The 288358-nt window shown below is 41.1% G+C and overlaps 1 protein-coding gene across 3 annotated transcripts; it reads right to left on the bottom strand.

Moving 5' to 3' along the window:
* Nucleotides 1–44555: 44555 nt before the first annotated feature.
* GLRA3 (glycine receptor alpha 3) lies at nt 44556–192607 on the bottom strand. Of its 3 annotated transcripts, XM_048847759.2 has the most exons (10): nt 191929–192607; nt 168426–168553; nt 155745–155812; nt 109304–109527; nt 102328–102410; nt 82622–82759; nt 65811–66025; nt 61763–61909; nt 55917–56036; nt 44556–52227 (listed from the first exon to the last, which is right to left on the bottom strand). In XM_048847759.2, exons 1-10 carry the CDS (start codon nt 192012–192014, stop codon nt 51958–51960), a joined length of 1479 nt encoding a protein of 492 aa, XP_048703716.1. In that variant the 5' UTR covers nt 192015–192607; the 3' UTR covers nt 44556–51957. The 3 variants fall into 3 exon arrangements, with proteins under 3 accessions (XP_048703716.1, XP_048703717.1, XP_074983910.1); XM_048847760.2 differs by lacking the exon at nt 55917–56036 and having other exon boundaries at nt 191929–192595; XM_075127809.1 differs by lacking the exons at nt 44556–52227; nt 55917–56036 and adding an exon at nt 53045–53220 and having other exon boundaries at nt 191929–192599.
* Nucleotides 192608–288358: the final 95751 nt, after the last annotated feature.

Here is a 288358-nt window from a genome sequence, read left to right on the forward strand (position 1 = left end):
TTATACTAGAGACATTGATTTATATAGCATTGAATCAAACGGGACTAACTCTAACTTTAAATGATAGATGTGCTTACATTTTTTAGCTGAAAAGAAGGCCATATGAATAACGTCTATTTTTGAAAATGTATGCACTGATATCCTTCGTCACGCACTGATGCATTCTGATGGGTTTTTCAGGATGTAGGTGGAATTCTTCACCCAATTCTCCTTCTCCACATATGTGAGGCATGGCCATAGTGAAGTGATGGGCAACCTGTGGCCCATCAGGGTAATCCACTGTGGCTCATCCGGGCCGCAAGACAGCGTTTACATTGACCGTCCGCAGACATGGCCACCCGCAGCTCCCAGTGGCTGGGAATGGTGAACTGTGGCCACTGGGAGCAGCGGGTTGCCATGCCTGTGGACGGTCAATGTAAACACTGTCTCGCAGCCTGCCAGCAGATTACACTGATGAGCCTCAGGTTGACCACCACTGCCATAGTGATTGTCACAGGTGGGATAGCCTTTAAGGGAGAGATGGACTTATCCCCCACCTATGACTTATATGCTGCCTAGTAGGTGATCGCCTGCTGGTCATTTAGTCCATAGTTAAGAGGCAAATAAGCAGCCCAGTTGGAGGAGAGAGACCTCAAGGGAGGTCCTGGCTCAGGGGAAAAGGACCTGGAAATCGTCCAAGCAGCAAGAGCTGGTTTATCTGTTTGATTTATGTTGGACTGTTTTAGTTTTGAGAAATAAACCCATCCTTGAAGAAAGAGACTGAAATCCTGTAAGCTGTTGAACTATTTTTAATGCACTATGTTGACCTGTTGGTTTACAGTCCACCTCTACCCAGAACAGACTCTTCAGAGAGATGACCTTTTATGACTCCTCTAATGCAATCAGGGTGTTCCAGGTGTATGAAGGCAGCAGTAGACCTGAACAGGACTGAACATGGCAAGAATGGAAGGAGAGTAAAGGTCACTGGCTTCTCTTTTATTATATAAGTAGGGAAGTTGATGTACTATATTTAGAATTTGGATCTTATGTCTAATTGCAATCAGAATAGTCAGAATAGCATGTTCTTTTGATTCCTCTATCTGTAAATATATATATTTAAAAATCACATGTAGCCAGAAGGTTCTTGGCTAACTACATGTGATAGAGGAACCAAAAGAGCATGCTATTCTGACTAAGGGCATGTTGCAATAATTTGGGCCTACACTTTACCCTAACTGTGAGTTTACTGTGAGAAGTGAAAGTTCATTAAATGTCACAATGACATAGAATGGTACATTTTGATGGGGGAGGAGGAGATAGAAAAGGGAAACAGACTGAATTAGTACAAACTAAAAGGTCTACTGATATAATTCAAGGACTGTGTTAAGATCACGCTTGGTAAACAAGAAAAGTGTGGGACCAGAAATCAATGAACCAAAATCGCTATGTTGGAAATTAGGCCTAATTGGTGAACAAAATAAAGGAGGATGGGCTGTTCCACCCATCACTCCCATTTTGGTCTTCAAAACCAACAAGAAGTGATTGCAACCGTTTAAGAGAGGGAAGCAGCAAGCTTTACCACCATGACTGCAACCCCGGCCCCCATCTCCTGGAATCTATTGTGATGCTATTGGGCCTTCTTTGTTTTGATCCTAAGAGATGTCCAGACCAGATGGGACCAGAGGGTAGGACCTAGAAGATATTGCCACATCCAGTGGCTTGCTAAATCCCAACCATCATCTGGGATGTGAGACTTTGTCAGTTACCTCCCCTACCCTCACATCTACTGTGTCCTTTTCCTTCCCCAAATTACTTTTTCTCTCTCCTTTTGCCTTCTGTCTAATAAGAGTTCGGCTTAGCTGGCCAAGACTGTATTTTACAAAATTGACCAGAAAGTTTGTGACCAGAAAGATGCAACTAAAACCAATAGTCTATACAGCCTGATGGTGGTACAAGTTTTCCAGGTGTTGGAATGGCTGACAAGACCGTGTACCATGCCTGTGTGTCTCAAGCAGTGAGGTTACAAGTGAACATCAACACCAGCAACAGAAAAGGCATTTTCTATTTTTCTGTTCCTTTTCTGTCCCCTTTTTTGTGTGTGTGTCTTGTTTTGTCTTCTAGGATCAGACTTTAACAGCAGCAGAATCCCCAGCACATCTCAATTAACTTCTCTTTTATCCAAAAGGACAGGTATTCTCATTTCTAATCCAAGAGATGGTCAGATGAGGGGGGTTCTTTCTTAAAGCTCTCTCCAGCTGAAGGGAGAATATTGAATATTGTTATAATGAAAGCCTTACTTAATACTTTACATTTAAAATGTTTTAGTTTTTTTTCCCTTTTTCTGTAACTATAATAAAATGCCAGAAGCAGACAGGAGTGGAGGAGCTTCATCACTGCCCTAAACACCAGAGGCATAATGGTAACATGATGATGATACAATGTTAAAAAGGACTTTTAGTAGTGTGTTTGCCATGGTATTAAGCAGGATGGGGTCTCTGTATTCTGAACCTTGCTTAGAACTGTTTAATATTGGACAATTTTAGGATTATGTTAACACTTTTGACTCCCTGGGCCCATTTCCTCCATCAAAATCAGTACAACAGGCTACTTTAGATAATGCTAAGAAATTTTACTCCAGATTTCATGTATATATTTCTAGTATTTGTAATCCTAGATCTGAGATTACAGGTCAGGCCCAAACATAGAGGGGGAGTCAAAGGAATATTTTCTAATTCCAATTAAGAGGTTGTTAAACCGTTGGGGAAATTTCAACCAACACCTATAAAAAACAGATGCACTAATGATATTTCACTATTTGGGGCCAAAATCTCTTAAGAAAAAAATGTGAAATTTTGACTCCATCAAATCTGAACCATAGCCTAAATATAACTCATGTAGGATAAAAACGCTGCTTCCTCTAATCAGCTGTAGAATGAATGTTTGTGGCTAATTCCATCCACTTTGAGAGGCCTCTCAGCAAAAAGGAATATGAAATATGGATCCGGAGAGCTTAGTGGAGAATGGAAGTGCAGCAGAAGATACTCAAGTAGAGTTCTGACTGCAATTAGCCATTTAAACACACAAATACAGCAAAATTCTGGAGACCTCTGGGATCTAATGGTTGCAGGGGGGAGATGATGTGTTTTCAAAAGTTATTTTTTAAGAATGATACATATGATGTGCCTATAGCTGGACTTTGCAGAGTCAATTAATTCAGAATAGTATCCAGCTGGTATAGAGGTACAGACTTTATCTCTATCATAGTTAAAACAAAAGTTGATCCATTGGGCATAAGGACTGGAGAAGCTTACTGGTTTAAAATATAATAATTACAAAAAGAAGGCACTCTATTAAATTAAAGTCAGAGCTATTCAAATGCATGCTAACAGGCTGCTGTGGCCCTAAAACGTGCCCTTGAAAAGTTGAATGTTTACTGCCATTGGCTTTAATTCTGTTTTATTTGTTATTTGCTCCATAGGGGCTGGCACTGAGCATACACTGCTCCTCCTTGACAGGCGCAGGCTGCACACCTCTTTTCTAATGGTTATGAGGAAAAAGGGATTGAAACCCCCAGAAGTTTGGTTACTAGCATGCCTAAAATTGACATGATTGTGTTTATGCATATGATTTAAACACTACTCAACAATCCCACATGAACCGGTGTTTTGTAGGGGTTCAGGCTTTCTGAGTTTCACACGGAAGCAGCTACCATCTATGAATTCTAGGCATCGATTCATACAGCATAGTGTTCAACAATATGACATTTGCATCCTAACAAGATGAGTGTTCAACATCATGACAAAATAGGAAGCCTGCAGATCTGAATCTGGTCATGTTCAGGTTCTGTTCAGCAAATTCCCATCTGCCATATTGGAGTGGGCTCAGATTTCCTCTGATCTGTTTGTCCAGGCTAAACCACCTTTTGTCTATAGTTTCAGTAAAGTCCAAATTCTTGTTACCCTATCAAAGAAAGCTATCAGGTTGGTTTGACATGATTTGTTCTTGACAAATCCATGCTGACTGTTACTTATCACCTTATTATCTTCTAGATGTTTGCAAATTGATTGCCTAGTTATTTGCTCCATTATCTTTCTGGGTATAGAAGTTAAGCTGACTGGACTGTAATTCCCTGGGTTGTCCTTATTTCCCTTTTTATAGCTGGGCACTATATTTACCCTTTCCAGTCTTCTGGAATGTCTCCCGTCTTCCATGACTTCTCAAAGATAATCGCTAATGGCTCAGATATCTCCTCAGTCAGCTCCTTAAGTATACTAGGATGCATTTCATCAGGCCCTAGTGACTTGAAGACATCTAATTTGTCCAAGTAATTTTTAACTTGTTCTTTCCCTATTTTAGCCTGTTCTGTTCCTACCTCATTTTTGCTGGCATTCAGTACGTTAGATGTCTAACTACCACCAGCATTCTTGGAGAAAACTGAAACAAAGAAGTCATTAAGCACCTCTGCCATTTCCACATTTTCTGTTATTTCCCCCGCCTCTCATTGAGTAACAGATCTACCCTGTCCTTGTTCTTCTTCTTGCTTCTAATGTATTTGTAGAATGTTTTCTTTTTACCCTTTATGTCTCTGGCTAGTTTGATCTCATTTTGTGCCTTGGTCTTTATAATTTTGTCCCTACATACTTGTGTTATTTGTTTATATTCATCCTTTGTAATTTGACCTAGTTTCCACTCTTTGAAGGACTCTTTTTTGATTTTTAAATAATTGAAGATCTCCTGGTTAAGCCAGGGTGGTCTCTTGCCATACTTCCTATCTTTCCTACGCAGTACCATAGTTTCCTCTTGTGCCCTTAATGTCTTTTTGAAAAAACTGCCAACTGTCTTTTATTGTTTTTCACCTTAGACTTACTTCCCAGGGGATTTTACCAACCAACTCCCTGAGTTTGCTAAAGTCTGCCTTCTTGAAATCTATTGTCTTTATTTTGCTGTTCTCCCTCCTACCATTCCTTAGAATCACGAACTCCGTCACTTCATGATCACTTTCACCCAAACTGTCTTCCACTTTCAAATTCTCAACCAGTTTCTCCCTATTTGTCAAAATCAAATCTAGAACAGCCTCTCCTGTGGTAGCTGTATCCACCTTCTGACATAAAAAAATTGTCTCTAATACATTCCAAGAATTTATTGGATTATCTGTGCCCTGCTGTGTTGTTTTCCCAACAGATATCTGGGTAGTTGAAGTCCCCAATCACCACCAAGTCCTGTGCTTTGGATGATTTTGTTAGCTGTTTAAAAACATAAACAATACTTGCCTGAAAAACTGGCAACACTTCTTCTGCAAAATGTCACATGGAGTTTTTCACCATTTTAGGAGAATGAGCCCTTCAGAAGCAAAACACTCGGTTTGCAAAAAAGCATGCAAAGTATTGAATTTTTACTCCATCTCTTTCTTCAAATTGGCAGATTTTTTTACTTGGAAATAAGTTAATTGACCCAACAGCTCTGTTTTAGGAGTGGAAAACTTGAGGAAAAGTGGAAATTTTCAGCTACGTGAATCTGATATTTAAGGCCCTAATCTTGCAAACTAGAGTTGCTAAGCATCTGGTTAAAGGCACTGCTGACTGGGTGGTTAAAAGTCTGGTCGGCAGCACAGCAGGACTAAGGCAGGCTCCCTGCATGCCCTGGCTCTGCGTGGCTCCATAAGCTGTCAGCATGTCTGGCTCCTAGGTACAGGGGTGGCTACAGTGGCTGTGTGTGCTGCCCCAGCCGTGAGTGCCAGTTCCACAACTTCCATTGGCCAGGAACTGTGGCCAATGGGAGCTGCAGGGGTGGTGCCTGCAAGGGCAGGCAGTGCCACAGAGCCCTGTGGCCTCTCTGCTCAGGGGCCAGATATGCTGACCACTTCTGGGAGCTGCCTTAAAGAAGTGCTGTCTGGGCAGAGCCCACATCCTGAACCTCCTCCTGCATCTCAACCCCCTGACCTATGTAGGAACCCCATCCTGCACCCTAACTCCCTCCCAGAGCTCACCCCCCAACCCTCTGCCCCATCCCTGAGCCCCTTCTAGCACCCCAAACTCATCTCTGGCCCCACCCCAGAGCCCCCACTCCTAGCTAGAGCCTGAACCCCCTCCCACATCCCATACCCCTCTGCCCCAGCCTAGAGCCCTTTGGTCTAGCCTGGAGCCTCCTCCTGCACCTCAAACCTCTCATCCCTGTCCCCACCTCAAAGCCCACACCCCCAGCCAGAGCCCAACCCCTGGCCCTAGTCCTATGAAAGTGAGTGAGTATGAGGGAGAGTGAGCAGGGACAGGACCTCAGAGAAAGGCAGAACAGGGGCAGCACCTCAGGGAAGGGGTGGGGCAAGGGTGTTTGGTTTTGTTCAGTTAGAAAGTTAGCAACCCTACTGCAAACTCTTACTTGCATATTTAACTTCACTCTCATGACTAGACCCAATGAAGTTACATGTAAGCATTTGCAAGACCAATAGCTGTTTTCAGTACATTTTTATTTATTTTTATTCTTAAATATAAAGTCCTTTTGCCTGCACAGTAGGTTTCAGAATTGTGAGGGACTTGAGGTCCCATGATGTGACAAACATTCAGCTTACTCTCTCTGGGAATTGTTATATTTTTTTACTGCAGGACAAGAGCCTGAAAGACTCCTTTTGACTTCATTGGACTTTGGTCACCCCTTCTACACCCAAAGTACTACTTTTGTTTGTCAGTAACAGGAAATAAAACACCAGTGAAATGTGACAATATTTATTTAAAGTATTCTTGTAAATATTTCACACGTCTACTTTGAGATTAATTGTTGCTCCTGTGTGTTGCACATAGTCACTGGGCCAAATTCTGTTAGCAAGGTAAGATTTTGCAGACATCCTCAACTTTCCTCTCTTCCATTTCCATTGTAGCTGTTGTCACCATAGAAAATACATCCCTTCTTTCAGAGAATATGGTTGTAGGGAAGTTGTATAAATGTACGTACATGGGGGTGTAAACTATGTGCTATTTTATGTAGTAATAGTACTACATCTTTTATCCAGAGAGTTTCAAATTCCCTAGAAACTGACTTACACATTTCCAGATATTTTAATTCAGAAGCCCCAGATTCTTTGAGTGTTTTCCCATCTATTTTTCACTGACTGCATCTGTATTCTGGGCATTAGACTGAGGCCTGTGATTTACAGTGTCCACTGGAGGCCATGCCTGCACCTTGAGAGTCCTTGTGCCTCCCACTTGATAGCAGAAAGGGTAAGGTGACCCCTAACTGTCACTCAGTTTCTCCTCACCACCTGGGGCTGCGATTTGTCTGCAGTATCTGAGAGACACTCACTCACTGTGCAGCCATAATACCCTTTGCAAATAGTTAGTTAGTTAAGGCCGCAATCCTGCAAACAACTTACCTGCATGCTTAACTTTGCTCTGCAAATTGGTAGTTTAGTAATAAGATTAGTGTAGTGTTTCCATTTTCCTTCTCCCTATTTTGATTTAGTCTCTCACTTTGGAAACTCGCTTCCTGCAAAGACTGCCTGGTATCAGGTTCTATCTTCCCTAGCAGAACAGAAGTCTCTAGAGTTTGAAAATTGCCCCTGTTGCAAGGCAGTAATGCCTCTTAATGATGGTCCCACCAGGTGCCTTGTGTAGGGGGAAAGACATTGACAGGAAGAAAGGGAAGGAGGAGGATCTGGGGAACTACAGGTCAGTCAGCCTCACCTCAGTCCCTGGAAAAGTCATGGAGCAGGTCCTCAAGGAATCAATTTTGGAGCACTGAGAGGAAAGATTAGGAATAGTTAGCATAGATTCACCAAAGGCAAGTCATGCCTGACTAACCTATTTGCCTTCCATGATGAAATAACTGGCTCTGTGGATGAGGGGAAAGCAGTGGATGTGTTATTCCTCGATTTCAGCAAAGCTTTTGATACAGTTTCCCACAGTATTCTTGCCAGCAAGTTAAAGCAGCATGGGCTGGATGAATGGACTATAAGGTAGATAAAAAGCTGGCTAGATCATTGGGCTCAACAGGTAGTGATCTCCGTGTCTAGTTGGCAGCCCATATCAAGCTGAGTACCCCAAGGGTCGGTCCTGGGGCCGGTTTTGTTCAATATCTTCATTAATGATTTGGAGGATGGCATGGATTGTACCCTCAGCAAGTTTGCAGATTACCACTCCTCCCAGAGTAGTGTCAGATTCGCAGGAGGATAGGGATAGGATACAAAGGGACCTAGACAAATTAGAGGATTGGGCCAAAAGAAATATGATGAGGTTCAACAAGGACAAGTGCAGAGTCCTGCACTTAGGATGGAAGAATCCCATGCACTGCTACAGACTAGGGACCGAGTGGCTAGGCAGCAGTTCTGCAGAAAAGGACCTAGGGGTTACAGTGGACGAGAAGCTGGAGATGAGTCAGCATGCCCTTGTTGCCAAGAAGGCTAACAGCATTTTGGCTGTATAAGTGGCAGCATTGCCAGCAGATCGAGGGACATGATCATTCCCCTCTATTCGGCGCTGGTGAGGCCTCATCTGGAGTACTGTGTCCAGTTTTGGGCCCCACACTACAAGAAGGATGTGGAAAAGTTGGAAAGAGTCCAGCAGAGGGCAACAAAAATGATTAGGGGGCTGGAGCACATGACTATGAGGAGAGGCTGAGGGAACTGGGATAATTTAGTCTGCAGAAGAGACGAATGAAGGGGGATTTGATAGCTGCTTTCAACTACCTGAAAGTGGGTTCCAAAGAGGATGGATCTAGACTGTTCTCAGTGGTAGCAGATGACAGAACAAGGAGTAATGGTCTCAAGTTGCAGTGGGGGAGGTTTAGGTTGGATATTAGGAAAAACAGTTTCACTAGGAGGGTGGTGAAGCACTGGAACGGGTTACCTGGGGAGGTGGTGGAATCTCCTTCCTTAGAGGTTTTTAAGGTCAGGCTTGACAACCCTCTGGCTAGGATGATTTAGTTGGGGATTGGTCCTGCCTTGAGCAGGCGGTTGGACTAGATGATCTCCTGAGGTCCCTCCCAACCCTGATATTCTATGATTCTATGACAGGTGCTCACTTTGTAAATTGTTCTCAAAGAAAATCCAGAAAGCTAGGGAGACAGCTGATGGACAAATCCATGCGTTGCTCCTCAGACCCCACGATCTCTGGGGCTGAATAGCTGGAGCAATTATTTAAAAGTGTTTTCAGATGGACATCCTTCTCTGCTGCTACTAGCTCTTACATCAGGGGGAAAAAGCTTTCAGATCCTCAGGGGAAGAGATCTAGCTCTCCTTCATGGGACTCTAACTCAATTGCTCCTCACCACCAAATCTTCCTGTTTAACCTCAGAAAAGGATAGTGCAAGGCCTAAAAAGGATCCCTCTGCAACTTACTCGCACTCCAATCACTGAGCCTCAGTACAGATCTCCTCCGAGTGAAAAACGTAGCCTAGTATCAGCCACATGGCACCAAAGTACATGCTACTGCCACTTTCACTACTACTCCATTACCAGTGCTGTCAATTCACCAGACTTCAGTACCAGCATTTTCAGTAAAGGAACTTAAATGGCACCAGGAGACCTGTCTTCGTGGTACCAGACTCTTAGCTATCACTTAGGTACCCCCTCCAGTGCTCAATGCTTCACAGACCTGAGTACCAACTATAAGTCACATTCAGTGAGGGTTGGAGTACCAAAACAGAGCTTTGTGTTATGGAGATAATAGAACTGGGATACTCCACCCAGTTTCTCACCCTTCCCACCCTTTCCTTCCTTAGCCAAGAAATATTTACTAATTATGGTCAACTCGCTGTAGATCTTTTTGCAATGCCAAACAGCAAAAAATATTTAGACACGTGCTCCAGTGGAGATCAGGATAATAGATCCATAGATTCCAAGGCCAGAAGGGAACACTAACTTTCTAATCTGACCTGCTGTGTTCCAGGCCATAGAGTTTCCCCCAAATAATTCCTGTTTGGACTGGAGCATATCTTTTAGAAAGTCTTGATTCAAAAGTAGCCAGTTATGGAGACTCTGCCATTAAACAAACTCCTAGCAACTACCACCATCAAATTTGGCCACTGCTTGTGAAACACCATCAGTGGAATATACATGGAGAACCACTTGAAGAAGAAACAGACACTTACTTTATGGTATTACTGTGGTTCTTTGAGATGTCTGTCCATACGTATTTCACAATCCATCTGCCTTCTCCACAGCTACAGAGTCTTGTAACATCTGGATTCTGTATTGGAGAAGGAATGGCTGGACAGCTGGGGTTGCCCTGCCCTTGATGTCCTCTGGTGGGAGCCATGAGGACACTCAGGGTCCAAGCATGGCCTCCAACAGACACTGTTGGCCAAAAGAATCTGAACTCAAGTGCACAAGGCACATATATGCCATTAGTGGCACATATATGGACAGCATATCAACAATACCCACAGTTACTGTAAGGTAAGTAACCTGTTTCTTTTTTTAACTAGAATTACTCCCCTCTGTAGCTTTAAATAGAGAGCAGCTAATCTATTTAAATTTACTTCCCTATCACCAGCACAGTGGTGGTTTGTCATTAAGGTGCAGTACTAAACAGGGATGTGTGGCTTCTATTTACAGATTGCAAGATAAAGGGCTCAGCCTGTTTAGGAGAAAGTTCAACTGGTTGCTGAAGTACAAACATACTCACACAGTAATTCTCCCCAACAAACTACAAAAAGAAAGTGCCACTACACCTAACACTGCTAGACAGAATTATAGAAATGACTGTGTATTGGATAATGCCCAGTTTACATCAGGCTGTGTGAATTTAAAATAGTCAAAGAAATCAACTGCACTATTACTGCAAGATCTAATTTATCAACTGCATCCGTTTCTAAGGGTATATCTGCACTTCAATTAGATTCCCATGGTTGGCCTGTGCCAGCTGACTTGGGCTTGCAGGATTGTTTCTTACAGCTCAGGCTAAGGGGCTGTTTAATTGTCATGTAGATGTCTGGGCTTGGGATGCAGTCTGAGCTCTGGACCCTTCCATTTCGCAGGGTCCCAGAGGCTGGGCTCTGGCCTAAGACCAAATGTCTACACTGCAATTAAACAGCCCCTTTGCCCAAGCCATAAGAAACAATCTTTGTTACTAACAGCATATGCCTATGTGTTCTTGTTAATCCCTTTGGCATGGAGTGCTCAAAGAATCGCCCAGTGAGTTTCCATGTTCAGAACAAGAGGTTTTTATTGGGTTTGCAGAGTCTTGTGAAAGGTTCAAGCAGATTTTTTTGTCTCCTCGCACTTCATCTCCTTTTATTTACAAAGGAGAGGAAAACAAATTACATGAAGCAGACCCTCGGTGAAGTTAAAGAACATTTACAAGCAGCTTTTTGCTCTCCAGTCTCTAGGTAAGTTTCTTCCCCCTTCCAGTTGTTTGGCTAGTGGCACTCTAAACTTGTTGCCAGGACAGCCAGCCCTGCACTGGAGAGACTACTCCTTTGCTGCCTTGCACCCTGTGTAGATATTTGCACCAGTGCAAAAGGGGTGTAAAATGTTACCAAATCAGAATGGTGGCATTTTACAAGCACTTTGAAAAATGTGACTGACTACAAAGGGATCAAGGCCTGGGGGAAATAAGGCTCAGAGAGCTCTGCTCACCTCTTTGTACCCTGATTTACAATATATTCCATCTAAACTTTTTGTTATCAAAGGGCTAGCAAGATTTTATTTCTCAGTTACAGACACAAACCACCAATCCAATAATGCTAAACTCTAATTCCAATGGATCCAATAAACCATTCAGGTATTAACGTAAATAATAATACAATTCCTTATACAATCAATAAACCTTTACCCCTTTTAAATCCAGGTCTTGAGCCTCATAAGAAAGAAATCCAGATGAAAAGAGCAAAAATGTTTCCCCCCCCCTTAGAATTCCTAATAAACTGTTCCTCCCGCAGTCATTCTACTTTCCAGAGGCACAAAGTTTGTTCCTGATTTTCCTACTCTCAAACTGCAGAATAGCTTAGGTGTTAGGGCAGGCGTGTTTGGTTACAAGGGGACAGACAGGGACAGTTTTAACTCCCTCTTCAATTAATTCTTGTGATTTCTTCTGAAGATGATCTCTAATGCTTTCCTTCAAGTTTTTCCTTAATCTGTAATTGCCCTGGAAGATGGAAAAAGAAGAGGAAAAAAAGGAGAGGCTCAGATCAATTATAATAGAGGGCTGAGATACATTCAGACCAGGATTAAACCACTAGGTCAGGCATATACATAGCCTAAAAGAAATTGTAGGCAATGGCCCTGATTCTTTACTGCCTAAACACCTCATTATTCTGATTTGGGAGCATTTTACCACCCAGCTGGCACAAGTGTAGTGACTATACTGGGTGCAAGGCAGTGGAGAATCAGGCTGGATGTCTTTTTTCTAGCTCCAGTGCTACATGAGGAGCCCCTCATACTGGGCCAAAAACCTTTTTAAGATGTTTGAGTTTGTGCCAAGAGAAGCATGGTTTTATTTTGCCTCAATAAAAATTTGGAATGCTTCTTGGTTTTTTCCATGTGCTCTCTGAAATAGTCCTCTTAAATATCATCAGTAACCCCTGACATGCAGATCCATTTGGCAGGCCCCCAGAAGAAAGTCATTTAAACAAACAAGTAGTGATTTTTACACTGTTTCCCCCTTAACAGTAGGAGCGTACAATAAATTTTGAAAACCCACACATGTGGACACTGAACTTTTGTCCTAATGTTAATACATTGTAGCTTCCAGCTGACCTCAGTGGACTGTGGAATGAGCTGAGGGCTTCTTTGATGACAAAGACGACAAGCAGTCAGGACAGTATGGCAGACTGAGCAGGATCAACAGGGAATGATCCAGGGGAAAGACCTTGAGTGGCCAGAACCTGGGGGAAAATACAGGACCTATAAGGGTGCTGGGTAGCCCCACAATCTAGCAGAAACACTTGTGGGGGTAGGGGCCTGTGGTATACTTCAGATAGGGGCAGCCTGGGCACACTAAATGGCACTGTCTGGTGATGGAATATTATTACCTAGGCTGTTTCTACAGCAAGACCAGATAGCAGGATTCCATTCAGAAAGTCAGGGAGGCCTAGCCATGGATGGTACCAGTTAGGTTGGGAGGAACAGTTGTTAAGGGACTTGCAGACTTGGGTTGTAGGTACACTTTTGCCCAGAAAAGTCAGTTGGGGTAAATAATCTAGACCCACATCTCCCAGTACACATCTCATATATCCATGGCAAGATTCATGTCTACCCAACAGCAGAAGTCAAAGGTTCACAGTCAGAGAGCTCAACTGTGTATCAGGGTGATGAAGAGTTTCCCCTTGGCCAATATTTCTGGGGAGAGACTGGTTAGATTTCTCAGCCCTCATACGGCTGGGACTAGAACAGCCCAGGACTGAAGGAGTCTGAGGTCAACCAGAAAAGGAAATAAGAGTATTAGGAACCAGAGTAAAGATGGCAAATCGAGGCTGAGATGGATAGCATGACCATTCCCAAGGACTGAATCAGCGGCTTAGTAAGTGTAAACAAGAGTTGGATGATGCAAGCACCTCATGAGGTGGTGAGGATAGAACATTAACCAGCAAGTGGTGGTAGAAGAGGAATGAGACCAGGTTCAGGTAGAGGCTAAGCAAGAGTAGTAACAATGCTTTATCCTGCAGAAAAAATTAGGCTGGCCTCAGACAGACAAGAATCAATGAATGGAGGCTAATTGGAACCTAAACTCAGTAGTGTACCATGGGGACTGTAAAGGAGCAGACTCACCCCTGCAGCACCTCCTGGTGGTCATTGGGAATTAGCTCTTTTCCAGCATAGAGCACCCTCTGCAGGCCAGTGATCCACCATAGCTCTGGCCCCCCATGTCTCTCACAGACCCCAGTGCCCCTTTCTCTAGGGTTCTGCCCCCTGGCAATACCCCCACACTCTGCCTCTGGGTCTCCCCTTCCAGGGAAACCCCCAACCCACTATCCCCACCTTGCCTCAGTCTGGGCTACTATCAGTTATCTCTAAGCCCCTGCTCCCTGGGGCAGACTGCAGCATAAAGGCCACCCATCATAGGCAAGGGGGTTCAGACCTGCTGCCTTCCTCTACCTCCCAGTACCTCTATGGGCCTTAGATCAGGCCCTACAGCCTAAGGAGATGCCAGCCTCAAGCACCCCTGCTCAGCCTACTCCTTCTACAGCACTGCACCACCCTCAGTGCCCAGCCAGACCCTACTCTCTCCCAACCTGGAAGAAAAACTCCTTATACTGCTGGCTCACAGCCTTTTTATACAGGCCAGCTGGGGCCTGATGGGTGTGGCCCAGCTGTGGCTGCTTCCCCAATCAGCCATCCCCAGCCACAGCCTTCTCCAGGGCTGCTTTTAACCCATTCTATTTTAGGAGCAGGGTAGTCACCATTGCTACAGGGACCTAAACAGAGTGTTAGACCCAGCAGGGAACTGTGGGGACCCAGAGAGAGTCCCAGACTCAGCAAGGTACTATGGAGAGCCAAATGGATTTCTAAAGGGTACTGTAAAAGCCTAGAGTCCTAACAAGAGCCAGATTGGATTCTGCATTAAGCAAACTAGTATGAGGACTCAAACAGAACCACCCCAACAAACAGAGGCCCAGATGAAGGGTCAGGAATAGAAATAGGACTCTGGTAGGGGGAAGGAAGTAGTGGATATCTATGTTATGGCTCCTATCCTGAGGACTGGTGAGCTTATAGCTTGACTGGAAGCGAATGCAAATTACAGAACCTCCAACTCAAGAAAGAACAAATTGCCACAGATCTCTTGTTCACTATGCAGGAAAAAGGATATTTACTTCTCATAGCTCATGAACTTGAGACTAAAATAGAAATTCTACACTCGGACAGAGAAAGGCCTCTGCATGCAGAGACCTTACAGTTTTCACTACTTGGACTTCATGTTGCTTGTGTCCAGTGAATCTGGAGACGTGACTCTGACCCCACTGTATAAGACTCTGGGTGACTGAGAGTAGGGGTTTGTGCTGGAGTGACTGTCACCTAGGACTGGGAGAACACTTTGTGACCTAGAGGAATTTAGGTGAAATGCTGTGTGAGGTGTTCATGATATGGTGAAAGATTAAGGGGAATGTTTTGGTTAGGCTGGGGAAACTTTGGGATCATGAAGTGTGTTATAAAGAATGTCTTTGTAAACAGAATAGAGAAGAAACAAGTTTGCGTGGTTTTGTTCTCTTTTCCTCCCTAAAAAGAGGGGAGGTGTGTCATAGGGTCCCTGGTCCCTGTGAGTAGAGCTGAGTCAGAGCAGGTGGGCCCATTCAAGTCAATTAAAGCAGGCTGGTCTATACCTGAGCCTACAAAAGACTGGAAATGAGAGGTGGTGGGAGGATGGTTGATGTAGGCTGAGCCTGGGGAAAAGAAACAAAGCCACAATGGAGTGGTGCTCATTCCAGGGGGTGGTACCTTAAGCAAGAGGCTAGGTGCTCAGAGAAGCAGCCCTGTGGGGAAACAGCTCCAGGAAGGGAGCTGACCTGGCTAGAACTGGGAAGCTGCCAGAACCAGGAGTACTAGAGATCCCTAGGAGAGGTGGCCCTGAAGTCTGAGACAAAGGAGTAAGGTAAAGATTGTTCTCTGTTTACTTGTCTGTCTTAAGAAAATAAGCCAACTTTAAGGAGAGTGGGAATGGCAGTGTGTGTGCTTGGAAGCTGGGGAGAAGCTCTGCCCAATGACACTTACCAGGAGGTAGGTTGCTCTCATTTCTGTTTATGGACATACAAGTGAAAATGGGGTAAAGAGTTCCAATGACTGTGGTGGAAGGGTATTCCATGTTCCTGCTATTATGGGATGTGAGCTTGCTAAGTCACCCCATCATATGATGAAATGGATGCTGCCCTTTTGAAAGCCTACCACTAATTTTGTCCATTTGAGTTTTTCTTATAACTTACAGACCTCTATTATCTCTTTTCAATGTTAGTTCTATATATTAAGTCTATTTGAGTCTTTGCTGTCACTTATGAAAGTTATGAAAGCAGTAAATTATTTCTCTATATTAGGTATTCATAAGGTACCTGTCATCTTGCCTTGAGTGCCAATCATTTAGCACCCGTGAGTACATTTTACATGGAATAGTCTAGCTATGTAGTCAGAGATCAATAAAATATTATTAAAAATTACATATTTTCAGAGGGAAATCTTGCTATATTGGTTGGCAAGGGCACACCAAGCTGAAGGTAGGTATTTGATTGCTATCTGCCTTTAGCTGCAACTACCCTCAGCAATGAAAGCATTAATAATCTTGAATTTACAGTGAAAGTTTTTTTGAACTAAATTTGTATTAGTGAGGTTAACAGGATTCAAATTATTACAATAAAATATGAAGGGAATGAATAATAATTAATCTTTTTAATGTCTGCTTAATTTTTTTTTCTTCCAGCTTCATTGTAGCAGAACAGATTTTTTTTGCAGTACTTTTCAAAGCATGAGTAAGAAGCAGGCAGACCTATAGTATTCTATGTGAGCTTTGATATTCCTCAGGTTTTTTTTGTAGTTGCAGCCTTAGTAACTTAAAGTGAAAGAACAAAAATTTTGGCTACTGGACCAGGGAAAGGTCAAAACAGATGTTAAAAGGTGAATTCACTTCAACAGTGCCATGTTGCTCGTAATTTATAAATTGACGGTTACAACTGAAATTAACATTTTGAGTTAATCCGTATTCTTTTGCCTTCAGCGATCATTCTTGAGAAGTGAACTCCTTTATGACACTAATTGTACAAGGAAGCTCAGCTACTAAGCCAGAAAGGTCAACTTTTTCTTGATAACTTTTTTCCCCAAGTCCTCTTATTCAGTAGTAGTTTTACATATTTGTATTGTATTGTTAACATGTTTATAACAATTATGATTTAATGATGCATTTATAAAATCAACCAAGAAAAGTTCATTTTAAACAAATTATTACTTCAAAGGGAGTTGAATATTGATGCATCAAACTTAATTTCTAATTGTTCAGATGATTAAAGGAATCTATTGTTGTAGGGGCTCTGATTTTGCTGTTTGATCCAGATGATCCCTGGTGTTCATGCAGCACCCCTTTGAAATCGGCATGGTTCTGTGTGGCCCCACTTGCATAGACTCAGTTGTGGGATCAGGGTGTGTGCGTGTATGTTTTAAATAGTGTTGGAGCCATGCTTCTGCTGGAATGCTGTGAGGGAACCACACCCTCAAGGCCATGTCCTTGCCAGCCTTTATCACCAAGAGTTTCCACTGAAAACAACATGAAGGCCTCTTTCCAAGGCACCAGTGCTGCACTGCCAATATTTTAACTAGGGACTCTAGCATCAAAAGTCCTCTATACCTTGTGGAAAAACCTCACTGAGTGTGTGTGAGACAGAGAATGAAAGACTGAGAAATCTACTCTACTGCCTTCATTGTGGAGCTTTTTTGTTTTAGTAGGAAGACAAATACCTTACATTAAGATGCACTTTGCTAGAAATGTTTATAAATTCTTCCTGAAAAATACTGTTAATATAGCTCAATTTCCTGCTGAGGAGTAATGTGTAAGTCAGCTGCAAAGCGATGATTTAGTAGTGTTGGAAGATGGGGAGATCTCCCCCTGTAGTAGCGATGTCACCCTTGAATCTTCCTTTCAGCGTGGTGGTGGAAATTTAACAAGGGTCTCTTCTTCCTCAGTAGTAGGCTCTGAGTGCATTGCTTTTAGATCACTCCATAGATGGAGATTAGCATTTAAACTTCAGACTATTGTACGATGGTACACTACCACTGGGCAACTTAGCTGCCTCATTGGTCTGTGTGTTGGTCTAAGGCCTACACTATGAGTTTATGTTGGATTTAGCAGCGTTAAAGCCGAATTAGCCCTGCATCCGTCCATGCAACGCAGCCATTTTTTTCAACATAGAGGGCTCTTAAAACAGATTTCTGTACTCCTCCCCAACAAGGAAATTTAGCGCTGAAATCGACATCGCCGTTTCGAATTAGGGTTGGTGTGGACGCAATTCGAAGGTATTGGCCTCTGGGAGCTATCCTCCAGTACACCATTGTGACTGCTCTGGACAGCACTCTAAACTTGGATGCACTGGCCAGGTGTACAGGTAAAGCCCCGGGAACTTCTGAATCTCATTTCCTGTTTGGCCAGGCGAGCTCATCAGCAGAGGTGACCATGCAGTCCCAGAATCAAAAAAGAGCTCCATCATGGACCAAACAGGAGGTACTTGATCTGATCGCTGTGTGGGGAGAGAAATCCGTGCTATCAGAACTACGTTCCAAAAGATAAAATGCCAAAACATTTCAAAAAATCTCCGAGGCCATGAGGGACAGAGGCTACATCAGGGGCACAACACAGTGCCACGTGAAACTTAAGGAGCTCAGACAAGCATACCAGAAAACCAAAGGATCAAACGGACGCTCCGGGACTGAGACCCAGACATGCCATTTCTACTCTCCGCCATGCCTGATGATTTTGCAGATGGGGAAGATGAGGAGGAGGAGGATGAGGATGAGCTTGGGGAGAGCACACTCTTCTCCCCAACAGCCATGATCTTTTTATCACCCTGACTGAAATACCCTCCCAACACAATGAAGCTGGAGAAGGGTCCTCTAGTGAGTGTACCTTTTTTAAATAGAATACATGCTATAGAAACAAGCGTTTTTTAATGATTAAGTAGCTCTGAGGACTTGGGATGCATTCGTGGCCAGTACTGCTACTGGAAAAATCTGTTAACGTGTCTGGGGATGGAGTGGAAATCTTCCAAGGACAGCTCCATGAAGCTCTCCTGGTGGTACTCTAAAAGCCTCTGCAGAAGGTTTCTGGGGACAGCAGCCTTACTCCGTCCTCCATGATAAAACACTTTACCACACCATGCTAGTAGCCAGTAATCTGGTATGATTGTATGACACAGCCTGGCAGCGTATGGTCCCGGTGTTTGCTGGCATTCAAGCAACATCCGTTCTTTATCTCTGTTATCCTCAGGAGAGTGATATCGTTCATGATAACCTGGTTGAAATAGAGGAATTTAATTAAGGTGATATTCAGAGGTGCATGTTCCTACTGGACTGTTTGCCTGTGGCTGAGAAGAAATCCTTCCCCGCAGTTAGCCACGTGGTGGTGGTGTGGTGCATTTGTGCTGAGCTGTTCGCGTATGGCTAGCAGGGATCTTCCCTGATACCAGCCAGGCAGTGGGGGGAGGGGTAAAGTGATCATCCCAGAGAATTGGATATGGGGAGGGGGTTAGTTTGGCTTCTGCTGCTGCACGTTAACAGGAAAACCACAGCACTAAATGGCCAACTCAACGGGCTTTTCTTGCTATGGGAAAGGAGGGCGCTGCTGTTATGAAGGTTGCAGAAGCCGAAAGACTATGGCTTACCATGGCCTCGTGCAAGCTGAATTCTGTTGCCCAGCACTGAGTGTGTGATCTCTAACACCAAAGCTGCAGGCACTCAATATAAGATGCAAAATGTGACCTTGTACCAAACTCACATGTGCTATGTAATGTGAATGGTGTTGTTCACCGTGAAAGAGTATAGCCATTGTTCTGTAAAATGTATCTTCACTCCCTTTTCCTACAGCAGTTGCAAATGTTTCAAGCCTCCCTCCTCCATCCCAAAGGCTATCTCAGATAAGGTGATAGAAAAAAATGCACGCGCGATGACATGCTCTCTGAGCTCATGCAGTCCTCCGGCACTGACAGAGCTGTGTGGAGGGACACAATAGCAGAGTACTGGACAGTGGCTGATGAACATGAGGAGAGGTGGCGGTAGGAAGATCAGAGGAGGCATGAGGCAATGCTGGGTCTACTGCGGGATCAAACGGACATGCTCCGGCATCTGGTGGAGGTTCATGAACGTCAGCAGGATCACAGACTGCTGCTGCAGCCCCTGCTTAACTGCCCTCTGTCCTCCCCAAGTTCCATAGCCTCCTCACCCAGACGCCCAAGAACGTGGGAGGATGGAGGGGAGGAGGCCCCAGGCACCCAACCACTCCACCCCAGTGGATAGCCCAAGCAACAGAAGGCTGTCATTCAACAAGTTTTGAAGTGGCTTTTTCCTTCCCTCCTACCCTCCTCCCACACCCCACCTGGGCTACCTTGTCAGTTATCTCCCTATTTTTTATAATCAATTAATAAAGAATACATGGTTTTTTTTAAATGATAGTGACTTTATTTCCTTTGCAAGCAAGCTGTGATGGAAGGTGAGAGGGAGGGTGGCTTATAGGGAATTCAGAGGCAACCAAGGGGGTGGGTTTTCATCAAGGAGAAACAAACAGAAGTGTCACACAGTACCCTGGCCAGTCATGAAACTGGATTTCAAAGCTTCTCTGATGTGCAGCACTTCCTGCTGTGCTCTTCTAACTGCCCTGGTGTCTGGCTGCGCATATTCAGCTGCCAGGTGGTTTGCATCAACCTTACACCCCACCATAAACATCTTCCCCTTACTCTCACAGAGACTGTGGAGCACACAGCAAGCAGCAATAACAATGGGAATATTGGTTTCGCGGAGGTCTAAGCGAGTCAGTAAACTGCGCCAGCAACTCTTTAAACATCCAAATGCACACTCTACCACAATTCTGCACTTGCTCAGCCTATAGTTGAACAGCTCCTTACTACTATCCAGGGTGCCTGTGTATGGCTTCGTAAGCCAGGGCATTAAGGGGTAGGCTGGGTCCCCAAGAATAACTTCAACATCCCCAACAATTTTTTTTCTGGTCTGGGAAGTAAATCCCTTCCTGCAGCTCTGTTCAGAGTTCCTGAAGATGCGAGCGTCATGTACCTTTCCCAGCTATTCCACGCTGATGTCGGTGAAATGTCCCTGGTGATCCACCAATGCTTCCAGCACCTTCGAAAAGTACCCCTTGCGGTTTATGTACTGGCTGCCCTGGTGCTCCGGTGCCAAGATAAGGATATGGGTTCTGTCTATAGCTCCACCACAGTTAGGGAATCCCACTGCAGCAAAGCCATCTACTATCACCTGCACATTTCCCAGAGTCACTACCTTTGATAGCAGCAGCTCAATGATTGCATTGGCTACTTGCATCACAATAATCCCCACAGTAGATTTGCCCACTCAAAATTGATTCCTGACTGACTGGTAGCTGTCTGGCATTGCAAGCTTCCCCAGGGCTCTTGCCACTCGCTTGTGATCCACTGAGGGTTGCTCTCATCTTGGTATTCTTGTGCTTCAGGGAAAGGGAAAGCCAGTCACAAAGTTCCATGAAAGCGTCCTTATGCATGCGAAAGAATCGTCCCAAACCCGCAACACTATGCGGTCCCACCAGTCTGTGCTTGTTTCTCAGGCCCAGAATCGGTGTTCCATGGCATGAGCCTGCCCCATTAACAACATGATCTCCAAATTGCAGGGGAACGTGGCTTTAGAGAAAAGTGTGTTCATGTCCTCAACACCGTGCTTCTGTCGCCTCCTCATCTGGTTTTTCAGGTGCTGGTTCTGCATAAACTGTATGATAATGCATAAGGTGTTTACAGTGGTCATAACTGCTGCTGTGAGCTGAACAGGCTCCATGCTTGCTGTGCTATGGCTTCTGCTCGGGGGAAAAGGGCACAAAACGATTGTTTGCCGTTGCTCTGATGGAGGGAGGGGCGACTGACAACATGGCTTACAGGGAATTAAAATCAACAAAGGGGTGGCTTTGCGAGAAACTGAATGGCCCCCTCAAGGATAGAACTCAAAACCTCAAGGATAGAACTCAAAACTGGGTTTAGCAGGCCGTTTATTTCACGGAGGGAGAGAGGAGAAAATGACTACAGAACAAATCTGGTCTATTTCTTGTTTTGATCCACTTCATCTATCTTTATACATCTTGCTGGCAGCAGACTGTGCAGTACGACCATTAGCCATTGTCATCTCCTGGGCGCTCGGCAGAAGGCGGTGCAGTATGACTGCTGGCCATCGTCCTTTCTTGGCTGCTCATTAAAAGACGGTGCAGTCGGACTGCCGGCAGGGCTGAATACCCATGAGACGAAACTTAAAAGGGTAATGATGTGGCTGAGTCACTCCCATGTTTGCCCAGCCGCCCCTGACCTCATCGAGGCTGGACTACATCGACAACGGCTACCTGTCATTCTGCACCGTCTGCTGCCAAAAGGCAATAAACTGCTGCTGTGTAGCAATGCAGTACCACGTCTGTCAGCACCCAGAAGATACATGGTGACGGTTAGCTGAGCAAGCTCCATGCTTGCCGTGGTATGGCGTCTGCACGGGTAACCCAGGAAAAAAGGTGCAAAATGATTGTCTGCCATTGCTTTCACGGAGGGAATGGGGGGCCTGACGATATGTACCCAGAACCAGGCATTGGGATTTCTACCCAGAATTCAAATGGGCGGTGGAGACTGTGGGATAGCTATCCACAGTGCAACGCTCTGGAAGTCGACGGTTGCCTCAGTACTGTGGATGCACTCCGCCAACTACATGCACTTAGAGCATTTGTGTGGGGACACACACAATGGACTGTATAAAAACGCTTTCTACAAAACCGACTTCTATAAATTTGACCTAATTTTGTAGTGTAGACAAGGCCTGAGGCTATAGAAGAAGAAACTCTTTGCTGCCATCTATTAGTGAATCAAAGGAAGAGACAATGAGGAAACCTTATTTGCGTGTGTCTTACCCACCAACCCAATGTGAACATTTTATTTGTTTGGTTTAAAATTCTCTCTAAATTTGAGCTGTATGGATAAAGAAATTTCGTTATACTTATTGTGTGATAAAAGATCAACAGAATTGGTGTGCCCTGAGTACAGAATCCCAATAATCAAAATCTCAGTCTTGCACAGCTCAATAGTGAGCTCAGATTTAAGCCAAACAGAAGTGGGTTAGAAAGTATGAATTCCTTCTGGAAAGGAATCTTCTCCATGATCCTATGGACTATTGAAACCCTCTTCCCCTTTCACATTGTAACAACAGAGCTGAATGAACTGTGGTAAGCATTCTCCCTGTCTGGTGGCATTAAGACTGAAATCCTATAACTGGGTTAAAGGTGGAAAAGGACAAACTCACCAAGCAAGCAGCAGTGTGCCCTACCCAGTACTGCTTAAATTATCACTGTGGCTGGATTAGGCGATTAAGCATCCGTGCCAGACTTGGCTAGAAACTCTTGTGGCATGGTGAAGTATGGTACAGAGATAATGTTTCAGTGGGAGATGGCAGAGAGGTGGCAGCAAGGTGTCATCATGGAAGTCAGACAGTATGCTTGCGAGGGGCTGGAAATGAACCTGAGTAGATGTCCATACTCTGGGACTTCACTAACCAGTGACAGAAAACTCTGGGTGTGAGACAGAGGGGAAAGTGATGTATTGTTTATGCTATCGGGGTGGAAACTGAAGTGAAAGACTACTGCCAGAGAATCTGTGGGGATGACTCTTTTAATTATATTAATTTGGGAAAACAATAGTGTTCTTTTCCCCCTTAATAAAGATTTCCTTGTCTTGTACACAGACTCAGAGCTTTAAAGATGGAAGGTATTGCCTGTTAAGGGCACCCAGTTTTGTTTGTGGAGACTTGAGCCAGTGGCTTTAAGAGGAAGTCCTAGATATTTGAACATGACTTCTAGTTGCCAACAACACTTGGCAGAAGGGTGTTATATTTATTTTCTGGTGTGAGGCGGGGATAGCAACTATGTCAGTATTACACATTAAAGGGAAGAGGCAAGAGGTCATAGGGCTTCACTTTGTGATATTGGTGTAAATCTGGAGGAAGTCTGCTGAACTCAGTAATGTTGGTGTGACAACAGAATCAGGTCTATATTTGTCCTCTGTTGTGTTCTGTTGGAAATCAGCTGAGCTAAGAACTTAGCCAGTTGCTATAAAGATCAAGACCCATTGTGTTCTGCAAAACATGGTGAGAATTGATAACACATCTTCACTTTCATAACAACTTCTGTGAATAGGTTTTTGATAATTCTGTAAACCTTGCAAATCTCCATTATCTCACATTGTTCTGCTTCAAAACCATATGGTAACTTCTGTCATTTAATATCTAATTATAGTTATTACATGTTCTTTGGGAAAAACAACACTTGATCTTCCTTGAAAACCATGTAAATGTGACCCTGGGGTCTGACTAGTTGGGCTAGGATTCAAATTAACTCCTCAAGACTAACTATGTCCTAGGTCCTTACATGGGTGAGTGGACCTCAAAGAGATCAGAAGGGCTTCGGCACTCCCCCCCCCCCCCCCCCCGCTATCTAACTGCAGTCTGGAGTAACTGAGCCCCTAGGAAAGATACAATATTGTTTAACTGTATTCCAACAGCCCACCTACAGAGTAGTAGACTTGCCAAATGCATTAGTATGCCAGCTTGTAGACTTCTTTCCCTTGAGTGCCTGGTATTAAATGTTTTAATTCTGCTAGAAGTCATGCACATAGCAAGTAAAAGTAGACTCCTGGTGAGCTTGTCAATAAGGATATCTCAAACCTTTATCTGGGAAACTGGAAAAAATGGTGATTCCTCAGGAAAGTTAATACAACTAGGGTTTGTTTCATCCCTTTTGCAGAGTCCCTTCTCCCCTCCACAGAGGTACCTAGGGTACAGAATATTTTTGTAGGACTGTATTTTAGGACTTTGCAATTCAATTCAATACTGGAGGTTTGGGAAATTCCCACAAAAGTAACTTATTTTCCTACAAATTCGATCTGCAGTATCACTTCATCTAAAAGAAAAAAAAATACCTGTGGGCATTTTTTTTCTCCATTTTAATCACATCTGTAAGATATTGTATTTTTGTTAAATGAATGCATGTGTATCATGCTTAACATCCAAAAGGCGTAAAATAAACTTGATTTGTTTGATTTTTGGTTAGTAGGTTGTACTCTGAGTTTAGACTGTAATTTTGAAAAGCTGAGAAATGACTTCATTATATAAGATACAAATATTCTTCGAGTACGCTTCTATGCTTCACGTGGGGGTGTTACAAGATTAATACTTTTAAATCCATTATAATATCTGTGCTGCTATACTCATTTATATTTATGATAATTAGGGCTGTCAAACGATTAAAAAGATTACCATTTATTTAAATTTATGGATCTTTTCTACATTTTCAAATACAGTGATTTCAATTACAGCACAGAATACAAAGGGTACAGTGCTCACGTTATATTTTTGATTACAAATATTTGCACTGTAAAAAACAAAAGAAATAGAATATTTCAATTCACATAATACAAATACTGTAGTGCAATCTCATTATTAAAGTTGAACTTACAATTATAGAATTGTACACAAAAAAACCTGCATTCAAATAAAACAATGTAAAACTTCAGAGCCTACAAGTCCACCCAGTCCTACTTCAGCCAATCGCTCAGACGAACAAGTTTGTTTACGTTTTTTTGGGAGGTGCTGCTGAAAGTGAGAACAGGCATTCACATGGCACTGTTGTAACTGGTGTCACAAGACATTTATGTGCCAGATGCACTGAAGATTCATTAGTCCCTTCATGGTTCAACCATCATTCCAGACAATGCGTGTCCATACTGATGACGGGTTCTGCTTGATAATGATCCAAAGCAGAGTGGACCAACAAATTCATTTTCATCATCTCAGTCAGATGTCACCAGCAGAAGGCTGATTTTCTTTTTTGGTGGTTTTGGGTTCTGTAGTTTAAACTGCAATTAATTGATAGCCCTAGTGATAATACTTAGTCTGCACAGAATGCAAGGAATCTAATATTTTTATTCAGGTTTAAGAACTCATTTTGGAAATGTTCATGTTATCATCTGTATATCTTGCAGCTTCCTTCTTACTTTACCATTTTGTATATTTGGAGCTGAAAGTGTTCAAAGAGACACAACATTTCCCCTAAAGAATAGGATTACTGCCTTCTCAGTAGAAAGAAACTTCTTGAGGTGAATGATGCTAGCAGATCAAGTGGCAGCTTATGCAAGGCCTCTGGGCCTCAACTGAACACTGACCACTACATAGCTGGAAACCAGTCTGCCTTACCCAGTGGTGAGCTGGAGCCGGTTTGCACCGTTTCGTTAGAACCGGTTGTTAAATTTAGAAGCCCTTTTAGAATTGGTTGTTCCGCGAGGGACAACCGGCTCTAAAAGGGCTTCTAAATTTAACAGGCCAAAAGCGGCGCCTTAGGCATCGACTCCATGGGTGCTGAGCACCTAAGGGGAAAATTTGGTGGGTGCAGAGCACCCACTGGCATCTCCCCACCCCACTCCCGGCCCCAGCTCGCCTCCGCTCCGCCTCCACCTCCTCCCCTGAACGCGCTGCCCTGCTCTGCTTCTTCGCCCCCCAAAGCTTCCCACGAATCAGCTGCTCAGACCCAGGGAGACGGAGGTGAGCTGGGGCGGGGGGCGCGAGGAGGGCCGCCCGTGCCGCAGCAGGTAACCCGAGGGGGAGGGGGCCGTGCAGGGGAACCGCTCCCCGCCCCAGCTCGCCTCCACCTCCCTGGGTCTGAGTGTGAAGCCACGGCCTGCTTCTCTGCCCTCCCAGGCATCCTGCCTAACAGTTGATTCGTGGGAAAGCGGGGTGGGGAGGAGAAGCAGAGCGGGGCAGCGCGTTCAGCGGAGGAGGCGGAGCGCATGTGAGCTGGGGCCGGGTGCGGGTGGGGAGCTGCCAGTGGGGGCTCTTCACCCACCAAATTTTCCCCGTGGGTGCTCCAGCCCCAGAGCACCCAGGGAGTCAGTGCCTAAGGTGCCACTTTTTTTATGTGATCAGTGTGGGAGTGGCTGCTCCCCCCCCCCCCCCCCGGCTATGCTCCCCCACCCCTAGGAGCCAGAGGGACCTGCCAGATGCTTCCTGGTAGCTGCCCCAGGTAAGCACTTCCGGGACTCCCCACCTTGCCCCCCAGCAGGTCCCTCTGGCTCTTAGGGGTGGGGTGGGAACCCACTACAGTGGCCCCCGAGACCCTCCTGCCTGGTTCTGGGGGCAGTCAGGGGACAGGGGAGGAGGGTGGATAGGGCAGGGGTCCTGGGGGGGCATCAAGGAACGCGGGGGGTTGGATGGGGCAGAAGTGGGTAATGACCCCCTCGTGGGGTGAGGAGGGAACCCATTGTTAAGATTTTGGCAGCTCGTCAGTGGCCTTACCTGTGTGTTAGTGTTGTTATAATAGATGTTAAACACATTCTTATACACTTAGTGTATAGACTTGATGAAATGCTTGTAGGATGCTGCATGTAGTAATCTCACTTATCAAGTAGTATCACTTATTTGTACCCCATGGTATAAGATTATATTGTTGACTTACACAATTACAGAGGTTTACAATGCATCAAACAGGAAAGGAACATACATTAATGTAGGATGCCAGCATTTTACAAAAGGTGTTAGGTCCTGCCCACCAAGAAGGCCCATTGAAACCAATGAGCCATTGTGAAATATCAGAGAATAAAGGCTTTAGTTTCTCCCCCTGCCACCAAAGAAGAGGAAATGTGCATGTGGACTCATTCTATTAATCTGAACTCTGGCGGGAGGGAATACAAATCCCTGACAAGAAGAAATTGGATTTCTATGCTGCTTGGACTGGGAGAGCAAGATTTCCAAGTATAAACAAGGGATCTGCAGTGCTTGGCCTGGGTTAGCCTGAAAGGGCTCAAAGCTTGCTTATTATAGAAACTTCTACCACCTTATGGAACCTAAGGGCTTGTCTTCATTAAGGGGTTAAATCAACCTAAGTTATGTTATCCAGCTACATGAATAACTTAGCTGGAGTAGATGTAGCTACTGCACTGCGTCGATGGGGGATGCTTTCTGGTCAACTTCCCTTATTCTTCTCTGGGCGCTGGAGTACCAGGGTCAACCAGAGAGCGTTCTGTCATCAATTTAGCAGATCTTCACTAGAAATTGATCCATGCTGCATCGACTGCAGAAGCATCGATCTCCGTGTAATGAAGACCAGCCCTAAGTCTGTAACTCCTTTGGGTGTTTCAGAGTAGCAGCCATGTTAGTCTGTATTCACAAAAAGAAAAGGAGGACTTGTGGCACCTTAGAGGCTAACCAATTTATCTGAGCATAAGCTTTCGTGAGCTACAGCTCACTTCATCGGATGCATGAAGTGCATGCTACACTTCATCACATCCGATGAAGTGAGCTGTAGCTCACGAAAGCTTATGCTCAGATAAATTGGTTAGTGTCTAAGGTGCCACAAGTACTCCTTTTCTTTGTGTGTGTTTACCTACCTTAAACTTTCAAATAACTAACTAAACATTTATTAACTAAGAAATAGAAATAAGATAATTTATTAGAGGGTTGGCTGTAAGTGTTGTCTTCGGTGTGGGATCTGAGGTGCAATTGACTTGGAGTAAGTGACTGGTCCTCTGGAACTGAAAGTAACCTGAATATTGCTGTGATTTTTGCTGTAATAGACTATTTACCAAAAAGGCTAGCTTACCTGGATGGCAAGATAGATCAGAGTATCCAAGGGGACTGTCAGTGACTCCATGTTAAGGCTGTTATGCCCAAGGAGTTCACACTTGATGTTTGGTTGGTGAAATCTAAGTATAGAACTCAACCAGTTTGAGGTTTATGCTCCTGAGCCACTCCAGACCACTTGACAGTGACATCAATAATACATACCTAGGCAGTTTTTGGAAGAACATTGATATTCTATAAGGTTGGTCACATGGCCAGTTTGCAGTGTGAGTAATGTAATTCTATGTACTTAAATTCCCCCCTCCATTTTCAAATGGAAAAGGTATTCTTCGCTCGCTATCCGAAACCATTGTGAAATATATTTTATTTAATCTGAACTAGACACTGTTTAATGGGTGCCACATTTAATGAGGGCGTGAAGTTTCTGGGTGTAATCCTGGCCCCATTGAAGTAAATGGGAGTTTTTCCATTGACTTGAGTGGGATCATGAGCTCATTTTGAGGTGATTTTGAGCTGACCATTTACACCAGCTAAAGATCCCCTTCAATATATGCATGTGTAGTTTGCATTTCTGTTAAGTGCTAAGTCATAATCATATCTATTTACTAAGTACTTTGAAATACTTCAGGAAAAAAAGGCACTCTAGAAATGTAGAACAAGGCATGTTCCTAACTTGCATGCTTGTTGTTAATCCAGTGTCCAAAACTCTGGTAGGCACCAATAGAAAGTCCTTTTCCTGAGGTGCTGACACAGTGAAGAAGATGACAAAGAAGGGGTGGGAAGGGAAGAAGGGAAAGGTTATGAGTTTGCAGTAAGAATATTTTTTTCTAATCTTGCTTGACTCTGCGTACTAAAGGTTTCCATATGGATTTTTTGTGTGTCCTCCCCCCACCCCAAGAAATAGACACTGAAAAGTACAAAAAGAAAATGACATACAACTTGCATAGATTTCAAAATACCATACACTTCATGGGATCGCCAGTAGAATTATGGAATTCTATAATTCTACAACTTGTCAAAGCTGCAAAACAAGACAATACTATATGTTAAGGTGGGGTTACAGCAGGGGTGGGCAAAGTTTTTTACCTGAGGGCCACATCAGGGAATAGAAATTGTATGGTGGGCCATGAATGCTCACAAAATTGGGGTTGGGGTGCGGGAGGGTGTGAGGACTCTGGTTGGTTGTGCAGGCTCTGGGGTGGGCTGGAGATGAGGAGTTTAAGGTGTAAGAGGGTGCTCTGGGCTGTGACCGAAGGGTTTGGAGGGCGGGAGGGGGATTAGGGATGGGGCAAGGGGTTGGGACGTGGGGAGAGGCTCAGGGGTGCAGGCTCCAAGTGGCGCTTACCTCAAGTGGCTCCCAAAAGCAGTGGCATGTCCCTTCTCCGACTCCTACATGTGGAGTGGTCCCCGAGCCTCAGCGTAGAGCCATGCGGCTGCTTCTGGGAGCTGTGAGTGCAGACTGGGCACCGGAGCGGGGCCATGCCATGGTTTCCAGGAGCCACATAGTGCAGCCCCGACCCAGCACCCCGGCTAGAGCTCGCGGGCCAGATCTGGCCTGCAGGCTGTAGTTTGCCCACCCCTGGGGTACAGCAATAAAATAGAAGTCTTACATGACTAGGGAGGAGGTAGGAAGGGAAAAAAGGAGGGATTAGGTATAATGGAGATCTGGCATTCTTTGAACCATTTTAACACTTCTATCCAAATGTTTCTAGAAACATGTTACCAATTTCTTCAAATTCATATAACTGTTCTGAGGTGATAAGCTATCCTTTCTTTGATAAGAATGCCACTGCTCTATTCTGGGCATAAGCCTACTCTTCCAATTTTTATAAAAGCATGTGCTTGGTGATAATTGCAGTCCTCAACTCCCAAAGTCTTTGTGGCAGAGTTAAACCTATCTTAGCAGGTAAAATAACCCATGATATTACACTCTGCTAAGGTTTGACTGCTGAAGCTGTATGTGTGTTTGTGTTCTATATTACTTGCTAGAATTACTCTTGATGGTAGTTTGGTCTGATTGGTAAATACACTTGCACCTAGTGTCTAAGTCAGTGACATCCCAATTCCCATTGAGGTCAATGGAAGCCTTTCCACTGACTTCAGTGAGGTTGGATTTGGCCAGAACTGCTTGCTTCTACACTAATTCAAATTCAGATGCTGCTGCTGAGTATAAATGTCCTCAGAGCACCAAAGTTGTTAGAGCAGTAACTTGGATAATTGTGTTTATAATTCAACATTAAGTATTTACACCAGGTAACAGTCACAGGCCCTCTGAAACACTAGTTATACAAAGGATGAGTTTTGTCCATAGACTTCAGAGTGGTGGTTATCTTTTAAGATGAGGATCCAGGAAGGTGATATTTCAGGGTTTTTTTGAAGCAATACTAATTAAGTTCCAGAGATAGAATAGATATCAAACTACTACTGCTTTTTATTAACAACTATATACTGTTTAATCCAAAGCCCTTCTAGAATGAATACATACACGTTCCCAATCACTTCAGTGGGCTTTGGATAAGTCCGATAGGACCGTATTTGGAATTACACAAGCAAGTTTGAGAGCTAATTCTAGTTCAGGGGAGATTCACAGAAACTCCACAGACTAAAACTGTATCTAAAGGTATTAAGTTGTGAGCTTTGCATCAGAACAAACTGTCTCATAGGCTGATCTTACCCTAAAGATGTGACATTATAGCCTAGCAAATTGTGAAAGCTGACGAATACTTTCATGGGTGGCTCAGATGCAACACGTCATAATGCATAGCTTGCAGCATACTTGGCAATTTCATATCCTCCAGACTCACCATTAAGCTTCTTTCTCAAAATGATTTCTCAGCATGCTCAGGTATCCATATTATTTAAGGAGTCCCCAAAAGGAATGCCCTAACTTAGACTGGCATTATCCGAAGACATATTACTAATGCCTCTGAGGGAGTGAGAATAAGCCAGATATATTCCATCAATGCCTACTGTCTGGACCAATAGTGTTATTTCAGAGAACCAGGAATGCCCTAGCCCTTTGTTACTACATGCTGCATCAGATATTGAAAGTGGAATTCCATTTGCTATTGCCCCATCTTATTACAGCTGCTTACAGCAAGCCCAGCACTTTCTTCCTTCAGCAGTGCTTAACTTTGCTTCACTTTTTTTCATACAGGATGTATTTGGTGTTACTTGAACAGAAAAATGGCAAATTTGGGAAGGAAGAGGCACCGTATGCTAGAATAGATTTAGGGGTACAGAAAGCATGCATTTGTTGGGTGCCTGTAATCTACTAATATGTATACACATATGCAAACCATTTTTCTCAAGCATTGAATAAGGCTGGTACCGTATGGGGCATTTCATAAGTACTACCTATTTCTGCTACAACCTGTGTTAGCTCTACAAGATCTGAATAAACAGCTCAGGCCTCAAACTGAAGCAAAAGCTATTAGTTGTGAGATTGGAGGAGAATTTCCTGGATGAGCTGCGCTGCTCCTTAATAGGAGTCTTGCCATTGACCTTAATGAAAGCAAGATCACATCTCCATATGATAGTGTTCTAATGCAAGAATGTGACACAATACCTTGCTCTTGCTCTATCCAAGAGGCAGGGCCGGCTCTAGGGTTTTTGCCACCCCAAACTCAGGTGGGGCTGGGGCTCGCAGGCGGCACTGGAAATGGAGGGAGTGATGTCACCATCTCCTGCACGGGCTTTACCCCCTTCCCCGCCTGACTGCGCAGTGCAGCCCTGATATAAGGGGTGGCACAAGGCAGAGAAGCAGCCAGGGTGCAGATAAGGCAGCGCAGCCCCGGCTCCCCGGCAGGACTTGCCCTCTCCTCCCCAGATAGCGGCTGGGCCCTGGCAGCTCAGCATCCCGGGGCTGGGGCTTCCCCTTCCTGCTGCGGCCGGGGGCGCGGCGCCCTCGCCGCATCTAAGTGGCGCAGCTCCGAGAGCGTGACTGCCCCGAAAAAAAAGCATGGCTGGAACACTGCCCCTGGAAATATGCCGCCCCAAGCATGTGCTTGCTTTGCTGGGGCCTAGAGCCGGTCCTGCCAATAGGAACAGTGAAAGCCTCTAAATTTGCGTAGACAAACATTTTGTCCACACGAAATAGGTAGCCGTATATCTGCTCTGTCAAATCTTGGGTTCATATGCAAAATCTATTATGCATGCAAAATTGCACCTCTGTGCTATGGTGTTTGGCTCACTGTGAAAACCTAGGACAGAAAACCTTGAGAGAGCAAATTACACTTGCAAACTTAGGAGCTCAGCTGAAAAATTTGGCTCTGAATCAGGAAAATATGATGGAAGAAATTATAATGAAAAACATTACCATTTTCATTGTGTTGGTGAATGCATTTGTTTAGGGGTTTTCTGCATATGCCAGAAGTAGCATGTGTCATGTTGCTATGGTTGTCATGGTAAAATATTCCACTGAAAGATAAAAAATGACTAACCTTATACAAACCCATAGGGCAGTAACTATTGGCTGCATCGTGGCTTTATTTGTGCAGTACAGACTCCTTAGCATCAGAGAGGAAAAGAGAATAGAACTAATCCTTTAATTACAGAATTTTTCAAGTTCAGGAATCCGTCTTGAGGTTTATAGAGCACACAGCAGCACAGTATCTAGGTGATGTTTGTGTGAATCAGTGGGAGCTTAGGGAAACCAGTGGGGGGATGGATCGGAATAGGTAGTGTGGGAACCTCTATCTATGGTGCTTTATGGCTATCATCATTATACTAGAGCTTGATGCCTCATAATCTTGAATATATTTATCCTCACAACATTCCAGTTAAGTAAGGAAGTGCTATTTTCCCCACTTTACAGATGGGGACAATGGCAGAGCTGGGAATTGAGCATGAACCAAGGCCCAGCACCCTAACCATGGGGCCAACCTTCCTCTCCTAGGCAGGGACAGGCTGGGAGCAGGAAGCCAAGCAGTATCAAGATAAATGAGGTATGTGGAGTAGGAGTATAGGGATTTGATAGACAATGGTCCAGAGGATGTACCTTTGATGGCAGGTTGAGTGGAGTTGAGTTGAGTGGAGGAGCTGCCACTGTGTGAGATATTCAGACTGATGCAGGAGGACAGATATTCAGAGGGTGAGCAGAGGTGCAGAACCATCTCTGAAAATTTGGCTCTGTTGTAGAAATGATTGTGGCACAGTGGGGGGGTGCAGCTACCCATGGGTCAGAAAAGTCAACCCTGAGATGCCATCCTCGTGGTGTATTGTCATTAATAAAAGACTTAATGAAAATAGCTTCCAGCATTTTTAAAATTAACTCTAGCATTAATGGACAGTTCATAAGCCTGTTCAGCTGTGACCAAGTTTGAGTATATGAAGGCATTTATTTAAAGGATCATTTCCACACTTCAGCAGACGTTCAAAAACTATTTTATCCAAGGCACATATAACTGTTATAAATCTTTTTTGTATTTCCTTTACCCACAGTGCTGATTTCCATATTTGTGTGGAAAATAACTTGCCTTTTGTACTCAGCCCCCTCTCCCTTGTCTTATTCGGTGAACCCCACAAACCACTTTTATTGACTGCCAGTCAGTATCGTGAAACTGGTTGTGATGTCAAACACTCATTTTGAGTCATCAATGAACAAATCGGATAAAGACAGATTGTGGGGGAGAAGGGAAGGAAAAGCTCTGAGAGTTTGATTGGATTGTGGTGAAGTGTTATGAACAGCTCCCTAAATGTGGCAATGGTTATGTAACTTCTGCCAGACAATGCATTGACTGCAACTAGATTCCATGTAAATGGTCTCCATGTCCCGTGTTGACTAGTATCCATATCATAAAAACCACCACCAGAGTTGGCAACCTTAATAGCAATTTAACCACAGAAGCCAAAGAGTTTATCCTCAACTTCTCAAAGTACTTTCAGGTGAAATTTGAGGTACATTGACAAAGCAACATGGGAAGTCGGTGCTGCTGCTGCCCATGTTGTACCTGTTCTGTAGATAAATAGGACATTTTAGCCTCTCTCTCATGACTGAATCAGGCAAACATCCACAGCACTAAGAGCTAGATCCAAGACGCACTGAAATCAATGGAAAGATGTCCACTGACATTTTACTGGGCTTTGGATCAAGCCCTAAATTCACTGAAATTTTTGAAGACTGTTTTGAGCAACTTCTTTAAATCTGCTCTTGGTTTTCTGATTGAGGATTGCAATTAGTTGTTCAGCTTTGATTGTTAGATACATTTGTTCTTAAACAACTTAAAGCTTTTGGGTTTTACAAATACATCTATTGCATAAATTAAATATATCAAATGTAACACTTTACATTTATTTGTTACAATGCCCATGGGTCTGGCTTTAGCAGAATTAATATCAGTTCTGACAATGATATTTAACTCATTTTATTAGATTTACATCACCTTGAAAACTAGCTATTTTGAAAATAGTGCTACGTAGTATGTATAGTGCTTTATCCTTTCTACCTCCCTTCAATAATGAATGTTAGTATTTGGAATGTATACCATTTTTACTGTAGTTTATTTAATTTAACTAAAACAGGCATGCATAATACTCATGAATAGATATGAGAGAGAGCCATCTTGTGGCTCACCCATAGTGTTACTGACAAAGACTCAGAACAATGAAGAGTTTACGGAGAATGAAAAATGTGTGTTAAATGAGGAGGAGCCACATGTTTAATTCTGAAATCACTGAAAATTTGATTAAAATGTTATTTACTAAATGGAAAATGAGGCCCTGTGATTCATTATGTGATTAAGTTAAGCAATACGACCAACAAGCCTAGGAAAGTGATATAAGGGTTAGTTTCCTATACGATTAATCCTAGAAGTATAGAACTGGAAGGGACCTTGAGAGGTGTAGTCCACTCCCCTGCACTAGAGGCAGGACTATGTATTATCTAGACCCTCCTGACAGGTGTTCCAAGGTTTTTATTTTTTAGCAACAGGTTAGACAGTGATGGAAATTCCACAACCTCCCTAAGTAATTTGTTCCAGTGCTTAATCACCCTGACAGTTAGGAAGCTTTTCCTAATGTCCAATCTAAATGTCCCTTGCTGCAATTTTAAGCCCACTGTCTGTCCTATCCTCAGAGGTTAAGAAGAACAATTTTCTCCCTCCTACTTTTAACAAACTTTTATGTAGTTGAAAACTATTATGTCCCTTCCTTCAGTCTTCTCTTCTCCAGACTAAACAAAGCCATTTTTTCCAATCTTTCTTCATAGGTCATGTTTTCTAGAGCTTTTTGTTCTCCTCTGGACTTTCTCCAGTTTGCCCATATCTTTCCTGAAATGTGACCCTGAGAACTGACACGATACTCCAACTGAGGCCTTATCAGTGTGGAGTAGAATGCAAGAATTACTTCTTGTGTCTTGCTTACAATAATCCTGCTAATACACCCCCCCAAAAAAAATTTAAATTTTATTTTTTTATTTTTATTTGCAACAGTGTTACACTGAATCATATTTAACTTGTGATCCACTATGACCCCCAGATCCCTTTCCACAGTACTCCATGCTAGGCAATCACTTTCCATTTTGCATGTGTGCAATTGATCCTTCCGAAGCGGAATACTTTGCACTTGTTTTCATTGAATTTCATACTATTTACTTCAGACCATTTCTCCAGTTTGCTCAGATCATTTTGAATTTTAATCCTATCCTTCAAAGCACTTTCAACCCCAGCTTGGTATCATCTGCAAACTTTTTAAGTGTACTTTCTATGTCATTATCTAAATTATTGGTAAAGATATTGAACAGACCCAGACCCAGAACTGATCCCTGTGGGATCCACTGTGAACTATTGATAAGTACTCTCTGGGAACAGTTTTCCAACCAGTTATGCACCTACCTTATAGAAGATTCATCTGGGCTATATTTCCCTAGTTTGTTTATGAGAAGGTCATTTGAGACAGTATCAAAAGCCTTACTAAGTCAAAATATACTACATCTATAGCTTTCCTGTATCTACAAGCTTGTTAACCTGTCAAAGCTTTTAGTTTGTCTTGATGCAGTTTGTTGACAAATCCATGCCACTGTTACTTATCACCTTATTATTTTCTAGGTGTTTGCAAACTGATTGCTTAATTATTTGCTCCATTATCTTTCCCAGTACAGAAATTAAGCTGACTGGTCTGTAATTTCCTGGGTTATCCTTATTTCCCTTTTTATAGATTGGCACTATATTTGCCCTTTTTTCAGATATCTGGAATCTCTCCCATCTCCCATGAGTTTTTGAACATAATTGTTAATGGCTAAGATATGTCCTCAGTCCACTCCTTGAGTATTCTAGGATGTATTTCATCAGGCTCTGGTGACTTGAAGCCATCTAACTTGTCTAAGTAATTTTTAACTTGGGGAAAAAACAATTTTAGTCTCATTTTCACTGGGGTTCACTATGTTAGATGTCCAATTGCTACTAATCTTTTTGGTAAAACTGAAACAAGTCATTTAGCTTCTGTTACTCTTCTCCTTCCCCCACTCCCCCCTTGTTATTGAGTAACAGTCCTATCCTGTCCTTGGTCTTCCTCTTGCTTCTAATGTATTTGTAGAATGTTTTCTTGTTACACTTTATCTCCAGCTAGTTTAATCTTGTGTATTGGCCTTTCTAATTTTGTCCCTACATGCTTGTTTGTTTATATTCTTCCTTTGTAATTTGACCTAGTTTTTGTAGGACATTTTTTTTTTAAAGTTTCAGATCATTGATGATCTCCTGGAAAAGCGAGAGTGGTCTTTTGCCATACTATTTATCTTTCCTACACAGTGGGATAGTTCGCCCTTAATAATGTCTCTTTGGAAAAAACTGCTAAGCTCTTGAACTGTCTCTCCCCCTCCCCCGCCCCGTTAGACTTGCTTCCCATGGGATCTTACCTTCCAGCTTCCTGAGTTTGCTAAAGTCTGCTGCCTTGAAGTCCATTCTTTATTGTGGTGTTTTCCCACCAATCATTCCTTAGAATCATGAACTCATCATTTCATGATCACTTTCATCCAATTTGACTTCCACTTTCAAATTCACAAACAGTTCCTCACTATTTGTCAAAATCCAATCTAAAACAGCCTCTCCCCTCGTAGCCTTCTCCAACTCCTGAAATAATAAAGTCTCCAATGCATTCCAAGAAATTGTTGGATAATCTGTTTCCTGCTGTATTATTTTCCCAACAGATGTTTCGGTAGTTGAAGTCCCACATGATCACCAAGTCCTGTTCTTTGGATGTTTTTGTAAGTTTTTTTTTAAAAAAGCCTCTACCCCTTGTTCCTGGTTAGGTGGTCTGTAGTAGACCCCTACCATGACACCTTGTTTTTTACCCCTTTTATCCTTAAACAGAGACCTTCAAAAAGTCTGTCTCCTATTTCCATCTCAACCTCAGTCCAAGTGTATACATCTTTGATAGAAGACAACAGCTCCCTTTTTTCCCTGTCTGCCCTTCCTGAGCAAGTTGTACCCTTCTATACCAATATTCCAGTCATGTATTCAATCCAAGTCTCTGTGATGCAAAATATGTCATAGTTGTGATCATTCACTTGCATTTCTTGTTCTTCCTGCTTATTCCCCATACTTCTTGCATTTGTATACAGACTTCTAATACACTGATTTGATTTTTCCCTCTTGTCTCTCTCCCTTGTCCCTGCTATAATGGCCCATGCTCCTTCCCAGAGTCTGTCCCTTCTCCAGTCTCCACAGTTTTGACTTCCCAGTGGGCTTTTGTCTCCTGCCCTCATCAAACCTAGTTTAAAGCCCCCCTCACTAGGTTAGCCAGTCTGTATCCAAAGATACTCTTCCCCTTCCTCTGCAGGTGGTACACATCTTTGCTCAGCAGTCGTCCTTCCTGGAACAGCATCCTGTGGTCAAGGAAGCCAATATCCTCCTGGCAACACCATCCACACAGCCAGGCATTCACCTCCCAGGATGCATCTGTCTCTGCCTGGGCTCCAACGCTTGAGCAGGAGGATCAAAGAGAATGCCATCTGCACCTTACCCCTGGAGCCCTGTAGTCGTTTCTCATCTGCTCGGGGTCATACCTCACAGTATCATTAGTGCCCACATGGATGAGTAGCATGGGAGGTGTAGTCAGAGGGCTGGATGATACTCAGCAAACCCTCTGTAACGTCTTGGATATGGTTCACTGGCAGGCAGCAGGACTCCCATCTATCAGCCTGGCATGCTATCCTGGGTGCCTCTGTCCCTTTCAGAAGGGAGTCGCCAACCGCCACTACCCTACGTTTCCTCTTGGGAGTGGTGACCACACTCCTCTCAGCTTTGGGGGTACACAGTTTCTCTTCTTCCACCTTTTGGGGGTGATTCCTCATCACTCATTGCCAGGGCAGCATAATGTTTCTTCATCACTATGGTAGGTCGTTGGGAGTAGGGGTGGAGCACTGGCTGCCATCAGAAGTAACTAGCAGCCAGTGTCTTCCCTGTGACAGAGCCATATCCTCCTCCTCCAGTGGTGTGAGAGCAGACCACTGAATTGCTTCCTCAGCCTTGGAGGTCTCCATATGAATACTCTTGATGAATTCCTTGTGTGCACAGATACTCATCAGCCTAGCCTCCTCCTCCTGTAGCTCTCCCACCTGTTTCCTGAGAGATTCCACCAGCAGACTCCTTTCACGGTAGTCAGTCTCCTGACCCTGCTTTTCTGTGAATGGAAAGGCACGCCACAGTCTCTGCAAATCCATACCAGGATCTGGGTAGAGGCATCCCTGGTCAGGTTCTCTGTCTGAATATGGGTTCAGGTGGTGGAGAGAGGAGCTGTGTTGGCACTGGCAATGGGGCCTTTCCTAACCATTGTGATTATATTATGACTTCCTCTTACAAACTCCATTGCTGTTGTCCCCTGTTTGCTAGCTTCCCTTGGTTACTTAGCCTCTGGCTTTTAAGCTTTTCTGTCCTAGGTCAGTCCTATCCCCTCATTAATCACACAGGGGGAAGGTGATCACAAGGCTGATTGAGGCTGATCGAGGGGACAAAGGCTCAAATGGTTGGTCCCCAAACACACAATCCCAACTGACACTAACTTTAACCTGAACAAGAGAAACTCAAACAGCCAAAATAAGACTCACCCAAAGATTAGTATTCAACATCTTGTTCACTAGGAGGATCTCCTTTTCTCCTTCTCTCCTTCTCAAACTCCCCTGTTTGCTAGCTATTATTTAAAGGAATTTAAATGTCCTCTTAGTTTAAATAGTTTCAGCCTGATTTTTTTATCCTGGAAGGAGGACAGGAGACACTGGATGTGGTTTAATTAGTCCACAGCTTTATTCCTAAATGTCTGGGATTATCTGATGGATAAAATTGTACAGCACAGGTAATTCCATAATCCCTTTCATATACCCAGGGGGCTGTTCATAGCCCTCCCTCTTACCCATTCTGGTCCCCAGCCAACCCGTTACTAGAACTTGCCATTCCTCTCTCCCACCCTTGAATGAAGGTTGGGCGAGTGACTTTATCTGATCAAGATGTGATAGTGTATAAGAAAGGTGATGATTTATATCCCTGTTACCACTGTTCCACAATTTCCATAAATCCTGTACAGAGTATGTCATGTAAATTAAGTTTGATTACCCTATTTATATGCACATACCATCTTTGTATCTGAAGTTTTGAATATTGGCTATGTATCTGAATCGCAAACCTGTGTGGTTTTCCTGGGTGACACCCCACAGACTTACATCAGGGCTGATAGCTATATGTTGATGGTCTGTTGAGGACACTCAGCTCTCACAATGAGCCACTGAAGAATCTCATCCTGCCCGGTTGGTCTTCCTGCAGATGCTTCAGATAGCAAGGAGCCAATGGCTACCCCATGATTCAGCAAAACATGAGCCTATTACATACCTCTTCATGTGACTCTGGTCTCCATTTTGGGCCAGTAACTTTCCATACACAGGCTGTGGGCTTTGTTTAGGACAGTAAATTTCTATGCACATGGCAAAGGATATAAAAGACACCTGAGATGGCTCCATTTTTCCTCTTTCCTGCTCTAATTCTTCAGACTGTGGATATACAACTAAAAAGAGTGTCTTGAACTAAGGACTGAGGACCTTCCAATCTTTTGGAAGTTATCAGACTTTTGCAAGCCAGCAGTCTTTTCCATCACTGCTACAAACCTGATATGAGGACTTTGCTATCATTGTATGTATCTGTTAACCATTTATAACAGTCTTTTTTATTATCATAGAATCATAGAATATAAGGGTTGGAAGGGACCCCAGAAGGTCATCTAGTCCAACCCCCTGCTCGAAGCAGGACCAAATCCCAGTTAAATCATCCCAGCCAGGGCTTTGTCAAGCCTGACCTTAAAAACCTCTAAGGGAGGAGATTCTACCACCTCCCTAGGTAACACATTCCAGTGTTTCACCACCCTCTTAGTGAAAAAGTTTTTCCTAATATCCAATCTAAACCTCCCCCACTGCAACTTGAGACCATTACTCCTCGTTCTGTCATCTGCTACCATTGAGAACAGTCTAGAGCCATCCTCTTTGGAACCCCCTTTCAGGTAGTTGAAAGCAGCTATCAAATCCCCCCTCATTCTTCTCTTCCGCAGGCTAAACAATCCCAGCTCCCTCAGCCTCTCCTCATAACTCATGTGTTCCAGACCCCTAATCATTTTTGTTGCCCTTCGCTGGACTCTCTCCAATTTATCCACATCCTTCTCGAAGTGTGGGGCCCAAAACTGGACACAGTACTCCAGATGAGGCCTCACCAATGTCGAATAGAGGGGAACGATCACGTCCCTCGATCTGCTCGCTATGCCCCTACTTATACATCCCAAAATGCCATTGGCCTTCTTGGCAACAAGGGCACACTGCTGACTCATATCCAGCTTCTCGTCCACTGTCACCCCTAGGTCCTTTTCCGCAGAACTGCTGCCTAGCCATTCAGTCCCTAGTCTGTAGCTGTGCATTGGGTTCTTCCATCCTTATTGAACCTCATCAGATTTCTTTTGGCCCAATCCTCCAATTTGTCTAGGTCCTTCTGTATCCTATCCCTCCCCTCCAGCGTATCTACCACTCCTCCCAGTTTAGTATCATCCGCAAATTTGCTGAGAGTGCAATCCACACCATCCTCCAGATCATTTATGAAGATATTGAACAAAACCGGCCCCAGGACCGACCCTTGGGGCACTCCACTTGATACCGGCTGCCAACTAGACATGGAACCATTGATAACTACCCGTTGAGCCCGACAATCTAGCCAGCTTTCTACCCACCTTGTAGTGCATTCTTCCAGCCCATACTTCCTTAACTTGCTGACAAGAATACTGTGGGAGACCATGTCAAAAGCTTTGCTAAAGTCAAGAAACAATACATCCACTGCTTTCCCTTCATCCACAGAACCAGTAATCTCATCATAAAAGGCGATTAGATTAGTCAGGCATGACCTTTCCTTGGTGAATCCATGCTGGCTGTTCCTGATCACTTTCCTCTCATGCAAGTGCTTCAGGATTGATTCTTTGAGGACCTGCTCCATGATTTTTCCAGGGACTGAGGTGAGGCTGACTGGCCTGTAGTTCCCAGGATCCTCCTTCTTCCCTTTTTTAAAGATTGGCACTACATTAGCCTTGTCAAGGTTCCTCCCCCACTCTGAACTCTAGGGTACAGATGTGGGGACCTGCATGAAAAAACCCCCTAAGCTTATCTTTACCAGCTTAGGTCAAAACTTCCCCAAGGTACAAAATATTACACCCGTTATCCTTGGAATGGCCGCTACCACCACCAAACTAATACTGGTTACTGGGGAAGAGCTGTTTGGACGCGTCTTTCCCCCCAAAATACTTCCCAAAACCTTGCACCCCACTTCCTGGACAAGGTTTGGTAAAAAGCCTCACCAATTTGCCTAGGTGACTACAGACCCAGACCCTTGGATCTTAAGAACAATGAACAATCCTCCCAACACTTGCACCCCCCCTTTCCTGGGAAATGTTGGATAAAAAGCCTCACCAATTTGCATAGGTGACCACAGACCCAAACCCTTGGATCTGAGAACAATGAAAAAGCATTCAGTTTTTACAAGAAGACTTTTAATAAAAAATAGAAGTAAATAGAAATAAAGAAATCCCCCCTGTAAAATCAGGATGGTAGATATCTTACAGGGTAATTAGATTCAAAAACATAGAGAACCCCTCTAGGCAAAACCTTAAGTTACAAAAAAGATGCACAGACAGAAATAGTTATTCTATTCAGCACAATGCTTTTCTCAGCCATTTAAAGGAATCATAATCTAACACATACCTAGCTAGATTACTTACTAAAAGTTCTAAGACTCCATTCCTGTTCTGTCTCTGGCAAGAGCAGCATACAGACAGACACAGACCCCTTTGTTTCTCTCCCTCCTCCCAGCTTTTGAAAGTATCTTGTCTCCTCATTGGTCATTTTGGTCAGGTGCCAGCGAGGTTACCTTTAGCTTCTTAACCCTTTACAGGTGAGAGGAGCTTTCCCCTGGCCAGGAGGGATTTCAAAGGGGTTTACCCTTCCCTTTATATTTATGACAAGCCTTTTTCCAGTCATCCGGGACTTCCCCCGTTCGCCACGAGTTTTCAAAGATAATGGCCAATGGCTCTGCAATCACAGCCGCCAATTCCTTCAGCACTCTCGGATGCAACTCGTCCGGCCCCATGGACTTGTGCACGTCCAGCTTTTCTAAATAGTCCCTAACCACCTCTATCTCCACAGAGGGCTGGCCATCTCTTCCCTATTTTGCGATGCCCAGCGCAGCAGTCTGGGAGCTGACCTTGTTAGTGAAAACAGAGGCAAAAAAAGCATTGAGTACATTAGCTTTTTCCACATCCTCTGTCACTAGGTTGCCTCCCTCATTCAGTAAGGGGCCCACACTTTCCTTGGCTTTCTTCTTGTTGCCAACATACCTGAAGAAACCCTTCTTGTTACTCTTGACATCTCTGGCTAGCTGCAGCTCCAGGTGCGATTTGGCCCTCCTGATATCATTCCTACATGCCCGAGCAATATTTTTATACTCTTCCCTGGTCATATGTCCAATCTTCCACTTCTTGTAAGCCTCTTTTTTATGTTTAAGATCCGCTAGGATTTCACCATTAAGCCAAGCTGGTCGCCTGCCATATTTACTATTCTTTTGACTCATCGGGATGGTTTGTCCCTGTAACCTCAACAGGGATTCCTTGAAATACAGCCTGCTCTCCTGGACTCCTTTCCCCTTCAATTTAGTCCCCCGGGGGATCCTGCCCATCCGTTCCCTGAGGGAGTCGAAGTCTGCTTTCCTGAAGTCCAGAGTTCGTATCCTGCTGCTTACCTTTCTTCCCTTTAATTAATAAATCTTTAGTTAGTTTTAGGAAGGATTGGCTGACAGCATGGCATTTGGGTAAGATCTGAGAAACATATTGACCTGGGGAAAGTGTCTGATTCATTGGGATTAGTAAGAATCTAACATATACTGAATCAGGTTTTCAATAACCTCTCACTATGTTAGACCTGTTTGTCTGGATGGGAGTCATGAGCTGGAATGCCTAAAGGACTAGGTTTTTTTTGCTTCTGATTAACCAGTGCAGTACTGCAGAAGTGCTTTTGGTTCTGGCTTGGTGAATCTAATTATAGAATAAACCATCAGTTTTGGGGAATTGTCTGCCCTGAGTGTGGCATTCTCAATGTAGTCCATCCCAGGCACCCGGTATCAACGTATCCATTCTCTGCAAAGTACCTGCACTGGCCTGCTGCTCCAACCTTACATAAAGAGTTGCAACCTCATAGCCTAATCCTCCTTTTTTTGTTTTATTAAATTAAAATTAATTAAAATTTTTAAAAAATCCTGGTTTATTTTCACTGACATAAATAGATGAATTAGAATGTCTGGTTCAAATTTATGACTCAGTAGAAATTTCCTAATTAGGGGGATTTTTGTATTTTTCATACAGTCTCAATACATCATTAAAAGAATTGTTCCCCTGTTTACTAATGACTCATTTTAGTCCTTCTAGTGTCTGCAGAATCCTATGTTTTGTTACTTGAAGATTGCTAGTGGCTTACATTAAAAAGGAAGTGTCTTTTTATCACTATAATATCCGTTCAAAACAGTGTTGCATTACAGAAGTAGAAAAAACGTTGCAGCCCATCAAAGGCCAATATAATAAGAGAAATGGTTCTTTTTAAAATATAAATTAGTGTAGTAGGGCAAAATTATTCCTTGAGACGCGTGTAGACTTCAAGGACTATGGATCAGGTCTTTAGATCCACTTGCTGGGGTCACATTTAGGAATTCTGTTTTCCTTACAAACACAAATAACCTATATTTCTCAAAGGGACATTCTGTGTATGCAGGGAGAGCAGAATATTGGAGTCAAGATCTTCTGTGTGGATCAAACAGAATTGATATCTGAAAACATTGAGCAGTATCCTGAAAAAAGTTAGCTTTATTTTGTTTTTGAACAAAATATCTACAATCACATGAATACCATAAACTGCACATGTTCTAACACCTCTGTCTGCAGAGAATGTTAGCTGTAGTGCTGAATATAAGGTATTTATAATACAAAGGAATTTAATTAAATTCATGCATGTCACTTCTTTATAGAACTTTACGAAAAAGAAATACTTCTAAATGAAAACTGCCATTGTCTTTTTTGTAGACAGAATTCACAGGAAGATATGTTTAAAAATTGACAAGTAATTAATACACTCATATTAATATATATTGATTTAGCCTCTTAAAAAGGCTTTGATCACTATCACACAAGCTACTGTATATAATATTTTATGTTGAAAGCTTATGGCACAATTTCTTCATATACAGCTCACAATTACATATCCATGGAATGTCAATATTTACTTTAGTCCATTTAACTATTAAATTCATTCTATCATACATTTTAAAATACAAATGTAAGAAATGTCTCTTGCATATTTCACAAAGATGAAAGTGAAGAGTGCAATAATATTCAAGCATATTAAGAATGCAGGATGAGCTGACATTCTCTTCTAACATTACACTTACTGCTTCTAGCAATCTAACCTGCTTTCACAAGCCTGCCAAACTGATAATATTTCAGGAACTACTGTATGTAACGCGTTGCCTGAAGGCACCATTTCTATAACTATTGCAAAAATGAAAAATCTACTTCTTGTTAACAAGCCGTTTAATTTGTGATTTTTTTTAAAATATATTTTTCATCTTAGCCTTTTAAAAAATGTTACACTTGTCTGACATAATTATCTTTATAAATCATGTGGCATCTTGTACAGTAAGATGTAGATAAAAATACTTTGCTAATTTACAGGGGTATTGTAAGAATTCATTAGCTTGTTCAGCAGTTTAGGGGTATAAGGCCAAATTCTGCTCTGTTAGATCAGATTAACTCCTACGATAGTCTACATAAGAGCAGAATTTACACATAAAGGGCCAATAAGTGCTAAATGTAAATACTGAGTGCATCACTTTCTTGTATCCAACAAGTTTAATTGGGCTTGGTTATCATATGAACTCATTTTCATCGACTACAAAATTATTGCTAGAAAGAATACATTTGAATCCTTCTAGGGTTAAGGAAGACTTTATCTTTCGCTGTTCTGAACTGTGTATGAGTTTTACTCTTTTAATCTTGGTTTCAACTACATTATCGAACAGTAGTTCTGGAATTTACCATGGTACAAAGTGGAAGCATTTCTTCATTCCTGCAGTCTAAAGTGCATATCTGAATTGCTTAAACAGAAGCATATCTAGGGTTTTAAACTGGACTTCTCTTAAAGCAGCCTACAAGAAAGGTGCTGCAAAAATTACAAAAGAGAGAAGCAGAGAGCTAAGAGATGGCAAACATGTCAGAAAATTCAGAGAGAGACCATATACGGCTGATCTAGCACAAAAGAGAAAAACAAAGTTGTTTGACTTCCACCAACACATTTAAAAAACTGGTGTCTGCTGTCAAGGTTCCTTGAAGCTACAATATGGTGATAGTAATGAGTTAGTTTAAATCTGCCCTTGAATAGGTAACATAAATAAAAAGGACTCTATTTTCTTCTTTTGCCCCCCATCTTAGAAACATCAGGAAACTATGAACACTAATGTTTTCTTATTGGAAGTAACTATTAAAACCAACATGAGATTTGCTTTGTTTAGGTTTCATTTGTGCCAGCGTGTGGCACTTAAATTCCTCAGTGTAGCAGATTAGAATATGATTAACTGAGTAAGGCCCCACATTTGTGATATTGCAGATCGTGCAATACTAGGCTTTCACTGCAATTTTGATTTTAATTAGCTTGGTTTGAACAGTCCACAATTTTGTGTACATTTTGAGTATGTAATTAGCACTGCTCTAACATTCAGTGCCTATAAAATGTAAAAGGCTAAAGTGACGACTTGATTTCTACAGCAGTTGTGTAAGACTTTGTCTTCTGAATTTTATATTGTACCAGTCACTTTTTTTAAAAAATGAATGTAATATAGTTACAGCAAAATGTCTGGTTATATATATTTAAAAAAATAGCTGCCATAATATAATACTTGAGTGTTTTATATTGTTCCAGCAATTTTTTCTCTTAAATACGTCTAATCTGGCTTTTCCAAATTACCACTAGCCATAGAGGTCCATTATTACTTTTCCACATCTTGTCCACAACTCAGTGGCAACTTTATTTTGAAGATCATCTTGTGATTCAGTTAGCACCTTAACTATGAGTTAGCTGCTTAAAAAATGAGGAGGCCTGTAGCTGTTTGAATACAATGATATACAGATTCATTTCCACTGAATGCATCCGATGAAGTGAGCTGTAGCTCTTGAAAGCTTATGCTCAAATAAATTTGTTAGTCTCTAAGGTGCCACAAGTACTCCTTTCCTTTTTGTGAATACAGACTAACACAGCTGCTACTCTGAAACAGATCTCCTGGTGCTTCCTCTCATTTTTTCTCAAGAATGGAGGGTTTTAACAGGTGTTGTTGTGGGCTGGAAACTCCAGTCTTCAACCCCCTGAAGAAAGCAAGTTCCAAGATTGTGCATCTCAGGGCAACCACCTAAGGAGCAAGGTCCTTCTGCTACGCTGTTTTCTGTCCTTCCCCACCCTTTGGCTTAGTGCTCCTGAGCCGCACAGCCATAGGCTCCTCTTCCTGCACTTCTGCCTTATCCCTCTTCCTCTGGGGTCTAAGCAGCCTAAACTCTCTTTACTTCTTCCTGGGAATCTGCCATTTAAAAGGTGAATATGTAGAATACAGCATCTATTTTAAGGTCAGTAGTTTGCCCCAACACACTGCACTCCAAATGCACAGAGGAGATCCTGTGCCACTGTGGAACATGAGGAGCGTGCTACGTGATCACGGCTTCCTTTTCCATTATGCCTCCATCAGCTCTATGAGAATGGATTTCTTTCTACCTGTGTAACTAGTCTTGCACATTGGGCCCCAAATTATTTCTCTAGTCTCAGTGCATTACTTTGGCCCTCTAACTTTAAGTTACATGGCACAACCACAAAAAGCAGGAGTACACAAGCTGGCTTGCAAACAGTGTGGAAGGGACAGGGCTTTACGTGGGCAAGAAGCCTGCTGTCCTTGAGTGGTTAACCAAAGGCCTCTTAGGTTAGCAGTCTTGGCACTCTGGAGGGCACAGGGACACGACAGCCAGTGCACTGGGGGCAGCAGATTAACATCTCTGGGGCAAGGAGAAGCTTTGCCTGAGGCATAACAACTAGGGCTGGTTGGGGAATTTTTCAATGAAACTTTTGTTTTGGCCTGAAAGTGCTGATTCATCAAAGCTGAAAGTTTTCATGGGAAAGGTTCAGTTTCTCAACTTGCAAAAAAAATCCAATTTTTTTTCTTGAAATATATCAAAATGAAACATTTAAACTTTTAGAAAGGAAAACTTCCAATTTCACCATTTGAAATGACTTTTTCATTCAGCTAATTATAGTTTTTAAATGGTCAAAATGGAAACAAAACATATTGAAATCATCAAAATATTTCAGCTGACCTGAACTGATTTTTTAAATTTATTTTACTGGGGGGGAAGGGGGTTGGTTCTTGAACACTTCTCAATATTTAACTTTTTCCTGTCCCAAATCAGAACATAATTTTGAAATCCATGAAAATTTTTGTGCATAGGAAAACAGTTTATCAGAACTCAGCAGGAACCTCCTCACTACTCTTCCTCTGACTCTGTACTGCCCCCTACCCACACCTGTGGCATACCTATCCCAATCTTTTCCTTAATATTTGAAGTTTTTTCCAACATTGGTTTGCCATGGGTGTAGGATAGGTGTGTTTTGCTGTTTTATCACCCCCTCTCTGTAGTCCTTCTCTGGCACTATATCAGTATAAAAAGAATCAGTTTTAAGACTAAGATCATCCTAGCTGATAAGCCCCTGGCTCTGAGAGATCGTTCTTGGATTTGTGTGGTTGGTTGACATGCCTGCTGGTATTTTGGACTCTTTTTCCATAGGCACTAATGGGTAGCTGGTATTATGTGACATGAGACAACTTAAAATCTTACTTGACAATTCTGTCATCTTACATGATTTTTTACATTCAATGGAATATGAATACTTTATTTAAAGTAGCCAGTCAGCAGTTTGCAGCTTAAACAGTGCCTTTTGCTGAAATAAATGTTTCTTAGCTGATTGAAAAGGCCTCTGTTACACAGGCAATTGTTACCATAAGGATGTCATAAAAAATGTAGAGTTGTCTTCCGGGGGGAGAAATCTTGACCCCGTTGACTTCAGTGGGGCAAGACTGCACTCCAAGTAGTTAACTAGAAAAAAGTCACAACTTGCTGGATGATTGTTTAGTAGTTACAAAATAAATCACTGTAGCTTGTCCCTTCTGTCTCAACCATTTCTGTTCTTAGTACCATTACTAAAGCAAAGACATTCCAGAAATATTCCAATAAGATTTCTCCTACTTTTAAAAATATAATATACAGAACTATAAATATATAAATTTAGAAATACTTTTCAATCTTCTGAAGAAGTATATACTCCCTTCAATACATGGCTGCCATTAGTATCAATGTAATACGCTGTCTGTTGTTACATATTAGATATACATCATTTTAATCCATTAGGGATGTCTCAAAAGCAATCATACTGAAGGTTCATGGGTTTACAATGTATATACAGTAGTTGCTAATGTGATTACCATACAATAGTTGCAGAAATAGTATGCTACATGGATTTCCCTCCCCTCCCCCGCCCCGGTCACTCAAAGGAGGAGGAGGGATGTTCATGGATAATTTATTGATCTTATCTAGCTCTTCTCTTTTTCTCTGTCCCGCCACACAATTTTGACACTGTTAGTACGTATTCCATTTCCTATCTTGCTCTCGACTTTTCATCTTCTTCTTTTTTTTTAATCTGATAACCTCTTTTCTAAATCTTAGTATTCTCCTACTGTTGAAGGTTTAACTTTGTAATTTTATTATTCAGCTCGGTCTTCAAAATCAGCTTGTGTATACCGAAGATTCAGCCTATTGGACTTCTTTGGAAAGAATGGATGAGATCCCCAGCTGGTGTAAACTAGTGTAGCTCTAGGGACTGTATTTTTTTCCAGCTGAGGATCTGGCCCAGTACACTTTGTATACTGGTTCATCCAGAGTTCCTTTATTGGTGTTGGAGGGGAAGTTCATTGTTTTACATAGGCAAGATAAAAGAGTAAAAGACAAGCATGGAGAATTATATAACATTTTATGAATGCCTCATGATAATGGGCCCAATCCTACTCCTCTTGAAATAAATGGGACACTTTACCACTGAATGAAATGAGCTCAGAAATGCACCAACAAATCTTTCCAGAGATTATAATACTTAATAGTTTGTGGGAGACAAAAGCTACTTGGCCAGGTTCTCACTCTTGTGTATATAATACATACGCACACGGAGGCACATATGAGAGTTAATGGGTTCAGTTTTTCTGAACAGGATATATAAATTTGTGAAAATTATCACATAATTGTTCTAAATCAATTTTATGCATTATTGGGGGTGGGAGGGAGAAAACCTAAATAGGACCAGATTCAAAATTGAAGAGGGTTATGCAATTGTTTTCTGAGACAATTTAGCACAACCAGATTGCCATTCTTTTAAAAATCCCCCTAGCTAATCCTCAGACAAAACCAATGTTGTGTCCTAATCTTCAATACAAGGATATGTTGCTATGACTAGTTCATACGCAATATGCCTCTAGTAATGCAGCAGATGTTTGCTTTTAGCTGTTTTGCTTTTATGTATGCACTTTGAGCAATAACAAACCAAAAATTTTAAATGTGCTCAAAAGAAAGAAACTTTTCAATAATTGTTTTAGCTATTGGATTTCATTACCAGTTCAAAGCATCAGGTATGCTCTTGCCTGTAGCTGTCTATAGGTTTCACATTTTAGAACAATTTTTTTTTTTGCTTTTCATTAGAGAAGTGGCAACATTATTTACTGGAAATTTTTATATCATTTAAAAAAAATCTAATGTGTAGTAATTTGAAAGAAGTAATTAATGTAATCTATGTAATTCTAAGTAGGGAAAATTTGCTTCAACAGTTTCAATTTCTTATCTTTTACCATGAAGTGCAGCAAAATAAAAGATTGTCCTGATATATTTTTAGAAGAACTGCTTAATGTTTTCTAACTATTTTCTGCCAGTGTCTAAGAAGTCATGTCAGAATCTTCTCATTGAACAAGTAATTCATAGTAAGAAAAGACTGACCTGGTTATCTTTATGTACTTGTATATCTAACTTTTACTTATGATAATGGAAGTATCTGTGCAGAAATGTTGCCACAGTCGGCTTCAAAAAAGTTCATAAAAGTTACTTTTATCATAGATATTGTCTAAGTGACTTTTTTCCCTTTTGCTTTGTTTTGTTAAGGTCACTTTTCACAGAAACTTATTTTGATGTCATTTTTAATTGTCTGTCTTGTCTCCCCAAATACTGTGGTTTCTGAACAGTTACCTGATGAGAAAAACATCTTTTAATCCTTTTGATTTTTATTTTCTCTTTCAGTTTATCCAAGGGTGATTGTAGGTAATTAAAAGTACTTAGGGGGCAACAATCCTTTAAAAACAGTACCTTATTCCCATTGTGATAGGCATAGCACCAGAAAGTTTGACTACTGGGTCACTTCAGACTGGGCAATAGGTATTTGGTGCTACTTTGGGCATTAGATTGCCATGATTTTTAAGCTCCAGGGGGACCATAATTCATTTATGAAATGCTTCGTATGAGTAAGTTTTTTTTTTTCCTCTTTTTTTTTTTTAAAAAAAGAACCCCAAAATATAATTTAAATGTGTCCAGTGCTCATTACAAAACCCCATTGTCTTACAACAAGAAAATGTGTTTGAGCTCTAAAACTGAAATCAGTAGTTCATTACTAATGTGTAAACTTTAAGGGAGAGTTAGAAATTTGAATATAATCTGTTATTATGGGAGCCATCTAAGACACGTTAGACCCATTTTGTAATATCCTTTAAAAATACAGTTGAATTAAAAAAGTGTAAGGAACTTTAAAGAATACTGTACAATTATACCACAATGTAAAAGTATGTATAAACACGTTGGCAGTAAAGCTGTAGCATAATGTTGTGATTTTACTATGGAAAAGTTGATTGATAAGTTAGTATGAAGTAGAAACTTAGTAATAGCAGATATATCTTCATTGGGTGTCATTCTTCATCTGTCCAATAGTGACTTTGCATAGCAAGTCAAATGGGATCTTTTTCTTTGTGCCTTTTAACTATCCCAGTGAGCATCTGTATGCACATTTGTAATGGAAAACCTCCTGCTGAACATGCCAGCCCAAACAGTATCTACTAGAAGCCGTAATCTTGTTATTGGTGAATGTCCTCATGCCTAATGATTTTATAGATAACCCAATAAAAAATGTTGAAAATCAGAAAGGCTAATGGGAAGCAAGCTCTGGAAATTGTATCAATTTTCTTGGCTCGGTCAATGAATACCTTCCTCATTTCATCGTGGCTTTTTGGTGTAGCTTGAATGGGATTATTTGGCCCCTTTGGAGTCACTCCATCTTTTGCTTGCAGACATGGCCCCATTCCATAGGCTGTAAAACTGAATCGACTTTCCCTTACCTCATCATCCTGCAAGAAAAGTAAGAAAGTTCTTCAGTTACATAGATTTGTCACCTGCTGAAAACAAAGTTCTGAGTCCTCTCTTCAGTGGCTTCTTTAACCCATCACTTTATATTTGCTGGATGACATATTAGTCCTGTTGAAGTTAATGGCAAAACTCCCATTGATTTCAATGAGGGCGGGATTTCACCAGCTGGCATTTTTAAATACATAATCTATTCAACTTCCATTTTTTCTAATGATCTGTCATTAGAGTAAATTGATAATTTTATCTATTCTTTCCCATTTAGGGCCCAATTTCCTGGTCTTCAGCCAGGCAAAACTCACGTTGCTCTTTTGGTCATTTGTACTGTACATAATATCTAGAGGCCAGGTCCCCATTTTGCTATTATAGTACATATATAACATGTTGACATCAATTTAAATTAGTGGGAATTCTGCCTGTTTGAATACTATACATCTAATTAGTCTAATTTTTATACCTTATTTCTATAGTTACATATAGCTACATCAAATAAAAATAATAATTTTTTAAAATGAAGGTAAATTGTAGGTTAAATGTTATAAGTAGAGAAGGCTAAGGTACAGGGATCAGAACTAAGGACCATGCTCTTTGCAGTTTCTCCACTATACATCCAGAACAAATCCATTAATGTCAATGCAGTTATTCTGGATTTACTCATGTGTGCGTGAGAATTGAATTTGGTCCTAAATCACACTGACTGGAAAGAAGAATTATATACATACATGGGGGATATAGTACATGTCCAAAGAGGTGACTTTCATTTTGTGAGCACATTTTGCATCACTACTTACCCAGTTATGGGTACCAGGTAGGGAAAGATGCACAGGCTCAAATTTGATGCTGTAACTTATTCTGCAGGTGCAAATATAGATATACAAATTGTATGCAGGAACTGAGGCCAGGTTGAAAACTGACTGAAAGTATATCCCAAAGTCTTCTTTACCTTCAGACTATGTGTTTCTTCTTCAATATATAGCCTACCAAAGAGTAATCCAATTACTTTTGCGGAATTCACATTTGAATTAATTTTAAACTCTATTTCTTGTTCTTATCTGATCTTGTTTTAGTGCTCTATTACCATATGCTTTTAAGATCTCTGAAATGCAACAAAATAAAAAAAAAAGTATTCACGTCTTATTTCTCAAATAATTATGTAGTCCAGGAAAGCTGTTGCCTTAAAAGAATAGAAGAAAATAAAGTTACAAATTAGACTTTGGAAGAAGCTGGTTTTTTGTTTTTTTTGTTTTGTCCTCCCCCTCCCCCATCCCATGAGAATTTTTGAGTTTTCAAAAAAAGCTCCTGTCCTGAATTAGGTTGAAATGGAAATCTTAATTTTTTTCATGAACCAAAAATAGAGAGAATCATATCAGATCAATTGAAATGTTTCATTTCAAAACATTTCATTTTGACTTAGACTTTTAAAATATTTTTTTCCTACAAACTAACTTCTAAACCAAAAGTCCTTCTGAACCAGAAAACCTGAAGTTTTTGTTTTGAAAATGTCAAAATGGATTGTCTTGAAAATTTCAAAGCTTGTTGCTCAATTTTTTTTCAAAATGAGAAGTTTGTCAAAACCATTCCTTTCTTGTGAACAGTTTTGATGTTGACAAATCAGCATATTCTGGAAAAAACAAAAACATTCAGTTAAATTGAAAAGTTTAGGCTGACAGTCACCTCCTGGGATTTTAAAATCTCAGCAATAGAATCTGCAGGTAGAGCTGTTTGTGAATTGATCCAGCCAGAGTCCTACAACACTGGTGTAAATGGTTGCCATTCCACTGAAATTTTTTTTTTAATTTATACTGTTGCAATCCTATAAACTTATTCACAGTTCTCTGTTTTAATAACACTTCTATACCGGCTTTATTGTAATTAGTAATGCACTCTAGTAAAGCAAAAAAAAAAAAGGAAAATTAACATGAAAGCAAGAAAACAGCAGTTGGTTAATAGAACATGGGCATGAATAACAGAAATATAAAATGATGGCAGGGTGCAAATGTTATGACGTGATTAAGCAAAACCATTTTAAACTAAGTAACCTGGTACCATTATTTCTGTTGTCTGAAAACCTGGGAAATAACAGCTTTGTTACTTTGTATACTTTTAATAGGTGAAATATGAAATGCTAAATTCATCTTGTGTGACTGTTGACTTCAGTGGGGTTACATGTAAGATGAATTTGGCCAATATATTTTTAAATGCCCAGAATCTGATGACTATGGGCCTAGTCAGCCCTCCATATACTTGCTACTGGATATAGGACTTACCACAGTGAGTAGTTCCATTGACCTAAAATAAGTGCTTGATTTCTTGAAGTAGTAAGGACTGTAGGATCAGGCTCTAAAATGGGACATAAGACTCTGTTTTATGTTACTAACTAAAATTAATCTTCTGAATGCTCCTTCAAAGATATTTGAGATCATTTTGTTATTTTCGGATAACGCTGATGGTTTCATAAAAAAAAAAATCCACCTATGTTGCTTTTCTTTGAAATATAATAGGGTTGCGTCCCTGACCATCTTGGCAAATATCCATTGATGGACCTATACTCCATGAACTTATCTAATTCTTTTTGAACCCAGTTTTTATATATAATTAAGTGGACCAGCTCCTCAGCTGGTGAAGCCACTCAGTGGGAGGTACACAGATGTACACCACCTAAAGATCTGGACCATAGAATATCCCATTCAAAAATGCACTGAATGTTGATTTGAAAAATTAAGTCTTCACTTTAGGATGTAACAAGGAAGCAAGCTTTCTTTTCTTTGCCTTTACCCGATTGTCTGGTGCATCATCTTTTTATGTAATTGATAAAGAAAAAAATGAATTAACACTTATTTGTAAAAACCTTTGCTGAAGTTTTAATATAAACGAGATTTTCATGTATACTGCTTAACAAATTAATCGTTAAAAATGTTGTTCAAAGTGCAGTTGCATATATTTTTATTAGTATACATATTTTACCAGCTCTTTAAAAATTATAGTAATTAACGAGTGCTCCTAGCTGTAGGTAAAGATTTTTGAAACACAACCAGAATTCTTAGAGTCTTGAAGGCAATGAGCTGGGTTGGTTTATTTGCATATCAATATCACTATATAAAATACCTAGGCATAAAATGATCAAAATATTTAAATTCCCTTGGGCTCGAGATGTTTTCTGTTTTGATATATGGTTTAAATAATTTACTCTTCCTCAGGAATAACAAACATACTTGCCGAAATATCTTCGCTATAATTTTTGGCTATAAGTAATACTAATCGTTTTAGGATGTATTTGTAACCTTTGAGTTATTTTTAACATTTTAATGTTTTACTCTCCACATTTTCTTGCAGAAAGCATTTGTAGTTGAAAGCTGAATCGGCTTTTTAAAATATGTATCCAACCAAGTTATTTCTCTTAGCTCTGATGTTAATTTTTAAGACTTCTTTGGAATAGCAGAATGTAAAATTTTAATTCCCTGTTTTAATTCCAGATGTACACAGGTCAGTATCGACTACAGAATTAACAAAACAGGTACCTTTTTAATAACACTTCACGTCATCACATACAGGTAATAATGAAGGTTAACGGAGTCCACATGGGGGAAAACATCAGTTCAGACAAAAGAACAGGGCCTTTGTTAATGACTGGGTATCACATTATAACAAATGGGACGACATCTATATAGTTTACCCTTAAATTTGTACTGTAGATTTGAGCCAAACTCCCGTCTATAGGTTCTGCACTTCTCAAGCCATTGCTACGTTGCAATGATTCATTGATTTCATTTCCATCAAGCACTCCCCCAAAATACTTTCATCAAAATGGGAGGGAAGACCAAAAAGGAAAAAGCAAAACAAAGGAAAAACAAAAAAGAAATGTGATTATCATTAAAAGGTATAATCAATCTAGTCTGTGCATTATTTTCGTTAATAAAGATACCATGATCTTTAGGTCTTTGAAAACAGAATAAAAAAGGTTGAATATTCCTGAAAAGTAAGTATATTGCATTAGAATTTAGTTTCGAAATAGAACTGAACTGAAATATCATCAAGAAAAATAAGCTCCATATCAACCAATTATATATGATGCTGCTAACTCCGCCTCTTCTGTTGTCTTTCTGCTCATTCAGGTGCTTTCAAAACAAAAGCTTTATAAATTAAGTGGTGTTTAATTCTTAAAAAAATGTTCAGATCAAATAAATTAAAGTTTATTGAAAATGATTTGTTGAAGGACAGATTTTGCACATCTGATTTGGGCAAAACAATCACTGACTACATAAGGACTATAGCAGCCATTCTCAGGTTCGGAACATAATGTTTATCTCCAATTTCAGGGACTGTGTTTTTTAATTCATGTAATACTTGGCCCAAAGGTGGCTAATGTTTTAAAAATATTTTATAATGGACAAAACAATTTCAGTCAGACACTAGGATGGGATGGAGTTAGAGAGTAAATCTTACCATTTCCATCCTCTCCACTGCATCAGTGATAGACCTGAACACCCTTTTGTCTGTTTCTATCACAAACATCTATGCTTTTCTTCATGCTTCTGTTTTATGCATGGAATGTTCTCTACGATTCTATCCATAAGGCCATTATCCACTCCTTCAAATCCATCCTCACAACCTACTTCTGCTATGATATCTATCAGGAAGGCAACAATGACTAGGATACATGGCAGGTTGGTTTAGATGCTTGAATGGAAGTAAGATTGGGCTATAAACACACACACACAAAAGTCAACAGTAGTCTTTTTCTGTTCTTTCCCATGAGAGTTGGATTGGGCCTTCAAAAACAAAATCGCCTTTTAAATAATTTGGAACCAAAGGTAAGATCACACAGCTGCAATAATTATCTCCATTACAATTGTCTCCCTTCCTCCTTTTTGTTCATCACTCTCACTTGTTTCAGTTGGTCTCAAATTAGACTGTAAGGCCTTCAAGGAAAGGACTTCATTTTCATATATGTTTCCATGCAGGGGCTGGTTGTGACTGGGCCCTACCACTAGAGCTAGCTGATGATAAATGGAAAATATTTTTGTGAAAATTGTCATTAAAATTTTTTCATTAAAAACAAATTTTGAATTTTTCAACCAGTTCTAACCACCACAATGTAAATCATCACAGTAGTGTCCAGATTCTCTTTTGCCAAAACAATTTTTACATCTAGATTTTATTTTGAAAAATGTTGCAGACAGTTCTTAGAGTAAACTATAGATTTGTAGTATTAAAAAATTAAAACAGACAAAGCTTTGGGCCACATGCTTTCCCTACCCAGAAAAATCAAGTGGTGGCTAGAGAACTCTGATTCCACAAATGGAAAGTCATTTTGTTTGGGGGGGGGGGCGGGTTCTGTACCCTATGGAAGTGGTAATGTTCCATCCTTGTAAGCCTGTCAGTGTCCCAAGATTGTAGATGGACAGGATTGTCTATATGGCTTTTTCATCCATAAACACCCTGCTTCTATAATCTACCTAGGGAAAAGAATAGAAGCTCTAAATTGTCACAAGAGAGAATTTAAAGTCAAGGAAGTCCCTTCAGGTTGTTTGAACACCTATCCTGGTATTTAATTTCTCTTCATTCTCCTGTTGATTTCCTGGTCAAATAAAGGTCACTGAAAAAGTTTTCTTCGTATGATGCATCTTAAAGAAAGAAGTCAAATAAAATCTAATCCCTGAGAATCAGTGATCGTTAACCTTTGCCAAATGAGTCAAAAAGGTACACAAAGCTTTATAATCACTGGCTAAAGTAGCTGAGTGGGAAAGTGATAGGGGAAACCAGCATAACAGTGTTAAAGTGCATTTATTAATTTACTAAATACAATTGCACATAAATTTCATGTTTAGACATTGTAATGAAACAATCATAATGTTTGTTCGAAAGAATGTTTAACTCTGTTTTAATCCAGAAGATTTCAATGGTTTTTGTTAGCAATGTTAGTGATCAATCAAATGTTTTCTCAACGAGCAATGTTCTTTGAGTAAATGTTTAAAGTTCTTTTTATAGCTGCCTGATAAGAAAGTGTTAAATAAGGCTGTAAGAGAAGGGATATTGACAGAGTTGTCTCCAGACCTGGAAGCCAGAACTAAGTCCAGAGATGGGTTTGGAATCTGATATAATCGCAATACCAATAGCATACTCTGCTCACCAGCCACAAAAAGCATCAATGTCAATTGCAAATAGAGCTGCCTACCTTCCCTTATAGGAAAAAAAATGGACTTCAATAGAAAAAAAAAAAAAAGGAAACAAATCCTGGGGATGGAAAAATGCAGTAAGCAGAGGTTAAAAAGGGGATGGGTAGATTTGTGGTTGTTTGTTTGTTTACACACCACTAAAATGAAACACAAATTCTTTAAAAAGCAAAAAAAGTAAACCCGAAAACACAACAAAAGGAAAAATGCACACACCAAGTGATTCTTAAAAAAAATAAACAAACTAGAACCATCAAAGTAATATTTAGCAAAAGTGGTTAACATGTTTGCTTTTTTCAATCATTCACCTTTTCAAGTGTAACGATTAGAGTATGTACGAAATTTTCAGTTCAATGCATAGAACAAGGAAATCCAGGCATAGAGTAGCTAGAGAAATCAATGAATAAAATGTAGGAATATTTTTAAGAATAACTAAAATTAAAATGACAAAATACTTGAACTTTTTACTGTGGCATTGATTTTTCTCTGTAATTGCTCTGTATGTATGAATGCAATTAAATTGAATATTGTCATTTCATGTAAATTGCTGAAATAAGTTTGCCTGCCTCATCTAATGCTAAATATTTTAAAAGTTTGTTCATACTGGTGTCACTATACTCTTTGTCCTGTGCTGCCTTGGAATATGCGCACACATCTCTTACTAACTTAAATGTCAGTTTTGGCTGAATATCTTCTGGAATTTGGTCCTATATTGCATCCTCTGAGCCCACTTTGAGCTCACTGACACCAGTGTGTAGCAGAAGTAATTTCAAGGAGTTAGACTGGTGTAGGAGCAGTGTGAAAGCAAATCAGGCCCAGGAGGTGTTTGAGTTTCAGAGGCTTGTACCTGCAAGGCTCTGAGCATTGTGGTCTGATCCAGCAAAGCACAGATATCAATGAGACTATGCTTGTACTTTAAGTTTTGCACATGTTTAAGTGTTTTCTGGACCAGGCAAGAATGTTCAGCATCTTGTGAGTCCATCTCCAAGGCCTTCGAATTGGATTAACTGCTGAAGAGGTATACTGGGGGAAGCTGAAGTCTTGCTTAAAAAATTGGAGATGTAAATAAAGTTAGTTTGATTCTAGAGGAGGAAGGAAATATATTATTTCACCAGCCTGTGCCCTTGTGCTTAGAATACCCAATCTGTTTTTCACTCTGATTTTGATCATGTGGTGAAAAGACACTATTTGAAATCAATTAAGTAAAATTAGCATGCCTGACATCCATAGTAAACCTTGCTTTTACAATATTTGGAAAAGCTTCTACCTGTGGGAAGCAAGAGAAATGGACCAAAAAATCATCACATAATGGCTCATGCAATATAACTATTAATACTCCATGATGCCTTAATGTTTACCTGACCTGCACTCTTTCCAGTAATCCATCTCAAGCCCACCACTAACACTTCAAACCTTGAAACAGCTTTCAGAGAGCTGCCATTATTTCAAAAATAACCTGCCACAAAAATGCCTTTCCTCCTGTGTGGCTGGGGGAAGTGCACTTCCTGTTAGTCAGCACAACATACAATTTCACCCCACTTTCTTCCTCATGTTCAGTCAGGGCCAGATCCTGAAAGCCCTTGGTGGGCCTGAGCCTCAGTGGCAACCAGAGAAAGCCCAGTATTGGGCAGTGGTAGTTACCAGATTCTATGAAGGCATCTTCTTGGACATGAATTTGAGTTGCAGTCAAGGAGGGCATTAGCCACCCACAGTAGCACTTTCCACTCTGGCACCTGCAACCTGAATCCTGCCCTATTGCAGAGGGAGAGGGGGGGAGATACTGGAGAATAAGCCTGCTCCACCCTGCACCAACCCCACAGTGTCGGCTCCTCTCTTGGGGAGTTGCAATGCCACTCATATTTGGCCTGGCTGCCCCTCCGTCATGACAGTGGGTTTGACCAGGCCAAATTTAAGTGAGTGGTGGTGTGACCTGATGCATGGGTTTACAGCACCTCTCAGGTTTGGCTCCCTTGGTTTCATGATAGCTGTAGATACAGTTGAACCCATGGAACAAGGCTAAAGCTGTCCCTATATTTTATGTAACTATTTTCCAGAAACTGGGCCTCAGGTGAGTGAAGTTTTTGAAAATGCTGGACAAAGTGCATGGCCTTGGAACAAGCCATTGCAAGCTTTTTTTTTAATGTAAATGCCAATCCTTCCCTACAAAACCTTACCATTGTAGGGCTAGTTCTTGCACACAGGAATCTCCAGGCATGGTGTATTGTGTAAGAGTTATAATATGTTGGCAATATAAGGGGAATAAGCTGATAAATCACTTTTTGCTTGTGACCTAAATAATAATTTGAGCCCAGGTCTCCAGGAATGAAAGACTCTTGAGCTAATTGACATGCTCTCCTTTAATACAGTTTGAAATCTGATACACAGCAATATTCTACATAATGGCCTCATCCAACTCTTGTAAAAGCCAATTAAAGACTCTTACTGACTTCAATAGAAGATAGATCAGGTATCTGAAGAATGGCCGGGGGAAAAGTAATGTCTCCACCATATTCCCCTATTAAAAAAAAATCTGCGATGAGTAGTGGAAGTCTAACTCACGTAGTTGAGTACTGTGGCCCAAATCCTGGAAGTCTTTACTCAACATTTACTTTGTTAAGAGAGGGCTTACAGGATTTGACCTTTGGGCTAAATTGTGCCAACTCTACTCGTGATGGGTAGTAACATACTTCACAAGTAGTCCTAATAGATTCAACTGAGGGCATAGATCCTCTGCAGATCAGAGCTATGTTGAAGTCAATTGATAGTTGTATGACAATTTATACCACCTGAGGATGTGACCTCCACATGAGTAAAAGTGGCACAATCTGGTGCTCAAATACTATGATAAAGAAAAACAGACTTAGCTGAATTTAACAGAAAACATACTTTCCATCAGCAGCAAAACTCATAAAAGGTGAACTTTTATCAAAAACTGCATTTAGATCAGATATATCATTAGGGCTCAATAGAAGTCCTTAAGGCCAAATTAAGAAATGATATTTAATAAATCTCCATGCAGTATTGTGTGTGCCAGCAACATCCACAACCCTGGAGCACTTTGACAGTTCTTTACATGGTAAAATTCATCCCTGAACAGTGGGGCCTGCACATGGCCCACCCATACTTTAAATCCTCTTAATCCCTCTTTTGAGGAGTTAAGTAGGATTTGTGTGGTGTGTAGTCCTTGTACTGATCCACTGCCCAGGGTAAATGTCATCCTGTTACCATTTTATTTGCATAGCCACTTTAAGCAGTGCCCTCCTTCCTGACCAAAGCCCTTTTCTTTGTGCAAATCCATCTGTCTGTCTCAAAGATGTAGGTATTGCTAGGTTGCACTTTTTTTTACCTTGTTCTTCTTCCTCTTCCGGCGGAATCTCAGAAGCTCTTTATGCTGCCTTGACACAAAATTTACAGCTGCATACTCCAGAAGTGCAGAAAATACAAAGAGCAGGCATACTGCCATCCAAATGTCGATAGCTTTGACATATGAAACCTATGGAGAAAGAGACTGAAAATATTAGAAACACAGATGTGAATTTCAGCATCTCATAATACCAGGGGGAAATAAATTAGCCTCCCCATACCACCATGCTATTTTTACTAAAGAAGCACTAGCTTGAAAGCTGCTTTATTCCTCACAATTTAATTTTGTGGAAAAATATATTTCTTGCCTTTTTCTGAGAAAATCTTTGCACTAATGATTAGTACTTCATTAACATTTCTTCATGATCTGTTATACATTGCTTTTAACCAAAACCCTCATGATATAAAGGAAAAAGCAGAAAGATCATGACATTTTAAAATTTCTGGATGTATGGTCCATTTTCTGCTGACATCTGCTCAAGGAGCACAAAGGGGGTAGCATGTGGCTAAAACTGACCCGCAAGAAACTTCTCTGGCATAGGGGAACTCCCCACTAGCCTAAAGCTAATGAAGTTTAGCGGCTGTGCTGGAGAAAGAAGAGGTTGTAATAAAGCAGAACTCTGTGAAATTGAACATAAGAATGACCCTAGTGGGTCAGACCAAAGGTCCATCTAGCCTAGTATCCTGTCTTCCGACAGTGGCCAATGCCAGGTGCCCCAGAGGGAATAAACAGAACAGGTAATCATCAAGTGATCCATCCCCCGTCGCTCATTCCCAGCTTCTGGACACTGAGTCCATTCAAACAGCCCCTTTGCTGTAGTAACTCTTGCTAACACTGAGGAAGTGCACACTGGCCCTGTTCCCTGATGTGCTGCTCCTCTCCTGTGGAGCACAGTCACAAACACAATCTGACTTCGTAATCCAGGGCCTGCTCCTGATCTGACTGAAGCCAGTTAGGGTTCTGATGTTCAATCCTACCAGAATCAGACCCCAAATATGTGATTTAAAATGTATGGTTTTCTCAGATATAATAATAATTTGTTCTCTCTTTTTTCCCCCCATGTGTATGTAGTGTAACTATTTCCCCAGTTGTTGTAGCTTTTAGTTTTCTATCTCCTAAGTATCTATTATAGGGCTGTTATAATAACTGGGGCCTAGCTGGCCTACCTAGGGTTACAACCTGGCAGGTATTTGACCATCTTGGCTGGCTTGTTTAATGGATTTGTGAGTTGCCAGAAAAATAATTTAATCTGCCCATTTTTTTTAAGTGGATCTAAAGATTGGCATTATCACAATACACTGGGATATCTAGTTTTGCGTACAGCTGACGATGCTGCAGTGTTCCTATTTCTGAAGTTTAAGTATGCTGTTCTCAATCTTATCTATATGTGTCAGCCAGTGTATTCTCTCTAGATACTATGTGACTGTTGTGTTGTTGAGGAGGGATTTTGGAGGTGCCTTGTGGTTGAAGGTTGGGATTGCGGCAGGCTTCCCTTTTTGGGCTGGGTGGGTGCTGGTTTCTTTGTATGTCAAAGGCGGCAACTCTAGGCCTACCCCATTTGTGAGCATAACTGTGGGAAAGTAAGAGTTTTTATAAAGTATTACTATAACTTCCAACAATAAATATAGATGGAGCAAGATGCAAAGAGGAGACAGACTGACCTAGTTCAAACAAAAAGGTCTACTAATATAACCCAAGGACAGTGTTAAGATCATGTAAACAAGAGAAATGTGGGTCTGGAAACCAATAAACCCAAATTGGTGTGTGGGAAATTAGGCCTATTGTTAGACGAAACAATGAGGATGGGCTGTTCCACCCATTATTCCCTTTTGGGATCCTTAAGAGAAGATTTTGGGTGGAAATTGAAGGTGGATGTTGGCTGACTGAAAGACAGAAGAATAGGAAGGAGTGAGCTTCACCATGATGGCTGCTACCCCCCTCCTTTTCCTGAAACCCTGGGATCCACTGTAATAGCATTGGTCCTTCACTGTCCTGATCCTGAGATCCTAACCAGACCGGGTCTGAGAGAGGGATCCAGATGACATTGCCATGTCCGCTAGCTATGGCTAAATTCCAAATACCATTTGGGATGTGAAACTTTGTTACACTTCCTCACAACTTTTGTGTCTTTTCCTTCCCTACCTTATTTTCTGTCTTTCATATCATCCCTTTGCCTTCTGTTTAATAAGAGTCTGGTTTAGCTTGCCAAAGCTGCATATTTTGCAACACTGCTCTGAGCCTGTGACCAAAGAAACACTTAAAAACAATGCCTCAAATAGCCTGATGCTGGTACAAGTTTGCCAGGTATCAGAGTGGCTAATAAGATTGTGTGCCATGCCTGTGTTTCTCCAGAAAAGAAGTTGCGAGCGAGAGTCAACACCAAAAGCAGAAGCTGCATTTTCTATCATTACTGTTTGTTTTTTCTCTCCACTCTTGTGTGTTTATCTTGTTATGTCTTCTAGAAGACTGGATTGGACTTTAACAACAACTCTAGCCCGTCTCCACTTTTCCTCCCCCCCCACCCCCAAAAAAAGAAGAGTTATCACCACATTTAATACCATCTAAAAGACTCTAGGTTTGCAATTTAGTTGTAGCTGTGCTGTTCCCTGGAGATAAGAGAGACAAGGCAGGTGAAATAATATCTTTTGTTGGATGAATTTCTGTTGATGAAAGAGATAAGCTTTTGAGCTTAAAACAGTCTAAAAGACTGTCAGACAGGGTTTATTTTCCATTTATAGATTCTCTACAGTGAAAGGGAACAAGTATTCCTTATATAGTTTACATTTTAAATGCTTTCACTTTTTTTTCCCTTTCTTTTTGTATCTTTATTAAAAATCTTTTAAACCTTTTATTAGTGTTTGCCATGGTACTTAACTGGCTGAGGTCTCTATCAAACCCCAAACCTTTGGTGAAAACTGTTTAATATGGACAGTAGAGGGTCATGTTCACAGCTTTGGCTCTTTGGGCCCATATATTCCATTAAACTTAATACAGCAGGGCCCTACACTTTGGGACACTAAGCTCTCTCTGCAACCAAAGGCATATTTATTTTGATCAGAGGAAAAAAAGGACAGGCTTCAACAACCAGGAGAATAACATTTACACAAAAACAAGAGGGGTAACATCAAATATATTACATTATTCCCATTAACTTCAGTGGGAGTTCAGGTTGATTAGTTTGTCCTGTAAAAGAAAACTTTTAAGTAATGACACTTAGGCAATTTAAAAATGGACAATATAAATCTGTCTGGGGATTTCAGCCATGCTGATGACAGACACCTTTGTAAAACACTTTGGGCTAGATTGTCACCCTTACTCAGCCAGGCAGTCAGATTGTGGCTCTGGTGGTGATACTTGTGCAATACTCCTCACTGTAAGAGGATGGTGAAGGGGTGGTCTGAGGATGAGCCCTGGATCCATGAGAATAGCTGACCAGATGCACCTATTTCTCTTTTCATGGAGGAGCTTACTAACTCACTGTGCCCCCAGAACCAGGGTGGGGAGCTGGAAAGAGATTGGTATTCTGTAAGTCATAATTTTTTATTTGATCTCTCTGTGGGAGAGTACAGCTTCCCTTTTACTCACAGCAGACTGTGAAGCTGCAATCGTCTCAATATTTGCTCAATACATTGGCTTATATTGCAACCAGGAAAGGGACAAACTCATCTCAGACCAACACATAAAAGTCTGAGCAACACTAGTGGAGTGAATAACACTTTCTTCAAGGTTCAAAATCTGTACCATTGAAGTCAATGTAGTTAAGCCAGTTGAGAATTTGGCCCAACAGATCAGTTGGTAAAGAAGTAGAATGTGTTCTGTTGAATGAAAAATTAAAAAAAACAAACAAAAAAAACCCCAGATCAAAGTGGTTTATCTCCCTTCTGTTCATCCTTAATGAACTAATGTATCTCTTAAGAAGAACAACACATATTGTAAAGGTTATTGAAGGCCTCTGACAGCCATATAGAATCATCATTTGTACTAACACAGTGATTCTGGTATAATACAAGCAAAGCAGCTTTTTGCCTACCTTTGGAAGTGATGCTCGTGAACCTGAACTTTGTGTTGTCATGGTCAGTACAGTTGTTATACCTAAAGCCACTCTGGCTGGTGCTGCATCCATATTGATCCAAAACGACACCCAGGAGAGAATGACAATCAGGAGACTCGGTATGTACATTTGGATGAGATAGTAACCCATTTGCCTTTCAAGATGGAATCGGACTTCAATGCATGTAAACTTTCCTAGTTGTAACCCAAAAAAAAAAGTTTCATGAAAATAGGAAAGCTATTTTTGTCACTAACACACACTCTAAATAAAACATTATATGAGCAGTTCAACTAACTTGTCTTCTAGTGGCGTTACAATTGTTTTGATTGATCTTTCAGCATACATAAATTTCCCCATCACCATCGGAAAATCTTTTTGGAGACAGAGAAACTGAACTTCCAAAAAGTTTCTCTGCTTTTAGAATTCAGTAAGCTGCTTTAAAGTTGTGCTTCTTTTGAAAGTAAGGATCACACTAACCATAATGGTCATAATGAGCAACAGGTCATTTTCCAACCTTTGCCATCTGAGTTGCTATTTGGAGAGAGTGCCATCTGCAGAGGGATGTTGTGTTCTCCTGTGCCATCAAACTTGCCATCCCATGGCTCAGTTTTAAGTTAAATTTTATTTCTCAAACATAACCTAAAAGCGAAAACTGGGGGATGAGGATGGCCTCGGGTTAATAATTAGAGTTGTTGACAAGTTATGTATGCCTTAGCCCCCTTCCAAAATGTTCTAACTTGAAAACCTAGTTACCAAGGTTTTCAAAATGGAGCTTCTAATTTGGACGTTAGGAACCTGAATAAGTGGCTTTTTCTCCCCAAAGTGCTGAGAACCCAGCAGTTCCCACTGACTTGATTAAAAGTGAGAAGGAAATATATTCACCCGTGGAAGTAGAATATCACTGTTGCCACCAAAAAAACCCCAAACAAAACAGTGCTAATGCTAATGCTCCTATGCCAGAATTTGTCACTGTTCCTGACCTTGTGGTGTTCTCCTTTTGTAATTCCCTTTGTTTCTACTAAATATTAGCATTTGAAGGCAATATTACTGATATATTTATTGACAGCAGAAATTATATTTCACAATGGATCTCTGTGATTATTTGAATGAATGCATTTTAATCATTCTGGATTTTGGATGGATGCATTTATATTAATATTATTTAAAAGGTGTGCAGTTATTCCAGAAGATGTTGATTTTGCAATAAGTTATACCAATTATTTTTTCTGACCCACTTTTACCCACGGGTTTATACAAAATCCCATGCTTATTATCACATTAATGTATCATCCTGTATTATCTTTGTACTGAAACAGTGTTATTTGAGAAATCAATTTCCAAGCTGAGTTAAAATTTCTTACATACTCCACTTCTGGACAAATTAAATGGCTGGTAAAGTGTATCATTTATTTTTCCTTAAGGTAGCTTTGTTATAAAGCCATTAATCTTGTCTGTAGATTTTTGTAGTAAATTTAATGGAGAGTAATCCTTATTTCTGTGAAGTAACACAAGTGTCTAGATTTAAGTAAGACTATGGTGATGGAACCCAACTGTCCAATGCAAAAATCCTATTTTAAAACTAGAGAAAATAATCTTAAGGAGTTTTATAGCTACCAACTCAAACATTCGCTTCACTCATAATCTCTGTCTGCGACTTCTAAAGAGAATTCTCTAGTACTGCTGATTTCTCTAGCAGCCCAATCCTACCATAAAACCCTGGCACATGCCTTGCGTTGCTTCAACTTTTTCAACTGCCCCTTCTTTGGCCTCTCTGATCCACTGGTGAAATCCTGGCCGACTGAAGTAAATGGGGAATCTTGCCATTGACTTCAGTGGGGTCAAGATTTCACCCCACATCTCTCCCTCCAGTCTATTCAAAATGCTGCAGATAAAGTCATCTCTCTTAGCAGTTTCACCTTTCCATCCGCATACTTGAATATCTGCACTGGCTCTAAACTTTTGCATCCTTGTATTGAAGGTTCTGCACAACTATGCTTGTGACCTTTACTCTGAGAACTTAATACTCCTTAACAGTCCCCTGGTCTCTTTCTCCAATCAGCAATCCCATGCTTTTTCCTCAGATGGTCCTCTTTGGATAAAAAACCCACCCAGCTTTCATATGCCATACAACCTCATTTTCCTTTTTCCTCTCAACTCCCTTCTTTTGTCTCCATTTTCCAATCTTGACCTAGGTATCTCATTTCTCATTAAAAGATGAGTAGGGGCTAAGGATGCTCTGTGTGCGAAGATAGCCCTGCCTCTCTGGCCCTGCCAATCACGATTGGTAAGGAGGAGGGCTGCAAAAAGAGGAAGCTGTAGTCAGCAAGGGGGAAACCCTGAGAAGGGAGTGATTCTTGCACCAGCCGGAGGAGGAACCTCTATGTCAGACGGACCCCCAAAAACTCCAAGGAGTCCAATGAACCCCAGAACCAAGCCCAGTAGGGAGAGACTGGTGTGGTTACCTGGGTGTTAAGGGCTCCAGTAAATTTGCTTCCCAAACACCCTGAAGTAAGGTCAGAGCCACTGACCTTTTTGTTGACCATAGGAGGAACTTGTTCTCTGCATTTTTGCTTTCCCCCACAAAGTAAGCAGGCCTGCAAGGATGGGGCACATTACAAGGACAAAGGGGCTGGGGCCTGGACCTTGCTAAACCTATGTGGGTCAGGAAGTGTAGGGATAAAGTGAGAACTGCCAAAAGCCGAGCAGAATTGACCCTTGCAAAGGGAATTAAAACCAATAGGAAAAGGTTCTATAGCCATATAAGTAAGAGAGAATCAAGGAAAGAAGAAGTTGGACTGCTAAACGCTGAGGATGGGGTGGAGATTAAAGATAATCTAGGCATGACCCAACACCTAAACAAATACTTTACCTCAGTTTTTAATAAGGTTAATGAAGAGCTTAGGGATAGTAGCACAGTGGCTAATGGTAACAAGGATATGGAGGTAGAAATTACCACATCTGAGGTGGAAATCAAACTCCAAACAATTTAATGGGACTACATCGGGGGGGGGGAGATAATTTCCATCCAAGATTCTTAAATGAATTTGAACACAAATTGAAAGCCCAATAGCAAGGATTTTTAATGAAATCTGTAAACTTAGAGATCATACCCCATGACTGGAGAATTGCTAATATAATTCATATTTTTAAGACGAGGTAGGGGTGGGGGGAGTGATCTGGGAAATGACAGGTGTGTTAGTTTGACCTCAGTTGTTGTATTAAAGGTTTTGGACAAATTTTAAAAAAGAAAGTAGTTGAGGACATAAAGGTGAACAGTAATTGGGATAAAATACAACATGGTTTTACAAAGTGTAGATCATGCCAGACCAACCTGATCTCCTTCTTTGAGAAGATAACTGACTTTTTAGACAAAGGAAATGCAGTAGATCTAATCTACCTGGATTTCAGTAAGGCATTTGATGATTTCCCTTTTGGAACTATATCCGTTAAATTGGAGAAGATGGGGATTAACATGAGAATTGAAAGATAGATAAGGAACTGGCTAAAGGGGAGACTACAATGGGTAATACTGACAGGTGAACTGTCAGGTTGGAGGGAGGTTACTAGTGGAGCTCCTCGGGGATCAGGTTTGGAACCAATTTTATTTAACATTTTTAAATGGCACAAAAAGTGGGAGTGTGCTAATAAAAATTGTGGACGACAGAAAGTTGGGAGGTATTGCCAATATAGAGGAGGACTGGAATATCGTACAAGAAGATCTGGATGATCTTGTAAACTGGAGTAATAGAAATTGAATAGTGCAAAGTGCAAGGTCATGCACTTAAGGACTAATAACAAGAATTTCTTCCTATAAACTGGGAACAAATCAGTTGGAAGTGACAGGAGGAGGGGACGACCTGGGTGTACTGGATGATCACCGGATGACTATGAGCCACCAATGAGATGCAGCTGTGAAAAAGGCTAATGCAGTCCTAGGATGCACCAGGTGAGATATTTCCTACAGAGACTGGAATGTGTTACTACCATTATACAAGGCATTGGTGAGAATACTGTGTGGAGTTCAGGTCTCCCATGTTTAAGAAATATGAATTCAAACTGGTAGAGGTGCAGAGAAGGGCTACTAAGATGATCTGTGGAATGGAAAACCTACCTTATAAGAGGAGACTCAAAGAGCTTGACTTATTTAGCCTAACCAAAAGAAGGCTAACAGGAGACGTGATTGCCCCCTTTTAAATACATCAGAGGGATAAATACCAGGAAGGGAGAGGAGTCATTTAAGTTAAGCAGCAATGTTAAGTTAAGACACACAAACCCTTGGGGGGGAGGGTGTGATTCACCTTCCTCTGCAGCATGGGGCACGGGTCACTTGCAGGTTTAAACTTGTGTAAATGGTGGATTCGCTGTAACTTGAAGTCTTAAAATCATGATTTGAGGACTTCAGTAACTCAGGCAGAAGTGAGGGGTCTACTACAGTAATGGGTGGGTGAGGTTCTGTGGCCTGCACTGTGCAGGAGGTCAGACTAGATGATTATGATGGCCCCTTCTGACCTGAAAGTCTGAGTCTATGCATTGCTTGTTGCAGGGGGGCCCAACCCATGTAGGGTGGTGCCCCAGAGACACTTCTTTACGGGGAGATTAAGTGGGGGTGGAATGCTGAATTTACAAGCACAGCAGAGGCAATAACTGCTGCTGTCATGGAATACTGTGTGTGTGCAGACAGTGGTGCTCTGCATCTTCTCAGATGTATGCATGCTTCTGCCGTAATATCACCACTGGTACTGACATGGAGAGGCAGGATTTCACTGTTATCAGCATCAGTGCTGGGATTCCCTGGTTGGAGCCCGTGTGTATATTGAGAGAATGAGGCCATGCAGGCCAACCACTGTGAAACTAGCATGGAATGTTAATATTAGTAATGTTTGTTTCCTGAATGCTGTCAGTGTAATGACTCACACATGCTAATGGCTATCAGGGTGATGGCAGTCTGAGGGGCTTTTGTGGTAGTACCATGATTGCAGGCACTTACCAAAAAAAAAACCCACCACCAAAAAACCGCAGCTGGTAAAGAAAGGGTATTGAGACTAAGTGACTAATTATGCTCAGGGGGCGGGGAATATGAAACCGAACGGAACTAGGAGGAAGACACTTCTATTGGCTATTGATATTGCAGTCAAGAGTTAACTGTTTGTTTGTTAAGGACATTTACACAAATAGGTACTTCCACAGAAAAGAACTTGGGACCCAAAAGGCCATATCAAGGCAAAGATTTTAACGGTATCTCGCATTGTAAAAATAAAGGCCCTAATCCTTCCACACAGAAGTCAATGGGAGTTTGAAAATTCCAGCCTTCAAGGGTATGTTGACACTGCAGCTGGGAGAAAGCTTTATTAAGCCCACCCAACCCCCTTGGGTGGCTAGCCTGAGTCTCTGCTGGTGCTGCAATGTCCACCCTGCTATTTTTATGTGCTAGCTCAAGCCCCAGATAGTGAGAGAGTCTGTCTGCCTGAGCTGGGAAGCTTGTCTGTGCTGTAATGTAGATGTACCCCCAGAAAGTAGATATTGCTAGCACATCTGGACAGGCTCTCAGAGTGAACGCTGCTGAGTAGGATATGTAGGAAAGTCATGTTGAGGACTTTAAGATGTGAAGCCCAATAGGCTTTCATCTCCACCAGACAGAGTAGATACATCAGTATTTGGAACAGTGAGTTTTTTGAGTATGTCAGCTGAATCTCTTAGAATGACTGTAGTGATTAGAGCTAGAAAAGTTGTCACTCTTCCCCTGGCAGCTCCACGTACCGGAAGTTTCCAAGTACAGTTATTTTCTTCATGTTTGGCCCTGTTTTCCAGTGTCATTCACCATCTCTGGTATTCTTATTTCCTTTCTTTGTGTTCTTCATCCCATCTCTGTCTGGCAGCACTGGTATTACACAATTTGACTCAGAGATAGAATAGGTATAGCTAGCATTAGGGACCCAAAATTCAAGCCACAGCATAGCTTTTCTCAGCCTCAGAGAGACTGAATTGTTCAGACAGAAATTTCTGTATTTTCATGTTTCAGAACCCTTGATCTAGATATCCTGAATTGAGATGGACTGTCAGGAGTCTAATAGCTAGCAGTACAAAAGTCATATTGGAATCTCCAAAACTCACCTGTCAGGTTAACTCATGAGAGCACTCAATAATTTGAACGACTCTGCTAAGTTCAACTGGGATGGAGTAAGAGATTTTTCTTTAAGTCCTCAGAGTAGAATAATATCAGAACTATATGTTCTCCAGCAGGTGCTAAAGTATATAATATCTTGAATTCCGCCTGGCTACAATATCCTGAGTGAGCTGATTTACACTGAGGCTCAGTTCTGTTAGATATGCAATTGGTGACAGCAGATAAATATTGATTTAAGTGGTTGACCAACTCCTGGCTGACTGTAATTATGCTAACTACAGATGGCTGCTTCTATGAACAAAGTTTTCTGAAGAGCTTGGAGGTGTACTCAAAATACCCAGAATGCTTAGACTACAGTCATTAAAAGCCTTACTGTGTAATTGCCATTGTACTGGGACATCATCTGGATGCTGTCTCTCTGGCCAACTGTGTATTCAGATAAGCATCTGACAGAATAAGGGCTGGGTGCTAATGGAAAATGTTTGTTTGTTTTTTAAATCCCCGTTGTCTCAAAGAAAGGCTGGGTTTTGTTGCTTTGATGCCAACATATCTACCTTAAATAAAGAACAACTTTCAGGTTTCGGCATTATTACTAAAGGTGGACTTGTCACTATGCAGCAGGAATCACATTTTGGAGAAAATATTTGCTGGAGGGGAACTGATATCTAGGGCACAATAACTTAATCAGTTGAACAAATCCCAATTCCTCCATAATATAGAATGGCTTGTCCCCCAACACCATCATTTTCCCTATTGCACTAGTCACCATACATACATATGAAGAAAAGATGCTCGCTGCTCCAAAGAGCTTATAACCTAAATAGAAGACAAGAGACAACAAGTGGATTCAACAAATGTATGGCAGATGGACAGATAGAGCACAAGTAACAGTGAGATGATTCTGATTAATGTAATAATCCTACAGGACACCAGCTTCCTAAATATCATCAGGTGTTTTGAAGGCATCATGGCAAAAGTGAGTTTAAGGAGAGACTTGAAAGCAGTTAATATAGTGGTTCTGAAGGCTTTGACAGGGAGCTTCTCTCATGCACAAGAGAAGCATGGGAGGAAGCATCTATGTGCTTGTTAGAAAATTTGACAAATGTGTAATCAAAGCTGGCAACACTGATGAAGCAGAGGCAGGGTTGATAGCTCTATAGCATGTGAGACTGTAGATGTGTGGGTTTGCTAGAAAACTCATTTACACATTACTTGCTGTTAGATGCTTTGAGAGTAGTTTTATAAGCAGTGGAGTACCTAACTTTTCAACATGTGAAATATCAAAAAATTACTGCTTCGCAACACTTAGCTGTGGCTGAATTACCATCCCAGAGAAAACCGCTCAAATGATGATGCTTCTTTTCTCACTCAACTTAGCTCACACTGGAACCTCAAAGCAAATGAGATTGGAATTCTCAAAACGTTACGTGATTGGTCACATTTTGAATACTGTTTAATCGAATCAGTGTGTTCAGCTGATGCAGGATACATGCGTGCCAATCTGCTTTAGTAGTTTTTTATGCTTACACTCCGAGGGGCCCAGTTCTGCCCTCATAGCTATTACTTCTAATGACTGAAACTGTGAAAAGCTTCACCTTTTTACTAACAAATCTGTTTAATACTGGCATCCTGACCACGATTGTACACAGCTGAGATTTATTAGATCATTTTTCCTCTGTTTTCACAAAGTCCACTGAAGTTAATAGAAGGCTTTCCAAACTGCACAACTTAAATCCAGAACTGGGCCTCGAGTGACTCCAAATGCCTTCAGAGAACCTGGATTAGTGTATTTAATCAAAAGAGTTCCATTTCAGATTTGTCTGATTTTAGAGCTGTTTGGAAAACACTTTTTTTTCCTGCAGAAAATTTTGAGGTTTTGGCCAAAATCGGAAACCCATTTTTTTTGCTAAAAGCTGAAATATTTCAACTGAAAACCAAAATGTTTCAATCCTGAAATGCTGCCTCAGGAAACTGTAGTTTAGGTACCTCATGTTCTCATTCTCCCCTATGGACAAGGCTCCCTGGCTGGACTACATCTTCCATGGTGCATGATGCTCTTCCCACTTGGTGAGAGAAAGTGACAGTTGTATGGCCACAATGCGTCATGAGAGATGAAGTCCAGCTGGGGAGCTTGGCCCATGTAGGAGAAATGGGAGCATAAGATACATAGACTACAACTCCCATGAGGCACTGCAGCAACATTTCAGAATCAAAATATGTTGGTTTTGATAATTTTTGGATAAAAAAATCAAAATTTTCTATGCAAAGCAGACACTATTTATGAAAAATGTTATTTAGCTCAAAACCCAATATTTCATCAAAACACACTTTCAATGGAAAATGTTCAGCCAGTCCTACTAACATGTCTCATCAGCTTCAGCATCAACATATAACAAGCAAACATTCACTTTAAAGAACAGGACATGAAAGAAAGGAGAATGGAGGAAAAATGTGTTTCTAGAGGGAGAGATTTTCAAAAGCACAAAGATCAATGGCAGGTAGCTGCCTACCTGGTCTTTGTGCCTTTGAAAAGCTCCTATTTCTGATCTGGAGTTTGTCTTTAACCAAGAATTCTTAGTGAAGAAACAGGCATGTGGTTGTTGCATCAATGGTGATACTTGTACAGCTTTGTCCAAATGACGTACAGGTGTTTGATTTCTTTTTCTATTATGTAGCCAGCCAGCAGCAATCCGTTTTTGTTTTTTTCTGTGCTGTTTTTTGTTTTGTTTTTTGGAAGTAGGGGCACAATGAGCTGAAGTCCATGAACAGACAGTTGCCGACTGGCATTAATACTCCTTTGTCAAAAGAAGATCAGTTGCTCTTAGTTTCTTTCTTCACTGAACCACTATCAGTGTCACTATTAGGCAAATGGGTTAGCTGAGTTTACTGTGGTCAGTAAAACACTTTTTTGCTCAGAATGACATGCAGTTGTTTAAGAGTTATTCTGTTCTTGTCATTTCTGAAATGCTGCTTAACAACATACCACCTCTTCCTCCCCTGTCAGAAAATTTCATAAGGAAAACAAAACAACTTCTGAAAAATTAATTTATCATTAAGGATTATTTAAGGTTACTCAAGTGCATACACCACCAGTGCAACCACAAAAAAGCCTGGAAACTAGTTAAGTCTTCACCTACCATTACAATTTACAACCATGATTTCATCTTTATCACACTTCATTGTCCACAACTACTCACAAAACATATGCCAGTCTCCCTTCATGGAAAACATGCAACCCGTAGCTTTGGCCTTGCAGATTTTTTTTAGAAATAATTGTTTTCTGATTGCTCAGATAACAAACAGGTATAGCCTTAAAATGGATGGTTGGTGTGTGCGGTGCAGATTTTAAGTTGTTTAAAAGTCGTGTTGGATGGATGGAATTGTTTTAAATGGAAACAGTTTGTAGTGAGGTTTACAATTTGGGGGCATTTTTGTTTGTAGTGTGTGATTAGGAAGTATGGTGTGTTTTATTCATTTTTTTTCAATAGTTGGAACTTGTCTGTGGTCAGTGTTAAGTTTGCATGTTTTTATGTGACCACGAAGGGAGGACACGTGTGCTGTAGATGGTGTATTATGGATGAGTTAATGTGAGGAAGGCAAAACCATCTCTGTAGGTTGCAAAAGTGGGTGGGAACTGAACTAGTAATTTTCTGGTTATTATGCCTGTGTTGGCATCATATGTTTTGTGGAGCAATGAATGGGAATTTTGCATATCGCTGGCAGCAGTGCCATGTGGACCCAAAGTGGAGTGAGCAGGGATGATGCTGAGTGATGGTAGCACTGTTGGAAACAGGATGAGACAGGCCATTGTTACCGTCTGTTTTTGGAATTGTTATGTTCCTATATTTGGAAGCAGTTGCAAGTTCCCAAATGTCCTGAAGTGTCTGTACTTAGAGGGGTAAATTTTCTGTTACACATGGAGCACCCAGGAGACTCGGACAAGTCTGCTTCTGCGTACCATACTGAAACATCACCAGTTAATGTTAATATATCTCACAGGTTGTCTCCTGATTGTGTTATTTACAGCAAACCTAGGCCTTGTCTACACTACAAAGTTAAGTCGACTTTATCTAATTTGACCTTGAGCCTCTGAATTAAGTCGATTGTGCATGGTCACACCATGCTCATTGTCTCGGTGGAGTGCATCTTCACTAGCAGTGCCTGCATCAGTGCACAAAGCGGTGCATCGTGGGTAGCTATCCCAAAGTGCAACTTGCCGCAGTGTGTTTTGGGAAGTTTGTGCAATGCCTTATGGGACCAAAACATTGTCTCAGGGGAAAATGGGAACATTGCGCCGGCATCCTATGATGCACTGTGCTCAACAGAAAACAACCCAGTGGTTTTTGCACCTTAAAACTGCTGTGCATACCCCAGAAGCATGGCACCGCCTTAGTTGTGCGCTCTTGCTGTGAACATTTCAAACACCTCATGTCTTCTCCTGCAGTATTTCCAGAGCCAAAGTAGGGTCCGCTGCACAAACATAGCGATGTCCTGCAAGCAGCCCTGCTCTAAGCCTCTGAAAAAAACAATTCACAGTTGCTGCTGGCAGTCACAGAGCAGCTCACTCTGAGCATTGTTTCTGGTCCAATGAAACAAACACATCATTTTGCAGATATGGGACGATGAGCAGTGGCTGCAGAACTTTTGAATGCGGAAGGCCACCTTCCATGAACTTTGTACAGAACTTCCCCCGCCCTGCAGTTCAGCAACACAAAAATGAGAGCTGCTCTGACGGTGGAGAAGCGAGTGGCGATCGCTATTCGGATGCTTGAAACGCCAGACAGTTACCGGTCAGTGGGGAATCAATTTGGAGTAGGTAAATCAACCGTGGGAGTTGCTGTGCTCCAAGTGTGCAGGGCCATTAATGGACTTTTGCTACAAGGAGTAGTGAGTCTGGGAAATGTGCAGGACATAGTGGGTGGTTTGGTCATAATGGGATTTCCTGATTGTGGTGGGGCGATAGATGTCACGCATATCCTCATCTTGACACCAGGCCACCTTGCCAAAGAGTACATAAACTGAAAGGGATACTTTTCAATGGTGTTGCAGGCCCTGGTGGATCACAGGGAACATTTCACCAACATCAACGTAGGATGGGCAAGAAAGGTTCATGATGTGTGAGTCTTTAAGGACTTGGGTCTGTTCAAAAAGCTGCAATCTGGGACTTTCTTTCCAGACCACAAAATGAACATTGACAACTTTGAGATGCTATAGTTACCCTGGTGGACCCAGCCTACCCCTTGCTCCCATGGCTCATGAATCCCTACACCAGCCATCTGAACAGCGGTAAGGAACGGTTTAACTATAGGCTCAGCAAGTGCAGAATGGTGGTTGAATGTGCCTTTGGTATTTTCAAAAGGCGCTGGAGGAGTTTACTAACAAGGTTGGACCTTAGTGAAGAGAACATCTCCATGGTTATAGCTGTCTGCAGTGTGCTCCATAATATATGTGGGGAAAAAGGGGGGGAAATTTTCCTCAGGGGTGGGCAGGTGAGACAGATCTCATGGCAGCCATTTTTGAGCAGCCGGACACCAGGGCAATAAGAAGAGCACAGCAAGGGATTCTGTGTATCCACGAGGCTTTGAAAAGCCGTTTCAATAATGAGTCACAGTAAAGCAAGCTGCTTGTCTGCACTGTGCTTTCCTAAACCTTCACCTGGCTTGTATCACTGTCCCTGTAAAGCCAACCCCCAGCCCAAGCCCACTGCTTCTACTCAGTAAAGAACAATTATTTCTTAGATCCATTTACTTTATTTAACAAACAAAGTAAAAATGGAGAACAGGAAAAAAAAGGTAACCTTGGGGAAAAGGGGTTATAAAGTTGGAATGAGAGAAACATTTTCATCTGTGTAATGTAACACCTCATTCCAGACCATCAGAGGGCTGGGAATGGGTGCTTCTGTTCCTTGTACCGTCCCCCGGAGTTAAGTGAAAGGGATAATGGACTTTTCGCCCACACCTCATGGAACGCTTTGGGGAGTGTGATTCTGTGCCAAGCAATGCTGGCTGGCTGTCCACCAGAGTCTGCAGAGGGACTCGACCCTACTTCTGTTCAACCAAACACCTCAACATGTCTGCTTAGTCCCTCATAATCTGAAGTATCTCATCCTGCGCCACATGCTCTTGCTCATTGGAAGCTTTCCTGCTCTCCATGTCCATGTCTAACTTCTTGGACAGCGAAATCCTCCATGCTCTTAGCTCTGTGTCAGCTATCCCGGAGGCATTCGTTATCTTGGTGAACATGTCCTCCCACGTTCTCTTTCTCCTCCTTCTAATCAGTGAAAGTCTGCTTTCAGGTGTTGATGACATGCCGAAGGACACATTTCCAGCTGTCAGTCATGGGGAAAAAATAAAGGAGTCATTTTACATGAATAAAATGTTTCCATAGCAAGGCCGTTTTCATAAAAAACCCCAACCCTTATTACACTAGGTGCAAGCCGTTACAGAATCAGAACCCGTAACCGTTCACTGTGCCGTTTTGCTGCTCCAGCCCTGGTGAGTAGCCGCCCCCCCCCCCGGCTCATGAGTGACCTCACTTTTAATGAAGTTTATGGAAGGCTCATGTCAGGAGCAAAGGTATCTAGTCGAACAATCGCCCTTCCCCATAGCATCACAGGAAGCTGTTTACGAATGGCGGGAGGGGGATTATTTTCACTCCCAAATTGTGGAATCTCTCATGAGGGGCCACAGTCCCCTATCAGCCACTTTAAACTACTTGGCGACCCATGCCAAGCACAGTAAAGGCACATTAGCGCCCGTGTGGTTTGGCAATCCGGAATGTGCAGAGGTGGGGTAGGTCTACATGCCCTTTGTTTTTTTTTTTCCCTTGTAAGAGTACTTTTAACAAGAACTTTCCCTGTTTCCCCTAGGCAACCCTATGTGATATCAGTCTCCTGAGGATAATAGAGGCAGAAAGGAAGTAGATGCTGTAAGCGTCTGGTTATAGACCCGGTCCTTATGCTGCTATGCTGTGTACTGGAATAATGCCAGCAGAATTAATTCAGGAGTTGCATGGGAAAGTGTCCTACCCTGGTGGAAGAAATAAGACTGCCCTGAGCAGAAACCTGCATCAAAGGATTGCATAGTATCTCCATGAAAGTTTCCTAGAAATATCCTGGGCTATCCCAGTTCACATAAACAGTCTTTTCTGGAATGGCCTCTTGTAAGCAGAGAGCCACAGTACCTCACTTTTTCTTCACAATAAACGTGCAATCCACCGAATGTGTGTCCCCGCTCAAGTTTAACTGGACTTTGATTGTAACTGTATACTCACCAGAGGTGCCTTCCCTGGCATCATGGTCAGCCACTGTAATGTCCTGCGATCCACAGGGCTCCAAGGTTAAAAATATTTCATGGCTCTCGGGGAGAATGGATCCATTCTCCTTCTCCTCCTCCTCTTTCTCATTTACCATATCGTCGTCCTTGTTGTCCCTAGACTCTCACAGCTGTGAGGTGTCCACGTTGCTTGTGGGAGTGCTGGTAGGGTCACCCAAGAGAATCACATGCAGCTCATTGTAGACCCGGCATGTGTGGAGTTCAGCACCAGAACGACTGTTCACCTCCCTTGCCTTCTGCTACACTTGGCGAAGTTCTTTTATTTTCACACGGCACTGCTGGGAGTCCCTCGCATAGCCCTTCTCCCCCATTCCACTAGTGATTGTTGCATAGATGTCAGCGTTTCTTCTGCTGGATCGGGGCTCTGCCTGCACAGACTTTTCTCCCCACACAGCGATGAGATCCACCACCTCCTGTGCAGACTAGGCTGGAGCACATTTGGGGCATGTAGTCTCCATGATCAGCTGTGCTCAAGCTGGCATGTTCCCAATGTTGATAGTACAGAAAATGGGAAATCAAAAATTCTTGGGCCTTTAGCAGGGGAGGGGCTGTTTCCTGTATACCTGTCTGCAGTGCAGCAGAGTTGAGAATGATCTCCGGAGTGGTCACAGATGAGCATTGTGGAGGCCAATTAAGTCGAATTACACAACACTGCATGTGTGCTATCTCGCAGTCGACCCATGAAAATCAAATTATCACTACACCTCTCACAGAAGTGGATTATAGAAGTTGACATTAGAGGCACCTTAGGTCGGCAAAAAGGACCCATTAGTGTAGACACATACATTAATAGGTCGACTTAAGGCGGCTTCCTTCAACCTAACTTTTTAGTGTAGACCAGGCCTCAGAAAAGAGCTTCATACCTTGTGTTGAAACTACATCTATATTGAAATGATAGCTGGGCACTTTTAGCAAATGCTATCTGCAGTTGTGAAGCATCTTTTTTTGAAAAAAGAAAAGGAGTACTTGTGGCACCTTAGAGACTAACCAATTTATTTGAGCATGAGCTTTCGTGAGCTACAGCTCACTTCATTGGATGCATACTGTGGAAACTGCAGCAGATATTATATACACACAGAGATCATGAAACAATACCTCCTCCCACCCCACTGTCCTGCTGGTAATAGCTTATCTAAAGTGATCATCAAGTTGGGCCATTTCCAGCACAAATCCAGGTTTTCTCACCCTCCACCCCCCTACACACAAACTCACTCTCCTGCTGGGAGGAGGTATTGTTTCATGATCTGTGTGTATATAATATCTGCTGCAGTTTCCACGGTATGCATCCAATGAAGTGAGCTGTAGCTCATGAAAGCTCATGCTCAAATAAATTGGTTAGTCTCTAAGGTGCCACAAGTACTCCTTTTCTTTTTGCGAATACAGACTAACACGGCTGTTACTCTGAAACCTATCTTTTTTTGAATAACCCTTTTAATCTATTTTGTTGTATGCTTGGGTGAGAGGTTTCAGTTTTCAAAAATGATGATCAATTATTTCTCCTCATACTATCTTTTTGATGGAGTATCAGTGCACAGGTTCACATTACGAGTGCCCTAGATAAACAAGGAGTCCTTAAGCGCAAACGGCACATAAGCGATCACATATGAGCATAACATAATGAATGGAAATGAAAAACTCGGGTTATTGCATTCTCTTGCCAGTGACTATTATTGCCCACACAACAGTGGATAATCATGATGCCAACTTTAAAAAAGACAAAAGATGGAAGGTCTAAAACAGCCTCCCCCATCCTCCTCAAAAAAACCTTCCAGTCTTATCGAATTAACCCCATGATGAAGACTGGAAAACAAACTAAAGCCTCCAGGCTAAACAGCGAGCTGGACCTCCTGAGAGGCGTATCCTGAAGGCACAGGCTGGGGGGAGTAGACACAAAGGTGACTTTTTAAGTTATCTTTGTGCTGCCCGGGTTCTGCCTGTGCTGGGGAATAGTGTGCCTCCTGATATAATGCAGTCTCCCCACAGTTGCCTAGGGTCTGCTCCTCTGTCTAGAATGGATAGGTACTGACTTCCTCTCTACCCAGGAGGTGGGGGTGTGCTCCACCTCCCACCGCCCAGGCCTGCCCCCACTCCACCCCTTCCTCCAAGGAACCGTTAAATAACAGTCAACATATTTAGGTGCCCGAAATATTATCCCTAATTTTGTGCCATACTTCTCAGAAGTCCATCATTTGAAGGGACATGATTCATGTCCCAAAATTAACTACCTCCCACACAAATTGGGTGTTCTCTCACATTAATTGTTCAAAATTATTTCCATCACAAATAAAGAAGAGGGAAGCAAAGGTGTTAGGGCTCCCCCCGACACACACACATACACACACACTAAAGGAATTGAATCCCACAATAGTTTGTTTCCTGCATGAATAATTTTTTCGTGGACCTCAAAGACTCGAAGTCTTTGTCAGCCATTGAATCCCACATTTGGGCCTCGGCAGGTTATGTTTTCTTCCAGTTTCCCCATTAATAATAACAAGGTCAATAATACTTTATTTACTAAAAGCATAGTGGTATTGTCTATAGGAGTACAGTCGAGTGACGCAAGCTGGAACTTGTGAAGGTGAGGAATAAAGTCTGCTGACAGCATATTTCCTACTTGTTAAAATAAAAAATAAATGGTAACGCATGGCAATTTCCTGCAATGTACTGGACAAACCTTACTGAATAAAGAGTAATGATTGGGAGCACCAGAGGGTGGTTGTTTTTTTTTTTTTTTTTTAAACAAAATTAAAAAAATCGTGAGGGTGGAATCCTGGGGGGTTTAGCTTTTGCTCTGTGTATTTGTGGATTGAGAATTGGACAGTCACATTTTTATACAATGATAAATAAGAATGATGATTATACTTTTATTATTGAAAAAGCAATGCCTAGTATTTCCTATATACAGATTTAACCACTGGGACACATCTTTCAAATAATTCTGGAGGTGATGCAGTATAAGGCCCCAATGCTGCCAAGGACTCCATGCAGGAAGACTCCTGTGCCCATGTGAAGCCCCACTGAAGTTAATGCGGCTCCACACAGGTGCAAGGTTCTGCCCTTTTGCAGAACAATGAAGCCTGGCTGACCCGTCTCTGCATAACTGATGTATTTCAGATGTCCGTCTTTCCTAAATAAACTTTTATAAGAACATTTAGAAATCTTTTCAACCATGAGGCAACCGTTTTGTTTCATTATGTTAATACTTTAAGGGCATGGTATTCTGTGTGTGTTGTAGTGTTATAAGCTTCAGATGAGTTAAATTATGCATTTAAAACACCAGAAAATAGCAGCAGCTGTCTTTCCAGTTGTAATGGACTAAGAAACTCTCCTACCTGTATTGTAATGTTTGGTGCAATAACATAAATCTTTCTCTTCTTTCAACAGAAACTGTGGTAGTGTGAGCCCTTCTGCTACCTGTACAGCTCCCTTTTCTTGCCATTCAAAAATTAGATCGTTCATTGTATATCCAACTAGAAAAACAAACAGAACAACAACCCATAAATCTACTGCAAAGTTTTTAAAATACGTGTGATGCACCAAATACCAATATCCTACACAAATTATATGAGACGAGAAAAATAGTAGGTTCCATTATATCGGTCAGCCAAAGGGGATCAGCACTCATCTCAATCAAGCCGATCTAGGCTGACAGTTATTTATGTGGATCCTCCTGAAAACATATGGCCAAATAGTTGGAGAGGGAGATTTTCAAAAGTGCCTAAGGAAGTTGGATGCCTAACTCCCTTGGGTGCTTTTGAAAACCTCACCCTCTCTTTACTATGGAGAGAACAGGCCCATTGATTTAAATCTTGTGAAGTTGTAGTGTAATTTTGAAATAGTGCCTTATATGCTCTTTTATTTTTCCTGGATCTAAATTGCTTGGAAACAATTTAGGCCACAATCAGGTGGAGGTATACAGGTGGAATCCAGCAGGTCTCTTTGCAGGACTAAGGCTATAGTTGGTTTGAAAAGACATTTTTGTTTTGAAGCAGGTGCAAGACCAGAAGAAAAACTATTGAGATTAGCTACCAAATCACTATCAGACTGTGATAATGTTCCTACATGCCTGCCTCCCTATCCTCACAGCTGTATGTTAAAAAAACAAACAAAAAAAGCCCCGTGTGTATCATAATTGTAGCTTTAGGAAGGTTCCTGTATAATTCAGTCCAAGTAGCTGTTCACACAGAATCAGTGGTATAACAATCCGTGTCATGGCCAGACAGTGGAAATATTAACCCAGGGCCAGATTCTGGCTGATTGGTCAGCAGGTGGCTAAGTTGAGGGAGAGCACAAAGAGCTACACATACAAACCATGCCTAGTAGCAGTCTGGAATCTCATGGGAGTAAACAGCCCCTACTCTCTCTGTGCACTGCAGGTGTTAACTTTCTGAAGGTAAGTGGGGAGGTGCAAAATATGCGTGGGGGCATGTTCCTGTCATTTCTCCCTCCCCTCACCCCCTTGTTCCAGAACTGGCTGGAGGTGAATCTAGGAGCATGTGGTACCCTCTGTGAGGGCAGTGGAGTTACTGCTCCAGCATGCCCCAGGAGCTGCTAGAAGGAATACTAGTAGAATTCCTGCTGGGATTTCCAACCAGAGAACTGAACCCTCCAAATCCCCCCCCCCCCCAATGCTGAATTGTTCTCTAAATTTCCTTCTAAGGAGCTGATGGAGTTCTCATGATTTTGAACTCTGCATGCTAACTCCCTCCTTCCCACCCAAAATCAAGTGTTTGAGAGTAGCCTTTCCCAAAACCTAACAGCCTTGAACAATAGGAAAATGGAAATTTGAACACAGATCCAAATTTCACAAGTGGATCCTTTCATTATGATGGACTGAACCACCAGGGACTTTAGGTGTTCAAACTCCATTCTGGCATCTGAATTATGTGGCTTCAACCCATTTCTACTTTTAAAAGTTTCTTAGCCTTTTTAGTATGTTGACTTAATCAGATGCAAGAAAGACAACAGGCTATTCACATCAACCACAGAGAATTGGAAAGGTCTTTTAATCTTACAATATATGTTCAAAATTTTCTTCTAGGTAACCCTTCTCTCCCAAACATTGAAATCTTCTGAGTCTCAGTCAAGGAAATTTTTTTAATTACTTCCTGATGTGTGAGAAAATCCATGGGCTCTGTCCCCTTCACCATTCAGTGACCTAATTACTACTTGTCTAAGTGTGTATTTCTAAACATTGCTCAGTTATAATGTAAGTCTGAGTTAGCAGCTGAAAGGAATGTCTGAGACAAACCACTTATTGTGTACTCTAACAATACAGTGTTCATACATTACACTAGTTAAATCCTTTTAACACAGTTTGCCATAATTCTCAACACTTCCGTGCCTCTACCTGTTCCTCGTGTTTCCCTTGGGCAGCATTGTATACAAATGCTCCACAAACACTCCGTGTCACAATTATTTGATTAATTTTTATCTTTGAGGGGTTCAAGGAGTGTGTTAAAGGAGAGACCACAACATTTTATTTGAAGTCGACACATTACCTACCCATAGTTAAGATTAGACCTCGTGTCATAGAGTTCATTTTATTTCTACATTACATTTATGATTAAACTCTTATTTTTCTGTCTTGTTTTACCACACATGACATTCTGTAACATAACCAGCTTTAAAATCCACCACTGATGGCTCAAAACTATGAAACCTCAAAACTATAGCTCCTATAAAACTTTGCATGAATTCAGACAAAAAGCATCTCTGTGTATAAACAGATTATCATTTGAATTATATACATTACAGCTAGGAGAAATATCCCCAGAGTAAGTCATTGAACTGACAAGAAACAACTGCTGTGTCAAAATGTATTTCACTAAATCAAATTCATTCATTTATAATGCATGTTTTAAATTAATATCTACCTTGGCCACCTATTTTTATATTATACAGTATGTTTAAAATATTAACAATTTATGCTAAGTGTTGATATATTTTTACTATAGTTTTTCTGTTTAAATATACAAATAATATAGCTTTGGCTTTTTCCAATTTTACAAATATAGTTTTATAGCTCTAAATTATATTTATAAGATAAATTATATATCAAAGTGCAAAAGGCCAAATGCAGAGGCGAGTCTAAATTCATGTAAAGGAATCTAAAATGATGGAATATACACAGTCTTCCCACCTCTTATCTAGACTAGATCCCTTACTAATATGTAACTTATACCCTTTTTATTCATTGCCTCTAAATTTGGTCCTCTGAGTTAAGGTTAAAATGGTGTAACTCTTATGTCATGGGGTGATAGGAAGGTACAAGTTATACCATCTCTGACTCTTAGATTAATTTATACTTGGTTTTGAATTTTGGCCAGTGAGCAGGGTACACTTTAGCAGATGCCCTTGTGTTGTTGACAGCATATTTCCTACTTGTTAAAATCAAAAATAAATTGTGACAGATATAGCAATTTCCTGCAATATACTGGAAAACCTTCCCGAATTAAGTTTAAGTATCTTACAAGTTCACTATATTAAAATGCAAATGTATCCCCCTGGTTATTCAAGATCTCAGCCTTTTGAAATTTTGCCATCAGGAGGGGATTTTTGTCTGCTGCTCACTTGTTATGTGAGGACAAGATCAGAGGCCCTAACTGTATAAAGGAGTGACTCAGAGAATCATGGGTGTGACTATTCTGAGCTAATAGCTTTTAACTTGTGACCACAGAAAAACCCCTTGGTTGGGTTTGAAGAACTGACTCCTACCAGAGTCCTTGTTGCAATTGGAATGATCTCTGGTATGCTTATTAACATGCATGTAAGTTTTTATTGTTTTTAATATGTTTTCTCTGTAACACTTTCACCTTAAGAGTGAATGTGCTTGCTTAGGAAAAGCTGGTAACTTATAACTGTGAGCAATTATGTTGCTTATAGCCTCTGAGGAGAAAAGCAAAGCAGGTTGCTCAGGCAGTCTGACTTGCTGGGGAATTTACAGTGCAGCCTGAACTCTGCAGTCTGAACATACGCTGGTCAGAAGGGAGAGAGACCTGTATCTCCATTCAAGAGAGGTGATGACTGGGTAGCCAGAAGAGGTGATGACTGCAGAGCCAGAAGCCTTAGAAAGGGTACCCTTGGTAAACCATAGAGGGGGAATACAGGTGCAGGTGTCCTGAACTGTGACATAAATAAATTGAACTTTTCAGTTTTGTTTTGTTTTCTTTTATTTACTTCAGAAATTCCATTTGCTAAGTAGTTATTTCTAGTTCAGTATAGCTCTGAACCTGAAAGAAAGGGGAGGCAGGAATAGTGACAGGAGGATCTGGTGTTATTTGTGGAGATGAAGCAGACAATATGCAGTCCATTTGTAAGAGTAAGTCAATTGTGCAAGAAAAAATCCAAACTCCAGAAAGAGGATTGTCCAGCAGCATTTTGAACATTAGGGAGCTAAAAATACCTAAATGCCTTTTGTCTCAGAATTCCTTCCAGAAGGAATAGTAAAGTAAGGGGTAGCTGAGTTTCCATGATACCACTACAACAAAAATATTCTTGAGCCTTGTTGCATTTTGTGAAGAGTTGCTGAAATGACAAAGGAAATAGAGCACAATGATGGTGACTAGGCTGTGTGTACTGGACGTGGAGGATAATATTCTTTTTAATTTGGGATATACCTATATCATAGACCTAGTAGTTGCCATTAAAATGTCAGAAATTGTAGTGTAATAGCACTCAGTTTAAGAACTCCTATGCTATAGTATTGGGTGTGGTGTATGAAATAAAACCCGATGTGTAGATAGAAACAACTGTAGTTACTGTGTGAGATCTATTTTACAAACATAGTCCCTAATTCTGTAAACATTTATGTATCTGAGTAACTTGAAGGACCTGAGTAGATATCACTGGGTTGAGTTCAATGAGACTAGTCACATAATTAATGTGACTCATGTGCATGTATTTTCAGGATTGGAGCCAATGTTTGTAATAATAATAATAATAATTAATAATTATAATTTAAAAAAAATAGAAATTCCAGTAGATGTGGCAACAGAGCAGGACTCCCTATAATGCACTTTGTATGCTCATTTCAATAAAGACATATTTTAAAAGTACACAGAACTACTTGCTATGCAGGAGTAATGTACCGTCTATGAATAGGAGTTATTTAAGCTAAGGGCCCATATTGGCACAAGAAGAAATGGGTTTAAACTGGCCATCAACAACTTTGGGCTTGAAATTAGACGAAGGTTTCTAACCATCAAAAGAGTGAAGTTCTGGAATAGCCTTCCAAGGGGAGCAGTCTGGGCAAAAAAACCTAACTTGTTTCAAGACTGAGCTTGATAAGTTTGTGGAGGGGAGGGTAGGGGAGGTTGCCTACGGTGGCATATGGCCAGTGATGAGCTGCCAAAATCTTAACATCTCCTCACCCCACAAGGGGATCGTTGCCCACCCCCGTCCCCCGGGACTCCTGCCCCATCCAACTCCTCTGCATTCCTTGGTGCCCGCCCCAGGACCCCTGCCCCATCCACCCCCCTTCCCTGTCCCCTGACTTCCCCCAGAACCGGGCAGGAGGGTCTTGTGGGCCACCGTACTGGGTGCCCACCCCACCCCTAAGAGCCAGAGGCACCTGCCGGGGGGCGAGGTGGGGAGTCCCAGTGGTGCTTACCTGGGGCAGCTCCCAGGAAGCATCCGGCAGGTCCCTCTGGCTCCTAGGGGCGGGGGAGTGTAGCTGGGGGGAACAGGGGGAAAGGCCGCTCCCCCACTGATCACATCAAAAGTGGCGCCTTAGGCACTGACTTCCTGGGCGCTCCGGGGCTGGAGCACCCATGGGGAAAATTTGGTGGATGCAGAGCACTCACAGGCAGCTCCCCACGCCCGGCCCACGCCCGGCCCCCGCTCTGCCTCCTCCCCTGAATCCACTGCCCTGCTCTGCTTCTCCGCACTGGCCCCTGCCGGCTTCCCGCGAATCAGCTGTTCGGCAGGAAGCCGGGGAGAGCTGAGAAACAGGCCGTGGCTTCCCACTCAGGCCCAGGGTGGCGGAGGTGAGCTGGGGTGGGGAGCGGTTCCCCTGCGCGCGTGACCCCCCCCCGGGTTACTGCTGCGGTGCGGGTGGCCCTCCTCGCCCCCCCCCCCCCGGCCTGAGTTCACCTCCGCTCTGCCTCCCTAGACCTGAGCGGGAAGCCGTCGCTTGCTTCTCAGCCCACCTCAGCTTCCCGCGTGAACAGCTGATTCGTGAGAAGCCGGGGGGGGGGGGGGGCGGAGAAGCAGAGCGGGGCGGCGCATTCAGGGGAGGAGGCAGAGCAGAGGTGAGGTGAGCTGGGGCTGGGGGTGGGCCGGGGAGCTGCCGGTGGGTGCTCTGCAAGCATCAAATTTTCGCCTTGGGTGCTCCAGGGCTGGAGCACCTGTGGAGTCGGCATCTAAGGCGCCACTTTTGGCCGGTTAAATTTAGAAGCCCTTTTAGAATCGGTTGTCCCTTGCGGAACCGGCTCCAGCTCACCACTGCATATGGCCCATCTGCTACTACTATTAGCAATTTTTTTTTTTTTAGAATCTAAAGTGGCGTCTTTTGTTTTTCTTCAAAACAAAGAGGAACCCCAGTGCTAATGAGGGGGCAAAAGATCTGTCATGAGTGAGCAATTGAGGAAATAGTGACAAACTAGGAGGACTTGAAGTGTATATTTTCAGGTCTGGATCTTCTGAGAGGTCACCTAGGAAGAAGTCCTATGCAGCAGTCACAGCTGACCAGGCTTGAGCTTCTGGGTAATATGTGTGGGGAAAGTGGACATGTCTATAGGTAGTTCCCAGAGGCATGGCACAATAGGGGAAGAGATCATTCCCAGTCTCACAAGTATCTTTCCTGACGCCAACCATTAGAGGATTCCAAGCAGCCCTGCAAAGATTAATGAAGGCCCCATTTGAAATGGCAGGGCCTTTCTGCTTTTGGGGGAAGGACTTACCTTGTTCTTTACTGATACAGGACTGGGAAGAAATGAGAGAGTGGGAACCATTAAGAGTCAGGATGACACAGATGGGGACATGAGTACTGGTAATGTGGGCAGGCAGTCAGAGACGGGGAGGGGAAAAAAGAAACTGGGGAAGGAACATCCCCAGGCATAATTGGTTTTTTTTAGGAATCCCAGTCTCCTGGGAGGAACTGGCAGGCTACATGTATGGCAGACTCTATAGTTGGGAAGCCGATTTTGATGTGCTCAACTTCAGAAAAGGGAGAGTTTTTCTTGAAATCAGACAGGGAATGAGGGGATCCAAGGAGAGTGAAGGTGGCTGCCACTACCTGAATCACACAGCGTTATCTGTTTCAACAGATAATCGTTTTTCTGTATTAGGTGCTGTTGCGGACAAGGAAGAGCAGAGAGAGATGTAACAAGTGCATTTATTTGGGGAAAAGAATGCAAGGGTTATAGAGTTTGATTAACCTGAGAAGGAACTGTCAGGGAATCTGGGGACTCAGGAGGCCCTCTCGTTGAGAATAATGAGCCAGTTAACAAGAAGGTGACCTTTTTGATTCATAGGGCCTGATACTTATGATGGTGCAGGGTTACTGTTTTATACTTAAGCATTATCAGAACTTTGGCTGGGAAGGGTATTATTACTGGTTTCTGTTATTTTGGAGTGAGGTATTGTTGTATTACCATCTATGTTACCATCAGAGTCAGAAGCTGAGGAAAGGGTTTGTTTGTTTGTTTGTTTTTCTTCCAAAAAAAGGGGATCTTCAGCTATCAGGAATCGGAGGCCTATTCCTCTTTTGAACATGGATTATAAAATTTTGACTTCCATTCAACCCAAGAGGATAGGGGAAAATAGCAGGGAAATTATTGCAATCTAATGCAGTTGAAAGTCATACAATGGCAGATCTTGTGTAAATTGTGGAAAATATTTGAAAATGGGTGAACGTGGTGATTGTGAGAAAGGTAGGGTTATGTTTTGGCCTCGGATCAGGCCAAAGCTTTTGATCAAGTGAAACTGTCTTACTTATGATTGGTCCTGTCTCAGTCTGGTATACCCTCACAGTTTCTTAACTGGCTACAGATTTTGTACAGATTTCATGCACTATGTATTCCTTTAGTAAATGGGCGAAGGAGAGAGGCTATACAGATACATACTGGGGTAAGGCAAGATTGTCCTTTGAGTGCATTGTTATATATATATTGATCTTTTATTGTGGGCAGTCTGTGATATCAGGGGTTTCAGGTCTTAAATGCATGGATTAAGGGGGAGATGACTTTCACTCTATCAATGACTATTTTCACCCATGGATGATGCCACAGTGGTTGCAGGCAGTACAAAAGATAGGGACTTTTTTGACATTGTAAACATTTAGCAGCTGCAACTGGAGTAGGGCTTGGGGGGATATTTTGGGGGGAAGACGACTCCAAGTGGGCTCTTTCCATGTTCTTTGTTTAACACGCTTGGTGGCGGCAGCATAGGGTTCAAGGACAAGGCAAAGTTTGTACCTTGAGGAAGTTTTTAACCTAAGCTGGTAAGAATAAGCTTAGGGGGTCTTTCATGCAGGTCCCACATCTGTATCCTAGAGTTCAGAGTGGGGAAGGAAGCTTGACAAGGATACACAGTGGCAGATATTTCATGGTATTTGGTATGCCAGAGGTAACTTTCAAGGAAAACACAGAGAGAGGCTGCTGCCAGGAAGCCTGCTCTGCATCAGAGAAGACAATGGAACACATTTTATTATTCTGCTCCTTTATCATCCACAGCTGGGAGCTGATGTTCTCAAAGCTGCAAGTCCCACTGTTGTGCAGCCAGACTTATGAACAACTGGCTCTTGGACATTTTCACACACCATAGGATTCGGCATCTTCCTTGATAAGGAAGGTCAGACATTTGCAGCATATTTTCTTTGAGAAGCTGGCAGTTGTTAGTTAATGCAATGGTTTTCTACTCTGTGTCAAAGCTGCTGTTCATCCTGATTTTAGGCACAGAACGGCTTACCTCAACCTCTAGCCCACACTATCTGTGCACTCAGTCAATTGCTGGCAATGGCAGAGGAAAAAAAATACAAATGAGTTTGGTGGAGTGGTGGTCGGCATGGGGGTGGTGCTAGGATACCAAATTAACCTTCTACTTTTGAGGAAAAAGAGTCAAGGCTGGGTGGGTTTGGCTGATTTCTTTTTGTATCCATGATTTGTCCTCATTGTGACTGTAATTTTGGAGTTTTGTTTTGAAGTTTTTATTTACACACACACACACAGTGAAACCCTGACCCCAGGATAGCCAACAGCACAGTGGCTAGGACACTGCTGGCCTGGGAAGTGGGGAGCAGAGGCCCATGTTCAAATCATCGTCTGAATTATGTAGTGCCCTGGTGAATGCACTAACCACTGGGCTATTGGCTATTCTGGGGTGGTCTCATATTTATCCCAAGGCAGAAAAGGAAAATTTATGAAATCTCAAGAACGTGTGAGGGATGAGAAAACTAAGTTTTACCCAGCTCTAGAAGGGACCTTGAGAAGTTCCCGAAGATACACAAACATGCAGATAGGGTAGTTGATACAACCTAGGCATCTGAGCCTGAGCATCTGAAAGGAAATTAATACCCAAAAATGGTGGCACTTCAGTGAGCCACTTGTTCTGCACTACTCTTCAGACTCAGTGTCCTGTCTGCCAGCAAAGTTTCTCCAGGAGCCATGCTATTCTATTTGTTTTGCCTTCTCCAAAAATGGTAAAGTTGCATAGGCATTATTGCTTGTCTCACCAGCATTATCTCCCATATTGATATCTGGCCAAAAATACATGGGCTCTCCATCCTCCCTTCCACGTACTTTTTTAAAAATGGCAACTGATACAGGGATGAATTTTGAGTTTAACTCACTTCTCCCATGGAAATCCCCTCCCTCCACCCTTTACTTATTACATGTCCTAGTTCTTTTGTAGCTTCTTGGACACAATCTTATTTCTGATTGGGTGGACAAGTTGAACAACTGTCTTCTGGAAAGCATACCATTGGTATGGGTTATCTGCAGAGGACAGTAAGAGCCGGATCCAAATCCTACTCAAATCAATAGGAGTCTTTCCATAGACTTCAGTGGGCTTTAGAACAGTGCCTAAGTACCTGTTTCCTCATTCTTTATGGAGACTAAGCATGCTACTTCCATTGCTATCTCCATTCTTTCATTCCAGCTTTGCAGGACACAGATCTGCAAACTACACATGTACCTGCTTCTCCGGTACTGCAGCATGACATTCTGCCACTGTGTCAACAGGATATCTTCACTTCCTTTTTTAGTGTGACAATTTGACAAAGATCATATTTATTATTGGTCTTAAGAAACACCAGGAGTGCAAGGGCTGGGAGTGTGGCGTTACAGACGGGGGGGTCAGCTTTCATTTTGAACCAAACACTCAAAATAATACCATTTTATTGTTCTTCCCTTCCATTCAGTTTGATAACTACACTGCATAGGCTTTGAGTAATTACCAATACTTTTTAATAGAAATAAATTCATCCTCCTGGAGGGTATATAATGTTGCTTGCATTAAAAAGATCAACATAGAAAAGTGCGAATTATGCCTTTTTGTTCTTTCAAAGGCAAAATTCTCCTCTGAGTCATGTTGTAGGTTTTTTGTTTGTTTTGTTTTTTGGGGTGTTTGGGTTTGTTGTTATTTTTACCACAGTCTGAATGTCTGTTGACTGTACTGCCTTTTATCCACTTGCAGACATCCCAGGGATATCAATGGGAGTTCTTCATGAACTTTATATAGCTCTCCACACTAAGGAGAATTTTGCCCTTAATTTGGGTGTTTTGAATGGGACACCTTTGACTTTTTAAATCACAGACTGAAGCACTTGTAGCTATTTGATGCACTTTCATTTATTCGGGTTCAGAATTAGTAAAGCATTTGCTAGCCACGGCATCATCCATGAAGCGAGACTTTAAAAGATTTACTATGAAAAGGTTTTAAATGTTTTTTCAAGAAAAAGACTTAGGAAAACTTTACTTGTACAGGCTAAAGCAGTGTGTTCAGTCAGTTAAAAAACAGAGGGGGGAAAAAAAGACCGTGGGGAAAACTTATTTATGATAAACCTATAAGAAAAGAACCAACTGACTTGTTAAATTAAGCACTTATATTACAACAATTAAGCTAGCAGCACGCTGTGCTTGCTTAAATATTTAAAATGTTACTTTACCCTCACACACAAATAAGTCTGCTTTCCCCTCAGTCACGCATGCAACTCAGACACATTGTTAGATATTTGTAGGGTGTTAACACTTACTAAACTTCCTCTGACTGTAGCCTGACCAGATATTCTTTATGTAGCTTGCTGGAAATGATTCCCAGAAGGCTTTAAGTGACTCTCCATTGTGGAAGTATTTGTAACTCTTAGAATAAAAGTAGTTGCTACTCTTTAACTTTTGCGATTACGACACAGGAGAGGTAAGAAACTGAAATCCTATTAAAGTATTTCTGATGCAGTAATTGGGAAAATATGAAATTCATTTTAGCTTTTAATCAGTAAAAGTTATTATATAGAGTAATCCCATTTGGAAGCATATGTTATGGTGAAGAGAGACAAGTATGATATTGTTGCCCCTTTGGCCCGAGGGGCTAGCCAATATTCACGGCCTTACAGGGTAGGAGAAGAAAATGTTAATATGAATCAAAGAATGTACACAATGTCCTGTTTCCCCAAGCACAGTAGAAACAAACAGCCAGCAGTTTCCTTGCTCCAAAATCCTCCTGTGCCCCTCCAAAGAGCTCTGTGCCCAAGAAGCTCCATATCTCAGCCTCCTCTCAAAGTTTCTTCTCCTCTTAACACCCGTAGCCTGAAAACCTACTCCTAGTCCCTGCATTTTTAGTCAGGGAAATCCCTATCATGGCTATCAGCAGTGAGGCCACAGCTTCCACTATTTCCCCCTATATGACCTGCGTCTTCGTGACCTGGGTTCCAATGTAGAAGCAATGGAGCAGTGAAGAGGGGAAATAGCACATGCTTTTATCTTTACAAAGAGCATAGAAACTGTTCTGTGTCAGAGGTGCTGCCCCCTGGAAATATTCTGCTTGCTACAGCACACAAGTGGGGATTGCTCCCTCTGTGCTTTTTAATGCAAATCCCCAAAAGTGATTGGAAAGGTGAGTGTCTGGTTTTTCTTCCCCTGCAGCACCAGTCGAAGAAACTAGCCAGCTTCAGAGAGGGGAACAAAATGCTACAACTCAGTGGATGGTGCAATATGTGATCTGCCTTTATGCTCTCTGAGCACAGGCCTTCCCAAGTGACCTCTCGGATAGCATGGCTCTACATCGTTCCCTGCTTAGTGCTCTGGTTAAATGCTACAATCTAGTCCTAAAATATCAGCATTCTGATAGGAAACCAAAATATAAAAGGAAAGAGTGGGCCATATTTTCCTCTTGGGGACAACGTACAAATAAAGGGCCGGTCCCTGGCCAGCATAAATCAGCATAGCTTTATAAACCTTAATGGAGCTAAGCTAACTTACCCCAGCTAGATCTGGCTGGTAATTTATTTTTAGTTAATTAGTGTCATTTTAGGCAGTTTAAACCTGATTGTCCCCCATGAAGGCTACTCCCAGATAGTGGAAAGGCAACTCCAAAGTTCATCTCAGAGTTTACTACACATCCTTCCACAGGGTGGTTGGGAGATGACCCCATGGAGGATAAGCAAATGCTTATTTCTCCATAAACTGCAGCTCCTTGGAGACCTGTGACTCCGAACTGCCAATGATCTTTTCCATTATGCTATCCTCTTTTCTGCAACAGGAAGCTCCTCCGCTGGTTGCTTTCCTTGTAACATCCCCTGTAATAGGCTTCCCACCCACAGAAGAAGAACCTAAGTAAATTAATCTGGAGTGGTTGAGTATGAATTCATTTGGAAGAGATTTCACCAGATATATTTTACTGGAGCAAGATGTGATTTTTCCCATCTCCTAATATTGGGCTCTCCATTGTAAAAATCCACTCCTTTCCTTTTCATTAACAAACACACAACTGGTCTCAAACACCCACAGATCTCTAGTGTTTCCGTACAGAAGAGTTCCGTTTGGCTAGACATTTGCCTTCCAGTTCTCCTAGTCACAATGACTTATCTGAGTTCTGCTCTCATTATTTTTTATGATTACTATTTATGGCTCATGTTCAAGAGTAACCTTGGTTTGATGACTGAATCCAAACAATCCTCTAGGCAGCCAGTTGAGGTAAGAAATACCATCATTTTGACCATGGTGATTTTTAAAATTTTCCTGCAAGGCAACCCAAAAATGTGCTTGCAGAAAAGAGGAAAGAATGAGAATCTGCCTGTAGATTATAATTCTAAAGATATGGCAGATGTTTGAACTTTGACCTGAGACCCAGTGTAGAATCAGTGGAGCAGGCCAAGGATTTTACGTGTTGATACGTCAGGGTTCAGCCTAAGAAATAAAGTGTTAAATATGTAATTCTTTCTTTAATTCTATTATATATTCATTTCTTTTTTTAAATGAAATAATCAAACATGCAGCTCCCTAAGGGCTAAATAAATGGACCAATACCACAAAAAATCCATATCAAGAGAAACATTTCTTGAAAAATCTTACTGACGACAATCTTGTGCCATCGCTACTATGTTCTTCTTTTAGGGATAGGAGATGGTTTGAGATCACAAGGTTAGTCTACAGGTCCCATGGAGCCTGACTAGCTACAGGAAAATTAAGCACCAAGCCTGTGGATCCCTGTGAATACCTGCTCCTTCGCATTGCCCTCTAAGCCATTCTGATAAAATGTCTCCCTCTGGAGCTGTGCCACCATGGTCTCCTGCTTTGCTTATGTCCTCCCCTACCTTAAGAGGGCAGAGAGTATAGTTTCCAGCAGAATCCCATGTGAATATGTTGTTGGGGTTGGAGGAGCACATGGCAATAAGCAAAGCTGTTCCCTAGCTCAGTCCCCACATGCCTAAAACCCAGCACACCCATTCCATGCCTATAGATCAACATCTGTGTAGTGTTAATGTGGAAGAGTTTCTATGGGGTCAAGCACCAGCCCTGGATTTGGTGACACCTTTTTTTCCTTTTGGGAGATCTTTCTGCACTGGATGGGAGCTTCTGGTCTAAGATTATGAACTTTCTCCTCTCTGCAGTCCTGTTGCCTCTGTATACTGGTGTTTAAATGTATAGCTGAAGCATTCCTTTACAAATTCTTCTTGTGACTAAAACACAACAGGTTGGATTGCCTCCTCTCACAGTAAAGCACTTAGAAGGAGATCATGGGGAGTAAATCTCTCTCATGGAGATGGAGTTCCTCACCATTGTTATATCTGGGAAAGGTGGGGAGATGGTTTCTCCACAGCATAATACAGGCACATGGAGGTCCTGTGCCTCCATAGCTACTCTGGGCCCCATGGGGGCCCTTTTCTCTGGGCATGGCTGCTCCTGGTGGGAGAACAATTGGAAAGACAATGCAATCTCAGAATGGATTATCAGCTCTGTATGGCTAGCGGTGGAGAAACAATATGCACATTCCATCCCCTCCCAGGCCTGCCCTTGGCCTGACCACTCCTGTCCTCATCTGCACAAACTGTTTTCTCCATCTGTCTGGTATCTGGACCCATAGAGTGCTCTCCACAGAGCTCCAGAAAGGAAAGAAATGATGCTGCTCAAGCAGCTGAACTTTTCAGTGCAGGAGGGGAGAATTCTCTGCATAGGAGAACTTCTTTCCATGCACATCTCAGTGGGAGGATCTTCCCCTAAAAGTCTAGATGGTGGGTTGGATTAGCCTTTATTGTCTATAAAGACTGAGTAATCAAGGAACTATAAAAGGGGGAAAAGTTATTCATTTTAAACATTAAGGGATATATTCATTAAAATAATAATCCGATAATGGAGGCGTTTTCATACTTCCTTACATATATTTGTGTTTCATGCTCAATTTCTCCCTTGTTAACAGGCCTAATCTTTACCTGAGCCAGTAGCTTCCTTTAGTTATTGCTTAAGGTTGTAGGAATATTACATTTCACAGAAATTCATAAAGCAATCTAAGCAAGGTGTCTTTCCCACCCACTCAAAACAACATTAATCCATGAATAAATGGAATGCAGTGAAGTATAATAAAAGATAAATTTAACAAGGGAGGGACACAAAAAGCTCTATTAAGGGGAAATATTGTGCTGAGGAGAGATGTCACAAGAATAAGATATGTTTCTAGCTATCATTATTCTATATATTGTTCAAATAGAACAGAAATAAAATTATCAGGGAGGCTCTTGAGTTGCCCTGGCATGAACACTGCTCTTTTCATACTATTGTTATCATTCATTTATTTTCCTCCTTTTTAATATATAGTTTCCTAGAATTGGAGATCAGAAGGGACCATTATGATCATCTAGTCTGACCTCCTACATAACCCAGGCTGTAGAGTCTCACTCAGTAATTTCTGTATCAAGCCCATCATTTCTCTTTGAGCTATAGCAGGTCTTTTAAAAAGATATCTAGTCTTGCTTTAAGGAGATGGAGGGGAGCCCCAACCAGTTCATTTCAGTTGGTAAGGATAAAGAAAACTATTTTTCAGTAAGAGTTTGGTAAAACCCATTCTTAAAAAATTGCAAAAATATTTGCAATTAAAAAAGTCCTACACCACCTACTGATATAAATAACATATGTCACTGTCCCAATATCACAGCTGTAGATCCAAGGGGTTGGAGAGACCTTGGGAATACTATCTCAAGGGCTGCTGAAGACTGAGCATGTCACCAAGGAATGGTTTGGGGAGAAAAGTTGTAAACAAGAGCTGCACTTCGAGCCCTCCGTGCAGGGGGAACAACAGCAGCAGTGGTTGAGATTCTGCTACTGAGCAGTAACGTTATTTCACAACATGCTCATGTGTACTTAAGAGAGATCCCAGTAAGAAATGAGTTGTACATGTTGCAGCTTGCTGTTCTAAATATCTGTGAGGCCTGAAATCTTTGCTCAGGTGAGTAATCCTTATGGAAGCAGTCTCATTGACTTAAATGGGACTACTCCAGCATCAGCACTACTCAAATGAGTACGGTTTGTAGGCTCAACCCGGATGGAGGTGAAAATAAGGAGATGGAAAAATAATTGTCCAAAACCATTTCTGGTTATTTGTTACAAGAAAATAACCCTGATTGTTCCAGCTTCATCCTCATGAAGTATTAAGAGAAAAATCAAGTTCTTCTCTATATTTTGAGTTTATAAAGAGGCCATCTAGTAAACCCACTAAAAGTCTTTTATTGGAGAGGAAAAGAGCAAAGGCATATTGTTGGTAAAGGAGGTGGTTAAATTCAAGGCACAGGTGAACTGGGCCATATTTCTTTCTTTCTTACGGGGAATGAGGACCTCCGGAATCCATGCTAATTCGTTTATGTGCTACTGTTTTGATTTTCCGTGGAATGGTAGTGAAAGTATTGTTTAAAATGCTTTGACTTAAATCGTAACTTGTCAGTCTGTCTTAACTAAAGGACAGCACAGATCTGCACCACTGAAGGAGCATCTCAGAGAATGAATTACGACAATTCCTCTTCCGCTTCTCTCTTGCTCTTGGTGGGGATTAAGTTACCTCATCCCTTTTCATAGAGAGTTTACGTCCTGAAAATCCGAGCCAGCTGATCTGGCTGTCAGACAGGTGGGTGGAGCCAGGGCTCCTCACCACCCCAAATGTGCTCACTTGATTGCAGTGGGGCAAATGGGGCAACAGCCCCTACTCTTCTGCCTACATCTGGAGTCACAATCAGATCAGGACGAAGCAGGGGAGCAAGGGGTGGGGAGCATGAGGGGTATGTCCCCTGACTTCCTTGTGCAACCAAGTAAAAGCTATGACAACATATCCATTTTTGAATAAGGTTATAGATCATTTACTGGTGTGACAGGAAGACTGTGTATTTACAGAAAAATTAATTTGTATTTTTGTACCACTCTTTACCTTTGTGAGTATCATCTGGGTGTACCACATGATTATGCAACAGGGGATTTACTCCCACTGAAACGGATGATTAACATGAAGACTTCAGTGCAAAAGGTTCTGCTGGAAATTATAACATCAATAATGCTATGCAGCTAATAAGTGTTTGTTGGCTCCCTAGGGTGCAGTTAGTGAGAATTTGTAAGTTTCTATAAAACAAAGCAGGTTCTATTGCATAAGAATGTTCAGATGCTGTATTATCTATGCTTACTATGGTCAAAAGAGAGGAAAAACATAGGAAAGTTTTATGAATTTTTTTAATCAAGTAAATGTTTCAAGATTGCATGTTAAAACTCATAACTTTCTGAATGCAAAAAGAGGTTTTAAATTATTTTTTTCTGTTTGTTCAGTGAAATGTGATTTTTGTTTGCTTTGTGGAAACATTCTTATATAGAGCAAATGTACCTGGCATATGTATGCGCTCCAGTATAATTGCCTCCTGGTAACATTTGCTGTAGTTACACTTAATTATAAAAGCCAGATCATGGCATCAGTTGTTAAAAAGATTTCCCATTGTGCTCAATGAAAAGTTCTGTGTAAACACTGATTGTGCAGTATGACCTAAAGTGCCTTGACCTTTGAAACAAGTAACTAAGGTTGCCATTCAATTTTGTTGTCAGGAAAATTCCTGTTCAACTCAGCCATTAATCTGACATTCAGAGACCACTTGACAATATTACCATCCACCCACTGTAATGAAAGGCAGGACTAACTTTCAAAATCACCTTGCAATTTGTTTTTTAAAAGCCTACAATAAAATCATACAGTGAATAATTTTGACAGATTCAGTTATGCTGAATCACCTCCCAATGATGTTTATTCACCTTTCTCACTGTCCCTCCCTATTCCAATTAAAAAAAATTAATGATGCCTCTTTCAACCCTTCAACGTACACATGGTTTTGAAACACTGTAAGAAATTCATCCATCAAGTTAGGCATCTGTTTTGCTTCTCTGTCTTAATATTCTAAATAATCCACTATGCACATTCTAGATACAGGAATCTCATTAATACTTTTACTTATGAACATTTTAATTACAATACTAAAAATATAAAGCAAAGAGCATATTATAAGATATATATTTATCATTTTTGCTAAATATTTCTGTCTTTGTGTATCACTACATTTCACACTATTCTTAACTGACTTATTTCTCATCAGTGAAGGCTCTCTCGGTATACATCATCCCCTCTTGTAGAAACACCTTCAGGAAGGGGATGTGGGGGATGAACTCTCTTCCAGACATCACATCCAAATGATCCCATAGTAAGGGTAGGGTTTGGCGGAGACTAGGGGAGGTCCAAACCATCTGTGTGAGTGTCTAGTGCCTCTGCACTAGCTCAAGTTAAATCCCAGGACCTTACAGTACCGCTGCAGGTCCCAGAGCCGAATGGGGGGATGGTTCTGTGGAGGTGACTAAGCACCTTTTTCTCATAGCTGGAGGGAGTTTTGTGAACAGAGCCTCCCCTCCATTTATGTATCAAAGGGAGAGTCATCTGGGCCTTGATTATTTTTTTTAAAAAATTAGCATGGGCATAGTTTAGATTGTGGAAAGAAATAATGCTCCGACATATTCACCTTGCATTTTGTTTTAATGGACATCCTGAGATAGATATTATGCATAGTATAAAGCGTTATCAAGCATCATTTTTGTTTCACATGAGTGGTGGGTATTTCACAAGAGTGGTGGTTAACTCAAATGTATTTCAACTGAACTGTTCCTTTAATCTGAAGTCTTAAATCTTTTTCCAATTAAGGAGATATGTATACTCAAATGGAGGCCTAACAAAGATAGCATATAAATTACTTCGACTAGTATGCTTGCTTTTTCCAGGGTGGAATTATTAGAACATAATAAATGCTGTGTTTTGTGTTAAAGCTTCACTCTTTGTATATATTTTAATGCTTTAAGTTGAAGAACTTAATACCACTAGGCCCTTCTTTCCCTACTGTTTTTTGTTGGCTACATTAAATGGCAAGCTGGTTATGTGGTACAAATTCCATTGAGTCCATCAGTAAGTCTTCATTATACAGTCCTTTGATGTCAGAAGAAGTTTTGACTTGGTAAAGATCAAGGGGCATATTTATGTTCAACTGATCTCTACCTGGATGGTCCCTTCCATATGTAGGTCTCTGCCACCCTTATAGAGAGGGCTCAATATGCTGCCTTTTCCATGGATCCTAGACAGGGTGTTCTGTGGATTCAAGGAGTTATATGGGTTGAGAAGGTGGGTGGGCTGAGGGATGGAGTACGTGGGGGACGCATATCATCCTATCTTTGCCAAGTGGAGATTCCTTTGCCAGAGGATTTATTTCCTTTCCACAGCTCTCTCCTCTATGTTGGGAAAATCCCCCTTTTAGGATGATCCCAAGGAAAGCCAGAGACATGGGAATCTAATGGGGATATTGTAGAGCTACAGAGCTGGGCCAGATCAGAGGAGCAGGGCCTTGTATGGATGACTCTTGACTCTGTTCCTTCTGGATCCCCATGGATTTCAGCGTATTCACAGAGTGTGTAGACTAGTCTCTCACTTTATTTTGTTGGGGTACCATCCTTTTCCTGCCAACTCTGAGTAAAGACTTTAGAAAGGGTCCTTAGTGAAGAAGGGGCCATATTCTGATGTTACGGACATTTGTGTAATAGAATCAAGAATTTATGTAAACATACAGTGTTACATTTTTTAAAAATGAACAGCATTCTAGGAAAAAATACTGCATAGTCATGCTAAAAACTGAATACTATAATACTGAAATGCAGGTCTCTGAAATCAGGTTGAATTTGTTAAACTGGAAGTACTCACCAAAGCTCATATTTTAGAATAATGGAACTTTTCTGAAATAATTCCACAAACCTCTCAAAATAAATAATACTTTACAACTTATTGACCAGAATCTACAACCCTTACTCATGCTGAGAAGGAATTTACTATCTGCATAATACTACTCAAAGGATGGCAGACTCTGGCCCTTAAGAAATTTTTTGGATTCAAGCAGTGCTGTATATTGTATGGGAAGGCCATAATTGTACAGAACATTAACAAAACATGCTTATTTTGAAAAGGCAGAATTCTCTATATTACCACCTTTTCTATCCCAGCATGTACTGTCATCTTTATACAGTTATTCGTAGAAGAATACTTTGTTCACACTTACAACTTTCCAGCTGCATTATACATGTTTGCACATCCATTGGGAAATTTTTGAGATCCATTGGACAGGACAGTATTAAAGTCAATCTGAAAGAATACAAAACCATTATTAAAAATATACCTCTAATACCATAGGGGGACATAGAACAAAAATGTTAACACACCTGTGGTTAGTGGTAGTTGAAAATAACTCAATGTATTTGTAAGAAACACTCTAACCCAATTGAACCATTCTGACTCTCTTGTAAGAATCCTGCTTTGCATTTGTGATTTAAAAAGAAAAGGAGAGTCAAAACATAAAACTAATCTAAAATATTATTTATTACAACCATATTCTCAAACTCAGTGGGTATTCCACAGAAATGCGTTGACATTTTTTATATTACTATAAAGTACAAAGATATTACAGTATTGCATATCCTTGGCATACAGTTTACCAAGTCGCTCTCCCCTAAGGAATTACATAACAGATGAGAGGTGCAACTCATGCTGGAAGAGTAATATAAGCATTTGTATCCTAAAAGGCAATACAGTTAAATTCCCAACATGAACATGTTAAAGGTGATGTTTCGGGTGTCAGTATTATACCAAAGGAATGCACCTGTGATTTTAAACTGCACAAACCACTTGCATTTTGTGGCATAATATTTCTAGTAAACCATGTTGCAGTTCTATAGGCACTAAACTTATTTTTAAATATGAAAATAATACCATAATTTATATTTAGTGTGATACTTGTTAGGGATAAGAAAGAAGAGATGCACAGAGAAAGAAAACAGTCTTGCTTTCATAGTTCCTACTGTGAATCATATCATGGAGATATTTTATTGGCCTTTCAGTTTTTGTGTAGTTTCTTTGACAGCATACTGTTGAAAATTATATAGTATGGATCAAATTTTGGCTAGTCTTTGGGTGGGTGAGTAGCAGCCTTACAAGGACCCTTCCTTCCATATGCTCCTCCTATGCAGGAGTCAGTCAAAAATATGCAGAGGGACTCTTCCCTAATAGCATCTCTTGAGACACAGATCATCCCAAAAGGGGCACAGAAAGGTCGAGTCTCATTCCACCCCTCAAACTCACACTGGCTAATAGAGCTAGCCAGCCACAGAAGGTAGCAAGAGCAGCATCTTCTGGGCATTCTACCCTGGTGTGCTGGGAAACTCTGGAGGCAAACTGGACCTGCTGTTTCCACTGAGGTGGTGCAGTCCCTCACCACCTTCTGCATGGGGCAGTGCTATAAGGTACAATAAAGCCCTATCATATGAAGCCCAGTTCAGCAAAGGACTTAAGCATGTTTTCAAGTCCCATGGAAGTCAATGAGTTGCTGCTGCTTTGCAGTACAACCCGTTTACACCACTCTGGCAGTATAAAAAGGCCACAAAATGTAATGCATAGTGTAAAGATGCCTTAGGGTAAATGGGAATCAGGCCCAATGACTTCAGTTGATTTAAACAGAACTTAAGCACAGTTTAAAGTTAAATATGTGCTTAAATGTTTTGCTGACTTGGGGGCCTAAGCAAGAAATGGTAAAGGCTTATTTGGTAATGTAGGCCTTTCTTGCTAATGCAGGATTTCTTTCCCCCCCAGAATACTTTAAATTAGCGGTTCTCAAACTTTAGCAACCAAGGACCCCATTTTGATTTAAAATTGTGCATAATCCCCCAAATTCCCCACTCAGCCCCAGGCCCTGCCCCCACTCCACCTCTCCCCGCCCCTGCTCCACGCCTACCCCAAACACACCCCATCTTCGGTCCTCCCCCGCCCTCCCAGCCCTTCCTGCATGCCGCTGAACAGCTGTTCCCTGGCATGCAGGAAGCACTGGGAGGGGGCTGTAGGAGTTGATCAGCAGGGCTGGCAGCCCCAGACTTGATTCCTTCCCCTCCTTCCAAGTGCCTCCTGCATGCCACAGAACAGCTACTCCCTGGCATGCAAGAGGTGCTGGGATCAGTGGGGCCTGTGGACCCACTGGACTACGCTTGCAGACCCCCAGTGGTCTGCAGACCCCAGTTTGAGAAACAATGCTGTAAATCTGACTTTATCCAATCTAATTTGCAGTGTTTCCAGGAATTAGGTTTTCACCTCTTTCTTTGGGGTACTATGCCACAGACTAATAGGCAGCTTTTTATGATCCAAGACTAATTTATCAGTTATAAATTGCTACAAAGATACTAATACAGAAATATTAAATTCAGTGATCAAAATGTGAGTATAAAGTATTCTGATTGATTCTACGAGTAATGATACTATATGTAATCCAGCGGAAATTACTCATGATAAATAAATACATAAATAGTGGTGCTGTTATAAAGTGGACAGTGCTGATTGTAAGAGAGCTCTGTGTTATTCTGCTGATTAGACATAATTGCTAAATTAAAGTTTAGTATTACAGTACTGTGACAGGGTTGGGCCAGATGGCTATAGGAGAGTAATAGCAGGCAGATATATAAGCCCCGGGCTAAGTAGGTCCCTTTTGCCCGAGTAAGGTAACAGGGGAGGTTCCAGAACAATCAGGAACCTTCTGGAGACAATTAAGACAGACAGGCTGATTAGAACACCTACAGCCAATCAAGAAGCTGCTAGAATCAATTAAGGCAGGCTAATAGGGCACCTGGGTTTTAAAAAGGAGCTCACTTCAGTTTGTGGTGTGTGTGTGAGGAGCTGGAAGCAAGAGGCACTAGGAGCTGAGAGTGAGAACGCGGACGGTTGGAGGACTGATGTGTACAAGCATTATTGGACACCAGGAGGAAGGTCCTATGGGGAGGATAAAGAAGGTGTTGGGAGGAGGCCATGGGGAAGTAGCCCAGGGAGTTGTCGCTGTCGCCCAGCTGTTCCAGGAGGCACTCTAGACAGCCGCATTCCACAGGGCCCTGGGCTGGAACCCGGAGTAGAGGGTGGGCCCAGGTTCCCCCCAAATCCTCCCAACTCCTGGTCAGACACAGGAGGAGTCGACCTGGACTGTGAATTCAGAAAAACGGCCAAGCTGAGGGTTGCTGTGAAGCTCCAAGGTGAGCAAATCCGCCAATAAGCACAAGACCCACCAAGGTAGAGCAGGAACTTTGTCACACTACCTTGAATTAGAACTAAATGTAATCAACATTTTTCAACTTCGTTTGGATCCACTCAGTGGTAACATTCAGTTAAGAGAAAATGTAATAGTGTCAATTAAGAGGATTTCTTACCGGATTTCTTCTTGACCCTTACACAAAGTATATTACTAAACTCTCTTATCCCAGATGCATGATAATTATACCAGAGTGATGCGATGCCTACGCTATAGGTGCTATAGCAGTACACCTACAGTGCTGTAGCTGTCACTGTAAGCTTGTAGTCCAGACTGTAGCAAAATAAGGGTTTTTCTGTAGCTGAAGGAACTCTCCTGCCCTGAACAATATTAGATGGACAGAAGCATTCTTCCATTGACCTAGCCTCATCTACCCTGGGAGTTAGGTCAGCATAGCCATAGTACTCAGGCCTGTGGATTTTTGACACCCCTCTGTGCCATAGCTATATTGATCTAAGTTTTAAGTATAGAACAGACCTGAGAATATAGACAATGGATGTGATCCCTGGATTCCTTTTCATCCCAAAAGTCCCATTGACTTCATATGAAGTTTGCTTCTGCTTGAACATATGGACTATAAAAAGACCTAAATACCAATTTCTGCAGAAATAGCACGCTGAAAAGGTTTTATTATCTATTGCTGAACACTTGTATTTTTAATTATACACGTTTACTTTTAGCCGTACATCATTTATTTAGGCTCCATGCCAGCACTTAGAAAAGGCTTGCAGGTGATGCAAATGACCTTTCACTGTGACTACTTTGTTTTACAATCACATCCCTGCAACTGATCAGAGAAAGATGCTGGCAAAAGTAAATCTCTGTAGCTACCGATACAACCAGAAAAGGTATGTAAATGTAGCAAGTAGACTGTCACACAATGACCTCTCATGGAAACATCTGTCGGAGGGCAAATGTAGATGCAAGGTCTGCAAGTTTTAAGGCAGGAGGACACTGGCAGCATTACCTGACAATGATGGTAGTGGTTGATGTTTGAGATGAACAGCTTGCTGTCAAATTCAACAGGTCAGCCTGCAGAAGGTTAGGTGCAGTGTGAATAAGACTTTCCAGCACCTTTGTGCCCCTCCCCCAGAACTCTGGGGTCAATCCATTTTGGCCTCAAGAACAAGTTAGAGTTGGAGGGCATGAGATATTGTTCCATTGGCCATGGATCATTAGTACACAGAATGTTTTGCCCATGCCCCTTCCCACTTTTGGTGCACTGTGTGCATGGAGCCAGGTATGCCAGCTTTACAGCACTTTGGGGTTCTCTGTAGGCAGGGATCCCCTACAGAAGGGGAAACCACAACTGCCCTGTTATGGAAGGTCCCCATTATGGGGGCTGACTGATAATCTGACCCCTTGTCTTTACTTTCCCAAAAAAACAAGTCTAAATGTAAATTCTAATTTAAAACAAAGTCTAAATTGAAAAATGGCTCTTTCATGGTTACTAACGTATATATGTGACTACATTCATCATTCACTTCTGGTCTGCATATGTTATTCACTTGCAATTACGTTTGGTGGAAAAAGAAAACTCAGCACTTTAAAGGTTGTCAACGTTTTCTTTTGAATGACAACTATTTCAGAATTACCTTGTCTATATTCAACAAATGCAAAACTAATTTAAATTCAGATGAATACTCATCTACATGTTGATTATACAATTTTGAGTCTTTTTTTATTGACTGGGTCTGTTGGTCCTGTTGAAATTTTTTGGCAATTAAATTATGGTAGAGTAATCACTGGAATTACCCTGGCACCATAAGAATTCTATGAACTAATTGGAGTTTACTCTCAGCACAATGAATGTTTGGTTTTATACCTTTAGTACAGTAATGTATCACATTCTTTTCAATGTGCATTCAAACTACTCCATTCTACCTCATCTAGACAAGACAGACCAAATCCCATTGAAGTCATTAGCAAAACTTTCAGAGACTTCAGTGGGGCTTGGATTTGAGCCTTAAATCCAACTCTGGGCCTTTAATCCAACTCTTACCCTTGCCAATCTGTGCCATATGAAATTAGGAGGGGGAATCAGGATGGTTCAGAATGATAGTGTCTGAACAGATTCCAAGAGCCATCTTGCCAGTGCATGTCAGCATGAATTAGAGAATATGGAGACGGTTCATGCAGCAGTGCTCCTTACTCATGCTCCAAAATGGGAGTACTTTGTGCCCCCTGACAGTCAGCTGTCAATGGCCGAGTGCATGCAAGAGAACGGGGGCCTTGACTATTTCCACAGACTGGCCAACCAGACCTCCTTGAGACATAGAAATGATGTTGGAAAAATTTGCCAGGGATCCCACCTGCTAATCAAGACAAACTGCTGCCCTGTAACATTGGAAGGAGGGGGACTTCCTGAGCACTCTTCCCCCAGTTGTGCACCCAAACACGAGAACAGCATTTTGTCCAGACTTCTAATGCATCAGTTTATATGCAGACTCCTCTCTTTGTCAGACCAAAAGGCCTCACAGTAGAATGCAATACCCTAAAAGCCTGCAAGGTGAAACACCAAATGAAAAGAGTACACTTTGCTCCAAATTGTACTATCATAAAACAGAGGGGAATGCTGAAAAATGAGTTAAAGTGCAGTTGATCAAAATTTTGGCTGTCATTGTAAAATTGAATTGCTGTTTCTTATGGCAATGGTGATAGATGTATTTTACAAATAAATCTGTCAAGTAGATTGGATTTTTTAGGACACAGGAAACTGTAAAGTGGAGATTAGTGTAAAACTGAAATGTAATGCAAAGGAAAATCAGGTCCTAGAACTTCACTCCTGAAATGCTTTATTATTGACTTCTAGTCCTAATTTGTGAAATACCACATGGGACACTGAAATCACACCTTTTTGATTACTATTATCTCTCCCCCCCACACACACACCTCAGTTTCTACAAGTAATGGGTGATACCTTAAGAAGTGTTTAGAGCTAAAAACCAATTACATACACCTTATGAAAGCTTCAACGCCTAACTTTCAAATGGTACAAGGCAGTCATCTCTAGTGTTAAGGACTGAAATCAATGTTAGGTGCCTAAATACCTTTTGAGGTTCTGGATGTAGGTGTTTAGGAGAATACTGGCTGCTACAGTAATGCCAGAGCAGAAGTGGGAAAGAGGAGAAGAGAAGCAAGGCGGTAATCATCAGAGTAACTTGATTTTGTCAATATTCGTTTTATTACGTGTTAGGTAGGTACAACTTCTCAAAAGTTTCACAAAATGTGAAAAAAAAAAAAAAGTTAATACGTCTGTCTCCAAAATGTTTCCCCCTCCCAGTAATATGTGAGCAGCTCTTTGAGTACTATGTGGCTACTGATATATTAAACTGTTCCTAGTTTCCACCTTTAAGAACAGCTACAACAATTAAATGAAGGAAGGAGGAAATGCTTGGGGGGACAGGACTATGTGAAAAGCATCATCTCTGGTCTCCTGAACATTTGTGATCATGGAAAAATATTTAGAATGAAGGCTAGAGCTTGAACCAATTTATAGTCCTGCCCAAATATTAATGCTCAGGAGGTCTGCATTTTCTCACTGGCTCTGCCAAAAACTTCCTGTGTGCCCTTGGGAAGCCACATAATCTCTCTGTGATTCAGTTCCTCACCTGTAAAATGGGAATAATAATTCTTTATTTTTTTCTGTAAGTTATTTTGTCTATTTAGATCATAAGCTCTTCAGGGCAGGGGTGATCTCTTACTATGTGTAAGTAAACAGCCCAGTATAATAAGGCCCTGTTCTCTGTCGAGGCTGTGGGTGCTATTGTAATACCAATTCAGCACTCAAAACTCACATTGACTTCACTGCATAATTTAATTGCACAATTAAATAACAATTGGAGATATTCGGTTCCAAGTGTCCCTGCCTGTTAAAAGTATTTTTTTTTTAAAAAAGATTCCTTTATCAGAGACTCACCTGATAGAATAAAGAACATTTCCATTTTTGAAAATTCGTAACAACTTGTTGTCTGTCGTAACTTCATGAAAGTTGGCACCTTTTTCATTAGCAAAGAACAAATCAGGTTTCCAAATAGAATCCAACATGGATGGATCTAAATCCAAAGAGTCATCTGGATATTCGCTATATGCAAGGCGTGGATCATTCCAATTCTGACGGAGAAAGATATTCACTCGGTAATCCTAAGTGAAAGACAAAACAGGCAAAGCTTTATCAAGGATATGGGCTTTAGCTTTTATTTTATCACTTAGCTGTGTAATCCCCTAACCTTCAATAGATGACAAATGATTTATGTCCATGAATGCCAGCATGATACCTTGCTTCATAGATTCCAAGGCTAGAAGGGACCATTGTGGTAATCTAGCCTGACCTCCTGCATAACACAAACCTTACTTGTAATGATTAGTAGTTATACAATAGGTAATAGCAAAGATACATTTCAGGACAACTGGAAACAATCATAACTAGGGATACATTAAGGCAATGGAGGGCTGAAGATAGACCTCACCTCAAACTCCACCCCATAGTGCAGTTCAACCCCTGCTTGGGCTATAGCACATAAAAGTAATTTGCTGGTGTTGTGTGGGATCTGACCCTTCTCATCTTTTGTAGGCACAGCATTCTCCATCTCCCTCTTCCTGTCTTCAGGCCAGCTGGGTTGTGTCCCAGAGAAAGAAGACTCCGCATCCACCCACATAGAGAACTCTGACCCATGAGATGAAGGATATGTCAGTGATTAGGGCACTGATCTTGGCTTTTGGAAACCCTGGTTCAAATCCCTGTTCTGCTACATATTTCCTGGGTATGTTATTTCATCTTTCTGTGCCTCAGTTCTCCATCTGTGAAATGGGGATAGTAGCATTTCCTTGTCTTACAGGGTTGGTATGAGGATAAATACAGAACTATGATAATGGGGGTCATAATATAATTACTTATGATTGACAGACGAGGAGAAGGCATCATCATCATGACATAATGGCAGCAGGAAGACTTACCTTCACTACACAATGACAATATTGTGTTATTGGAGGGCACCCTAAAACCAACAGCTGTCAGAGTTGAGATGCATGGAGCTGTTTAAATCTTTCCAGTTATTCTGGGCTGTCTGCACAACCTGGCAGAAATTGCTGTAGCAGGTATAGTTGGGCTCTTATTCACAACCACAAAGGCTAGAAATATTTTATTTAAATGAAATCTAAGATTGTGATCTCATGTGACTTCAAAAGTTGACTTCATAGGCATGGACCATACTGCTTATGCCTTAATCCACCATTGGTTGTAACATGATGTTCTTAATTTTCTTCAATAATATATTATTGCAAGGACTTTTTAAATTAAATCAAAGACAATGCTGTCAGGTGCACACAAGCAATGTACATTGCAGATATGGAAAACACAGCATTGTCAGGCTACTGCTCTAACCACTACACATCACAACTTTCTGAAGGTTAAAGTCATCAAAGGATTTAATGCTTGACTTGAATTCCACACCATCTCTTTCATGTGACATTGGTATAAAGGGAAGCAGTTACTAATATAACAAAAGACACAATTTAAAGTTGGGGACTGTCATTCTTTACAAAACTGCAATATTTTTAGTTTGATTCTGGGATTAAACAGTCTCCAGCTGAGTGACGAGGGTAAAGTACAAAAATGGTCTCCGGAAGCAATAAAGTATTCGTAACCAGCACATTCTGATAGCCTTTACATGTTGAGTTGAATTGTATGTCTTTTTAATATAGCACATTTTTATGCATTTTACTAAGAAAGGAAGGGAAGTTAACCTTCAAAAGGGAATTAATTGAGGGAATAAGAAAAAATCCCCAGCTACTTAATTTTTTATTAGATCACTTAAATGGCAAAGTTGTAGGCTTATGTTTGATAATATCATTAAGACACATTGGCATAGCTTCAAATTTGGAGAGATTTATTTTATAACATCTGAAAAGCTGTCCAAATTCCTAGATAAATTATGTTAAAAAATTGTAAGTAGGGAATGTCTTAGGAATGTTCAGTAAAACATTGATTTATCAGAATATCATTCAATGTTATGTTTCCATGTACCTATCTTTATAAACTGCATATTTGGGTAGTCTCAAATCATCACCTCTGTGGAAACTATACTGTCAGGGATACATACCTCTGAAGTCCTATTGCAGGTGCTCAGCATTTCCAAGGATTTGACCCTTAATTTATTTGAAAGCATGTTTTAAGCACAGTTTTTGAGGTTTGGTTTTATGGTATCTGGTAATGGTGTTAAGGGTCGTGTTTATATAATTAAAGGTGATAGATGCAAAAGGACCTAATTCTCCAATACTTACACATCTGACTCCACGATTAGCTCTGTTGTTATAATTGGAAACACTTGTGGAGTAAGGTGCTACTCAATGTGAGTAATAGTGGATAAATCTGACCCACAGACTACTAAAAATTGGGCCCAAATCCTCAATGGCAGCCTGGTGCTTAACGACTTTCGAGGGTCTAGGCCTTGATCACCAGTGTCTTTCTCCTTGATCATCAGAGGCTACCATAGAGATAAGTGTGCACGTGAACCATTCTGTCAGGACCTACTTATCTATCCTGATCAAATATCCAGACAAAAACAGTATATTGAAATACAAGATCAGCTGGAGGATAGAACTAATTGGATGATAAAGGAAAGCGTAGGTCCTCTACTTAGCAGGGAAGGAGAGCTAATAACTGATGACATCAAGAAGGTTAAAGTGTTTAATGCCTATTTTGCTTCAGTGTTCACTAAAAAGGTTAGTGGTGACCAGATGCTCAACACAATTATATTAAGAAACAAGGGGGAAGACACACAAGACAAAATAGGAAAAGAACAGGTTAAAGAATATTTAGATAAGTTAGATGTATTCATGTTGGCAAGGCCTGATGACATTTTGTCTTGGGGTACTTAAGGAACTAGCTGAAGCAATCTCGGAACCATTAGTAATTATTTCAGGAACTCATAGAGGACAGTTGAAGTACTAGAGGACTGGAGAAGGGCAAATGTAGTACTTATCTTTAAAAGGGGGAACAAAGAGGAGGCGGGGACTTAGAGACCAGTCAGTCTAACCTACATACCTGGAAAGATATTTGTTTAATAATTTATTCCATCACTTTGTAAGCACCTGGAAGATGATAAGGTCATAAGAAAGAGCCAACATGGTTTGTTAAGAATAAATTATGCCAAAACAAATTAATTTCCTTCTTTGACAGCGTTACTGGCCTTGTGGATGGGGGGAAGCAGTAGATATGATATATCTTGATTTTAGTAAGGCTTTTGACATAGTCCCATGGGACATTCTCAGAGGTAAACTAGGGAAATGCAGTCTCCATGAAATTACTATAAACTGGGTGCATAACTGGGTGAAAGATCATTCTCAAAGACCATGTTCACTGTCAAACTGGGATTGTGTCTCTAGTGAGGTCCCACGGGGGTCAGTCCTGGATCTGGTACTAGTTAATATTTTCATTAGTGACTTGGCTAATAGAGTGTAGATTATATTTTAGACTTGCAGGTGCCAAACTGGGAGGCATTCAAAGCACTTTTGCGGGCAGGATTAGAATTCAAAATTATCCTGATGAATTGGAGAATTGGTCAGAAATCAACAAGGTGAAATTGAATAACGATAAGTGCAAAGTATTTCACTTGGGAAGGAAAAAATCAAATGCACAACTACAAAATGGGGAATAATGGGCTAGTAGTATTGATAATGAGGATGTGGGAATAATAGTGGATGTCAAATTGAATGACTCAACAATGTGATGCAGTTGTGAAAAAGTCAAACATCATTCTGGGGTGTATTAAAAGCAGCATTGTATGTAAGACACAGGAGGTAATTGTCCTGCTCTACTTGGCACTGGTAAGGCATCAGCTGGAGTACTGCGTCCAGTTGTGGGCACCGTACTTCATAAAAGATGTGGACAAATTGGAAAGAGTCCAGAGGAGAGCAACAAAAATGAGAAAAAATTCAGAAAATCTAACCTCTCCGCAGAGAAGTTAACAAAATCTGGGAATGTTTAGTTTTGAGAAAAGAAGACTGATGGGGGACCTGAAAAGTCTTCATATATGTTAAGTGCTGTTATAAAGAGGATTGTGAACCATTGTTCTCCATGTCCACTGAAGGTAGGGCAAAAAGTAATGGGATTAATCTGCAGCAAGGGAGATTTAGATTAGATATTAGGAAAATCTTAAACTCTGGATAGGCTTCCAAGGGAGATTGTAGAATCCCGATGATTTGAGGTTTTTGAGAACAGGTTGGACAAGCATCTATTAGGGTTGGTCTACATTTATTTGATCCTGCCTCAGCAGAAGGGCCTGGACTTCACGACTTGTTAAGGTCCCTTCCAGTCCTACATTTCTATGATTCCCAGCATGTGTGTAAAAGCCTTCTATGACAAAATCAACCATACATCCATGTCATTAAGCATAAGGTTGGAGCAGTATGGGTGTAGTACTAATCTTCATCCATTTTAATATTACTGCTAGTTTAGGGCCAATGCCCAGCAAGTGCAGAAATGGAGGAGAGTGAAAAAAGTCTCCATCTTTTGCACAGTGGCTGCAAACAACCCTGAAAACAAAGGCAGCTCCTTGCTAGTACCTTTGTGGGTGACGTCTTCCCTTCCAAAAAATGGCAAGGTGGAAGCAGGACTGTGGTTTTTACTCCTTCCTAGGTGTAGCACCAGCCTTTTTCTTACTCTGAATCTGAAACTGAGCCCCTTGGGACAGATTGTGGTCCATTCTGCATGCCTGTGTAGGGAAATATAGGGGCATAAGGCATGATCTTACTCCTCTGCCGATACTGTGGGGAACTGTGTGTATGGAGAGAGAGACCTCTTTGGGGGTTGTCATGCCCGCCCCCCCCATCCATGCATATGAGTTTGAGTGAGTAGAAAATGGGAGGAACCTAGGCTCTGTGTCCCCAGTTCACGGGCCAGTGCAGTTGTGCCAGCATGCTGTGGGGATGTTCACTATGCTATGTATAGATCTGGAGCAGAAGAAAATTGGGAGGGAGATTGTGAATCTCTGTGAGACTTTAGGCAGGGCTCGTAAAAAAGACATCATTTAATTCTTAATTAATATTTATTGCAAGTAAAACATGTTCGTCTACTTACTTTACTCTCCCCACAGAGGGTACAATGAGAAATCAATGCAGTTATTTGTGGAGTAAGGGGCTCCTCCGTGTGAATATTGGTAGTGGAATTTAGCCCTAAATGTTGGTGAGTGAAGGGAAGTTGGAGGGGAGGTTAAAAATTCACAGTGGAAAGTATACATAAAAGAAGCAATGGTGGAAAATAAATAATCTGTTATAGACTACATTAACCAATGCTGAATGTCAACTTGCCTCAGTAGCCCTCTCAAGCTGGGATCAGATTTGTATTGGTTTAACTTGCATGGCAGTCAAAGAACATTCAGTAGTTATCCTCTCTCAAAACTATTAATGAAGCAGTCTCATTTTCAGATATCAAAAATCAAACTGTATAAAAAAGGTTATACATTTTACTAGAGCTTCATGAAGGACAAACAAGTGCTCATTGTTCTGAGCTAGTAATTACACAGTGTGGGCATGAGGTGTAAATTCTTTAAACAGGTAGTATGTTTTTGTGTAAACAAAGAGCAGAATTCAACTGCCGGCATTGATTTGTTGATTTGTTTTTCTCTGTGGATTACTAAATAACACTCTTCTATAGTTCCTAATTTTCATAACTGAAAAAGTTGGCAGGACCCCTTCAGTTCTCACTTGCTACTTGTGCATAGAGGTCAATCCTGCCCCCTTTGCATAGCACAGAAAAGTCCGTGCCGAGGAAGTTTCTCAAGTGTTGAGGCAGGGAGAAAGCCAGGAGGGATGATTTCTGTGGAAGGACAGTGGAACCACTCTGTGGCCACCTCTAACACCTGAAGGCTGCTGTAATCCCTAGAGCTCCTGTGCCCTGGTTTTTGTGGTGTACAATGGCTGACAGATACCGTCAGTCCTATTGTCCTTCCTTCTACCCCTACAGCAAAACTGTACGTGCAGTGTGTGAGAGAGACCATGTTAGGACATCAACCGAACCATTACAATAAAATCTATACATGCAATAACAAATTCCTTGTTTGTGCATATTTCTTCAGTAGATGAAACAAAATTGGATGACTAGCTAAGTACTATTTGCTAACCTGTGACTAGGTTGATGCAATCAGTGTGAGTATATTAAGTCCTATCTAATAAGGAACTCTGAACTCTAGGATGCCTTTGAGTTGTGTGAAGTGATAGAAACAGCTACAAGCAGGCTGAAAGCTCTCTTTTTTAAAAAATAGAATATCACTAGGTTCAAAAATTCAGTCTGTTACCATCCAATTTTTAAGTTCTCAGCTATTTTGACTTTTCTAATTACAGCCTTGCAACAGTAAGGCATGTATCTATGACATGCCAACAGTCCTAGGCCATTATGCTATCAGAGGTAACTCAACCAATCACCACCCAATACTCTACTGCTAATTTGCATTCAGCAGTTTCATTGGTTGTATGAGGGCGACTGCACATTTAGTGGATTACTTGGCCCAACTACCCCATCCATGCAACAGCATGGGCAAGATTTATAGTGCTCAAGCCTTTATAAGGTCTGTTAACTTCTGATTCACTATGCTGAGGTACACAGTACTACCTTCTCGCAGTATGGTAAATGCCAGAATGTTGACTGTCTCACTGGAACTTGGTGATTTATAAAGAATTCATTAGTTTATCAAATATAATGTCTAGCTTTTTACAAGCCTTTGATAAAGCACAAGCATACTAGGCACAATAGTTTCTCTTGGTTAATTGGTTGTACTAATTCCAACTCTAAATTACTGAAATAAGAGGCAGCTTTTTAAAGGTATTTTTATTTGCATCCTTTTGCCTTTCAAAGGATTCAAGATAATTTGTCATTGGCCATGTTTTACCACTGTCATGATGATAAAATGATTTTTAGACTGATATTTTGTTCCTCTAAAGAATTTCCCCTGCAATTAAAATTATTGTCCAGTTCTTTCAGCATAAGGCTTATTTTGATCAGGACACACAGGTGAATGAATGACAGATAAATGGGTTGGACTTTAAGTGGCAGGCTACAACTTTACTTAACACTGTTGAGGAGTGCTATGTCCCCCACACCCTAATCACATATATCAGGCATTTAACTGAGTCTAGTGTGGTTGTCAGGACTCTCACCATACAATCAATAAATGGGGGTAGAGCCATCTGGGAGCTGGCCCCTTTCATCCTTATCCACACTGAACACTGGCTGCAAGTTGCAATGAGCTGACACAATTTTACTTACCCTAATGTTAAACATTTTAACGTTGTAACCTAACAGTGCCTCCATAATGGCTAGAAGAAGGGGGGAAAAATCAGACCTCCTGCCAATTTTTTGCAATGGGAAAAATTCCTTCCTGATCCCCAAATGGGCAATCGATCAGACCCACAGAATCCTGAGTAACACAGCATCAACGTGATATTAAAGGAAGAGTGGGGTAGCTCACAGAAAAAGGAGCTTTTATAAAGCCCAGGGAGCTTAAATAGGCAAGGAAGGTGCTCCACAAAAGCCAATTTGCAAGCCCATCCCCCCATTTCCAATGGGAAAGGAGCAGACTCAAGGAAGGGGGACAGACCTTCTGCCCCCCCCCCGCCATGGTCACTGCATCCCTCCCCTGTGGTTGTTCAAATGTCTTCTCTTGTTGACTGCATGGGTGGGGCATTTTACTACTTTAGTTGGTGACTGATGAGCACAGGCACAAATGCAGTAGATATAAATAGTTTCTTTCTTTCTGGGTACCACAGCTCATATTAGCTGATATTATTAACAAACCTGTACCCTCCCCCACTTCCTCCTACACCATTGTTTCTGTCAGGAAAGTAGTTGCTTTCTAAGCCTACACAAGCATCACTTTAGCAGTGAAGTAATCTGACTCCTTCTCCCACTTTCATGTAGGCAACAAGTGAAACATTTTAAACAATCGAAAATCTAACATTGTCCTCTCTCAAATGGCAATGACGCTCTGGACCAAACTTTTACCTGACTGACACCCTGTGCCATCCTGCTAAAGCCAGTGGAAATACAGGAAGTGTATATCTTGGCAGAATTAAGCCCTGTGGGCTATTTTTGCTGTTTTTATAACAAATTTGATAACCGTAAACTCTGGCTTAAATAAATTGTTTAGATTTCCTGCTAGATTATCCTGCTTGACAGCTCTGGATAATCAAATGCTTTGTTTATCTACAGGACAGCAGCAGGGCAAGTTTCCTTGCTAGCATGCCTCAATCCTGACTGCTAGGGGACTTCCTTTAGCAGTAACAGGAGTAGTTCAGTCTCCATGATCCAAGCAGTTCTTGTCTTTTCTGCTGTCTGCCAATTAGTGCAAAGTATGGTCGCAAGTTTGTGAGGTGGGGCCAGCAACCATCGCTTAAATGGGAATTGTGTTTAAGCTCTACTGGGTTGGGTTGAATTATGCTGGTGACCTCCAAACCTTTAGCTTGGAGGTCATTAGCAAAGCCCTGAGGCAGCCAGTCTTTCATAAGCATTAATGTTACACCTTCAATAATAATGCTTGCCAGTATCTGAGCAGTACAATATTGCTCAGTAATTATTGTCTGAAGTAATACCATATATTAGTCAATATTTTTAGCATATTGCTTTATTATAAAGTGATAGTAATAGACTTGATAGTACTGTGAATGTACAGCATTTCTAAGGCGTCATTAAAGTTATAATTATATATTGAATACATCACTATGCTTGTCACTTTATACATGTAATTACAATATTTCTATTCACTCATGTAAGCATTGCGGTAGTCATCCGTAGTGAGGATACTTCTTTGTGAAATTAAACTCTCATTGTATTTGGGATCCTGCCAGCTCTGCAGTGATAAGTGTATAAAGGCAAATTTGCAAAATTTCATTTGCAGATCACCTGCACACATTCTTTATGGACACTATCATCATTTGCACCAAAAGATCACATGTACATGCACACAGATGGATCTTTCCCAGTATCCTGCCAGCTTTAGTTTCATGTGCCATTAAAATTTCATCTTATATTTCTATCCGAACTCTAAGCAGGAATTTTAACTTGTCTGATTCAAAATGAAACAAAGGTACATTTGCTTTGTTGGTGCTAGGTCACAGCAGCATTTTAACATGAGAAGCTTGTGGAATTGCAACCATCGCCTCTAATACAAAAGTTAATAGCATTGTGGGAAATGTACTTCAGAAGAGTAATTGTAACTTTGCTATTAGTAACTATGCCCATTGTTAGCTCAAATCCATTAAAAGACCTCACTCAAGAAAACACTTGAGCATTTAGTGCTGGTGAAGTCACCTAAAATTGCATGAAAGCAGAGGTATTTATGTAGATCTAATATTGAGATTTGTAATATTGGTTTTGAACAATCTCTAGAATGTTAACAAAAGACTCAGGGGGACAGATATTTTTCCTTTTTTATTCCCGTATGCCATTCACATCAATGAATTTTGCCCAGCATGTTCACCAATTATGAAATATTTACTGAAACACTTTAAATGAAAATGATTAATATTATATAAAAATCAAAATCCAGGTCTGGATTCAGGCTTCGTTACAAATGCAAAATGTTTTAACTGAAAGGATCCTGGAGTTCAAATGACACTGGACTGTTCGATGGTTTTCGATCAACACCATGTGAAACTTTCAGCTCACATGGTTTTAAATCCAAAAACTCTAAGCAACACTGTGTGGGGTGAGGGGAGGAATGGTGGCATGTGAATAGAAATTGAAAAGTTTCATGTTCAGGGTTGGGAACTGAAGTTAAATTACTTATATTCAGAAAAAGTTCTCTGTTTTAGAGCCAACATATCATCTATAATTTTCATTTAATGACACAAAATAGGACTGAATGCTGCTCTCAGTCATATTGGTGTAAACCTGGAGAAACTTCAGTGATGGAAATGGAGTGAATCTGGGTTTATCTCAGTGTAAATAAGATCAGAATTTGGCCCTCTACTACTGCTACATACCAACAGTCAAGGGACATAACTCTTCCAACCTCCCTCCCTCTGCCCCCATTTTTCTCTCTCTCTCTCTCCTTTTCTTCACATTCTTTAGGCACCTTTTTGATTGACCTTTCATTGCTGTAGGAGTAGTTGAGAAGTTGCAAGAAGCCCCTAGTAGTTAATTATTTTTAGGGGTAGTTATTTATTTTTTGTCAAGGTCCAAATTTCTTGGTCAAGGTATAGTCAAGGTCCAGACTTCAGAGAAACATTTTTCACACTGAAATAACAATCATGATAAGTAAATAATTTTTTTGCAGTCCATTCAAAAGCATCTGGAGGTATGGATTTGGATCATGGTCTACCTACTGACTTCCCCTGCTCTACATAATGCCGAGTTTTCACTACTGAGTAAACTATCATGAGTGTCATGAACTGGTTCCATTTTGGTGGCTGCAGTGCTCTCAATTTTAGGACTATTGCCTCAGCTACCTGCAGTTCCCCCATTGACCACTAGAGCCGCACTGTGCTGCTTGTGAAATGATATCCGCTTGTCGGGCAGAGTCTCATAGCAGGTGCTTCGTAATAGAGCTGCTTTTTTCCTCTCAGCAACTGAGCTTGGTAGCAGTGGCCTCGCCAGCCACACACCTGTTACACTGCAGCAAAGGAATTAACTGATGTAGGAGCCCAGGGGCAAAGCATGGACAGGAGCAATCTGTGCAGGCCAGGCCCCTACCCTGCCATTAGTAGAGCAGCTTCCTCTGCCGATTCAGGTGTGGAGGGCTGGACTCCATGGGGGCCTGTAAGGGAGAAGTGATTGAGGGAACCTGGGCAATACAGTAAGTCCTCCAGGAAACATAAAGACACCACCTTTCCTGTATACTCTAGATGCAGTCTTTGGGTTCCTGAGTCACATTTACTGCTGGGGCAGAATGAAACACAGCAGCCCAGACAGGACAGTCACAGGCTGCAGCTACACAGAGCAGCAGAAAGTCTTTTTACCTTGTGTCTGTACATAGTTCCTGTTTGTTATAACAACTTTATGTTGACACAGGTCTCTGCTCATCAGTACGATACTATATGGGACCAGCAATAGAAGGCACAGAGTGCTGGAAGCCATGTTGAGAAAGTTAACATTGTAATGGCTACCACGGAGCCTGTGCAACTGCAAGTAACTCCCCTAACTGTCCTGAGAATCGTGGAAAAATGTTGAATGTGCCTGGAAACCTTTCAAACTTGAATGGTATATGAAAACCACGGGGGCAAATAAACTGGAGGAGGATGAGGAAAAGATGCTCTGCTCTTAATGGTGGCAGACACAGAAGCCCTAGATGTATACAGTGTGGTGGGGAGAGGAAGGAGGAAGCTTTGCAGAAATAATGGAAATGGTTGGGGATCTTTGTGTCCTTAGTAAAAAGGTTATTTATGAGGGACAGATGTTCAGAACACAGAATGAAGGGGAAGTTTGTCACCGATTTAAAATTAAAAATTAGTCCTATGAATATGGAATATTTAAAGACTCTTTCACTGAAGACCAGATTGTCCTGGCATGTAAAAATTAAAAAGCGTGTGAATGGTTACTCGGGAGTATGAGTCTGATACTAGAAAGGGCAATATGTATGTGCCAAGCAGCAGAACAAAGAGAAACTCCAATAAAAAGCTGAGAGAAATGCACAGAGGTCATGACTGTGATTACTATAGCTAAAGTAGCAAACAAAAAGTTCACAAAAATTAAATTGTTCAAAGACAGAAACATGGAAAGCTGGAAATGATCCCAGTGATGTAGCAACCAGCATGAATATAGGAAATGCCTATCACCTGGGCAAGTATGTAGAAACTGTAATAAACCAAGCCATTACATTAAAATGTGCAGAGAAGGCAAGGAAATATAGGTATTAAGTGGAGGAAGGGATTCCACAAGTGAAGAGGAAGAGCTGTTCCTAAGCTCAATAATAGAGGAGGCTGAAAACTCAAAAGATTAGCTAATTAAAATGTGCACAAATGGCACTTATATGACATACAAGATAGACTCCGGGGAGACAAGTAAATTAATTACAGATACTGAAATAGAGAGAAGCAAGGAGCACAAAAAAGTGGAAGAATCAAATGTGTCTGAAAGACTATACTCGAGGAACAGTTCCAGTGTTGGGATAGTACACACTGATACTTAAATGCAATGGGAAAATGATAAAGAGTTTGTGGTGGTATACAGAGGCAAGCAAGACCTCTTGGTCCTACATACATGTGAGGTGCTTAGTCTCATTAAGAGGATGCATGCCATAGAGAAAGAGAAAGAGAAAGAACCAGACGTATGAAGCTGTAGTCACAGAAAATGGGTACTTCCAGTAATATACAAGATATGGTTAAGAGAAGATAAGAATCTGGAGTACAGGCTAAATGAAAAGCTCTACAAGTCTTAAGAAAGGAGCTAGAAGAGCTGGAAAACATGACAGCAAATGTTATCATTAGGAGAATAGAAGAACCAACAGGTTGGGTTCACTCCTAGTAAATGTAGAGAAAAAAGCAGGGAGACCACCGCTGTGTATGGATCCTAAAGAGCTGACCAAAAACATAAAAAGAAACACTTCCACTTGCCCACAAGAAGTGAACTCATGTCTGAAATGGCTGGAGCCAAATTTTTCAGCAAATTAGATACAGTGGCAGGATTTTGGTTGATCTCCTTGGACACTAATAGCTCCAAAATTGGCAGTTTCAAAATACCATTTGGAAGATACAGCTTCCTAAGACTGCCTTTCTGAATATGTTTAGCTTCAGAAGTATTTCACTGTACAATGAGCCAGATGTTAGAGGGTCTAGTGGGAGCAAAAGTGTACACTAATGATATCATTTGGGGCAGCACTGCCACTGAACATTAGGAATGACTGAGAAGAGTACTGGAGATTGCAAGAGCTAATAACCTTAAATTGAGTAAGACCAATGTCAATTTCAAACAACAGAAATAACATAGTTGGGAGAGAGACTGACCTACAAAAAAGTCTTGCTCAATGAATCAAAGATTCAGGCAGTACTGACTGCTAAGACCCGAGGATACAAAGGGATTTAAAAGGCTGCTAGGCACGTTGAATTACATCAGCAAATTCATACTTAGCTGTACAGCTTGCACAATTCACCTAAGACATTTCCTGCACAAAGGCACTGAATGGGCATGGATGCCAGAGCATGAAGGAGATCAAGGATTTAAAGCACATTCTGACATCCACTCTAGTGCTCCAATTTCTTGGTTCACTGAAAGACATCAGACTCTCCCCAGATTCTTTGAAAGGAGGGCTGTGAGCAGTACTGTTACATGGAACATATTGGTTGCCAGTATCATATGCATCTAGGGCTATGACAGCCCCAGAAAGATGTATGCACCAATTGAAAAAGAGAAACTGGGTCTGGCATATGGATGTACAACATTTCATTACTTTCGCTATGACTGTAGCTTCAAAACCAAAACTTATCACCAGCTGCTGCTTGCAGTACACAAAAAGGCACCTGGAGAAGTGCCACCAATGATACAGCAACTACTTTTGAACATACCAGATGTCTGCCAGGCACCACTTAGTGATGGCAGACACGCTCTCAAGAGCAGGTAATCCACTTGCCAGTACACAGCCTTATGATCTGGAACAAGCAGTAAACATACTTGTGAACATGATAAAAGTATTGTGCTATATACTCAGTCATAGGGGCTGAATGAGAGAGAGAAACACATAAAGATGAGATGCTGCAAGCTGTGATACTAGCAATAAGTAAAGGAGGGAAAAAATCAACACTCCATCTCAATATCCCAACTGTAAACAATAATTTACCAGTGATCTCCAGAGTGTTCTTGAAGGGAACAGATCTTTGTTTCCTGATGAGAAGGAAAATATTGGAATGAATTCATGAAAGGCACTTGTGAATGACTAAATAAAAAATCAGAGGAAGAGAGATGGCCACAGATGAAGACAGAGATCAAAGAAATAGTGAACAGGGCTGGAACATGTCAGAAGTTCATTCAGAAGAGATTCCTGGCAGAAAGAATCAATGAAACCACACAAACAATTTGTAAGTCCACAGGACAAGGTTGGAAGTAATTTGGCCAGCCTGGGAAGACATAATACCTGGTTCTGATGGACTTCTTTACCAATTTCCCAGAGGTAGTCACACTTGAAGATACCAGAGCAGTAACAGTTAAATCTGTATTTCCACATCATAGAATTCCACAAACAGTAACAACTGACAATGGACTACAGTTCAAGAATAGAGAATTCCTGGACTTTGTTAAAATATATGACTTTCATAAGGAGACATATAGTCCCAGATATGGATTAGCTGAATATAGAGTACTATGGTGAAGAACTTAGAACTTGTCCAAAAAAATGGATATAAGAGAAGATTCATATTTAGTACTACTCAATATTGAGCTACACTGCTGCATTGTGGAAAGTCACCAGCTGAGCCCCTCAACAATAGATGTATAAATATTCAATTACCAGATATAAGACAAAAACAAAAGGATAACTAAGGAATCTGTGATAGTGAGGAAAAGACAGGAAAAGTACAATCAGACAAATATTACAATAAAACAGCAAGACCTCTTCCACAGTTAATAAACAAAGACTTGGTGAGAATTTGGCAAGATGGGCACTGGCCAGTCAAAGCTCCAGGGATCAAAGAAGAGTCACCTGTCTTATACTCAGAGAACGTAGATAAAGGCAAAATCTTACAAATGAATTGTAAGAATCTGCTTGTCATAAATATAAAGGGAAGGGTAAACACCTTTAAAATCCCTCCTGGCCAGAGGAAAAACCCTTTCACCTGTAAAGGGTTAAGAAGCTAGGATAACCTCGCTGGCACCTGACCAAAATGACCAATGTGGAGACAAGATACTTTCAAAAGCTGGACGGGGGGAGAAACAAAGGCTCTCTCTCTGTCTGTGTTGTTGTTTTGCCAGGAACAGAAAAGGAATGGAGTCTTAGAACTTAGTAAGTAATCTAGCTAGATATGCGTTAGATTCTGTTTTGTTTAAATGGCTGATAAAATAAGCTGTGCTGAATGGAATGTATATTCCTGTTTTTGTGCCTTTTTGTAACTTAAGGTTTAGCCTAGAGGGATTCTCCATGAATCTGATTACCCTGTAACGTATTTACCATCCTGATTTTACAGAGGTGATTCTTTTACTTTTTCTTCAATTAAAATTCTTCTTTTAAGAATATGATTGCTTCTTCATTGTTCTTAAGATCCAAGGGTTTGGGTCCGTGTTCACCTATGCAAATTGGTGAGGATTTTTATCAAGCCTTCCCCAGGAAAGGGGGTGTAGGGTTTGGGGAGGATTTTGGGGGGAAAGACATTTCCAAGGGGGCTCTTTCCCTGTTATATATTTGTTAGACGCTTGGTGGTGGCAGCAATAAAGTCCAAGGGCAAAAGGTAATGGTTTGTACCTTGGGGAAGTTTTAACCTAAGCTGGTAAAAATAAGCTTATGGGGGTTTTCATGCAGATCCCTACATCTGTACCCTAGAGTTCAGAGTGGGGAAGGAACCTTGACACTGCTTAAGATACCTGACAATTTGGTTGAGACAAGTGGTGTGAGAGCAGACAAACAGATGAAAACAATTCACAAATGGACCCTATTATTGACCATGAGACTGAATTATCTGTTACACACAAAGACTTGCGGAAAGAAGGTGTACAGTATAGCAGATTGGGAAGACTGCTGAAATGCCCCAAGGGACTGCTCGAGAAATGGTAGGGTTGTGTTTAAGCAGCCTGAAGAGTTAAGTCAGTTATTGCATTTATTATAGTTTGTTAGTTTAATGCAATAGTATTTTAGTTCAGTAAAGGGATCCAAAAAGAGAAGATGTGCTATAGAGTAAGTCCTCTTCCTGTATACTCTTTATGCAGTCTTTGGTTTCCTGTGACACTCTTCCTGCTGGGGCAGGAAAAAAAGCCCAAGACAGGGCAGTCACAGGCTGCAACTATACAGAATAATGCAAGTTTTGTACCTCATTTCTTTACATAGTTCTTGTTCATAATAAAAGGTTTATCTTGACACTAGTCTGCTTATCAGTAAGATACTAACAGAACCTGCTGAGGAGGATGACGGGGAGGAATGAGACTAGGACATCCCAGTTCATGTAGTGGTTGAACCAACTTGGGGAAAATGAGACCATGACAATATAATGGGCTGGAACTTGCCCTAGGAGAGGGTGTTTTGGGGCATTATATTGCAGGTGAAGGGGAGCAGAAGTGCGGGAAACTATTGGAGAATTCCTGCCGGAGGAGAAATGAAGTGTGACAGAGTGGTGGGCAACAGCAGCTAAGTCAGTTCATCAATCATTGCAATTCCAATTAGTCAACCCAGAGCACACCTGACTATGGGAGTGCTAATCTGGTGATAGACTGGGGTGGGCTGGAGAGAGTTAAAAGGCCAATTAACTCATTAGCCCAAGTGCTACAAAAGGCACAGGAAAGAAGCCTAAAAGGAGAAAGAGGATGAGTAGAAGAGTCAGAGCTGTGCTCTGTCTCTTATCTCTGAAGTTGATGGTTATATGTTACTGATAGTATGAGGCTGCATAGACTGTAAAGGTGGCAGAAAAAAAATTGTAAATCAACTGCATGTCTCTGAGCCATTAGTGGGACTAGAAAGTAGTAGGAGCAAGTCTGCCTGGCCCTATGGGGTCAGAGAAGGAAAGGATGTTAATCAAAGATTAAAAGGGGAAAATGGAGTCTGTGTCAAGATGAAAAGGGGGAGTCCATGCATTTGTGTGGGTAGCTTGTTAATTTCAGATTAAATTCCCATCCTGATATGTTTACATGCACACATGATAGGCAAACTAGGTTCTGTGAAGAGTTCAAAAACCATGACTCACTCAAAAATGCAGTTAATGGGGCGCAAGAAGTGTTGTCTCCTAATGTTTGAAACTATAGGGTAGGCAATACTGTCCCTGTGCTCTCTCAGCCTGAAGATGTCTGAGGCTAGCACCCATGCTTAGCTTCTCCACAGTAGCCAGGCAGGGGTTGGCAATGACTCCCCAGCGCGCTTTCTAACATATTGGGCAGATGCTGAACCCTTTCAGATGAGTGTGGCCTCTTCACTACCTCCATTCCCCAGAGCTCCAGGAAGCAATGCAGCTGCCCAAGGAAGTCTTTGCTTTAATAAGTTCTTGAGGATTTAACTCCCACTTTATAGTACTGAAATAATATTTTAGAGTCATATTGTGCTATTTGTTTAATGGAGATTTCTGTTTAAAAGCTAATGGCCTAGCATTACCATGCATTAGCTTATTTTAATGATATCACAGGATAGGACAACGGTATGCATTGTTTTCTGTGTTATGAATAAAGCTGATGATTCAGTAATCTCAAGCCATGAATTCATTCTCCTCCTCTTCTGCCAACTATGCTTATGTGACAGTGTGGGAAATATGTCTGTGTAAAACTTATGAATTCTGTTTGATTTTATGAACTCTGTATCACTGGTCCTCTGTGTATTGAATCAGCCATTTGCTGACATGGACAATGTCTCATATCACACATCTTCTCTGGAAGCTGCTACAGGATAATCAAGAAGTTGTTGACATTGAGTGACATTGCCCTGCCAATACACTGTATATTCCAAACAGGGTGGCTAACCTGCAAGAAATGATTTTTTTTTTCAGTCTGGACTTCAGGTGGTTGGTGACCCAACACAGGATCATGTGGTGGGGGAAATCTGTTCACCCGAGGGGTGGATTGCAGATTGACACCACAGCCAAGCTGGTAACAGACTAGGGTCTGCATCTGTGTGCATACTTAGAGGTTTGAGGCTAGAGAGACAGTGCCTAAACTCTGACTAGCTACAGCAAGCCAAGAGCATGTGAGACCCAAGTATTGGGTTCAGGAAAGCAGCCTAAGTGTCTAGCACGAGGGTGGGACTCATTAGGGTTGTAACAGCTTATATACGTGTACAAAACTCAGCAGCTTTGTTTGTAGTAGCACTTCCCCTCCCACCCAAAAGCCACATTTCTCTTATAAATATATATTTTCAAGTTCATCTGTCAGCATTTCAGACATGTAGGTATTTTATTTTATTTTATTTTCCTTTCAGGCATTGCTGATAACTGTAGCTGTAGATAACATTAGCTTTTTATTTGGGGGCTGAAGCTTTTTAATTCCTGGCTTCAAATATGACCAAAATTTTGACATGTTGCCCTCAAGAGCATTCTCTCTCCCTCCTAACTAAAAATAACCTACAAAAAAAGGATAAATTCAGCTTCTTTATTTAGCTTTCTATTCTACGGTGTGCCTCGAATATCCACAAAGCTATCATCTCCCTCACAGTACCACCCTTTAAAGTGTTTAATCTATCCTGTTCCTTTTTCCTTTTTGTATTACTTTTACTGGTTGCCTACAAGAATTAGGTAAACTTTGGCTGGTGTGGTTTCTCTTTCTTTCAAAAACAACTTTAGTTCCTTGAACTTCGTCTTCAAAATCCTGTGACCCTTCTAATTTTAATATCATTTGTTCAAACAGGAGGATCACAATAGGCTATTTGCCAACACCCCTCAGCAATTCTCTCTCTCTCTCTCTCATTTTGATGTAATATTGTGGAAATGAATGACATAATTATAGTGAATGAAAATACAGAATGAAATATAAAACAAATGACTGGCTATTTCTTAGGGAGATTAAAGCTTTGGATGAGTGCAGTAAAATGTATTTTTCTGTGGGGGAAAAAAGAACAATTAAATCTAAGCTTATCTCACAATTTTTAACCAGAGTTCCCTTTTTGCAGTGTGCATACTTTCATGGTTAATTATAGCTTGAGCTAATTAATGTAATACTAATCAATTACTTTACAACAGTAATCAAGATAAAGATGAGTTCTGTATCAAGCCAAAGAATATTTTTCTTTATCATACTAGATGCAAGAGAGGTACAATTTGGGGACTGAAAAGATAAAGACTGATGTAAAGAAAGATTCTTTACTACTATACCTGAGAAGCTGGTATGTCACAAAATACATTCATGGATTTAGTTCTTACTGGCTAAAATTTCTAATACTGCTACCTTGGTCTCTAAAAATATGAAACGTGACATGCTTTTTAGTACTGCTTTGATTAGTATAATTGGACAGGATGCCCCGTGACTGATTAGGCTTTGTATAATAACCTTTCCATTTTGCACTTGTTCAGTGACCCATGCTGCATTTCAAGTAATCTAATTATTCTAAGTAAATTGATGGAGTTTCCTTAGTTTTCCCTTGCATGTGTAAACATTTAGGGCTGGACCCAGTGACTTCAATGGACTTTGGATCAGGCCTTTAAACAACAGAAACTCACTGTGCAAGTATTTAAACCCAGGCAAGCATTTCATAGCTGTGGGATTTGCTGTTTCTTAAATAAATTTCCATAATCAAGTGAACGAGGAAGGCTTCCTAAGAGAACTGCTTCATTCATTAGGCATTTTAGGAGACTGACCTGCCTGACAGTGATTCTGTGGATCAGCTTGTTGTGCAATGTTTGACTATAACCAATGGCATATTCAGCATACAGTGTTATGCTTAGAGATTGGGTATAGAGAAAAAGAGCTCACGGTTTATAAGCATTTCTCCCTAATGCACATCTACCTAATCAAGAGAACACTGCATGGTTGGCCTGCCTGTACCAATTGTGCTGAGTTGATGATTTTCATGGTCTACGTGCAGGCAGGATGCAGCTTTTCAGGGAACTTCAGCTCACTACCTGGGACTGAGAGATTAATTGATCTCTACCGCTGATAGCTCTGGAGTATGGTAACTTCTTTTCCAAAATGCTTGTGCCAAAGGGTAACTGGCCTGGAGATAAGAGAGAAGCCTACAGAGAAGTTAAGGGGTCAGGAGAGAAAGAGGGTTCCTCTTCAGCCTGCTGACCTTTGCCAGTCCAGGGGAAAGGACACAGCTGAAGCTGAGTGCTACAACTGGCCTGCATTATCAATGTAGAACCTAGAATGAAGGCTGTGAGTTTTCTACACCTTGGGTCAGGAATCCATGTGAGTTAGCAGCCCAGACCCCTACAGGGGTGCTGTGGGATCCCTGAATCAAAGCAAAGGAAGAGTTGACTTTAGTGAAGGAGTAGTCTGAGTAGCTGTAAGAGACTTAAAAAGTGAGATCCTCTAAAGGGGAAAATCTTAAAGTATTCTGGCCTTGGAATAACTTCTTACAAGGGCTACAGAGGGCTATGAGGGACCTGAGAGCAGTGAACCTGCAGGACCCTATCATGCTACAAGGCAGTGGCCTTACCTGGCTCTCTGTTGCAGCTTCACTTCTATGATATGTTATTTCTATTCCTTAGCTTTTTTAATCAACAGAAGTTGGGCCCTGACACAAAACAGTGTTCACACACCAACACTGTCTTGTCACCATGAATCAATCTAGCTTGGCACAAAACATGACTACTTACTGTTGGAAAAATCAAGCAATGGCAACTCCATATTAAACCTCTTGAGTTGGAAGGCGGGTGGTGGTGGTCGGGGACTCTCTCCTCCGGGGGACTGAGTCATCTATCTGCCGCCCTGACCGGGAAAACCGAGAAGTTTGCTGCTTGCCGGGGGCTAAGATTCACGATGTGACGGAGAGACTGCCGAGACTCATCAAGCCCTCGGATCGCTACCCCTTCCTGCTTCTCCACGTGGGCACCAATGATACTGCCAAGAATGACCTTGAGCGGATCACTGCGGACTATGTGGCTCTAGGAAGAAGGATAAAGGAGTTGGAGGCGCAAGTGGTGTTCTCGTCCATCCTCCCCATGGAAGGAAAAGGCCTAGGTAGGGAGCGTCGAATCGTGGAAGTCAACGAATGGCTACGCAGGTGGTGTCAGAGAGAAGGCTTTGGATTCTTCGACCATGGGATGGTGCTCCAAGAAGGAGTGCTAGGCAGAGACGGGCTCCACTTAACGAAGAGAGGGAAGAGCATCTTCGCGAGCAGGCTGGCTAACCTAGTGAGGAGGGCTTTAAACTAGGTTCACCGGGGGAAGGAGACCAAAGCCCTGAGGTAAGTGGGAAAGCGGGATACCGGGAGGAAGCACAGGCAGGAATGTCTGTGAGGGGAGGGCTCCTGCCTCATACTGGGAATGAGGGGCGATCAACAGGTTATCTCAAGTGCTTATATACAAATGCACAAAGCCTTGGAAACAAGCAGGGAGAACTGGAGGTCCTGGTGATGTCAAAGAACTATGACGTGATCGGAATAACAGAGACTTGGTGGGATAACTCACATGACTGGAGTACTGTCATGGATGGATATAAACTGTTCAGGAAGGACAGGCAGGGCAGAAAAGATGGGGGAGTAGCACTGTATGTAAGGGAGCAGTATGACTGCTCAGAGCTCCGGTACGAAACTGCAGAAAAACCTGAGTGTCTCTGGATTAAGTTTAGAAGTGTGTGCAACAAGAGTGATGTAGTGGTGGGAGTCTGCTATAGACCGCCGGACCAGGGGGATGAAGTAGATGAGGCTTTCTTCCGGCAGCTCACGGAAGCTACTGGATCGTATGCCCTGATTCTCATGGGTGACTTTAATTTTCCTGATATCTGCTGGGAGAGCAATACAGCGGTGCATAGACAATCCAGGAAGTTTTTGGAAAGCGTAGGGGACAATTTCCTGGCGAAAGTGCTAGAGGAGCCAACTAGGGGGGGCGCTTTTCTTGACCTGCTGCTCACAAACCGGGTAGAATTAGTGGGGGAAGCAAAAGTGGATGGGAATCTGGGAGGCAGTGACCATGAGTTGGTTGAGTTCAGGATCCTGACACAGGGAAGAAAGGTAAGCAGCACGATACGGACCCTGGACTTCAGGAAAGCAGACTTCGACTCCCTCAGGGAACGGATGGCCAGGATCCCCTGGGGGACTAACTTGAAGGGGAAAGGAGTCCAGGAGAGCTGGCTGTATTTCAAGGAATCCCTGTTGAGGTTACAGGGACAAACCATCCCGATGAGTCGAAAGAATAGTAAATATGGCAGGCGACCAGCTTGGCTTAATGGTGAAATCTTAGCGGATCTTAAACATAAAAAAGAAGCTTACAAGAAGTGGAAGGTTGGACATATGACCAGGGAAGAGTATAAAAATATTGCTCGGGCATGTAGGAATGTTGTCAGGAGGGCCAAATCGCACCTGGAGCTGCAGCTAGCCAGAGATGTCAAGAGTAACAAGAAGGGTTTCTTCAGGTATGTTGGCAACAAGAAGAAAGCCAAGGAATGTGTGGGCCCCTTACTGAATGAGGGAGGCAAACTAGTGACAGAGGATGTGGAAAAAGCTAATGTACTCAATGCTTTTTTTGCCTCTGTTTTCACTAACAAGGTTAGCTCCCAGACTGCTACGCTGGGCATCACAAAATGGGGAAGAGATGGACAGCCCTCTGTGGAGATAGAGGTGGTTAGGGACTATTTAGAAAAGCTGGACATGCACAAGTCCATGGGGCCGGACGAGTTGCATCCGAGAGTGCTGAAGGAACTGGCGGCTGTGATTGCAGAGCCATTGGCCATTATCTTTGAAAACTCGTGGCGAACGGGGGAAGTCCCGGATGACTGGAAAAAGGCTAATGTAGTGCCAATCTTTAAAAAAGGGAAGAAGGAGGATCCTGGGAACTACAGGCCAGTCAGCCTCACTTCAGTCCCTGGAAAAATCATGGAGCAGGTCCTCAAAGAATCAATCCTGAAGCACTTGCATGAGAGGAAAGTGATCAGGAACAGCCAGCATGGATTCACCAAGGGAAGGTCATGCCTGACTAATCTAATCGCCTTCTATGATGAGATTACTGGTTCTGTGGATGAAGGGAAAGCAGTGGATGTATTGTTTCTTGACTTTAGCAAAGCTTTTGACATGGTCTCCCACAGTATTCTTGTCAGCAAGTTAAGGAAGTATGGGCTGGATGAATGCACTACAAGGTGGGTAGAAAGCTGGCTAGATTGTCGGGCTCAATGGGTAGTTATCAATGGCTCCATGTCTAGTTGGCAGCCGGTATCAAGTGGAGTGCCCCAAGGGTCGGTCCTGGGGCCGGTTTTGTTCAATATCTTCATAAATGATCTGGAGGATGGTGTGGATTGCACTCTCAGCAAATTTGCGGATGATACTAAACTGGGAGGAGTGGTAGATACGCTGGAGGGGAGGGATAGGATACAGAGGGACCTAGACAAATTGGAGGATTGGGCCAAAAGAAATCTGATGAGGTTCAATAAGGATAAGTGCAGGGTCCTGCACTTAGGACGGAAGAACCCAATGCACAGCTACAGACTAGGGACCGAATGGCTAGGCAGCAGTTCTGCGGAAAAGGACCTAGGGGTGACAGTGGACGAGAAGCTGGATATGAGTCAGCAGTGTGCCCTTGTTGCCAAGAAGGCCAATGGCATTTTGGGATGTATAAGTAGGGGCATAGCGAGCAGATCGAGGGACGTGATCGTTCCCCTCTATTCGGCATTGGTGAGGCCTCATCTGGAGTACTGTGTCCAGTTTTGGGCCCCACACTTCAAGAAGGATGTGGATAAATTGGAGAGAGTCCAGCGAAGGGCAACAAAAATGATTAGGGGTCTGGAACACATGAGTTATGAGGAGAGGCTGAGGGAGCTGGGATTGTTTAGCCTGCAGAAGAGAAGAATGAGGGGGGATTTGATAGCTGCTTTCAACTACCTGAAAGGGGGTTCCAAAGAGGATGGCTCTAGACTGTTCTCAATGGTAGCAGATGACAGAACGAGGAGTAATGGTCTCAAGCTGCAGTGGGGGAGGTTTAGATTGGATATTAGGAAAAACTTTTTCACTAAGAGGGTGGTGAAACACTGGAATGCGTTACCTAGGGAGGTGGTAGAATCTCCTTCCTTAGAGGTTTTTAAGGTCAGGCTTGACAAAGCCCTGGCTGGGATGATTTAACTGGGAATTGGTCCTGCTTCGAGCAGGGGGTTGGACTAGATGACCTTCTGGGGTCCCTTCCAACCCTTATATTCTATGATTCTATGAAAGAGGGCAGTACAGTGAGTGCTAGTTGAATCCAGGGGTGAAAGCAACTAAGGCCACTTACCGGTATGGAGTGGGGTGGCTCCGGCCCCTGGAAGGGGCGGGGCCTTGGGTGGAAGGGGCGGGGCTGGGGGGGTCAGCATCCCCCAGCCAGCCCTTCCAGTCCGGCTGGCCCAGTTGGCCTGTCGTAGCAGCAGTGTTGGCCGGAGCCCCGGGCCCTTTTAAATCGCTGGCCCCAGGACAGCTGCTCCCTTTGCCCCCCCTGCCCGTCAGCGGCCGGGGGGGCCAAAACGGGCAGGAGCACTGCAGGGTCCTTTGCTGCCGCCCCACCGACGGCGGGGGGGGCACAGCAACATTAAAGCGCTGCGGCGGCAAAGGATCATCCTTAAAGTGTTGCTCCGGCAGCGCTTTAATGTCCCTGCCCCTTTCGCCTCCCCTGTCAGCAGCCCTGCTGGGACGGACCCTACCGGCAGGGCCGCTGACAGGGGGAAGGGGCAGTGAAGTTAAAGCACTGATGCGGCAACGCTTTAAGGACGGTCCTTTGCCGCCGCAGCGCTTTAACGTTGCTCCCTCTTTCCCCCACCCCCTCTGTCGGTGGCCCTGCCGGTATGGACCCTACCAGCAGGGCCGCCCACAGGGGAGGCAGAAGGGGCAGGGATGTTAAAGCGCTTTAATGTGGGCTGGGTATGGGCCGGTGTGGGTTCTTACTGGTATGCAGTATCGGCCCCTACCGGCTCACTTTCACCCCTGGTTGAATCAGTCCAATAATACATTAATTGTCTTTGGCTTATAGTTCTCACAGCAGTTATCTCTGAATCTCTACCTACCACTTTCTGTCACATCAGATAACTACATTTCGTCTTCGCTACCTGGTCAGACAATCTTAGACCTGAGATGCAGGTCTCCTCCTTAGATTCCAATTATAGAGCTCTAATGCACTTCATTATCTGATCTCTGACTGGTGTGATAAAAGCACAAAAGAGTCCAGGCTGCAGCTAATCGGATATTAATTCAATCATAATATCAAACATTAAGATAGTAATAGATTATATATAGGTAGACGAATATCCTTAGTAAAGCTTTTCTACAGACTGCTTTCCCTGTCTTTCATAGTACCATGCTGAAGTTTCCTGGGCTTACTAAAGTGTACAGTGACTGTAACTTTTAATTGAATGTTGGTTTCATGTAAGAATTATCTCTCCTGAAATAAATGTTTTACTCTCAGGTCCTGACTACACACCATATTTAACTCCCAGCTCTTATTTTAAAAAGACTGACTAACATGGCCGCTACTCTGAAATGTGACTAACCCTGTGTAGCCAAAGATGGGGATTGTTGGTGTTTATTCAGGGGATAGTCATTGACACAGAGTCAGATTAAGATTGTGTGGAATTCTAACTTTCAATTGTTTGTTCTTTAACTTTAACCTTAACTTTGAATTCAAAAAAAGTATATTACAATGTTCTAAAAATGTTGCTGTAATTTAACCTGGTATCTCTTTAAAACGTTATTTGTAATTTAATGATGTTTGTTCCTCTAGGAATTGTCTTAGATTTTAGAAACAATTTAAAAAAAAACACCCTAAATGTGTGGACAGGTACTCTTTTTATATTTCCTTCTGAAAGAGAGACTATATTTCCTAGAATTGTGGAATAAAGACATATTCAAGGTGTCATAGCAAACATTCTGCCTGTATGTATGCATTTTACAGGACAGCTGCATGGCTGAATATTTCATAATTCAGAGACAGAACTAAGAAATATTGTAGCACTCATATTTGAATCAAGGGTTTTCTTTTATTTCACCACCAATTTTTTTTCAAATATAAATTAAATTTTGCTTTAATATTTTGGAAGTGTTGATTATCCAAGTAGGATGTGATTTCCAAAGCACTTAGTGATGGTCTATCTCCACTCCCATTGAAGTCAATGTGAGTTTTATTATTGACTTAATTGGAAGCAGAATCAGGCCAACACTGAGAGATTTTGAAAATTTCACCTGTAAGGTCAAAGATATAATTGTGCACAATTACAAAGCACAGGTGATTAAATAAATGGTTATGTCCACATTCCGGTATTACTAGCTTTATCACCTGCCTTCATTAGCACTGATCCTAAGTATTGTTGCCACTCTTACAAACGTTACCCAGAATAGATGGGGCTCCTTTTTGGTTGGTTCCATTCCATTCCTGCTTCCATTTTTCTGTTCCTTTCATGGAAATAGGACTATTTCCTTTGTGTTTTTCTTGGTTAGTTAAATTCTGCTATAGCCAAAAATAAGTTGCTGGATGTATTATTTACAAGCATGGTATTATAAATATCTGTCAAGGATGCCTAAAGCCTAGGATAGATATTTTTATTAGTTGTATAATCAGAAAGTACTGTGTAATAGTAATAATAGATGTGGCAAACACTTTCCTTGGAATATAACGGACTATCTGGGGAATATATTTTTATCACAGTACGAACATAATTCTTGTTATTAATGGAAGTTGTGTGTTCATAACTCCCAGTGCAGTGGGATTACACTAAAATCCCACTGTAATATGCTCAGTTTAATTGAGCTAAAACTGAAAAATGACAGCAGCTTTTACAATGGTTTTAAATTTTGAACAATAGTGGCAAGAGATAGAGAAACATTTATATGACAATTTACACAGCCATACATAATGTACAAAATGGCTATGTCTACATGCACCTTTGCCACATTTCTTAGTGTATAAGTAGTAGCTTTTAATGCACTAGCAGGTGATGAGTAGACACTGATAAAGATACTGCTGCTCTCACATCTTAAGGTACTTGTGGGTAGCTGACAAGTTGAGCTTTTCTGAGCTGGGAGGCCCCATGGTGAAGGGAGGAGTTGGGAGTGGGGGAAGGTGTAGGTTTCTTTCAAGCCCATGCTCACCAATGCAAGGACCACTTGCAAACTGGCCTTAGTATACAAACTACACACTGTCTAATATGGCAGTCAGACTTGAAATTTTGTCGGATGACAGACAATAACAATACTTGGGGACAATGTATACCTTCAGATCAGCGGCACTGCTATGGGTACCCGCATGGCCCCACAGTATGCCAACATTTTTATGGCTGATTTAGAACAACGCTTCCTCAGCTCTCGTCCCCTAAAGCCCCTACTCTACTTGCGCTATATTGATGACATCTTCATCATCTGGACCCATGGAAAAGAAGCCCTTGAGGAATTCCACCATGATTTCAACAATTTCCATCCCACCACCAACCTCAGCCTGGTGCAGTCCACACAAGAGATCCACTTCCTGGACACTACAGTGCTAATAAACAATGGCCACATAAATACCACCCTATACCGGAAACCTACTGACCGCTATTCCTACCTGCATGCCTCCAGCTTTCATCCTGACCACACCACACGATCCATCGTCTACAGCCAAGCTCTGCGATACAACCGCATTTGCTCCAACCCCTCAGACAGAGACAAACACCTACAAGATCTCTGTCAAGCTTTCTTACAACTACAATACCCACCTGCAGAAGTAAAGAAACAGATTGATAGAGCCAGAAGAGTTCCCAGAAGTTACCTACTACAGGACAGGCCTAACAAAGAAAATAACAGAACGCCACTAGCAGTCACCTTCAGCCCCCAACTAAAACCCCTCCAACGCATTATTAAGGATCTACAACCTATCCTAAAGGATGACCCAACACTCTCACAAGTCTTGGGAGACAGGCCAGTCCTTGCCTACAGACCTGAAGCAAATACTCACCAACAACCACATACCACACAACAGAACCACTAACCCAGGAACTTATCCTTGCAACAAAGCCCGTTGCCAATTGTGCCCACATATCTATTCAGGGGACACCATCACAGGGCCTAATAACATCAGCCACACTATCAGAGGCTCGTTCACCTGCACATCCACCAATGTGATATATGCCATCATGTGCCAGCAATGCCCCTCTGCCATGTACATTGGTCAAACTGGACAGTCTCTACGTAAAAGAATAAATGGACACAAATCAGATGTCAAGAATTATAACATTCATAAACCAGTTGGAGAACACTTCAATCTCTCTGGTCACGCAATCACAGACATGAAGGTCGCTATCTTAAAACAAAAAAACTTCATATCCAGACTCCAGCGAGAAACTGCTGAATTGGAATTCATTTGCAAATTGGATACTATTAATTTAGGCTTAAATAGAGACTGGGAGTGGCTAAGTCATTATGCAAGGTAGCCTGTTTCCTCTTGTTTTTTCCTCCCCCCCCCCCCAGATGTTCTGGTTTAACTTGGATTTAAACTTGGAGAGTGGTCAGTTTGGATGAGCTATTACCAGCAGGAGAGTGAGTTTTGTGTGTGTATGGGGGTGGGGGGGATGTGAGAAAACCTGGATTTGTGCAGGAAATAGCCCGACTTGATTATGTAAAGAGTTGTCACTTTGGATGGGCTAGCACCAGCAGGAGGGTGAATTTGTGGGGGGGGTGGAGGGTGAGAAAACCTGGATTTGTGCTGGAAATGGCCCACCTGATGATCACTTTAGATAAGCTATTACCAGCAGGACAGTGGGGTGGGAGGAGGTATTGTTTCATATTCTCTGTGTATATATAAAGTCTGCTGCAGTTTCCACGGTATGCATCCGATGAAGTGAGCTGTAGCTCACGAAAGCTCATGCTCAAATAAATTGGTTAGTCTCTAAGGTGCCACAAGTACTCCTTTTCTTTTTGCGAATACAGACTAACACGGCTGTTACTCTGAAACCTGTCAATACTTAACATGTATCACTTTTCACCTCTAGATCACCAAGATGTCTACCAAGTTGAGAAGCTTTATCAGCCACAATATAGGTAGTACTGTAAAATTGAGGTAATGTTCTATAAAATGAAATGGGAATGTTAAAGTATAAATTCTATTGTCTGATCTTTCAGGCAACTTGGATTTGTACTTCTGTCCCTTAAAATTAATATTTAGACAGCAGATGAAAAAACAAAAATATGAAACTAACGTTAGCCCCCCATAAATACAACACCTGTGTTTTATCCAGGCAATTCTAATAAAAGACAATGAAAGTCATGTAGCTAATACAATATTCAACACAAACCTTCAAAAGACAGTACATAAAGGCTAAAAGATAGTGTGTATATCTGTCTGTCTGGGTTCGTGGATGGCCCCCATTACTGTAGTGCCTAGCATCTTGGCCTTACACCTTATTTATAGTGACTCTCTATCCCATCCGACTACCAAGGCCTGGATGCAGCATTGGAGGCCATCCGACTACCGAGGCCATTAGAGGCCATTCATCCTGAAAAGCTCATAGGGATGTCAGGCACTTTTTCCTTTCCAACAGCTGAACGCTCCAACCCTTGCTAACTCAGTTGAGAAAGGTTATGTCTTGAATCTAGATCCCACAAGTGGTAGCCCACCACAGACCAGTAAACAGTAATACAGGCCATAACTAATCTGGTTGTGGCAATAAATCAGTTTTCATAGGTTACAATAAAGTTACATTTTGAGCCACAAGTCAACAGATTTACAAACAGTGTAAAGACTACTTTTTTATAAGCCTGGAAATAAACATAGGATCATTTGCTCTCCTACAAAGAGAGCAATTTTTTTAAAAAAATATTAATTTTATAGTTGAAATAAGGTAACTAAGAAACAGTACAAAGTATATACTGGTTCTGACCCCCACCCATACACAAAACTGATTCACCCCCAGTCACATATTGCTGCAATATCATTAATATGGTACGGAAAAAAACTCAGATGAATGAGCATTTACCACAATTCTTTTAAATCAAGAGGCTACTTTTTACTAAAAGTTTACTGCAAACTTTTTACTATTTATTACCAGACAAACCATGCCTGAGTGTGCTCTTCAGTGTTTTCCACTAGAATATTTGGCTCAAGCAATACAAGCCCCTGAAGTATTCACAGTACCATTGTAACAACCACTAGTGTTAAACTTATTGTTGTGTTGGCAGTATTGCCAATGTTTCCTTTTTTTTTTAAAGGTTCATAATTCATATGTAAGACAAATTGTTCCAGGCTGACAAGAATACATTTATCACATAATATAGCTAAACAACAGGACAACAAGCCAAGTGTGGGGCCAGAGAGAGAAAAGTAGTAGGAGTTGAGGAAGATGGGAAATTCCTGATTTACTACATTCAGAAACCTTTGACTGCACCCTTAGAAAGCTTTTAGAAAGCGCCACTGAAGCTGTTTTCCTTGCCCCTATCCACCTACTCACCTATTTGCGTCACATGTGGGAGAAGCAACCACCTGCACATCTACCAAATGGATTAGGGTATTCCCCAGTTGTGGGGAGAGGTGAGAAGAGTGGGGCATCAGCAAGGGTGAATAGTTGTTGGGAATGAAACCAAGGATTCACTTCAAAGTTATGAAGTGTAGGTAGTGCTCATTTAACTTTTGCATGCTGGTCCATTCCAATACTTCCTAGGGTCTGATCAGAATCAATCAAAATGCATATTTCCTATATTGTGATACATTTGTGGATTAAATATTATCCATACCATAAAGCCTTCAAGGACTTTCAATGTGTGCCAAGAATTGATACAATCTGGAGCAGTTTGAAAGACACACACAGATCATAGTAGCTCTTACAGAGCTTTAAAACTTCAAGAAAAGGTACATAATGCCTCTTCCTGAAGCCATAACAATCACATTTATGAACACACTGAGAATTTCCCTTTGAAAAGAAAAAATAAGAAAATCAATTTTAACTAGGGGTATGTCTACACTATGGAATAAGGTCGAATTTATAGAAGTCGTTTTTTTTAGAAATCGGTTTTATATATTCGAGTGTGTGCGTCCCCACAGAAAATGCTTTAAGTGCATTAACTCGGCAGAGCGCTTCCACAGTACCGAGGCTAGAGTCGACTTCTGGAGCGTTGCACTGTGGGTAGCTATCCCACAGTTCCCGCAGTCTCCGCTGCCCATTGGAATTCTGGGTTGAGATCCCAATGCCTGATGGGGCTAAAACATTGTCGTGGGTGGTTCTGGGTACATATCGTCAGGCCCCCCTTCCCTCCCTCCCTCCGTGAAAGCAATGGCAGACAATCGTTTCGCGCCTTTTTTCCTGAGTTACCTGTGCAGACGCCATATCACGGCAAGCATGGAGCCCGCTCAGGTAACCGTCACCGTATGTCTCCTGGGTGCTGGCAGACGCGGTACTGCATTGCTACACAGTAGCAGCAACCCATTGCCTTGTGGCAGCAGACGGTGCAATACGACTGGTAGCCGTCATTGTCATGTCCGAGGTGCTCCTGGCCATGTCGGCTGGGAGCGCCTGGGCAGACATGGGCACAGGGACTAAATTTGGAGTGACTTGACCAGGTCATTCTCTTTAATCCTGCAGTCAGTCCGATTGAACCATCTTAGGGTGAGCAGGCAGGTGATATGGATTGCTAGCAGTCGTACTGTACCATCTTCTGCCGGGCAGGCAAGAGATGAGGATGGCTAGCAGTCGTACTGTACTATCTTCTGCTGAGCAGCCATGAGATGTGGATGGCATGCAGTCCTTCTGCACCGTCTGCTGCCAGCCAAAGATGTAAAAGATAGATGGAGTGGATCAAAACAAGAAATAGACCAGATTTGTTTTGTACTCATTTGCTTCCCCCCCTCCCCTGTCTAGGGGAGTCATTCCTCTAGGTCACACTGTAGTCACTCACAGAGAAGATGCAGCGAGGTAAATCTAGCCATGTATCAATCAGAGGCCAGACCAACCTCCTTGTTCCAATAAAAACAATAACTTAGGTGCACCATTTCTTATTGGAACCCTCCGTGAAGTCCTGCCTGAAATATTCCTTGATGTAAAGCCATCCCCCTTTGTTGATTTTAGCTCCCTGAAGCCAACCCTGTAAGCCGTGTCGTCAGTCTCCCCTCCCTCCATCAGAGCAACGGCAGACAATCGTTCCGCGCCTTTTTTCTGTGCGGATGCCATACCAAGGCAAGCATGGAGGCCGCTCAGCTCACTTTGGCAGTTAGGACCACATTAAACACCACACGCATTATCCAGCAGTATATGCAGCACCAGAACCTGGCAAAGTGATACCGGGCGAGGAGGCGACGTCAGCACGGTCACGTGAGTGATCAGGACATGGACACAGATTTCTCTGAAAGCATGGGCCCTGCCAATGCATGCATCATGGTGCTAATGGGGCAGGTTCATGCTGTGGAACGCCGATTCTGGGCTCGGGAAACAAGCACAGACTGGTGGGACCGCATAGTGTTGCAGGTCTGGGACAATTCCCAGCGGCTGCGAAACTTTCACATGCATAAGGGCACTTTCATGGAACCTTGTGACTTGCTTTCCCCTGCCCTGAAGCGCATGAATACCAAGATGAGAGCAGCCCTCACAGTTGAGAAGCGAGTGGCGATAGCCCTGTGGAAGCTTGCAATGCCAGACAGCTGCCGGTCAGTTGGGAATCAATTTGGAGTGGGCAAATCTACTGTTGGGGCTGCTGTGATGCAAGTAGCCCACGCAATCAAAGATCTGCTGATATCAAGGGTAGTGACCCTGGGAAATGTGCAGGTCATAGTGGATGACTTTGCTACAATGGGATTCCCTAACTGTGGTGGGGCCATAGACGGAACCCATATCCCTATCTTGGCACCGGAGCACCAAGCCGCCGAGTACATAAACCGCAAGGGGTACTTTTCAATAGTGCTGCAAGCTCTGGTGGATCACAAGGGACGTTTCACCAACATCAACATGGGATGGCCGGGAAAGGTACATGATGCTCGCATCTTCAGGAACTCTGGTCTCTTTCAAAAGCTGCAGGAAGGGACTTTATTTCCAGACCAGAAAATAACTGTTGGGGATGTTGAAATGCCGACAGTTATCCTTGGAGACCCAGCCTACCCCTTAATGCCATGGCTCATGAAGCCGTACACAGGCAGCCTGGACAAAGTAGTCAGGAGCTGTTCAACTACAGGCTGTGCAAGTGCAGAATGGTGGTAGAATGTGCATTTGGACATTTAAAGGCGCGTTGGCGCAGTTTACTGACTCGCTTAGACCTCACTTAGATAGCGTGGCTATCCCCTCAACCCTCCCCCCGCTCCAATATTCCCACTGTTATTACTGTTTGCTGTGTGATCCGCAATATCTGTGAGAGTAAGGGGGAGACGTTTATGGCAGGGTGGGAGGTTGAGGCAAATCGCCTGGCTCCTGGTTACGTGCAGCCAGACACCAGGGCGGTTAGAAGAGCACAGGAGGGCGCGGTACGCATCAGAGAAGCTTTGAAAACCAATTTCATGACTGGCCAGGCTACGGTGTGAAAGTTCTGTTTGTTTCTTCTTGATGAAACCCCCCCGCCCCTTGGTTCACTCTACTTCTCTGTAAGCTAAACACCCTCCTCTCCTCCCTTTGATCACCGCTTGCAGAGGCAATAAAGTCATTGTTCCTTCACATTCATGCATTCTTTATTCATTCATCACATAAATAGGGGGATGACTACCAAGGTAGCCCAGGAGAGCTGGTGGAGGAGGGAAGGAAAATGCCACACAGCACTTTAAAAGTTTACAACTTTAAAATTTATTGAATGCCAGCCGTCTTTTTTTTGGGCAATCCCCTGTGGCGGAGTGGCTGGTTGGCCAGTGGCCCCCTCCCCACCGCGTTCTTGGGCATCTGGGTGTGGAGGCTATGGAACTTGGGGAGGAGGGCGGTTGGTTACACAGGGGCTGTAGTGGCAGTCTGTGCTCCAGCTGCCTTTGCTGCAGCTCAGCCATACACCGGAGCATACTGGTTTGGTCCTCCAGCAGCCTCAGCATTGCATCCTGCCTCCTCTCATCACGCTGCCGCCACATTTGAGCTTCAGCCCTGTCTTCAGCCCGCCACTTACTCTCTTCAGCCCGCCACTTACTCTCTTCAGCCCGCCACCTCTCCTCCCGGTCATTTTGTGCTTTCCTGCACTCTGACATTATTTGCCTCCACCCATTCGTCTGTGCTCTGTCAGTGCAGGAGGACAGCATGAGCTCGGAGAACATTTCATCTCGAGTGCGTTTTTTTTTTCTTTCTAAGCTTCACTAGCCTCTGGGAAGGAGAAGATCCCATGATCATTGAAACACATGCAGCTGGTGGAGAAAAACAAAGGGACAGCGGTATTTAAAAAGACATATTTTATACAACAGTGGCTACACTCTTTCAGGGTAAACCTTGCTGTTAACATTACATACATAGCACATGTGCTTTCGTTACAAGGTCGCATTTTACCTCCCCCCACAGCGTGGCTATCCCCTCAACCCTCCCCCCGCTCCGTGGCTAACAGCGGGGAACATTTCTGTTTAGCCGCAGGCAAACAGCCCAGTAGGAACGGGCTCCTCTGAGTGTCCCCTGAAGAAAAGCACTCTATTTGAACCAGGTGACCATGAATTATATCTCACTCTCCTGAGGCTAACACAGAGAGATAAAGAACAGATGTTGTTTGAACGCCAGCAAACATACACTGAAATGCTTTGTTGTACAATGATTCCCGAGTACGTGTTATGGGCCTGGAGTGGTAAAGTGTCCTACCATGAAGGACGCAATAAGGCTGCCCTCCCCAGAAACCTTTTGCAAAGGCTTTGGGAGTACAGCCAGGAGAGCCGCGAATGCCAGGGCAAAGTAATCCTTTCACATGCTTGCTTTTAAACCATGTATAGTATTTTAAAAGGTACACTCACTGGAGGTCCCTTCTCCACCTGCCGGGTCCAGGAAGCAGCCTTGGGTGGGTTCGGGGGGTACTGGCTCCAGGTCCAGGATGAGGAACAGTTCCTGGCTGTCGGGAAAACCGGTTTCTCCGCTTGCTTGCTGTGAGGTATCATCCTCATCATCTTCTTCATCCCCAAAACCTGCTTCCGTGTTGCCTCCATCTCCATTGAAGGAGTCAGACAACACGGCTAGGGTATTGGTGGCTGAACCCCCTAAAATGGCATGCAGCTCATCATAGAAGCGGCATGTTTGGGGCTCTGACCCGGAGTGGCCGTTCGCCTCTCTAGTTTTCTGGTAGGCTTGCCTCAGCTCCTTAAGTTTCACACAGTACTGCTTCGGGTCCCTGTTATGGCCTCTGTCCTTCATGCCCTGGGAGATTTTGACAAAGGTTTTGGCATTTCGAAAACTGGAACAGAGTTCTGATAGCACGGATTCCTCTCCCCAAACAGCGATCAGATCCTGTACCTCCCGTTCGGTCCATGCTGGAGCTCTTTTGTGATTCTGGGACTCCATCATGGTCACCTCTGCTGATGAGCTCTACATGGTCACCTGCAGCTTGCCATGCTGGCCAAACAGGAAATGAGATTCAAAAGTTCACAGTTCTTTTCCTGTCTACCTGGCCAGTGCATCTGAGTTGAGAAATCCATTTTAAGGAAATCCATTTTAAGAGCCCTTTAAGTCGAAATAAAGGGCTTCATCGTGTGGACGGGTGCAGGTTTACATCGATTTAACGCTGCTAAATTCGACCTAAAGTCCTAGTGTAGACCAGGGCTGGGTCTTGTATAGCATTTGTTACTTTTCTTTTTTATAATGGCTATAAATAAAAACATGTGTACTTTTTTTTGGTATGGGGCTCATTATAAACAAAAGTTTTAAAATGTATTGACATGAAGTATTATAAGCAGAGCTTATCCAAAATTATATATCTTTTTCCACACAGTCTGGCTACTGAAACTGAATATCCTGAAGACAAAAATTAACAAAACAGAGTACACTGAAGACACGGAAGACATAACTTTATTTTTAAATTTAACTTGGATTTTAAGGTAAATCAAACTGATCAGAGGAGGGGAATTCAGAGAGACCACTCTATAAATACTCATTGTGATCTAGTGTAGGCACTGATAAGCTCTTCCACCATACGTGCACAAGGAAAGAGAAACAGTCTCTGAATGTCCTGTCCTTCCTTTTCTTATTTTTAGATTCACCTTTAACATTGCTCTAAAATACTGTAGCTTTTTGTGTTAATGGAGTTTCGGTAAATTGTAGGTTCATGCAAAAATGAAAGCCAAAAGGTATATTCTTATCTGGATGGAGGAGATTTATGGGTTTAAATGTCTACTAACGCTAATAGGAGTTAAGGGCAAAAATCCCCATACGTCAAGATGAGATTAACACCCATTAGCTAAATACACACACACAAAGACAGCTATGCTAAAGACATCTGAAAACTCATTTCCTTTGGCTTTCATTTTTACATACATAATTTTGACACTGGTATCATTGTATTAATAAATTTAAAGAATGTTTTGACAGTTTGATGCAATAAGAACAATAAATCTATATTAGAATAAAAATAGTTGCTAGACAAAAACAAGATAATACACTGAATTAGCCTGTTGTGCACTGATAACCATAAATCCCAGAATATGATATGCACAGGATAAACGAAAAGGTATAACCACGTAACATTATAGAAAGGTCCTAGTGCAACATGAAAAATATTTTTTTTTACAGTAGATGTGGATATATTTAATCCTGGGATAAGCCCATGTTATGTTTTTGTACTGCTCAGTAACATCTGTCTCAGTTACTTATATGGTGTCCATCGCTGTCGTTCCTGGCTGTTTCACGATCTCTACTGTATTTATTCTCACAGCACCCTGTGAGGCAAGGAAGTCCTATGAGCCCAATTTCACAGATGGAGAACTGAGGCACAAAGAGGCTAAATGAGTTGCCTAAAATCATGCAGAAAGCCTGGGGCACAGTGAGGATTTTACCCCAGGATTCTCAAGTGCTAGGTTAGGGCACCTAACCACTGGACACCTTTCTTCTTTAATGCTAATTAATAATGGAAAACACACATTTACTGCTCTAGATCTTTAAATCCTACAGGTGAAATAAAAAAAACAATTCACAGAGAAGGCATATGATTTGTTTGCTATATCTATTTCACTTTCTAGCTTGGCCTTTTTAGATATCAATGGTATCATCCATGTATCGTTATTCTCCCCTAGCTTGAGCACACACATTATAGCATTATTCTTCATTAACTTAAGTACAAATCTAAGTTGGGAGCAACCAGGAAAACAGACATGAACCTTTATCTAGTTGTACGTGGAGTTAGAAAAACTCAGAATTTATGAAAACATTATTGATGCTCAAGCTCTCTCCCTTCTATTCTTTAAAGCTATTATGTTCACCAATTTAATGAATGCAGCAACTGAGAACTTGTGCATTAGAAAAATGTGTGCCTCTTTTTATTCTTATGGGCTCAACATTTCTTTTTTCTTAAGGTCTAACCCCTTGAAAAGGCACTCAGCCCAAAGGAGATGCTAGCCCACCCACTATTCCCACTACAGTTAATGGGAGTTGAGGGTGCTGAACACTTTACAGGATTAAGTCTTTAGATATAACCTCTAGAATATTTGAGCCCATATGAAATATTTGGCTAAATCAGGTTTGAATAAATCAGAGGAAGAAACTGGGAAAGTGACTAATCCCATAAGACAAAACTGAAGAAGTAAAAATACTAGTTTGGCGGAGGTTGGACAAATGAGAAAAGTGCCATTTTTTTCCAGCTTGCTTTCAATGCTGAATGCAAGTGGAAAAAAGAGCAGGGATTCTGTAAGTTTTTCCAAGCAACTAGTTTTCAGCAGATCACATCTCTGGAGATCAGTTTGCAACTGTACCAATGATAAACTCAAAGATGATCTAAAAATATGTGTTTGCTGCTAAAGAGAGGGAACTATTTCAGAACATGTTTTAGTGCGGAGTTGGTCTTTAAAATGAATGTTGGTACCATGTGAAAGAAACATATTATTCTACTCATAAATTCTGAGAACAGCACAGATGCACTAATAATGTGAAGGATGTATTAATGATTACTGAAATCCTTATCTGATGGAAAAAAATAAAAATTATTAGGATGTAAAAAAGAAGATATAGTCAATATGGTTTGATTCTTTCAAGGGATAGCTCAGTGGTTTGAACATTGGCCTGCTAAATGCAGGGTTGTGAGTTCAATCCTTGAGGGGGCCATTTAGGGATCTGGGGCAAAAATTGGGGATTGGTCCTGCTTTGAGCAGGGGGTTGGACTAGATGACCTCCTGAGGTCCCTTCCAACCCTGAGATTCTATGAATTAAAAATGTAAACCCCAGTGTAGAATACAAATACTATATATTAGCTCTCACTATGCTAGTGAAGGCAAAATTTTGGGGAAAACCCCTAATTACAAATTTTTCCATATTTTTACTAGAAACCTCACAGTTCAACTTTTCTAGATAAAAAGAATGTTTCCCATTTCATCCTTTAAAAACCAACAAATTAAAAAGAGTGCCCTAATCTGACTGCAAATTAGATTAACACCCATTTGTTGTGGCATCTTAATTAACGTGCACATTTTTTGAAGTAGAAGATGAGTGCATTTTTAGACACTTTTTCCTTATATATGTGAAGTGTGTGTGATATGTCTGGTATGGAAAAGGAAGATAAAATGAAACTGGCAGATTAGAATGCAGGTTCAGCAAGAGGATTTGCACAGATTAATCTGTTCATGTAACAAACTGAGCAGCTGCTGGCCCAGTAGAATTTGAAAGACCTTTGTCTGCATCTGACTCAGTGACCTAGGCTAAGGACTGCAAAAGCAGGATCATGATACAGAATACGAAAAGATAAATAGCACAAATTTCAAACCTAGTGCAAGATCAAACTGTAGATTGCAGAAATGATGTTTCTATTTGCCCTTCTAGAAGGGAAAAATTTAATTATCAGAGTGCAGGAAAGGAAGAATTAAAGGCATTTCTATACCATGTTGAATCTGGAAGGTGACCTGTATTTCAGGTTATGGGAATTGTGATCTAAAATGTGCAAACTAGACTATTCTGCATTATTCACTGTAAACACTAACAAATTAAGGGATCTGTTAGGTGTAATGTTGTACATGTTTCCGCCAAAGGAAGACTCATTTCACAGACAATAGTGGTTACCAACTCAACAGATTCTATTGTACCGAAAATCTGGGAAACCTACCACGAGTATCATTACATACATATAAGGGAATATTGCCGTCAAGCACTCTGTTTTAAGACAATCCCATGGCAGAATATGGCAGAAATAGATATGCTCAGCTATAAGAAGGTCAGGCTGATTAAACCAAAGAAGTGGATAACAGATGACGTAATGTTGACTGGTCAAAAAACATGGTACACAATGTTTTTTTAGTGTGGGTGAAAAGCACATCTTGCTTTTGTCTATATAATATGCCAGGCTTTAATGGAAGGTACTGCTAGCAGTAAAAAAGGCAGCTCACCCAATTCCTACCCATAGTCTGACTGCATTCCTATTTGCAGCCAGACTCAAGAAATACCCATGACCAGAAGTTGGCAGGAATAAGCAAGAGAGAGAGATTCTTTAAGGATAATTAGCTGCCTTGATGGCATTTGCCATTAGACCTCTTTCCAAGAGTCTGAGTCAGTGCACTCTTAGCATATGTATAGTTAGTTCACTTAGAAATATTTTAGCTTATTTCTGTGCTAATATCAATGTGCTCTTCTTGACCTTTAAAATCCTTTAAGAAATTTGGTGAAAACTCTCTTCTTTTTGGTCAATCATATTCTCAAGTGCTAAATGAGATTCATTGATGCTGACTTACTTCTCTTCCCTATAACCAGCTACACCATATTTGCTAGTCTTTGCTTCATCCACTTAGCACATTCCTTCTCTGAAACTCAAAACCAGAAATGTCAATGATGAGGCCACCCTCATTCTTTAAACTGAAACTGAATAATCACTTTTAATTTTTAGCTGGGCACTTCTGATTGCTGTACATTAAATTGTGTTACATCTGTTTAAAAGTATCTTGATATATCTTAGCCTGCATTTACACAGTACCATATCATGCTATCATGAGAAACTTTGTGTACGAACAGGGATAGTATGGACACTATGGATAGTATGGACACTCCATTATCTTTTAAGAGTTGTTGCCAACGAGTAAATTAAACTGTACTAAAACTTTTTGGCCTCCCAGCACTCAATCCTGCAAGATTCTGAGCACTCTGGCCCTAAGCCAGCAAACCACTTATGTATATGTTTTAACGTTAAGCATATGGACAGTCCATTGACGCATCGCATTCGTGAAATTAAACATGTGCTTAAGTGCTTTGTTAGATGAGGGCTACAGTGCTCAAAACCATGCAAGATCAAGCCTTTAAGTCATATTTAAGTCTGAGTTGCACAAACCTATAAAGGCGCAATGGCCAGAACTGCAGAATACCACAGAAGACATGCTACTATTGTGTATTTTAAGAACAAACACCTGCTCTTAATTTAATACATTGAATTAAATCCATTTCATTTTAATTTCCAATCATGAAGTGTTTAGACAATTAGATAAATTAATGGGGTTGAATTATAAAATGCTTATAATATCTTGTGCTTCTAAATCTAGAAAGAATATTTTTATTTTGAAATATTTTTGCCTATTGCTATCATTGCTTCGCTTTTAAAATTCCTGGATCACACAATAAGGAATACAAATGGTGGGGCCATGTTTGTTTGTTTGTTTTGTTTATTTATTTTTAATCAAACAATGGGCCAAATTTGGAAGTCCTTAATCATTTCTCATTCCCTCCCTGCCCAGACAAAGCTCTTATTGATGGGAGTCTTGATGAGTAATATATGTCAGGGACTAAATCCTCAGCTGGTATAAGTCAGTATACTTCTATGAGTCTGGTACCAGGACTGGGCCCAATGCACAAACAATACACAAACAAATGGCAATATTTGACCATATTCATATACAAGTCTGAAAAAGTCTGTCTAGAGTGAGTTCCTATTAGACCTTTGTTAAACCAATGTATGTTACACCAACTTAGGCTCCCTTAGACTCAGTTAGACTCATGCCTTCTTACCTACATGTAATGTACACTCCCGCCTCTAAAAATAATCTTTCATTTTGGCTCGCTGAGACTGAAATGACCAGGAATGTGAGTCCACATGACTTTAACTCACATTCTAAGGGAGCAAAAGATATGAGTGTAAAGTCAAAGCAACTAACTGGAGCTGTAACAAGGTAGCCTACTTTAACTCATACCCAGTTCTTTCACTTACACCTTCTGGCTCCTTAGATTCCCTTGCATATCAGTCCAAGGGGATCCACTGGTCTTGCAGAACCTACCTGAGTGTAAAGAAGCCAGATATTCATTTCACACCCGGGTAAATCTGATCATAGAATCATAGAATATCAGGGTTGGAAGGGACCTCAGGAGGTCATCTAGTCCAACCCCTTGCTCAAAGCAGGACCAATCCCCAATTAAATCATCCTAGCCAGGGCTTTGTCAAGCCTGACCTTAAAAACTTCTAAGGAAGGAGATTCTACCACCTCCCTAGGCAACACATTCCAGTGTTTCACCACCCTCCTAGTGAAAAAGTTTTTCCTAATATCCAACCTAAACCTCCCCCACTGCAACTTGAGACTATTACTCCTTGCCCTGTCCCCTTCTACCACTGAGAATAGTCTAGAACCATCCTCTCTGGAACCACCTCTCAGGTAGTTGAAAGCAGCTATCAAATCTCTCCTCATTCTTCTCTTCTGCAGACTAAACAATCCCAGTTCCCTCAGCCTCTCCTCATAAGTCATGTGTTCCAGACCCCTAATCATTTTTGTTGCCCTTCGCTGGACTCTCTCCAATTTATCCACATCCTTGTAGTGTGGGGCCCAAAACTGGACACAGTGCTCCAGATGAGGCCTCACCAATGCCGAATAGAGGGGGATGATCACGTCCCTCGATCTGCTCACTATGCCCCTACTTATACATCCCAAAATGCCATTGGCCTTCTTGGCAACAAGGGCACACTGCTGACTCATATCCAGCTTCTCGTCCACTGTCATCCCTAGGTCCTAGAACTGCTGCCTAGCCATTCAGTCCCTAGTCTGTAGCGGTGCATTGGGTTCTTCCGTCCTAAGTGCAGGACCCTGCACTTATCCTTATTGAACCTCATCAGATTTCTTTTGGCCCAATCCTCCAATTTGTCTAGGTCCCTCTGTATCCTATCCCTGCCCTCCAGCGTATCTACCACTCCTCCTAGTTTGGTATTATCCGCAAATTTGCTGAGAATGCAATCCACACCATCCTCCAGATCATTTATGAAGTTATTGAACAAAACCAGCTCCAGAACCGACCCCTGGGGCACTCCACTTGACACCGGCTGCCAACTAGACATGGAGCCATTGATCACTACCCGTTGAGCCCGACAATCTAGCCAACTTTCTACCCACCTTATAGTGCATTCATCCAGCCCATACTTCTTTAACTTGCTGACAAGAATACTGTGGGAAATGTTTCAAAAGCTTTGCTAATGTCAAGAAACGATACATCCACTGCTTTCCCTTCATCCACAGAACCAGTAATCTCATCATAGAAGGCGATTAGATTAGTCAGGCATGACCTTCCCTTGGTGAATCCATGCTGACTGTTCCTGATCACCTTCCTCTCATGTAAGTGCTTCAGGATTGATTCTTTGAGGACCTGCTCCATGATTTTTCCGGGGACTGAGGTGAGGCTGACTGGCCTGTAGTTCCCAGGATCCTCCTTCTTCCCTTTTTAAAGATTGGCATTACATTAGCCTTTTCCCAGTCATCTGGGACTTCCCACGTTCGCCACGAGTTTTCAAAGATAATGGCCAATGGCTCTGAAATCACAGCCGCCAATTCCTTTAGCACTCTCGGATGCAATTCGTCCGGCCCCATGGACTTGTGCACGCCCAGCTTTTCTAAATAGTCCCTAACCACCTCTTTCTCCACAGAGGGCTGGCCATCTACTCCCCATGCTGTGATGCCCAGCTCAGCAGTCTGGGAGTTGACCTTGTTAGTGAAGACAGAGGCAAAAAAAGCATTGAGTACATTAGCATTTTCCACGTCCTCTGTCACTAGGTTGCCTCCCTCATTCAGTAAGTGGCCCACACTTTCCTTTGCTTTCTTGTTGCCAACATACCTGAAGAAACCCTTCTTGTTACTCTTGACATCTCTTGCTAGCTGCAGCTCCATGCATGATATAACCTCAATGAAATCAATGGAAGTGACAGTGTAAAAATTGATATAAGTAATATGGAAATAGACTTCTGGTTTCTAACACATCACCCCTGAATTAAACCAGTTGTCTCTTGTGTTATACATAGCCACGCCAGCAGAGGGAGCTCAAAGATTTTGATCACCTTAAAAACCATAATACATAGATACAATATAGATTTCCAGTATATTGATACAGTATAGATTACAGGCACATTGCTAAAATAATTCCTGTAAACATAGGCAAATATCTTTAAAACAAATCCATTAGATTAATATACATTTAGAGGTTTAAATTTCCAGAGATGCTTTCAGATATCAATTAATGACTTTCCTAATTTGTATTTAATTTTTCTCTTAAAATTCTTTATGCAAAGATTGGAAAGAAATACTTGAATACAATTTTGGACATTGTGGTTACAGGCCTCTAAATTGTCTGTATACATCATGATTTAAAATAAATACCAAGAAGAAGGTAACTAGTCAGATGTGTTTCACATAACTTGGACAGAACAAACAACAAATACTGTAGTAAAATACTGTAAGATGACTCCTATTCAACACAGTTCCATAAAAAAAAAATCCAGTTTGTAATAAAATGCCAGATGTTATTATTGTAACGTTAAGATATAAACACTGTCCTAGTTTTCAAGAGCTGTTCGTTATCGCTGTTCGTCATCACAGGTCACAAATAAAGTCATGTGTGAGTGCTCATATTTTAAAATGACTGATTTCATTCCAACAGAGTTTAACAACTACTGACCATAAGTAAAAGTCTTCTCTGAGCAGCATCAGTGCATAAGTTACAAACAAATTACCAGTATTACGTAGTATCACCAGTTTCTATGTAATCTAGGTTGCAGTTTTTTGTGCAGCCTTAACATGTTTGCAGATGGCATTACTAAAAAAGTTAATACATACTATACCATGATGCTGACAATGCTTTGGAATTTCCTATATTTATAATGTATGTGACTCTGGTCTATTTATGCCATACCATGATAAGTGTGTATTATTTATTGGCACTCATTTTGCCTGGGAACAATGTGTACAGATCACTATTTTCCTATCTAGAAGCTGTCTTTCAAAGATCATTAGAGCTAAGGTTAAATATTATTTGTAGGTTTTAATTATTTTAACTAACCTCTTTCCAAGGTGGTAACAGAGCAAAATGTATCATCATCTTCTTTCGTAGCAGACTATAACCTTTTACAACGCGAAAGTAACTTAATAATGGAGACAAAATGGTTAAAATGGGGATTACGAGTCCAAGGTACGTGAAACAAATCTGACCATGTTTTCATTTAAGATTCAGTTTTGGCTTCCGAGAGCCAGGGAAGCACAATGAGCAGTGAACACTTTCAGAAGCCAAATGCTGAGGAGGAGATCTTATGCCAATAGAAGCCCTAATCCCATTCTTAAAAATAGGCACACACTTATGTATTTTGCTGGATTGGGGCCCTGATGCCTTCTGGGCACAGTGAGGCTTATAGAGGCAGTATCACTTGCTACCTGTAAAGTGGTGTAGCCAGTTCCTCTCCCCACCACCCTGCCAGCACACTATGGGTAGAAGAAGTAATGGTCCTCCCCTTGCCTAAACACACCCTATCCAGGGATTGTGTGCTTTCCGAACACTCTTTCTTAGGGCATAAATCTGGCCCCAAATTTAGTGGTATTTTCTGGATAAAAGTTGGCTTGTCTAAAGTCCACATACTGCACTCAGTCTACTCATAGAATTGCCATAGCTATCAGTGGTGTTTCTGTCCATGGATCAAAAGCAGTATATGTTTGTCATTATATTAGAATGTGTGTAACTGCACTGGAAATTACATAGTGTTCTATCTTTTCAAAAGGGCTTTAAAAACATCAATCGATCTGTACCTCTGCTACATCTGTACCTCATTCTACAAATGTGAAAAGTCAGGCATGGAGAATGAAATAGACTTGGCAAGGCCACATAGCAAATCAGTGACCAAGCTGAGATTAAATGCACATGGTTTTGGCTCCCAGGCCTGCAATCAGTACAGTAGACCATCCTGCTCTCTGAACTGACATTAAATAAAAGCATTTCTGTGTATACGCCAACACAAAAGATGTCAAGTTCATTAACAGGTGTAAATATTCTAGAAATGTTTGGTAGCCTCTAAATGGCTGTCAGTGTTTGTAATATGATACATACATAAATGAAAGAAATGGGAAAGCACTTAGTGTGACTTCCAAAGTTATTTTCATTCTTTTCTCACATTTTTCTTTTAGGTAAAAACCTCTCAGAAGCCAAATTTCACTGAAATTTAAGGGCTAAATTCTCATTTCCTCTGGAAAGTCCAAGCAAACAGCTCCTGAAGAGTGGATTTCCTTCCCACCTCCTAATGCGTGACTACTACTGTATATAGTAGCAGCTGCAGTCTGCTGAACATCTCCTTTCGCAGGGAGGTTAGCCCCAATGAGTTTGTATAGTTTGCTTGCTTACTAGACATAAGTCTACCTGTCCCATGGCTTCCCCCAAATTCGCCCTCTGAGCTGCTAAAGAGAGATATGCCTGAGTACTTCTCCACAGCAGCTAAAGATTAAATAATCCTGGTGCTTAATTTGTGCCAGAGTTGAGCCCTGACACCTCTAGGTTTGGCAGTTTATAGCCCTGGCATCTCTGGGCTTGCCACATCAGTTATGAAAGTAAAAAAAATTGCTTGAACCCTACCCCCTCCCATCTCTTTCATTACAGATTAAGCACTGTATTATCCCCCTGTTCAACCCAAATAAGTCTCTTTGGCTGCTGGCCCTTGAAACCTCTTCAATCTGCATAGGATGCGCATTCATAGAAAGTGCTCCCAATTTCCCATCAGAAGCCACAACATTAAGGTAGCTTTCTACCTGAAAGATCAGTTTACTGTGTCAGCAGCCGCCATAGCCTTCTAAGGCTTTCAGTGTTCAGACAGCTATGGATATTTTTCTGGTGGACTGGAGTCTTAATATTTGATTTTCTTTTGTGTAGTCTATACATTAGTGCTACATTTCATTTATAGTAAATAATACTTTACTGAAAATAAAGACATTCATCATGTAAAATGTATGCCCCCATCTGTTATATAAAATGGAACAATAACATATAACTAACAAAGTTATTAGATCCATAAATTGTGCTATTAGAAAGGTAAAATGCCATAGAAAATAAACTTTTTAATTAAAAAGTTAAAAAAAAATCACATATTATGAAATTTCATTACAACTATCACAGAAGATATGAAAAGCATCTCTGTTGGCCCTCACAAGTGCATTCTTCATCCTGGTAACTGTAAAATGATGGATTTTCTACCAGATAAACCAACTATTAAGTTAAATATTCTATTTATTGATTTTAACCATAACAAAAATGATTTCCTCCTCAGTTTAGTTCCAAACTAAAATAAGACCTAACTTCTTGTTCAGTTCTTTGAGTTACTTTAAGTTGCATTTTAAATGTTTTCTGAGGTAAAATGCCTTACCATGGTTGTCTCTGCAATGGATCCAAAGCTGTTTATAAATATGTTACATGTGACATTAACTGGAGGGCCTGAAAAAGAAAAAAAATATTGTGTGACAATCAAAATATATTAACAGACTAAACTATGATAAAAACAAACACTCAATCACTTGGGAAGAAGTAGACTACATTCAGGACTTTTTAAGTGATGCGGGAGTGTGTGCTGTTATTTTAACGGTGTAATAGATTTTTTCAGTTCATTTTTTTTTCAAAGATTCATTAACTGTCCTGTAATTTGTAGGAATCCCAATTAGGGCTCAGGAAAGAGAAGGGAGCTCATCAGGTCTTGAGGGAAGATGCCATGCAAAAGTGAATGTGCTTTTTGTAGAATTTGTACTATGTCATCTAAAACAATGTCCGTTTTAGTACAACTGAATATACATCATAGTCCTTCACAACAACCAGGAAAAAAGTAACTCTTTACTTGACAGATCTGCTATATCTGAAACCTGTTTACTGCTTTTAGTGACAAAGGCACATTATTAGAGCTTTTTGCTCCTGTTCGCTGTGTTGGCTATTCAGTGTTAAGAAAAAAATAAGCTAGATTCTATTCTGCGACAGCCACAGAAATGGCACTCACCTGCCTCCATGGGTGAGGAAACTTGATAGGGCTGGCAGTGAAAGAGGACAGTCCCAGCAGTGAGCATCTGGTACAACTGGCTTGAATTTTTCAGAGATGATGTCCGATACAGGCACTAACATATAGCTACAGAATGTGAGGGAATGGTCTGAGCAGGAGTTGTGATACCAGACATAGTGGCTGAGTGGGGTGTGACCAAACTAGTTGCTGGCACCCCTTGTGGCCAGTTTCCAGTGTGGATAAAATAAAATGATTCAGAAAAGGTGGGGGAGTAGCACTGTATGTAAGGGAGCAGTATGACTGCTCAGAGCTCCGGTACGAAACTGCAGAAAAACCTGAGTGTCTCTGGATTAAGTTTAGAAGTGTGAGCAACAGGAGTGATGTAGTGGTGGGAGTCTGCTATAGATCGCCAGACGAGGGGGATGAGGTGGATGAGGCTTTCTTCCAGCAGCTCGCGGAAGCTACTAGATCGCATGCCCTGGTTCTCATGGGTGACTTTAAATTTTCCTGATATCTGCTGGGAGAGCAATACAGCGGTGCATAGACAATCCAGGAAGTTTTTGGAAAGCATAGGGGACAATTTCCTGGTGCAAGTGCTAGAGGAGCCAACTAGGGGGGGAGCTTTTCTTGACCTGCTGCTCACAAACCAGGAAGAATTAGTAGGGGAAGCAAAAGTGGATGGGAATCTGGGAGGCAGTGACCATGAGTTGGTTGAGTTCAGGATCCTGACACAGGGAAGAAAGGTAAGCAGCAGGATACGGACCGTGGACTTCAGGAAAGCAAACTTCGACTCCCTCAGGGAACGGATGGGTAGGATCCCCTGGGGGACTAACATGAGCTAACAGAGCTACAGACTAGGGACTGAATGGCTAGACAGCAATTCTGCGGAAAAGGACCTAGGGGTGACAGTGGACGAGAAGCTGGATATGAGTCAGCAGTGTGCCCTTGTTGCCAAGAAGGCCAATGGCATTTTGGGATGTATAAGTAGGGGCATAGCGAGCAGATCGAGGGACATGATCGTCCCCCTCTATTCGACATTGGTGAGGCCTCATCTGGAGTACTGTGTCCAGTTTTGGGCCCCACACTACGAGAAGGATGTGGATAAATTGGAAAGAGTCCAGCGAAGGGCAACAAAAATGATTAGGGGTCTGGAACACATGACTTATGAGGAGAGGCTGAGGGAACTAGGATTGTTTAGTCTGCGGAAGAGAAGAATGAGGGGGGATTTGATAGCTGCTTTCAACTACCTGAGAGGTGGTTCCAGAGAGGATGGTTCTAGACTATTCTCAGTGGTGGAAGAGGACAGTACAAGGAGTAATGGTCTCATGTTGCAGTGGGGGAGGTTTAGGTTGGATATTAGGAAAAACTTTTTCACTAGGAGGGTGGTGAAATACTGGAATGTGTTGCCTAGGGAGGTGGTGGAATCTCCTTCCTTAGAAGTTTTTAAGGTCAGGCTTGACAAAGCCCTGGCTGGGATGATTTAATTGGGGATGGGTCCTGCTTTTGAGCAGGGGGTTGGACTAGATGACCTCCTGACGTCCCTTCCAACCCTGATATTCTATGATTCTATGATTCTCAGAGGTAAAACACCTTGGATTTTAGTGATGGCCTTGGGCTCATGGAATAGAGTGGCATTTGACCTTCACAGACAGAGGTTATACCTTGTTGCCTTCATAGGCAAGGTCCCCACCCTTCTGCACTCTGTCCCCCTTGCAGAGGGGAAAGGAGTATGCTAGGACTCAAAGCAAGCTGAGACCTTCGGGCTAGGCTGAGGAAAGCCTACCCTCAGTTACGTATAATATGGGTCGTGGGTAGCACTCCTCCCCGTGTTAAAGTTTAACAGAAGTTGTGGCATGCCACTTAAATCCATCCAGGTGTAAATCCTCATTTCACTGCTGTGTCCCTATTAGTTGTTCAGGATCCATTCCTGAAAACATTTACTACCAGGCATAGTCCTTCTACTATGAGTAGCTCCATTGAATACAATCAACAATTATTATCTTGCCCTGAATTTGCAAAGGATCAGTAATGGCAGAGCAATGCTTGTGAGTCTGATATCTGACTTAAGAGCTGAATCATCTTCCCATGCAAAAAAGGTTTTAAAATAATTTAAACAGGGCATTATGGGGTTTAATATTACAGTTTCTCAATTATTTCCATATCATAATTACTCTGTTAATTAGTGAAATTTTTTCTTCTAACTGGCAGCCCAATCATCAATATTATTATTTAACTCTGTTTGGAATTTGAAAACCTAGCTGGCTTCTTTTCTTGTTTCATATGATTACCAGTAATAAGGATCCCAGATTTGGAATATAAGAACCAATCCTGCAAATTTACTAACAAGAGTAGTGTTGAACTATCCAGAGTAATCCCACTGAAGTCATAAGCAGCTCTGTCATTGCTGATGCTTCACTGCTCACTGACATCAATGGGGCTACTGCAGTAATAAATGTTTGAAGGATCAGCACCTTCGTTAACAAAAAATTCTGCTCATGGTGCATGAACCAGAATAGAATCCGGCTCTCCTTTTTCTCAGCTGTATTGGCTCTACAGTGAAGTACAGAAGCAAAAAAGCACTAAAATCTCTCTCTCTGTTTACTTCACTGAGATGAGTACATACAGGAAGCAGATCTGTTGGGTAAGAAGGTAGCAATTTTTCAGTCAGTCACTTTGCATATGATGGCATTTAATTTACTAATTTAAAAATTTAAAGCTGCCTTATCTGATGTTTCAATGTAAGATATGACTGGGGCCAAGGAAGGGTGCAAGTAGTGGGAAGGTGATTTCATGGGATCATACTTAATGGCTGCCACTGGGTAGTGAAGTTATCCAATGTGTGTGCGCAAGTAAATTCCAGTTCAGAGGTACATCACATTTTTTATATACCTGTGCATTCTATCATTTCCAATTCAATACGCTCCTGTCTACTTCAAAAGATAACCCTATGGAATTTTATAGTGTACCCAATGGCATATCAGTTATTGAAGAAAAAGAACAAAATAATGCACAATTCCATCCTAGTAAATTGAACTAAACAATCTAGCATCACTTAGGAAAGTGATACATAGACTCATAGATATTCAGGTCAGAAGGGACCATTATGATCATCTAGTCTGACCTCCTGCACAATGCAGGCCACAGAATCTCACCCACCCACTCCTGCAATAAACTTCTCACCTATGTCTGAGCTATTGAAGTCCTCAAATCATGGTTTAAAGACTTCAAGGTGCAGAGAATCCTCCAGCAAGTGACCCGTGCCCCATGCTACAGAGGAAGGCGAAAACCCCCTAGGGCCTCTTCCTATCTGCCTTAGAGGAAAATTCCTTCCCGACCCCAAATATGGCGATCAGCTGAACCCTGAGCATGTGGGCAAGATTCACCGGCCAGATACCCAGGAAAGAATTCTCTGTAGTAACTCAGATCCCACCCCATCTAACATCCCATCACAGACCATTGGGCCTATTTACCATGAATAGTTAAAGATCAATTAATTGCCAAAATCATGTTATCCCATCATACCATCTACTCCATAAACTTATCGAGTTTAATCTTAAAGCCAGATAGGTCTTTTGTCCCCTCTGCTTCCCTTGGAAGGCTTCACTCCTCTGATGGTTAGAAACCTTTGTCTAATTTCAAGTCTAAACTTCCCAATGACCAGTTTATATCCATCTGTTCTTGTGTCCACATTGGTACTGAGCTTAAATAATTCCTCACCCTCTCCGGTATTTATCCCTCTGATATATTTAGAGAGAGCAATCTTATCTCCCCTCAGCCTTCTTTTGGTTAGGCTAAACAAGCCAAGCTCCTTGAGTCTCCTTTCATAAGACAGGTTTTCCATTCCTCGGATCATTCTAGTAGCCCTTCTCTGTACCTGTTCCAGTTTGAATTCATCCTCCTTAAACATGGGAGACCAGAACTGCACACAGTATTCCAGATGAGGTCTCACCAGTGCCTTGTATAACTCTACTAACTCCTCCTTATCTCTACTGGAAATACCTCACCTGATGCATCCCAAGACCGCATTAGCTTTTTTCACGGCCATATCACATTGGCAGCTCATAGTCATCCTATGATCAACCAATACTCCAAGGTCCTTCTCCTCCTCCATTACTTCTAATTGATGCATCCCCACTTTATAACTAAAATTCTTGTTATTAATCCCTAAATGCATGATCTTACACTTCTGACTATTAAATTTCATCCTATTACTATTACTCACTCCAGTTTACAAGGTCATCCAGATCCTCCTGTATGATATCCCAGTCCTTCTCTAAATTGGCAATACCTCCCAGCTTTGTATCATCTGCAAACTTTATTAGCACACTTCCACTTCTTGTGCCGAGATCAGTAATAAAAAGATTAAATAAGATTGGTCCCAAAACCAATCCCTGAGGAACTCCACTGGTAACCTCCCTCCAGCCTGACAGTTCACCTTTCAGTATGACCCGCCTGTAGTCTCCCTTTTAACCAATTCCTTATCCACCTTTCAATTTTCATATTGATCCCCATCTTTTCCAATTTAACTAATAATTCCCCAAAATGCCTTACTGAAATCTAGGTAAATTAGATCCACTGTGTTTCCTTTATCTAAAAAATCTGTTATTTTCTCAAAGAAGGAGATCAGGTTGGTTTGGCACCATCTACCTTTTGTAAAACCATGTTGTATTTTGTTCCATTTACCATTGACCTCAATGTCCTTAACTACTTTCTCCTTCAAATTTTTTTCCAAGACCTTGAATACTCCAGATGTCAAACTAACTGGCCTGTAGTTACCCGGATCTCTTCCCCCACCCCACCCTTTCTTAAAAATAGGAACTCTCCAATCATACGGTACAACCTCTGAGTTTACAGATTTATTAAAAATTCTTGCTAATGGGCTTGCAATTTCATGTGCCAACTCCTTTAATACTCTTGGATGAAGATTATCTGGGCCCCCTGATTTAGCTCCATTAAGCTGTTTGAGTTTCGCTTCTATCTCAGATAAGGTCATATCTACCTCTGTATCCTCATTCCCATTTCTCATGCTACCATTATCCCTAAGATCCCCATTAGCCTCATTAAAGACTGAGGCAAAGTGTTTGTTTAGATATTGGGCCATGCCTAGATTATCCTTAACCTCCACTCCATCCCCAGTGTTTAGCAGTCCCACTTCTTCTTTTTTTGTTTTCTTCTTATTTATATGGCTATAGAACCTTTTACGATTGGTTTTAATTCCCTTTGCAAGGTCCAACTCTACTTGACTTTTAGCCTGTCTCACTTTATCCCTACATGTTCTGACCTCAATAAGGTAGCTTTCCTTGCTGATCCCTCCCATCTTCCACTCCCTGTATGCGTTCTGCTTTTTCTTAACCACCTCTCTGAGATGCTTGCTCATCCAGCTTGGGCTCCTCCCTATGAATTTTTTCCCTATTCATCCTCCCTATGAATTTTTTCCCCTTTCTTGGGATGCAGGTTTCCGATAGCTTCTGCAGCTTTGACTTGAAGTAATCCCAGGCCTCCTCTGCCTTTAGATCCATAAGTTCTTCAGTCCAATCCACTTCCCTAACTAATTTCCTTAATTTTTGAAAGTCAGCCCTTTTGAAATCAAAAACCCTAGTTGTAGATTTATTTTTGTTAATCCTTCCATTCAGTTTGAACTGAATTAGCTCATGATCACTTGAGCCAAGACTATCCCCTACAACCATTTCTTCTATGAGTTCCTCACTACTTACCAAAACCAAATCTAAAATGGCATCCCCTCTAGTCGGTTCAGCAACTACTTGATGAAGGAATCCATCAGCTATCACATCTAAGAAAATCTGAGCCCTGTTATTATTATTATTAGCACTTGTCCTCCAGGTCTATATCTGGGAAGTTAAAGTCTCCCATGATCATGCAGTTTCCATTAATATTTACTTCATTAAAAACATTAAAGAGGGCTCTATCCATATCCGTATTAGATCCTGGCGGTCTATAGCACACCCCAAGCACTATTACAGGGGACTTTTCTTCCCCAATGTGATTTTTGCCCAGACGGACTCTGTCTCATCCATTCCATCACTTCTTATTGCTTTACATTCTACCTCATCATTGATATAGAATGCTACTCCACCACCTTTACCTTTATTTCCGTCTTTCCTAAACAGCACATACCCTTCAATACCTGTAGTCCAGTCATGACTACTATTCCACCATATTTCTGTTATCCCTATAATATCTGATTTCACTTCCTGCACCAGTAGCTCTAGTTCCTCCATTTTGTTACCTAGGCTCTTTGCATTGGTGTACAAACATCTTAATTTTTGCTGTTTGGCCTCGCTCACATTCTTTACCCAATTAGGCATGGACATTCTACAGCCAGGGAATGTCCTTTATTATCATAGGTTAACAAATGTTCCTGCTTTCCTAAGTGATCCTAGATTGTTTAGTTCTATTCACTAGGATCTGAATCTAAATTTCTTAATATGATAAGTTAATGATACAGGTAGGAAATAAGAGGTGAGAGAAAAACAACAACATTTTAACTAAGTTGGGGTTGATAGCATGTGGAGTGTATTCCTATATTTTGTCAATGCACAAAGGAGAAATGGGAAGTAGGGACGCTTCTGTGATTCAAAACAAGCAGATTATTATTAGATGGAAGAAACCAAATGGATTTTTAAAAATTTAAATTAAGTAAAGCAAATTCCAAAGTGGTGTCACTTGCCATATAAGGAATGACTAGGCCAGGTGGGTTAGAATATGCACCCAGTATGGATCTTACTAGATGGTACATGAAATTCTTTTAAAAAGAGAAAAGTATGTCAATTTGTATCTAATGAAAATTAGAATTGTTGCCTATATTCTACATCAATATGAGAAGTCCCTCTGTGGTAACTGCTAAACTGTTAGGCTTTATTCTGTCTAGATAGTGCAAGTCTAATCCTCTCACAGAATGTTAAGAATGGAAGGATTCTCACTTGACACTTCCACATTCAGATTTGGAGATCTATTGTTGACTGGGTCACTGTTACTCTGATAGACAGGAAGAGAACACTCTATTCCCAGAGATTATCAGTATCAGAGTCTCCCTGGGTTGATTTAAAGAGTGAGGGAAAAATTGCTGCATTCTAAGAAGTGATAGCAGGCTTAAGTATGTAGAAGATGGAGGCTACTTGAGGGGGAGGCAAGCTTGTTCCTACAAAGCTCTACATACAAGAGAAGCAACATATGACAAGAAAGATGGAAATAGTCAGATTGAACAAGGCTCTTCTATCTCTTCCCAAGCTCCTGCACAAATTTGTTTTCTATATTCTCCAAGATACCAGGATGAGTCAGTTTTATCTTGTTTAACCTTGAAGAAGAAGTGCTTGCTTCTGTGACTAACTCAGAGTGAGGTGCAGGGAGAACAGGAGAATTCAGGAATGACAAAATGGGGCCAAGTGTTCTTTATGTCAAAACTTTATGTTCTTTTTGTGTAGTGTTCCCACTTGACCACCAAGTGATAAGAACAACTAACCCAAGTATTCCAGAACAGTATATCAGCTTTGAGAAACAGGGAAACACTGATTTTAATATTGTAAGTCAGAGTTACGTTTAATACTTAAACATGTGCTGTGTTTCCAAAGTTTAATATTGTTGCCCTCTATTGCACTTCAGTGGCTATCTTAGCAATACTTTCTCAATGTTATGATGAAATACCTAATAAATAACTTTTGACTGATGTTTTTAAAAATAGTTATCGTTTAAAAGTAAACCATTCAATATTAAATTTTATATTAAGTAAGGCATCATGCTACTGTAAGTTTTCCTCAATCAGCAGAGATGTTGGAAATTATAAATCAAGTAATGACTGTAACGTTATCTGATTAAAATATAACTATGTAGAGAATTGTTGCTACCACTGTTATATAATTGCAACAAATCTTATGCAAAGTGTGTCAAGTAAGGTGTCACTAGAAAAGTTATGATTTGCTAAGCATGATTATGCTATTTCTATGCGTGTATCATTTTTATATTTGAATTAATGAGGATTGGCTCTATACCTGTATTTTAAATATGTTTGCTCCTGTGGAAACTCCCACAAGGTATTTAGCCTGCACACCTTGAAGGGACTATTCAAGTTAAGTGGCCCATCAAGGGACTCACAATGGACCATGAAAGACTCCCATCCATGCCTGATGGACCTTCATGTGAACAACTAGAGAATAGGCAATGGCCTTTGCTGTGACTAAGCGAAATCATGGCCTTTGCTGTGACTAAGCGAAATCATGCATGGACATGTAACTTGCCCATGTGACTCCAAACACCATTTTTCTACCTGTATTTTTCCACTAGCTTTGTTGAGCACTTTGTTTAAAACAACGGATTTCCCTCCACATGGCAGAAGCTATAAAAGGCCTTGGAAACATCTCCATTTTGCCTCTTTCCTGCTTAAACCTCTGGACTATGATGAACTTGTACTAATGGGAGAATTCTAACCAAGGGACTGAGGACCTTCCAGTGATTTGGAAGCAATCAGAGACTTAACAAGCCATCGGTTTATTCCATCACTGCTACAAGCCTGATCTAAGAACTTTGCATTTATTGTATGTACTTGATTCCTTTAACCAATTTTAACTACTCTGAAACTTTTCTTTCTATTTTCCATATATAAATGTTTAGATTTAGATACTAAAAGACTGGCAACAGCACCATTATTAGGTAAGATCTGAGTTGTATATTGACCCGGGTGTGTGGCTTGTCCTTTGGGATCAGAAGAATCTTTTATTTGATGAAATTGGTTTTAAAAGATCCACTCATCTTTAAGTCTAGTATTTTTTGTGGAGATACAAGAACAGGAATGCCAGGGGAAACTGCTTTTCTGAATGCTAGTTTGCCAGTGTGGTGAAAAAATTTACTTTTGTTGCTGGTTTGGTATATCTTATGGGAGAATAACCACCAGTTTTGGGGTGTGTCTGCCCTATTTCTCAGCAGTTTGTCCTGAATTTGGTATTCTCAGTTGTGACCCCTGGAGGCACGGTTACAATGATCCATTGCATTATTCCTGAAATAGGAATGTGAAGGGATGAGCTGTAGCTATGTACAAAAGGCATGTTCATGACAAAAGAGCCTGATCCTGAACTCCTAACTTGTTGAAAACTCTGTATTCAGACATTGACAGTTTTGAATAGATAAGGACTTTAGGATTAGACCCAGATTTGGAAGACAGTGATGCATTCACACCTAGAGCTTTTCATCACAACTGTAGGAGTGGAAAAAACATAATGGACTCCAAAGGCAAGAGTTCCTCTCCTCCTTTCATTGAGCGAGGCACTTCCTATGGTCAATTTTGGCATAGTCTTAAATATTCTATAACTAGAACAAACTTTTACCAGGGATTCTTCTCTTGTATTTTCATCCATACCCAAAGATGTTTCAGAATTTCCATATTTTAGAGTTAGAACTAATATTGGACCTCTTTGAAAATACTGCTTAATCCCTCTCTTCTATTGAACAAAAACATGATTATGTTCTCATGATTATGTATTACTTCACAAACACAAAGCAGTCAGAAACAAAGTGTAATTATGAAGACTAAGTATGACATGCAGTTGGTAGTCAAATAATATATTATCTGCAGTGTCTAGGAATTTTAATGAAAAAAGATTCAATTTCTTAATTATACCAGGGTTGATAGTCTGGGATTTCATACTAGTACTTGTTTCATATTTTAATTGTTGATAAATTACAAAGTCCAAATGGCAGGAAGTTCCACTTGTTCTTAGAGTAATAATAGCAAGAAAGTGGCAAAGTAGTTTAAGGAGATATTTATTCTTAGCGAACAATCTGAATCTTTCTTGGCAAATTTATTCAAATTGCTTAGCTGTTTAGAAAATTTACAAAGTACACTTTTAAGAAACAGCAAACCAATGTTGAATTAGGTTTTTGTCTCTTTACCAAAAAACTCTCCCAGTCCTTTGAATTATATATTCAAGAAGCACAATACTGAATCCACTATTTTCTAAACATCTGCCCCTTCTGCAAAATAGCCTCCTCAGAAGATTGTGATTGCATGGTGCCCATGACAAATTCCAAAATCCAATCCCCAAAGGAATTGCTAAGCTATAAGATCTTTGCTTTTATATACTCACCCATGGAGCTTTAGAAGATTCAAAGAAAAAGAGGAAAGAGATTGCATTGCTTGGTCTTATTTGCCTGAGATCCTCTTTTGTGCAGCACCTTAGATTTAAAGTAAAGCTGTGCAGCACAAAAGAGGACCCTGGGCAAAAAAGACCAGGCAATGCAATCTAAAACTTGAAATTTACATGCTAAAGGGAATAGCTATGGTATATAGTTGAGAACACCTTTAATAAGGAGAAAAATAAATAGAAAGATTCCACACACACACAGGGAAGTAATCTTTTAAGTGGAACTTATCTGTTGTTATTGTGCAAGTTCTGTTTTACACCCAGGGTTTTTTTCCTCCTAAGCAAGAAGTGAATAGTGTCTATTCTCTGAGGGATGCAACTGGCAAGCAAGCAAGCAAACAATCTCTAAGGAAATTAGCCATAGCAAACGTATATTGATAAAAATAATACATATCTTTCTGGGTGGTTTGTTTGATGAATATTTTCTATACACATTTGTTGTTTAAACTAAGGTGTCAGGAATGTATTCTGAGAAATGTCACCTCTACTCACCTATTGCAAGATCCACGTTTCCAGATAGAAGTAAATCATTTGAGATTAGCTTTATTTACTGTTCTGTTTTTTTAAGATTGTTTGACTGGGAAGCAGTTTGACAGACAACTCATTCTTCTCTTGCCAACCAGATTCACTGGGCAAATCATGGCAAAGGAAAGTAAATAAATAGCATCCAGTACCAATAACTTCAGGGATTTAGCTAGTCAAGTTTCTGAGCACTGGTGAAATTAAAAACATTTTAAAATGCAATGATGAACAAGAGGTGAGACTGAAATGGGTGGTGAGATAGATGACCTAAGAAGGTAAACATGGAGGGAGTCCTGGCTGCTGATTGGAAACAGCCTCTGGCAGAAATGGAGATATTTTCTGTAAATCAGGTTATCTTGAAAAGAGAGGACAGAACACCTCCTGAAAACAGGAAAAAGGGCACTAATGAGGAAAAATTAATGCTAAGGAACACTAGTATGGGGCTTTATTTGCAGGAGATTTTTCCCTCCACACACAATCTGCATTTGAAAAGTATTATTTTATTTTATTGAAGGTACAAATGGTTAACTTGATTAGAAATATTTTTAAATTGTTTCATAAATTTATCTAGAATTCTTAAATTCTGAAAGGTTAAGAACTCCCCCCCCCCCCCCAAGTTTCAACATTCTACCTAAGCAATAGAGGGTCACAGAGCTTGTTGGCAGCCTATTAAAAGGGTGACAAGACTACTGGTGACTTTGGATAAGCTATTACCAGCAGGACAGTGAGTTTGTGTGTGTGGTTTTTGGAAAAGGGGTGGGGGGGGTGAGAAAACTTGGATTTGTGCTGGAAATGGCCCACCTTGATTATCATACACATTGTAAAGAGAGTGGTCACTTTGGATGGGCTATTACCAGCAGGAGAGTGAGTTTGTGTGTGTGGGGGGGGGGAGGGCGGAGGGTGAGAAAACCTGGATTTGTGCTGGAAATGGCCCAACTTGATTATCATACACATTGTAAGGAGAGTGATCACTTTAGATAAGCTATTACCAGCTGGAGAGTGGGGTGGGAGGAGGTATTGTTTCATGGTCTCTGTGTATATAATGTCTTCTGCAGTTTCCACAGTATGCATCCGATGAAGTGAGCTGTAGCTCACGAAAGCTTATGCTCAAATAAATTGGTTAGTCTCTAAGGTGCCACAAGTACTCCTTTTCTTTTTACTATATACATAACACACTAAAATATTAAAAAGAATACTCAACTTCTGTAACATTTTGGCACCTACCCAAACTTCAAAACAATAGACCATGTTTTTGCTGAAATTTGAATGATCAAAGTCAAGGTTAGCTGAGCATGGCTGAGTACATTTGTTTTGCTTTTAATTTTTCTCCAAAACACACTTTTACACCAAAGACAATGTTAGATTAAAGTGAATTAGTTTTCAAAATTACCTTTGAAATTTGGTCTGATTCTTGCATCATAGCCTGACATCCTACCCATTAATTTATCCAGGAAATCAGATGGTGACATTGGCATGCTACGAGATCTTGCACTGTCTGTTTCCTTTGTGGCTACCAAACTAAAAACAAAAACAAAACTTTATTAGTCATAATTTCTAGTAATAATTAAGTACCTAACAACATAGTCATTTTATTCATCAGTATTAAAGCAGATCAATTCAAAGGTAAAATTGTATTTTTAAATTAAACATTAACAATAACAGAATTATTTTAATTTGGATGTGGGAAAACAGTATGCTCTTATTATATCCATTGTTAGATATCTATTTTTTTCTAAATGTCTGCCAAACTGCATTGTGATCACATTTTTTGTGTGTTGAGGCTTCTCAAAATTAACCATATTTCTAATCAACCCTCATTGATTTGTTCCACAAAATTGCAATAGTAAATAATGTCAACTACACAAATATCTATAAACCTGGAATGCCATGATTTGGAAAGTGCTCTGTGATTAATCTTTTTAACTGGGTTCTTTATAATGGAAACTTGCATTAGAGAAACTTAGATTGGGATCTTTCATGTTACTTTGAACAGACACACCCCTTTTTTGTACCATTGATTGAATGTTTGATGGTGATATCTATGCAGATGAAACCAGGTAATTCACTGGCAAATTTTATTCCATAATATTATCAATGGAGGTTCATTTTTCTTTAAAAAGAGAGAAGGTCCCTCAAGTAGCCAGGACCCAGACTCTTTAGAACCTTTCAAGGTCAACATCAGCATCCTAATCACCACCTAGAAATTGAGAATTGACTTACTAATGATCTATAAGTACCAACCTAGAAAGACCATTTATGATTAAAAAGATAAAAGGCACAACAAGATCCAGTGACTGGATGCTGAAATTAGACAAGTTTGGGTTAGACATAAGGGGCATGTTTTTAAACAGTGAGATAATTAATCATTGTAACAATTTGCCAATGGATGTAGTAGATTCTCTATCACTTGATGTTTGTAAATTGGGAGTTGAATGCCTTTAAAAAAAAAAAAAAAAAAAGCTCTAGCTCAACTATAAGATGTGGGAATGATGCAGGAATTACCGGGTGAAAATCTTTGGCCCATGCTGTACATGAGCTCAGACTTCATTATCGTAATAGAGCCTGATGGCCTTAAAATCTAAGGCTCTATAATTGTCAGCTGGGGCAGACTGACTCAGATTTTCAAAAGGATCATAAACTTGAACATCAGATTTAGCAGTGGGCAAAAACTGAGATGTAGATGTGCACATGGTATTTGGACTTACAAATCATGCAGTTAGGTGCTTTATTAAGCTCTAATAAAGGTGTCCTATTTCAGGCATATGAACTTCTGAAAATTTGTCTGGAAAAGAACATCCTTTACTGCAATTTTGATAGTTCCATTTCCCCCTCAAAATATTTGTGAAAATATTGCATCATAGTTGCTGTAGTTCATGCTACAAGCCTTTTTTGGCTCCCCCCACCCCCCATTTCTATTCAGAGCGGAGTACAGTGTCAATCTCAAATTTACTGAAAGGGATAACTTTAGGACTCTGTGAGCCGTTGTACCCCAATTAGTTCCCTCAGAATCTGTCACACCTCTGTTGTGAAGGACAGTATACAAAACTATTAAACCATTTAATTTGTGGCTTCATTGGTAGTTTCCTCTTTCTTTTCTGATAAATTATTTCGGTATCGTCTTTTGGAAATTTTATGCCTATATTTGTACTGTGTGTCAATTTATCCACTTCTTTATCATTATGATTTTTGTCATCAGAAAATCATAGCTTCTTTCTCCCCCCATTAGCATCTAAAGAACAGAGTCTTTGAGCCACTGAAAAACTTATGAATATTTGTGTTTTAAAGTACAGTGTTGACTGCAGAACCATCTTGTGATGTGCACATAATAATGGATCAATGGCTTTTTCATTTTATTATGTAGCCTGTTCCTTGGAACAGCAAGTGTAACTCAAGGCCCTGGAGCTATGGGAACTTTTATTTTGTGGTTCATTTTATTCTACTGATCTTTGAATGCTTTTAATACAGTGTATATTAAAAAGGTTTACAGAGGAAATTAACTACATATTCATGGGAAGTGACTGTATGCAAAAGCTGCAGCCAGCCATTATGCACTCAATTGCATCTCACAAACAGCAGTACCACAAGCATTTCTGCAAATTAATCTGAGCTGATATTAATTTATTGGATCACTCATGATTAAAATAATGATTACACTGATTTAATCCCAAGAATACATCCCTTGAGTCTACGGTTGTAGTGAGTTTAATGGTGACAAAATTCATCAATATAAAAATGTGCCTAAGAAAAGAAAACACTTTCAGCAGGTCCTTTTTTAATGCAATCCTCCAATCTGATTGCAACTGATTAGTTCTGAACAATCATATTTTTTAAATATCATTCACAGTTAAGCAAACTGGTTTGAGTCAATAACTGCTGCATAAATAATTTCTAGAGACTGATATAATCAAAGTTACTGCATGATATAAAACTAAACTATGGAGTAACTAGTGATCCATGCTGATAAAAGCATGAAAACATCATACAAGAAAACTGTAAAAGGAGTACTTGTGGCACCTTAGAGACTAACAAATTTATTTGAGCATAAGCTTTCATGAGCTACAGCTCACTTCATCAGATGCATCCGATGAAGTGAGCTGTAGCTCACGAAAGCTTATGCTCAAATAAATTTGTTAGTCTCTAAGGTGCCACAAGTACTCCTTTTCTTTTTGCGAATACAGACTAACACGGCTGCTACTTTGAAACCTGTAAAAGGAGACTCAGTAATAGCAGATATACATCAAAAACAAATGTTATCTACAGTAGAAATAGTCAGTATTTAAACCTTCGGTTTCTGACCAACATGCAGATTGGATTTTTGTTGATGTTGATTGGCTATGTGAAGTCTGGGCACCTATTTGACTTTTCAAAGTTCATCTACCCCATCTTGTCAATTGGTGGCTGCATGTGTGTGTTGTGTTGAGCCAGCTCTGTGCAGATAGCTGGCCCAACAGATGTCAATCCAACTGCCCAAAGAGACCACAGACTTGGTTCAACAGTGAAGGTGCTCAGCCAGGTTTATAGTCAATGAAGCATGATCCTAGCTCCCCAATTCAATGTCTACAGTTACACTAGTACATGCATGCTTGTTACAATGGACTCGGCTCAGTGAACGATGGGGCTTTCCATTCCCTCCTAGGCAATGGAAAGACACCACCTCTGTGACCCCTCTTTTATACATTGATGCAAACAAGTTACATATTGACCCTCTGACATGGTTAGTTACCACCATTTAATTCATACATCTTGGTTCACTCAAAACATCTCTGTCCATCACCCTGTCATCCTGACCTTATCTTTCCTTGTATCATCTTTGGGGAATGTGTTTACACTATATCTTGGTATCATTGTGTTCTGGCACTACCCTTCTGGGATGTGTTTACGTGAATACTTAGTGCCTTGGAGTGCTTCTCTTTTTGTAATGCCAGCTATGTTCTTCCCAAGTTCATGTACTGGATAGTGAACCTGCAAGCAAGCATCTACTTTGTAACAGGGCCTGTCTTTTGCTCATATCTTGACTCTTGCTAACTTTGCTTTATCTCAGCAGGGCTTAACTTTTGTTCAGGCCTTAGGCCTTACACCAGGCCTCTCATATTACACCTCATGTCTCAGGCTCTCTCTTTCTATACTCTTTCCAGAGTATACTACACTACAATTCTACAATCAAAAAGAGCAACTTTGGCTAAAAATTGATCATGGATCAATGGTGATATAAAGGCATTAGAAATTAAAAAGAATATATCCCCATAGTGGAGGGAAAAGGGAAATAGATAGCAATCAATACAAACTAGAAGTTATAAAAGTGAAGAAAATTGATAAGGGAACCTAAAAACATCAGGGCAAAATCCATGGCTGGCAGAGATAAGGACAATTAAAAGGATGCTTTTTAATGTATATTAGGAACAAAAGAAATCCTAGCAATAGTATCCCCATTGCTAGATGGAGATGGCAAATTGTTAATGATTGAGGGGAATGATAAATAATATTTCTGTTCTGTATTTGGAAAGAAGCAGGATGATGTACTTGTATCACATGAGAATGATGACATATACTCCAGTCCATTAGTAATGGAGGAGAATGTTGGACAATATCTGCTAGGGAAAAATATTTTTAAAATCAGCAGGCTTTGGATAAATTTCAGCCAAGAGTCAGTAAAAGAGTTGGCTGAAAGAGCTCTCATCTTCTGATGTTAATTTTTAATAAAACTTGAAATATCAAGGAAATTCTGGAAGACTAGAAAAGTGCTAATGTTGTACCAATATTCAAAAATTGCATGCCAGATGACCTGAATAACTACACGTCATTTAGCCTGAGATCAGTCCTGAGCAAAGTAATGGGAAAAAATGGTACATGATTCAATTAATAAAAAAATTAAATGATAGGAATATAATTAATGCCAGTCAACATGCTTTTACGGAACTAAGTTTAACAAAATTGATTTAATTCTTGCATGAGATTACAAGTTTGGTTGATAAAGGTAACTGCACTAATGTAACATATTTAGTCTGTAGTAAAACATTTGTCTTAGTCCCACATAACATTCTGATTAAAAAGTTAGCACTATACTAGTGTAAGATCACATATTAAATGGATTAAGACCTGGTTAACTGACAGTCTCAAAAAGTAGTTGTCATTGGGGAATCATCACTAAATAAGAGTAGTTCTAGCGGAAAAGATAAGACCAAGGGGGGATATGATAGAGGTATATAAAATCATGAGTGGTGTGGAGAAAGTGAATAAGGAAAAGTTATTTACTTGTTCCCATAAGAACGAGGGACCACCAAATGAAATTAATGGGTAGCAGGTTTAAAACAAATAAAAGGAAGTTCTTCTTCACTCAGCGCACAGTCAACCTGTGGAACTGCTTGCCTGAGGAGATTATGAAGGCTAGGACTATAACAGGGTTTAAAAGAGAACTGGATACATTCATGGAGGTTAAGTCCATTAATGGCTATTAGCCAGGATGGGTAAGGAATGAAGTCCCTAGCCTGTGTTTGTCAGAGGGTGGAGATGGATGGCAGGAGAGAGATCACTTGATCATTACCTGTTAGGTTCACTCCCTCTGGGGCACCTGGCATTGGCCACTGTCAGAAGACAAGATACTGGGCTGGATGGACCTTTGGTCTGACCCAGTATGGCTGTTCTTATGGATTCCACAGGGCTCAGTACAAGGGCTGACACCATTCAACATTGTCATCAATGATGTGAAGTAAATATAAAATGACTGCTGATAAATATATATAGATGACACAAAGATTAGTGAAGTGATGAATAATGGTGGCAGGGCACTCATGCAGAACAATCTGGATCACTTTGCATTTCGCTGTATTAAAACTCCTTGTCTTTGAATGGACCCAGACTACAAAGTTATATCTCTAGGCACAAGAAGTACAGGCCATACATACAGAATGAGGGGTTTGGGAACGTATCCTGGAAACAGGATACAGTGACTCAGTGAAGAATTGAGAAGAATTTACAAGAAACTGAAAATAAGCTTCCAGTGCAGTGCTGTGGGAAAAAGGGCTAATGAGATCCTTGGATGTATAACAGAGGAAGGAGGAGTAGGAAGGTGATTTTATCACTGTATATGGCATTGGTGAGACTGATACTGGAATACTGTGGACAGTGTTGGTGTCTGTATTTTAAAAAGGGTGTTGAAAAATTGGAGAGGATAGAGAAGAGAGCCACCAAAATTATTTGAGGGATGGAGAAAATGACTTGGGGTCAGAGACTTAAAGAGCATGATTTGTTTAATTTATAAAATAGAAGATTGACAGGTGATTTAATTAATCTATGGGTACCTTCAGAGGGAAAAAATCCTACGAACTAAAGGGCTCTTTAATTTAGTGGAGAAAACCATAACAAGACCCAATGGCTGGAAACTGAAGCCAGACAAAAATCAAATTAGAGATTAGTCACAAATACTTTATAGTGAGGATGATTAACCTTTGGAACAAACTACCAATGAAAGTACTTGATTTTCCAGCTCTTGATGTGTCTTCAAATCATGACTAGATGCCTTTTTGGAAGATATGTTTAGCAAAACACAAGTTGTTGGGCTCAATACAGGGGTAACTTGGTAAAATTTAATGGACTGCAAGACAAGACCAGATATTCGACATAGCTGATCTAATAATTCCTTCTAGCCTTAAATGCTATGAATCCTCAAGAGTTCTGTATTACTCAATTCCTCAAGTTTCAGAGTAACAGCCGTGTTAGTCTGTATTCGCAAAAAGAAAAGGAGTACTTGTGGCACCTTAGAGACTAAACAATTTATTTGAGCATAAGCTTTCGTGAACTACCGATGAAGTCAGCTGTAGCTCACGAAAGCTTATGCTCAAATAAATTGGTTAGTCTCTAAGGTGCCACAAGTATTCCTTTTCAATTCCTCAAAACATCTTCCTACATCTTCCCGAGCAGAAAAAACCCAACCTGCTGGTTTCTCTAGCTAAAACCTGCTCTTACCCCATCTTCCTACCAAAACTGTTCTTGGCCAGTTTCCTACTCCCATTCTGGCATACCAGACACTTTGCTACCCCAAATCAGCATGCTTCCTGAGGAATTGCGTAGGAACTGCTGATGTCATTTCTAGAACATTATGCTTGCTGTGAGAAGACCTCCCACCCTGTCCCCATGCTTTAAAAAAATAATCAGCAGATCATTTTTTTCTTAATGAAGTTGCACACTTCTTGTATTAAGGCAACAGGAAAAGCAGCACCAGGTACAAGCATATACTTTAACAAAAAATACATTATGGAGGTAGATAGTTTTAGTCATGATTGCATTTAGATTTGTATGGGAAGCAGGATTAAAATACTTTTATTTCACACTTCATTAATTGAATTAGATCTCAAAAGTTAACCATGGCTTAGCTTTTCTGCCGTGTTAGTCACTCCGTGCTGTGCAGTCAGCAAAAAACAGTGGCTAGAGCTGGCATAGCTAGCCACAGGTAGATCACTCTAGCACAGAGGAGCGCTTCAGTGCCATAGAATTGGCACAACAGTATCTGGGCTGCCCTCCATCTATGATTTGTATGGAGCTGATTTGTATGACTGAGCAAGTTGGGGAAGGGCCAGGGCTTTCCTGCACTCCATTATCTACTATTTATGTAATAGTCTACTAGGACTATACAGAACTAGTGTAATTTAGAGCAGTTTGCAGGGAAGGGGATGCTGGAAGCAGCTGCCAGCTTAGGGAAGCTTGCAAGGGAGCAGGACCACTGGGATCTGCATACAGACTTTGTAGAGGGGCTATGTCTGTGGGAAGGAAGCTTGGCCCCCTAGGAAAACTATTGAGGAAAACCTCTACAAGGAGAGCCTCACCGATCTTTTCCTTCAGTCTCACTGTATGAGTTTCTCTATTGGATACACTACTGGAGCCACAGAAATCAGATTGATATTGCTTTGCACATGAGTTTGAATGAGTAAATACCTTTAAATCTTGAGATGATTCTTTTCTGTACAACTGCTCAAAGGTTTTGCATGTTTGTACCAAGGTGCATGTTATGAAAAAGGAGTTCATAAGAGAAGCCGCACTCTGCATAGATATGTTTCGCCACTGCCTTATCCTGTTAGCTGGGGTTGGCAGTGTAGACTGCCTGGCCTGATGTTTTTGGGTTGAACTCAGAGAGTTTTCCTTCTCCTGAGCATGTGAGTGCATGCTCTCTCTCAACTTTTTTTTTTTTAATAATGTTTTCCTGAGACTTCTCAAAATTTGTTTAATTTATCTTGCCCCTAAAAATCTGATGTCACTGGTATGCTATACAATGTACTGAATTTACTGATACCATCTGTCAGATATTATAGTGGGTTTATAGCTTTCTGAACTATTCACCTTTGAGGCTGAAATTTTTCCATGTGTTGTCTCAGCCCAAAGGTGGATTTTTTTTATTTGGAAAATTTAAAGGGCAGGTATGACTATTGAAACAGTTTGTATAAATGAGATAGCACATGTATCCTTAGAAAAACCGTCTTAATATCAATAATGTGAGGGGGGAAGAGCATTTTTTTTAAAAAAAATCATATTTTAAACCACCTCTTCCTAATTCTTCTCGTCCCTGGTGCAGGAGAATGCCAGAGTTGGAAAGTGAGTATCCAGAGCAATGCTTTGCTCTAATGATCCCTGGCAGCATAATGGTGCCAAGGGGTTGTTACAAATAAGTACAATTTAGAGCTTCCCCAAAGGTACTGCATGTTGTTCCAGGTGCATTCCTCAGAATCTGTCACTAATATTTCTGTTGAAAAGGGCAATATACAACTGTTAAATTATTTACTTTGTAAGTTTGGTGGTGGTTTCCTCTATCCTTTCTGATACAATACAGATGTAATTTATTTTGAAAACCTTATACCTATACTTTTGCTGAGTGTCAAATTATCCCCATCTTTGCCATTGTGATTTTTGGGTAATCATTGCTTTCTCCCCATGAGTATCTGAAATACAGGTTCCTTGAGCTATTGAAAAGGTTTAAAACACAAACATGTCTAAGTACAGTGTTGACTACAGAACCATCGTGTGATGCTGCTGTACACGTATCAATGGCTTTTTCATTTTATTATTTAGCCTGTTCCTTGGAACAGCAAGTGTAACTCAAGGCCCTGGAGCTATGGGAACTTTATTTTGTGGTTCATTTTATTCTACTAATCTTTGAATGTTTTTAATACAGTGTATACTAAAAAGCTTTACAAAGCAGCTCAAGGAAATTAATTATGTACTCGTGGGTGAAGTGACTGTACAAAGGCGAAAGCTGCAGCCAGCCGTTGTGCACTCATCTGCATCTCACAAACAGCAGTACCAAAAGCATTTCTGCAAATTAATCTGAGCTGATATTAATTTATTGGATCACTCATGATTAAAATAATGATTACATTGGTTTAATCCCAAGAATACGTCCCTTGAGTCTATGGTTGTAGTGAATACAATAGTAACAACATTCATCATTGCTAAATAAAAAGGTACATAAGTAAAGAAAAACACTTTCATTAAAAAAGGGCCCGCTGAAATCAAGCAATCATCTGATTGCTACTGATACCTGATAATCTGACACTATTTTCATATTGTGTTCTGAAAAGCATGGTAGAAACATTTCTCACTATGTCAACATCCTCATGTTTGATTCCTGTCCTACAGACAGTTTATCAATGAATAGTGACTGTGTGGACACTTATGTGAGGCAAGCACAAAACACAAATTCTGGAAGCATAGAAGAAGTCGGAAAAAGAGTAGCTGAGAATGAGTTAGGTCCTGAGTAGGTAAAGCAAGGTACTGAAGAGGTCAGAGTTTATACCATAAATAAAGAACATTCAAAACATTGCTGTAGCATTAAACTTGAACCTGCAAAAAATAAATTTTTAAGGTAGCAAAGTCCCATGAGATTCCAAAATGTGACAGCCTAAAGCAAGAAATAACAAATGCTAAAAAGAATACTTGTTGCACCTTAGAGACTAACAAATTTATTTGAGCATAAGCTTTCGTGATCTACAGCTCATCCGATGAAGTGAGCTGTAGCTCACGAAAGCTTATGCTCAAATAAATTTGTTAGTCTCTAAGGTGCCACAAGTATGCCTATTCTTTTTGCGAATACAGACTAACATGGCTGCTACTCTGAAACCTGCTAAAAAGAATGGCTGTGAAAAGATCCAAGGTAGTCCAATATAAATGCGTGTTCTGATTATGAATGAAAATCATAAGGACTACACATATCATGAAGGTAAAAGCTGTTTTCAGTTTTACAAAAAAAGTAGAGGGAAATAAATAACAATAAATTTGTCACAAATAACATATCTGGCAAATGTTCTCTCTCCTTATTCACAAAGGGCTCGATCCACAAGAGGGACCTAGTGGACTTGACAACCTCTCACTCTCTGCCGCTGAAGCTCTTTCACTTTGGCTCAGTGAATATTTAATGAGTTATACGGAGAGAGAGAGAGCGCAAGAGAATGAATGAATGGCTCTATATAGCCCAGTGATTAGGGCACTCACCTCGGAGCGGGAATGGTGGTTCTAGTCCCTGCTCCAATAACTATTATTTAGAGACAGTGGAACAGTGATTGAGAGCGACCCATCCCAGAATACGCAAAAGTCTCGTGTGTAGGGCACTTGCATGATAGGGAAGACCTGGGTTCAAATTCCCACTTCACATCAGGCAGAGGAGGGATTTGAACCTGGCTTTCCCATATTCTAGGTGTGTGTCTAACCAGTAGTCTATTGGGCATAAGGACAGCCTCTGGCCATCCTTTGTGTGAGGTTGGGAGTGTTCAGAGCATGCCTACTTGATCAGGTACCATAGTGGTTGGGGGAATGCCTAATCTGTGAATTCTGTCATAGTGTAGGTGTAAATTAGGTGCTGCACTTCTTGATGGTGTCAGGGTTTAGGTGGCTCTGTGAATGCATGCTGGCAGAAATGTAGGTGTCTAGAGGATTTTAATGATTAAAAGTGAGGCATACTAGGGGTAGGCAGCAGATGATCAGTAGGGTGGTTTTATTATTATTTAAAAATAAATAAATAAAAACACAGTGGTGCCTAAATGTTGGACTTCTTGACACTTAAGTGCCTAAGTCTTTTGAATCTAGAGCAGAATGTTTGCAAACAGATTGTGCTGTTTGTGGGTAAAACCATTATTCGAAATCTTGAAGTTAGTTTGTGAATTTTGTTTATCTTAGGCTATTTCTACACTGCACACCACTTGGGGAATGTAACTACACACTACATGTGGTGTCAACATTGTGGTGTAGCTACATGGCACTGAAAATCTCTGGCATGGGAGTGGCAATGGGGAAAAGGCTTGGCAAAGGGTAGCTGCTGGAGCTTTTCCCCACTGCCTCCCACCTGCCAGAGTTTCCCCCACTGCTGGAGCCATTCCCTGTTGTAGTCAATTAGTTTGTTTAATTGTTCAATAGAGGATTTATTGTTGTGGTTTAAATGTCAATGTGTAAATGATAGTTTAAGTAGGATAGTATCATAGAAGTATAAAGTTGATAAGCATTTATAAGTGATGAGCGTGTATTAGGTATACTGGCAAAATAAGGCTATAATGCAAGTCCTACATGCTGAAGTCTGTAAGATTTCAGCTTAGCCATACTAGGCCTAAGGAGGGTTGACATAATTTACCAGTACATTTACAAGGCTGATTGTAAAATCATAGGAAATTCCACTGTCACTGCAGCTTACCATGGTGATGTGCATACATAAATGCTATCAAGAAAAGGGGAACTAAGAGGACAACCTATGAACAGCTGGGCACCCCAAAGTTTACGGGTTGTGGCAGTACAGATAAGGAAAAAGGGGATGGAACCCTTATACATATGTGTAAGGTAGTAGGTGTGGTCATAAGAAGATAAAAAGGATTACTTGGTATGGATAGGCAGGGGAGACCTAAGCAGGAAAGTATCCCCTCACCCCCACTGATGACAACCTGATTCGATGATCTCTTGGGGGATGTAAGCATGAATACAGAGCTGGCTATTCCATTGGCTTTCTCAAGTTTTGTATATGTGTTTGTGTCTGTAACATTGATTATCTGATTGGTGAGATTTATATTACACACAAAATTTGTTACTTGTAGCTGTGTTTGTGGTCACTGTATGCATTCTTTCATGTGCTCCTATTGTTTTCCAACCTAAGGAAATCCCTCAGAGTGACTCTCAGCTGTTTGATCTTAAAACTGTAGCAGCCCAGGAGATGGTCTCACTCACTAGGGATACTGTGAGACCATACTGTGGTTTAACACAGAATAGTATCAATTCAACTTAAATAAAGGCTAGGGGAGAAACTCTGGCAGTGGGAAGGCAGCAGGACACTACATTGTTAAAATTAGCAGTGTACGTGGAGGTGGCAGAGCTTGGGCAAGCAGACAGAAATGTAAGGTACATACCCACATGGTTCCGGAATGTCTTTACTTGCCTAAGAAGTACCTCACCATTTACACTGCTATTTATACCCATGCTAGGGAGGGCATGCAGTGTATGTATTCTACATGCTGTCGAAAGGAGTATGCAGTGTAAGCATACTTTTTGACTTGCTAGTAAAAGACAATTGTGTGAAATAGTTACTGTTCCCAAGCTGAATGAGTAAAACTCTTTAAAAATAGGCTTCTGCCATGAATGCTAAAAGGAGAATTAATAATTCCTTGTGAATAGTAAAGTATAGTAAAGTAAAGTAAAGTAAAGTTTTAAAAAAAAGACAACTATATTCTCAAAAGAAAAATGGCAGTAATCTCTGAACTCTGAATGAGCAGCAATTAAAATCACTGAGAAAGACACAGGAAGCTAAGCCTGACTGTACTGGGGGTCTGTGCACTTGTCATAAATATAAAGGGAAGGGTAAACACCTTTAAGATACCTCCTGGCCAGAGGAAAAACCCTTTTCACCTGTAAAGGGTTTTTCCTCTGGCCAGGAGGTAAGAAGCTAGGATAACCTCGCTGGCACCTGACCAAAATGACCAATGAGGAGACAAGATACTTTCAAAGCTGGACAGGGGGTGTCAAGGTTCCTTCCCCACTCTGAACTCTAGGGTACAGATGTGGGGACCTGCATGAAAAACCTCCTAAGCTTATCTTTACCAGCTTAGGTCAAAACTTCCCCAAGGTACAAAATATTCCACCCTTTGTCCTTGGATTGGCCGCTACCACCATCAAACTAATACTGGTTACTGGGGAAGAGTTGTTTGGACACGTCTTTCCCTCCCAAAATACTTCCCAAAACCTTGCACCCCACTTCCTGGACAAGGTTTGGTAAAAAGCCTCACCAATTTGCCTAGGTGACTACAGACCCAGACCCTTGGATCTTAAGAACAATGAACAATCCTCCCAACACTTGCACCCCCCCTTTCCTGGGAAATGTTGGATAAAAAGCCTCACCAATTTGCATAGGTGACCACAGACCCAATCCCTTGGATCTGAAAACAATGAAAAAGCATTCAGTTTTCTTACAAGAAGACTTTAATAAAAAATAGAAGTAAATAGAAATAAAGAAATCCCCCCTGTAAAATCAGGATGGTAGATTCAAGATGGTAGAATCAGGGTAATTAGATTCAAAACATAGAGAACCCCTCTAGGAAAAACCTTAAGTTACAAAAAAGATACACAGACAGAAATAGTTATTCTATTCAGCACAGTTCTTTTCTCAGCCATTTAAAGAAATCATAATCTAACATGTACCTAGCTAGATTACTTACTAGAAGTTCTAAGACTCCATTCCTGGTCTATCCCCGGCAAAGACAGAATATAGACAGACACACAGACCCTTTGTTTCTCTCCCTCCTCCCAGCTTTTGAAAGTATCTTGTCTCCTCATTGGTCATTTTGGTCAGGTGCCAGCGAGGTTACCTTTAGCTTCTTAACCCTTTACAGGTGAGAGGAGCTTTCCCCTGGCCAGGAGGGATTTCAAAGGGGTTTACCCTTCCCTTTATATTTATGACAGGGGGAGAAACAAAGGCTCTCTCTCTCTGTGTGATGTTTTTGCCGGTGACAGAACAGGAATGGAGTCCTAGAACTTAGTAAGTAATCTATCTACATATGCGTTAGATTCTGATTTCTTTAAATGGCTGAGAAAATAAGCTGTGCTGAAGGGAATGTAGATTCCTGTTTTTGTGTCTTTTTGTAACTTAAAGTTTTGCCTAGAGGGATTCTCTATGTTTTGAATCTGTTTACCCTGTAAGGTATTTACCATCCTGATTTTACAGAGGTGATTCTTTGCTACTTTTTCTTCTATTAAAATTCTTCTTTTAAGAATCTGAATGCTTTTTCATTGTTCTTAAGATCCAAGGGTTTGGATCTGTGTTCACCTATACAAATTGGTGAGGATTTTTATCAAACCTTCCCCAGGATAGGGGGTGTAAGGTTTGGGAGGAATTTTGGGGGGGGAAGATGTTTCCAAACAGGCTGTTTCCCAGTTATGTACCTGTTAGACGTTTGGTGGTGGCAGCGATAAAGTCCAAGGGCAAAAGGTAAAATAATTTGTACCTTGGGGAAGTTTTAACCTAAGCTGGTAAAAGTAAGCTTAGGAGGTTTTCATGCAGGTCCCCACATCTGTACCCTAGAGTTCAGAGTGGGGAAGGAACCCTGACAGCACTAGAGAAGGAATCTCAGCCAGCCCCACATAGAAGGGAGAGGCAATTTTGGCTGAGCTGGGAGCCCTGCCACAGGACCACAATTAAGATCAGGATCCAGTGCCTCAGAAACCATATGCAGGGAGCGCAGTGAGATTACCATTCCATTCCAGCTCCCAGGCTGGAATAGCAACTGCAAAGAACTTCACTATAGTCTCAGGTTCTCCCCATGGGCTGTGAAGGTGAATTCTATCTTCCCAATCCCATTATCAAAGTCATTTTACTTGAGCTTTGTGGGTGGATGAATTACTTTCACCCAAGGGGAACAGCACAGCAAAATGAGCTAATACTAGCCTAACGAGTGAAGGGAGAGGGAAAGAAATACTAAATAGTACCCATTAGGAAGTAGGAGGAGAGGAATTAAATTAATTATGACTTAAAAATGGCTGACATATCAAACTCCTTTTTTAAATTAACATAAAAATACAGAAAAAAATTTGGACAAGTAGAGAGCCGTGAAGAGTAGTTATGGGAATACTGTACTTGGAAAGTATGAGCAGGTGCAAATCAGCCAGCTTGGATGACATGCATTGCAGGGTGTTAAGGGAATGAACTGATTAACTTACCAAATCAATGTTAATTATTTCTGAAAAGTCACAGAGAACTGGGGAGGTACCAGAAGACTGGGAAAAAAAAGCAGATATGGCATCAATCTTGGGCGGGGCGGGGGAGTGGGGATACAATTACAAATTGAATGAAGGAGATCTAATATATTTGGATTTTGGTAAAGAATGTAATGTATTTTCACAAAATCTTGCAAAAATTAAATTTGTATGATCCTGAATACGTGTAGACCTAGCCAGAACCAAGAATGAAAGCAGAAGGAAGAAAACAGAGGTTAACAATGGACAAACTGTACATTCAAAGTGGCCTTGTAGATAATATGTAGTTGGTAGATAAAGAATAGTAAGAAAGAAGAGAATGTATGACAGCTTATAGCTGTGGCCTTGCATGTAGTACAGCATAGGAACAGCTCATGATCTAGATGGGGATTGCCTACAAAACCTTGGACCAATCAGAGTGCCTGATTTGATGTAGACTGGAATGCGCATGTGGTAGCGTGTTTCAGAATATGTACAAAAAAGGCTGTCAGCCTCCTTGCTGCAAACCCCATCTCTGGCTCACAGCTGGGGCTGTCACCCCGGGACAGGGAGCTCCCGCTATTGCAGCCTGACTGCCCCCCAGGCTCTCCAGTGCCAGCTCTGAGCTAGGCTGCCCCACAGGCTCCTTGCTCTAAATCTGGCTGCTGCCCAGGGTCAAAGCTGGGATCCCAGTTGGTAGCATGGCTCAGAGCAGGGAGCCAGAGTCCAGTCGGCAGCCTTGAGGAGCTCCACCCAGAGGTGAGAGCATGTGTTCTCAGCCCTCCTCCCCCCCCCACACACACTGCCCCTATTAAGTTGGTGGAAGTGTGTCTTGGTGAGGACACGTACCACAGACAGAAAGGGTAGTGTGGACAGGAAAAACTGCAGTAATTACTGCAATGGCTGTATGTTGACTTTACAAACAGGTCAAATTAAGTTAAGTATACAGGGGTGCTGGAACAATTTTTATAGTGGGGGTGCTGAGAGCCATTGAACCAAACTCTAAACTGTGTATGTAATAGAAACCACTTCAAGCCCTTGCTATAGCTTTGCTGTATGCCAGTAAAGAAAATTGAGGGACAAACCTGGAGCCAAACTGAGTCCTAAGGAACCAGGAGGTTGAGGTCTCAGGAAAATTCCAATAATATGAATACTACCTGGTGGGCTGAATGATTATAATCATTGGACAATGATAAATGGGTAAGTATTGGACTAGAGGGAAGATGCCGAGATCAGTGTTAGGTCCCATCTTATTTAACGTATTCATTAATATTTTTAAAGAAGGGGTAGCAGCACCTGATTGAAATGCACAGATAAAACTAGGTTTCCATTGATTTGTAGATAATTCAAATTTTCCAGGAATTGTCACACTTCCTTTTTATTAACCATTTTACAGTCTTATCTTTTGCTCCATCTGTTCAATTTATGCTTTTTTACATTTGTGCCCAATTGAAGTCTCAGTGTCTCATTGCTTCTCATTTCCTGTTACATGGGCTATCTGAATAAAGCAATATTGGATCGGTTTTCTTCTCTGTGTGTGTTCTTTCCAAAAACCAACATAAAAGTCTTCTAGTATGCAACATCATCTTAAGGCCAAGGTCAAGTTAGTGCTTCAGGATACTGCTCAGAGTGACAGGATTCATGCCAGATACTGACAGAAACCAGAATTTCTAATGTATGCACTGAAGCATTTCCCTTAACTGAATAAGTCAGTGAAAATAATGCTAAGGTTAATAAATGATGCTGCTAGCCTTTCATGTTTCCAGTGAAATTGGTCCACAGAACCACACATACATACAAACACACACCATATCTCAATGGTGTTTAAAATTTCCTCCAGATACATGGCTTTACTTTGCTTTCCTGATCTTGCTTGTGTTACCATCTTACGTCTACTGTCCTTTCAATTGTCAGCTCACTTTTCTCTGATTCATACTGGGAAGTTAATCAATGAGAATGTGCTGGATGCAGGGATTATCAGGCCCAAGTGCATTCTTGGCTGTTTCATATGCAGGATGCTTCACCTCCTGAAGGCTATGAAAAGGGTGACAGAAAAGGGCATTTGCCCACCTACACTCTGTCCGCAGCTACTTTGTAGAGAAGCCTCCTGTTTGAAAATCTGAGCAAGCATTTTTGTGAGTACAGTTGAACTACAAGTGAAAATCTGAGCACTATCACCTCCAAAGGCTTGATATGCTCCTACAATTTATTTGTATTGGCTCAGCATTGTTATTATAGTTCTTCCCATTATAAAATGACATGTTTTAGCCTATTATTACCAGCAAGTCACCACTTTTCATCATTTTACTTCTGTCTAGTGGGGCACCTTTAGGCCGCTGGTTCCTTGGTCACTAAATTAAATTTAGGTAGCTCCTGAGGATGGTGCATCTTTCAGTCCACAACCACCTAGAGCATGGAAACGCCTATCCTGATTGTAACCAACGACAATGCAATTTTAAAACAATTATATTAAAAACCTGAAAGGAAATAATATGTAAGCTGTTTTGATGCTTTGCAATAATCAAGGTCTTTTGTACTCCACAGTATGCTAGACCTAAATTCCCTGGAAGGTCCCTGGATTCTATAGATGGGAATCTACAGAATCTGCTGGGGCAAATTGGAAAAGAGTGTTTTTTAAAAATATAAAATAAATTTATCACCTTAAGAGGCAGCTTGTGATTGGGATAAGCACATTTGCTGGATATTTCTGCTAAATGATCATCAGTAAAACAGTTATGGGTGACATTTCTAATGTCATCTTAAGGTTTAAGAGTAAACAACCAATTTAAATGAAATTCACACCTCTGAGAGCTACTCTGTCAGGCTTTCTGTAATCTGTGCAAGAGAACACTATTACAGTTTAGGCTTGGTTCATGTTTCTAAGGTTACCTTGAGAGCAGGACACATTTCTTTTAAATAAAAGCTGAAGTTTTGGAGTTCAATTCTGTACTAGGGAGGGGATTCCACAGAAAAGTGCAGGCTGTTAAATTTCAGAATACAAAAGGCCCTATCAACAGTAAGTGGCATATTTATTTAACATAGAATCATAGAATATTAGGGTTGGAAGGGACCTCAGGAGGTCATCTAGTCCAACCCCCTGCTCAAAGCAGGACCAATCCCCAATTTTTGCCCCAGATTCCTAAATGGCCCCCTCAAGGATTGAACTCACAACCCTGCATTTAGCAGGCCAATGCTCAAACCACTGAGCTATCCCTCCCCCCATAAATATGCTAATGAATTTTTAAAAGTGTGTTAAGTATTCACTGTAAATTGTGAGATTGTGTCACTTGTGACACAGATCAATATTCTTGTAAATGTACATGGGATGCATTCCGATATCTAAGAAAGTGTTTTTAAATAAGAGCATTTAAATAATATATTCCAAAATTAGTTGAACAACAAGGGACTTGATCTCTCACCTGTTTTAATCTAAGTTTAACTCTATTGATTTAAATGGCATTTCCTCTAATTTTCATCAGTGCAAATGAGATCATAATCAGGCCTGACACGTCTGGACCTTTCTAATTTAGGAGAACAATCATTACATTTTTCTTCAAAAAGAATCAAAGTATTCCTCTATTTCTTGTTTGTATCAGTTAGGTAGGAATGAAATAGGAAATATTGAGAAGAACAGCATTAGCACAGCAAGAATTAAAAGGTGCATGTTAATTTAAATTTCATTGTAATTTTAATTTAGTTTTCCCATATATTACTGTACAAACATATTTCTTCCTTCTGCTTTATAACAAAAACAAAGGTAGGATCTCAAGAAAGCAGTTTCTTTACAAGTTTATTTTAAGAAATGAGGAACAGCAGATGAAATCCTGCCCTCAGTGAAGTGAATGGCAAATAGCAAGCCACTGACTTGAACGGGGGCAGAATTTTACCTGGCATATTTAAATTACCGTGTTCATTGATAATTAAAGTCCTCTCTTTTTCTTTGTTTTGTAAACTACAAGGCAATCCACCCACATAGGGAGTCCAATTGCTCTGCCTCTGTGTCATTGTCACTTGTCCAGTAGGATCTAGAATGAGAGTCTCTCCTTTGAAAATAGCTTCTGGTTGCTACAGACTAGGGTTGGAGATGAAAGGCTCTGTACTTCATTACCCTGAACTATTAAATTTCCATTTCTCTGCCCCCAACACAGGCACATCTGTTATGATTTTAATAAATTCATTCATTGAGTTTGCAATTCGTGGATCTTTAATTGCTGCTTTATAAACATCAAAGGTGTCATTCTTTGCTTCTTAAACAGCTACTGAGGCCTTACAGGCAATTCTGATGGCATCTCATATTATATGAACTATTTTCTTGTATTCTAATTGGCATTTTTTTAAACTACTAAGGCTATTTGCATGAAGAAAGGTTTGTTGGTGCTGCTATTATTACTCATCTGAAGTCATACTTCTCCATAACATAAGACTAATCCCCACAGTGGTTAACTATAGGCCCAGTCACCCCTCTGGGATATGCAGCAAAAGGCACTCTCTCTGCATACATCCTGCTCTCTAATACAGTCAGGGACTTCCATGGTATGATTCCTCCTCAGAGAAAAGAAGAAGGGGTTAGTGAACAGGTTGAGGGAGGAGTGGATAGGCAAGAGGTGATACTAATCTTCCTGCTCCCTTTCCGGAGGTTACTTGAGAAGTATAATAAGTGAGAAGCTATACTACATTTTCACAGCTCCGTCCCTTCACTCCAGATAATGTGGATAGCTATCATCTCCCCTTTAAGGAGACCTCGGAGAAAGGAACAGTTATGGGTGTCCTGTTAGGGGCTTCAGTGGAGCCACTCTGTTAACAAGCAAAGGCCAGAGCTACTACAGAGTGTCCAGACTCTACACAGGTGATTTTGATCTCCTCCTGATCTCATGGGATCCATTCAGATGCACAGCCATTTTGACTGATCCCTATTAACTGTGAAGGGCAAATTCTACTCCCTGGTAGAACAGGGAGAATTCTCCACAGGAGACCCTCATAAATACTTCTTCCCCTTCAAATCTCTCCTCAGGGGTTCCCTGTGGAAGTGGGCAGTCTGGACTTCTAGTATTATCAAGGGTTCTGATTTTATTTTTAGATAAGTAGCAGGAGCAGATATAGTCCTAAACAGAGATTCTACTTTACTCTACTTACATGTGGTGACTCAGGGCATTTTACACTAAACAATAATATTACAGAAAAAAAAAATAAAAAATAAAAAGGGAGTACTTAGTTTAGACTTAAAAATTGAGAATTTCTAATTTTCTGAGTTTGAGAAGCAATTTCCAGAGAGGTATAAACAGAAAAAGCCTTGATTCATAAAGATAACAGCCCTGTTGCAAGGATTGTCATGAGTTGCTAATGGAACACTGAAAGAACAATTCTGAAATACATGAAAGGCCCAGTCCCTAAAGAAGTTGTTTAAATGATAAGCAGAATTTGAAAATCTATGAAGAAATCTACTGAAAGCTCATGTAAAGATTTTTAGAGAAGTTGAGTGTATATTTAAAGAGTCTTGCTGCTGAGTTCAAAATGAGCTTGAGTGTGTTGATTTGTTTATAAATAAGACCACTAAACAAGGAGTTAAAATAGTCCCATCTTATAACTGTCATACAATAATAAACAAGGACAGAAACACATGGAAGATATGAAAGCAGAATTGTCTCTAAACTGAATGCTCTTCAAAATGTATACAAAATAATAGTGCTGCATATCTTTTTTGTCAAGTTCCATAAACTACTGTCAGAAGTAGAAGACCTAAAATACACCATTATACACCAACTGTATTGTTATAATAATACACAGAAATAGTTATACCAAATTTCTATTATGAAAATAAGGTTGTTTTACTCTTCTAGCTGCAAAATAGCTTTCAGATGTCAGCTTATATAAAATAGTTATCATACAAGAGTCTATTTTTTTCATATTTCTGATTTCAAGGGACTTGAAAATGGGATGGAAAATTATTTCTTTCCATAAAGAAATCAGATGTCTTCTCTTTTACAAAATATACCAGAATGTGGACCTTCAGCATCTAACTGATGAGAATAACAAGCTTGCATTTAAATAGATCATCTTAAAAAGGAGACCTTTTTTTTAATTTGGCATGTACTGAAAATATCAGTTTTACCCTTCTCAGAGATGGCATCTAAATAACATGCAGATATAGTACTATCACAAGGTAAGACATTTAAGTAGCTTCTACTGGAGCACTTAACTTAACCTCTCCCTACCCCCGCCCAGAAAAAAAAATCCCACAAAAATTCAATTGAGGTAAGAAAAGTTAATCTCTAATATGGTTTAAAAAATGAGAACCTTTGTGTCATATCTGGAACAAGTGAAATCATTTAGGGGTCAGTTGTGCTTAGAAGGCACAATTCTTCAATAAAAGTACTGTATAAGACCCCATTCCAGTGGATCTCTATAAGTGATTGTCTCTCAAAGGGAAGACAACATGGTAGCAGTTTACCCCCCATCTGCCCAGTTGTAAATGATTACACGAGGTGCAAAGCAGGGGAGAACTGGTCTCAATGACTTCCAGAAAGCAAAACATCCGTGTCAACATTTTAACAGGTTTCATGCATCCGATGAAGTGAGCTGTAGCGCACGAAAGCTTATGCTCAAATAAATTTGTTAGTCTCTAAGGTGCCACAAGTCCTCCTTTTCTTTTTGGGAACATTTTAACACACCCTCATTTGGACGTGGTGAACTGGGCTGGTCTATATCCTTTTGGGATGGCTTGTGATGCTAATAGCTCAAGTCAAGAGCAGTCTTTGTATTCCAGAGTGCATAAGGGCTGCAAATTTGCCCTGCCCCTGACTGGGAAATAAAAACTAGAACCTTCCTATGCACTCCCACCTCCTAACTGCCTTCACAGCAGCCATACACAACATAGCTTCTAGATTTTTGTGCATAATGACCATGGCTATTCTTAAAAATGATCATTTAGATGAACAACCCTGCTATTATGAAAACATTTTTGTTGCTTTAAAATGGAAAAAAAGTATACACATGTAATGCAAAGATGTCACTCTACAATCTGAACTTAAATATGAGTTAACTTGCTTGAGTAATGTTTTCTGATCTGATGCTATAAAAGAGTTATCTGCCTTCCAAAAACATATTTCTTTTCTTTGTAAATAACATATGTTTTATATTATTAAATAAAGAGTTGGTTGTTCATTCAGTAGTATACTGACATTTAGATAAATGTCAAGGAAATCATGATCTATTATTAACCTTGAAATACAATAACTGATAGTACATTTCTACTTATAATTATACTTCATTCAGTATATTACAGCCCATATGGGTCCATCCTCCTATTCCATACATTAAATATTAAAAACTACAAGAAAATGTACACTCTCTACTGCTCACTCTCCCACACAACACCAAATAATCCCACTTCATGTGACCCAGTTTCTTAAAATCTGTTCCTGTTTGCAAAGGTAAAGTAAGATTACAATAAATACTACTACATTCTACGTGTTGATTCAATTAACCTAAAACTACCTAAAATGAACATATATTCACCATCACCACTGCCTGGTGCTATACATACATATACATAGTTGTGTGTTTATAAATAATCCCTCTGCATGTTATCACAAGAGCCTCTAGTAACCTATGTATTACATTTTTTAATTCCTTCCCGCATCTTTGAAAAAAAAAGTAAGGATATGACACTCATTAATACCCTGCCTCTGTGTTATGTAAGTTGCATGTATTTATGCTTTATTTTTATTGCTGTACAAAACTAACATTCACATATTTCTGACCGGTTTAATTCTAGCAGAATATTCTAGCAAAAAAACATTAAAAGGGTGACCTCGAATTCTGCTTTTTAAATGTCTATAGTGTGGGGACTTTCGTTTGCTTATGCGTTTGCTTGCCTTTTAAAATAAATACAGAGATTAATGGAAGAGGGAGTCTAGTTTGTTCCAGAATGTAACCACCACACTTAGAGAACTTGAGAAAAAGAATGTTTGTGTATCTTATTAGTTGATCTGAGAAAAGTGTGCTGGGCAATAGTGAAAACACCTTGTGCACTAGGATGTCCTCTAATATTTTCTGCTCAACTCTTGATTTATTGTTCTGTCTGTATCATACACTACACAAATTTTAGAAAGCCCAGTTGCATAGTACACCAAGTAGGTAAACATCCTGGAAGTAATTCTCGAATCAGTTTCCTCTCTCCACCTGGCTATCATTGTTCCTGTTTCTGCATGAAAGTTTCATGACCTCATAAAGTCCCCAAATTAGATACCCTATACTAATTAAAATAAAATAGTAGTAACTGAAATCAAATGTATTACAAACTCTGAATAAACTTCGTGGAACTTTATATATAGCTCTAAACTGAAGAATTTTAAAGAGGTAAGTGTAGCATTTTCCATTTAAAAAGAAAGAATGTAACAAAACAGAAGCTAACTGGCCAACTGTGCAAGGGGAAACCCCAGCTCTAAATAAAACAAGGAACCTTACATTGTAAAATGAAACTGAAATCCAGCGTCACTCCAGTATCTCAAAGTTACCTCAGACACAGATCCCATACATTTAATTGTCACTGACAATGAGAAGGCTATTGAAGGCTAGACATTTGTGGAGAGTACGGCTGGAGAGGCAGCAACAACTGTGCATCATCCATGAGTCCCAAGCATTTCAGCTGTGCAAGAAAAACCACTGGGGGCACGTTTGTGATCTCCGTTTCCCACCCTGGAGGGACTCACCTGAGCAGAACTGCAGCTTCCCACAGATAAAATCCCGAAACAGCTGCACGAAGGTATCTAACCTTGGCCATGTTACTACGAGGCATTCACAACCTCCAGAGCAGACGTTTCCGAGTCATGGAAGATCCAGAAAGAGTGCCTAGGAAATTTGCTCAGTCTTGGGAGCTGTTGGAGGAAACTGCCGGGACGTCAGCACCCTGGAGAGCTCCCTGCGGCAGTGCTGCACCTGTAATCCCACTGGCAGGGAAGTTTTAGTCTGGGGTTAGTTATTCACCGGCGCCTGGCACTTGGCCGAACATTTTCTGGTGGTGGCGCGGCTGGGAACCAGCTCGGTAGGGTTTGTATTTTTCATTTAAAGAAAACGACGGTTCCAAAAGGGGAAGATCAGGCAGAGCAGAGGCGGCAGCGTGCGCTCAGCTTCCCTTCCTCCCTCCGGCTCCTGCTAGCCGCCAGAACCCAGCTCTCCACATTCCTGAGCAACTGGAACGCTAGGACCAGCTGAGAGAGGGAGGGAGGGCGGAGACCAAGCCCAGGCAATGGGCTGCCCACAGCCACTCAGGGGAGCTCCCAGACAGACTGACAGCCGGGCTAAGCAGCACTGCAACAGAAGGGGGTGGATGGGGGAAGAGAGGAGGTTGATCCCTCAGACCTGTGTGTCTGTGCTGGGGGGGGGAGCTGATGTTTCAGGGGGTGGCGGTGGACAGGGAGAGGATCCCCTAGAAGGAGATGTCTGGCGGCGGGGGGTGGGGGTTGACCCTGAGGAAGAGGATGAGGGACTGGTCCCACAGGAGGGAATGTGGGGGGTGGTGATCCTTCAAAAGCGGATCTGATGTGGGGAGCAGTTAGTCCAGCCAGGAATGGGGTGGGCCATTCCCCCGCCCCGATGTTCTTTCACCTCCTTTGCATTCACTACGAGTATGAGGACGGAGCCATCTGTCCTAGCTGCTGTCAGAGCCCTCCTCAGATTAAACGCTGGTAAAAGAGCTGCTGCCTAGCCGTGCCCCTCTGCCCGGCGTTGGTGGGGCGGAGGGGAGAGGGGCGTGCAGAGGAGGGCGGTGTCCCAGGGGCTTGGGAGGGGGAGTTGTGTGTGTTCGGGGGATTGCGGTCAGGTTGGGGGACGGGCAGGAGGGTCCAGGGACGGGCAGGGCATTGAGCGCTGGGCAGGGCGAGTGGCCCATTGCGGGAATGGGCGTTGAGCTGTGCGCTGGGGGCAGTGGCTCTCCGGTGGCTGGGAAGAGCTGTCCGTGGTAGTTTCCGCCTTCAAAGGCGCAACCACTGAGGAGATGGGGAATCATGTCGCCCCGGTCCCTTTTCATCCCAGGTGATGAGATGGGGTGAGAGGGAGCCTGGAGAGGGGGAGTTCGGAAGGGAAGAGCGCTCTTGAGCCAGGAGGTGTTGAGAGCTTCAGTCTGGGGAAAGGGTCTGGGGAAAGCGGGGCGAGTGAGGGAGAGACAGGTGGGGGCAGAGAGGGAGTGAGAGAAGAGCGGGCTGAAGGAGAAGGAGCGAATGGCGAGTAAAGGGCGGTGCGAACATCTGTGGCTGTGAATGAACCTCCGTGCGGGACTGGGGCGGGGAGGGGGGGGGGGGAAGATACCGGTGCGGTTGGGGAGGCAAAACGAGAAGGAACCTTAGACGAAGGGAGGCTGCCCGTGTTGGGGCTGGGAGAGGGAGTGTGTGTGTGTGTGTGTGTGCGCGCGAGCGTGCCCTTTGTGTGTGTGTGTGTGGGGGGGGGGTCTCTGTAGCAAGCTCAGTCTGGACCGGGGCGAGGGGGAAGCCCTGCAATTGTACTCGCGGATGTATTTTGGGGAGGGCAAGGAGCTTGTCTGAGCTGGTTTTGGGGGAGCCTGCTTGTGCTGGTGCATGTGTGAGTGAGGGGGGCGGCAGTGTGTGCAAGAGGCAGGTGTTGGGGGATAAGACAGGCGAGTGGGTTTGCTCTGGTGTGGGGAGGAGGCAGGACAAGGTGAAGGAGGAGGCAATACAGCAGGCGTGAGGGAGAGCAGAAAGGGGGAAAGGGTGCCAGAGAGGCGAGGGAAGGAAAATGGGCGAAGGAAGAAGAGATCAGCGCATAAGAAATGGGGGGAGGGAGGACACACAATATAGAAAAATTATATGGGGGAGGGAATAGACTGAAAATGACAGAAGAGAAGATAAGGTAGTAAAGGAAATGGGGGGGGGGGGATAAAGGGAAAGAAGAGATTGAACCGCAGCTATGAAGGAGATAAGACAAGTTTGTACTTACTAGAAAGGATAGGTACAAAATGATGGATTAACCACATTTTAGTTACATTGTTAAAAGAGGGATAAGATAAAATGTGCTGTTCGGCCACACATCCTCCTTGTTCTATTTCTGTGGTTGCACCTGTGCCTACTTTTGCTTTCACCACTGCAGCTGCCCCAGCAGTCACCATTACATAGTAATACCTCCGACCTCATTTTCTAGAACTGATGTGTGTCTCTCCACACCCACACATTCTTCGAGTTAGATGCATTGTTGGGGGGCACTCCAGAATGTCATCTGCTTAAACGGACCCTTCCCCCCAGGTTTTCTTTAAAATGTAACAGTTAAATACGAGAGTGGAGGAGCAAGAAGATCGGGGGTTCTCTAGCATTAACACACCAACATTTTAGTCAGTGCTAAAATAATTGCTTTGCTTCTTAATGCTAAGGAAACCTCCTTTTCTCCCAAGGTCTGTTCTGGAATTAACGGGATGTATTGAATTAAGGTGTAAAGTGCATGCACTATATTTTCAGAACAGTCACGTTTGACTTTTTTCTTAATATAAACATTTAGTGAAGCTCTTTCTCATTGGGACTGTTTAGCTTTACAACCCTGTGCACTTCCACACTTAAATTGCCCTACTTTCCCCCACGGGATTCAGGAAGATGCATTTTTCTTATACCGCTATTTATAAATATTACCACAATGGGATCTCTAGTATCAATAGTTCTATACATGAGAAGTACATTAAGTATGCATAGTTCAAATTCATAAACATGACAGGAGGGACACATACATTCTAACATGGTTTAAACCGTAACTTCTGTATTTCACCCTTTGCTTTACTGAATATAAACTTTAGATACTATGCATCAACTGTTTTTTATGAATCTCAGAGCTTATGAAAGTTGTCACATTGATACTGTTGAATACTGAAATCTTCTCCTTAGTCACAAAAGAGACATAGTATAGGGAGTGACAGTATAATCTTCCCCACACCACAGTGTTACTCAGCACTGCTCCATAGCCACAGCCTACCTTTGGTGAAAGGAGAATTCAGTGTCAAAGTTTGTTCAGTTCTTGGACTTTTTCCTAAAGGGATATGTATTTGTGGTGGTTTTTATCTATGTAATTACATATAGGGCCCTTGTGATTATAGTATCTTAGTGTCTCCAAAATTATTTTTAAATAACAATGAACAGGACTTTCTTCTTTTTCTGCCTGCAGGAATAGCTTAGCAGGTTGTCAGCATTTTTCTTTTTTCCATCTTCTTCTTCCTGAATTGGCAACTGGTTAAAAGATAGGAAACAAAGGGTAGGAATAAATGGTCAGTTTCATAATGGAGAGAGGTAAATAGTGGTGTCCTCCAGGGGTCTGTATTGGGAGGAGTCCTATTCAACATATTCATAAATGATCTGGAAAAGGGGGTAAATAATGACACAATTTGCAGTGGCACAATTTGCAGATGATACAAAACTACTCAAGATAGTTAAGTCCCAAGCAGACTGTGAAGAGCTACAAAAGGATCTCACAAAACTTGGCACAAAATGGCATATGAAATTCAACATTGATAAATGCAAAGTAATGCACATTGGAAAACATAATCCCAACTATATATATAAAATGATGGCATCTAAATTAGCTCAAGAAAGAGATCTTGGAATCATTGTGGATAGTTCTTTGAAACCATCCACTCAATGTGCAGCAGCAGTCAAAAAAGTGAACAAAATGTTGGGAATCATTAAGAAAGGGATAGATAATAAGAAAGAAAATATCATATGATCTCTCCATAAATCCATGGTAAGCCCACATCTTGAATACTGCATGCAGATGTGGTTCCCCCCATCTCAAATATATATGTATTGGAATTGGAAAAGGTTCGGAAAAGGGCACAAAAATTATTAGTGGTATGGAACGGCTTTCATATGAGGCACAATTAACACGATTGGGACTTTTCAGCTTGGAAAAGAGACAACTAAGGGTGGATAATGATTGAGGTCTATAAAATCATGACTGGTGTGGAGAAAGTAAGTGTTATTTACTCCTTCTCATAATACAAGAACTAGGGGTCATCAAATCAAATTAATAGGCAGCAGGTTTAAAACAAAAAAAAAGTAGTATTTTTTTACACAACACACAGTCAACCTATGGAACTCCTTGCCAGAGGATGTTGTGAAGGCCAAGACTATAACGGGGTTCAAAAAAGAACAAGATAAATTAATGGAGGATACGTCCATCAGTGGCTATTAGCCAAGATGGGCAGGGATGGTGTCCCTAGCCTCTGTTTGTTTGCCAGAAGCTGGGAATAGGCAACAGGGAATGGATCACTTGATGATTACCTGTTCTGTTCATTCCCTCTGGGGCACCTGGTATTGGCCACTGTTCTTTCCCACCTCCCCTACATGGGAGAAGACTGTGAGTAGAGCTGTTTTGGGAAGGATACATTGAAGAAATAGGTCTTGATTTTAGGTGGTTTTTTTTAAGCACCAGCAGCTTCTCTCTAGGGAAATCTAGGAAGAACTGATGATGGTTCTTCAGTCCAAACACAGTACTAGCTATCATCCCTCTTTGGCCTATTTAAGATTCCAGTTCAACAGAGCACATAAGCAGATGCTATTCACTTCAAGAGAATTAAGTGCATGCTTTGCTGAGTCGGGTCCTAATATAGGTTTGTTCTGATAACCATGTTGTTTTTCTTGCATGTTACTGTTAGCCAGCCTACCTGTTCTTAAAGCGTAAAGCTGAGCGCTTAACAAGAATAGATTTTAAAATTTTCTACAGTGCCTTTTAATACTTCTCTGAGCTCTTTGCGTGTTGGGTTGGGTTGGATTTTTTGGGGTAGGGAGGTGAGCCTTGCCTGAATGGTCGCATGTAAACTTGACTTCTACTGTGTGTGACAAAGAATACTCCTCTCTATCAAAAATGTTTCCTGTAAATTTACATAAGCCTCAAATACATGGGATCAAAGATCATATAAGAATATTATTTTATGTAAAACATTATATTCTGGAGTGAAAGAAGGTAATATTTTTTATTAGATCAATTTCTGTTGCTGGAAGCTCTTCCTCAGTTCTGGAGAAGGTAATCAAAGTGTCTGAGTTAAATATCAGGTGGAACAGATTGTTAAGCATAAGTAGTTCACACATTCTGTAGGAGACCACTTAAAATGAACTGAGCAATTATGGGTTAGCAGGCAGAAGGTGATACACATTGTTGTAAAGAGCCATAAAACTGTGTCTCTCTTAAGTCCATGGATATTAGTATGCAACACAATTACACACTACACACTACATAGATACACCTTAAGAAGGCTTTTGTGGGCATTTCGGCCCAGATCCTCAAAGGTATTTATGCATCTAAATTTGAGGATCTGAGTCTTCTTCCCTATTTTTATAAATCAGCTGTTTAATCATTGGCTATTCTGTGCTTTTTTAGAAAAAGAAGGGGAAATTATGAACTTTCTAAAAATCAGGTTGGCTGATTGTATATTAGATAACGTAACTGTTAGGATAAAGATATTCAGGCCTGTCTGCAAAGGCCTGTACTTTAAGAATTTAGGTGTATTCTTATCACTTGGCTAGTTCTAGAGGTATAAAAGAAAGAATCAAAATCACTGTCTGCTGGTGTAAGGGCCTTCTCTTACTGTGACAGTCTGAGGCCCTGTTCTTAGGCTAAGGCCTTTGGCTAAGCAGCAGAGGCAGCCATAAGCTAGGAAGCGAACGGTCACATCCTCACATTCCAAACTAGTCACATTGAAATAAGGTGCTATTGGGCTGTTAGGCCCTATCAGGACAGAATTGTATTCCTATCAACTCCAGAGAAAGGGAAGTGCCTAGAAAATGTAAAAGGAAACTTAGTTTGATAGCATCCTGTCTGGCAAGAACTCACTTATCAATAGCTGGGATGTGAAATCCTCACTTCTGTATTGTCTTGTCATTATAGTTCCCACTTTGCTCTTGTTTGTATAATCTCTGTCTGGTTCTGTGATTGTTCCTGTCTGCTGTATAATTAATTTTGCTGGGTGTAAACTAATTAAGGTGGTGGGATATAATTGGTTACATAATCATGTTACAATATGTTAGGATTGGTTAGTTAAATTTCAGGAAAATGATTGGTTAAGGTATAGCTAAGCAGAACTCAAGTTTTACTATATAATCTGTAGTCAATGAGGAAGTGGGTGGGTGTGGGGGAAATGGGAACAGGGAATGAGAGTAAGGAAGTTGGAATCATGTTTGGCTAAGGGTAGGAATGGGAATAGGGACACAGGTGTAAGGCTCTGTGGGTCAGAGCTGGGAAGGAGGATACTAAGGAAGGAAACTGGAATCATGCTTGCTGGAAGTTCACTCCAATAAACATCGAATTGTTTGCACCTTTGGACTTCAGGTATTGTTGCTCTGTGTTCATGCGAGAAGGACCAGGGAAGTAAGTGGGTGAAGGAATAAGCCCCCTAACAGTAACATGTACATAAAAAGATTATGAGAGTATATTCTATTAATAGCTTATAGTTTCAAATATAAACATCCCTTCTTCATCTCAGCATTTCTCCAGTAAGTGCTAAACTATTAATGGACCACAGATTTGCATTCTATTTATATCTTTGCTTAGTTGCCTTTATATATAAGCGTACATCTTCCAACCACCATGACTAATACATAAGTATGCTGTACTTATGTATTTAACTAGGCACTTTCACAAAGGTATTTTTAAATATACACCTGTTATCTACACACCTTTACCTTGTGTTCTTTTTGCTTAGAGTGCCAAGTCTGAAACCACTGTTCTTTCTAAGTTCTGTACATCTTCCCATTACAGTGGATCTATACTAGCCTTTCTCAACTAAAAATTCCCACTGTTTCTCTCATAACTCCAAAAGTGGGATTGCAAACATAGGCCATCTAGTTGAATTTTAACCTAGGGGTTAGTCTAGAGGAGTTACAGCCTCTCAGACTACTCAGAGCAGCTCTAGAGGACATGATGGTTATAACACCAGTAGCCACTTTAACCTTGTCTGCACTAGAGCATTAAATCTGGAAAAGTGGTCTCTTTCACTCCCTCCAGAATGAAATCAGCCAATACATCTCTCAGAGAAACTAGTAAAACTCTCCTAATAGCCTGAAGAGAAGCTTTCGAGCCACACACAGCTTCTTTCCCTCACCAACGAGGTTGGTCCAATAAAAATGTTACCTCACCCATTTTGTCTCTCTGATATCCTAAGACTAACATGGCTACAACTACTATGCATACGCACAGTATGACAGTCATTTTTCAATCTACTAGATAGTCTTTATTTATAGAGTTTATAAGGAAACAATGAGTAACATATATACAACTGGAAAACAGAGAAATAAAATAGAGCAAGCAATTAAACAAAACATCATACTTTAGAGACCTGCTTAAAGTTCTTTTTGGTTAGCAGAAACCTTGATTGCAAGGAAGACACAATCTAAGGAATTATTACCTTGCAGCTTCATGTCCAGCAGCTCTCCTTATCACAGTCACAGAGTGACTGTGCTCTTACACAATATCCCCACTCCAGTACTTTCTGGAAATGAAGGATTCTCTTTGATTTTAACCTTTCATGGCATACTGAAGTTTACTGTACAAATAGATACGTTTTCTTTCAGTGACTGTAACTTCCACACTTTATAATTGGTCTCAGGGAACTGGAATATGCAAAAGGCAATTGCATCACTGACAAAATACATTATATTCAAAGCCTTATTTGCTTCTGTCTTATCCCTCCCCTTGCTTCATCCATTTTGGATGTTTGTGTATTAACCACAAAATATATTCTATTTTTATGGTTGAGTATTTAATAATAGGTCAAAGCTTCTGGGCTTTCACACTTGAATGGGTTACACCCTTGGGAACCTGCTTACAGAGAAAGCTAGACTAATTAAAATAACTCAAATGTCTAACTCAAACAAGGGTCTAAAATAAGAATTAATGTCATAGTCCATCACAACACCAAAAAGAAAAGGAGTACTTGTGGCACCTTAGAGACTAACCAATTTATTTGAGCATGAGCTTTCGTGAGCTACAGTTCACTTCATCTGCTCACTTCATCACAACACCCTATTTAAACACTGTAATGTATCCAATTGTAATGGGTATGTTAAAAAAGACAACATGTCAGTATCAAATCTTCCTGTCATTGTGATATATGTATTTGTGACTGTGTCAGCTGGGAGAACAATCTAGCAGTCTGATGTATATTTAGTGTTTAAAGAAAGCCATTGTGCTTTTGTAACTGCAAAAGTGAGGTTTTCTTTAACTCTATAGTGCTTTTAAAGAAAAGAGCAATTCTGGTCATTCCATAATATGTCAATTTAATAGATTCATACATTGTAAGGCCAGAAGGGCCCACTGGGATCATCTTATTTGCTCTCCAGCATGACACAGAGCATAGCATTTCACTAAATTGTTCCTGCATCAAACCCATGACTCAAGGCTGAGCTACAGTGTGTTTCTGAGGGGGAAAAGTCCAATCTTGATTTAAAGAGTTCAAGTTATGGAGAAACTACTATGTCCCTAGATAAATTGTTCCAGTGGTTAATTACCTTCACTGTAAAAACAAAAAGGAAAAAAAAAGGTACCATACTTCTAGTCTGAATTTGTCTAGCTTCAGCTTCCAATTATTGGATTTTGTTATGCCTTTGTTTGCTAGATTAAGAAGACTTCTACTATCAGAATTTTTTTCCCCACATAGGTACATCTAGGCTGTGATCAAGTGACTTTTGGGGTGATCAGGGATGGCCAAACCTATTGACCCTCCAAGCCACATATGATAATCTTCAGAAGTTCAAGAGCTGGGTGCACCTATTGGGGTTTGGGGCTTCTACCCGGTGGTGGGGGTAGGGGCTTTTGTCCTGAGGGGAGGTCTTGGGGCTTCAGCCCTATGGGAGGTGCCTGCCGGGGCTCAGGGCTTCAGCTGAAGCCCCAAGACCCCTCTGCTGACAGGGCAGAAGCCCCTAGTCCCACCATCCCTTCAGGGGCAGAAGCCCCAAGCTCCCTACCCTCCAAGTGTGGTAGGTGGAGAATGGTGGGGTATGAGGGGCTCCCTAAGCTGCACTTTAAGTGTGAAAGAGCCACATGAGGCTCGTGAGCCATGGTTTGGCCACCCCTGTAATAGACTGAACTTCTCTAGTCTGTCACTATAAGACAGGTTTTCCAGACCTGGAATCATTCTTGCAGCTCTTTTCAGTAACCTTTCAAAATTGTCAGCATCCTTTTTGAAACCTGAACTGGGCGCAGTATTTTAGTAATGGCCTCATTAATGCCATATATAGTGGTAATGACATGGCCCTATTTCTTCTGAGTATTCCCCTATTTATACATCCAAAGATTACATTTCTCCTCCTAGCCACCACATCACACTGGCAGCTCATGGTATGTTTGTTATCAACCATGACCCCTAAGTCCCTTTCCGAATCACTGCTTTCCAAAATACAATTCCTCCACCCTATGTGTGACCTGAATTCTTGGTTCCAAGATGTATCATTTTGTATTTAGATGTATTAAAATGCACATTGGCAAAATGACGCCAGCTTACCGTATGATCCAGAGCACCCTGTGGAATTGACTTTTCCTTATCATTTACACAGCCTTGTTCACTGCCAACAATGGGTAAGTGTCATAAATGTAAAGGGAAGGGTAAACACCTTTAAAATACCTCCTGGCCAGAGGAAAAATCCTTTCACCTGTAAAGGGTTAAGAAGCTAGGATAACCTCGCTGGCACCTGACCAAAATGACCAATGAGGAGACAAGATACTTTCAAAAGCTAAGAGAAGGGAGAAAAACAAAGGGTCTGTGTCTGTCTGTGTGATGCTTTTGCCAGGGACAGAACAGAAATGGAGTCTTAGAATTTAGTAAGTAATCTAGCTAGATATGTGTTAGATTATGATTTCTTTAAATGGCTGAGAAAATAAGCTGTGCTGAATAGAATGGATATTCCTGTCTGTTGTCTTTTTGTAACTTAAGGTTTTGCCTAGAGGGATTCTCTATGTTTTGAATCTGATTACCCTGTAAGGTATTTACCATCCTGATTTTACAGAGGTGATTCTTTTTTACTTTTTACTTCTATTAAAATCCTTCTTTTCAGAAACTGAATGCTTTTTCATTGTTCTTAAGATCCAAGGGTTTGGGTCTGTGGTCACCAATGCAAACTGGTGAGGATTTTTACCAAACCTTCCCCAGGAAATGGGGTGCAAGGGTTGGGAGGATTTTTTTGGGGGAAGACATTTCCAAACAACGCTTTCCTAATAAAAAATAAACCCAGATAAAAGCTTGGTGGTGGCAGTGGAAGTCCAAGGGCAAAGGGTAAAATAGTTTGTACCTTGGGGAAGTTTTAACTGAAGCTGGTAAAAGTAAGCTTAGGAGGTTTTCATGCAGGTCCCCACATCTGTACCCTAGAGTTCAGAGTGGGGAAGGAACCTTGACAGTAAGTGAAACTGCATTTCTCAAGCTTGTGTGCGTCACAGCAAAATGTATGTTTGCAATGTTGTTGTAGCTCTGTTGGGCTCCATAGCTGACTTTTCTATCCTCATCCTCAGAAGGATACCTGCATAACACCTGTAGTGTGGCAAGGACTACTATGGGGGTGTAATTTCTAAAATGCTCTAACATGTTTGTGCTTTAATTGGTCTGTGCAGACCTGTACTTTACATGATTCTGCACTTTTCTGACAGTTTTAAGCAGTGACCCACCAACAGGGATTTTGGGCCACTGGATTCTTGTAAGTGCAGACTCAGTAGCCCATTCCACCATCATTCTATTTTCACTAGCCTAATTGAGAATCCTGTGTATGAAATCTCTGACAAGAGTTTTATTAAATGACCATTAGCTTTGAGACTGAACAGTAGAACTCCATTATCTCTCTTATTGTTTGCTGTTGCAATTGAACCACTAGTCATACCCATTCATGCACAAAATGAGATAAAATGAATATCAACAGAGGACTTAATACATAAAATACTATTTTATAGAGATGGTGTATTGCTATTATTAACAAACCTAGAAGAATGTATATCCCCTTTAAAGCAGGTAATGTTTTAATATGGAGCAGTCTTGGGATCCAAAAACTAGGCTGAATCCTGCAAAATTTATTAATGAGAGTATTCCTATCGAAATAAATTATTTATACATTTGTGGAAAGTATCAACAGTAAAAAGAATAAGGTATTGATATAACTTTATATGGAACTGTATTACTTTCTTAAGCTCATGTTTCTTAAGCTGCAGCTACACTAGCAAAAGAGATAAGACCCAACCTGATCCCTATAGTACCCTATGAGGCCTCACCACTGTCAATTCACTTACTATTTTCATTACCATTTGTTTCTGCTCTTTCAGATGGCTTTCATGTTCATATGATAATGACCCTTCTGCCGCGAGGGCTTGAAGGCAGAAAACTCACTGAAGATCCCTTTGCTGAGATTTCCTAATATCTCTCAATTCAGGGACATGGACAAACTTATTTTGTTTGGGACAGGGAGAGGGGACTAGTGTTAAAACTAATAAAATAATAGTTTTTGAATATTGCTTTAATTAATAGTTTTGTACGAGGAGTAAATTTATTCTTTTTTAATTAAGTTAGTTAAACAAGCATGCCTGCATGATGGACACTCAGTGTTTCCTTTATTTATTAATGTAATCCTTCAATTTTTTAGACAAGGATAAAGACCTGCCCCTGCCCTGCCCCAACCTCTTAGTTGTCTATGCCCATGAACTTCCATCATGGTATACAGAGAAAAACTACTCAGCTGTCCTACTCCCAAAATTTGCAGATCCCAGGATATTACTGAAATATCAATTCTCCTTCAAGTGGAGTCCTTGACAGTGAAGTTTCATTGGACCCCTTCTTATTCCCCTTAATCCTGTTGGCCAATATTAACTAACTATACTTTTTACTGACTTAATATATTATCTCAAAGTCTTAATGGACTCATAATAAATAATAATGATAATTAATAAATGATGATTAATAAATAAATATTACTTACATAGCATCACAAATTTATACTGACCTTGCCAAACACAGAGAAATATGTGTTCCTTGTGTCAGTGTTTACAATCTAAGATTTGCATGCTTTCTTTCTTTCTAAACTCAGATTGTTGAGCAGTCCTGTATACAGTCACACTGTTTCTTGTTGGTCACTTTCTGTTCTTTACATTTTTATTTTTCAGAGGAACTGTAGGATGTTGTGACTTAATTATGATATCTTTTAATATTGTTCCCATTGCACCTTATTCTGTAAAGGCCTTATCTCTTAGCCCTGGTCTACACTACGAGGTTAGGTCAAATTTAGCTGCATTAGGTCGATTTTATAAGCCTTGCAGGTACACAACCAACCCCGTTCCATCAACCTAAAGGGCTCTTAACATTGACTAATGTACTCCTCCCTGATGATGGGTGTAGCACTAAAATCGACCTTCTTGGGTCAAATTTGGGGTAGTGCAGACACAGCATTGTGCAATTTGATGGTATTGGCCTCCGGGAACTATCCCAGGTGCTCCAATGTGACTGCTCTAGACAGCATTTTCAACTCTGATGCACTAGCCAGGTGCACAGGAAAATCCCCGGGAACTTTTGAATTTCATTTCCTGTTTGGTCAGCGTGGCGAGCTCAGCAGCACAGATGACCATGTAGTCACAGAATCTCAAACGAGCTCCAGCATGGAGTGAACAGGAGACACTGGATCTGATTGCTCTACGGGGAGAAGAATCTGTGCAGGCAGAACTCTGATCAAAAAGAAGAAATGTTAATATATATGCCAAAATCGCACAGGGCATGGTGGAGAGAGGCTACAACAGGGACACACAGCAGTGCCGCATGAAAGTTAAGGAGCTCAGGCAAGCCTACCAAAAGACAAAGGAGGCAAATGGTCACTCCAGGTCAGAGCCCCAGACATGCTGCTTCTATGACCAGCTGCATGCCATTCTGGGGGGGGGGAGACCCTACCAGTACCCCACCACTGTCTGTGGACACCTGCAAGGGGGGGAGTCTCACGCAACACGGAGGAGGATTTTGTGGATGAGGAAGTGGAGGAGGAGGAGAATGTGCAGCAGGCAAGCAGTGAATCCATTCTCCCTGGCAGCCAGGACCTTTTCATCACCCTTGAGCCAATACCCTCCCAAGGTGAGATGCCCGACCCTGAAGCTGGAGAAGGCACCTCTGGTGAGTGCACATTTGTAACTACACTATAGGGGTTAAAAGCAATTGTGTTCAATGTTTGATTTGCCCTGAAGAATTGGGATGCATTTGCGGCCAGTACAGCTACTGGAAAAGTCTGTTAACGCATCTGGGGATGGAGCAGGAATCCTCCAGGGAATCTCCATGAAGCTCTCCTGGAGGTACTCTGAAAGCCTTTGCAGAAAGGTTCTGGGGAGGGCTGCCTTATTTCGTACTCCATGGTAGGACATTTTACCATGCCAAGCCAGTAGCAAGTGATCTGGAATCATTGCAACACAAAGCATGGCAGTGAATGGTCCTGGGTTTTGGTCGCATTCGTGCAACATTCAGTCTTTATCTTTCTGTGTCAGCCTCAGGAGAGTGATATCATTCATGGTCACCTGGTTGAAATAGGGGAATTTTTGTAAGGGAACAGTAAAAGGACCCTGTTCATGCTGGGCTGTTTGCGCTTGGCTAAAAGTGATAATCCCAAAGAATAGCCACGCGGTGGGGGGAGGGGTATGCTGAACATCCAACCCAAAACCACAGGCCCTCCTTTTAAACGGTAAACCCAACCGGCATTGCTTGCTAGGGGAAAGGAGGTTGCAGCAGTTTGAAACCATTCCCACATGTTATGAAGGTGGAAGAAGCCAACCCCACATCGTACCCTTTGGCTTACCATGGCTGCCTGGAAACTGAATTCTGTTGCCCAGCCGTCTGTGATGTGTCACCATACCAGCAGGTGCTCAATATAAAAGGCAAAATGTGACCTTGTACCTAAAGCACATGTGCTGTCTACTGTGAATTGTTTGATTCACTGTGAAAGAGTCTCCCTTTTGTTCTCAGAAATGTATCTTCTTAAATTTTACTCTCCCTTTTTATCCCTCCTGCAGATGTAAATATTTCTATGCTCCTTGTGTCAACTCCATCCCTAAGGTTATCGCAGATTAGAAGGCGAAAAAACCGCACTCACAATGACATGTTTTCTGAGCTCATGCCGTCTTCCTGCACTGATAGGGCACAGCCGAATGCATGGAGGCATTTGGTGGCAGAGGCCAGGAAAACCTTCAGTGAGCATGATCAGAACATGCAGGAGGAGATGCTGAGGCTAATGGGGGAGCAAATGGACATGATCAGGCGTCTGGTGGAACTGCAGGAAAGGCAACAAGAGCACAGACTGCCACTGCATCCATTGTATAACTGCCTGCCCTCCTCCCCAAGTTCCATATCCTCCTCACCCAGATGCCCAAGAATGCAGGGAAGAGGCTCTGGGCACCCAGCCACTCCACTCCAGAGGATGGCCCAAGCAACAGAAGGCTGTCATTCAAACAGCTTTGATTTGTAGTGTGGCTACAATAAGCAATGTGGCCTTGTCCTTCCCTCCTCCCCCACCTGACCTGGGCTAACTTGTCAGTGATCTCCCTTTTTTTTAATAAATAAAGAATGCATGGATTCAAAACAATAGGGACTTTATTTCCTTTGCCAGCTGTGGTCGAAGGCAGGAGGGGTATTGGCTTACAGGGAAGTATATTCAACAAAGGGAGTGGTTTTGCATTAAGGAGAAACACACACTACTGTCACACCATAGCCTGGCCAGTCATGAAACTGTTTTTCAAAGCCTCTCTGATGCGCAGCATGCCTAGCTGTGCTATTCTAATCTCCCTGGTGTTTGGCTGTTCAAAACTGGCCACCAGGCGATTTGCCTCAACCTCCCACCCCACCATAAACGTCTCTCCCTTATTCTCACAGATATTATGGAGCACACAGCAAGTAGCAATAACAATGGGAATATTGGTTGCGCTCAGGTCTAACCTAGTCAGCAAACAGTGCCAGCGAGCTTTTAAACATCCAAAGGCACAATCTACCACCATTCTGCGCTTGCTCAGCCTATATTTGAACTGCTCCTTACTCCTGTCCAGGCTGCCTGTGGTATGGCTTCATGAGCCGTGGGAGCAAGGGGTAGGCTGGGTCCCCAAGAATAACTATTGGCATTTCAAGATCCCTAATGGTAATTTTCTGGTCTGGGAAGTAAGTCCCTTCTTGCAACTGTTCGAACAGCCTGGAGTTCCTAAAGATGCGAGCATCATGCACCTTTCCCTGCCATCCCACGCTGATGTTCGTGAAATGTCCCTTGTGATCCACCAGTGCTTGCAGCACCCTTGAGTACCCCTTGCGGTTTAAGCACTGGTTGGCAAAGTGGTCCAGTGCCAAGATAGGGATATGCATTCTGTCTATCACCCCACCACAGTTAGGGGACCCCATTGCAGCAAAGCCATCCACTATGACCTGCACATTTCCCAGAGTCACTACCCTTGTTAGCAGAAGGTCACTGATTGCCATGGCTACTTGGATCACAGCAGCCCCCACAATAGATTTGCCCACTCCGATTTGATTCCTGACTGATCAGTAGCAGTCGGGCGTTGCAAGCTTCCACAGGGCTATCGACACTCCCTTGCCAACTGTCAGGGCAGGTCTCATCTTGGTATTCCTGTGCTTCAGGGCAGGGGAAAGCAACTCACAAAGTTCCATGAAAGTGGCCTTATGCATGCAAAAGTTTTGCAGCCACTGGAAATCACCCCAGACCTGCAACACTATGCAGTCGCACCAGTCTGTGCTTGTTTGCTGGGCCCAGAATTGGTGTTCCACTGTGTCAACCTGCCCCACAACTGCCATGATGTTCTAATTGCCGCATCCTGTGCTTTCAGGAACGTCTGTGTCCATGTCCTCCTCACAATCGTCCTCGTGCTGGCATCTTCTAGCCAGGTTCTGCACATACTGCAGGATAATGTGCACGGTGTTTACAATGCTCACAACTGTAGCGCTGAGCTGAGCAGGCTCCATGCTTGCCATGCTATGGCATCTGCATGGGTAACCCAGGAAAAAAGGTGCGAAACAATTGTTTGCCATTGCTTTCAAGGAAGGAGGGAAGAAGGGTGGGGAGACTGATGACATGTACCCAAAACCACCCACGACAATGTTTTTGCCCCATTAGGCATTGGGAGATTAACCCAGAATTCCAATGGGCAGCAGAGACTATGGGATAGCTACCCACAGTGCATCACTCCGTGAGTCGATGTTAGCCACGGTATTGAGGACTCATTCCACCGACCTACTGAGTTTAGTAGGGACATACACAATCTACTATATAAAATCGCTTTCTAAAGATCGACTTCTATAAAATCGACCTAATTTTATAGTGTAGATGTGTCAATGGGAATCTTCTATTGACTTCAGTGGGCTTTGGATAAGGTCCTATGGCCCTGACTCAGCAAGATATTTAAGTATGTCCTTAAGCACCATTGACTTCAATAGGATTTAAGCACATAAAGTTAAACACATGCCTAAGTACCACCCTGAATAAGGACTATTTCCTGAATCAGGCCCTTTAATGGTTTCTCCTTTTGTGCTTAATCTGTGTTTTCTTGGTTTCCCTTACTGATTTCAACTGTTCCCTGAATCTTTGTATTTTTTCCTCTGGAAAGAAAATCAGCCTGCACTTGGTACAATGTAGCCCTCCTGTTTTTTTAATTAAGTCAAATGAACATTTCACAGGAGATTACCTTAATTCTTCTGGTATCCATTCTATAGTCAAGTTATATTATTTAGTCAAAAGAATCTCTTCACTTCACTGTCAACCTCCAGACACTTCTGCCTCTTCCTCTTTGAAATCCCTTAAGAAGTGGCCTCAGAATTAGTCCAGAATGTTATTTTTGTTATTCCATAATGGGGAACTACAGCTATCTCCTCTTGAATTCTGCCTTGCTTATCTAGCTACCCTCACTTTTATCAAGCATCTTATTTCCTGGGAAAGATTATTCTGAATTGCTTTTTTAAATCTGGAAAAAAAAAAAACCCACACAGGTTTTCCATTTCCTCTCATTGCAAGTGCACAGACTGTAGAACTAATCAATTCCAGAGAATAGTTTTTTTTTTTTAAAAATCAAAAATGTATTCTCATCTAGTTCCCCAACATTAAAATGTATAACTAAAAAGCAAAATCCTCCTTTTTTCTGTAAGCAAGTTCAGTATGTTTCACCCTGTTCAGTTGTGATTTGTTTACTTTTAATACAATTTTTGCTATATCAATCTGGTATTTTGGAACATAATTATTTGGCCTATATTGTTTCCAACGTGATTTTCTTCTCAGTGACTCAGCCAAATATAGATAAATAAAGTGTTGTTTGATATTAGTTTGTTTAGGAGTGAATTATGATTCAGTGGACAACAAATAAGGCCTAGATCCTCAGGTGCACTGAAGCAGTACTTGATACCACTGGTGAGGAGAGAACATAGGTGAATTTCCATCACCTTTTATTCATCCTGAGCCTGAAAGCAGCCTTAGGGATATTCTAGCTTGGTGCTATTATGCCACCTTGGATCTCCAGAGCTCAGCATGCTCCAGCCATGCCCTCTCTCTCCCCAGCACAGCAGCAGCAAACCTTTCATCCTGCCGAGGCCCAGATATAAGATGCAACATGTAACAAAGGCCAGAACGGAAGGACACAAACGAATGATTCATGCAGGATACTTAAATGTTGTGGGATTTATTCCTTTAGTGTCCTCTTTCTACAACCTCAGCTTCATGGTTCTTTATTTTTCATGGAAATAATTTTCAACCACAAAAGTGAAGGGACCGAAAATATGTGTGGAATGTAGTTAACTCTAGACTAACATGAGTGACAACCATTGAAATGAGGGACATGGGGCTGGGAGAGGAGCAGCCACTTGGCAAGACAAATTTATTTTTCTCCTCTTAAGACAATGAAAAAGGGGCTTAGCAGGGGCAAGGATCTAGCCCTCAGAGTAGAAGTGTCATAAAGGCATATTTATCTGATGGCTGGGTTATATATGTTGTGTATCAATTATTTGTAATTAGATTTTCATTAGAGTGTCTTTCTGTATGAGAAAGCAAGATCATAGCTGACTTTTTGTATTTTATAGCAGTTTTATTTAGAGTATTATAATTGATATGTTGTTTGTCCCATAAGAATTATATTGTTTGCCTCTAGAAGTGGTAGGGTTGCCTTCAGATCATGGAACTGAAAATGTTTAAGTTCCAAGTGTGAGATAAGTATTTCCAGTTCAATGGTCTTTGCTAATCTCTGTCTTTTTCTTTTTGCAGACTAAAGAATCAACTGGCTTCTGAAAACAAATTTCACAACATCCCTTGATGTATTTTTATTTATATTTCTTGAATTATTTAATTTCATGTAATTATTAAGAGCTGCCCATTTGACTTACTTTATGATTAGTCCCACTGAAATTGATGGGATGATTCAGGGAACCAGGTACTACTCTACAAGAACCAAAGTGGCAGTCTCTGCCCCTAAATAATTGATGAATAAATTCTGATTTCTATAAAAGGCATCATTGCTTCTCCTTGACCTGGACAGAAACTTATCAGGGAGAAGATTTTAAAGGATCACAGGTCCTGGAGCATGAACAGATATTCTGAAGTTACATTAACGAGGCTGAAAAATGCATGTTACTCTTTGTACATAGGAATGCTTAATTGAACCTTTCCTGTAAAACTTCTTTGGTAACCAAAACCAATATGGCCAGCCCTATTTTGCCTTCTTACATCCACCTGTTATTTGCTTTTTCTGTTACAACTCTCTCTTCTGGCTCCTTGTCAGGTACTTGTCTGAATTAGGCCATTTAATTAATCAGAGTCAATGGCTTTAATTAAAATAATGTGATCAATCATTTTTACTACAGTTTGTATTGAATACAATGATCAAGAGCTGATTGTAACTGGTTTCCAAATTGATAGCTCTGAGGTCAGATTGCCTGGTGCATTGTGGCTGCTTTTCACTGCACTGCTGGTGCGATTTGGCTCTAAAGCTAGTGTATCAGCCCCACTAAGATCCTCTGTTGCAGCCACTGTTATCTTAGAATAAGCATGATCCCTTATGCCACTCCCACTCCTATCTGCTATCAAAGCCGGGGAAAAGGACGTGACTGGTAGAAATAGGGTGTGGTGGAAACACCTCTATGTTGCTCTAATCTCTAGCTGCAGTTTTGGCTCCTTGGCAGCTACTCTATATTTACATTTGGCACATGTGGATTCGCTCTCTACAGAGTGACAGTAGGATTAGTGTATAGCACACACACTGGTACAGGACAGCTGTAGAATAGAATCTGACCCCTGGCGTTCAAATTCAATCAACTGACCTTATTTTATATGTTATATATTTGAAGTCAGGGGGAGTTTTGAGTTTGCAAAGAACGAAGGTTCAGCCCCCTCAGTGAGTGCTCTGAACAGCATATTTGTATATGTTGCTGGAATCATATCATCCCCCAAAGGCTTTTAGGAGACAAATTGAAGAGTCCGATTCTCCACTGCCTGACAAATTGTGCGTCCATTTTCACCTATGAAAAGTGGGTATGAAATGCCACCATTTTGATGCGGTAGTATTTTACACCCACTTTGCACGTATGTAAGCAGCTACACAAAATGCAAGGCATTGCTGAATTAGACCCACTGTATACAGCACATCACACCATTATTTTTACTTTGGTCACTGAAAAGCCATGTTAGTGACAACAGCTGTCAAAATATATTGTCCACTGGGTTTTTCTTCTCTCTGTCAGAGTCAATAATATAGAATCATGTCTAGTTTTCAAATAAAGAGAAATATATTCAACATTTTACTATGGCTGCCCTTGAAAATTGCCTTTTGTATGGTCCAAAATAAAACACTAACTAATTAATTTCTCTGTCTCTCAGTATTAATGGGTGCTTTTCACAACATGCATTATCTGGACAAAAACAAGGCTATGCATACATATTGAGTAAAATCTACTTATGTTTTGAATTTTATGAATTAATTATTATTAGAAATAAGTACTCACAAGGCTACAATCATTCAGCAGTGAAGTTTTTATTTTAAATCAAAGATCTGTCACAAGACATTAAAACTCATCTTCATATTACACCAAAAATAGAATCCTCTACCAAAGAAAAAAGTCTCTGTGGAAACCTCCAACGATAAAACTTCTGCAAGGAAAAATACTCTTAATGAAAAGTGCTGGTTAAATGCATCTGTCAGTGACTTTCTAGACATAATCCCTGCTAGTTCTATCTTCAGGTGAGTTTCTAAAGTGAGACTGGTATAACTGCGAGCAGACTTTGAACAGCCAACAGGTGAATTAAGTTACTGTTACTCCCCCCAATTAAGTTTAACCAGATCATTTATAAAACTGGACCCAGCTGCTTTCTTACTTACTTTGGCTTGTAAATGGCTATCATGTCACAGTAATTAGAGTGTTTTTCCCTGGTGGAGAACTGTAAGAGCTGCCTTATGTTTCTGAAAGGTATCTGTTTAAAGTTTATTTTCAATTTACAGTTCAGAGCATGTTGTCTTGATGTAATACCTTGAGTGGTGGGACTTCCACTGTTTCCTTTAGGGGGCAGTTCTGTATCCTAAGAGATCTTATTGTCAGGAAGCTTTCCCTTACTCCTACTTTTGTATTCTTGTTTAAACAATTTCTCTCCTAACCTATAGGTCTCAATCAAGCCACTGAGTTTCCAGAGGTTTTAATGTTTTATGTGCTACTTCCCCAACATTCCTAATGCACCACTTTCAGCTCCAAGTGCACATGGTTGATTCTGCAGTAACTGTAACTTGTCACTCTCATACACCAGTACGCTTCTCTTCCCACATGATGCCGAGTGGCCAGCTCACTGTTTCTCTGTACTCTGATGTAGCTACTAGATGTGTGCTGGCTGGCTAGAAGCCCAAAAGTGTCCTTATACCTATTACGCTTTCTGTATTGCCACTATATACTTGCCTGCCTGGCTGTATGGTGTCTCTCAAATCGCTGTGCCCCATGCTGTGAAAGCCTGTTGGCTAATACAGTTCAACTTCCCAAATGTTGGCATGCTAAAAATATCTTTAGACTGCTTAGATTCCTAACTATTGATTTCTTAGTCAAGCTACATGCACTTACCTCCTTTGTCTCACTTTGCAATTCCATCTATGCAGTCTAATAGCATTCTTTTATATAGCATCTTTCATACTAAAAGATCCCTTAGCAAATTGCAAATTATAAACACTAAAATGCATCTGCATCTAGGATAAACGCCTCTCAAAGGCAGCCTGTAACAAAGCAATTATATAGTGAAAGCACATTTCCCACTGCAGTAATAATTTTGCACTTATTTTTTAAGATGAGTTTTGGTATTCTTTGGCTTTGATCCTGGATTTTCCTTACACCTCGTGTAGAAGAGTGCACAAGGTGATTGCATGCCAGCACGAGTACAGCTAGAGGATATACAGAGGCAGAAGTTTGGTTATGTGCTAGGAGCAGCCCTCTATATTGTGGGGTGGCAACTCTCAGGTGTCTTCTGTGCCTGCTTTCTTATTCAAAATGCAAAGGATAAACCAAGAGTGTGGTATGGGTGCACATGAGGAGACAAGGGCTTAACGCAATCATGCTAGTGAGGCACTTCACTATCAGTTCTCCTCTTAAGCTTATTCCCTGCTACTAGGCTACAGTAACTTGACATGGGGACAGCAGTTTTTGATAATGCACAGTCAGGTTGCCTTGCACTCTATGCTATTTATCCTGTACTTGTTTCACACCTGCTGTTTGTGGGATTAAGATATATAGTCCTTGGAGCCCCTTTAACAAACTATTGCTCCGAGATGTGCTACTCAAAGTCTGTCCTTCCTCTGTTAATGATTCATTTCATGCAACTCCTCTTTGCCCATAAATCCCTTCAAGTTGCCTTCCAATATGGATGAGGATGGAAAGCTCAGTGTATCATGCAGATTTAAAAGGGCATAATTTACTGAGCATGTAGCTACTGACTTAACATCCAGTCTGCTTGAAAAAAACCTTTGCACTGTTTAATGCAAAGATATAACATTTAGCACCCATGTCAATTTATGTTATGTCCAGCTGTTAAAATAAGCAGATGCAAACAAGTTTGGGAAAGGTTTCAGAGTAGCAGCCGTGTTAGTCTGTATCTGCAAAAAAAATCAGGAGGACTTGTGGCACCTTAGAGACTAACCAATTTATCTGAGCATAAGCTTTTGTGAGCTTTTCTGTTGCAGAATTGCCACCCTTAAGTCTTTTTACTCCCCAAAACGTTTGGGTAGAAAGCAGGTTATTCGTCGGGTTTGAAAGGGAAACAAGGAAGGCTGTGCCTGTGCTACGAGCTAGGGGTACAGTTTTTAGCTAGGGCACGTGCACGCACTCACACAAGCCCGATAAGAGCCAGTGCAAGTGTAAATATCAGTGGAGCCATGGTAAGGCAGGCAGTGGCACAGTTTAGCAGGGCTGAACACCACGGGTATATCCCCAGCATGGCTGACCAGTGCCACTACCGTCCATGCTATCATGGCTACCCTACTACTTCTACTCGCACTCGTGCTCATGTCTGCCTGAGCTGGGAATGACACCTCTAGCTCCCAGCCGAAGATACACCTCAATTACTGCCGGTAGTTTAGAAGGCTTTTCTTTCATAAAAGTTTACCATCTCTCAGAGCACTTACCTTTTCTATGGAGTTCCACAAGTTACTACACAGCAGACAGAGAGGGAATTGTTTACATGCACTTTTAAAATATAAATGTGCATAATATAAAAATAACCCCACACACAGAAAATTTGGCACAAGATGCTTTAAATTTGTCTTCCATTTGCTTAGAACGTTCTATCTAACAACGTACATATATGGCTCCCTTTATTTCAGTATCTGAGTACCTATTTATACTGCACTTAAAAGAGACTTATTTTAAAGTCATTTATCTCTTAATTAGGAGCAGTATTGTTGAAAGTAGTGTCACTTTAATCAGTAATGGTGCTCTGAGTAAGACTTACAATGTTTGACAACTATATGAAATGATTTGTGATTCTGATAGCTGTGTAATAGTCTACAAATTTGTGTCCCATGATTAATTTTTCTATTTGAACATGAGCCATACTTGAATTTAGTTCTCAAAGCAAAAGGGCAGAGAGAATGCTTGTGCTAATACTTCTTACTGTTCAAGTAAAGGGGTTACATATCCTGTAAGAAAGTAATAAGTCCCTCTGAAGCTGGCAGTCCCGAGAAGGAATTCACTACATTGGGGGCTGGCAACCTTTCAGAAGTGGTGTGCTGAGTCTTCATTTATTCACTCTAATTTAAGGTTTTGCGTGCCAATAAAACATTTTAACATTTTTAGAAGGTCTCTTTCTATAAGTCTTTCACATATAACTAAACTATTGTTGTATGTAAAGTAAATAAGGTTTTTAAAATGTTTAAGAAGCTTCATTTAAAATTAAATGAAAACGCAGAGCCCCCCGGACCGGTGACCAGGACCCGGGCAGTGTGAGTGCCACTGAAAATCAGCTCGCGTGCCGCCTTTGGCACGCATGCCATAGGTTGCCAACCCCTGCACTACATCATATAGTAAAGCATCCGCAAGTAAATCTGAAGATGTTATTTTAGTAATAAAATCAATAACTTCTCGTTAATAATGAATGACTGCTTGTAAGGTAGCTACTACCTCAGGGATCTCCTTCCAACCATTACAAATACTTACTTCATTATTCCTTACTGTAGGTCCTTTAAATCTATAGGTATGTGATTGTATTAATAGACAAGCCAGTTTAAAAAAGGTATTGATTCCCCACAGTGATATTGTAAACTTTGCATTTTTTAACTTGTAAGTCTCTTGTACTGTAGAATATTTCACATGTAACTTGGTATAGGCTAAAACTTTCAATTGGAGTGCTTGTCTACACAGTGTACTGCAGTGTGGGACGGAAGTGTGAACTGAAGAGCTTACCAAAGTGTTGCCCATTAACTGCCCCATGCTGATGCTGCCAGCATGAACTTTAAATTTGCATTAAGGTGCCACAAGTCCTCCTTTTCTATTAACATAGCCATCTCTCAAATAGGCTATGGTTACTTTGTGCAGGGAGGGATTGGGGTGAAGAGAGACTGTACATAGGGAATCTGCACCTGGTAATTCCCTGTGGAATTCAGGTATGCACAGAGCAATGACAGGTGGCAAGGACAAGAATAGGATCAAGACTTGCAGGACTGTGTAGATCTCCCTGCAGAAACAGGCTGCTTGAGTCCCTGAGGGGCATTAGAGTAGCTGTTCAATATTTCTTTTTATTTTCGTAATTTGGTGTGTGGTCCCAGACCTTATTTACTGCATACCAACAAAACCCTGCACTGAATACAGGATTATTAATTTCCTCCTATGTTCTTTCTTTGGTGCTCAACACTGTAGCATATGAGTGTCTTTCAAACATTAAGTAACTTATCTTGAAAATGTTTCTGGGAGACGGAGCATCACTATCTTCACTTCAGAGATGAGGAAATGAGGTGCCCCAAACCACTGACATTGAGGCTAACATAATAAGTAATTTCAAGTGCCTCAATGATTAGGTGCCCAACTTGCGACACAAGGTCTGTTTTGTTCCTCCCCCCGAAGGCACTGAGCTCTCAACTCTATCAGCTTCAATTGTAGTTGAGCACTCAGTTCTTCTTAAACGTGGGCCCTCGGGATCTCAGGTTAACACCTATACTTTCTAAACTTCATTTTAATGAAGGCAGATGTTGACATATATTTACAGCTATTAAATAAGCACACTAGGAGTGGTGAGTGGAGTCAACTTAAAGTGATTTTGCTCATTCCTCCATCTGTCTCCTTGCATCCAGCTACTACTTATGCAGAGTTCTAATTTTTCACAAAGGGTATGACTACAGTAACTTATGATGCCATGTAGTCTATAGGACAAACTTTAACACTAACTACCTGACAGCATTGATCTTAGTAAAGATTTTAGAAGATTTATGAATACATACAATGTGTCTGATCTGTGCCAGCCTGCTTTTGGGTAGTGAGGCTCACATAGGTCCAAATTTCTAACAATCAGATGATTTTAGAATCTGTATCTCCATTTTCAGAGGGGATCTGACAAGCTGTTCAGGATTACATGAGTCAGACAACAGTTACAGCCTACCACACACCTGCAGCAATTTCATATATAGGGTCCTTGGTTAACTATTTCAGCAGAACAATTAGCTAAAGCACTGAAAATATTTAATCCAGGAATTTGTGGAATAAAAATAGGCCATTGGACTCACTCTACTTTCTCAGGTTTCAGAGTAGCAGCTGTGTTAGTCTGTATTCGCAAAGAGAAAAGGAGTCTCTAAGGTGCCACAAGTACTAACAAATTTTATTTGAGCATAAGCTTTGATGAGCTACAGCACACTTCATTGGATGCATTCAGTGGAAAATACAGTGGGGAGATTTATATACATAGAGAAGATGAAACAATGGGTATTACCATACACACTGTAATGAGTGATCACTTAAGGTGAGCGATTACCAGCAGGAGAGGGAAAAAAAGCTTTTGTAGTGAGGATCAAGATGGGCCATTTCCAGCAGTTGACAAGAATGTCTGAGGAACAGTGGAGGGGGTTGGGGGGAGGATAAACATGGGGAAATAGTTTTACTTTATGTAATGACCCATCCACTCCCAGTCTTTATTCAAGCCTAAGTTAATTGTATCCAGTTTGCAAATTAATTCCAATTCAGCAGTCTCTCGTTGAAGTCTGTTTTTGAAGTTTTTTTTGTGGAAGAATTGCCACTTTTAGGTCTGTAATCAAGTGACCAGAGAGATTGAAGTGTTCAACTGGTTTTTGAATGTTATAATCCTTGACGTTTGATTTGTGTCCTTTATTCTCTTATGTAGAGACTGTCCAGTTCGGCCAATGTACATGGCAGAGGGGCATTGCTGGCACATGATGGTATATATCACATTGGTAGATGTGCAGGTGAACGAGCCTCTGATAATGTGGCTGATGTGATTAGGCCCTATGATGGTGTCCCCTGAATAGATATGTGGACACAGCTGGCAACGGGCTTTATTGCAAGGATAGGTTCCTGGGTTAATGGTTCTGTTGTGTGGTATGTGTGTGTGTGGGGTTGCTGGTGAGTATTTGCTTCAGGTTGGGGGGCTGTCTGTAAGCAAGGACTGGCCTGTCTCCCAAGATCTGGGAGAGTCATGGGTTGTCCTTCAGGATAGGTTGTAGATCCTTGATGATGTGTTGGAGAGGTTTTAGTTGGGGGCTGAAGGTGATGGCTAGTGGCATCTGTTGTTTTCTTCGTTGGGCCTGTCCTGTAGTAGGTGCTTTCTTGGTACTCTCCTGGCTCTGTCAATCTGTTTCTTCACTTCAGCAGGTGGGTATTGTAGTTGTAAGAAGGCTTGATAGAGATCTTGTAGGTGTTTGCCTCTGTCTGAGGGGTTGGATCATAGAGCTTGGCTGTAGACAATGGATCATGTGGTGTGGTCTGGATGAAAGCTGGAGGCATGCAGGTAGGAATAGCGGTCAGAAGGTTTCCGGTATAGGGTGGTGGTTATGTGACCATTGCTTATTTGCACCTTAGTGTCCAGAAAGTGGATCTCTTGTGTGGACTGGTCCAGGTTGAGCTTGATGGTGGGATGGAAATTGTTGAAATCATGGTGGAATTCCTCAAGGACTTCTTTTCCATGGGTCCAGATGATGATGTCAATGTAGCACAAGTAGAGCAGAGGCATTAGGGGACAAGAGCTGAGGAAGTGTTGTTCTAAGTCAGCCATAAAAATGTTGGCATACCATGGGGCCATGCGGGTACCCATAGCAGTGCCGCTGATTTGAAGGTATATATTGTCCCCAAATGTGAAATAGTTATGGGTAAGGACACAGTTCAGCCACGACATTATTGGGGATACTGTTCCTGACCGCTTGTAGTCCATCTTTGTGTGGAATGTTGGTGTAGAGAGCTTCTACATCCATAGTGGCCAGGATGGTGTTTTCAGGAAGATCACCAATGGATTGCTCTTCCCTCTCCATTAGGTGGAGCCCATCTTTGCCTAGCACTCCTCCTTCTTGGAACACCATCCCATGGTCAGAGAATCCAAAGCCTTCTCTCCGACATCACCTGCATAGACATTCATTGAATTCCACAATTCGATGGTCTCTACCTAGGCCTTTTTCTTCCACAGGGAGGATGGATGAGATCACCACTTGCGCCTCAGACTCCTTTATCCTTCTTCCCAGAGCCACATGGTCTGCAGTGATCCGGAGAGAACATGGAAACGGTTGCTTACCTGTATCTGCGCTGCTGGTACACGGACGCTCCCCTTTCTTCTTCTGGAGGCCACATGCTGCCAAATTTCTTCACTATCCTCCTGTCCCCTCTGCGCAGCTGCTCTGAATCTCCAGAACATTGTGCCCATAGAAGCATACCCTGATGTCTGTCCAAGAAATCTTCAGTTTTTCTTTTGTATCGCAGGGTCGATACTCGTTTCTCCAGACCTTGAACCTTCTCTTCCAATATGGAGACCAGCTTGCACCTTGTACAGACAAAGTCGCTTCTGTCCTGTGGAAGAAAAACAAACATGGCACATCCAGTGCAAGTCACAACAGCTGAACGCTCCCCATCCGTATTACCTTCCTTCTACAAGCTTCCTCAGGAGTTGTAGTAACTACTTAGAGAAGCCGGCAAGATGTAAGCCTCAGTGGGCTCTCCCCAGGCGAACTCCCTCTGTTAGCCTCCCTGCTGTTTGCCGCTCAGCTGGTTCACAGCTGACTGGCTTTTTATAAGAGTCAGGCCCACTCAAGGCTCACCTGGAACAAAGCACTCCCAATTCACACTTTTCAAACAACCACTCAAGCACAGGGTCAAACTGTCCCCACAACAGACACTCACCAACAGCCTCCCTAATGCAGCCCTTAGCATACCTCCTCTCCGACAGATCCCAGGCAAACTCCCTCTGTTAGCTTCCTGCTGTTTGCCTTGACCTGTGATATTGCTTTTTAGAGTGACCAGTGTAACCTTAAAAAAGTAAGTAAAAATGAAAGAGGTTCAGAATGGGTGACACAGAGTCTGCTATGCTAGCAGAGATTTAAAGATTGAGACTATTGAATTGAAAGAGGAAATAAACTAAGCAGCTCATGTTTCATTGTCATAATAAAAAAAAGTCATCCAATGAAATTGGAAGGAAGTGAACAGGAAAAAATAGTAACTTTAACAGATTGTGTAATTAACCTGTAAACTCATTGCCACAGGATACCAGTGACTCCAGACATGAGAAGATTCTAAGAAGGAATACATAGTTACACACAGACCCCTTGCTTAATGTATAAGGAAGGGTGTGTGTGTGTGTGTGTGTGTGTGTGTTTACATAAATATAAAAAAACACCTTAGTGCATAAAGCCAACCATTAGCTGATAAGAGCTTGCATCTTTCTGTGAAGCAGCTAATTACTGACAGGATACATGAGCTTCTGTTCTAATCTGGTATGGCAATTCCTGTGTTCCTAAAATGCCCATAAAGATGCCATATAACATGTGGATTTCAAGAGCAGAATAAATCCAGATTAAAGTTGTGTGAATAATGGACTTTTTTTGGTTCAATTTTGAGCATTTTAATGTTTGATTAAAAAAGTTTCCTTCAAATTTTTTTAAACATTTTAAATAAAAAATCTAAACAGAAAAATGAAAATGTCAAAACAATGTTTAGTTTTGAGAATTTTTTTTACCTGAACAGTTTGTCAAAACAGTTATGAATTTGAGAAATATTCTAGTGTGGCTGAATCTGCACTTTTCACATCATTTCAGCTAAAAATGTCTCGTAGCTCTAGTCTTAAGTAGCTTCATTAGTATAAGAAATTATTCCAGCTTGATTTGCAGTGTGAGAGCAGAGTTTGGTCCATAATACATAGGTTATACTAGATCAGTAAATTCTTTAGGTCTACTTCCAATTTTCTATCTGGAAACGTAGACCTTAGTTCAGGAATTAATTTAAGCATGTGCTTAAGTTTAATCCCTATTTAGGGCATCAATTAAGCACATGCATGATTTTAAGCATTTGCTTAAGTGGGGACTGCAGAAAATTAAGCACATATTTAATTGCTGTCCTGAATATGGATTATTTTATGAATTAAGGCCTTTAGAAATCTTAAATTTAATATTATAGCTGAAATTACCAGTATTACACACAATCATTACTGCTTTTACAATCAATGCTTTCAATTCCTTGAAACTGGCTGAACCATGCTCACATTGCATTGCTCATCATTCTGAGAGTAGCATGAGACGACATCTTAGAATCAATATCACTGACCTGAAAAGGAAAGCTTTCCAAGAGGAATATGGTGTTCTACACTAATATATTTTACTAGTGTTTAAAAACTTCTGGGACACATCCTCTGCTTAATGTTCATGGAGATACGACCGTTTCTGACTAATAGAGTTCCACTGATTCACACAAGATGAGGATCTGGAGACTCCATATAGGTGTGTGTTCTTTATTAATAGAATTTTATAGATATTGGAAATCATAAAGATGGTTGCAATAGTGCTTATATGTAAATGAAGGAATTTGGCACCAAATGTTCAAACTTAGCAAGTAGTGGTAAATCAAATAATTATCCATCTGATCTCAAAATGGTAATTTTATTTAAGGTATATACTCTTCTAGGAAGGGAAATTTGATACTAATATGGAATTATGGTTCTCTACTACAGTCATTTATCAATAAGAAATCATGTGCTAATTCCTGGGTGCCATCACTTGTTTCAGATCAGGTCACTTGTGTAGGTGCCTACGTTCCTTATTCCATACCTAGATTTAGGCACCCACTCTTGAAAATATTGGTCTTCAGTGTTTGATGTGATCTTTGAGGTTTTTTTCATTGTCAGTTAATGAATAGCGAGTTAACAAACACTAATTATATTTTACAATATAGGCTATTTTAAAAATATCTTCAATCTTGTGGTTATGGTGTCCCTGATGTTATGCACTATAATGCCCTCTTCAGGTGACTCTTGTTCATGGAGATGTGTTCAAAACTTTAATTAGCCTTAACTGTGTCTGTTCTGACATTATTAATCAGTTCCTCTAATTAGGTAAGCTTTATTTTCTATTGATAAGGGTTTATTAAGGTATTCTCTAAATCTCCCAAATACAATTGAATCATTTTAGATAATCATTCAATATCTTCTAGGAATAAGAAGAGAAAAATATTTTTTTTCTGGATAATCATAAACACTTCCTCCTTCTGGTATAACTTTGGTCTGCTAAATTTTTGCTCTAAAACAATCTCTTATGTAGCATAGAAAGAGAGCTCCGGTTTGTTTGCATCAAGAATTATGGCCTATATTTTTGTTAAATACTATAATGAATGGGTTTCTCACAAATCATTAAATAAACTGATGATGACCTGTGACTTTTATGGTGACCTGCTAATAACCTCTTTACACCTGGAAAATATATATATTTTTCCCCATCCCAAGCAGCCAGATGCCTTTAATCAGGACTGTAGAGGGGGAGGGAGTAATCTGAGAATGGAGTTGCTAGCAACTGAAATCTACCTAGAGACCAGCACAAATTACTTGAGAAAAATCTTCAAGCCTTATTGTCAACACGCAGCTGATTATTGCTTTTAGTCTTCTACCCACTACAAAGGGAGGGAATCTGAAAATTAAATGTGATTCCCTGGCTATCTGAAACATGTCATGTCTGTCCCTGATTTGGCTTCCTCCTATGCAAGGCACACTACTACTTTTGAGTTGGAGGCATAGATAATGGTGGCCAGAGGGTGGGGGAGAGAAGCCTAATTCTTTCCCTGTGGTGATTGGGATAGCTCTTGGTTTCCTCATCAACTGTTTATGAATAAATCAAACCACTCCAGTGCTTGCAGTTAATATCCCTGAAGAATTTCACTGTTAGTGAGAGGACTCTGCTCTTAAGATATCACATTTACTATCCCTGATAACGCTGTTCTTATTCAGTTCTCCATCTGTCACCTTAAAATTCTCTAGGTCTGATGCAAACTAACAAGTCAGTGATGCCTAGTCATGCCCCTTGATTATCCTATCATACATTCAATATTGGTCATTTTTCAAGGACTCCTTCTGAATATATTGATTTAAGTTTGCTTGTTCTTTTTCCCATAAAACCACCGAATGTAGTTCATATACCTTAGCAATTGTAAGGTTTGTTTTTTTTTTTTCTGGCTATTTATCTGTATGTCTCTTAATTTCTTATGTTTAAATTAAATATACATGGATGTCTGCCTTTTGTTTTTTCTAAAAAAGAAAACAAAAACCCCACGGTATTAACTCTACAATGTTATTATCTGTCTTCAATTTTCTTCTGATTGAGAACTTGTAGTGATTGTTATTAAATTGCCTATAAAAATGTACTGTACTTTTCAGAAGATATTGTCTTATTTTTCCAATTTTTCTTCCTGTGGTTGGCTGGTAGGGGAATGGGTAGATTAGAAGAAAACGATGTTTTCTGTGTTTGATGCTTCCTATTTCTGTGTTTGAATCACATGTTTGTCTAAATGTGTAACCTTCTTTTATTAACTTGCAAACTGGTATATGCGTATGATGTTCCAAGGAAAGTAACAACATCTGCATTATTGAAGGGAAGCTCATGGTAAAACTGAAAGGGCCCAATCTCCTCTTCCGGAAGCAGTTGAAAGTCACACCATTCAATATACAATGGTGCCATTAGGAGGAAGATGGCTTGATCATGCCAGGTGTTGAGTGGTGCAGAGTGCCCTCAGTAAGTTCCCACTTACCTTAGTGGGAGCTGAGGGTGCTGATCACTTCTTAGGAGGTACCTAGCATACTGCAACCTCATCCAAACTTCATGGAAATAGAGACTTTCCATTGACATAATGGGCTTTCAATGAGACACCTAGGTTTCAGTCCTGCAGTGTGGGTAAGCAAGATAGTTATCAGTATGAGGATGGCAGACTCTCAGACCTCGTGTATGAAAAATAACCTAGCTATTTCAGTATGCAAACAGATACCTAGGTCTGCAGTTACCTGTCTGGGCATTTGGAAGTGTGTGTGTGGTTTAAAACAGGGATATTTGAATTCTTGCTCACCCATTGATTGCATGCTTCTTTGAAATTTGATCCCTAAGTAATAAATAGTTAGTCAGAAAAGTTTCATCATATCTGAGTGAGGGATGAACGTCATTCACATAAGCCCAAAAGTTTCACTTCCTTAATGAAATTTACTTCTATGGGCCTGAGGAGCAAGAATTCCGAGGTTACTGTGAAGTAAAACCTCTGGAAGTTAAGTCCAAGCTATAATACTAGATCATTTTAATGTAATTTTTAAACATTTACTTTTGTTTCATGTGAAATTATTTTAACCCTGCAAACAAATTATAGGAATTTTAGTCCTAATACAGCATAAATTATAAAGATGATCATAAGGAAGGAAAGTCTTTTTTAGCTTTTGGTTTTTTTTTTAAAATATTTGAAGTGTATCTGGGGCCACTAGTCTTGGGCGATATTAATGTTTCCATCATTTACTGTTTCCAATGTCTCATAATTTTCTGGAACTTTCTCTTTGTAAACTGAGGATTTGCAGATCTAGGCTCTGTCCAAAGATTTTTTCAGGAAAACATCCGGAAAAGTAGTTTAGCCATTTGTAAGTAAGAGGAGATGGCAGGAGGGTCAGGCAAACCCTTTTTCCATCATAAATCATTTTTTTGCAACTTTCTGTGATATAGCTGAGATATAAGTTCTTCTTATTTAGAAGGCAAATAGTGCTGAAAGGAGGAAGTGCCTTTGAGTGGTCTGATGGAAAAGTGACCAAGACAAGAGTATCCAAAAACAGTGTCCCTTTTGGACAGAATATTACAATGCAGTTGACCTGTTTAGGTCAGGTCTTCAGTGAAATGAGGCTGGACTCCAAAGGTATCAATTCACTGCATCTTGTCAGTATGTGATTTCCAGGAACTATATGCCAGTAGTAGATGAGAAACAGATCTGATGATCTAATCAGACACTAATACTCCTGCATAAGGGACCAGAGTTAATGTTGTATGGGCAACCAGCATGTCCTGATTTTTAGTGCTTAATTATGCATTCTTGAATATCCACTCATTGTAGTAATTTCTGTGTGCGTGAATGTTTCAGAACGGTATCTCAGTTACAGAAACAAATGTTTATTGTTACTTCCATTTCTCTTACATTTTATGGGCCCCTCACTCAGCATCTATTTTAGATGTTAAGAATTTTTGTGTGGGTCCCTACAGGCATATTTTATTAACGTATGCAATTTGAAGTATTCTTATCACTTAAAGCCAGGCATATTCAAGTGAGAATTTAGAATGTTGCCTTGCACATAGTGTGGCTTTGCAAATGACATTGATTAGAACAAAAGGACCAATTATTTCAATGGAATAAAAAAGATTGTCGGAGAAAAAAACAATATACGATAAAAATTTTTTTTGTACTGAGTTCTATGATCATTGAGCTGAGACTAGGTGGCTCCGAAACAATAGAATATGAAGCCTTTCACCACTAGGTCAATAGGGTAGTTTGAGTGCAGGCTGAGTGGTGACTGACAGGAATAGATTCACCTTTATTTGCACCAGGCAGTCTGGTTTGATCTTCCATAGTGGGGGATCCTCTCTTGAGGGAAGGATGATGGTAGGTCTAGGCAGGCACTGCACTGAAGATTCTCTGGGAGGCAAAGATGACCCATGTCTGCCAATAGTGGGGGGGGGGAAGAGAGTGAGGACAGCTGGCTTCAACAGTGCTAATGTGCGTGCTAAATTCATGTGAGCATGCTCAGTATAAGGCAAGCAGCAAATTTGGGTGGGCAAGTGACCCCACATCCTCCACCTCCACACACAATTCACCTCAGTCTGGAGGAACAGATTTAGTTTTTGATGGCTTACTACTAGTCTTTCCAGTGGTGGCTGAAGTGGGAATGTGCTGAATCAGTAAATCACCAGCTGGCTCTGGTCTGCCCCACCAGTTTATTAGGTTGCTTTGATCATTTGCAGGCCCCCTGGTGAACAGGAGGTTCGGATGACAATATATCACTACAACCTCCCCCACGGCATTGTTTCCATTGTAAGGGACCTGAATTCTAGCTTATACAGGTGGCAGCTGCCATAAACCTTGGGGAATTTGGCCCAATACTGACTAAAAGACCCAATTTGTCTGTCACAATGAAAAACAGAAGCCAAAAACAAACCTTTCAAAGCAAAACAATGATCTAGATAATTTTAAAGATAAAAGGGTATAATCTCTCGGAGACACCTGACAAGTATTAAGTTCTTTCATTCCAGAGAGAAGCATTCTCTGCTGTGTTCTAATTATTTTGTGGTACTACCCAAAGGCCCTAATCCGATGTTGTACCAACACATGTAAAGAGGGGCCTGCCCAAAAGCATTTACCTTGTCTCTCTTCCTTGGCTTCTAAAGAAAAACAAGGGAGAAGAAAAGGGGAAATGAGATTCCTTAGGGATACTACATGGCTTTTTTTATATCTTGGTGGAACGATAGATAGTGACAAGTCCTCACTGCACCCCAAAATTAAGCCTTGTCCATTATCCATTTCTCTTGACTTCTCTATTTCGAGCTAGAGGGTTACTTCCCTCTGCCTGATCAAATGAGATGGTGAAGGCTCCAGTATCAGCCTCTCACTAAGCCATTGTTCTGTGTGCATGTAAAATGTGTTATTTAAAATGGACTTATAATATATAAAAGGTATTTGAGTCCTTGGAAGTAAGTGTGTGTGACTACCTAGCCTAGGAAGAAGTAAGCCATGGACTGCAGGGTGGACTCTAAGGGATCAAGGGAGCTGGAGCTCAAAGGTGACTGGGCTGATTTGTTGCCAAATCTTGTGTGGGTCAGGGAACTGATGATCTATAATATATATATATTATTATACAAGAACGTAGCATATAACAGTGAAGACCAGTCATCCTGGTGATGGTTGGTGCAGCATCATAAATGTTGCTCTAGGATCTGGTTTCATAGATACTAAGGTCAGAAGGGACTGTTATGATCATCTAGTTTTGACCTCCTGCACAATGCAGGCCACAGAATCTCACCCACCCACTCCTGCGAAAAACTTCACCTATGTCTGAGCTATTGAAGTCCTCAAATCGTGGTTTAATGACTTCAAGGAGCAGAGAATCCTCCAGCAAGTCACCCATGCCCCATGCTACAGAGGAAGGCAAAAAACCTCCAGGGCCTCTTCCAATCTGCCCTGGAGGAAAATTCCTTCCTGACCCCAAATATGGTGATCCGCTAAACCCTGAGCATATGGGCAAGATTCACCAGCCAGATACTACAAGGTTCAACAAGGACAAGTGCAGAGTCCTTCACTTAGGACGGAAGAATCTCATGCACCGCTACAGACTAGGGATGTAATGGCTAGACAGCAGTTCTGCAGAGAAGGACCTAGGGGTTACAGTGGACGAGAAGCTGGAGATGAGTCAACCGTGTGTCCTTGTTGCCAAGAAGGCCAATGGTATTTTGGGATGTATATGTAGGGGCATTGCCAGCAGATCGAGGGACGTGATCATTCCCCTCTATTTGACATTGGTGAGGCCTCATCTGGAGTACTGTGTCCAGTTTTGGGCCCCACCCTACAAGAAGGATGTGGAAAAATTGGAGAGAGTCCAGCAGAGAGCAACAAAGATGATTAGGGGACTGGAACACATGATTTATGAGGAGAGGCTGAGGGAACTGGGATTGTTTAGTCTGCGGAAGAGAAGAATGAGGGGGGATTTGATAGCTGCTTTGAACTACCTGAAAGGGGGATTCCAAAGGGGATGGATCTAGACTGTTCTCAGTGGTAGCAGATGACAGAACAAGGGGTAATGGTCTCAAGCTGCAGTTTAAGAGGTTTAGGTTGGATATTAGGAAAAACTTTTTCAGTAGGAGGGTGGTGGAGCACTGGAATGCATTTCCTAGGGAGGTGGTGGAATCGCCTTCCTTAGAAGTTTTTAAGGTCAGGCTTGACAAGTCATCCCAGCCAGGGCTTTTAGTTGGGGACTGGTCCTGTTTTGAGCAGGGGTTTGGACTAGATGACCTCCTGAGGTCCCTTCCAACCCTGATAATCTATGATACAGAAAATTCTTTCCTGGGTAACTCAGATCCCACCCCATCTAACATCCCATCACAGGCCATTAGGCCTATTTACCATGAATATTTAAAGATCAATCAATTACCAAAATCCTGTTATCCCATCATACCATCTCCTCCATAAACTTATCGAGTTTAATCTTAAAGCCAGATAGATCTTTTGCCCCCACTGCTTCCCTTGGAAGGCTATTCCAAAACTTCACTCCTCTGATTGGTTGTTGTTTCCCTTTGGACATTTGACTAAGGATGGTAGGCAGAGGACAGGTGTGCATGGACCACACAAGATGTAGGGCTTTGTGTCAGAAGCAGGAAGGGAAATGAGACACTTGATCTGAGCTGAAATGATCAGGAAGCCATGGAAGTGGATTACATTGTTTATCCAGAGCCAGGTGGCTTTCCCTGCATGGGGAAAAAAATTGGTCATTTTGGAAAAGTGATCCACCACTGTCAGGATGGTTGTGAAACCACTGGATTCTGGTAGTTCCACCAAAAAGTCCCAGGAAATGCCCTCCTGGGGCTGAGATAGGGTGTTCAAAGGTTGGAAGAGACTGCAGGGAATCTTGGTGTGGGCACACACCTGGCAGGAAGTGACAAAGACATCTGTTGTGCAGTGCATATGGGGCCACCAGAAGTACTAGCACATTAATAGTCAGTTTTTATATTGCCCCAAGTGTCCGGAGAGAGTGGAGATGTGACACATTTGAAGATCTTCCATTCACTGGTCCTGGAGGGTACATAGAAGCCGTTCCGTATGAACATAATCCTTTCACGGATGTCAACTGCCATCTCATCAGGTGGAATTCCAGACACAGGCAGAATAGATAAGCATGAGCAGATCCTGGTGGTGGGTCATGTTGAGGAAATTTTGGGACTTGAAAATGTGGGCTGGTTCCAGACTAGGGCCTTGTAGGCTGGAGCCATACCTTCAGTACAAGGCATTGGCCTTGCTGTGTCTAGTTCCAGTGCAGTAGGTCAAGGCAAAGTTGAACTGGAAGAAGAATGAGGCCCAGTGAAGCTGCCACTGGTTTAGGGCCTTCGCCTTGCACAGGTATCCAGGATCTTGTCATATGTAAACACTAGGACTGGATGCTGGGCCCTTTCCAAATAGTGGCACCACCCTTTGCAGGTGGTCTTAATTGCCAAGAGCTCTTTGTCCAAGATCCCATAGAGGAAGCTTAGCCCTGCTGAGTGAAACTAATAGTAGATGATGGGGTGCAATATTTGTTTGTCTATGTGCCTCTGTGAGAAGTTGCCCCCAAGCACTATGCTAGAGGCATCTGCTTCCACAATGAAAACTTGTGTTGCATCTGGATAGGCCAAAAGCAGAGCAGTGGTTAAAGCAAGCTTTATCTGCTTGAATGCAGCTGAGCCTTGAACAACCAATGGAACTGGGCTTTCTTCCAAAGTAGGACAGTGAAGGGCTCAGTTTGTTTTGAAAAATTTGAGATGAACATCTAAAAGTTTACAAACAAATTGCAGATCATGCACCCTGTTGGGGCTGTCCACTAGTGTGCAGCCTGTACTTTGTGCAGTTCCATCTTGATTCTGCCTGGGGACAGGATGAAACCCAGGATCTCACTTGAGGTCTGATGAAAAGCATGCTTTTCAAGTTGTATGTAGAGACTATGTAGTTGTAGTCTCTCTAGGACTGTGTGGCCGTATGTGTTGTGATGTCCAAATCAATTGTTTAAGTATACTGCTATAAACTGGTCCAGTAGGTCTCGTAGCACATCATTAATGCCCTAGTAACATTTCATTAGTCAATCCAAATGACATGATTAAATATTCAAGTGATCATAGTGGGTTCAAAATGCAGTCTTCCACTTGTCACCCCTCTCAGATATGGATAAGAACTAAAGAATGGCCATACTGGGTCATACCAAAGGTCCATCCAGCCCAGTATCCTGTCTACCAACAGTGGCCAATGCCAGGTGCCCCAGAGGGAGTGAACCTAACAGGTAATAAAGTGATCTCTCTCCTGCCATCCATCTCCACCCTCTGACAAACATGATGAGAAAATAAGCTCCCTGGAGATCCAGTTTAGTGAATATGCAGGCAGCCTCACACCTGGTCATGGGCAACTAGACCTAGTGGTCAAAGCCAGAGTCCACACTCATGAGACAGGAATTGAGTCAGCTGAGTCATGATTAAGGCTAAGATTGTGTCATGGCAGTCATGGAATCTGTGACTTCCAGAGACCTCCATGACATTTTCTGCTTCAGCCTTGGGGTGGCAGGGCAGGAGCTGTCAGGTAGTGGGGGGCCTCTGTAGGTCTCAGCTAACTCAGGAAGGGGGAGGAACCCAGAGCTGTGGTGGTAATAGGTACTGGACCCTCTCTACTCCCCATTTCCTCAGTTATTAGTAAAAGTGAGGGATAGGTCAGAGGCTTCCATTAATTTTTGTTTATTGCCCGTGACCCAACTGTGACTTTTTTACTAAAAATAACTGACAAAATTTTAACCTTAGTCATGATACCAGGAGATCAGAAGCAGGAGACAAACTTGATTGGAACCTGTGTCTGCCCCAGTCAGGATACCATGGGGTCAGAGGCAGGAGACAAACTGGAGGTCAGAACCATTAATCCAGTGCTGGGTCAGGATGCCAAGAAATCAAACCTGGGAAGCGCAAGGCACACAGCCCTGGTGTTCAGACAGCTTCCTGTTTCTGCTGCTGTCTCAAGTAGGGCCAGTGGGACAATCGGCTTCTTTGACTCTGCCAATAAGACCTTGGGTGGAGCTTCAAACTAGGACTGGGTTTCATGGGTCCTAGGTAAGCAGTTGTTATCAGGTGCTAGGTGGAGGGTGTGGCCCCACATTTAAGACCTGTGGGTCCTGACACACTGATATGATCCCCTCTGTCCATTGTGGAAAGCTTGCTGGAATCTTAATTTTTATTATTTTCTAGAGCATTTGAACAGCCATATAACCTCACTAGTGGTTCATCTAGTTCAGTAATCTTCTACAAAAGTAGCCAATATCAGATGCTTTAGAGGAAAGTATGAAGCTCTAAAAATTTGCAGATCTGTGACTATTCATTTTTTGGACCAGATCCTCATGGATACACTTTGTAAATTGTTACTGTAGAATAATGCCGTACCCTTTAAAAAGTGGAGTACTTTGTATAATTACAGAATGTTGTAGTACCAATTTAAAAAAATGATCTCATTGGTTATATAGTTTGGATTAGCAATGAAAAATACTTATTGCTAATGAGGAAGACAAGCAAATATACCTACATCAGTTTGAAGAAAAAAATTACTGATCAGCTTCAGGATTCCTGAATAATTGCATCAGGAGAGAAATTAAACCAATCTAATCAGTATAAGAAAGAACTGGAGAAACATAGAATGCAAATGCAATCTGAAAGTGTGCAGTAATCATATCGGGTGAAAAAAATAAGAACTCAAACTTTTCACATTAATCCTGCAACACCTGCAAAGATTGTTGTAATGGAATGTCACATTAACACTGATTATGATCATCCCATAATCAAATTTGCCAGCTACTAGAAGGCTATTTAAGCATAGCTGAAAAACTTGCTTTAACATCTGAATAGTCTAACTTGTAGTGTAGAGGCATCATCACTTAGAATATGGAGTAACTTGTTAATTTACTGGCATGCACATAAAATTAATGAATGTTGCCACCAAAAATTAATGCTAGAGCTCCCTGTTAACTAGATTTTTAAACTATAACATGCTAGGCACTTGGCTACTATGGAGATGGTGGGGGGCATAAAATAGCAAATTAGATTTAGACATTAGCACTGTAGGGCTTGATCCTATAGGCATGCCAGACTTGAAGCTCCTGCTGGGAGTTTAGTATGTAGAAAATTAATGTGAATCAAGCCCTATAAGTAACCAATGGCCCGATTTTTTTTTTCTCATGTTGAAGTCAATGGGAGCAGGTTTGGGGCTACTGGCAGGTAGCTCTAGGTGAGTCACATGGGCTTTCTCTACATCAGGAAATGTTAAGCCTTAAGTTTAACTGTGAGTAGTTCACATGATGCCAAATGCCACTTCTTGTCCACATTGATTGCAAAGTAGTGTCACAACCTCAGGGGTTCCCCTGAGGAAGGCAGATGAGCACTACATGTTGCTAACACTGTTGCAAGCATTGCAAATCATTGTGGGGAGGGTCAAAGGTGTGAATGGAGAGTGGAACATTCTTTTGCAGGTTGCAAGAGGCCAGGGGTAAGGAGAAAGAGCAGAGAATGAGTTAACTCAACACTGCAGCTAGCAAGCTCAGTCTGAGGATAAGACGCTGGCCCAAGTCCAAGGTCAAGGAGCTAGACAAGAAATTTATCTCTCACCCAGCCACAGCCAACCATAAGAAAAACCAGGCTGTAGAGATGGAAAACACAGGCGAGATGACGAGGGAGGAGCAGAGCTTCGCATCTCTGGAGCTGTTATGTTTTGGGAAACCAAAGAAGACGATAGAAAGTTGGTTGGACTGGCGCACAGAGCACCAGGAACCGAGGTCGCGGAATGGAACACCCCCCAAAGGAACCCAGGACTTAAACCCTCCTGCGAACTGGAGTAATTCAGACATCACAGCAGATCTGGACAACCTGTGCACATAGGACAGAGCTCATGAGCACACAGGTTTTGTTCCAATGTGGAACGAAAAAAAATCTTGAAAGTTTCTGCAAAATAGAATTGGTGTCCTGTGGTCAGTTCTTAAAAATGAACACTTAAAATGCTTTTAACTTTAGTTAAACTTTATCAGTTATTTTTGGTGCATAGTTAAGAAATCAAAACAAACTGATATGTTAAAATTTCCAAACTTTTGTTAGATTATGTTCCCAGATTAGTTGCGGAGTAAATAAAAAATAAATATGTATAGGGACCAAGAGCTTTTTTTTTTAATGTTGTATTTTGAATATCACATGAGAGGGACACTTAATTTGGACTAAGGCATTTTAGTTTATGATCACCTCATCTCATCGAGGGCCATGATCATTCCCCTCTATTCGGCATTGATGGGACATCTTCTGGAGTACTGTGTCCACTTTTGGGCCTCACACTACAAGATGGATGTATGAAAAATTGGAAAAAGTCCAGCAGAGGGCAACAAAAATGATTAGGGGACTGGAGCATGTGATTTATGAGGAGAGGCTGAGGGAACTGGGATTGTTTAGTCTGCGGAAGAGAAGAATGAGGGGGGATTTGATAGCTGCTTTCAACTACCTGAAAGGGGGTTCCAAAGAGGATGAATCTAGACTGTTCAGTGGTAGCAGATGACAGAACAAGGAGTAATGGTCTCAAGTTGCAGTGGGGAAGGTTTAGTTTGGATATTAGGAAAAAGAATTTCACTAGGAGGGTGGTAAAACACTGGAATGGGTTACCTAGGGAGGTGGTGGCATCTCCTTCCTTGGAGGTTTTTAAGGCCAGGGCTTTGTCAAGCCTGACTGGTATGATTTAATTGGGAATTGGTCCTGCTTTGAGCAGGGGGTTGGACTAGATGACCTCCTGAGGTCCCTTCCAACCCTGATACTCTATGATTCTATGTCAATAGACCCTCAGAAGTCTACGTAAATTCAAAAAAAAAAAACCATACATGTTGAACATTCAGCTGGAAATCTTGCTCAATCCTGTTATAGATCAATCCTGCAGGGTTTAGAGCACTCTGGCCGCAGTCCAGCAAAGCACTAAAGCAAATGCTTAGCTCTAAGCACAAAAGAAGTCCCATTGAAGTCAGGTCAGTGGGTCAACTCCTGTGCTTACATCTAAGCAGGTGCTTTAGTGCTTTGCTGGATTGGGGCCAGTGTGCTCAAAAATTTGCAAGGTGAAGCCCAATTTGGATTAACTAATTTCAGGAAACACCCACCCCTGACTGTAAACCCATCTTTACAAATAAGTCATTATAGCCCCCATGTAAAATATATGTACACCAAAACAATATGGGCTTTTTGGATAGATCTCAACTGAATTATGGGTTTTTAGCTTCCCAGTTGCGAATAGGGGAATTTCAGAGCACTCTCACAGCAGTACATTTACAGTACTGCTACACATTTACAGTAAATGTGTAAAAGGAGGTGGCAGTTCACCCCATAGATTGAAATGTGGTGTCCCATAAGGAATTATTGGTGACTCAAAATTCCTCCAGAAAATAGAAACCATCAGCATTTAAAAAACAAAACAACACTATGTGTTTCTTCTTGATCTGGCTCAGAATTGTGGAGTAGTGTTGGAAGGATTGTGTCCCAACCTTGACTTCTTAAGAGGGCCTACTACCACCTACTGGAATTGCAGGTGCCTGCTGAACCAGCATCTTCAGGGAAGGAAGCTGTATTGCCATCAAATATATATATTTGATCTTTTGGAAGGAATGATTAAAAAGTGAATGCATTCAGTTTCTGCTGCTGTAAAGGACAACTTTCCAAACTATCATTTGCTTGGACCAGTTTTCACAGATAAAATATCATAGGTTTCAGCACAGAAGCTGCTAAAAATTCATACATAAGGCAGAAAACATTGAACTGTGAACTCACTCCTCAACCTGTGGGAAATCTGAGACTGAACACATTAAGCTCATCTTACTTTCATTAAATGTGTGGAGGAGACCCTTTATCAATATATATCAATACTTGGCATGAATTTAAATATCAAACACATTTTGCACTAAGTGCATGACATGATCTCTCTCTATTTTTCCTGGATGTGCAAATAGCTAAAATAAAATTGATGATTTTCATATTTAATTGAATGGGCTTTCCCTTTCAGAAACTTGATATATTTCAATATATCATGCATAAAAACAGAACTGCAAACGGCTATTGGTTCCAAGCAACATAAATCAGAAAAAAATCAGTGAGGTATTTTTATTGTTAAAATTCTTAGACTAGCTCTTCATAAGCAATTTAAAGAGCTGGACACAGAATGTGTTTTTTTTTTTTTTTTCAAAGGTGCTAAGACTTCATATATCAATAGTCTATGGCAATTATAAATGCTCAGAACTCCTGCAAATGTGTTTCTAGGGCCCAATGTTCAGAAAGGGATGCCTGAATTCCATTCTCAATTGCATACCCACAACTGCATTGCAAATCTGGGGGCAGATCCACAATTATGACAGTTGATACCTCCTGGCAATCTGAAGCTTGATGATTGCTTATGTGGTTGGTTATTAACTATTCAGGCAACCAATGAACTATGAGCATGTGTAATCAATCAAATTGCAACTTTGATTAAAATAATTGAGGTAAATTCAGTCCCCTCTGAAAGTCTGGAGGATATTTTGGAAGTAGAATCAATATGGTAAATGCAAATATAGAAGGGTAATGCATCCCGTCTGTGCCATAGTCTCTACTAAAAGGGCTATTTCTATGACTTATCTTAAAATGGGTCCCATTTTTTCATTTCAGGGAAGGGACTTTCTACCATAATGGGGCCGTGATCTCATTTGAGGAGTCTGGCTACTACTTTAATGCATGAAATAACACACAATGCAAATTGAGTCTCTCTCTTGCTCTCTCCCCCAATATTAAGTGTGGCTCTTAAATCTGTAAAAGAAACAATTTCAATAATTTTTTTAAAATTCATGAATGATTGAGAAGATTACAATTTGAATTGATTTGTTCAAAATTGTTTATCAAATGTCTGAAAATATTTTTTGCTCTGTAGCTTGTTCACAAGCACACAGATCTCTTAATATCACAATGGGATAGAACACAGTTCCCTTGGTATGTTTTTGTGCTATTATAGGATCAGTTCACTAATGCAAATACTCATGATTACAAAATAGAAATTAGCTTTCCATGAATATTCTGAAGTAGCCTTTGTTTCTTTAAGCGTTCTTGCTAGCTAAACTAATTTGCTATAATGCAATATTCATGAAAGCAAACACATCAAAGGGAAATTATTAAAATTCAAGGGATATTTAGCCTGTATTATACTGTACTCATCCAGCTCTAGTGGCTGTCTTCATTTTGAGAATAACCAAAAACACACACATGGCATTGGACAAAATGAGGGCACGATTCAGAAACAAACATGAAGGATAAACACACTTTGATATGTTCTAGTAAATGTGTAAAAGGAGGTGGCAGTTCACCCCATAGATGAAATGTCCATGGTGTATGTATGTAGGTATTAGCCCAGATCTTTTTGTCTGGCTGAGATTTACTTGGGGGGGGGGGGTATGATCTGGCATGGGGTGCAAAGGAGGCTTTTCTTCTTTGTGGCTCCCTGATACTTGGGGCTGGCCAAGGGTTAGTGCTTATCGTGTAGCTAAGACTGCTCCAAACTCTGCTTGGGTCGCCATGGTCCAAAATGGGCTGTTCTGGCAGCCTGGACTAACCAAAGCACAGCAGGCTGGGGCTGCAGGAGGTGGTGGTGTTAGAGCCATTATACCAACACTACATCTGTGATTTCCCCATGGCATAATGGGAATTCCAATGTGTCCAGATCTGCCAGGTTTTTACAGCCCATTTGCATCAACAGAGATGAACCATAGCACAGAATGGGTGTATTGGTGCCAGATTAAGGAATCATCACAACAATAGTCATACCCCAAGCTTTGCTTTACTTTTTAAAAAGTGGCTGCAAAGAATCAAAGTAACAGCTACAGAGAGTCTGAAACAATATCCCTGGGAATTGTGTGCAAACTCAGACTCCCTGCTTTGGGCAGCACCATCCTAACAGAACAGTACCATTTCTGTATCTGATCCACAGGATTAAAAAACTGTAGTCTATTCTATCTATGCTCCTATATCACCCTTCTCATTGTAGTACCTGAGAGCTTTCCAGTATTGCATTAAACAATGTGACTAATATCTGTTGCATGTGGTTTGTTCTTTTCTTCCATCCTCTCCCTGGAAAGACTTTTGTGTGCAGTGTGTTGTTTTGGTAGGGCCTTTAGTGTTAATGCCTTGCTTTTTCTATCTTGCATTTGGAGTTGAAGGTGGTGAGACTTGTGGGAACTTTTGGTGATATTTTAAATATACTGGACCTAGGCCACTGAGCTATTACAAGAAAAGGAGCAAGCCCTTGAATTTGACTCTATAATCTATGGGGGGCATCTGTTGTATGTGGATTAGGTATTTAATTTTGCCACAGAACTAGATAAAATATCAATTTTATAGTCTGTCTAGCTCTAGACAAGGATTGCTGTTGATCACTTTGAACAAATGCATGTGCTTTGCTTTTCCTTTTCTAAATATTGTCTCTGATTTAAAAATTATTTCCATTGAAGCAGTGTCTGGAGTTTCAAGGGAGACCAGTGCCCTGTCGTGATAGGTACAGTATGAACACATAGTAAGATGCAGTCCTGGACTCAAAGAGCTTATCATCTAAGTAGAAAAGCTAGAGGGTCAGAGAAATCCTTGTGTGTGCCGGGGATCAGGGTCGGAGTGTGGGGCCTTCGCCCGCCCACCTGGCGCTCTTGGTGTGGAGGAGAAGCAGGGGCATGTGGGGCATAGCAAGCCCCCACTTACTGGCAGGAGTGCCAGGCAGGGCACCCACTTTTTCTGGGGGGCCCCTGAGCACGGGCCTCATTGGCCCAGTGGCTAATCGGCAACTGGATTTAGGCCTTGAACAGCAAGTGACTCCATGCAAGTGGTGTAGTGGACTGAGTCTTTAAGAGATGAAATTAAGGCCTGTACTAGGACATAGAGGTGGATCTCTGGCCCATACACAGCTCCACTAAAGTCACAAGTCCACCTCCATGGAGTCAGTGGCAGTATCCAGGCCTTAAACAATAAGACTGAAACTACAGTAGCCAGCATTATCAGTGTGGACTCTCTCAGATTCTGGATTATTATGTATTAGCAGCATCATTTGTTAGAATCCCTAGTCCTAATGACAATTAATTGCACATACACCTAGTCAAAATATGGGGAAAAACGTTTCTCAGAAAATTCTGAAATGTCACCAGCTGAATCCATTCTCTATTTTTCATTGAGGTTTATGATATTTTAACTTAAATCAATTTTTATCAATCTTGCTCAAAATTTGCATTGAACATTTTTATTTGATTAAAAATGTAATTTTTAAGTAAGTGAAAATTACTGAAATCATTGAGCATATTTGTTTACAAAAATCTTTTTTAAAGTGTTATGATTTCTAACATGATTCAAATCCAGACTTTTTTTTCTGAGAAATCTGAAAATATTGACCACTGTTAATTACATTTTGTTGTATTTGTGGAATGGTATCAATAACTCAAAATAATCATGAATCTCAGCAGAAGAGAAGAAAATACTTCACTACTTCCACTAATAGTCCTCAGTTGAGTTAACATGCATTATTCACAATATCTGCTCTTCTTTTTATCAGCAATGAGACTAAAATAATCTGCAGAACTGCAGCTTGAAATGACAGCTTGCAAATTTCATCACCACTGCACTCAATCAACTCCTTTTGCACTTGGGCTACAAAGTGACGTGCACTTCTTGCTGATTCATTTAATTGTCTCTTTAAATCTAGGTCAACTTCCAATTTCTGATTAACAAAACCTCAAAATTTCCATCCCCTTTTCTACCTTCTTTCCACTTTCTGGAGTGTTTTTCCGAACGCAATATCAACTTCAAATATTGTCAGTAAGTTTCTGTTTCTCTTCAGTTTTTGGCAGCATACCTGCGATGTTAAAGGGAGGTGGGGAAACTTTCTTCTACAAACCTATGTGAATTGACATACTTCTAGTCCTTGCAGCAGCGTTGTGGTTCAGTGAGCCTCTAATAACTGAAAATTCCTTTGCTTGTGAAACATTTCCCACCATTAAATGGTACTGTTCTTGCTAGCTCCAAAAACACCACACTTTTTACACAAAGTAATCAACTTTTCACCCATATTGTTTCTTTATCACCTATTTTGTCAGCTCCTGACAAGAATCTGGCTACCAATCCCGAGCAACTCAAATTGAATAGAATTTGGTTCTAACTTATAAAGTGTCTTTAATACACAAAGGACTTGGCCCAGCGATTTAAAAAAAAAAATCTAAAACATGTGGGTTGAAGAGGAAGTCGGCCACCTTTTTTGTCCCCATCCTGCTCCTTCCTCAAGTCATAATGGGCTCTCTTCTGGATCCGGGCTACGTATGGTGAAGGGAGAGGGACACTGCAGCATTTGCATACACGGGGTATGCTCAACAACAATATCAACCTGTTTTATGGAGGAAGGGAATGTGTTGTTTTTTCTTTTTTTTTTTTTCCCCTGCATAGCAATTATCTTTTATTCCCTTTTTGAAGAACTCCACAAGACATCTAGACTAATGTAAATGAACTGGATATCAGATTTACACTGATGCATTTTCAGACAAGATATTTACCTCACCTATACTTCCCCTTAATTTTCGCAGTCGATTCCCTTTTCATCTAAATGTCAATTTTTAGATGTCTGTCAAAATCCATGGGACTACTTGTTAGGGAGCTTATTCCTTCACCCACTTACTTCCCTGGTCCTTCTCGCATGAACAGAGAGCAACAATACCCGAAGTCCAAAGGTGCAAACAATTCGATGTTTATTGGGGTGAATTTCCAGCAAGCATGATTCCAGTTTCCTTCCTTAGTATCCTCCTTCCCAGCTCTGACACCACAGAGCCTTACACCTGTGTCCCTGTTCCCATTCCTACCCTTAGCCAAACATGATTCCAACTTCCTTACTCCCATTCCCTGTTCCCATTTCCCCCTTTAGCAAAACATGATTCCAATTTTCTTACCCCCATTCCCTGTTCCCATCTCACACACCCACATGCCCACCCCCACCCCGTCACTTCCTCATTGACTACAGATTATATAGTAAAACTTGAGTTCTGCTTAGCTGTACCTTAACCAATCATTTTCCTGAAATTTAACTAACCAATCCTAACATATTGTAACATGATTATGTAACCAATTATATCCCACCACCTCAATTAGTTTACACCCAGCAAAATTAATTATACAGCAGACAGGAACAATCACAGAACCAGACAGAGATTATACAGACAAACAACAGCAAAGTGGGAACTATAATGACAAAACAATACAGAAATGAGGATTTCACATCCCAGCTATTGATAAGTGAGTTCTTGCCAGACAGGATGCTATCAAACTAAGTTTCCTTTTACATTTTCTAGGCACTTCCCTTTCTCTGGAGGTGATAGGAATACAATCCTGTCCTGATAGTGCCTAACAGCCCAATAGCACCTTATTTCAATGTGACTAGTTTGGAATGTGAGGATGTGACCGGTCGCTTCCCAGCTTATGGCTGCCTCTGCTGCTTAGCCAAAGGCCTGAGCCTAAGCACAGGGCCACAAACTGTCACAGTAAGAGAAGGCCCTTACACTGGCAGACAGTGGTTTTGATTCTTTCTTTTATACCTCTATCACTAGCCAAGTGATAAGAATACACCTAAATTCTTAGAGTATAGGCCTTTACAGACAGGCCTGAATATCTATATCCTAACACTCCACCCCTTTTTTTTTTTTTTTTTCTTTTGGGATCCTCCTGCCCAGGTATCCCTGGAAAAGCATAGGACATATGGCGACACATTTCCTGATAGGGCCAGGCATCAAGGTGGAAGGTGTCGATATTCCATTTGTCCCACTGCCCCTTGTGTAGTATTGTGCCCTGCACCTTCTCTCATACGGGCATACCACACCTATTCCAATTAGTGTTCCAGACTTCCCATTAGAGTGGGCCTGAGAAGGTTGGGTCCGGGTTGTCTAGTACACTGCAGGGTTTGGAGGGCTTATTACATTCCTAATAGGTCATCTCCCTATGCAACGTAACACAAGTACAGTTAACAATACAAAATCCACAGCAACACCGAGTCCTGACCACTGCAGTATGGTCCAACATCCGAAACACCCCCAAAATACTGCCTCTCCTCCTTCGATGGGGTCACGATCTTGTGTCCAGTTGCTGGCAGTTGCAACAAGCTGCTCCTGCAAGTTTTGTATGCTTTTGTCCATATCACAAGTCCATTGAATGTTCACAGAGAAATGGGATATTGTCCAAACCAGCTTGACCACTTGGTATGGAATCAGGCAGTAAGCCCTGGCTTATTCACAGCAATAAGATTCACAGATCCATTTGTGCACCAAAGTCCATATAGCAGCATGTAGATGGGTGTAGTTTGGTTATGGGCTGGTGTAATTGTGCCCCCAGTAATATGTACATTCCCAGCAAAACACCTTATACACAGTACATCCAATTGTCCACCCCTTGCATAGGCCATTGATCCTGCTCCTCTATAGTCATAGGAGAGGGGCACATCCAAACATCTTCTATTGATTTACACTATTTTACACACCCCTCCATTAATTCCCAGTGAGCTCCTCCCCTTTTCATTATTTCCATAGGGCTTGTGGGGGCCACCTTAGTTGCCATTCCATTTCCAGGTACCACGGTAGCTATTACACAGGTGCTGGCCTCCTAGTTGAGAATTTGCATTCCCATACACATCTTCCCCCCCAGGGCCAGCCTTTGGAAGCCATCCCCCACCCACATCGTGAGGTTTTCTGTTCATTAAAACACAACAATGCTAGCAACAAGACAAACACCACAGACAAACAACACAAAACATAGATCCATGGTATTCTGGGTTATTTTTCCCGCTGGCGCCAGCTTGCTTGTAGAGTGTCTGAAAAACAAAAGAAACAATTTCCTTCCCCATGGTGGGGATAGATTATTGCTTAATAATAATACCACTTTCTTTTACAAATGTCCTTGCTACTTGCAGGAAAAACAGAAGAATTACCTCCAGACTGTCCTTATTTTGTTCTATAGTCAGGCTAGTGAATTACCCCACTCACTGGTCATTTATGAAATTCATGAGATGGTGTACCTCAGTTTCCCCTCTTGTACAACAGACCAAGTTTGCAATAGTTTCTCTGCTGTACCAAGCTTTAAGTTTATTCTCAGGTAATAGCTGAGACACACCTTCAGATTTTAGCACTGTACACGCACACAACCCTTAAGGTTAACCTGTCCCCCTTATTTTCAGGCTTGACTTGTTTTTTTCACCTCCCTTTCCTGAAGGGCCATAATCTGAGTCTTCTAGTAGCTTGTTTGCTGACCAGATGTATTTGTTATTTGCAGCTCCTTTGTGCCCATCAGCTAGGTAATTTGCATTTACACAGAGGATTACTAGCTTGCTTCTGGATCCAAAGCTGTTAGCAGCTCAGACACTGTCTTAAAAGGGAAGCATTTTACTTCCACCAGAGTTCTGATTACTTTCCACTTTCATCTCCTGCTCCAAAACACAGCGATCTGAAAAAGAAAGCACAACCTATTGTGGCTCCTTTTGGAGCCCTATTAGGATTTTAATGAAGTACCATGTTTTATTTGCATTTCTTTTACTCCTTTTCCAATATACACTGCACATGTCCTGGGAAAATGCAAATTCCTTCCATATAGTTTAACCTCCATAACATCATATTAGCCAAATTAATTTTACACAAGGTATAACTGCCTCCCCCATGCCTACAGAGTTTTCATGCAGAACCCACCAAAGCAACAATCTAATCCCCCAGAGCCATCCCAAGGCTCAGTGTTCCCATCATTCCTCCCCTTTTCCTTTTCTTTTACCTGTGCGCACACACACAAAATTCTGTTTTGCCTAACATCCCTTGCACTGTGATTACTCTTTTTTACACAACTGTACCCCGATTACACTTCCATCTTGTACAACTAGACACAACTAGGGGCAGCCAAGTTAAGTTCCAAAAGAAACCTCTTCCATCCTTTAGTGATTTTGATTACATTACCCAATAGTCAAATAATTTTGCTCAGATTCTCTCTCTGCCTGCTGCCTGCAGCAGTCCCTTATAGACCATTTCTGTGGGAAAAGGGCCCATTTTCCCTCAGAATAGCTATAAAGGCTTCTGGGGACAGAAGCGTAGTGGTGATAGTAGCCACTCTACCTGACCCCCTTGGAAAATTTAATGACCAAGCTTCCATCCAATGTGACTGCACAGAGTTGCACGTACAGTTACATTTATATACCTGGGTTTTATCATTAAACAAAAACTTCCTTCTTGACATCTCACATAAGTATCCAAAGTACCCTCCATTAAAACTTCAGAAAAACAAAAGAGTGTGGAAAGGCAGGTTGCACTTTGAAACTTTTTTTTTTTTTTTTCTCCACTCCCCCAGGACCAAGTCTCAGATCCAGTCTCTAAAGGTGGCCTGTTAACTCTGCTTTTGACCTTAAACCCTTTTGTGCCAAATCATCTTTCACTACCCCTAACTAATTTACAACCCTTCAGCAGCCCTTGCTGAAGCAGCACCAAACTTGAAAGATTACTGGCAGCTTCCCATAATGCTGCCCTTACTTCAAACCTCTCAAGCAGACTGAAGTGCCTCTTTTCCCTGGGAGGCATTCAGTCCCCATGGGCAGGGACCTTCTTCCCCTACCCATATACCAAGGAGGGTGGGCTCCTCAGCCACCCCCCATACCTCTGGGTCCCCTAACACTTCCTCCATTTCCTTTTTAATCTTATCCCAGGTTGACCCCTGTACCTGGTATGGGCCCTGGTCCTCCCTTATCCATTTATCCAAAAAATCCTTTACCCTGGCTTGCCAGAACCCGCAACTACCATCACGAGAGTTCGCGATACCCCCTCCAAGCAGCTGCGCGGACTGTTGGGGAGGGGGACTTACAGGCTGCCACTCACCTATCCAATGCGATGCATCCGAGTCACCGGCACCAAGATGTTAGGGAGCTTATTCCTTCACCCACTTACTTCCCTGGTCCTTCTCGCATGAACAGAGAGCAACAATACCCGAAGTCCAAAGGTGCAAACAATTCGATGTTTATTGGGGTGAACTTCCAGCAAGCATGATTCCAGTTTCCTTCCTTAGTATCCTCCTTCCCAGCTCTGACACCACAGAGCCTTACACCTGTGTCCCTGTTCCCATTCCTACCCTTAGCCAAACATGATTCCAACTTCCTTACTCCCATTCCCTGTTCCCATTTCCCCCTTTAGCAAAACATGATTCCAATTTTCTTACCCCCATTCCCTGTTCCCATCTCACACACCCACATGCCCACCCCCACCCCGTCACTTCCTCATTGACTACAGATTATATAGTAAAACTTGAGTTCTGCTTAGCTGTACCTTAACCAATCATTTTCCTGAAATTTAACTAACCAATCCTAACATATTGTAACATGATTATGTAACCAATTATATCCCACCACCTCAATTAGTTTACACCCAGCAAAATTAATTATACAGCAGACAGGAACAATCACAGAACCAGACAGAGATTATACAGACAAACAACAGCAAAGTGGGAACTATAATGACAAAACAATACAGAAATGAGGATTTCACATCCCAGCTATTGATAAGTGAGTTCTTGCCAGACAGGATGCTATCAAACTAAGTTTCCTTTTACATTTTCTAGGCACTTCCCTTTCTCTGGAGGTGATAGGAATACAATCCTGTCCTGATAGTGCCTAACAGCCCAATAGCACCTTATTTCAATGTGACTAGTTTGGAATGTGAGGATGTGACCGGTCGCTTCCCAGCTTATGGCTGCCTCTGCTGCTTAGCCAAAGGCCTGAGCCTAAGCACAGGGCCACAAACTGTCACAGTAAGAGAAGGCCCTTACACTGGCAGACAGTGGTTTTGATTCTTTCTTTTATACCTCTATCACTAGCCAAGTGATAAGAATACACCTAAATTCTTAGAGTATAGGCCTTTACAGACAGGCCTGAATATCTATATCCTAACACTACTGTGTACTTTGTTAGGCATGTGCTTAAGCACCTTGCTGCTGAATCAGGGTTTTACAGTAGAATAAACACCCTGAACAAGTTGGGAGGTGGACTTGATTCTATAATTGATTTCAATTAGAGTTGGCCAGAAAATAGAATTTCTCTCCCACAAAAAATTTCTAATGGGGGATTTCATCCTGAATCAGGACAAAAAGCTGAATTTTTTTTTTTGATGTGAGGAAAAATTCTGAATAAATCCCTTTTGGGAAAACCAAAATGAAATTTGGCTTGCCCGCAGCTGCCCATCTCCCCAGGGAGCAAGCTGCCTGAAGAGACATCTGCTTGGAGATGTTGCTACATGGTAAAACAAGGAGCTGGAGAAGCCTGGGCTGACAGCTTACCAGGCAGGCTGGCCAGCCTCCTGCTTGCCTAACTTCTGTCAAAAGTTTTGATGGAATTGACATGTTCCTGTCAATACTGAGGGTGAAAACACTCAGTGTTTTCTAATAGCTTTTGGCATTTACGTCTGTATAACAGTTGGATGTGACTCCTAGATAAGAATATAGAACATACTGTGGTATTAAAATAATAATTTCCCTGGTAATACATAGAGTTCAAAAATTAAAACTGAGATATAAAGGATCTGTGGAATGGCATGTGAAGCATCTTTATGAATGGCCTGTCAAAAATCCTTTGTGTGATACTTGTGGGTGCTTATATAAAATAAGTTCAATAATTTACTCAGAATTCTCCATATAATAGCTAATCTGCACATAATACACTTGGAGTAAATTGAATCATCTTATGACTTTAGGGGTGTGAAAAAATAAATATTTGGATAAAGCCCTGCCTGTATTAAGGAAAATGTTGTAGAGACTTATTTTGCATTGCCAAGCATATGCTAATTTATATCTAGAGACAGCTGAAGAGGGGGGTTGAGGAAAAAAAGCATAACTGTAAATGGTACTTCTTAGATGATTCCTTCCACCTTGGAGGAGTAACTAGCATAATAATTAGCTGATAGCTATAACAATATTCTCAAGCAGAAATAGGTGTTGTTTTTTTTTAATAATTGTCTTGACTATAGATAACAAAAGAAAGGAAACTTGGTGATAAGACCGGGCTTATGCCAAAGACCCAGATGAAAGCAGAACTAACAGAAAAAAATAATACCGGAGTACTTAATCTGCCTGGCAGGTGTAGCGTTAGGATAGTTTGAGTCTGCCGCTAACAGAGACAAACACGCAGCTAGAGGTGAAGCTGCCAGATAGACCACCATGCCTATAGCCAGTTAGACAAACGAAGAGAGTCTCGAAACTGAAGGGGGAAAAAATTCTCTGCAAAATGACTATCGGGAGATGTGTGGAGTTTATGAAGTTATAGGACACTTTTTGTTTCTAGTTTGATGTACTGTGACCCTGTGCCTAGATGAATGAATAGTACCTAGGGTGCACCCAGACAGTGGCATGGTAGTTCAGATTTAACTCCAGCCCTATTTCAGAACCCATTCAGGTCACCTCTGCCTATGGGGTTTCTCAAATATATCTCTATCTTCCACTTCAGCTGTTAAATTGGGAAGTGGGAAGAAATGGTTCATTGCCAGATCCCATGTCTCCATAACCGTAACAAAATTTTAGAAATCCCTGAATGTCCCTAAATTTTTCATCTTGAGAGATTGCTTCTCTCCATGTTCTGTCGTGTGTCAGTTGCCATCTGGAGAGGTGCCTGAAGAAGAGTATCCTTCGTATGAAAGAGGGCAGTAGAGCTGCTTGGAGAAATTTTGATCTAGGATAGATATTTTGTAATGTCTTTCCAAATGTACTTTATAAATGAAAAGTGAATTTTATTTGCTAATTGGAATAGACACAAATGTTAGTCTATTGCCTAATAGGCATGGGAGGGATATGAAAGATTTCCTGTTAATTTTCTGAATTATAAATTATTTTGTACTGAGTCATCTCTTTGATCTCTTAAGTGAGTAAGATTCTGTCCAGAATTTCCAGAAGAAATAGGTATAAAATGGGATTATTTATGGATTGTGAAAGTGGCACTTGTGTTTTATGGATCATATAATTTTAATGTGTAGAGGGGGAAAAGTCTTCTTTATTCTAACCACTACAGAGCCATGGAGGCAGATTCTGATCTCACTTACACAGTTTTAAAATGTCTTGCTGTGACTTGTGAACTGACTAACCCTGATAGGGAAGCCACTGATGGAAAATAAATATAGAACAACATGATGTACATTTTATGGATTACCTGCTCTAAACAAAACCACGCTCTCTAAGATGGTTATGTTAAAATTCTGCTGAAAGACACTAGAATGAATTTCAACACAGCTGGATGGATAGCTCCTTCTGTTGCTTAGGAACTTGCTTGTGATTAATGTGTGGACAAAAACAGCGAGATCCATGTGCCTATGAGTACAGGAAGAAGAACTCCAGGCACTTTGTGCAGCCCAGGCAAGGGATCTGGCAGGGTTGTGGTCCTATACTCTCACAAATGCAGGGAGTATTCCCTTTCAGAGGTACATGAAACCCCAAAAGGGTGGGGTAGGGCTCTGACTCTCCCTTCAACATGCATACACTGGCCTGCAGACAAGGAAAACTGTCTGTGCCATCACAGCTTGCACAGTATCCTTTACACAAGGCTATTAGGGAAGATTTGGGGGTTTCTTGAGCTACTTATAGGCTGGTGCTGATCTCTACTGCCCCGTACTTAGGCCACGGTTAAATTACACAACTTGATTCTCAATTACAAAGGCTGCCATGTTTCACCGATTTCAAGGCCAAAAGGGGGGACGATTGTGATCATCAAATCTGACCTCTGACTTCAAAATGTTAAGGCCACATTGGATTGAACTAATAAGTAATGTATGATGTAGTATGTTTTTTTTTTTTAATTGTAGTTCTGCCTTAATACAATTTCCAAAAATCCCTGACATTTTAAATATTGAGGGCTCTGAAATCCAGGTCAAATGATCCATCTTCAGACAGAACTATGTGAATACCACACTTTGTTTAAAGTTGTTCTTTTTGGCAACCCAGTGTGCATATGTTCCAAGTATTTCCTCTCCTTTTTTTCAGTGTTTGCAATAAACATGCATTCTGGCGACTGTCATCTTTAATTTGGGATGTCTGCTGTCCTTTTGTGTGTAGGACATATTTGGAAAAAAAAATCTATCTGTTGGCTTTAGTCATATCTGCCTTCAGTCTCTATAGTATATTTTAAATGGCAAATATAACAATAACAATTAGAATATAGTTTTTTTTTTTTAAAAATGCTTTGTACTTACACAGCTCTTATGGTTCTTAATTGCCTTTTAAAAGGCTGTCCTTTTTGTTTTTTTATAGTCTCAAATAGGTAACAAAACAAATAATAATTCAAAGCATCTTTTCACTTTAAATTCCTTATTCCTTTTCATTGTCCCTTACTGGTTATTTTCTTAAATTATTTAGTGTTTCAGCAATCCCCTACCCCAACTTTCTCAGTTGCTCTGATGCAACCAATAATCTAGCCTCCCTATGTCTTCCTCCTCATAAAAACTCCCAGTAAATGATAGTGTTCTTATTCTGAATATGACCTTTCCCCTCAGCAGCACAACTGCCTCCTGTGCTTGCAAAACTCAAATTTCTGTCTGGTTCAATGGCATGAACTTTAGCTTTGTCTTCAGGCCTTTTTTCTTTATCATAAGCCTGATGGGCACATTTGTGTCTACAGCGAAGAGTAAGGCTGCAGGTCAACAGCAATATGCTGCAAACTCATGAAGCTGAAGAAGCTTGCCCCTTCCATCTTGCTGACTCTTTGAACAGTTCACTGAAATTATGGTAAAACTAATGAAATATTGAGGAACAAAGTTTTACATAGCTTTATACTGAAATCCCTCAAAGAGAGTGTTACTTTTTCAGACTAGTAGAGAGGCAAAGATTATGCTATTTATTGTACTTAAAATATAAATCAGACTCTCACTTGCCTATTTCTCACTATTTATTCTTTTTGCTCAGCAGCTGGGAATAATAATGCTCAGTCAGGAATCAAAATATCTTTGCTGATGTTCTTCTCATATAGGCCCTGATCCAAAGTCCCTTGATGTCATCAGGGAGGACAGTGGTGGTTCCTCCTGCCAACCCTGGTAAATTCACAGAAAAGTCTACAGAGCCTAATAAAGACTTTTGGGAATGTTAGTCTGATTTAAAGATGATGGGACGGGGTGAAGAGTTGGATGAGTTCTTAATATAGAAATGTTGCACTCCAGTGATCTTACCCAGAGTAAGATATTGACAGACAAATATAAAACCTCTGTCATGGAAACCACTCCTTAAATGTGGGTTAGGGAATCCCTGGCAGTGCATCTACCAATTAAGATGAGCACCATCAGTCCTAGTCACCCCTGAAGAAGAATTGTTAACCAGTCAGGCAGCTCTCACTACCATGGACCCCCTCCTCCAACAAATTTTGAAACAAGACATGAGCAAAACTACACTGAGTTATGTTTTTCTGTTACATTCCTTCCCTTCCATCCTTCATCTGTATATCTTCTTTAAATGGTTAACTCGGAACAATGGTTCTCCCTCTCCCCCCTATGTGTCCCAAGTGTCTCTCACACTGCTGTGCTATATTACTAGCCTGGCTCATCCCCAGGAGATGCAGGATCTGTGGATCTCCAACTGTGTACACATCCCACCCCTTACTGAGTCCCCTACCAGTTTCTTCATGGGTTCAGTATCTGCATTGGTGGAGGGCTTTTACACTGGATGGGAAGGAGCAGGGAGTGCAAAAGTCACTGGAGGAATACACATTTCCCCCTATTTAGTCCCACAGAGAAGTTCCTGAAATAAATGTCTCTTCTATGCAGTATTCCCTGGGGGTACCTGGAGCCATGATGGCCAGGGAGATGGTGGAGGCTGCAGCTGATACTGAGGCATGAGGCCTCTGTGTAGGTGGTCTGGGGTCTGCTGTGGATCCTCCAGGTTTGGGGTGGGCCCCACACACTTTTCATTAGAGTCCAACCTGAACCCTGAATGTGACCATGGAGGGAATGATAAAGGACAATAAAAACACTGATGTGAAGCATGTAAAAAAGCGGGATGGATATAAGGAAGTACCAGTTCTCAGGGATGGCTCAAAGTAGAGGGACCAGATTATCTATTTTTATCATAGTTCCCAGATGTCCTCCCTGTATTAAGTGAACAAAGTCTAGCTAACTACAGGGAGGGGAGAAGAACTGTTAGTCAAAACTTTCTTAATCTACAATGGAGATGACTACAAATCAGTATTCAAAGCTACCTGCTTTTCCCACAGATTTCTATGCAGAATTAGTTTCTCCTTGTTGAAATTGCCTTCACTTCATGAGACTTCGATGTTTCCATTGTTATCAGAGCCATTCATTTGCATAAACATGCTGAAAATCCTTCTCCTATTTAATAGATGGTGGTGCTGGCATTTTATTTTTATGCTCTTTAGAGAAATATTTCAGTCTGATATTTATGAGAAACATAAGTGGTGTTCTAGTTGTTTTGTTTGCTTTTTCCTATTATAAAAATTCTGTAAAGTAAATGACAATGGTGATCAGAATATTAAATTAAGGTCTTGGTCTGGAGGGAGTAAACCTTCATATATCATGCAGCCTCTTCAGCCATGGAGTTATAAGCTTATCATAAATGAGTCATTCCATTCATAGAATCATAGAATATCAGGGTTGGAAGGGACCTCCTGAGGTCATCTAGTCCAACCTCCTGCTCAAAGCAGGACCAATCCCCAATTAAATCATCCCAGCCAGGGCTTTGTCAAGCCTTGTAGTTCATGTGCTCTTGCGTATATGAGAGCAATAAGAATTATACACAGTTTCTCAAAGTCTGCCCTGTACCATTTAATAACACATTAGCTACATTGGAATGGAAATATTTACAACAAAAATGGGGAAATGTCTTGGCAGTATTTTCTTTTCTTTTAATCCCGATGTTGAAAAAGCATAGTGGATGACCTATAGTCATCAAACGTATAATCTGTTTCCCAAAGTTAGAGTCTGAAAGGCACCTGTGATAAATGAGGGGGTGGGGGTGGGGATAGCTCCCTTTTGTGGATAGCCAGACAGTTAGCGATAGAATCCCTCTTGGTAGCTGTTCTCTACTAGCTTTACCTGTAACAGGTTAAAATGTCTGACTGCATACATAAGTAAAGGGAAGTGAGTGGGCACCTGACCAAAAGAGCCAATGGGAGGGTTAGAACTTTTTAAAATGGGTGGGCGGGGGGAATTCCCCTCTTCCCTAGAAAACCACAACACACAAAGGGAACAGGGTAGCAGTTATGCTATGAGAAGCTGAAGGCCAGGTATGAAAATCAGAATCATACCTAGAATTGCTTATTTGGAACCCAGATATGTAAGTAAATTAGAAAATGTGTAGGAAGACAAGATTATGTTTATTTTGTTTGTTCTTATGGCTTGTGGATTCCTCTGTGCTAACCCCAGATCCTTTTGTTGCTTGTAACCTTTAAGCTGAACCCCCAGCAAATTATTTTGGGTGCTTAATTTTTGGAATTGCTCTTTTAAAAATCTAGCAAGAGTCTGAGTTTTCAGATGTATTTTCTTTCTTGTTTTTAATGAAATTGACCTTCTTTTAAGAACAGGGTTTGAGTTTTTGTCTTTAGAGGTTTGTGCACAATTTTTTTTTTTTGGTTAGCTAGTGGTAACAGCTGATTTCTTTGTTTTTCCTTTCTCTGCTTTTCCCCAGAGGGGGGTGAAAGGGCTTGAGGATACCCCACAAGAAGGAATTCCCAAGTACAGCATCCTGGGTTCCAAGGGGTTTTGCATTTGGGTGCTGGCACCCATCTACAGCCAGAGAGAAGCTGTGACCTTGGAAGTTTAATCCTAGCCTGGAGGGCTAGTATTATTTTTTAGAATCCTAGCGGGCCCCACCTTTTGCACTCGAAGTGCCAGAGTGGGGAATCAGCCTTGACAGCACCATTGTTTCCATGACATCATATTATTTCTATGAATTTTCTTGCAAGATCTGTAAAGGAAAAATCAATTTTCAGCAGAAAACTGGTGTCCTAGGCATGTCAAGAGATAATCAGAGCTTTTTTGAATCCCAGACGAGAGAGATTTTAGATTTATATTGCTCCTTTAACATGGGAAGATCACAGAACACTTCCCAAATTAATCAGCACTGATGCGTAGGATCCTCTTGGATAGAATCTAGCAATTTGGAAGATACCATAGAGCCAACTGCCCAAGAGTGGAAGGAAGGTAAACTTTAATCAGGGACCATTGGGGGGGGGGGGGGGGGGGAAACGGTACTGTTATCCAAAAGTACCAGAGAGCATTAGGACCAAATTTTCACCTAGGCTACCATGGCTCCATCTGTGTGGCAGCAGGTTTGTTCACACAAGACAGCAGAGTTCATAGTTTTTTCCAGACCTCTGATAATATGCATGATACAGTTTACATCCACAATTTGTTTGTACTTACTGTGTGCTCACATTGCATGTATAAGTGCATTTTGCAGGTATATGTTCCAGCATTTAAGTCTGAAAGTGTTAGTGTAACCATTTTATGATTGAGTGTCAGTGCATATAAAGATAGGGGTCATGTTTCGAAAATGCCCATCTCACTGCCCATCCATAGCAGACCTCAGAATTTGGTGTGTTTTTTTTTTTTTTGGTCTCTGCAGTAAGCTTCAAGGAACTCATTTGAACTTTGGTTCCCATAAGCCCCTACATATCAAAGCCCCATCACATTTTGATGTCTGAGACAACATCTATTTTTTTTTCCAATTTAGGTTAGGAGAGGAGGATGTTTTGAGGGAAATAAATGATGATCAGCGAGACACAAATCTATAAGGGAGGAAAACTAACCCGATGGATATGGCACTAGCCTGGGACAAAGGATACCTGTGTTTAGTTCCTACCTCCTCCACAAACTTCCTATGTGGCTTTGGGCAAGTCACTTAATTCACCCTGTATCTCTGTAATCAGTAAAATGGGGATAACACGTGAGGGTAAAATCTGATTCTGAGATGCCCAAATACTGCAGTGAGGGCCATATAAATAATCAGTTTGGAATATGCTTCTGTAGTCTGTTAAAGGTTTAATGTCTTTAAAGATATAGCCTGATCTCCAGCCTAACAAATATTAATGGTGGATGTTGACCAGTGCTTCATTGATTTGTGTAGTGAATCTGAACATTTTAGTGTTAATGACTATATTGTATATGTGTACTCATTAAAAACTTATATTCTTTCTACACTCAAACATAAATTGAGGGGTTTTAAAAGAATTACTAGGTCTGACAGCATATGAGAGCCCATAAAACACTTTTTGCTTTTCAGGCTCACCTGAAAATACTGCTGTATCCATATTTGTATGCAGTATTTGCAATGCTGATTTTTTTTTAAAAAAGCCATGTTTTATTGCATCAAAAGCCAACTCTTAAGACATAAGTACAGTACTTTTTTTTTGTCTGAGCACATACCACACTCCGTGCTAAGAATGTACTGCATATAAAAACGTTCAAGCTTTTTTCCATTAAGGCCCTGATCCTGCACTGAGATGTATATGTTAACATTGATGCCTGTTCAGAATCCCATGGACTAAATACCTACCTGCAAATAAGATCTACCTTTAATATTACTGATTATATTTGATGGTCTACTCCACTTAAACACTATAAAGTCATATTGTACAAAAATGCGGTACTAGGTCATGAGGCTGCATGGTTAAATTAATATAAATATAGCATACACATTTTGTAGTAGTTCAGTTCTGAATTTGCAGTGAAAAGCTCATTATACTTTTCAAGAAATATCCAGGGGGAAGAACTGATCAATATGTAGCCTCTGATCCTGAAGTTCCTGCAGTCAGAATGATATACTCTCTGAGACTCAGTGAATTCAGTTGGGTTTTGTGTGTGTGGATGGTCCCCCTGTACGGATTCAGTTGCAGATCCGGGTTCTTCCTGTTCTCTCATTTTCTCTATTGTGTTTTTCTTTGAAATGAAGGATTTTCTGGGTTAAAGTAGTACTGATTTCAGACCTCCAAATTCTGCCCCCATAAACATGTAACACTCGCATTGAACTTAGATAGAAACATGCCACTCTCATCTAGCATCTGAGTTTGGTCCAAAGAGTTTAATGAATTTCAAAGACAGGAAAAAAAATAGCTTATCATAAATTGGAGCTGGCAAACTTCCAGTGATGAGGTTCTGTTCTGTAATTGGCTTGCATGGGACTTTCTTTGATAAGTTATTGTCTGAATTAAAAATTTTCTTAAATATGAATTGTAATTGGAGCAGATTCTGTTTTGCTTAACTTCTGAAAGGCAAATCTTAAGTATCAAAATGTTGAATACTTTTCTGCAGGGTCTTTAGATCCATCTTTGTCTTTAAACTTCATAATCTAACTAGGTAACAAAGATTTTATGCAAGTATGCATCCGATGAAGTGAGCTGTAGCTCACGAAAGCTTATGCTCAGATAAATTGGTTAGTCTCTAAGGTGCTACAAGTACTCCTTTTCTTTTTGTGAATACAGACTAACACGGCTGTTACTCTGAAACCAAAGATTTTGCTTGTTTCCTATTTTTCTTGGCTTCATGAGCCTGGGTTGGTATTCTCCATAACCTGCTTTCTACCCTGTAGCAAGCTCCATAGTGGGATCTGTTTTCATAAATCACGTGGCTGAGAGTGAAGCCAACCCTCAAAAGAAATAAGCATTGGCTTCTGCATGGTCCTGATGTTGACTGAAAATTTAAAATAAATAAAGGCTGTGGTGAATTCCATTGCACTTCAAACAAAATCTTGTGTTTTTGGTGGGGGTTGAGGGGAAGTGGGCTTCTCTTTGGAACCGAACATCACCATGGTTAATGAAGTACGTTTTGCTTGTAAAGATGGTAACAAAATAAAAAGCAACCAGGTCCCAATTCTGAAATACTCATCCTTATTGAGGCAGGGCTTTCATTGAGGTCAGGGAGTGTTTTGCCTGAGTCAGGGCTTCAGGATTGTGCTGATAGTGTCTCATTTAATGAATTTCAAAGAGATCCCGTTTCATGGCCAGACAAATACTTTTGTAGTCTTTCACACTGAAAGTGAACACACTTCTTGTGCTCTTGATCTGGTTTTTAATGTGTGTTTTTTTTTAACACTTTAAAGCTCATTGTGCAGGATAACCACGTTATAATTGAAATGAATGGAATATTTTAATTGAGAGGTTAGTGTGAAATATATAAATGCATTTTATTTGGATAATGGACATTTACACCATTTTGTTGGAATAGGTTTTTGTAAAGACTGGGTAAGATTGTTACAATAGCTATCGGCCTTTCTTTCCTTTATGTGAGCCTGTTTCCTGCTTGGTAACAACAGTACAGGACTTCTAATAATAGTGGAGATGACTATACATAAATATATCAATCAATTCTCAAGTCAAATGGGGCTGAAGAAGGTGGTGACACAACCAAAGAGATACAGACACTATAGTGGCTTGTGTTGGAGGATTCCACTCTTGCTACATGCCAGGGGATTTCAGCAAGCACAGACCATTTTGTGAATCTATGTCCCCTGGCATAGTCCAGCTTTGGGGAGAAGGTGGGGAGGGGAAAGGTGTTTCACGTCTCTCAGCAACACTTGTTCTGTCTGGTTTATGTCCCCTTTTAAAGTGACTGTAGGCTTTGTACATTCCTGCTACTTGCCCTATTCTTAAGTCCCAGCTTTTAAAAATACACAATATCCACACCAGAATTGAGCTCATATGGAGAAAAAATGCAGAGTCCTTTTAGAACCTATCCTTGCAACAAAGCCCATTGCCAACTGGTCCCCTGAATAGATATGTGGGCAACCATCATAGGGCCTAATCACATCAGCTACATTATCAGAGGCTCGTTCACCTGCACATCTACCAATCTGAAATATGCCATCATGTGCCAGCAATGCCCCTCTGCCATGTACATTGGCCAAACTGGACAGTCTCTACGTAAAAGAATAAATGGACACAAATCAGACGTCAAGAATTATAACATTCAAAAACAGTTGGAGAACACTTCAATATCTTTGGTCACTCGATTACAGACCTAAAAGTGGCAATTCTTCAACAAAAAAGCTTCAAAAACAGACTCCAATGAGAGACTGCTGAATTGGAATTAATTTGCAAACTGGACACCATTAAATTAGGCTTGAATAAAGACTGGGAATGGATGTGTAATTACACAAAGTAAACTATTTTCCCATGTTTATTTACCCCCCACCCCCACTGTTCCTCACATGTTCTTGTCAACTGCTAGAAATGGCCCATCTTGATTATCACTACAAAAGGTTTCTCTCCTCCCCCCCCCCGGCTCTCCTGCTGGTAATATCTCACCTTAACTGATCGCTCTCATTATAGTGTGTATGGTAACACCCATTGTTTCATGTTGTTTGTGTATATAAAATCTTCCTACTATATTTTCCGCTGCATGCATCCGATGGAGTGGGCTGTAGCCCATGAAAGCTTATGCTCAAATAAATTTGTTTGTCTCTAAGGTGCCACAAGTACTCCTGTTCTTTTTGCGGATACAGACTAACATGGCTGCTACTCTGAAACAGGTTACAGAAAGCAATTGAATAGCAAATTTGAGGACAAACCAGGGTTGGAAGCCAGAGTCTACAGTATATCACAACCAGGGTCTGGAGCAGACCCAGGTAGGCAGTCTGGTGGTTAGACAGCTCCTCTTTGACTTCCTGGGTTAAGTACTGGTATTGGCCAATCGGGAGCTGTGAGGGGTCACCATTCAGGTCCTACTGGGTGGTACTTCCTACCATGCCCAGGCTTTCAGGGTCCTCCTGTGGTGATGTGGAGGAGTCGGTGGCCCAGAACCCCGTGGTCCTAGGTTCCAGCCCTGCAGGTTCTAAAACCCAGATTTTTTTTTTCAGCAATATTACTATGTAGCCAATTATTCCACATTTTGTAGTTTTGCATTTGATTTTTGTCTCGTTGATTTCAGACCAGTACTCCAATTTGTCAGTTCTGAATTTTAATCCTGTCCTCCAACGTGCTAGCACCCATCTCAGTTTGGTGTCATCTGCAGATTTTATAAACATACTCTCCACCCCATTATTCAAGTCACCAGTTTAAATGTTGAATAGTAATGAACCCTGGATAGACACCCTGCAGGACCCCATTAGATACATGACCCCAGTTTGACACCAAACCATTGATAACCACTCCTTGAGTACAGTCTTTCAACCAGTTGTGCACCTATTTTACAGTAATTTCATCTAGACTGCATTTCCTCAGTTTGCTGATATCATGTGGTACTGTGTCAAAAGCCTTACTAAAATCCATCCATCCATCGCATGTCTATAGCTCCCCCTTGCCCCCACCTTCTCCATTAGGCCAGTAACCCCAACAAAAGGAAACTAGGTTAGTTCGGCATGATCTTGTTTTTGACAAATTCACGATGACTATTACTTTATCCTTTATGTGCTTACAAATCAATTGTTTAATAATTTGTTCCAGTATCATTCCAGGTATCAATGTTAGGCTGACTGGTTTATAATTCTTTGGGCATCTTTGTTCCCCCTTTTAAAGATAGATAGTATGTTTGCCCTTCTCCAATCCTGTGGGATCTCATCCATTCTTTTGAGTATTTCAAAGGTAGCTGGTAATTATCTGAAACAATCTTAGGACCCTCACTTAAGTACCCTGTGGTGCACTTCACTGCCAATTTAACTAAATAATCTTTAGCCTGGTCTTTCCCTAATTTGACTTTCACTCCTTTCCCCCTTATTGTTTAAATGTGTTAAGTATCTGGTCACAGTTTACCTGTTAAGACTGATGCAAAATAGGCATTCAACACTTTCGCCACCTTGATGTCATCTGTTATTAACTCTTCTGCTAAATAGAGGACCTACACCTCTTTCATCTTTTGCTTGCTCCTAGTCTATTTATAGAACCTCTTCTTATTGCCTTTATGTATCCTGCTAGCTGTAATTCATTTTGCGCCTTAATCTTTCTGACTTTTGTCCCTACATGCTTGTACTATTCTTTTGTACTCCTCCTTAGCAATTTGTCTGTTTTCCCTTTTTATAGCATTCCTTTTTGATTGTCAGGTAATTAAAGAGCTACTTATATCACCCAACTGTAATCACTGTCATCTAGACTTCTAACTTCACAGTGCAGATAATCACAGTGGAAGGGGTTCCCAGAACAAATGGAGAGTATTGTATGCCTTGATTGCTCTGCACGTTTGACATTGTTCTGTTTGTTTCATGCCAGTTCTGGATAATTGTGAATAGACTTGCATGGCCGCAGGTGAGAAAGAGATGCAAGAAGCCTTTCTATCCCCTTCCACGCCTGCACAGATTCTAGAGATGGGCCCAAAGACACTGTGGGGCTACTATTGATAGCAGAGCTAGCTGCATCAAAGGAGTGGGGAATACTGACTGGGTCCATGGCCCCTCTTCCTCATCTGCCAAAGGAACGATTTTGATTCTGTGGGGGAAAAGTTTGCTAAAGCCATCAGGCTGCCTGCTATCTCTGATGCATTGTTAGTCAGGCACAATACCCTTAGGAGACTGGAGCAGTACACCTCTGTATCCAACCCTACTACAAGGCTGCAGTTTACACACCAAGATTGGTCTGTGTGCATGTTGTAGTAGTAATAGTAAAAATATTTGAGAGAATTGCAACAGATCTCAATCTTCCAAAATGTATAAATACACTTCTGATTCTCCAAATAATCAGAACATATGTCAGAACAGTTACTTTCTTTCAGAGCTTCCATTATGTATGTGCCTCTCCAAAGAATTTCTGAATTTAATAAGGAGGGCAGTCTAACACAATCAAATTGTTTTGACTTGCTGCTCCTCCCTTGAAAGTTGTGCAGCCTCCTGCTCCATGGTGATTTCAGTCCATTTAGCATTGTTTGAAAATAGTATCTAGTGGATGGGCTAGATCCAAAGGATTAGATGTATAACTGCCACTTTAGGCATCTCAATCCAACTTTAGGCACCACTGGGATCCTTGAAACCCCTGCTCAGCTGCCTTCAACCCTGCAGGCTCCTATATTCCCTCAGCATCTAAGTTTTTGCTGGCAAAGTCCACTTCCAGCTTATACTTCTGCCAGTGGGCATGTGTAATACAGCCTAAACTCCAAGGGTGCTGAGCTACTTGACTCCTTAACGCACAACTAAGCTTCACCAGGATTCTCAAGCTAGGCATTTCCTGCCTATCTCACCTGCTGGGCCTGACCTGAGAACCCCTACTGGATTAGGCCTCACTCAAAAGACAGCTGTGGATGACCAGATCAGGAAGGGTTGTGGCATAACTATGACTTTTTAATATCCTATAGTTCAGTGGTTAGGGCACTCACCTGAGATTTATTTTCAGATCTGTGCTGTGGCTCATTTGGAGCAGTGATCTGAACTTCAGTTTCCCATATCCCAATATCACAGGCTATTCTGGGGTGGGTTTTCTGATTTCTCCTGTTGAAGCTGTTCCATTATGTATAAGCAGTTAAATATGTATTGGGCTACAGCCCATTAATTCTCTAGCCTGGCTGTTAGCCCATTCCTTCTCTGTATCTGTTTTCCCTCCCACTCTTTGTGGCCTTGTCTAGTTAGTCTGAAAACTGATAGGGCTTAGAGACTCTCTTACTATGGGTTTGCATAGCATGATTGACTTCTGGGACCTAAGAGATGTGGATTTCAGTCTTCTCTTCCTGATTCAAAGGTGGGAATTGAATCCATATACCCTACCTCCCAGATGAATTCCTTAATCTCTAAACTATAGAATAATTTTTGCTTTTTCTCTTTGGCCCAATGAATATCTATACAAAGTGGAACAGCTTAAGTAGGAGAGATGGAGAACAACCAACTCCAGGATAGCCTGTTCATAACTTTCCCACAGAAAATTTTAATTTTGTGGAAGCTGCATTTTCTGTTGGAAAATCAGAAAATTACCAACCAGCTCTACTACTCCTTTTATAGAAGGAGATTGACAATTATCTCCTACCCAAAAGAAATAAAGATTTCCCTTTTAAATAACAATAAAACAAAATGAAGCAACTTGCAGGCAACTCATCACTGGGCTTTATTACAAAAAAATTAAAAATCAATATTTTTTCAATTTACTGTAACTAACCGATGTCTGCTACAAAATGGCTATCCAGCTCTACTCACCTACATTCCTCCAACACCCCAATATTAGGATGCAGGTTCATAGAGCCTTCCTAGATATAAAAATCTTCAACTTCTGGCTCCACCTGCACTACAAATGGCTCCTAAGTGCTCGGAGAAGGACTTGTGAATCCCCATACACACTCTCCAAGGTTAAGACTTTTACTTCCTGTCAAAACAAATAAAAATGTTTTTCAGCAAGGAGTGTAGCTGACGCACACATGCATAAAGTATATCCTTGCAGCAGTGATGTGTTTCCTGTTCCATTCACCTTTTCATCCTACCCCAGCAGATATTGGTCACAATCTTTACAGCCAGATTAAAATGCCAAATATAAAATACAAAATTGGTTAGATGCTCCCATGCCTCATACTGTTTCTGTACTTTTTGCATGACTGTATGTTTTATTACAATTAAATGGATTTTTGGCTGGTTTATATATTTTTTTTTAACAAATAAGCGATTTGTTTTCATTTTAAGTGAATTGAAGTTTTATTTATTTGCCTGATTATTATATACATTCTGTGTAGAGGCATGGAATAACTGGTGATGGGGTTTTTATTGTGCATTTATGTGACAGAAAAGCTACAATCTGCTCTTAAATCAGAAAGAAACACTGAAGCATATAGTATATGGAGGGGTGACATTACTAGAATGTCAGAGACACAGTCCCACAGGCAGTCTAAGCATGACGGGCGCCGGAAGCATTCCTGAAGCTAATCACACAGATGTCATTGCTATAGAGGTTCATGAAATATATAAATTTGATTTTTTTGTGTTTTGTAAACACAAACCTCAGTTGTGGATACCTTTAATTGCTTTTAGGGACCAAGAAAGGAAAATGTACTATAGCATTACTAGTAGATTCAAGAACAAGATTTGAGTTTGCTACAGTGAAATTGGCTTGGCCTCTTAAGTGTACACTACACTGCAGCTGGAAACCTGCTTTCCAGGGCAGGTAGCTAGCTCAAGCGAAGTTGGCACATGTCTAATGAGATAAAAATATTAGTGTAGCTGGGGATAGCATGGACAGCAGCTCAGGCTAGTTGCCCTAGTAAGTGCCCAGAGATCTGGGTGGGTATGTTTCCAGTGGCTGGTTCTAGCCACCACCCATGCTACCCCTGGCTACACTATTTTTAGCATGCTAGCTTGAGCAGAGCTAGCATAGATAAATCTACATAAGCTGGGAATCACACCTCCCACCTCAAATGTAGACCCATGCAAGGATGTGGTGTAGTTAGTGACCCACCATTATGTAGTTACTGAACAGTGCAAAAACTCCATATATGATCAGTGAGGATGTAATTTGCATAATTATTTTTAAATAATTTTCAGTATGTAAAACTTTGCCTCTGTTACTGCCCTTAGACCTACATCTCCATAAATCTATAACAAATATAGCTGCCTCAGTTTCTTGTCCCTCCCCACTCTATTACCTTACATCTTCTTTCCTTTCTACCTGCTTATTGGTTGCTTTTTACTCCTGAGGAAGGTTAAAGTAATCTGCACACATACATAACAAGTAATTTTGTTTTTAAAATTAGTCTTCAATTTTTAAAAATTGTTTCCTCCTTTAGCTTCAGAAACTGAGATGAGAGGGGAAGGGGATGTAGTTCAGTAACTCTTGCACAGATGCATGGTTCACCTGCTAACTAAATTTGGATTGGTAAAATGCTCACTTAGACATGGTGAATGAAGGTGGATGATAAGGGAAAGGGAGGTGGGAACAGAGCTTTTAAAATGCATGTATTTAAAATAAACTTATTTGCATGAGTAGAGCAGATTTCAGAGTAGCAGCCATGTTCGTATGTATCCACAAAAAAAACCCAGGAGTACTTGTGGCACCTTAGACTAACACATTTATTAGAGCATAAGCTTTCGTGGGCTACAGCCCACTTCATTGGATGCATAGAATGGAACATATAATAAAAAGATAGATATAGGTAAACACACAGAGAAGGTTACCTTTCCTAAGCAGTAGGTGGCTCAGAAGAGAGAAGTCTCTCTAATTTCCCCAAGGTAAGTAAGAGGCATATTGGCAAACAAGTATAGAAAATTTGTTTTTTGCTTTTGATTGTGCACTATTTGTCCTTCGTTTACACGAAGGAGTTGATCTTTAGACCGCTGATCCTCTAATCGGCTCCATGCTCCTTTAGCCCTATAAAGAGACCCATTGAAGTCAATAAGGCCATGTGTGGATGTGAGACCAGTTACAAGATGGGGACCTTTATAAGCACTACAGTTGACAACATAGCCCACTTTAAAAAAGGGAAAAAAAAGGGGGCGGGGGGGAATAATACTCTGAACTCCCCAACACTCCAATACAGCAAAATTTAACCTTGAGATCAGATAGCATGGAGGACTTACTTCAAAAACCATTGAGAGAGGATAAGTTTGTCCTCTTGTATGATATTCTATGTCCATCTAATTTGGTGATGCCCAGTGTTGCAGAAGACCCAACTTACAGGCAACTGGTATGTGTTTTGCATATGTCAGTAAAATTAACTGCAAATAATAGAGCTCATCCATTATTTCAATTACTCTTCCCTAATAACATACATACCAGTTTTTAAATGAAAGTAGTACAGAAAATAAAATGTTCTGATCAACATAAATGTTGCTCTCAACAACACTGTTATGCTACAGAAGAACAGTAAATGCTGTTCCAACAACTGGCAAAATTCTCCCACTGTCTGTTTTGAAGGCACCAGTGATTCATTGTGTCACGTAAAGCTCAAGGGCTGGAATGTTTGGCGGGCAATTCTTTGATTCCTCAATAATACTGGAACTGTAAATCACATCACCAAATTATAGAACATATCAAAGTGCAAGTCATTGAATGTATTTGTTTGAATTATTTTGATGCTGGATAAAATCTAAATTTAAAGTGACCAGCAGCAGCATGGGTTTTCAGATTAGTTTACAGTGAACTGGTTTACTCAATGCAGCTTGCATGTCAGAATTCTGGACAATGTTATGTTGCCTGAAAATATTTCCTCATGTTTCCCTGACTAGCTCCAAGACGAGACAGGGTCTCTTCTTTTGCAAAGCTCTAAATGTTGCTCTAGGGCAAATACTAAAATTGAGAAGCTTGCCACTGGTCCTGTCTTTGGCTCATTACTGCAGATTTACTCATCAGAACATAAGAACGGCCATACCGGGTCAGACCAAAGGTCTATCCAGCCCAGTGTCCTGTCTACCGACAGTGGCCAATGCCACGTGCCCCAGAGGGAGTGAACCTATCAGGTAATGATCAAGTGATCTCTCTTTCCTGCCATCCATCTCCACCCTCTGACGAACAGAGGCTAAGGACACCATTCGTACCCATCCTGGCTAATAGCCATTAATGTACTTAATCTCCATGAATTTATCCAGTTCTCTTTTAAACCTTGTTATAGTCCTAGCCTTCACAACCTCCTCAGGCAAGGAGTTCCACAGGTTGATTGTGCGCTGGGTGAAGAAGAACTTCCTTTTATTTGTTTTAAACCTGCTGCCCACTAATTTCACTTGGTGGCCCCTAGTTCTTATATTATGGGAACAAGTAAATAACTTTTCCTTATTCACTTTCTCCACACCACTCATGATTTTATATACCCCTATCATATCCCCCCTTGGGCTCATCTTTTCCAAGCTGAAAAGTCCTAGCCTCTTTAATCTCTCTTCGTATGGGACCTGTTCCAAAGAAAATAGGGAAGAGGAGGCAGTATTAGTGGTATTCTAGGTTTAATAATACAATTACAAGATTTTGTACACCTTGTGATGACCTATATGGCTAGTGTCAAAATCTAGAATGGTTTTACAAAGCAATGTCTTATTAATTTTAAAGACTTTTGCAATTCTCCTGTATAGAAAACATTGGTTAATCTGTGCAGGGCATGGAAGGCTCACCAGGGAATTAGAACTAATAACATTCAGCAGCACAAGAAGGGCATAAATGTTTGTAGTGCGTTATGTAAAAGGAAAAATAAAATTCTCAGCATTTCATAACAATGATGAGAACGAAACTTATAACTGTATGACTTCCAGACAAATCTAAGCCATGCAGTCTCTGCAGAACATGAATAGAAGTGGGAAAATCATCCTCACTTTCTAGTCCTCTACAAAAACTCCCATTCTAGTTCAACTTTTGCACAGAAGATACTTCTTGGGTTTTCACATCCCTCTCTGCTAACAATTTTCAGAATCATGAAATTTCATCTTTTTTTTTTTTAAAGCACAAAATCTCTCACAAAAAAGAATTAGCAACATATATTGCATTATAGTTGGTGAAACTTCATTCATCTCTTTGCCCAGCCCTGAATTGTAGCATCCTGGAACCAATCTCACTCTAAAGTGCCTTGTAAGCAATTGTTATGGTTGTAGACCTTACCTTTAAAACTTTGCATTTCCCGGAGAGAGATGTCCTAGAATCAAAGGAAAAAGGACTTTTGCATATGAGGGAGAATATTCTTTTAATTACAACTGCCTTGCTGAAATAGTGGAATTTCACTGTATTTCAAATCTCAGATACTGAATCTTGCAGCAAATGTGGGATTCAGTGAGAATAGTTGGTATAAGAAGTAAATTAAAGTACAACAGCTATCAGTAACTGAACCTCTATAGATATTAAGAAGCTGAAAGATAATATGCTTCTATGCTTACATGATACAGAGTTTCAAAGAGATTTTTTTGAAGCTTTTTCTCTAGGGCTCTTTAATTTCTTCAGTGCTGCCAGATTCGAGGGCATTGAAAGACACTTTCATCTGGCAGAAACTTTTGTTCCTGGCACCTACTTACCATGATGAAATGCCCAAGAGAGAGAAAATAATTGGTTGTCATTAGTCTGAGTCTGCTAGGTAAGGTGATTGAAGGTTAGGCAAGAAAGATGTAATAAAAAAACATGTAGGTCTGTTATTTGAGACTGTTGCCATGAGTAACTGGCTCAACCATGTTTTAAAATAATTGAAGCTAAACAGAAGCTGGTTTTATCATAAATATGAAAATACTGCACAGAAACAAATGAAAAGCAGTTTGAAACTTGGGTGCATGGAACTTCCAAGAATAGTTCCAAATCTTAGTCAAATATAATACAGCAAAAATGTCTGTAGAAAGTCCCAGAAACCTTGGAAATAGGTGGTTGTGTTTAAAATAAATGTTCCTCACAGCCATGCAACTCCATTTACTTGTTAGAGGGGTCATGGGCTTTCATCTTGGAAGGCAGTAATCCTAAATGAGGGAAATAAAATCCAGTTGTGACAGTCTCCCTGAATCTGTCAGTAATACATTTTATAATTCCCTTTTAGCTTGATCAAATGAGTCCTGTCTCTTTAAAGGCAGACAGTGGGTTGGCCCTAGGTCAACACTTTAAGCAAGGACAATTAACATAATAGGTGGTCACAAACTGGGGAGGGAGTGAAGGAAAACTTTGTTTAGAAATAAGGCGTGGAAAGTGTACAAGAAAACAAAGTTTAAACCACTCGTTGAATGCATTGATTCCAATGGGGAGAGTTGCTTTGTTACAAATATGACAGGCATTCACCTCTGCAGACACCTGAAACGTACTGCTCTGGCGGCTCGAGGACTGATATGATGGGTCAGACACATCAGAGTAATGAGAGACGTATCATAGCATTGGAAATCAGATGAGGGAGGGTGGGTGGGGGAAGATGACACTTATCTTCAGAATGAAGCTGTATCTGACAGGCAGCCAAACCTGAAGGGGGTCTGTGACAAAGGGCAAGCTGGAACACAGAGACAAGTAGATATTTTAACAACCTATATATTGGTTTGAGTTATAGCCCTGGTCTACAGTAGGACTTTAGGTCGAATTTAGCAGCGTTAAATCAATGTAAACCTGCACCCGACCACACGATGAAGCCCTTTATTTCGACTTAAAGGGCTCTTAAAATGGATTTCCTTACTCCACCCCTGACAAGTGGATTAGCGCTTAAATAGGCCTTCCCGGGTCAAATTTGGGGTACTGTGGACACAATTCGACGGTATTGGCCTCCGGGAGCTATCCCAGAGTGCTCCATTGTGACCGCTCTGGACAGCACTCTCAACTCAGATGCACTGGCCAGGTAGACAGGAAAAGAACCGCGAACTTTTGAATCTCATTTCCTGTTTGGCCAGCATGGCAAGCTGCAGGTGACCATGCAGAGCTCATCAGCAGAGGTGACCATGATGGAGTCCCAGAATCGCAAAAGAGCTCCAGCATGGACTGAACGGGAGGTACGGGATCTGATCGCTATATGGGGAGAGGAATCCATGCTATCAGAACTCCGTTCCAGTTTTTGAAATGCCAAAACCTTTGTCAAAATCTCCCAGGGCATGAAGGACAGAGGCCATAACAGGGACCCGAAGCAGTGCCACGTGAAACTTGAGCTAAGGCAAGCCTACCAGAAAACCAGAGAGGCGAACGGCCGCTCCGGGTCAGAGCCCCAAACATGCCGCTTCTATGATGAGCTGCATGCCATTTTAGGAGGTTCAGACACCACTACCCCAGCCGTGGTGTTTGACTCCTTCAATGGAGATGGAGACAACACGGAAGCAGGTTTTGGGGATGAAGAAGATGATGATGGGTGATGATAGCTCACAGCAAGCAAGCGGAGAAACCGGTTTTCCCGACAGCCAGGAACTGTTTCTGACCCTGGACCTGGAGCCAATACCCCCCGAACCCACCCAAGGCTGCCTCCTGGACCCGGCAGGTGGAGAAGGGACCTCCAGTGAGTGTACCTTTTAAAATACTATACATGGTTTAAAAGCAAGCATGTGAAAGGATTAATTTGCCCTGGCATTCACAGCTCTCCTGGATGTACTCCCAAAGCCTGTGCAAAAGGTTTCTGGGGAGGGCGGCCTTATTGCGTCCTCCATGGTAGGACACTTTACCACTCCAGGCCAGTAACACATACTCGGGAATCATTGTACAACAAAGCATTGCAGTGTATGTTTGCTGGCGTTCAAACAAGATCCGTTCTTTATCTCTCTGTGTTCTCCTCAGGAGAGTGAGATATCATTCATGGTCACCTGGTTGAAATAGAGTGCTTTTCTTCAGGGGACACTCAGAGGTGTCCATTCCTGCTGGGCTGTTTGTCTGTGGCTGAACAGAAATGTTCCCCGCTGTTAGCCACAGGGAGGGGGGAGGGTTGAGGGGGTAGCCACAAGGTGGGGGAGGCAAAATGCGACCTTGTAACGAAAGCACATGTGCTATGTATGTAATGTTAACAGCAAGGTTTACCCTGAAAGAGTGTAGCCACTGTTTTATAAAATGTGTCTTTTTAAATACCGCTGTCCCCTTTTTTTCTCCACCAGCTGCATGTGTTTCAATGATCACAGGATCTTCTCCTTCCCAGAGGCTAGTGAAGATTAGAAAGAAAAGAAATGCACTCGTGATGAAATGTTCTCTGAGCTCATGCTGTCCTCCCACACTGACAGAGCACAGACGAATGCATGGAGGCAAATAATGTCAGAGTGCAGGAAAGCACAAAATGACCGGGAGGAGAGGTGGTGGGCTGAAGAGAGGGCTGAAGCTCAAATGTGGCAGCAGCGTGATGAGAGGAGGCAGGATTCAATGCTGAGGCTGCTGGAGGATCAAACCAGTATGCTCCAGTATATGGTTGAGCTGCAGCAAAGGCAGCTGGAGCACAGACTGCCACTAAAGCCCCTGTGTAACCAACCGCCCTCCTCCCCAAGTTCCATAGCCTCCACAACCAGACGCCCAAGAACGCGGTGGGGGGGCCTCCGGCCAACCAGCCACTCCACCACAGAGGATGGCCCAAAAAACAGAAGGCTGGCATTCAATAAATTTTAAAGTTGTAAACTTTTAAAGTGCTGCGTGGCATTTTCCTTCCCTCCTCCACCACCCCTCCTGGGCTACCTTGGTAGTCATCCCCCTATTTGTGTGATGAATGAATAAAGAATGCATGAATGTGAAGCAACAATGACTTTATTGCCTCTGCAAGCGGTGATCGAAGGGAGGAGGGGAGGGTGGTTAGCTTACAGGGAAGTAGAGTGAACCAAGGGGTGGGAGGTTTCATCGAAGGAGAAACAAACAAAACTTTCACACCGTAGCCTGGCCAGTCATGAAACTGGTTTTCAAAGCTTCTCTGATGCGTACCGCGCCCTCCTGTGCTCTTCTAACCGCCCTGGTGTCTGGCTGCGCGTTACCATCAGCCAGGCGATTTGCCTCAACCTCCCACCCCGCCATAAATGTCTCCCCCTTACTCTCACAGATATTGTGGAGCGCACAGCAAGCAGTAATAACAGTGGGAATATTGGTTTCGCTGAGGTCTAAGTGAGTCAGTAAACTGCACCAGCACGCCTTTAAACATCCAAATGCACATTCTACCACCATTCTGCACTTGCTCAGCCTGTAGTTGAACAGCTCCTGACTACTGTCCAGGCTGCTTGTGTACGGCTTCATGAGCCATGGCATTAAGGGGTAGGCTGGGTCCCCGAGGATAACTATAGGCATTTCAACGTCCCCAACACTTATTTTCTGGTCTGGGAATAAAGTCCTTCCTGCAGCTTTTGAAACAGACCAGAGTTCCTGAAGATGAGAGCGTCATGTACCTTTCCCGGCCATCCCACGTTGATGTTGGTGAAACGTCCCTTGTGATCCACCAGAGCTTGCAGCACTATTGAAAAGTACCCCTTGCGGTTTATGTACTTGGTGGCTTGGTGCTCCGGTGCCAAGATAGGGATATGGGTTCCGTCTATGGCCCCACCACAGTTAGGGAATCCCATTGCAGCAAAGCCATCCACTATGACCTGCACATTTCCCAGGGTCACTACCCTTGATATCAGCAGATCTTTGATTGCGTGGGCTACTTGCATCACAGCAGCCCCCACAGTAGATTTGCCCACTCCAAATTGATTCCCAACTGACCGGCAGCTGTCTGGCGTTGCAAGCTTCCACAGGGCTATTGCCACTCGCTTCTCAACTGTGAGGCTGCTCTCATCTTGGTATTCATGCGCTTCAGGGCAGGGGAAAGCAAGTCACAAAGTTCCATGAAAGTGCCCTTACGCATGTGAAAGTTTCGCAGCCACTGGGAATCATCCCAGACCCGCAACACTATGCGGTCCCACCAGTCTGTGCTTGTTTCCTGAGCCCAGAATTGGCGTTCCACAGCATGAACCTGCCCCATTAGCACCATGATGCATGCATTGGCAGTGCCCATGTTTTCAGAGAAATCTGTGTCCATGTCCTGATCACTCACATGACCATGCTGACATTGCCTCCTCGCCCGGTATCGCTCTGCCAGGTTCTGGTGCTGCATATACTGCTGGATAATGTGTGTGTGGTGTTTAATGTGCTCTAATTGCCAAAGTGAGCTGAGCGGCCTCCATGCTTGCCTTGGTATGGCGTCCGCACAGAAAAAAGGCGCGGGACGATTGTCTGCCGTTGCTCTGACGGAGGGAGGGGTGACTGATGACATGGCTTACAGTGTTGGCTTACAGAGAATTAAAATCAACAAAGGGGGTGGCTTTACGTCAATGAGTATTTCAGGCAGGACTTCATGGAGGGTTCCAATAAGAAATGGTGCACCTAAGTAATTGTTCTTATTGGAACAAGCAGGTTGGTCTGGCCTCTGATTGATACATGGCTAGATTTACCTCGCTGCACCTTCTCTGTGAGTGACTGCAGTGTGACCTAGAGGAATGAGTCCCCTAGATGGGGGAGGGACGGAAGCAAATGAGTACAAAACAAATCTGGTCTACTTCTTGTTTTGATCCACTCCATCTATCTTTTACATCTTTGGCTGGCAGCAGACGGTGCAGAAGGAGTGCATGCCATCCACATCTCATGGCTGCTCGGCAGAAGATGGTGCAGTAGGACTGCTAGCCATCCTCATCTCTTGCCTGCCTGGCAGAAGATGGTACAGTAGGTCTGGTAGCAATCCGTATCGCCTGCCTGCTCACCATAAGACGGTTCAATAGGATTGACTGCAGGACTAAAGAGAATGACCTGGTCAAGTCACTCCAAATTTAGTCCCTGCGCCCATGTCTGCCTAGGCGCTCCTGGCCAACGTGGCCAGGAGCACCTCGGACATGACGAGGACGACTACCAGTCATACTGTACCATCTGCTGCCACAAGGCAATGGGTTGCTGCTGCTGTGTAGCAATGCAATACCACATCTGCCAGCACACAGGAGACATACGGTAACGGTTACCTGAGCGGGCTCCATGCTTGCCGTGGTATGGCGTCTGCACGGGTAACTCAGGAAAAAAGGCGTGAAACGATTGTCTGCCCTTGCTTTCACGGAGGGTGGGAGGGAAGGGGGGCCTGACGATATGTACCCAGAACCACCCGCGACAATGTTTTAGCTCCATCAGGCATTGGGATCTCAACCCAGAATTCCAATGGGCAGCGGAGACTGCGGGAACTGTGGGATAGCTACCCACAGTGCAACACTCTGGAAGTTGACTCTAGCCTCGGTACTGTGGAAGCACTCCGCCGAGTTAATGCACTTAATGCACTTAGAGCATTTTCTGTGGGGACACACACTCGAATATATAAAACTGATTTCTAAAAAAACGACTTCTATAAATTCGACCTAATTTTGTAGTGTGGACATACCCATAGTATACATTACCTAGCTACTACTCCTTTTGTTTAAATCTGACAATTTGCCTATATTCTTAATGTGTTCTATCTCAATACAACTCCTCTGCTTTTAGGCTTTGTTTGAAGGCTTCAAGTAGATTGTGAAAATTTACCTTTTAACCTAAAAGAGATTGAGAAGGAAGGGTGTCTAGGGACCACTATGCTCAGATTTCTTAATCAAATGGACTAGACTAAGGGATCCTCTCACATACAGCTTGTAAGGGCTGTGGTTGCAGGGCCAAATTGTGCTAGGCTAGGGATGGTACTGGTTGCATGCACATCATCTACTTCCTTTTATGTCAGTGTCACAGATAGTAATCTAATCCTCTATCTGCCTTCCTCTGTGTCCCCCAATGTGGAATCTTGGAATTGGCCACGTTCGGGGAGTCCCTGGTAGTGGACCATCTATGGAACTTCGTGGCTGTGGCTAAGGAGGTGGAGGCCTTGCTGAAGGGCCAGAGCTGCTGCAGAGGCACAGAACCTTCATGTGGATGGCTATGGTCTCCTGCATATCTCTCAAGACCGTGCAGATCCCTGAGGATCCACTAGGTTTTCAGACCGGTCTGACAGGGGTCTCCTTTGGTAGGGGAAGCACCTCTTCCCTTTCTTCATAGGACAATATGGGTAGAGATCTTCACAAGGGAATCCCCCAGAGATTTTCTCCCCAGAGACCCTCCTTTGGACTTTCTTTCAGAGGTGGAAATGATCTGGGCCCCCATGATGCATGAGAAATACCTAGTGTGACACTGATGTGTTATATTTCACTTAGCAGTTATATCTGGTAGCTAGGTGGTAAATTAGCATACACATGTGAAAGACCCCTTATGAGATTCACTGTGGATAGTAACGTGTGTCCTCTTTACTGGCCTGGATTTATATTTTGTTCTGTTTGGATTGGGATGGCTACATCAGCAGCCGTTCACCTAGAACAATCCCTTCCAATTCAGGTTCTTCAGGCCTTTCTGATAGGTCATCCACGTTTTCACCTTCTCTTGCAATATGCTTTGGCATCAGCACTAACCTGTCCTACACATCTGTAAGGCTATCTTCTTGTTTGCCATGTCATTTTATAGCACCTGCTATGTGAGGCTCTTAAAACACTTTACAAACATTAACAGCTGCAACGTTCTGTGAGACGGCAATATTACCTCCATTTTACTAGTGGGGAAATGATGGCCCAGGTGAAGTGATTTGCCCAAGGCCACATAGCAAATCAGGGACAGAGCTCAGATTTCATGACTACCAATCATGTGATCATTCCTCGACACCATACTGCATTAATGCTCTTTTGGCCACATGGATCCAGTTGCAGGATTGGGGTTATCCTTGCCAAGTCACAAGTTTTAATGCTACCACGCCAGTTACCTTTGTTTTCATTATTATTATTATTTTATAATACACAGCTAGCCATAGATGTGGATTACACTTGGTGGACAAAGCCCCAAAGAGATTACAATATAAGGCCATGATCCTGCAGACGCTTACTCCCAAGCATAGAGACAATGGGAGTGAATGGGTTAAATCATGGTAGTAAGGGCTAGATTTACAAAAGGACTCGGGTACCTAACTGCCACCTGACTGGCTAGTCTACACCCAATTTCTGTAATGTTTTGACTATATTGGTTGAGAAATCAGTATAATTAAAGCAATACAGCCCCGAGTGTGCATGTTGTTATCACAAAGATGCCAGAATAAGCTACTGTGGCATAAACAACTTTGTACCAACATAACTGCATCCACAGAAGGGGGTTTTACAGCTTTAAGTATCTGTTTCTAAACTGATATAGTTAAAATAGTACAAAAATTACTTAGAAAATTTCCCAATCCTTGTCTGAGACTGTAAGAGGAAGATGAGATGTATACAGTAGTATGATTAAGTACACATTGCTTCCTGGTTTTAATAATTGTTTGTTTTTTCCCTTTTGCGCCTGCCCTATCGGCCCCCCTGCTGAGTTAGTGTGGCACTGCACATACTCCCTGCCTCTTAAGTTTTCCTTCTTAGAAAGCCAATAACTTCAGGCACTCTTGACACTTGATTCAAAAATATCATTCTTGGGCCTGGTTTCATTATAAAACCTGATACAAAAAAGTCCCAAACAAAGTCTCCAATTCTCCCTCTTCTTGGGCAGCACCTGCTTTCTGCTCTCTGCAGTTTTCCCAAGAAACTTACTCCAGTCTGCTGACTGACTCTCACCAGGACTTTCCTGATTTTCTTCTCCTCGCTAGGTTGTTCCCTGATCTTTTATAGATCCCAGGTGTGCCCCACCCTCTTCATGGGCCAAATTGGAGCACCTGCTCTGGCACGGGAGATCTGGACCTATGTCACTTACTATGTCCAGGAACCCTGTGACAGCTCCAATGTGTATTGTTTTGTTTTTCTAAAACTTTTTTAATCTATTTAAAAGTATTATATCTTTTGCATTGAATTGGGTGACTTGAGATAGAAAAGGATTCAGGTTGGAAAATGAACTAAATCTCCAGTCCTATAACTTGATCCCACATGGATACGGTATCTGCCCATATAGAGTTGTGTGCAGGATGAGACAGGAAAACATAAATTTTGGATAGCACATGTTGAGGCTTAACAGACTATATCCCCTAGTACTGCCCACGAACATGATCGCACATACCAGCACCACAGCCCTCTGGTTCATAAAATTTGTTTGGAAACCCATTTGCTCCAAAATGAAATCATTCTACTTTAAATGAATTGTTAGAAGTTTAAGCTTTTTTTAGCTACTTCTTGCAATTAATCAGTTGAGCCCAAGAGAATAATCTCTGATACCAGGCCCCTGCACCCCACCACATTCTCCAGGTCTTGCATGCAAGTGTCAATTTCTTGAAGAGATTGAGTCCATGTTTATTTCAAGCTACAGGAAGGCCTTATAACACTAATGCTATTTAGTTATGTTTTATGAATGCATTATATTGATTTTTTTGAATGGCTTGTAGATCCAGTTAATACAGCTCTTGAGATAATAAATGATGTGGAGTCAGTTATTGAGTGCCTTGAGGTAACAAAATCCCAATGAGCTACTTACAAGACTTAAAGGTCTATTATAAAAGGAAAAATGATTTTGTAAAATAAAACCCCAGATTGCTTCCTGAACAAAAGTTGAATGAAACAGACAATACATGGGCACTAAGAGTTCTAATTACCTGTTTTTGTATCATAGGGAACAATTCTGTCCTTTTAGAGACCTATATGTCCTGAATAGGCCTTAACCATCTTTCAAGTATCGGGGGTAGCCGTGTTAGTCTGTATCCATAAAAACAACAAGGAGTCCTGTGCCTCCTTAAAGACTAACAGATTTATTTGGGCATAAGCTTTCGTGGTTAAAAAACCACTTCAGATGCATGGAGTGAAAATTAGAGATGCAGGCATTATATAATGACACATGAAGAGAAGGGAGTTACCTCACAAGTGAAGAACTAATGTTGATCTTAACCATCTCTGTTATCTATAAAGTAATTCACTCAGTTTAAGTAAATTTTTACAGAGGTTCTAAACATAAGAACAGTCATATTGGGTCAGACCAGTGGTCCATCTAGCCCAGTATCTTGTCTTCCAAAGGTGGCCAATGCCAGGTGCCTCAGAAGGAATGAACAGAACAAGGCAATCAAGTGATCCATCATCTGTCCTCTAGTTCCAGCATCTGGCAGTCAAGGCTTTTGTAAAAAGCTGACTTACACATGGAAAACTAAGCAACAAAGAAAACTTAAATAACAGGTATACAAGAATAAAGGCTGTAGTGCTGGTATGTATCATGGTCCAGAGCATAGAACAATGGCCTGGCAGTGAGGTGACATGGGTTCCATATGTGGCTTTGCCACTGACCTGCTGTGGATTTGGGCAAGTTACGTTTTCTCTCTGTTCCTATCCTTCCCTCCTTTTGTCAGTTTAGATAATACACTCTTTGGAGCAGTGACTGTCTTATTCTATACAGGTCCCAGGATGATTGAGCCTAAATCTTAGTTACAGCCACTAAGAACTAAGATCATATAAATCTGCACCAAAGTTATCAGTGTGAACAACCCTGATTTTGGGATACATTTTGATCAAGATCTGGATCTAGACTTTGGGCCAGATCAGCAATTTAATTCGTAGTGCAAAAGACTCTTTCCTAGTGTCCCCCCTCAAATGAACTAACTTGTGTGAGACACTAAATCAACTTCCAAAATCAATTTCCAGCATTCTGAAAGAAAATCGGACCCAAATCTATGTATTAAATATAACCAAGTAAGGTAAGGCATTCAGGAGGAATATACAACAATTTATCTTCAAACATAAAGAACTCATTGCACAGCTGAACCAATAATGATCCATGGTCTTGCATAGAACGAAGTTGCTACTGTGTGGGGACAAGCAGTGGATATGGGATATGGCCTCGGCCTAGCTTTCACATCCTTTCTTGTCTTCTCTCATCTTCAGTGGATGCTTTAAAAAGGATAATTCTTCAAGGAGTTTTTAATGAATAATCAGCCTGCTAAGTAAAGTTTTTTAACTGGGTAAAATGGACCTGAAAAAATTTAGCATAAAAATCTGTTTCATGTCAGCTGATTCACTCATACCTAATGCTGTTTGGGACCATGGCATTTTGCAAAGTTTTTGGATCATGATTGTAGTTAATGAGTGCTAAGCACCAAGGACCCAATCTTATGTGGTCCCTGCAACTTCTTTTAGTGTTCATTAGAGTTAGAAGTTCAACACTTCACAGGACTCTGCTTCTGTGGGAGGCCTCTTGGAATGAAATCTTGGCCCTGTTGAAGTCAGTGGTGAAACTCCTCTTGACTTCAGTGAGGTCACAATTTTACTCTGACACTGAAGACAAAAGTTCTGAAAACAAGCAGGCACCCATTTACTACCTGCCATTAGTTTTAACAACTCTCCCCCCAGAATATGTATTTCAAAAAACTACTATGAAGTATCAAAAAGCCTTTCAGCTTGAACCACATTCATGAAGTAAGTCTGGAATCTTATGATTTAATAAAACAATGTTGGGATTAAATATTTCAGTGAAAATCCAAACTATGGGCCAAGCCCTATAATCCTTCCTCATTCATAAGTCTATTTCCATTCAGTGGAATATTGACCAAAGCATAAGAAGGCTGTCTGATTTGACCCTCCCTGTAAATATGTTCCTTTCTATGAATAAATTACTTTCTCTGATCTTGTAGATTTAAGAAATGCACTGACAATAACCGGGTATTTTTATTTACTTGTGCACCGTGTGTTCAACAGCAGGAGCATTTCCACATGTAAATAAAGCTGGAAGAGCAGTCATGAGTCATGCAGTCAATGTGATCAGAATGTGATTGAGTTAACTAACTGTGCTGTACTGGTGCATAAAAGTTAGGTGCTGTGGATATGATTAATCTCCAACAGGGATACAGCAAATAAAACTGAAATTATTTTTTCTTTCATTCAAATAAACTGTACCAGTTTATACATGTTTAGGTTGTCTGAAATAATGGAAGATCTTCACTTCATTTTAAAATCCTGAATGTAGAGTTTAATCAAGGCAGTCTCTTATTCACAAATATTGAGAAGTTCCTTGCAAAAGATTTTTAGGGAAAAAATCCTTTCCAACTAGAGACCATTTCCATGAAGAGATCTATTAATTTTGTGTAATTAATACTAGGCATCAGTGAGTTCCAATAATAGAAATAACCATAAACTCATTCATCTGTGCTGTATCTTGACCAGTTCAGTTTTTATATTAGGATGTTGCTATATGATATTGAAAATAAACTTATATTTTCATGACTTAGATATTACAACAAATGTTTTATCTCTCACTGGTCAACCTCTTGCGGCCAAAAAAAGAATTGCTATTTGCATAAATCACTTATGGATGGTGCAAGAGTGTCCATCTGTTTCTCTCACTTGTTGTGGATGGGAATCTCAATGTCATGGACTGCATTTTCCAGCTTAAAGGGTCAAGGGCAGGAAGTGATCATGAGAGATCCTGGCAGTACATGGAATTGGTTAATGCACCTCTCTCCTTGGCAAGAAGGGTGGTGCTTAGGATGGTGGTCCAGGGGATACTGGTTTCGCTCTCCCTGCATGAGAATAAGTGGTGTTCCGTTCCCCTTGCTCCCCTTTCAACTTGTCCCTTTCATGTTATAATGCAGGAGACAAAAAATAGGATGGCTTCGATAAAACAAATAGGACCATGTGGGTGGGAAGGAGAGAGTGACTTTGGGGGGGAAATGGCAAGTGGATTTTAAAGGGATGTGAATTTTTGCAAGAAAGTAAAAAGAGAGAAAGTGAAGATGGAGAGTCTTTAGGACTGAAAAGTGCCATTTAAGATTTTTTGAAATCAGTCTTGCATCCCAGAGGGATCCCAATATATTTGATAACTTTGATCACCTGAACCCAGAATTGATCTTAATTTTTTGATCACAATACTCTACCTCAGTGTCGATGCATTTTAAAATGTTTAATTATTATAAAAGCAATTACAGAATTATAGCATCTAAAAATGTGCTGGCCACTTCACTAAAAATATAGAAAGACAGTACCTGCCTAAACAGCTTAGAGTCTAAATTAAAGTCTTGCTATCTAAATTGGATATAACAAAGAGAAGATATCATTAATTTATCACCCACAAGAATGGTAAATTATACTGCATAAAATGAACCCTGTTTCTCCATTCAGCATTTATAGTTTGTTGCCATCTCAAATAAGATAAAGTAACTATGCAGTAAATCTCTTAAATTTGTGTGTTCTGCTGCATTTCAAAGCTCTGGAATAATCATATTATTCATGTGTAATTTATTTGCACTCACTTTGCAAAGGAGATGAATTTGTGTAACTATAAACAAATTTTATATTTTGCTTTTTTTAACCTGCAATTTGTTTGGGACAATCTAGAGTTGTATGTTGATGGAACAACCAAACCAGTGTGCTATATACCTGGGAAAAAGAAAAGGAGTACTTGTGGCACCTTAGAGACTAACCAATTTATTTGAGCATGAGCTTTCGTGAGCTACAGCTCACTGATGAAGTGAGCTGTAGCTCACGAAAGCTCATGCTCAAATAAATTGGTTAGTCTCTAAGGTGCCACAAGTACTCCTTTTCTTTTTGCGAATACAGACTAACACGGCTGTTCCTCTGATACCTGGGAAAGTGATCCACCAAGTGTGCTAGGACAGAGACACTGACAGATGGAGCATGTTTACAATCAGTCTCTTTAGTGTTGCAATTTCCTAAATCCCCAAAGTGTTTGATGGAAAGCAGAACAGTGTACGAGAAGCACAGTGATGTTTATTTCCCCCCAATGCTCTGAAATAGCTTGTAATTAAGGCTTGAATGTCTGAAATTACATTTAACTAGCATCCGTCTGCAACTAAGATCTTAAGAAATAGATTAATAAGAAACTGGAAAAATAAAGATTAAAAAGAAATCCAGATTCACTTGAATTAAACTAGGTTTCAGAGTAGCAGCCGTCTTAGTCTGTATTCACAAAAAAAAAAAGGAGTATTTGTGGCACCTTAGAGACTAAGAAATTTATTTGAGCATAAGCTTTCGTGAGCTACAGCTCACTTCACCGGATGCATTCAGCTGTAGCTCATGAAAGCTTATGCTCAGATAAATTTGTTAGTCTCTAAGGTGCCACAAGTACTTCTTTTCTTTTTTTGAATTAAACTATTTAACAATCACTAACATAATGCAATACTGACTAATTGGGACTTAGTTAGATTTGAACATCTCACAGCTTACTTATTACTCTTCCTGTTCCAATGCAGCCATCTTGCAGCTTTCCAATCTGACATTCTGGGGTGCAATCCAGACCAGTGTGGGTTTGTGTCAACACCTTCCTTGAAACCTGTGGTGCCTTACAATGCTTTGCTGCAGTAGCTCCCAACCAGGGCCTCTCACAAACAATAGGTAGCTCACACTGAGAGTCTGTGTATAGCTACAGCCTGCTCCAGTCACACCCTGGTTTCCACAAGTCTTGATTACCACTTCCAGGGTGACCCCAACACATTCCCAGTCCCAGTCCCACTCCCCCTCCCCCTCCGATGTGTGTTCTGCACTGTTCAGCCTTCTCCTGGACAGTTCAAGTATTTTAGGTACATTGCCCCTTTATGAAGACGAGTATACAACCGTTGGCTACTTTAAATGGAGTTACCAACACAATTTAGTTAAACACAACACTGGTTTAGTTTTGATTTAAAGAATAAAACAAGTTAATTTAACTACAAAGAGTACAAGTATAAGGCATTAAAATAAAAAATGGTGACGAGAGATAAAATGCTTTCTAGTGCTAAAACTTAACAAATGGAACTTAGTTCAAGATAAAATTTTCACCACATGCTCACAGCAACAGGACTGACCCAATTTCAGGTCAGGATCTTTCCCAAAGTCAAATGGCTGCTTCTTTTGCCTTAAGTGAAAGAGAGGGAGCGAGAGATACCTTGGGGTTTTTTGCCCCTTACTTTTGTAGTCCAGTCCCCCTTTAAATGCATTTTCCAGAGGGTTTTTTTCATATTCATAGATATTAAGGTCAGAAGGGACCATTATGATCATCTAGTCTGACCTCCTGCACAATGCAGGCCACAGAATCTCACCCACCCATTCCTGCAATAAACCTCTCACCTATATCTGAGATACTGAAGTCCTCAAATCATGGTTTAAAGACTTCAAGGTGCAGAGAATCCTCCAGCAAGTGACCCGTGCCCCATGATACAGAGGAAAGAGTAAAACCTCCAGGGCCTCTTCCAATCTGCCCTGGAGGAAAATTCCTTCCTGACCCCAAATATGGTGATCAGCTGAACCCTGAGCATATTGGCAAGATTCACCAGCCAGATACTCAGGAAAGAATTCTCTGTAGTAACTCAGATCCCACCCCATCTAACATCCCATCACAGGCCATTGGGCCTATTTACCATGAATAATTAAAGATCAATTAATTGCCAAAATCATGTTATCCCATCGCTTATCGAGTTTAATCTTGAAGCCAGATAGGTCTTTTGCCCCCACTGCTTCCTTTGGAAGGCTTCACTCCTCTGATGGTTAGAAACCTTCATCTAATTTCAAGTCTAAACTTCCTGATGGCCAGTTTATATCCATTTGTTCTTGTGTCCACATTGGTACTGAGCTTAAATAATTCCTGTCCCTCTCCAGTATTTATCCCTCTGATATATTTAGAGAGAGCAATCATATCTCCCCTTAGCCTTCTTTTGGTCAGGCTAAACAAGCCAAGCTCCTCGAGTCTCCTTTCATAAGACAGGTTTTCCATTCCTTGGATCATCCTAGTAGCCCTCCTCTGTACCTGTTCCAGTTTGAATTCATCCTTCTTAAACATGGGAGACCAGAACTGCACACAGGTTTCCAGATGAGGTCTCACCAGTGCCTTGTATAGCGGTACTAACACCTTCTGATCTCTACTGGAAATACCTGACCTGATGCATCCCAAGACCACATTAGTTTTTTTCACGGCCATATCCCATTGGCGGCTCATAGTCATCATGTGGTCAACCAATACTCCAAAGTCCTTCTCCTCCTCCCTTACTTCTAATTGATGCGTCCCCAGCTTATAACTAAAATTCTTGTTATTTATCCCTAAATGCATGACCTTATACTTCTCACTATTAAATTTCATCCAATTACTATTACTCCAGTTTAAAAGGTCATCCAGATCTTCCAGTATGATATCCCAGTCTCTCTCTAAATTGGCGATACTTCGCAGCTTTGTATCTGCAAACTTTATTATCACACTCCCACTTTTTGTGCCGAGGTCAGTAATAAAAAGATTAACTAAGATTGGTCTCAAAACTGATCCCTGAGGAACTCCACTAGTAACCTCCATCCAGCCTGACAGTTCACCTTTCTGACCCACTGTAGTCTCCCTGTTAACCAATTCCTTATCCACCTTTCAATTTACATATCGATCCCCATCTTTTCTGATGTAACTAATAATTCCCCAAGTGGCACTGTATCAAATGCCTTACTGAAATCTAGGTAAATTAGATCCACTGTGTTTCCTTTGTCTAAAAAATCTGTTACTTTCTCAAAGAAGGAGATCAGGTTGGTTTGACACAATCTACCTTTTGTAAAACTGTGTTGTATTTTGTCCCATTTACCATTGACCTCAATGTCCTTAACTACTTCAAAAATTTTTCCAAGACCTTGCATACTACAGATGTCAAACTAATAGGCCTGTAGTTACCCGGATCACGTTTTTTCCCTTTCTTAAAAATAGGAACTTGCATACTACAGATGTCAAACTAATAGGCCTGTAGTTACCCAGCTCACGTTTTTTCCCTTTCTTAAAAATAGGAACTATGTTAGCAATTCTCCAATTATACGATACAACCCCTGAGTTTACAAATGCATTAAAAATTCTTGCTAATGGGCTTGCAATTTCATGTGCCAATTCCTTTAATATTCTTGGATGAAGATTATCTGGGCCCCCCGATTCAGTCCCATTAAGCTGTTCGAGTTTTGCTTCTACCTGAGATATGGTAATATCTACCGCCATATCCTCATTCCCATTTGTCATGCTACCATTATCCCCAAGATCCTCTTTAGCCTTATTAAAGACTGAGGCAAAGTATTTGTTTAGATATTGGGCCATGCCTAGATTATCCTTGACCTCCACTCCATCCTCAGTGTTTAGCGGTCCCACTTCTTCTTTCTTTGTTTTCTTCTTATTTATATGGCTAGAGAACCTTTTGCTATTCGTTTTAATTCCCTTTGCAAGGTCCAACTCTACTTGATTTTTAGCCTGTCTCACTTTATTCCTACATGTTCTGACCTTAATAAGGTAGCTTTCCTTGCTGAGCCCTCCCATCTTCCACTCCCTGTATGCATTCTGCTTTTTCTTAATCACCTCTCTGAGATGCTTGCTCATCCAGCTTTGGCTACATCTCCTGCCTATGAATTTTTTCCCCTTTCTTGGGATGCAGGCTTCCGATAGCTTCTGCAGCTTTGATTTAAAGTAATCCCAGGCCTCCTCTGCCTTTAGATCCATAAATTCTTCAGTCCAATCCACTTTGCTAACTAATTTCCTTAATTTTTGAAAGTCAGCCCTTTTGAAATCAAAAACCCAAGTCGCAGATTTATTTTTATTTATCCTTCCGTTCAGTTTGAACTGAATTAGCTCATGATCACTTGAACCAAGATTATCTCCTACAACCATTTCTTCTATGAGGTCCTCCTTTCTTACCAAAACCAAATCTAAAATGGCATCCTCTCTAGTCGGTTCAGCAACTACTTGATGAAGGAATCCATCAGCAATCACATCTAGGAAAATCTGAGCCCTATTATTACTACTAGCACTCATCCTCCAGTCTATATCTGGGAAGTTAGTCTCCCTTGATCATGCAGTTTCCATTAATATTTACTTCATTAAAGAGGACTCTATCCATATCCAAATTTGATCCTGGCGGTCTATAGCAAACCCCAAGCACTATCACAGGGGAGGCTTTAGTAGTTTTCTTCCCCAAAGTGATTTTTGCCCAGACGGACTCTGTCTTATCCATTCCATCACTTCTTATTTCTTTACATTCTACCTCATCATTGATATAGAATGCTACTCCACCACCTTTACCTTTTTATTACTGTCTTTCCTAAACAGCACATACCCTTCAATACCTACTACTACTATTCCACCATGTTTCTGTTATCCCTATATCTGGTTTCACTTCATGCACCAGTACCTCTAGTTCCTCCATTTTGTTACCTAGGCGTCTCGCATTGCTGTACAAACATCTTAATTTTTGCTGTTTGGCCTTGCTCACATTCTGTACCCGACTAGGCACGGTCATTCTACAGCCCGTATGACCTATTAGACTGGTATCCACACTGCCCTTCCTCCTTATGTCCACTCTCCTACCCACGGCTGTATCCTTTCTTACTTTGTTTTCTTCCCTCTCAATGCTAAAATCAGGCGTGGAGATTACCAGGACATGTCCCAACCATCTCCCCCAAATTCCTAGTTTAAAGCTCTCTTAATCAGTTGTGCCAGCCTCCATCCTAGAAGTCTATTTCCTTCCCTACTCAGATGAAGTCCATCCCGAGAGAACTTTCCTCTGTCCATGAATGCCTTCCAGTGGCCACACATCCCAAAGCCCTCCTTATAGCACCACTGCCTGAGCCATCTGTTGATAGTCATAATCTTGTCACACCTTTGTTGCCCTTCTCCAGGAACAGGAAGAATCCCACCAAGATCACCTGAGCCTCAATTTCCTTAAGTTTCTTCCCTAGCCTAGCATAGTCTCCCTTGTTACGTTCCAGCGAGACTCTACAGATATCATTTGTTCCCACATGAAGGATAATTAAGGGATTCTTTCCCGCTCCCTTTAGGATTCTTTTCAACCTCAGGTCTACATCCCATCTGTTAGCACCTGGAAGACAGCACACCCTTCTATTCTCTGGATCAGCTCTGGTTACAGGCCTGTCTATTCTTCTCAGTAAAGAGTCCCCGATCACATAGACCTGCCTTTTCCTGGTGACTGTGCTATTCTCCAGTCTATCCCCTGTTCCCTCTGGCTGCAAGTTCTTTCTATTCCTATTCTCCCTTGTAATCCTCTTCAACCCATCCTGTATCTTCCTGGGACTCATATTTGGTGTAGTCTCCATTGACTCTTCTTCTTTTCCTATAGGACTAGCCGCTCTTCTCTTCTTCCTTGCCCTTCCACCTTCAGTGACCACCTGCTGAGCCCCTCCTTCATTTTCCAACTCTGCAAACCTATTCTTGAGCTCTATTTCTCCTTCACTAGCCCGTCTTTTCCTCTGCCTGGTTCTTTTAGTCACATGCTTCCACTGTCCACTTTCCTCACCCAGCAGTCTCCCCTCAGAATTCCTCAGTCCTGCTTCCATCTGGAAGTCTGAGCTTTTCCCTTCAGCTACCTCATGTCTTTGCTCCGTAATCTGCTCGAACCCCCTTCTAAACTCAGCCAGACTTTCCACCTGCATATCCAATCCTTGGATCTTTTCCTCCATCAGCTCTATCAGACGGCATTTCATGCAGACAAAACTCTTACCAGATACCCCTTCCAGGATCATGTACATACCGCAGCTTCCACATCCAGTCATCCTCATTGTGTCTTCCACTTCATGGGTCACTCCCACTGCTGCCTCTGTATCTGTCATAGCCTTCCCACCTAAATCCTGTTAATCTGGGAAACACGAGCAACACCAGAACACTACCACCCACAGCAAAAACAAACCCCCAAAAAGCACCACAAGACAAACTCTCACTGAAACTCCCCTGTTTGCAGCTCTGTTTGCTAGCTCTTGTGCCACTACAGCTGTAGTTCTTTCCTACTGTGTGGCTGGAGTTATGGGGTCTTATGGTGAAAGAGGTTTCATGCTGTTTGATAAGATGCAGATTTGTTTTTCTGTCCCCGTATCCCCATCCTTGCTAAAAAAATGATCACTTGCTATGTGATTGCCTAAAAGTTATAAACATAAGATAGAATTAGGTCGGAAGTGCATTTACCAGACATGTCTGGGGAAACCAGTTTCTCAAAGACAAAAAGGTTTTAAACTTAATGTATAATGTTTCTACACACATTTCATCATATTATTGACCAGTCAGTTATTAGTTTTGAAGTGACACCTCACATGGTATATCTTGTGCAAAGATTATTACAATCGTGTGCATGATGTGAATAGGGGGATGCATTCCATCACATAATCTTTCCAATTGCTTTTCTGCTAGCTCACACTTGCAGTCATAAGCAAAGCTGGTATATGCTTATAATTACCTCTGCCCTATCACCTGCTTCTATTGGAACGTTGCAAGCATGCAGTCAAATATTACCAGGAAAGCCCATCCATACAATAAACTACAATGTGTTGGTTGAATATTTTATTTTAACTTTAATTATAACATCAGTTTTTTCTTTCTTTCTCATATATAGGATCAACTCCTGAAAGTCTCTCAGTCCTTACCCAGGGCAAATTCTTATTGACTTCAGTGATAGTTTGGGCTGAGTAAGGATCTGGCTCATGAAAAGTCACAACAGATGAGAGATTCTTCTTGCAATGTGCTAGGGACAATATACTTATAGAGATGAGAGACAAGATGGATGAGGTAGTATCTTTTATTGGAGTAACCTCTGTTGGAAAGAGAACAGAAGTTGGTCCAGCAAGATATTACCTTGTGTCTCATACTCTGGGGTCAACTGGACTACAAGAACACTGCACGCTTATAAAAGCACCATTCTTAACCTGTGTTGAAACTTGGATAGCAGATGGCTCATTGGCAAAAGAATAAAGTGCTTTACATCTCTAGGCACTGGTTTCAACTCTCACCATGTCAGTAGCAACTGAAATGATTGGTAACAAAATAGCAGTCAGATGACAATGTGTTTCACATAGGCACTCTCAGCATATATTTTTGAGTGCCCATTAAACAACAGCACAGCTGGAACAAATTAGCACCAATGTTAACAGTCTCACCAGAGAAGTCAATATTTGAATTGCCATAGAGACTGAATGATCCTTTCACATCTGGAAGTGTTCTCTGAAAGTCTGTACCAGGGTGGGGAGATATGAGAAAACTTGCAGCTGTGTAAACTGCACACTGGGGGGAAAAAAGTTAGTTTTGGCTGATGTTAGATTATACAATGGTATCAACTCATAGTGCATCCTGTTGTAATTTGGAAATACTGCTCTGGGTCAGATTATACATTGCTTTTTAGGAGAATAAATGTGATACCTGAATATTTTCCTTTCATAAACCTAGACGTTTCCTAGAAGTGTGCTATTGTAGAAGTATTTTTCAAGAGCAAAAACATAAACTGTTTTTACACATCTTTGTCCCGCTGCCTATCATTCCTCAATTTCAGTTAATCTGGTAAAAAAAAATCACAAAATCAATAAGCAGTACAGCATTTTATTCTACTGATCATAAAGCCCCTGAAGCTGTGAGCAACAAATGTCAATCAGGACAAGGGTGGATGATACCTTATCAATTTATTCTTAATGTATCTCTTCAGGGGCAAAGACAAGCAGCAAAGAAAGAAAAATGATTGTGGCCCAGAAAAAGAACATTGAAGAGATGTAGAACATGCCTTTATGTAAAGCTCTGGTCCATTCTTTTTTAAAGCAACTTCATTTTACCTCCATTATTTAGTTGAATATTACTATACATTCAAAAGTTTTATTCTAATTCTGGGATATTTCAGAAACATAAAAATAAAAGCCACACCTGTTGCAGAAGTACTAATTTTACATTTTTATAAAAAATGAAGCCCTGTGTTTGTGAAATACAGAAGTCCTAAATATAGAATTAGATTTTATGTTCTGGAATTCAGGTCTGAAAATTCTCCAATGAGTCATGGTTGGGGATGGCTTTAAGGGATGGCCGCTGCTTCCTTTAGAGCAATTTCATTGTAGAAACTCTTTCCATACAAAGAGCTTTTATTTTTTTAAAATGGTAAGAAAAACTGGAGATTATTTTAAAGACCTCAGGTATTAATGGAAAAAATATTTTTAGGAAAAGAGACCTTTCCCTAAAATCACCCCTGTCACTTTGATGAATACTTCTTGCAAAGGTCTATCACAGACTAAAGTGGTCTCTCCTTTGTTTTGCCACCAATGTTTCGAGATGTTAACACATTTTAATATTTTAGGGAACAGTGTATATAAAAGAAAGGGGAGTTCAAACTCTAAATTTAGAATCTTTTATAGATTTTAAGTTTGTTTTCCATGTAATGATTTATTGGTTTGATCTGACTTAGATTTTAAAAATATTAGTTCTTGTTTTTCATTTACCATTAATATCTTATTTAAAAAAAAAAGCAGGCTCTTGAAAAAGATAGAAGAATGTCCTGGCATTACATCAATCTACTGTCATTAGTGCTAACCCAATTTTCACTTTGTTTCCTCCTGATGATCATCAGCAGTCAACGCATAGCAGCAGAAGATAACAGTGGTGAGAAGTGCAAAAATTCCTATATTACAATGTTGGGGATCACCTGGTATCCACCAAAGGGCACCCAGATGGCTGAGAAGTTGCCCAGAGATTGTACCTCTGGATAAAGGGATGTCACCTGTGTGTAAGGTGGAGGAAGATTGGTAGATTTGTGTAGGGCGCAGTCCTGAATGATCTCCTCCATAACAAAACATGGCTGAAGGAGCACACAATATAGTAGTCAAGGCCTGCGTTAAATAGCTGTCCATATATGCAAAGTGACTCTGCATTTCTCTCAACTCTGTAGCTGACTGATGTCTGCAGCATTTCACAAATGTCACCAAATATTCCAGTTATGGCAGGATGAATAGTGTGGGGTGTGTTGTTTACTGTATTTAACTCTCCTCATGCTGCTGAATGTCATGCCTACAGATTTTTGATTAAAATTGTATAGGCAGTTGATCTTGCTTTACAAAGGAGCAAGAGATTAAATTATACTGAAATTTCTCCTCTACCATATTCCCCAAGAATGGGCTTTCTAAGTAGCAGATACAGCCATCTGAGTTCAAAAATTATGAATCACAACCCCCACAAAATCATGAGATTTAAAAAAAATGTTTTTGGATCAATCATGGTTTTTGTTTTGGCTTCATGAATGTTGTACTGAGGAAACTGTTTTATTCTGTCACCTAATATGTCAGTGTTCACGTGCTTATAAATCAAAGTTTATAACTTAGCTTTACTTGATATAGCTTCTGTCAAAATTTCAATAAATCCATGAAGCACAGAAATTGTCACAGTTTTTGATATACTACCTTTGATCCAGCACTGATTCACATTTCTACAAGAATTTCAGGTGCTATTATTTACTGAATCTCAAGTATAAAATAGCTCTCCCAAACATTTTTTCGTTCTGATCTGGAGTCTTCAAGTCACTCTCACTTGCTTAAATTAATCAGTGGTCTTTGTGATACGACCTTTTGAAATAGTGAGAACAAACTTGATTAGAGATAAGTGAATAATTCACAGTGAATAATGTGATGAATTTATCCTTTCTGCACGTGCAATGTTCTCACAGAGACTGATTTCCGTGACATACATTACTTAAATTTACTGAACAAATATTACTTCAAATATATTTTATTCTGTGGCTTGATTACTAATACATAATATGTGAAATCCAAGTAGTGTTGGTTTTGATTTATCTGCAATGTCATATATTGTAGTACTGTTTCAGTTTCATCACTGAGTAAGTACTCCTGGTGCAAACTTAATACTCTTGTGTGTAATTTTAACACTTGTGCTAGTAAATCTCAGTTTCTAAAATGTCCGTGGAAAGTGAACATACATGAGCAGGACTAAATCAAATCCATTAAACATTTAAATATGCATTTACAGCAAATAGTTTGAATTATTTACCTACTTCTGTTTGTTAATGGTCATGTTTGGTAGATCTGCTATAGCGATGATCGCATTAACCATGTCTTTATGGCATGATTATTTTAAGGAAGGCCTCTGCTCCAAATGTGTTGGGATAGACACCTTTTTATCATTCTCTTCCTTCTACCCACACCCTTTTATTATCCTCTCAGATACAACAACCTGATTTTGAAAGCTGGGAGGTGAAGGGGGAAATGTAGTGGGGAAGGCTTTGGTGGTGGAAAGTTTTGCAGAGAAGGGGAGAGAAAATCATTCCACACTTCCTTTGTTGGACAATCATCTCTTTCTTCTTCTTGGATGAAACCTAAAAGCTCATTGTTGAATGTATAGCACTTAAGACTTGTGGTAACTTTAAGACGGGGATTATTTGGTGTGTAGAGTTCAGAAAGTCTGGAAAATTTGTGGTAGATGCCGCTTGAGCCACTTTGGCAAATTTAAGGGTG

This window comes from Caretta caretta, chromosome 4 (assembly GCF_965140235.1).
Source record: "Caretta caretta isolate rCarCar2 chromosome 4, rCarCar1.hap1, whole genome shotgun sequence".
Classification (NCBI taxonomy): Eukaryota; Metazoa; Chordata; order Testudines; family Cheloniidae; genus Caretta; species Caretta caretta.

What these genes read in the sequence shown, in the direction of transcription:
- GLRA3 (XM_048847759.2), bottom strand. Translation starts at nt 192,014, where the DNA reads ATGCCTCGTAGTAACATGGCCAAGGTTAGATACCTTCGTGCAGCTGTT. An exon ending in TATAATGCAGCTGGAAAGTT is followed by an intron (nt 82,760 to 102,327) that starts GTAAGTGTGAAC and finishes TTGTTTTTCTAG; the next exon opens with TTGGATATACAATGAACGAT. An exon ending in TCTACAGTACAAATTTAAGG is followed by an intron (nt 52,228 to 55,916) that starts GTAAACTATATA and finishes CTTTTCTTGCAG; the next exon opens with GATGATGAGGTAAGGGAAAG.